The 288358-nt window shown below is 37.1% G+C and overlaps 2 protein-coding genes across 2 annotated transcripts; both read right to left on the bottom strand.

Annotated features, from left to right (window-relative positions):
- Positions 1 to 1305: 1305 nt before the first annotated feature.
- On the bottom strand, positions 1306 to 233530 carry SPEF2 (sperm flagellar 2). Its single transcript, XM_043975070.1, has 36 exons — positions 233421 to 233530; positions 219529 to 219631; positions 182616 to 182868; positions 178627 to 178797; positions 175535 to 175675; positions 173414 to 173478; positions 167590 to 167770; positions 152483 to 152671; positions 150406 to 150593; positions 131707 to 131875; positions 117930 to 118149; positions 114836 to 114972; positions 112637 to 112694; positions 110483 to 110541; positions 107867 to 107970; positions 106905 to 107152; positions 101413 to 101524; positions 98177 to 98334; positions 97441 to 97596; positions 90776 to 90817; positions 80502 to 80575; positions 66010 to 66129; positions 60689 to 60816; positions 60450 to 60588; positions 57922 to 58059; positions 51066 to 51220; positions 47723 to 47906; positions 41859 to 41997; positions 25661 to 25780; positions 23936 to 24074; positions 15815 to 16044; positions 2699 to 3891; positions 2339 to 2556; positions 2035 to 2243; positions 1795 to 1918; positions 1306 to 1666 (listed from the first exon to the last, which is right to left on the bottom strand). The coding sequence occupies exons 1-36, from the start codon at positions 233476 to 233478 to the stop codon at positions 1306 to 1308; spliced, it is 6483 nt and encodes a 2160-aa protein (XP_043831005.1). The 5' UTR covers positions 233479 to 233530.
- Positions 233531 to 264987: 31457 nt separating this feature from the next.
- Positions 264988 to 265317, bottom strand: LOC122741015 (60S ribosomal protein L35a-like). The gene has a single exon (XM_043984020.1). It carries the CDS (start codon positions 265315 to 265317, stop codon positions 264988 to 264990), a length of 330 nt encoding a protein of 109 aa, XP_043839955.1.
- Positions 265318 to 288358: the final 23041 nt, after the last annotated feature.

The following is a 288358-nucleotide window of genomic DNA, read 5'->3' on the forward strand; positions in this document are numbered from 1 at the left end:
TAAAACAAAATACCCAACATTACAAAGTAAACAAAATATGGGTTATCTATCTATCTATCATCTACCTATATGTATATATTTAAACTTTTTTTAAAAAGTTTTTTTTTTTAAGTTCACAGACCTCAGGTTAAGAAACTTTGCTAAGTGAACTTAGCAATACTGCATTAGACCTGAAATGATTTAGAAAGATACAGTTCATCAACTCAATAAGATGAATCAAAATAAATCAAAGTGGAGGCAGAAAACCTGTTATCACTGGGAAGAGTCCTGAAAACACATTATAAGAAACTTAAGAGTAAATTATGGCTTATAAGTATTTAACTCACACATTTTTGAGTTTACCTCATTGGCTGTTGTGCAAACATTACAGTAAAATAATATTTCATATTTGTATATATGTTTTTCCCTCCAGGAAGCTCAAAAAGGGTAGTTTATGCCATAGAGTAAGCAATGGCAAGATTCCCATGAGCGTAATGGGAAACCCAAAGAGATGTACTTGTGAATTGACACTGCCACAGAAACTCTGACAATCAATCAGGCCTTGGAAGGGCTTAAATCACATTTGTTTAGAATTTTCCCTTAAGGGCAACTTTGCTGTGATTCTGTAGTATCTTTGTGAATGAGAAGCTCAGTCCTGTCTGTGCTGGTCCCTGGTCACCATAGCTCTTGAGAAGAAGGATTAGAAGATTTGCTGCTGGAAGGGCCCATAGAGATCATCTGGTTCAACAGCTCACTCATTTTACAGAAGAGAAAAGTGAAGCCCACTAGGGTTTTGAAGTCCAGAGAGGTTTAGTGGTTTGCCTATAATTACACAAGTCTTTTTTTTCTACATGTACAGTACTCTTTCCCTTGTGCTACAGCATAGCCATTTCATAGCCAAGGGGCTGGAACTTCCACTAAATTATCATTAAGAACTGTGCTGAGCTTCAAGGTTAACAAAAGTGCTTTCTTCCAACTCTATGAGGTAGGTCGTGCGAATACTATTGTCTCCTCCTTACAGATGAGGAAACTGAGGCTCTGTCAACAGAACTTGCTAGTGACTAGAGCAGAATTCAAACTCAGAGAGCCTGACTCCAAGTCCAACAAAAACCAGGAGATTTCAGCCCAAAGCATCTTCAGAGACATTCCCTCTATAGTTAGAAGGTGATTGAGTAGATCTGGACACCATTTCTTCTAGATAAAATTTAGTTGATTATTTGCTTTTAAATTCCAGTATGGGGACATTTTATAATAGTTGGATGAAGGCTTCTATACCCTATGTGAAAACAATATGAAACCCAAGGTATTTTTTTTCTTCTTACAACGTTAATCACTTTCATAAAAACTATCTGAGCTCGAGGAGCAATCTGACTTAGTTATGTGGTCAATTGGCGGAGGTGTAATTCTCTGCCAAGAGGTGTTCCACAGATGTATGGCTTTCTTGGGGTCAAACTTGTTGATGTCTGGAGAATTCAACTGAATTATTAAAAGGTCTGTCATGTTCTCGGGCTTTATTTTAAATTGCATCTGTGACTTGGTTAGTTTCATCTGACTGAACCCACGTTCTGCCTCAGCTGAACTTGCAGGGAGTGTCAGCACCAGATCTACTAGGGTCAATATATTGGGATACTTGATTGAATAGATAGAATTCACGAAATCCCATGTTAACTTTCGGATGTTCTGAAATCTATAAGAGACAATGAAAAGTGTCAAGAATTAGTGGGTTCCGCTTAGGTCTATATAAGTACAAAGATCTATCAACATTACAAAAGCATCAGCATTAGTCTACTATAAAGTCTCAGCTTTCCTTCTTACCGATTATAAATCTCTAATTTCATCATGCTCCATTCTGTGTCCACTTCGTCTATTTTCACATTGGCACCTTCCAACACAGGTTCATAATGCTTTGTAAGAATTGATATCTCTTTTTCACCAAACTCTATAGATAGACATAAGAAGAAGTCATGGAGGAGCAGAAGAAATGATCCCCAGAGATTTCAGAATACACAGGCCAAGAAGTACGCACTGGAAACTGGACCACTATATCTCTTTTACCTTGATCTATCTTTCCTGGCCATAATTTGAAACTTCCAATGGTGGTTGCCCTCACCACGTCGAGGCTGGCATCACTGAAACAATCATGAAGGTGCTTTGTGAGGTTTGTTAAGACTATGTTCCGGACTTCAGAGATGTTTCCATTTCCTGTAAGTTGGTTACCATGAAAGTGTGTGGCAGACTCTGCCAGGCGTTCCTTTGGACCTGGTCTGAACAGGTTACAAAATGAAATAAGTGGTAAATAATTTTCTAAATCAAACTTGTTGGGTGTCCTCTAGCTTACCAATCATCTAAGATGCCCTACCTTTTTTTATACATGCTGAGTGTTCCTAGAGTTGATTGTAAGGTTGCAAATACATCTCCTATTGATGAATTTCTATCCTGATTGACTCGGGACAGAATGCTGAGGACATTGATTACATCCAGCAGGAAATGAGCAAATCTGACAACCTCAGCTTGGAGAAGGAACTGGAGGAGCTCTGAGGCTTTCTGATGATCTGAGGTACTTCTGCCTTCATGTATCTGTAGCACATCCAGGAAATAAAATGATAGCTTACTTCCTCCAAAATGAATTAAAATGCTTAATGAAAGGGGTTTGGGTGTGTGTTTGTTTGCTTGTTCGTTTGTTTTTTAAAGTTAAATGACAGATCTGAAAATTACTTACTGTGCTCAATTGCTTGACAATTGCAGAATATCCCTTGAGAAAGACTTGGAGAGCGGTCTGCAATCGAGGCAACCATCTATTGCTGCCAACTCGAGAAGGAATCACGGGGCGGAGTTTAAGGTCCCCAAAGGTGGCTATTAGAGCATTTTTATTTGAAGGTGAATCATGGTAAAAATAATACACCTTCTGGAGAAGATCACTAACAGTATTGTAGAGTTGTATGCTCTGCAATGCTTCTCGGTAAGCTAATTCAAGCCGATGTGCAAAGCAGTGGACTGTTTGCACACATGGCTGGATTTCTTTCAGAAGCCTGGCCACACCATTGTTCTCTCCTACCATAACAGATGTGCCATCGCTCCCAAACCCAACTAGTTTCTTGGACCAGTCTTTACTAGACAGATTCAGTTGAAGATTTATCTCAAGTGTTTTCTCAATGGCATTTTTTATCGAGACAGGATCAATCTTGTTCACAGTCTGTACTCCAACAACCTGACAGTGAACTTTGCCCTCATATGCAAACTGTATATAAACAACTTCAGTGTCCTCTATGAAGCTGTCCTTGCCACCATCACTGATGAGTGAGAAGAACTTACATTTTTCTAGTTTCTCTTTCAGTGACCTGCGTTCCACTTCAGCAATGAAGTATACAAAAGTCCTGGCTGACTTGTCAGTTCGGAATATTGAGCCAACATCTATGCCCTTCATATCATCCAGTTTGCACATCCAGACAAAGTCTTTGAGGGGGCGCCCGGTCTTGGCAATAGCATGACATGACCTAAAGAGGTTCTCTATTCTTCCCAGGATTACTTTGTTCCTATTCTTTATCATCTCCTCTTTGGCAGCATCAGTCAGGGTGGAAACACCTGTTGCTTCCACTAGAGCAGCCTTAGCATGAGCCTCACTGTTGTCATGTGCATGGAGAAATTCAGTCCTAAAGTTGTTAGTGCCATAAAAAAAACTAACTTGGTTTCCTCCCGAGCTCACCCCATGTTTGCGACACAAGCCACAGAACATGAGGTCGGATCTGTCATCATACACCAGCCAAGGGTATTTTTTTAGCCAAATTTTCAAAAATTGGTTGTTCCTCTTAGGTAGGTAGTAGTCAAGATTTCTCAGCCTTTTCTTCTCCTCAGCATATCTTCTATTATCAACTGAAGGGCCTCCTTTTTTAAAATACTTCCACGGTGTCTTGGCTATAGTTTCGAAAAGTAAATTAACAATAAAGCATATAAAATCCCCACTTCTGTGATACTTTCTCTACAGTGATGTCACAAAATTATTTAGTTCTTAACCCTTTTACTTTACATTTCCCCCCTCCCCTGCCTCACTTTAATATTTAGATTTTTTTTTAAAATTAGGAATTCCCCATGAGTCAGTCAGTCCCTCCCTGGGGTCAAGGACTCTAAGAAGATCCATTATATGATAAGCCCTATGCTACAGGAATTTAGAGCCAAGAAAAATTACTTCATGGTAAAATGTTGAGGGATGAGGTAGGGTTTTGAGACAAGTTTGTAGTCAAGTTGTAGGAGGTAAAAGTTGAAAAATAGGTTAGTGCTAGGCCATAGAAGGCCTTAAATGCCAAACTAAAAATTTGGAATTCATTGGATAGGAACCGCTAAAGTTTTTGAGGAAGGGAATACATCAATCTGATTGGGACCTTCAGGATGGAATGGAGAGGGCAGCAAATGGAGGCAGGGGGAACATAAGAGACTGAACCAGACTGGCAGTGACAGGAATGGAAAAAAGGGACCAACATTACGAAAGAAAAGACAACAATCCTTGGTGATTGTATGTAGAGATCAAGGGAGACAGAGACAAAGAAGGCAATATTTCAACACTAGGTGACTAGGACAGTGTTATGATTTTCATTGAAGATATATGAAAGGGAGGCAATTTTGTGGAGAAGATCATGAGTTATTATGTTAATACTGAATTGTAATTTATATGCTTGGCTTATTTAATGAACTCTTTTAATGTCTCTACCTTGGTAGAGGAAAGAATCTAGTTAAGGGAAAAAAAAAACATGACCAGATGCTTCTTTTGGCCCAATTTATACATGAAGACAGGCTCCTGAACAACTGGGATAGTTAATTCAAGGTCCCTGTCATTAAGGGGGTAATGTGTGGAAGCTGGAGAAACAAATGAACAAAAGATTTCTCAGTCATGTCTGATTTTGTTGTGGTACTACATATTTACTGGGGGAATATGGCCTTTGATTTCTCTTTATTTTTAAAAGTTATTTGGCCTTTTCTTGTTTGTACCTTCCCCAGGCTCTCCCCTCAACATGCACCATAATTATCCCTACCTCTGTGCATTTGACCATAATGTTCCTTCTGCCAAGAATGCTCTTTGCCCCTCTCCCTATCTATCCCAGGGTAATCCATAATTAAGAGCCTAGCACAAATACCACAATCTCCATGAAGCTTACCTTTGTGACTCCAGCTCCCTTTCTTAAATCCTCTGGACAATCATCTCTACTAAACATTTTATGATGTTTTATTTTCCAATTGTACTGCATGGCTGATTGCCCCTTATATATCAACACAAACACACATCCACATATATAATACTGATACATATACCATATTCCACTAAGGCCCTCCTCTGCAGACTGCCTCATCGTGACATGGAAGTAGTTCTGGATTTGTAGAGCCTATGGGAGCAGAGCTCAGGTGTGTCCTGTACAAAGCTGAAAGGGATTTGAGCACACTGAAGGATTGTTTGTTTTTGTCCTAGGACCCCAGGGATTGAGGCAACATTGAAGACTTTCTATTTTGGCCAATCTCATGAAAACCATCAGTTAAGAGGCTGAATGGATTTGAAATCTTTTGGTGGAGGGAAGAATCACACTAGAACCTTGAAATACTGAAGATACTTCTTCAATATGTCATGTTTTCCCCAACTAGATTTAAAAGTCTTTATTTCTAAGTACCATGTCTTATTCTAAATTCTGTCTCATATAGCTTTGTAAAATGTTAAATACATAGTAAGCACTTAACACATATTATTTTATTTTATCATTTGGAGGCAATTGGGGTTACATGATTTGCCCAGAGTCCCATAGCTAGTAAGTGCCTTAGCTAAGATTTGAATTCAGGTCCTCCTGACTGCAGGGCCAGTGCTCTATCCACTGTGCCACTTACCTGCCTACTAATACATTTTAAAAGCTTTTATTAAACCTCATTATAGACAGTTGACACAATACTACTGAGATGTGAACTGTTCTTTTGTTCGACTCTTTTTTTCCCAAGAAAAATACCTTTTTCTGCCTATTGATTTCTGCAAACTCCAGATTATCTAATTGAAGTAATTAAGTCTAAAGTATGGGTCTTAATATGTAGAACTCAAAGAACACATGGAGACTTTAGGACATCCAATCCTTAGAGATGATGAAACTGAGAAGCTGAGGGGTTAAATATGCTGCCCAATGTCAAACTGGGAGTAAGTCAAAGAGCTGGTATTCAAATACTGGTCTTCCAATTCCAAATCCGGCTATTTCCACTGCATCTTAGTGTGTTCTTCCTTCTGTGATCCTCTTAGAATACTCTGTCTTCTTTGCTCCCATCACAGCCTACCTTATAGCATCCTTACTTTTGTATCTATCTGGTCTCTGCTCCCCTCCTCATGTGCCCCTCCCAAGGAGAATGTAAGCTCCTTAAGAGCAGAGGTTGCTGCTGCTTTAATTTCTGTATCCCCAGTATTTAGCAGGATGTCTTGTACAGAGTAGATATTGAATATGTTTGTTGAACTAGATTACTTACTACAAATGCCTTGTCCTGGCCACTTTGTTGCTACTTTCTCTTTTAAAGGGGCCAGAACCAAAAGTCCAAGAAATACTCATGTGAGAGAAGGCAATGGAACTTCCTGGGCCCTGCTTTGGGAGCTGTTTCTACTTCTTCTTGCTTCTCTTTAATTACTTGATGTTTGGAGACAATATGGACTGTTTAAAGCCAATGTCTTCATAGGTGCTTGTTGATATACACAGTAAATGAAAGAAGTCATAATATTAAAATTTTAATATTGCACATATATAAATATGTGAAGAGCGATTGATCCTAAAGGAAAAGCAGCCCAGTGTAGTGGAAAGAACAGTTGTTTATGATTCAAGAGTCTTAACTTCTCCAGGCTTTGGCCATTCATTGGCACAATGGTCATGGACAATCCACTTAACTTCTCTGTGCTTCTGTTTCTTCTTCTGATAAATGAGGAAGCCTGATGAAATGATCCCTTAGGTTTTTTTTTTTTTAATCTGGGAGATTTATTTTAAAATATCCCTTTCCTAATCTCTATTATTCTTCTCAACATAATTCTCTCACATCATTTGTTTCCCTAAATGGACAGGGAACAAATGCATAATTGTTAATGTGGGTTTGGTAAAGATAATGGACATCAGTACTTGCCCCATTTCTCAAAAGGTGACTATCCATGTTTACTTTAATTAGCCCTCTCGTTGTTGTTGTTGTTATTGTTGCCAGATTGGTGACTAAAGGTGTGGTTGTTCCCAAGGATTAAATGTGGAAGAGTTCACAGGGTCATAATTACTCCTAAAATGACCAATGAAGTATTGAGGGAATGACATCATTGTATTTTTGGAGGTCATTCCATAATGATTTTTAAAACATGATTTATTAATACAGCTTGGGGAGGGAGTAATTTTTCTCACCAAGAAAGAGTGTTGGTCACAGTAAAAGACCCAGATGTAACTCTGGTCTTGACACAGGGTTTAAAAGCAGTAGTGTCAAACTCAAATAGAGATGGGCCACCAAACCATACACAAGGATCCCCTATGGGTTGCATATTGACTTAATTAACATTATCTATGTCTTATCGTGTTTTATTTCATTAAATATTTCTCAATTACATTTTAATTTGGTTCAAGTGGCTTGAGAGCATTATGGTTTGATGCATCTGGTCTAAAGAATAACCAAGTGGGTATGAAAATACCATACATATATAAATACTGAACAATTCTCACATTTACTAGCCTCAGATTAATGCCCATTTTGTCTTTTATCAAGTTCCCCAACATATCTATGCCTTAGACAGACTCCTGCCTATAGAGGTATTTCTATTATTTCAAAACTCTCCAAGGTATCCGAAGAACATTTTTCCTACAGCTATCTTTTTTTCATAACTGAGTGGGACATTTCATTGTCAAGTGAAGCTGAAAATTAAATGGTCAACCCATAGACAGATAAAATAAAACTTAGTCTCCCAACATGGATTTGCTTATAGAATAACTGAGACCAGAGGCTGTTTAAGATGGGGTTCTAGGACTATGCTAGGCCTTTGATCTGGATAAAATGTAGATCGTCCACTCTTGCCACAAGTCCAGCTTTTCTGCTAGTGAAGTCCCTAAGTCCTCCAAGAACTTCAAGAACTTCACTGTTCTCAAGTGACCCAAAAGGGAAACATACAGTCCAAACTCATCATTTTACAGAGTCCCAAGGGAAATCAGAGGCAGAATTAAAGCCCATGTGCCTTGCATTGCATATGCAGGTAGGGAGCCTCTTGAGTTGGACCTTTATTATAACTAACATGGTTCTTGGTTCTTAGTTACGCATGTAAGCTGCCTGAGTTCTCAGGCACAGAATAAATCAACAACTCAAGGTTACAAGGTCAGTGACAGCTACAGCCTTGACAATATTTGAGACCCTCTCTCTTCCATGTTCTCTTTGACCTGGGCTGGTGGTTTCCGAATTCTGGAGGTGTTCTGGGAGTGCATGTTGTTTGAGACACCTCATGGGCTCAGATACCAGAGGTTGAAAAGTTATGTTCTTTCACTGAAAGACCCAGATTCCTACTGAATAAAGCCTGTAGGGAAAACCATAAAAACCTCCCCAATAAGTTGGGGGAGAATTTTCATTTGAGCAAAAGAGCAGATCACAATGTTCTGGCTTTTTCAGGTGACACTTTTATTCTGAGTCAGCCTACGTGACATACTTAGCACTTGATGTCTGGAGACAAGATGTTGCTACACTCAAGATGCACCATGGTGCTCCTAATGGTAGTCTTCTTTCAATGCTTGTGTGCTTGGTACATTAAGCTCTCACAGCATCCCATTGTGATGCTTTTTGCCATGAACTGTGGGGCTTTTCTTGAACTGTGGGCTGTTTTGCCGAGGCTGCGTGAAATGATTGGATGACAAGTTTTGAGATGTACATTTAGGGCGCCAGTCTGTCCTCTCTTTTGGTGTCATTCTTGGACACCTGAGAGATTAAGTGTCTGGGATTTAATCAATTTGGTTCCGTTTAGCTCACAATGGCCCTCACTCTAAGATCACCTAGAGTTATTAAATTTTTTTTTTCCAGCTTACAGTTTTCTCTGTGAGCCTTTAAATTGAGTTAAATTGCTTGAGCCCTGACTAAAAGGTGGTGGTGATCAGGGTAAAAATGATTGTGGGAGAATCAGTGTCTGGCAGGCAGGAGAACGAACTGACATCATCCTAATTTCAGCTTTCACTAGGGATCAGTGGTAATGGGTGGTGACAATATGAAGGCAACGAGCCCTGAAATGGGAACAATATCAAATTATAAAGAATTAACCCTGAAATAAAATTCAACAATGCAGAAATAAATTTCTACCTCCTTTGGTATAATCCAAGGGAGAGCATTGCTTTAGACATACTACATTCGAGTGACATTCTAAATTCATTTTTATGGGAGAAAACTAAAATGAAACATAATGAAAAAATTCCCAATAACATTTGAAGACCAAAGATGAAAGTGGAAGTGATGGTTCAGTGAGTGGATATCAAGGGCAAGAGTGAACTTCAAATTATTTCCCTCCTAAATTCCTCAAACTAGGAGGGGGGGCATAGGAAAGAGGGACAGGGAAGATGGCTTGTGGGGGAGTTGCTGGAGGAACTGATTGAGATTTTCAAATTCTAAATTTCTGGGACTTTCTTAGGTGTTGGGAAGCACATGAATACAATGAGATTTTCATACTCCATCACGGAGACTCATATGCCACAGCATATTATAGGGGGAAGAAGAACATCCTGTGTGACTCTTGTCTGTGATCTGTACATCCTTCGCAGAAGGTCCGTACGGCATGCAGAAGGTCTTCTCCAGTTCTACGGACTGGGCCACGAAGATTTAACCGGTTATCTTTTGCTCTTGCCGTATCATTGTCTTAATGGTCATTGTAGTTTTACAAGAGGTGGCACAATGGCAGTTAGACATGGATGATCTTTAGGTCTAGTGAGTCAGTCAACAAATATTGTCCTAAGTCCTGGGTATGAAAAGAAGGGGCAGCTAGGTGGTGCCCTAGTGCACAGAGTGCTGGGCCTGAAGTCAGGAAGACTCATTTTCTTGAGTTCAAATCTGACCTCAGACACTTACTAGATGTTTGACTTTGGGCAAATCTTGCCTCAGTTTCCTCATCTGTAAAATGATCTGGGGAAGGAAATGGCAAACCACTCCAGTATCTTTGCCAAGAAATGACTCCCAAATGGAGTCATGAAGAGTTGGACATGACCAAAATGACAGACCAATAAAAATGTGAAAGGGCAGTGTAATGGAGTGGGAAGGATGCTGGATCTACAGTCAGCTGACCTGGGTTTGAACCCTGCCACTCATTCACTATTTTTGTCATTTTGGAGAAATCATTTGGTCCTTCTAGACCTCAGTTTCCTTATTTAAAATTTTTTTTTTTTTTGCAGGGCAAAGTGACTTGCCCAGAGTCACACAGCTAGTGTCAAATGTCTGAGGTCAGATTTGAACTCAGGTGCTCCTGAATCCAAGGCCAGTGCTTTATCCACTGTGCCACCTAGCTGCCCTCTCAGTTTCCTTATTTATAAAATAAAGGAGTTGGGCTAGATGATATCTGAAGTCTAGATCTATGACCCTATTATATACTAGGTTGGGTTTTTTTTAAATCCCTTTGGAATAACAGATTGACAAGTGGGTTGTTGTTGTTGTTGTTATTGTTTTTACCAGTAAAAGGAGTTTGGAATAACTCAGAAGACCTGGGTTCAAATCTTCCTTTATGTAACAGGCCATTTAACCTCTCTGACTCATTCTTTTCAGCTGAAAAATGGGGGAAGGGAAGAGATCTAAAGCAAAGCTTCTTAAACTATTGGTTGTGACCCTATATGGGGCCAAATAACTGAATATGAATTGCAAAAAATTTGGCAAGAGTAAAAGGTTATGTATACATATTTTATATACCTCTATGCCCAGGGTTGCGTAAAAATTTCTTGGGTGAAAAGGGTTCATGAGTGGAAAAAGTTTAAGAAGCCCTGATCTAAATGATCTCCCAGGGGACAGCTAGGTGGCGCAGTGGATAAAGCACTGGCCCTGGATTCAGGAGGACCTGAATTCCAATCTGGTCTCAGACACTTGGCACTAGCTGTGTGACTCTGGGCAAATCATTTAACCCTCATTGCTCCGAATAAAAATAATAATAATAATAATAATGACCTTCTAGGTCCCTTTTAGCTCTAAATCTCTGATTCTATGGACTTTTATTTGACATTATCATAAATGAAGACTTTCAATAAAAACTAATTTTGGTGCTCAAATGGGCTAAATCACATGCAGAAGCAACATTTTCAGTAACTAAAGCATTAGATACCTACCATCTCATGTAAACATTCTTAAGCATTTACTTACTTCAACCAAATAATATCCCTTTTCTCCAGAAACTGCATATGGGTAATTTAATGCCACGGGAACACAAGTGTCAAGAAGTACTTAAGTTCTATCGATATTCCTTGTAAATGTGACTTTAAAAGCCCTGTTGAGGGTACAACATGTGAGTAATATCCCAAATCTATAAATTTTTTGAGAGGAATATATTTCACTATATTTCCAGAAAACCAAAGAGATGCCATTAATGTGTTATGAGGCAGAGAGGAGCATATATAAAGAAATACCCAAATGCTTATTTTCCCATATTTGTATTTTAAAATGTTTTGCCAGAATTAATACATTTCCTAGTTTTAAACTTGCATTCTAAATTTTCACTTTTATAATGAGCATCACTTCATCTTTTTGAAATGTTAGAATGCTGTGGAGTACAAGACAGGGACTATTTCCTTGTCATTTTGCTAAATTATAGGAAGAAAGAATAGATGTGTGTTTTCATGAAAGCCCTCGATGCCACTGCGGGGTTTCCACCTATTACAGCCATTCTAGCACTGAGGGAGATGAACAAATCAGGCACTTCCCTGAGATCATGACTTGGGCTTTGGAGAGGCAAAAGCAGAGCTTTGTGAGCATCCTTCTGAGCCTCAAATGTTGAAGTTGGACGGCAGGCAGCGAGTTCTCAGGCATGACCTCGAACTGAGGGCCAAGTGACCTTCATTCTTTTTATTCCTCTATATTGTTAGACAAAACCTCCAAAACATGTGATTCACATTTTCCAAAATATGTAATACTCAAGCAATGATAAAAAATGGATTTCTTCTGTTTCATCATGGTCTCATACCTGCTGTGCGGGCAGTCCCTTTCATTTCTGCTGTTTTCCCTGACAAGAGAGCTAAGCACAGGAGAATAGCCCTGCTCCTGTAACTCAGTCTCTCTTCTTTCCCGGCGGGGGTGGGGGGACTGACACATTGTCCTCCTCCTGCCTTTGGCCTACAGTTTTTGCAGTCGGAGCAGTAGGAATACAAAGCCAGTCCCTCATCATTCCCTGGACATTACATAGCTATGAAATACATTACTGTCTTGGCTATTCTGTTTTCCTACTTTGGATGCCCTCAGCTGCCTTACTGACAGTCCGTGCCTTTCATGCCCTTCAATATATGGCAAGTCCCCTAAGAAGACTTCCTTAACAACCTCCCAAATCACACTGATCACTAGTCAGTTTTGTTTTCCTGACCCATTATGTGTTGTTTGTAATCTATCCTCTTATAAAGTTGTTTACATTCTCTACTGGTTACTGGTATATTTCTTTGCCTTTTCTTTTCTTTCTTTCATTCTTTTTTTTTTGGGGGGGGGCTGGGCTATTGGGGTTAAGTGACTTGCCCAGGGTCACACAGCTAGTAAGTGTTAAGTGTCTGAGGCCGGATTTGAACTCAGGTACTCCTGACTCCAGGGCCGGTGTTCTATCCACTGTGCCACCTAGCTTTTCTTCCAAGTTAAATTACAATTTTTTTTTTCTGAAGATAGAAAACTCGTTACATCTTACTGCAGTGCAAAGGACATTAGACTTAGAGTCGGGATGTCCAGGTTCAGGTCCAAGACCTTTTAAGCTCTGTGACTACTTAACCCCATTTGATTTCCATTGCCTTATTTGTAAAACAGGGCTAACTCACCTAATTCACACAGTAATTGTGAATTACAAAGTGCTAAATAACCATGAGCTACCGTCATGACTACTTTGACATCTTGGACATCCAGAGGTAGGAAGGGCTGCCCCAACCAAGGGTCTGTCCCCTTTGTCTTTCTCCCTCATCCTCTTGATGGCAAGTTCTATCCAAGAATCCCTCTGGGAAAGTGAGACAGTCTGTGGAAAGAGCCACTATCGCCAGGGAAGACACATCCCAATGGTGTGCTGGGACCAGTACAAAGGGGCTCATGAAAGTTGACTACATATTTTTCAATGAGAACATTTGTACCTCTGAAATCTGTAAATGCTAAAAATCATGGCTTGATTTATTGTTTTGTTGGTTGTCTAGACTTAAGAAAGTGACAGAGAAGAGCCGCTAGGTGGCACAGTGGGTAGAACCCTGGCCCTGGAGTCAGAAGGACCTGGGTTCAAATTTGCCCTCAGACATTTACTAGCTGTGTGACCCTGGGCAAGTCACTTAACCCCGATTGCCTAAAAACAAAAAAAGAAAAAAAAGAAAGAAAAGAAAAAGTGATATAGTGTTAACAATGCAAGTTAAACTTAAAAGTGTGTCGTGGGTATATGTCCCCCCAAATACATCCCTGAAAACCAGTTGTTAAACTTGCCAGTACACCCCTCCCTATTCTCCTCTTTCCATTCCATGGGCTTAGATGAGATGGGAGTCAATAATAAGATGGAGGATCAACAAGGCTCTCTTGTTTGTTCTGCCTCCGTCTCCTGAGATCCCCTAGGTCTTACCATCTGCTCTGCCTATATGCTTCTCAGTCCATTGTCACCATAAGGAGATCTTTATGTTGCCACCCACTCTACTCTTGTCCCTTTAGGATTTTTTAGACTCTACATGTGTCTGACTGCTGACCATTCCCTCTTGTGTTGCATCTCCCAATTAGCCTGTGAGCTCCTTGAGAACAGAAACTCTCTCTTTTTGACTGCCCCTATGTGCTTGGCACATAGAGGTGGCTTAACAACTGATCATTCATTCATTCATTCATTCACTCACTCATTCCCAGCCCTGTCTCACTTAAATCCAATTCATTTTATTACATTATCTCCACAATGACCTTCAGAACAGCTAGACAAGCATTTCTTCCTGTTTAGTGTAGTGCCTGGGATATAGTAGGTACTTAATAAATGCCTGTTCCCTCCCTCTTCTACCCCCGTTTAGACTCTAAAGAATTCTGGATGCATTTCCAGAGATGTTAAAAAAAAGTTATTTCCTGGTTGTTGGGCATTATTCATGGTTTTTTTTTGTTTTCACTTTAAAAACTTGTTTTTATACAAAACAGTAACCCTCTTCCCTTAACTGTATGACATTTTAATCCAGGTGAAGGCAGGTTAAAAGGTCAGCCATGAAGGGGCAAAGAATTCACAGAAGGGCAACATACATCCTTTGATGGTGGGGGTGGGGGTGGGGGAGTAGGGGAGGGAGAAATACCTTCCCTGGTGAAGAGTGTTAGAGTCTGACTACATGCATGCAAGTATGTATGTTTGTATCCCTGTCTTTTCATTCATTCTTTTATGTATATATGTATTCATTCATTCATTCATCCATTCATTCTTCAGACCTTTTAAAAATTAGGACCAGTGGATGGATCCACCTGTTTTCCTGTGAGGGCTAATGACTTGAGACACTGCAAAGCTTTATGGAGCCCGGGAAAAATTGCTCCAACTGTTTCCTTGGATGACTCTTCTCCAGGCCAGGAGGTTAATTAGGAACACATAGGAAAACATGTTCAGATTCTCATTACCTGTATGCATAACCATATTGGTAACCAATGATATGGTTGTTTCCAGGGATTAACACACAGAAGAATTCACAGAGGAATGAGGATCCCTTTAAAAAAACATCTCATCCAATGAGTTATATTTGTAAAGAGCTCAGCTCAGTGCTTGGCACGTAGCAGCAGGTGCTACGTGAATGTTTATTCACTTTCCCTTCATCTCTCTGGCTTAAGTTGGGATCTAAGAAAAAGGAAAAACAGTACTTTTCCCATGGCTATGTTAGATGTGAAATCTACTAGCTAGCTGGCCATAGTGGGAGAGAGTTATGGTTTTCTAAGAAGGAGATTAAGAACCTTAAAAAGAAACACAGTTAATGGAAGTCAAGGTAAAAGGCAGCAGCCTGGCTAAGAGTGATCACAGACAGGTTCCAGAAGATAGGAGCCTAACTTCTTTTTGCCTTTGCTTTCTTATTTATAAAATGGATACAATCATTACTTGCCTGACCTGTATACCTGCCTGTTTGAACTGTCATTTGACACAGATGATCCATAGTTTTTTGGTGCAAGAAGTCACACTTGAAGCTACAAAGACACATGCAGATGCCGCTGTGCCCTGAGGATGGATTATATTTATGTTTCCATCTACACATACCACCAGCTCTGGGTGGGGGAGGGGAATGTATGCAAGACATGCTTTTAACTTTAGTCTGCATTATTCACGTTTTCTTCCATTACCTTCTTAAGTCTTGACCATTAAAAACAACAATAAATCAAGACCCAATTTGTGGTGTTTTCTGATTTCTTACACTGAGCATGTAACAATCAACTCTCTTGAGCAACAACACACACCTGCATAGACTCATACTATATGTATATAAGGTTTAACTGAATCTGATTTCTCCACATCTTGAAGGACAACTTAGGTACAAGTGTCCCTTTGAAACAAAAGAGAACTGAGTCCTATTTGTTCAGTTTCATAATAACCAGTTCCCTCAGAACAAACTTTACCTGCCTTTCCAAAGAAATGACAATTATCTTATTGTGGTGGCTAATTTTAACTTTTCTCAGAGATGCCTGGATCAATAATTATTTTTCCTACCTTTCGGTGCCATTTCCATGAACTCTTTTCGAAGGGTGTTGAGTTGTTTGATAGTGAGACAAGTGTTTATTTCTTTCTCCACAGGCGGGGGACGGACGGGAGGAAGGGGATCTGGAAAAACTTTCACATCACCACTGATGAAGAAGTCTTCATCATTTAAAATAAGTTCATACTGAATCCTCGTTGACGTTTCGATGTGGTGGTGAGCCACTTCAGTTAATTTTTCCACACTGCCCGGAATGAAAACAAGACACAAAGGATTTAATTTTCAATTTGAAAAATGCTATAATAATAATAATAATAATAATAATAATGTTTATACAACAGATACATATTGCAAATCAGAGTGCATCTTCTGGTCCATAAAGAGACTTTGATGTGCATGCTAAAAGTATACACTGGGGAGGATAATGGGTTTTTATAATTCATGCATTTTATAACAGGATAATACAATATTTTATGCTGCTTTTAAAAAAAGGAGATCTGTGATTTCACCAGTTTAGGAAACCACTGATTGGCAATGTTTCTGTAATACACAAGCTTAGATACATGCCTGGGGACACTGAGAGGAAAAGTCTCACTCATGGTGACACAGCTAATATGTGTCAGAGACAAGACTCAAGTCCATGGCCCTCTAACCATTAACATGCTGTGTCTCTTTTTCTGTAGTAAACATTATTCATTAAATGATAAGGTACCTATGAGTTGATCTCATATTCAGAAAGACTGGTCAAATATGAATGGTATATTAAGAATTTCTTTCAGATAATAAATCATATCAAATCATCTTAAAGCATAAATTCAGTAAAGATTATATAAACAGGAACATTGTAAAGTTTCATAGGATGTCAAGAAGGGTTACCTTTAATGTAAATTTTTGTGATCACAAGTCAATGTCATCTAAGGTTTTTCTAATTTTAATCAGACCTGAGAATGCATTGGTTATAGGAAATTCCTAGGGAGGACAACCCCCCCACCCCACCGCTCCCTGACCCACTACTAATATAGATTAGAACCTGCTCTGAAACTTTTGTCTTCAAGAAACAGATACTTGCCTAGGGTATTGAAAAGCTAAGTCACTTGCCTAGGACCTCACAACCAGTTTGTGGCAGAGATGGTTCCTAGATTATTAGGATAAGAAAAGTTGCTGTTGTGCTGGGTCTGAGATGTTGGGTTTTGAGAAGCCATATAGACAGGGAGATTTAGAATGTAAGCAAATCTCAGTACATAGTAACATAGACATTTGGTGTGTGTGTGTGTGTGTGTGTGTGTGTGTGTGTGTAAATGTGTATATTATACATATTACATTTCATAGGCAAACAAACATTTATTTTCTAAAAGGAGAAATTATTTTTTTTTCCTGAAATACCAGTGGAATAACCAAGAAATGTTACTGTTTAAAGTTAAGCATTTAAGATTTACAAAACTCTTTATACAAATGATTTCATTTAAGCCCAGAGATGCACTCCACCCAGTTTAAACCAGCTCTTGAGAAACAACTGTTAAATTTTCAGTGTTAGCATTTATGGCCAATAGTATAAATCATGGCTTAATTTATTATTTGGTTGATTTCTAGACTTAAAAGATAGAGAAAATATCAATAAAGCAAATTAAAAATACATTTGATTTGATGGCAGATGTTTAAAAATGTGCTGTAACAACATGACTAATGTAGAAGTTTGTTTAACATGATTGTACTGTATAGTACAATATTGTTTGTTGTCTTGGAGAGGGGGGAGAAAAATTTGGAACTCAAAATCTTACAAAAATGAATGTTGAAAACTATCTTTACATGTAATTGGGGGAAAAAATACTATTAAGTGAAAAACATATGCTGCAAAAAAAACAGTTGTAAGACTTAGAATAAACCTGTGAGAGAGTTAAGACTATTATTATTATGATTTCAATTTTTAAAATGAGGCAACAATCTCAGGAAGGTTAAATGACTGTGTCTTTATAATCTCTCAAGAGTGATATACTTCACTGGTTCCTGCTTCAAGAGACTGACAGTGGTTCTGAATTCACTTAGAAGATGAGGCATGGAGACCTTTCAAAGTTTAACAATTAGTCAAATTCAAAGTAATCAGGTAACCAAAAAAGTGAGCACCATCTAGTGGGTAGTCAGTTAATCACTGGTATACATTGGGGAACAAGGTTTCCGTTCAGTAAGGAGAAAACTCAAAGAATGTGAGCCACAGTAAACTTTTACTGGAGAATGTAGGTTGAAAAGATTGGCCAATGTGCCCTAAACAGGATTTAAAAGTGAGATCCCACTTTTGGTATCACTGAGGAATGTAAGACCTCCATGTCAAAAAGACAACCAGCTTTTTTCATCTACAGTTGCATAGTTTTTGTGTCTTCAAATGGGGAGACGACAAAAAACCCCCCACAAAAAACAAAACAAAAAACCAACAATATATACTCTACCTAGAATGTTTAAATAAGAGTCTGGCACTTGCCTGTCACTCCTTTACACAAAAACTTTCAGTGGCCTCTAAGTAAAGTTGAAACTCTTTTTCTTAGCATTCAAAGTCTAGTTTTGCCCTAACCTTTAGTCTCACATTAAATCTCCTGTCAATAGTACAACCAAACTGAAGTGATGATGATTATTATGTACACATAGGATATTTCATATATTATATATAATGTATATATTATTTGTGTGTATATATATGTGTATATATATGTATAAAATTATATACTCGATCATGATAGCTGCCAGGAACTGTGCTAAGCACTTTGTAAATATTATGTCATTTGATCCTCACAACAAACCTTTGACAAGGTAGGTGCTGTTATTACCCCCATTTTACAGTTGAGAAAACTGAGAGATAGTGGTTAAGTAACTTGCCCAAAGTCATGCAGCCTGAGGCTTCATCTGAACTTGGGTCTTCCTGATTACACACCTAGTGCTCTATCTGCTACCTCACTAGAGGCAACAGACTTAGGCTCTTTACTACCTGTGTGACTCCGGCCAAATCATTTCCCCTCTTTGAGTCTCAGTTTGCTCATTTTCAAAATGAAGGGGTTACATGAGATGACCTGTAAGGTCCCTTTTAGTTCTAAATCTACGATTCTATCATTCCTTCCTCTGACCGTTTCTTATGTGCTCTTTCTTCTCTATGCTTTTACTCATGGTATTTAAAACTGTTCTAAGAGTACGTACCTTCCAGATGAATTTCTTTGTTGTTGTTCAGTCATATCTTAATCTTCATGACCCCTTTTGGGGTTTTCCTGGCAGAGATACTAGTTTTCCCTTTCCTTCAACAGCTCATTTTATGGATGAGGAAACTGAAGCAAACAGGGTGAAATGACTTGCCCAGGGTCACACAGCTAGTAAGTGTCTGAGGCTGGATTTGAACTCAGGAAGATGAGTCTTCCTGACTCTAGCTCTGGCACTCTCTCCACTACACCATTTATCAGGCCTTTGAAGTTCATCTCAAATGTTACTTCCTCTAAGTGTCCTTTGTGCACACTCTTCCAATACCACATTGTACATTACTGAAGATCTGTGTTCAAATCTTCTACAGACTGTTAGTGCTAAAAGGACCAGGTTTTATCTAAAATTCATTTCTCCCCAGTACCTAGCACCTAGTATCCACTAAATAAATAAATACTTGTTGGATGAATGAGAATTTGGAAAAGACCTTTTTGGGTCACACAGAAAGCTACTTTGGGGGGGGGTGGAGCCAAGATGGCAGAGGAAAGACATTAAAGGCACAGAGCTCCTGATACAATCACCCCCAAAATAGCAATAAAAGAACCCTTGGAGCAGAAAAACACACAAAAATACGGGCTGAGAGTTTTCTCCAGCTATAGATAGATTTCTGGGGGCCTTGCTGGGCCACAAATAAAGCCTAAACCTGCAATTGGGCCGACACGCCAGACACCCACCCAAGGAACTTGCCCCAGTGCCTCTGAATTGGCTGTAGCACCAGCGTCTTCTGGAACTGAGCACGTGGTCAGATTGAATGGCTGGCCCAGGGTAGGGGGGGGTAAATGCAGGGGTACCAGTGGACTGGGGGGACGGATTAGACTGTCCCACCCCAGGGGGGAACCAGGAAGAAATCCTGAGTGGCAGGAGGCCCAGGTCAGGGAGGGGAGGAGGGGAGCAGGCTCATCCAAGCTAAAAACCACACCACAAAAGGTTTTGCTGGTTGGTTGTTTAGTAAGTAGGCTTGAGGTTATCTGCAGACCAGAAAACAGGCCAGGTGAGAGTAAAACCTACCCCCCCTCAAACCAAAACACCTGGGACCCTCTGGAGCTGGGAACAGGAATGGAGCCAAAAAGCCGGGCCCCACCCCTCCATGTCCCCAACCCCCAGTGGAGAGTTTAAAATCAAATAAATGTGAGACTAGGCAGGCTGAGAAGAAGCCCAATCATCTCCTGGGCCATGCTGTAGCTTGAACAGTGTGTCCTGGAAGCAGCACCACACTTTAAGAAGGAGTTAAAAGCCAAGAAACAGTAAGCCAGGATGAGTAGGCAGAGAAAGCAGAAGATCATCAAAAACTTCTTTGGGGGTAAGGGAGAGCACAATACAACCTCAGAAGAAGAAGAAGAAGATAATAACAGGGTCAAAGCTCCAACATCCAAAGCTTCCAAGAAAAATATGAACTGGTCTCAGGCCATGGAAACTCTCAAAAGGGACTTTGAAGAGAAAGTTGGAGAAATAGAAAGAAGATGTAGAGAAAGGTAGGAAAGAATGGAAAGGGAAATGAGAGCTATGCAGGAGAGTCATGAGAAAAAAGTCAACAGTTTGAAATGCCAAATGGAAAAGGAGATTAAAAAACTGCCTGATGAAAATAACTGCCTAAGAATTAGCATTGGACAAATGGAAGCTAGTGACCTTATGAGAAACCAAGACACAGTAAAGCAAATCCAACTGAATGAAAAAATAGAGGGCAATGTGAAATATCTCCTTGGAAAAACAGCTGACCTGGAAAATAAATCTAGGAGAGATAATTTGAAAATCATTGGACTACCTGAAAACCATGACCAAAACAAAAGCTTAGACACCATCCTCCAAGAGATTGTGAGGGAAAATTGCCCTGATATTCTAGAAGCAGAAGCTAAAATAGAAATTGAAATAATCCACCAATCACCTCATGAAAAAGATCCCAAAAGGAAAACCTCCAGGAATATTATAGCCAAATTCCAGAACTCCCAGGTCAAGGAGAAAATTTTGCAAGCAGCTAGAAAAAAGGAATTCAAATACTGTGGAGCTCCAATAAGGACAAAGCAAGATCTAGCAGCTTCTACATTAAAGGACTGAAGGGCATGGAATATGATGTTCCAGAGGGCAAAGGAACTGGGACCACAGCCAAAAATCAGGTACCCAGCAAAACTGTGTATAATATTTCAGAGGAAAAAATGGGATTTCAATGAGAAAGAGGTCTTTCAGGCATTTGTGATGAAAAGACCTGAACTGAATAGAAAACTTGACTTTCAAATACAAGACCATGGAGAAGCATAAAAAGGTGAACACAAAAAAGATGTCATGAGAGATATTAAAAGATCAAACTCTTCACATTACTACATGAGAAGATAATACTTCAAACTCATGAGAACTATCTCAGTAAGGAATTCACAGAAGACACAGGTCTGAACTGAATATGAAGAAATGATATCTGTAAAGCATTTATGTTTTGTTCTTTGTGGGGCAGTCAGGGTGGGGTGTCTTATGTCTGGGGCTGGATTTGGGCTTGGGGACTCCTGGGTCCAGGGCTGGTGCTTTGTCCACTGTGTCACCTAACTGATCTATGATGAAATCATTAAAATAGGGTTGAGGTGTAGGAGGAATAAACTGGGGGAGGGAGAAGGGGAGAGATGGTCTGGGGAGAGGTAGTTCACATGAAGGAAACAAGAAAAAAGCTTATGGAGGGGAGGAGAAGAGGGGGAAGGAGTTGCGGAGTGAGTGAACCTTAATATCATCAGAATTAGCTCAAAGAAGGACTAACATACATACTCAAGTAGGTATAGTAATATATTTTTGTCCTGAGGGAGGGGAGGGAGATAAGGGGGGGGGGAGAAGGAGGGAAGGGCAGATTGAGGGAGAGCGCAGTAAAAAGCAAAACACTTTCAAGGAAGATGAAGATGTTCTGCATTATTGCACAAGTATGACATATTGAATTGCTTTATCTCATAGGGAGGGTTGAGGAGGGAGGGAGGAAGAAAAATTTAGAACACAGAATTAGCTCAGGGACCTTGATCTCATCGGAGTGAGGGAATAGCTTTCATACCCAATTGGGAGGAGTAATCTATTTAACTCTGCAGGAAAGTAGGAGGGCAGGAGGATAAGGAAGGAAGGGTAAAAAAAGGGAGTGCAGAGCAGGGGAGGGGAGAGTCAGAAGTAAAACACTTTTGAGGAGGAATAGGTAAAAAGAAAATAAGAGTAAATATCATGGGAAGGGAGTGGGATGGAGGGAAATAGTTATGATGATTAATTATAATGGCAAAACGTATGGTACCTACTTTGCTGGGCTTTTATGAAGAAAATTCTCTGTCAAGCTTAAGGTACTATATACAGGTTATGATGAACAGGATACTATCAGAAAAACCTGAAAAGACCTACATGAACTGAAGCAGAGTGAAATGTACTGTATACAAAATAACAGCAATAGTGGGGGATGATCTGCTGGTTAGCATGTGGTTATTTTCAGCAAGGCAATGATCCAATATAACCCTGAAGGACTTATGAAGATTGTGGCCCATCTGCAGAGAAAGAAATGATAGTATCTGAAAACAGATGGAAACACATTTAAAATTTTTTTTTCTTTTCCTCTTAGACAATTCCTTAATCTGAAATTTTGGGTTTTTTGACTGCTTTCTCTCATAACTAGCTAATATGAGAATTTTTCCATGACTACTCATGTATAACTTATTTTGAATTGCTTGAATTCTTGTGGGTGGGGGGTGGGAATGGAGGGAGGAAGAGAAGTTGGAACACAGAGTTTTAAAAAATTGATGTTAAAATTTGTTTTTACATATATTTTGGAAAATAAAATTCTATTCAAAGCAAAAAGAAAAAAGAAAGCTACTTTGAAAATGGCATGTGGAACACTGAACCAATTACAATTTATGGACGGTGAAAGTGACTGCATTTAGATTTCGAGGATGATAAGTTATTCATTTTCAATTAGAGCTGGGGTCTAGCCAATACAATCAAAAAGTAATCTGCTCTATTTTCTTCCATCTATAGCTCTAAAAATGCATCCTGAAGCATTTAGAGTGGAAATTTCAGCAAGTGGCAACTAGCAAAGACAAGAAAAATGACAAACTGATTTGTTAGTGATAGCAGCTGAATTTGAGAACACCCTTCATTTGATTAGATCCCACATGTATGAAAATTTCCAGAATTTCAGAACTGGAATGTCACACAAAGGAATTGTAAAATATTGCATTTCAAAGGATTATAGCACTGTCGTGCAGGAGGACCTGCTCAAATGGTCCAGTTCCCAAATCTTCATTTTGTAGGTGAAGCCTGTAAAATATGAAGTCACTATCAAGTAGCTAATTAATAGCCAAGCTGAAAGTAGGACTCAAGTCTCTTATTTTTAATATACCAAGTCTCTATAATTTCCTCAGATAAATGATAAGATGAAATTGTCTATAGAATAGCAGTGTGGATTGTCCCAGCAAGTTTAATTGTTTAGACTTCGATAAATGCCTCCTTCTTGTTGTCCTTAGCTTCACACTGGATAGCCTTCAGCTCTGGGTCTTAATTTCTTATTTGCAAGAAAAAAAAAAAAGGGAGTTTAACCAGATGATCTCTAAGATCCTTTTGAGCATGAAAATGATATGATTCTTAATCTGGTATTTATAATGGTATAAAATATTCAGAAATTCAGGAAATTATCTGTCTGACTTTCCACTCAGAATTCTGGTTGAATGTGAAGGCCATATTCATCAGTTCCCTGCAAAAATCCATATTTGAAAAATGGCAGTTGGAGCCTGAGTTGTCACTTGGAAAGAGAAAATACCAACAGAATAGCCAAGAAACTTTACTGCAAGTACTGATGTTGTCAATAGATTTTAAAACCTATCAACTTTTACGTATCTCATTTTTTTTTCCATTCAGGTATGTTGCTAAGAATTCTTTCTTATTTTTTAGCCATATATTACCTTGCCATTTCTGCCAAGTACCGGGCTCCAAGCCACTTGTCCATCAGCTTGTACACATCTATCGCCCTTCCTAGAAGTTCTTCCATATGAGCTAAGGCCTTTATCTTGATCAGCTCAAGTCGAAATTGTGTTGCTTGTGCTGTATTTAAAAAGTGAGATCAGGGAGGGATGGTCTTGAATATCATGTGCACACATTTTTGAATTAATCAGTTATTTGAAACAAAGACCTCCCTCTCAAGAAGTGATGATTTGAATGTACAGCCATTTGTTCTCACTAACAAGAAGCAACTCTTCCAACTTCTAAACCTCTTTGGTTTAGATATTTACACTAAAACTAGAATTGTTTTTTTTTTTCCTTTGGGCTGGATTACATGACATGATCAGCTTTTTTGATCAATTCTGAAATGAGAAGGCAAAGATGGAAAGACCATATATGGGTGACTGTAGATTTCAAAAGGTGGGCAGGAGACATCTTCTCAAATCATACCTAAGAAATAAGAAATGTCCTGATTATTTATTTCACTGTTTTAAAATCACAGGGAGGCAACTGGCTGAGTTCTTATGACAATGATCCTGCTAGGTTTTCCAGAATCAGAAAGATCACTAAGGGAATGCTAGCAGCCTTGTGCATGACACCATCCCATAGGTTTTTGTTTGTTTGTTTGCAGGGTAATGAGGGTTAAGTGACTTTCCCAGGGTCACATCCCATAGCTTTTAAAGGGGCACACGATGCACTGAAGAGCTGGGGCTAGGATGTAGAGAACTATAGCGATCCTATAGGACAGGACCAGGCAGTAGAATGGAAGCATGAGTCCTGACTCCAATTACTCTGGATCTTCTATTGGTAGATTGGGAAAAAGTCAGGAAGCATCAAGAGTGCTAGTTGGATTACTGTTCCCCCTTCCCTACCCCTTAATCCTGCACTTTGATGATTTTAGTCTCGAAACAACTAGTTATAGTGATCTATAAAAGCTTATGGCATTTTGGTTCTGTTTTCTGATCTCTGTGAAATATTTCTTTTTTATTTGGTTCCCGGAACTTCAAAATCATAGAACTGAAAGAGCTGACCTGTTAACCTGCTATAGGAAGGAAAGTACCTAACAACTTCCCCAGAGTCCTGCCCCAGTGGCCATTTGTCCTATCTTACTGATTTTTAAGGAGGAGAATTTACAAATTTTACTCCTAACAAACTAAATCAAACTAAACTTTAGTATCTAAGAAGCCTCCATAAGGAATTTTTCTCTCTTAGGTATAGACCTAAATCATTGCCATTGCAATTTACCCCATTTCTTTCTTTTTCTTTTGTTCTTTTTTTTGGGGGGGGGCAGCAGTGAGGATTAAGTGACTTGTCCAAGGTCACACATCTAGTAAATGTCAACTGTCTGAGGCTGGATTTGAACTCAGGTCCTCCTGAATCCACAGGCAGTGCTTTATTCACTATACCACCTAGCTGCCCTGGCCCCTCTCCATTTCTAATACTTCTACATTCTCTTTTGAGGTTGTAGCAAGACTGTGAGACCAACTATTTGTTCAATTTAGGGAAAACCTCAGCCAAGTCAGTTGCTTGGCCTGCATAGACAGAACACAAGCATGGCACCGAATTGTTCACTTTGCAATATTATTTGTTCTGTCACAGTGCTGACCCTCTTTAGGATTCCTCTATGATTTGTCAGTTTAGTGAATATTGATATGCTTGTCTGTGAAAATGAGGTGGTCTTTATATACCTTCACATTTAAGGGCTTCAAGATGCTCATCCTTTATTTTCATTTTCAATTCCAACTTCCTTTCTAGCTCTGCCTGTTCCTCTGGTGTTAGAATCACAGGAGGGACTTCTGGTGATGCAGCTACAGAGAAGAAATAAAATGTTGTGAGTAAATTTCAGACTTCCATAATATATGCATGGATATATAAAAATGTATCTATGTCTATATATATATCCACATATGTTATATGTATATGTAGTTATTAAACAATTAAATTCAACAAATACTTATTAAGCACTTCCAAGTCGCCTAGAGTCAAGAAGATTCATCTTTGTGAGTTCAAATCTGGTCTTAGAAACTTACTAGCTGTGTGACCCTGGGAAAATCACTTAACCCTATTTGCCTCAGTTCCTCATCTGTAAAAATTGGAAAACCACTCCAATATCTTTGACAAGAAAATCACAAATGTGGTCACAGAGAATCGGACACCCCAAAGCCAAATGAACCACAGCAACATGTGGTAGGTACTTAGGGACACCAAGACAAAAGCAACTCAGTCCTTGACATGAAGAAACTTACATTCTTTTTTTTTTTTAGTGAGGCAATTGGGGTTAAGTGACTTGCCCAGGGTCACACAGCTAGTAAGTGTTAAGTGTCTGAGGCCAGATTTGAACTCAGGTACTCCTGACTCCAGGGCCGGTGCTCTATCCACTGCGCCACCTAGCTGCCCCAAGAAACTTACATTCTAATGGTGGTGGTGGTGTTTTGGAGTATGGACATAAATATACACTAAGGAGGGGCAGTTAGATGGTACAGTGGATAGAGTGTTGGGCTGGGAAGACTCATCTTTCTGAGTTTAAATCCAGCCTGAGACACTTACTAGCCATGTGACCCTGGGCAAGTCACTTCACCCTCTTTGCCTCAGTTTCCTCATCTGTAAAATGAGCTGGAGAAGGAAATGGCAAACCACTGCAGTATCTTTGCCAAGAAAACCCCAAATGAGGTCACAAAGAGTCGGACACATCAACAACATATACTGAGGAAGGGAGAGCACTAATACCTGTGAGATAACGAATAGCTAGTATTTATAAAGTGCTTTCAAGGTTTGTAAACTACTTGGCAAATTTTTTTTGTATCCTCAGAACAGCTCTGGGGAACTATTATTATCTTCCATTTTGTAGATACTGGAGTGGTTTGCCATTCCTTCTCCAGCTCCTTTTACAGATAAGGAAGCTGAAGCAAACAGGGTAAAGTGACTTGCCCAGGGTCACACAGATGGTAAGTGTTTGAGGCTGGATTTGAACTCAGGAAGATGAGTTTTCCTGATTCCAGGCCTGGTACTCTATGCACAATGGCCGCACCTGGTTGCCCTACTGAATAACTTAGCCACCTCTAATCAGGAATTAGGAAAGACTTCATGAAAGATGTAGCCCCTGAGTGAATCTTTGTTGGAATACAAGGATTTTGAAGGGGACAAATAAGAATGGAGTGTGCTGAGAAGAGCCTGTGTGAATGCATAGAAGTAGGAGATGACAGGTTAAGTTTATACAAGAACTACTAGTCCAGTCTGACTGGATGGTGGAGTTCAGGGAAAGAAATAACATGAAATAAGACAAGAAAGGTAGATAGGAGCAATGCAAGGGCCCTTCAATTCAAAATTTGAAGGGAAGAAGTTAAATTGTTAGATAAATCTTATTGATCCTATTAACCACAGGCAATATTCATCCACTCATGGCCTGGAATTTTGCTTCTGTGCTTCTGGTTTCTGAATTAGCTCAAAGTGAATTTTGACTTTCTGCTTAAGGAATTAACTTCTTTCTGTACCTGGCTGTCCACTCCTGCAAGAGAAGGAGCATGTATCCTGCTTGCCCAGAGCTCCTGGCACCTTCCTTTAATTGTTCTTTGTGCAAGGCCAGTGTGCAACAATGTTGCCTTGAGGGAAGTCTCACTCCTACCTTAACAATTAATTTTCTGATAAGCTAGGGAGCTTTCTTTTTCCATTCCAAGAGAACTTCCCTGTCATAAGATCCCAGTGGAAGAAAGCCAGCTGCACAGTACTTGTCTATCTAGTCTCTAAAGGGTATAAAAGTTCTTCTGCCCCAAAGGAATGTGGATCACTCCAGGCTTGGCATAGAGACACTAATGGCCACATCACATTCAGAACTGTGCATCGATGGGGCTCCTCCACTCATAGTAGAGTGGTTTAGGTTATAGATGCAGAGTTTGCTGTGACTACTGTTAACCTGAAAAATTATTAAAACAATCAATATCGGGGCAGTTAGGTGGCACAGTGGATAGAGCACCGGCCCTGAAGTCAGGAGTACCTGAGTTCAAATCCGGCCTCAGACACTTAACATTTACTAGCTGTGTGACCCTGGGCAAGTCACTTAACCCCAATTGCCTCAATAAAAAAAAACAAAAATAAAAACAAACAACCCCTCCCCCCAAAAAACAATCAATGTAACATAATTAAGGCCTTTAATGAGGGCAGAGGAGCCATACTTATGATAGCTCCATAGCAAGCTAGGAGTATCCAAAGGATGGGCTGAAAACAGTTTGTATAGGGTACAAACAACAACAACAAAAACAGACACTGAAAAGGCTGCCTTTAGGGTTTAATACTTTTTGTTTCACATAATAAGCTGAGAGTAAGGAGATTGTCTTTGGGAGATCTACTAAGTAATCAGAAGCTGGAATTTGATGAGTATAGTCAGATGGGGGCAGCTAGATGGCGCAATGGTTAAAGTGCTGGCCCTGGATTCAGGAGTACCTGAGTTCAAATCCAGCCTCAGACACTTGACACTTACTAGCTGTGTGACCCTGGGCAAGTCACTTAACCCCCATTGCCCTGCCAAAAACAAAAACAAAAACAAAAACAAAACAAAAACAAAAAAAAAGAGTATAGTCAGTCCCAAGCAATTCAATCAGTTCTCAGTAAATTGTGTTTGTCGCTACTGCTATGAAGTAGGCTGTCGAATAAGACTTATTCTTGTGTAGTATTCTAATAAATCTGACTTCATTCAAACCATAGCTCATGTAAGCTATTGATAGCAACCTAAAAATCAAACCTAAGTGGTCTGTTAGTCTGAGATTGAGTACAGGAGTGACATGGTGAAGATTATTTAGTCAATTGTACTTCCAGAGGATGAATTAGAACTGAAGAAACAAATTAGGAGGCTTTCACTATAATCCAAATGAGAAGTGTTAAGGGGGCAGCTAGGTGGCACAGTGTATAAAGCACTGGCCCTGGATTAAGGAGGACCTGAGTTCAAATCTGGCCTCAGACACTTGACACTAGCTGTGTGACCCTGGGCAAGTCACTTAACCCTCATTGTCCCCTCCCACACACAAAAAGATCAAAGGAGGGGTAACAGAAGTGATTTTGTTATTTGAGTATACTACAAACCACTTGGACAGAAAGAGGAATAGATGATTTGGAAAAACAGATAACAAACTTAGCATTTGTGGAGGAATGATATAGGAATGATGGGGAACTTCAGTTATCCTGACATCTATTGGAGCTTTCTGTCAAAAGTAAATCAGCTAATTAACATACATTAGTGAAAATTCCATCCTTCAAAAGAGGAGAAATCTACAAGCAAAAGTTATATTATGAATCTGATTCACATTGAGAGGGAGGAATTGATTGTTGGGGTGTACATTATGGGGATCTTGGGAGTAAGTGACTACTATATCCTACAGTTTGTGATAGGGAAGAAGAGGAAATCATGACAGTTTTGACATGCATTTGTACATTTTGAGAAAACAGATTTCAAAGAAGTTAAAGGAAAGACAGGGAGAATTCCATGGGGGTAATATTCCTTGGTAGAAGTCAGCACAATGAGGATAGGAGAAGTTCAAGAATGAAATTCTGAAGACAGAGAAGGAAAGAATTCCAATTAGAAGGAAAAGTGAGGTGTGTCTGAAGAGCCCAATGTGGATGCTCAAGGACTGCATCAACCAACTTAGATTTTTTAAAAGAAATGTACAAAAGATGTAAGGCTGGGGAATAGAGAACTGAATATAGGAATATAGAAAATTTCTATATAAATTTTGTATATAATGTTAAAGCTCAGAATGGGCTGAGGCTGTCAAGAGAAGCTAAGGACAACACAAAAGATTTTTTTAAAAAAGTAGCTGTGAAAAAAAGGGAAATGAAAGAAGGCATAGGACATTTTCTGTTTAATTCTAATATACATACATATACATACATACACACATACATACATATTTTTGTTTTGTTTTCTCTGCAAAGGAGAATGATCTTCACATATGAAGTGACAACAAAACTAATGGAAAATTAACACTCAAAAAGAAGTAAGGAGGTAGTGAATTTAGGTCACCTGACCCAGATGAACTACATTCTTGCATTCTGAAAGAATGGGCAGATATGACTGGTGAGCTACTGTTAGTGATATGGAAAAAGGAGATGTGCCTAAAGAATAGAGAAGTACATATGTCCTTATGCAAAAAATAAATGGGTAGATAGGTAAATGAATAAATAAATAAATGAATAAATGAATGAACAAACAAACAAGCAAACAAATAAATAAAAATGAATGAATGAATGAATGAATAAGAGAACAGAGTCCATGAACCAGTGATCTTGACTTTGATTCCTCAGAAAATTCCTGGATGGATCATTAAAGAGATGGTTGACAAACATCTAGAAAAAGAAATGGTGATTGCCAAAGGCTTCATCAGGACTAGGTCAGGCCACTTCCTTTTTTTTTTTTTACAGGATTACTAAACTAGCAGATGAGTAGGATTCTGTGGATATAGTTTGCCTAGATTATTCTGGAGAAGATAGGAGAGACATAGCTTAAATAATAACATAACAGATGGCTTCAGAACCAATTGACTGTCTAAACTCCAAGAGTTATTTTGATGATTCAAAGCTAGCATGGTAGGAGATAGATCTTCAAGGAGTAATCCAGGGATTTATGCTTGGTTCTGTTTTCTTACCAATTTTATCAATAACTTGGATAAACATATTGATGGCATGCTCTTGTAATTTGCAGATGGCACAAAGCTAGGAAGAACAGCTAGCTAACAGTGGATAACAGGGTCAGGATCCAATAGCATCTAGATAGGCTACAGAATTGCTGAATCTAATAAGAGTAAATTCATTGGGGATAAATATAAGGTCTTGCACTTGGTTATCACAAAATCAACTTTGTAAGTATATGACTGAGGCTGTGGGAGGCATGTGTAGACAGAAGTTGCTCTGATCTGGGAGATTAAGTGAGCTATAAGCTCAATATAAGTCAGTACTGAGATGGGGCACGCAAAAAAGCTGCTGTGATCTTAGGTTGCATTAAAAGGACCATAGTTTCTAGGAAAAGGAAGTTGACATAGTCATACTATAGTCTGCCCACACTGGATTTCTTCTGGAGAACTATGTTTGAGTTTGTCTGGTTGGCCACTGAGAGCCTTTCCAATCTTTGAGATCTGTGGTTCTGATTATGGATTTATGAATAAATGAATGAAGCATTTGTGAAGAGCTTACCATGAGCAAAGTAAAGTATAAGTCAGAGAACGTTAACTTTAATTCATTGCGAAAGGAGAAAAGTTAGTGAAAATCTAGACAAGGGTGAGGTGATCACAAAGAGATAGCGTGACTTTGTAAAAAACAAACCAACATGATGTCAGATTCTAATCATTTCCATTTTTTTGACAGGGTTTGAAACTTTTTAGTTTGCCTAGATTTTTGGCAAGGTATTTGCCACTGTCTCTCATATATTTGCTATACTTAAGAATAAGATGGAGGACAGCTAGGTGGCACAGTGGATAAAGCACTGGCCTTAAATTCAGGAGAACCTGAGTTCAAATCCAGCCTCAGACACTTGATACTTACTAGATGTGTGACCCTGGGCAAGTCACTTAACCCACATTGCCCCACAAAAAAATAAGTTGGAAAGGTAGACACAAAAAGGGTCCATGATGCAAACATTTAAGAATCTCTGAAGAGAGTTAGCTTAAAGATGGTCAAGCATGGAGGGACTGTTCTTGCTGATTCTAATTGCTCTAATAGTGCAGAAGGCAATCATTTCTCAATTTCTTGAACTATAGGTTCCTTCATAACATCATAGAAGTTAGAAGGCAGCTTCAAAGCCATCTAGACTGGTTTCATACCCATTATTGGAATCCTTTTAAAAAACATCATTGACGGAAACTGCCAGAGAAAAGGAGCTTACTGGGCAGGTAGGTGGTACAGTGAATAAAGCACCTGCCCGGGATTCAGGAGGACCTGAGTTCAAATATGACCTCAGACACTTGACACTTACTAGTTGTGTGACCCTGAGCAAGTCACTTAACCCTCACTGCCCCACCAAAAAAAAAAAACCAACAAGCAAGCAAACAAACAAACAAAAAAGGAGCTTACTTTTGAGGAAGCAGCCTATCCTATTGGCATTCTGGACCTCTTCTCAGAATGATGTTTTTAAATGCATGTAATGAAATACAAAGTATTACAAAGGAAACAATTTGCCTACTTGATGTCTTTGTTCTCATTGTAGTGGTTATAGGAAGACAACTAATACACTAATGGGGAGTTTTGTATTGGTCCAACTACTCTGGAAAACTATTTGGAGTTATTCAATAAATAAAGATTTATGCTTTTTGTCCCAGTGATCATATTACTAAACATATGTTCTGAGGAGATTAAAGACAAAAGAAAAAAACACTTCTCTCTATATAGCAAGATATTCATAGAAATATTTTTTGATGTAGCAAAGTAACTGGAAATGAAGGAATGGGTGGACAAATTATGGTGTATATGTTTAATGCTATTACTATGCCATAAGAAATAATTAATGGGGGGGGGGCATCTAGGTGGCGCAGTGGATAAAGCACCGGCCCTGGATTCAAGAGTACTTGAGTTCAAATACGGCTTCAGACACTTGACACTTGCTAGCTGTGTGACCCTGGGCAAGTCACTTAATCCCCATTGCCCCGTAAAAAAAAAAAGAAAAAAAAAGAAATAATTAATGGGAAGAGTAAGAGGAAAAAGCACTGCCTAGGTCACTTACCCAACTTTCTCCACAAAGATCTGGAAAATGCACCAGATTGAATTCTTTTTGGGAAATCCAAGGAAAAGTTATGAAAAGTCATTTTTCCAGCCCAAGGAGGCTTAAGGAGACAGAGAGGTCTTCAAATATTGAGACAGGGTCTGTGCACATAAGAACTGAAAAAAGAGCTGAGACAAAGCACAAAGGCAGGAAGGAAGCACAGGGGCAGGAGGAGATCCCAAGGAATCACTAAACTAGCTAAGGGTACAGGAATAGGTGCAATCTGGGGGCTTTGTTACTCATTCCCCACTCCCAGTTCATGGATCCAGGGTGGAGAGGAGCAACCCCTGAGGAACAGTAGTTAGGGGTGCCTAGCTGCATGGTAAACAAGAAACAAGTTCTGGGAGCAAACAGTAGCAATGTGGCTCTGATTTCAGGAGCAGGGAAGAAACTCATTTTTAGCCTATAGCTCAGAGTGGAAACCTGTAGTTGCAAGGACCTCCTGCCTATAGGGAAGAAATCCCAGACCAAAAGGGAGAATGCAATTCAGTTACTGAATTTGCACAGTCTCCCTGTGACCTAATAGCATCTGAGTTCAGTAGCAGTCTATGAAAACCCCAAAGCAGGGACAAATCTAGGCCAGGAACTTGCAGAATTCAGACCAACAGAGAAGTGTGCAGAGTTGACTCAGGGTTACATCACTTTGTGTAACTTCCCTTAGAAAAACTGATCTTTAATTAAATTGATCTGTAATGCAACAGAAGACTTCTGATCATTCCTTATGAAAAGACCAGAGCTGAATAGAAAACTTGATATACAAACAGATGAGTCAAAAGATGTATAAAAAGTAAACATGAGCATGTAATCATAAGGGATTAAACAATGTTAAACTGTTTATATTCTTATATGGAGAGATGAAACATGTAGTCCCTTAGAACTCTAACATTATCAGGTGTCATAAAGGAAGTGTAATTCGGAGTGATTCTGTTATTCACGATGATGTGGTTTTTTTAATCAAAAATATTTTATTATTTTCCAGTTACATGTAAAGATAGTTTTCAATAGTTGTTTTCATAAGATTTTTAGTTCCATATTTTTCTCCTTCCTTCCTTCCCTCCCCCATCCCCAAGACAGAACGCAATCTGATATAAGTTATATATGTGCAATCACATTAAACATATTTCTGCATTAGTCACGTTGTGAAAGAAAAATCAGAACACAAGGGAAAAACCTCAAAAAAGAAAAAAAAAACCTAAAAGTAGAAACAGTATGGTTCAATCTGCATTCAGAATCCACAGTTCCCTTTTCTGGATGTGGAGAACATTTTCTATCATGATTTCTTTGGAATGTCTTGGATCATTGCACTGCTGAGAAGAGCCAAGTCTATCATAGTTGATCATCAAACAATGTTGCTGTTGCTGTTACTGTGTACAATGTTCTCCTGGTTCTGCTCACTTCACTCAGCTTCAGTCCACTTAAGTCTTTCCAGGTTTTTCTAAAATCTGCCTGCTCATCATTTCTTGCAGTACAATAGTATTCCATGACATTCATATACCACAATTTGTTCAGCCATTCCCCAATTTATGGGCATTCCTTCAATTTCCAATTCTTTGCCATCACAAAGAGAGCTGCTATAAATATTTTTGTACATGTGGTCCTTTTCCCTTTTCTGTGATCTCTTTGGGATACAGACATAGTAGTGGGATTACTGGGTCAAATGGTATGCACAGTCCCATAGTGCTTTGGGCATAGTTCCAAATTGCTCTTCAGGATGATTGGATAAGTTCACAACTCCACCAACAATGCATTAGAGTTTCATTTTCCCCCACAGCTTTTCCAACATTTATTATTTTTCTTTTTTGTCATATTAGTCAATATGATAGGTGTGAGGTGGTACCTCAGAGTTATTTTAATTTGCATTTCTCTAATCAAAAGTGGTTTAGAGCATTTTTTCATATGGCAATAAATAGCTTTGATTTCTTCATCTGAAAACTGCCTGTTCATATCCTTTGACCATTAGGGAATGACTTGTATTCTTATAAATTTGATTTAGTTCCCTATATATTTTAGAAATGAGGCCTTTACAAGAAACACTGGCTATAAAAATTGTTTCCCAGCTTTCTGCTTCCCTCCTAATTTTAGCTGCATTGCTTCTGTTTGTACAAAACCTTTTATATTTAATGTAATAAAATCATCCATTTTGCATTTCATAATATTCTCTGTCTCTTGTTTGTACATAAACTGTTCTCCTCTCCATAGATCTAAGAGGTAAATTATTCCTTCATCTCCTAATTTACCTATGGTATCACCCTTTATGTTTAAATCATGTACCCATTTTGATCTTATTTTGGTATATGTTATAAGATGTTGGTTTATGTCTAATTTCTGTCATACTATCTTCCAGTTTTCCCAGCAGTTTTTGTCAAATACTGAGTTCTTATTCCAGAAGTTGGAGTCTTTGGGTTTATCAAACAGTATATTACTATAGTCATTTACTACTGTGTCTCCTGTGCCTAACCTATTCCATTGATCCACCATTCTATTTCTTAGTCAGTACCAAATAGTGTTGATAACTGCTGCTTTATAGTATAGCTACTGATTTGATATGGCTAGCCCACCTTCCTGTGTATTTTTTTCATTAGTTCTCTTGATATTTTTGACCTTTTGTTCTTCCAGATGAATTTTGTTATTATTTTTTCTAGTTGTATAAAATAATTATTAGGTAGTCTTGTTGGTATGGCACTGGATAAGTAAATTAATTTAGATAGAATTGTCATTTTTATTATATTATCTCAGTGTATCCATGAGCAATTGATATTTTTCCAATTATTTAGATTTTATTTTATTTGTATGAAAAGTGTTTTGTAATTGTGTTCATAGAGTTACTTTACTTATTTACTTTATCTATCTATCTAACTATTTATTTATTTATATATATTTTTTGGTGAGGCAATTGGGGTTAAATGATTTGCCCAGGGTAGTAAGTGTTGTGTCTGATGCTGGATTTGAACTCAGGTCCTCCTGACTCCAGGGCCAGTGCTCTACCCACTGTGCGACCTAGCTGCCCCATCTACAGTTACTTTAAGTGGAATTTCTTTTTCTATCTCTTGCTGTTGAACTTTATTGGTCATGTATAGAAATGCTGATGATGTATGTGGATTTACTTTATATCCTGCAACTTTGATAAAGTTGTTCATTGTTTCAAGAAGTTTTTTAGTTGATTCTCTAAGTATACCATCATATCATCTGCAAAGAGTGATAGTTTTGTTTCTTCCTTGCCTATTCTAATTCTTTTTTCTTCTTTTATTGCTAAAGCTAACATATCTAGTACAATATTAAATAATAGAGGTGATAATGGACATCCCTGTTTCACCCCTGAGCTTTTTTCAAAATCTTTCTTTGCATCTATTGAGATAATCATATGATTTTGGTTAGTTTTGTTATTGATGTTGTTGATTATGTTGATAGCATTCCTGGTATAAATCCCACTTGGTCATAGTGTATTATCCTGTTGATGAATTGCTGTATTCTTCTAGCTAATACTTTATTTAAGAATTTCGCAATGATATTCATTAGGGAAATGGGTCTATAATTATTTTACTCTGTTTTGGCTCTGCCTGGTTTAGGTATCAACACCATATTTGTGTCATACAAGGAATTTGGTAGAACTACTTCTTCACCTATTTTTCCAAATAATTTTTATGGTATTGGAATTAATTGTTCTTATGTTTGGTAGAATTCACTTGTAAACCCATCTGATCCTGGAGATTTTTTTCTTAGGGAGTTTGTTGATGGCTTGTTCAATTTCTTTTTCTAAGATGGGCTTATTTAAGGATTTTATTTCCTCTTCTGTTAATCTGGGCAGTTTATATTTTTATAAATATTCATCTATTTCATTTAGATTGTCAAATTTATTGGCATACAACTGAGTAAAATAGCTCTGAATTATTGCTTTAATTTCTACTTCATTGGTGGTGAATTCATCCCTTTCATTTCTGATACTGGTAATTTGGTTTTCTTTCTTTTTTTTTAAATCAAATTAACCAAAGGTTTATCTAATTTATTGATTTTTTTCTCATAAAACAAGCTTAGTTTTATTGATTCTATAGTTTTATTACTTTCAATTTTATTAATCTCTCCTTTGATTTTTAGAATTTCTAATTTAGTATTTAGTTGGGGATTTTTAATATGCTCTTTTTCTAGCTTTTTTAGTTTCATGTCCAATTCATTGATCTCCTCTTTCTCTATTCTTATAAGCATTTAGAGATATAAAATTTCCCCTAAGAACTGCTTTGACTGCATCCCTTAAGTTTTGGTATGTTGGCTCATTATTGTCATTCTCTTGGATGAAGTTATTATTTCTATGATTTGTTGTTTGAACCACTCATTCTTTAGGATGAGATTATTTAATTTCCAATTAATTTTCCATGGCTCTTTGTTACATGTAATTTTTATTCAATTATGATCTGAGAAAGATGCATTTACTATTTCTGCCTTTCTACATTTGACTGTGATTTTTTTGTGCCCTAATACACGGTCAAGTACCACTGAGAAAAAGGCATATTCCTTTCTATTCCCATTCAATTTTCTCCAGACATCTATCATATGTAACTTTCTAAAATTCTATTCACCTCTTTAACTTCTTTCTTATTTATTTTGTGGTTAGATTTATCTAGTTCTGGGAGAAGGTTCAGATCCCCCACTAGTAGAGTTCTGCTGTCTATTTCCTCTTGTAACTCATTTAACTTTTTCTCTAAGAATTTGGATACTATACCATTTGGAGTATATATGTTTAGTATTGATATTACTTCATTATCTGTGGTTCCTTTTAGTAAGATGTGTTTTTCTTTTAATTAGATTTATTTTTGCTTTGTCTGAGATAAGGATTGCTACCCCTGCTTTTTTTTTTTTTTACTTTAGCTGAAGCATAATATATTCTGCTCCAACTTTTCCCCTTTACTCTGTGTGTATCTCTCTGCTTCAAATGTGTTTCTTGTAAACAACATATTTTGTAGGATTCTCATTTTTAATCTATTCTGCTACTTCAGTTTTATGGGAGAGTTCATACCATTCATGTTCACAGTCATGATTACTAACTGTGCATTTTTCTCCGTCTTCTTTTCCCCTTTGTTTGTATTCTTTTTTCCTTCTTTACCTCTATTCCTCCTCACCAGTGTTTTGCTTCTGACCACTGCCTCCCTCAATCTGCCCTCCCTTTTATCAGTACCACACTTTTCCCCTTATCCTTTTACTTCCTTAAAGAGTAAGCTACATTTCTTTATCCAAATGGGTGTATATGTTATTCTCTCTTTGCAACAAATCTGATGAAAGTAAGGTGAAACAGTGCTCACCCCTCCCTTCTTTCTCTCTAATGTAATAGGTTTTTTGTGCCGCTTCACATGATGTAATTAACCCATTCCACCTCCCCTTCCCTCTCCTCTCCCTATTCTCCTTTTATTCTGCCCCTTGAGTTTCTTTATATCATAACATCAAAGTCAATTTAATACCAATACCCTAATAGAGATACAAATCTCAAGAGTTAAAGGTATTATCTTCCCTCATAGGGATGTAAACAGTTTACCTTATTGAATAACTTCCTCCCCCTCCCTCCACCCCCATTTACCTTTTTATACCTCTCTTGAGTCTTGTAATTTTCTGTTCAGTTTTTGTCTTTTCTTCAGGAAACCTTGGAAGTCCCCTATTTCATTGAATGTCCATTTTTTCCCCTGAAAGATAATGTTCTATCTTGCTGGATAGTTGATTCTTGGTTGTAATCCAAGCTCCTTTGCCTTCCAGAATATCATATTCTAAGCCTTGTGATCCTTTGATGTTGAAGCTGTCAGGTCTTGGGTAATTCTGATTGTGACTCCATGATATTTAAATGGTTTCTTTCTGGCTACTTGGAGTATTTTCTCCTTTACCTTATAATTCTGGAATCTGGCTACAATATTCCTTGGAGTTTTCCTTTTGGGGTCTCTTTCAGGAGGTGATCAATGAATTTCCTCAATTATTTTATCCTCTGATTCTACAATATTAGGGCAGTTCTTGATAATTTTCTGGAATATGGTGTCTAGATTCTTTTTTTGATCATGGCTTTCAGGTAGTCCAATAATTCTTAGGTTATCTGTCCTGGATCTATTTACCAGGTCAATTGTCTTTCCAATGAGATATTTCATATTTTCTTCTATTTTTTCAGTCTTTTGATTCTGCTTGATGGATTCTTGGTGTCTCATGGAGTCATTAGTTTCCATCTGCCCAATTTCAATTTTTAAGGCATTATTTTCCTCAGGAAGTCTTTGCACCCACTCTTCCATTTGGCCAATTCTTCCCCTCCCCCCATTTGGCCCATTTTATTTTTTATGGAATTGTTTTCTTCAGTCAATTTTTGTGTTTCTTTTTCCAGTGTAACTCTCATTTCTCTTTCCACTTTTTCTTCTACCTCTCTCATTTGATTTTTAGAAGCCTTTTTGTGCTCTTCCAAGAAGGCTTTTTGGTCTTGAGACCAGATCATTTTCCCACTTGAGGCTTCATATGCCATAGGCATTTTGATGGTATTGTCCTCATCTGAGGTTGTGTTTTGGTCTTCCCTGTCACCATAAAAGCTGTCAATGATAAGGTTCCTTTTCTGTTTCTTACTCATATTGTAGCCTATTTTTAAACTTATAAAGTTGAGGTTTGCTCCTGGGGCACAGGGGCCACTGTTGCAAGCTTCTTGTGTTGAGGGATAGGGGCCTGGTCACTGGCTTTCTACACTTAGGCCTCTGTGGTTTGGGGATTCTTTACCGCCCTGGGCTTGCTCCCTGTGCTGTGATGGCTTGGCCAAATCATGCCTGTCCTGTGGGTGGTTCTCTGGCTGGCAGTTTGTCCTCCCAGTCAGGGCTGGTGGGTCTCACAAATGGCCTGTTGTGCCACCAGCCTTCTGAGTCAGGACCAAGGGGGTTCAGTGATTGATTTATGCTGTGGCCAGAAGCCTCTTGCTGCTGACATGCCCAGACCCCTTCCACAGTGCTACTGCACTGAGGTGCACTGAGCTGTGCTGTGCTGAGCTCTGCTACACTGCCCTCTCCTTTTTCCCAAGTGAGACAGACCTTTCCTGAAGTCTTCTAAATTATCTCAAGTTAGTACATTGTGTCTCTGTGATTTTTGTAGGTTCTGCAGTTCCAGAATCTGTTTAGAGGCTTGATTTAGTGTTGTTTTTGAGGGAAACTCAGGAGAGCTCAGAAACTTCCTGGCTTCTCTCCGCCATCTTGGCTCTGCCTCCCCTCATGATGTTAAAAGAAGAAGGGAAATAGTAGAAAAGAAAAGACACTGGGAGAGGGGGGAAGAGAGAGTAAGAATGGGGAAAATAGTCATATAAATGGGCTGTGCAAATAGAAATCTATACAACAAGGAGAAAGGAGTATGTGTGAATGGGGGGCGGAAGTAAGAGTGGGTGACACATGAACCTTACTCTCTCATCTTAACCTCTCCAAATGTTTAAGAATACACACACAAGCGCACACCACACACACACACACACACACACACACACACACACACACACACACACACAGAGTTGGGTACAGAAATACATTCCACCCAACAGGAAAATGGAGAGGAAATGGGTTAATGGAAAAGGGATCATAAGAAGGAGGCTAGATATTGAATAGACTGCCATGTTGTTGTTGTTGTTATAAGAGAGGCTTAATGTGGGATTTGGGCATATCCAGAAATGACTTTGATGTTTATAAAAGGATATCAAAATAAACTTATTAAAAGATAAAAAAAAATAAGAATGACTAATGAGAAGAAATGGAAGCACTATCGGATTTTATATTCTTGGGCTCAAAGATCACTGCAGATAGTGACTGTAGCCATGAAATTACAAGATGCTTGTTCCTTGGGAGGAAAGCTGTGGCAAATTTGGACAGCATACTACAAAGCAGAGACATCACCTTGCCATAAAAAATGCATACAATTAAAAGCTATGTTTTTTTCAGTAGTAGTGTATGGCTGTGAGAGTTGTACTGTAAGGAAACCTGAGCAGAGAATCAATCCTTTTGAATTGTGGTGCCAGAGAAGATTTATGAGAGTCCCTTGGACAGCAAGGAGATCAAATAAATCAATGCTTAAAGAACTTAATTCAGTTCATTCACTAGAATGTGAAAGCTGAAGCTGAAATAGTTTGGCCACATAATGAAAAGACAGGACTCAATGAAAACGTCCCTGATGTTGGGAAATATTGAAGGCAAAAGGAGAAGGGATGGCAAAGGATGAAATGGAAAGTTAATGTCATGGAAACAATGAACATGAACTCTGACAGACTTCGAGAGATAGTGGAGGACAGGAAGGTCTATGGGGTCACAAAGAGTCTGATACAACTGAATGACTGAACAACAACAGAGGCTCAATATATATGATTAGCTCAAGTAATTTTTTTCTCCATCATCTTCAAAGAAAATCTATTTCCCAATTCCCCATTCACTTCTCAGACTGTATGCTACCCTTTTATGGCTTCCTTTTAAAATCCATATATAATGTTCATTTTAGCTTGATTTCACCTGGATAGAAACCTTGATTGTGGAAGCAGGGAACACGGTGGTTTGCCTAGACTACATCCTATCTGGGGAGCAGCTACACCTTTCATCCCTCAAGGATAAGCCAATGACTTAAATTTTAAGATGAGTATACAGCATGTTATTATGAAGAGAGCTAATTCTGAGTGGAGATTAATAGAAAGAACATTAAATTTGGAGTCAGGAGACATGGCTAATCATCACTTCCAATTGATTATTGATTAACACTGGGATCAACTATCCTTAAAAGCTGTGTGACTACATTTAATTCATTTCAGCTTCACTTTTGTGACAAATAACTTCAAAACACTAAATAGAAGTGACTTATTCTATACCTCATTTAAATTGGGATTTCATCAGTATGGGTACTTCCTGTAATGGTACAGATGGCAATGCATGTAGAACTTTTCAGCCCACGCAACTCTAACCCATACCCTCCCATAAATCCTATATAGGATGACCACACAATGTACTATAAGAGCCTTTCCCTGGGTATTGTACATCACATGGATACCAGTTTATAACTTGCCTCTAATTCTTATTCCTCATTCAGCCTATATGAGCAGCACCTCTTTTCCAAGTTTTCTTATGTCTATATTTTTTCCACCAGGAAAAGAGTGCAGAAGATAGATTATTTTCTGGAATACCAAATACCTTTCTTCTTCTTCTTCTCTGGCTTTTTCTTTGCATTTTTGCCACCTTTACCACCATACTGAGGAGATTTTTCTTTAGCTTCATCTGGTTGGTTTTCTTTTTCGTCTTCTAATTTCTTCAAATGGATTTCAGCGTTTACCTAGAAATAATATTTTATTGTAACCTGAATTTTTGTGAAATATAATTTCTGTTTGGGTTTAGTAGTCAGGAGACTCCCTGATTTTCTCTTAAGCTGATCGATGAGAAAGAAAGAGAGCAACTATCAGCCTTTGTAGCAGCGAGGCTAAAGGGGCAGGGTGCGGACGGTCAGTGTTTTTTAAGCAGGAGAGGCATATAACCTTGTTATTATATAGGTGAAACTTACTTCTTATAACAGAATTTTCCAAACTGTAGATTGTCCTATGGTGGAGGCAGTAGAAAGTGTACAAGATTCTTTCAGGAGGGATGCTAAACAATGGCTCAAGTTACCGGGTATTTATTTTCAAGTAAAACTCTCATACAAATGCATACATTTCTCTCTCTGTGTTTCCATGTCTGTGTTTCTCTTTCTTTTTCTCTCTCATCTGCTCTCTCTCATCTGCTCTCTTCTTCCCTCCCCCCTTTCTGTATCTTTTTCTTTTTTAACATCTCCTTCATTTCCCTGTACTTTTCATATTCATAATTTCTTATAGTACAGTGATATTCCATTACATTCATGTACACAATCTTATTAGTTATTTCTCAATCAAAGGAAGCTTACTTTTTTTTCCTTCCCCTCCAGTTCTTAAGTACTACAAAAAGTGTTGCTTTAACTAGTGGACCTTTCTATCTTTGGTTTCCTTATGATATGTGATCAGAAGTGACATCTCTAATTCAAAGGGGATTGATATTTTAGACATTTTAAAGTATAATTTCAAATTACTTTCCTTAATGATTGGTCTAATTTACAGATTTATCAGTATGTTACTATGACCATCTTTCTGCAATCTGTCAAAAATCTACAATTTCCATCCTTTGTCAACCTTTCCGATGTGCTAGATGAAACCTCATAGTTTTTTTAATTTACATTTTTATTATCATTCGTGATTTAAATCATTTTAAATGATTATGAATAGCTGATTTATTTATTTATTCATTCATTCATTCATCCATTCATTTATTTATTTGTTTGCAGGACAAGGAGGGTTAAGTGACTTGCCCAGGGTCACACAGCTAGTAAGTGTCAAGTGTCTGAGGTCAGATTTGAACTCAGGTCCTCCTGAATCCAGGGCTGGTGCTTTATCCACTGCTCCACCTAGCTGCCCATACAGTTATTCTTTTGAGAACTGTTTGCATAGAATGTAATTTGAAAAATGCTGTTCTCGACCATTGCAGTGAAACCGTATTGTTAGTAGGACCCAACCACCTTTTATATTACTTCTATGGGAAAACTGATTTCAAATCAATCCTAGAAAAAAATAGGAGAGATCAGCTTAGATTCAACTCTTCCTTCTCTGGACTCCTATTATATCTATAGCTAGTGCCACATAGTTTAGCACTTAGTTCTTCTCTATCAATCTTGTCTTTCAACAATCTTTGTCAACTCTGAGATCAGAAGCTCTGATGTGAAACGCTTGGAACAGAAGCTCCATAAATACATGCTGACGGATTGATTCTTTGTGCTGTATGGCATTCATTTGGTGTCTGTTCTCAGGAGAGCCTTGGGATATAGTGAAGATTTGTAGACATTGAATGAATTTTCCTTTAGATAAAGTCTCTGTTTTATTGGACCGTTTAGACAGCCTAGTGAAGCCTATGGATCCCCTGTCATAATGATGATTTTTAAATGCATAAAATAAAATACATAGAATTACAAAGAAAACCAATTATATTGAAAGAGTTTTATATATGCATATATATATAATATAAATAAAGCAAGTCCCCAAACTAAAAATTAAGAACCCTACTTGAGTAATATTTTTGTTATAAATGTATTTCAACTTCAAAAATGTATTTTCCAATTCTCGGTAAAAATGAAGGTGATTAGTACTCATTCTATAAAATGTGGGCAATCCATTTTCTTACTTGCTATCGAAAGGCATGACAAGCTAGTAATTTTGTTTTAAATCTGATATTTATGTTTTGCCAACAGCCCTGTGATGATGACGATAATAATGATTATTATCATCTTCATTTTCCTGGGCTATTTGCCTCAAGGTCTCTGGGTCCCTTCCGAAATTAAAATGAAAAGGCAATATATTTAGTTACCTAGTTAATAAGATGGGTAAGGACTTTGTAAAAAGGTATTTTGATGTGTGACAGTTAAATCCAATTTGTTTCCTTGAAATCATTTTGTACTGGCTAATTAGAAGAATGTTTTGCTAAAATTAAAACAACATACAAAATGGGCAACTACTTGCTGAAACTGCTGTAAAGAAAATGACACGTTTGGAATTATCATAGTTGTTCTCATCAGGGTTTGTATTGATCTTCCTTGTCACCATAGTAGTTTTCTATGGTAAGGCTTCCCTCCAACCCTCATTTTCCAGCCTAGTTATTGACTTTTAAAGTTGAGCTCTGTTCCTGGGGTATAGCAGGGACTGTCCCAAGTCCCAAGTCTCCTGAGGTGGGGGGTAAGGGGAAGGTGGCATGGTTGGGGGTGGGAGATGGGAAGTTCCAGGGGAAAAGGGGGAGGTGGCAGGGGGCTTGGAGGAAAGGGGAGGTGGCAGGGGCAGAGGGGAAGGGGGGTGCAGGGGGCAGGGAGGGAAGGGGGTGGTGGCAGGGGACTGGGGGAAAGGGGGAAGTGGAAGGGGGCTGGAGGGAATGGGGAGGTGGCAGGGGGCAGGGAGGGAAGGGGGAGGTGGCAGAGGACTGGGAGGAAGGGGGAAGTGGCATGGGTGGGGGTGGGGGGTAGGAGGTGGCAGGGAGAGAAGGGGGAGGTGGCAGGGGACTGGGGGGAAGGGGGAAGTGGAAGGTGGCAGGGGGCAGGGAGGGAAGGGGGAGGTGGCAGAGGACTGGGAGGAAGGGGGATGTGGCATGGGTGGGGGTGGGAGATGGGAGTGGCAGGGAGGGAAGGGCAAGGTGGCAGGGGCCTGGGGGGAAGGGGGCTGGAGGGAATGGGGAGGTGGCAGGGGCAGGGGGAAGGGGAAGGTGGCAGGGGGGAAGGAGGAAAGGGGGAGGTGGCAGGGGACTGGGGGGAAGGGGGAGGTGGCATGGGTAAGGGTGGGAGGTGGCAGGGAGAGAAGGGGGAGATGGCAGGGGACTGGGGGGAAGGGGGAAGTGGCATGGGTGGGGGTGGGAGATGGGAGTGGCAGGGAGGGAAGGGCAAGGTGGCAGGGGCCTGGGGGGAATGGGGAGGTGGCATTGGTAAGGGTGGGAGGTGGCAGGGAGAGAAGGGGGAGGTGGCAGGGGACTGGGGGGAAGGGGGAAGTGGAAGGTGGCAGGGGGCAGGGAGGGAAGGGGGAGGTGGTAGTGGACTGGGAGGAAGGGGGAGGTGGCATGGGCGGGGGTGGGAGATGGGAGTGGCAGGGAGGGAAGGGCAAGGTGGCAGGGGCCTGGGGGGGAATGGGGAAGTGGAAGGGGGCTGGAGGGAATGGGGAGGTGGCAGGGGCAGGGGGAAGGGGAAGGTGGCAGGGAGCAGGGAGGGAAGGGGGAGGTGGCATGGGTGGGGGTGGGAGATGGGAGTGGCAGGGAGGGAAGGGGGAAGTGGCATGGGTGGGTGTGGGGGTGGGAGGTAGTAGGGAGAGAAGGGGGAGGTGACAGGGGACTGGAGGGAAGGGGGAGGTAGCATGGGTGGGGGTGGGGGTGGGAGGTGGCAGGGAGAGAAGGGGGAGGTGATAGGGGACTGGGGGGAAGGGGGAGGTAGCATGGGTGGGGGTGGGAGATGGGAGTGGCAGGGAGGGAAGGGGGAAGTGGCATAGGTGGGGGTGGGTGTGGGAGATGGGAGGTGGCAGGGAGAGAAGGGGAGGTGGCAGGGGACTGGGGGGAAGGGCGAGGTGGCATGGGCGGGGGTGGGAGATGGGAGTGGCAGGGAGGGAAGGGCAAGGTGGCAGGGGCCTGGGGGGAAGGGGGAAGTGGAAAGGGGCTGGAGGGAATGGGGAGGTGGCAGGGGCAGGGGGAAGGGGAAGGTGGCAGGGGGCAGGGAGGGAAGGGGGAGGTGGCAGAGGACTGGGAGGAAGGGGGAGGTGGCATGGGTGGGGGTGGGGGATGGGAGGGGGCAGGGAGGGAAGGCAAGGTGGCAGGGGCCTGGGGGGAAGGGGGATGTAGTAGGGAGCTAGAGGGAATAGGGAAGTGGCAGGGGCAGGGGGAAGGGGGAAGGGAGAGATGGCAGGGGCAAGGGGGAAGTGGGATGTAGCAGGGTGTTGGGGGGAAGGGGCTGGAGGTGGGAAGGGTGAGGTAGCAGGGGCTGGGGGAGAAAGAGGGTGGCAGGGGCTGGGGGGAAGTGGGAGGTGGCAGGGGCTGGGGGGAAGGGAATGTGGCAGAGGCTGGAGGGGAAAGGGGAGGTCGCGGGGGTCAGGGTAGAAGGTGATGGGGGCAGGGAGGGAAGAGGAAAGGGGCTCGGGAAGGTGGAGGGGCAGGGGACAGAGAAGAAGGGAAAGGAGGCAGGGTGCTGGGAGGGACTGGAAAGTGTCAGGGTGGGACTTTTTTTGGCGGGAGGAGAGGAGAGGTATGGTGATTGGATACCACCTGCACCGTTTGTGTTCCCCTTTTACCCAAATGAGACAGACCTTTCCTGTAGTCCTTCTAAGTTATCTTGGGCTGGAAAATTGTTTCACCCCGTCTTTTTGGGGGTTCTGTAGCTCCGGAATTCATTTTGAGGCATGATTTAAAGTTGTTTCGAGGGAAACTGGGGAGAGAACTCAGGCAACTTCCTGCCTTCTCTCTTGCCATCTTGGCTCCACCTCCCCATGTGTTGCATGGTTAAGACTTGAACCGCACTGATTCTAAAAGGTCCTGTTTTCCCTGTGGCAATTAACTAAAATTAAATTAATCTCTTGGAGCAGGAAGGGTCTCTTTCGACTACCTCTAGAGGGCAGTGCTTCCACTAGCTTCCCTTTAAGATCCAATGAGATAGAGAAGTGACTTTCCACAAGTATTAGAGCTAGTATACAGACCCAAATCTTCTGTATGAAAATCCACTGTTTTTTCCACTAGAATATGTGATGATGATGGTGATCTTGTCATTGAACATCCCTTCTGTTATCCCTAGCATGATTCTAGTGGTGATTATGATGAAGATAGTAACAACAACAACAAAAACCACAGGAACACTTTTTATAATCACTTGAGGTGAACAGTTTTCAACCTGTGGTAGTCTCACATATTTCCCCCCTCAGAGAGATTTAATAGGACTAATAGAATACAAAGGACATATCCTTATGATTGATTTGACTTTATAAGAAATAATTCAAGAAATTAGCCAAGAACCCCTGCATTACAGGACATATAAAAAAGAGGAATGATAAAGGAAAAGAAGGTCCCTTACTCTCTACTCTTTGCTGTCCTTATTCTTACTTCCATCAAACCTTGGTTTGATGATACCTCATTGACACTGGCAGTGGGTTTAGGTATTGATTGTCAGATTAAGAGGTCTGGACTTTCTCTGGTAGGCACAAGAAAACTATTGAAGATCTACTCTCTTATTCTCTTCCTATCTATACAACAATGGAAACATTCTTTTCTAGGAAGAAGGAACTTCAGCTGAGAAGGAATATCTGGTGTTTCTTACTCAGAGGTGACAGGTTGCTATCACTTCCCCTACCCCGTATGTGTTTCTCCCTACTTGCTCTCCCTATCTTCCTTTTGGAAAGCTAGCTCTTTGAGGGCAAAGAGCCTTGAGAAACCTTTTCTACTTAAAACACATGATCCAAGTGATTATCAATAAAAGCAAAAGCCATGGTACTTACCATGTGGTTTACTGCTGAATTTGCATTCTGCCACACCTTCACGACTGTCTTCTCATCTGCTTCATATTTGAGTTCGACGGTCTCTATGCAGTAATCATTCCTGCCTCTTTTCAGGGATACTTTACTTTTGGGCTTGCTTATTATTCCTTCAGGAGAGGGAACTCTCCGGGGAACTACAGGGATTCTTAGTCAATAGAAAAGAAGATAGCTTAGCTTTGATTCTAAACTTCCATTTTCATGACTAGATGTTTTTGTGACTTTAGCTACCATAGTTCACTTTTTTTTTTTTAAGTCTGAGCATCCCTATTTCACCCAGACTGAAAAGTACAGATGTTACTCACAAGCTGACTCCAATATTGATCAGTTTTGATAGGCTCCACTTTTCTTACTTGGGCTGGGTCACCCCTCATTAGGTTGCCTGCTGGTCCTCCACTCTGGCGGTTTGCCATACTGGAAGCTGGACTAAGTGTGGACACCTGATTGATTGGCTCTATTCTTGATGTAGCTTAGAATGCCTGAACTCAAAAGATGCTCCAGTCTCAACTTCTTCAGCAGCAGCAGAGACTAAAAGCACATGTTTTAACCTCAATTAAAAAAAAATCCTGGGAGAATTCTTGAAGTGGCAAGACAAAAAGCCAAAGATCCATTTTCTAGGCTAGTCACATTAATGTCAGTAAACAAAATAAACCTAATCAATAGTTTGAAAAAGCAGTGGGAGCTTTTAACAAGCAATGGCTTCTTGTGAGGAAAAACTTCCTGCATTTTGGGACATTTTAACAGTGTAAATAGACATTCCCCTATCAGGAGCCAATCAAATTTGTTTATAAGTTAATGTATCACTGAATGTATTTAGGACACTTTATCAGTCCATGAAAGATGAGGAAACCATGAGGCTGAGAGGGAGAGAAAGTCTTTGGATATGGAAGACAATATAGAAAGAAAAGAATTAGGTATAAATCCACCCATGAAGAGAAAGAAAATTAAGAATAGTAAAATGTATGTTTTGAATAACGTTCACTCTATCTACTCTGGTTGCAATTCAGAGGGTAAATTCAGTCAAGGTCAAAAAAAGAAGTCAAGTCAATCGTTGCCTATTGGTTCAATTCAACATATAATTATTGAATAATTTCTCTGGTGAAGGTGGTGAGTGGTCATGCTAGTAAGTTAAAATGATTAATTGAAATAATATATAATCAAACCAATAATTTGGCTTTCAAAGATGTTTTAGACTTCAGGTGTGGCTAGTAGAGAAGATGACTGGACTAGGTATCAGGAGAACCTGGCTCCAAGACTGGTTCATAACTAGTTATGAGACCAGAAGCAAATGATTTTACGTCTTTGGGTCTCAGTTTCCTCAATTGTAAAATGAGAAGATCAGGAAGATGACATCTAAATTCCCTTTTTATCCTCCAGCTTTGTGATTATGAATAGAGAGTATGATAAAGGTTGATACAAATGGCTTTTCATTCATTCTTTCATATAGGCCTGTTATTTTGGGAAGTAATAACATGTCAAGCCAAATCAGGAAACCATCATGAAAAGACCTGACTCTCATTCTGCCTAAATGTTGAGTCAGAAATGTTCATGGCCTGTGTCGTTTTTATACTGATACAGGAGTGTCTCAAAGCTGGCCTTTGGATGATCTTGGTGGTTTATACCTTTCTTAAAAGGGAGATAACTGTTTGGGTTTCTATAACTCTTCAGAGAGGAAGCTGAACTAAAAAGTATCACTATTCCTTAGAGAAAATCTAAAGGAATCCAGGGAATCTGCACAGGCCTTCTCACTGGTCCTTTCTCCATCTCCCATCTCCCTGCCTTTGCCCTGCCCATCCCCCATTCCTGGACCGCAGGCTGGGCCTCCTGGCTTTACAGGCTTTCTTTAAGCGGCAGCTTAAACCTCACCTTCTGCAAAAGGCCTCCTCTGGCCTCTGGTGTTGCTAGTGCCTTCCCTCAGAGATGACCTTCCATTTGTACCGTATATATATCTTATTTGTACAAGATTGTTTGCATGTTGTCTCCCCCCATTAGAATGTAAGCTACTTGAAGGCAGTGACTGTTTTGGCTTTTCTCTGTGTCCTAAGCACGCAGCACAGTGCCTGACACAGAGTGAACGCTTGTTGGCTGACTATTGCCTCTATGGCTATGTAAGCTCATCAATGATTACTTTTGGTGTGGTTTTAATTCCCCTTCTTCCTCTTCTTCCTCTAGCTGAGGAACTCTGAAAAAAGAGACATGAGGGAGGACATTTTGTGTTTCTTCTTTTCCTCCTCTAAATTATGGGAAAGATATTATATATAATGTTGAGGTTATCCTTTGACAGATTAATAATTAATATACTAAAATATTACTTTTAAATGCAACTTAATTCCCTCCTTTTTTCTTACTTAATTTTCATAGTTTAAGATTTTCTCCAGATCAATTTAAAGGTTTTCGTATTTTAATTAGTTATTTATAAATAATAATTTAGTAGAATACAAATTTATAATCTAATGATATACTATACGACACTAATATATTATATGATAACCCTAATAGAATATATTATATAATAAAAGTAATATATTTATATGGGAATTTAATGGGAATGGTTATATGGTGATTTATATGGTAATTTAATGATTTAGGAAGAATTACATTTTAATTACATAGATTACATTGTAATTACATACAAAATTACAATTTTAAAGATACATAAGTTATCTCATTTGATCCTCACAACCCTGTGAAATAAGTGATATTATTCTCCCTACTTTACCAATAGGGAAACTGAGGCCTAGAGATGTTAAGTGATTTGCCCCTTGATCACTTGGTTTATTAGCATTTGAAGCAGGATTTGAACCTAGATTTTCTTGACAGCTGGGTCCTATGTTCCATATACTCATTGTCTCTTGAAATTTCCTTTATAATTGTTTCATTTTTTTTGTCAGTGTTTTGGGGTCTTTTCATGTCTTGGGGGGGGGGAAATGAAGGACGTTGGTCTATAAAAATCAAGTATTCACAAGCTGTCTTATATTTTTTAGCTTTAAATATTGTTCCCTCCCCACATATATCATTTGCTTACTGAAGCTAGAGAGGTTGTTAGAGGCCTCATAGAATCCATCAAATAGCCTCTTACCAGATTCATTAACCTGTTCAGACTAAGTACATACAAAACCCACTTAGTCTTTCTAATCCTGTTTCCTTACCTATGAAATTGGCATAATAATGCCTACTCTTTTCACTGAAATGTAGAGCTCATACAGATAGTAATCCATGAAAGTACTGGAATCTTTCATAAATGGTATCTCAACATAATATTAAAGTACTCAGTTTAAAAAGCTACATTTAAACCCCATAGTCTTACTTGGAATAGATTTCAGGCACATCGTCATCTTCAAGATTTACCAGCGGGACTCGAGTGCCTCCGCGTCTAGTAATTGCCATGGGGATTTTGCCTTCCATTCCCCTATAGTAATCTTGAAGAAGTCTCTTTGTGTCTTGGAAACGGTTAATTTCCACCTTCAAAAGAAAACAAGAAGGTTAACATATAAGGAAGAATGAGATAGTTACAGTCTCTTTTCTTCCATCACCATTTACATTCATGACAAATATTTTCTAGAAGTCAGGAAACAATGTGTATCTGACTCATAGGGTATAAAGTCATCAACCAACTTTGCCACCTCTGACCCTAATGCAAATTTCAAGATATTTCTTTATTAAAAAAAGAAAAAATTCTGCTAAGTTTTTGAAATTGGGATAAAAAGAAGGGTATGTAGAGTTGTTTGTATTATTTCTAACATTTCCGGATCTTCCTAGTTCCCTCAATTAAATATTCAATCAACATTTATTGAATACTGTGTTATGCATTGATTCATATATCCCTAATCATTGTTCATGAGAACCCAGGATATGGGGCCACAAGCAAGGTAGCTTCATGTAGGAGTAGAGCTTCATGAAGTAGCCCCTGCCCATTCATTGATGGCAGATAGCTTAAGAGCCAGAGATGAAATATCAGTTATTGTCTTCATGAATAACCAGCACCAGTACTGAGTACAGACCATACCTGGGATGGAATTATTGGGCAGGAGCTCATGATCCAAAAGACACTATGATTACATCTGTGGGTGACTTGGGGTTGGTTTATGTTCTCTGTCCATGGTAATGAGTATAAAGGGTTTTGCATCCTTTAAACTGCTATATTGGGGCAGCTAGGTGGCGCAGTGGATAGAGCACCAGCCCTGGAGTCAGGAGGACCTGAGTTCAAATCTGGCCTCAGAAACTCAACACTTACTAGCTGTGTGACCCTGGGCAAGTCACTTAACCCCAATTGCCTCACTAAAAAAAATAAATAAAAATTGCTATATAAATGTCAGTGATGTTGATGACTTCATTGGTTTAAGACAAATCTGTCTCCCATGTTCCTTGGGGAAGAATACTCACTCTTTCTATATATGCTAGGAATTTTTGGGTTTTGATGGCTTGTCCTATATTAGCATAGTCATTGGCCAGACAGCATATCTATGGTGAGTCTTGGCTCATAGACTCATGTTGGAGTCAGAAAGTTCACTGATTTTATTTAGAACAGGTTCCAAGTAGAATGGGGGGGGGGTGGCTAGGTGGCTCAGTGGATAGAGCACTGGCCCTGGAGTCTGGAGTACCTGAGTTCAAATCCGGCCTCAGACACTTAACACTTACTAGCTGTGTGACCTTGGGCAAGTCACTTAACCCCAATTGCCTCACAAAAAAACAACAACAACAAAAAAGTAGAATGGGGAAATAGTTAAACCTAGAAGGTACATTGGGGGATCTAATGAAGTATGTCTATATCTTACCTAGATCTATATCATCTCTCTCCTCCTCTCTTCTCTAAAGACAGAGAGATAGATAGATTGATAGATAGGTAAATAGATATACTTTGGTACTGTCCTCAAGGAGCATGCATTCTAGTGGGAGGGATAGGATATATACATAAAAAAGATAACTAAAAGTTCACTATTCTACATAATCCCCTTGAGCTTGGCATGGTGTGGCATGGGGTGGCATGGCATGGCATGGAATGGTATGGAATGGTATGGTATTGTATGATATGCTATGGTATGCTATGGAGAATGTCTCAGAAACAGACACTGACATATCTGTCTCAAGAGACAAAGAGGAGTTTATGGCATGTAGCATAGAATCACAACAGAATCAGCTGTATGTATAGTTGTTGACTTCTCCCTGGGCTGCCTGAGTCTTAATGCAGTATCAACAATGGAATTCCAGTGTGAAGTGGGGCAGAATTCCTTTGACCACCACGCAAAAGACATTGAGGACATTCCAATGTATCTTTATACCAGTCCTTAAACTACAAATCGTGCTGGATAATATTTCAAATATTTGCTTTTGTATATGTACAATAGGTAGGGTTTGATCTATTACCTTATGGAATTTTAGAGCTAAAGGGACTCCCCCATTTTACCAGTAAAGAAACTGGGGCAACAAGGGGTAAAGTGATTTGTCTGAGGGAATTAGAATGCAGATCTCCAGACTCCCAGTCCAAAGATCCTTCCAATGAATCACAATTCCTTGGTGCTTAAGTTTACTACTTCAACCCCCCAAAATGGAAGCTACTAGCCTTAGTATTGGCTTAAGGACAAAGATAATCACATCTTCATTGAAACTTTAGTTGAAGTGAACCAAAGGAAATCTACATATCTACTCTTCTACTGAAAGAGGCACATTTTCAGAATCAGCAAATCTATAGTCTTCTATATCATAGTAAAAGAGAAAAGGTGAAAATTCCACTAACGTTTTTGTGCAACATGGAAAAGATCATGTTATATCTGTTTTGTGGAGTTGAAGTAATAAACTTAGAAAGCATTTTAGGTTGCCTGTTTGGATTTAAAATCATACACATATAAACCTCACTTCCTATACTTAAAAGTAACATTTGCAAAATGATTGGGAAGAAAAAGATTGAGCACTTTTCCATTTCCTTTCAGAGAAAACCAGTAGACTTTTTTTTGTTTTACTATGCCTACTAATCTCAAAGTTTAGCAACAAACATTTGCACCTGTCACTCTTTGATTTATTAGACCAACAGAAATTGAGTCGCCAACTGACAAAACTCTACCCTCCTGGGAACATGCAAAAAACCACATTCACAATAAGCCAGATGAAAATCACTTTCTGTAAAAAGTGTCCAGGACAAATGACTTATTGACAAGTAACCAAGAATAATACTTTTCAGGATAGAAGAATTCATTTGGAGGTTATAAAATCTTCAGAACATGATAAATTGATGTTACACCATTTAGGGCAAGTATTTTAGAAACAGATTTTTTTCCATTAATATCTTCTTGTTATTTTACTTTTGACTGAACTTGCTAATGGTCCAAAGAACATAGTGGAACCCTTTTATGATACCGGTGTTGGGTGATAAATCTACTTCTTACCCTAGATGGATAACCGTGTCACATTGTTTTCCCTTTATAACTAGGGAAATAATATGGTTACATCAAGTTTTTTCTCCCCATCACTGTTGTTATATTTCAGGAATGAGTTATCATTTGGGATATTTCTCAGTCCGTATTATAATAAGAATCTTAGAAGTCCAACCTTTCATCCAGTGCAGGAATCATTTCTCAACATCTTTTAGAAATGTTTATCCAATTTCTCACTGGGCAATTCCATTGTCAGAAAGCTCGCCAGCCTGTTCACATTCTGCTATTTTGTGAATAGGGATGTTAGAAAGTCCTGCTTGTGTTGACCTAAAACCTACCTCCTCAGACTAAATAATAATGGCTAATATGGACTTGATGTCCATGATAAATAAGGAGAGAGTCAAGATTACATTAAGCTTCCCGATAAGTTCAAGTCAATAGGCCTGGATGAACTACATCCTAGGTTACTGAAAGAACTCCTTTGAAATCTACTCTATCCAAATTAATTACTTAATTGGGATCCTGGAAGCTATTATCTTTTTTTTAAGTGAGGCAATTGGGGTTAAGTGACTTGCCCAGGGTCACACAGCTAGTAAGTGTCAAATGTCTGAGGTCAGATTTGAACTCAGGTCCTCTTGAATCCAGGGCTGGTGCTCTATCCACTGTGCCACCTAGCTGCCCCTGGAAGCTATTATCTACCAATCCCCAGAACATTCATGCTCTTTTTAAAAAATAAGCTCAGTTCCTGGCACAGAGATTCTCCATGTCTAAATTCCTGCTCTTATACTAGGGGACTTGAATGTACATGCTGACATTCCCTCAGATACTCCCCATTATTTTCTCTACTCAATTTCTTTGGCCTCCACTCCAACTCAGCTATATGAATGGCTGCACCTTTAACCCTGATATTCCCCAAAATGTTCTACTACCATGATCAAAAACTGAGAAATTCCTTTATCTGCTAATACTTTATCATTCAAACTCCCATACTCTACTCCTTCTAAACGTCTATATTTTTTGTTTTGCCCTATTAGAATGTGAATTCTCTGAGGGCAGAGAATATCATATTATTGTGTTTGTATTCCCAGTACTTAGAAACAGGGCCTCTACAGGCAGTAAGCCTTTCATAAATGCCTTTTTATCCATCCATCCATCCACCTGTGCATCCATCCATTTATCTATCCATTCCTTCCTTCATCCTGATCATTATTTTCAATACTTCCAGTCTTCAGTACCAGTATGGTATCATCCCTAAGCCCTTAACTAGTCATTTTCCCTATGCTGGATAGTCTCTGCCATAAATTCCATTTTGGATTTCCCTAATCTCAGCCTATCATACAATCCTCTATTTTCAATTCCCCTTTCTCCTAGTTCTATCATTATTCATATGTTTCCAAATCCTAAACCTGGATTATTTACATCTGCCTCCTGTGTTTCCTCTCACTACTTAAATGGAGCTAATATTTCTTTCCTCAAGCCTCCTATAGCACTCTCTCCATCCTCTCCTTAAGTTGTAGACATCAATTCATACTTTACCAAGAAAACTGAGGTCATCTGCTATTAGCTCCCTCTTCTAACTTCTTCCTCTTCATCTTACACTCTCTTGACATCATCTCCTACTCTTTCCTCTTTTATGAAAGTCTTTGAGGAAGAAATAGTCCTTATTCTTGACACGGCCAGACCCTCTACATGTAGTTATGACTCCAACTCATCCTGTCTTCTCTAAAAGACTACTCCTAATTTCATTCCCCTCCCTGCTTCTCTCTAATCTTCAGTCTTTTTCTCTTTGTTCCTTCCTTGCTGACTAAAAAGTCTCTTCCATCCTTGAGAGTAAATGTACCCTTGAGAATGTAAGTGCCTTGGGGGAAAGAATGGTTTCCCTTTTTATTCCCCTCTATTTTCAGTACTTGGCATCGTTCCTGGAACAGGGTCAGCATTTTTCATAGATGTTTCTTGGTTGATGGATTGACTGACTGATTGTCCTTAACTATCTGTGCTTATTCTTTTTGTTGGTTTGTTTTGTTTTCATTTATTTATTTATTTTTGGTGAGGCAATTGGGGTTAAGAGACTTGCCCCAGTGTCACACAGCTAGTAAGTGTTAAGTGTCTGAGGCCGGATTTGAACTCAAGAAATCCTGACTCCAGGGCCAGTGCTGTATCCACTGTGCCACCTAGCTGCCCTTATCTGTGCTTATTCTTGTGGTATTCAACATTTTTTTAAAAAATCAGTGACTTGGATAAAGTTAATAGAAATATTATAGAAATGACTAATAGAAATGTCAAGATATAATAATAAATATTAATTAGATCATTGATTTATAATAATTAATTGGTATTAATTAATAACTATTAATTGAAATACTGAAAAGTAGAATCATAGTAACCATAGATAATCCTAAGGAGGTGATAGTGTGCTCAGTCCTGGTTAGACTACATCTTGAATATAGTGTTCAGTTTTGAGTTCCATATTTTAGGAAGGACAATGATAAGATGAGACTGTCCAGCATAAGGAAAATGACTAGAGAAAGGTTTAGGGATGACAACATGTGAAGACTGGTTAATGGAAATAAACTGATCAATAGGTATATATTAAATACCTGAAATTTGCTATATATTATAACCATACCCTGGACATACAAATAAGAAAATGAAATAGTTCCCATAAGAGGATACAACATGTATGTAAATAAGGGTATTGGGATTTTCTACATTCCCAGATCACTTCTAAGAGAGGAACCCATGTGGGAGACTCCAAGGACTTGCTTCTGGGAGACATCATGTGGATGGGAGCAGACTCTATCCAGTGCCTGACTAGCAGCAAGTCTGTGCCTTTAAAACCACCTGGCAGAGGCAGAGTCACTCTCTCTTTCTGGTCGCATCCAGAGGTAAAGGTCTTATTCACCCACAGCACCAGCACCATGCCCTAAGCTGGGTCAGGGAGGAAGCACTTTCTTCTTCTCTAGGATCTATGGGCCCAGAAATGGGCTTGGGGCTTTGGTCTGTTTCATTTGTCCTTTTTGGCTTTAGGTCCAAGATAGTGGAATCCCCAGTTCCAGGAGATTGAGCAATGGCAACCGTGAATCCTGAATTCCAGCCAGGATGTAGCCGTCAGCCCAGAAAGGAGGGAAAATCTTTATGTTTGTTCTTGCTATCCCTTTGAAATAAATATTTATTTGTAAAAATCTAATCTCAACAGGGAGTGGCTAAATGGAACTGTGGGGTTGAGGTCCCATTAAAATTTAGGGAGCACAATCAGTGGTGGCTTGAAACAATGACAGAGACTAGTCACCTTCCTTCAACCAAAGGCTCTTGAGGACAGGGGGTTTACCACACCCTTCATCTCCATGGGAGCTATGCTCATACCACTAGCACTGAACCTTGGCTTATGTTTAGCATGGGATTGTGACTTGATGCAGACTCAGATACCCATTTTTCTATATCTTCCCAGGTGTCTAAGCAATGTAAGTCTGTAAGTAGCTATTTGAGAACATATTTGAATTTTGTATATTGTTATTGCTAATCATAATTATTAAATGTAGCTTGCTTTTTTTGGTAAGTTGCAGTGAATGTTAAAGAAAACCGATACAAACAATATTAGTTCTTGGAAGCCTAGACTGTGGACTCCTTGAGGGCAGGGACAGTCTTTTGCATCTTTTTTGTATCCCCTGTGTTTAGCCCAGTTCCTGGCACATAGTAGGTGCTTTATAAATACTGATTGCTACTAAAATTAGTTGTTTTACAAAGAAGGAAGAATGGCATATGATAACTCTGTTGTAATTACCTGACCAGTCATACCTGCATCAAAGAAAAGAAATGGTTCATGAGTATTCCAAGATGATCTCTTAACCAGGATTCATCAATGATATCAGCACGTTCTTGTTCTGCCTCATCCTTTCGAGTATCACATATATCCCACAGGCGGTCTCGTAAATCCTAAATAGAAGAAAGAAAAAAGGATTTCACTTTTTAGATACACAACCTAAATTATTCCAATTTAAATAAGAAACTATAAATAAGGACCCAGGTGTGACAGGTAGGTGACACAGTGGATAGAGCACAGGCCCTAAAGTCGAGAGGACCTGAGTTCAAATTCAGTCTCGGACACTAGCTGTGTGACCCTGAGCAAGTCATTTAATGCTGGGTTTTTTTTTTAATTTTTTTTTATTTTTAGTGAGGCAATTGGGGTTAAGTGACTTGCCCAGGGTCACACAGCTGGTAAGTGTTAAGTGTCTGAGGCCGGATTTGAACTCAGGTACTCCTGACTCCAGGGCCGGTGCTCTATCTACTGTGCACCTAGCTGCCCCAATGCTGGTTTGTTAAAAAAAAAAAAAAAAAAAAGGAAAAGAAAAAGGACCAGAGTAAAGAATATCATTGGTAGGGAACGGGGGCAGAAGGGGTGATTGTGTGATGAGATTTAACAATACCAATAGAAAGCCTGGATGCTCAACTGGTATCTTGCATATTGAGAAGACCCCTATCATTGGATGAACTGCCATTGAGGTACTTATGGGAGAGCAGCTCGATTGACTATAAGGGACCCAAGAGGTCATGATGTTCATCCAACTCCTGCATTTTCTAAATCTGTCTTCAATTAATAATCAAATAAAAGTCATTTATTTATTAAGTATCTACCATGAGGTCTGCAATGTGGTAAGTGTTGAGGAAACATATACAAAACTGAAACATCTCCTAACCTCACTGGGGGAGACGACATGTATACACATAGAGTCATATATGACATACATACAAAATAAATATAAATCAATTTTCTGGAGTGAAGACATTAACCCTTGCAGGGATGGGGGTGGGGAGAATCAGGAAGGAATTCATACAAAAGATGGCATTTCAGCTAGCTCTTGAAGGAAACAATAGATTCTAGAAAGTGAGGAGGGAATACATCCCAGGCATGGTGGGTGGCCTGCATAAAGGCACAAGGAGGGGAGATGGAGCAGTGTAGGAAGGCAAATAGCCTGGCCCACAGAGGAAAGAGGAAAGTGATGTGTATGTAATAAGGCTGAAGATAGAAGCTGGGGCCAGGTTGTAAAGATTAGAAAATGCTGAACACAGGAATGGATGTTTTATTGCAGATATAACAGGGATCCACTGGACTTTATTCAGTAAGGGAGTGATGTGGTCAGATTTAAGAAAAAAAAAAACACTTGTAGTTGTTGTGTAGGATAGTATGGAGCAGGGAGAGAATTGGGGCATAGATGTGATTTAGGAGGTTATTTCAATAGTTCCGGTACAAAGTGATAAGAAGGAGGGTTAAAGTGATAGGTGTTTTAATGGAGAGAAGAGGAGGTAGAAAAGACAAAATGTGGCAACTGATTTGACATGTCATTTAGAGAGAAGTCAAGTTTGAAAATCAGATTTCAAACCGATGTGATTAGAAGGGTCGTTGTGTACTCAACATAAATAGGTAAGTTTAGAGAAAGGATGGATTTAGGGGGAAAGTGAATTAACTATGATTTGAGTTTGAGATGTCTAAGAGACATCCATTTTGAGCCAGACAGTAGTTACTCGTGCTCAGAAAAGAGATTAAACTGGCGTAATCAAATGCAGAAGTCATCTACATAGAGATGACAATTAAACCTATGGTGATAAGAGGGTTTCGGAGCTCACTGGCTTACTACATGATTTTGGGATACCCATTTAATTTCTCAGTGGTTCAATTTTTTCACCTGCAAAAAAGGAAAGAGAATCAGCTGTACTATAGGTACTAATCAGAATCAAATAAGAATTGCTGAATATTCTTAAAAAGTGTTGTGTGTCATACAAATATAAAGTTTTTGACAGCCTTCATTAGTAACTTATTTTATAAGATGACAGATGTTACATAGATTTTTTTTTTTATCTGGGCAGCAATGGAAAATATTTTTCTGTCATGAATGGTCAGACAAAAACAAAGAACTGCCTTTCTTCTTCAAAAACTTGTCCCACGTGATGGATCTTCAAAAGCTTGAAGAGAGCTATGGTCAGTCCATGAAGTATTACCTTATTAAAGAAAAATTGGGGCGGCTAGGTGGTATAGTGGATAAAGCATTGGCCCTGGATTCAGGAGGACCCGAGTTCAAATCCGGCCTCAGACACTTGACACTTACTAGCTGTCTGACCTTGGACAAGCCACTTAACTCTCTTTGCCCCTTAAAAAAAGGAAAAAAAAATACCCTCAGTTCCTTCAGTTAAGCCTACTAATGTCTCAGGGAGGGAGGGAGGGAGGGAAAGAGGAAGTAAGGTGCTAGGTGGTCTGTGAAACCCTTTGCAGACTGAACTCTCTGTCCACTGCCCAGTGGCCAGCCTGCTATGATGAAATGTTGACTCACATTGACTCTTTGGTGTAGTTCAGCTTTTGTTTCCTCATCATCCCACAGGTCTTCTGGGAGGTTGTTAAAATCAGCCTGCCATTGAGACACAAACTCTTGCTTGTGGTCCGGCCGTTTCAGGTATTCTTGGTAATTTAGTCTGTGGTGTGTTAGCAGAATTTCCATGGAAAACAAAAGACATTTTATTACTCCTCCATCAATAGAATGTGAAATTCTTCATAAAATTAACTTTTACTCACCTGATGTCATGGAGATAATAAAGCACGGTGTGTCGCTCATCTCTTATCTGCCTGAGTATTGCTTTGATTGTGTTTATGTATGAATTCTCTATTGTTTCCCAATAAGGCACTAAATATTCAGGTATTTCCTATTAAAGGGTAAAACACACAAATCAACATTTCATGTTTGAAATTCTTCTGAATAATTGATTAAATACAACCACATCAACCAAAGAACAAGCAGCTGGCTTTCAGCCCCAAGGGGCAAGGGCAGTAAGCTGTTCTAAGGGCAATGGGCAACTTCATCATATTCTCATGTGCTCCAATAGGAGGTGGTAAGAATTGTTTCTTCCCTATGGGTGGCATATGGTAAGAGGATGGCTGTGATAAGGATAGGAGAGAGCTTTAGGAAACCTCCCATTTAGTAGCATATCTTTAAATGACATATCCTGAGAGAAGAAAGCAACAGCCACTTGAAGGAAGCATTTCCCTTTGTTGAAGTAGCCTCTTAATGTTACGGCATTATTGCTAAGGTGAAAATAAGACTAATACTCTGGAAGGAAGCTTTTGCCAGGCAGTCCTAATATTTTATCCCATTTGGTTTACCCTTGCATTGTATACAAAAGGAGAATGAACATAATATGTGCTTTTGTCTCAATTTCAGACTTATATTCCAAGTGTCTAGCACTGAACCTGGCAGATAGGAGGGTCCCAAGATATACTTGATAATTTGAACTGAATTAAGAGAGATCATATTGCAGCATTTAATTGTTGACCTGTTTTTCTTCATAATGAGATCTTATAATGTTCTTTTTCATACTGAGCCCAAATCTGCTTGACTATAATTTTTATCCTTTGGTCTTATCTCATTTTCTGAAGGAAAACAGAACAAATTCAATGTACGTTTTACATGATACCTCTTTAAAAACCAACCAAACAAATGATTATTTATGGAATTAGCACTGAATTAAGAATCAAAAAGCCTGAGTTTTTAAGCAGACTATGCTGCGTATTAGGGACATTAACTATTTGCTAAGGGAAAACTCTTCTTTATTTTGGCTACAATCCCTGGTCCCTTAAGCTGTTATGCATGTTACATGTGGCAATATTTCCAGACCCCACACTACCCTAATTTTCTTCTTCTAGATCAGAGATTCTTACCCTGGGTTCCAAGAACTTAAAACATATATTTGGAGGGCAACTACATGGTGCAGTGTATAGAGACTGCTCCTGGAGTCAGGAGGACCTGAGTTCAAATCTGGCCTCAGACACTTACTAGATGTGTAAATACAATATGATACCCTGCTTAAAGGGTGGATCGCCATTCTAAATGATAATCCAAGGTGTGATCCAAACAACAAAGAGAATAAATAATGTGACTATTACTTCCCTTGATCACTAGTTTACTTCTACTAATGCAGCCTAAAATTATCAAGTGGCCAATTAACACTGTTTGTTCATATTGAATTGTGGTCTGAAAAAAATTCAAGGCTTTTTTATGTGAACTGTGCTAATCTATGAATCCTAGAATTTCAGAGTTGGAAGAGATCACAGACCAACTGAACTCTGGAATGGGAATGTCCCCTACCACATACTCAGTAGGTGTTTGTTCATCCAATCCATAAGCCCTCCATTTTTTGATCTATAAAATGAAGGGGCTTTACTAGATGACCTTAGGGATCCCTTTCAGTTCTAGATCTATGATATCGTATGACATTCGGAGATGGGGAATTTACTATATCCCAAAACAACTAATTCTATTTTTGGACTGTTCTCATTATTAGGAAGTGGTGATCCTTTTTTTTTTTTTTCCGATCATCTCCTAGAGCCAAACTTTATCTCTCAGTAACTTCAATCTGTTAGTCCTTGTTATGCCTTCTGAGATCAGGTAATCTATACCTAATTACTAGTCTATATAAAAATCTCCAATAATTGAAAGTAGGTACCATGTGCTCTTTTGGTCCTTTCTCCTTTAGACTACGCATCCTAAGATGCTTTAACTAGTTCTCATGTAGCATGGGTTTCAGTCCTAGTTACTCTCTTCTGTAGACTCTTCAACTTGTCAATGGTCTTTCTAAAATGTGATATCTAAAACTGAAGGTAAGGGTCCATGGGGTTGGAGGGGTGCAGAGTAGAGTAGGTCTAATACCTTTAATACAGCCTAAGAGCCCATGAGATTTTTTTTGGCTGTCAAGCATACTATTACACTATACTGTATAATAGTATAGCATTGACTCATATTGAATTTAGAGTACACTAAATTTCCAGGTAATTTTTTTTTTTGGCCAGGCAATGAGGGTTAAGTGACTTGCCCAGGGTCACACAGCTAGGAAGTGTCAAGTGTCTGAGGCCGGATTTGAACTCAGGTCCTCCTGAATCCAGGGTCGGTGTTTTATCCACTGCACCACCTAGCTGCCCCCAGGTAATTTTTTAATGTCAATTTTGTTTGCATATTAGAATTGACCAAATACATCTCTCCCATCCTGTTGCAATCATATCTCTTCTTTCTAAGTGTTCAAAAATCATCTCTCTAATGATATATTTCAGAATTTTCCCAGGAATTCGTATCCAGCTCATAGGCTTATAGTTAGAAGAAATCACTTTTCTTTTTTATAAAATCAGAACAATTTGACGTATCTCCAATCCAGCTGCAATGTCATCCTCCAAAGATCATTGATCATTAGAATACTCAAGATACTCAAGATACAATTTATGTGGGTCTAGAGATTCGAATTGATTAAGACTAGCTAACTTTTCTTTATCTTGGACTTAAATTCACTTTTGTCATGGTTCTTTTATCCTTTGGGGAATTCAGGAATGCCTTACCAAACATCTTTAATTAACTTGATGAATAAATGAATCAAACAAGCCCTTTTCTGAGCACATGTGCTAAATTGTGGGATTACAAAGACAAAAAGAAGATACTTCCTATCCTTAAAGAACTTAATTTTCATGAGAGAGAACACTAGTATATACATACATACATACATACACACAGACATATATATATATTATATACAAAAGACAGATAAGACAATGTTGTGACTGCCACATTTTAGACTATTCAAAATCAAAATTAATCTTTATAAAAATCAGAGTTTACAATAGAGAATTAAGAATTGGGAGAAGCCTGGATAAATCATCAAAGGGATTTCTGAAGTTTATAATTTGTGGGCAGTCAGTAGGGAACCAGAAAATTTATTTGCATTTATTCCCTTTCAATCTTTACCCATGGGGTCCATCATAGCTACATCCCTGTATTTTTTGAAATCTATTTTCATATAATCTTGACTAGACTGTAGCCATAATATTCTCATTTCATTATTATCATCTCCAAGGTATCATGGTAACATTCTTTTTGTGTGTGTGTGAGGCAATTGGGGTTAAGTGACTTGCCCAGAGTCACACAGCTAGTAAGTGTCATGTCTGAGGCTGGATTTGAACTCCGGTCCTCCTGACTCCAGGGCTGGTGCTCTATCCACTGCTCTACCTAGATGCCCCCATGGTAACATTCTTAAAAGCTTTCTTTCTATCTCTAGCTTCATCTGTAGTTTACAAAACAATTCTTCAAGAGACAGTGTGTCCCAGTCTGGAAAACCTGAGTTTAAATCCTGCTTGTGATACTTAATAGCTGTGTGAATGTAGGTAAATCATGTTCAGTTTTACCATATGTAAAATATTATTGTAGCAATAAGGTAATGAAACTATAAGATGGTATTGTAAAATAATCTATAAACTTAGTTTGCTTCACAGCTCTTTTTACAAAATAGCCTTTCACTAGGGAGTATGTTTGGCTTTTCTTTGTATCCCCAGTGCTTACCACAGCACCCAGCAAGCACTTAATACTTTTTGATGATGATTAGCAAGGAAGGCAAGTCAAGAGCTTATCATAGGGTACACTTTTTTTTAAAAGCAGAATTAGAATTAAAGCAGAAATCTGGATAGCTGACATTAATAAATATTTGTTAAATGGATGTCTCCCATTCATTCTACATTTTGAATCTGAGACAGTTTTACAAACAGTATAAAGAAAGTATTTTCTATAATCTTCTGACTGGCTTGGTGATTGTAGGATGATACTAGAAGTACTTCTGCTCTTCCCTCTTTAGAATCTTCACCCCTAAGCTCAACATCTAAATTCATTAATTTATTTATAACTATATTGAGCCCCTATTATTTGTATAACATTTTCTGCAAACTGCACAGGATTAAAAGTGATAAAACATTCTCTTTGCCCACAATAAACTTATATTTTAATTGGAAAAACAGAAAATATGTCCATAAATGTTGCATATGATATGACAGGAATATAAGATGTATTTCTAACTTTAAGGCTGAATACTACCCATTACAGTATGCTACCTCACTACTGCTAAAAAAATACCATGAATTAATTAGATGGTGACATAATTATGAATTGGAGTGGTCATAGAAGGCTTCATTCTTGGTGAAAGTGGAAATTAAGCTGAACCATAATGATTAAAAAAATTAATAAAGAGGTAGCTAGAGCACCAGGTCTGGAGACAGGAAGATCTAAATTCAAATCTGCTCTCCGATGTTAACTAGCTGTGTGGCCCTGGGAAAGTCATTTAACCTCTTTATTCAACTATAAAATGGGATAATAATAGCAGGGTGGTTGTGAGGATCAAATAAGATAACATTTGTAAAAACTAAATACACACCACTTAGCACAATGTCTGGAACATAGTAGGCACTATATAAGTGCTAGCTATTAATTATTACTTTTGTTGTTACTGCTGCTGCTGTTGATGATGTTGTTGTTGTTGTTATAACTTAGGTATTTGCTCAGGTATTAACAGGAATGCAATCATATAAGAGTTTGTGAACACTCAAGAACTCCTTTGGGTTAGCATTTTTCTTTACATAGGTAAACTTCTAAACGATCTAGGCTTGATAACTACTTATTCTCATCTTATTTCAGTTACTCAACATTTGGTCATCTGGAAAGGCAGAGATTAAACTTAACTGGAAGGATATTTTATGGTCATGTGTTTTTTCGATATGTGACTCTTTTCCAGGAAAAGAGCTTCACTGCCTGTGCTTCTGAGGTGAGGGCTGAGCCTTAAAGAACCCATTTGTTCTCTCATGTAAATACTTAATAGTAGTTTCCAAGCATGACTCATAGAAGTTTCAATGACTTGGAATAGATGAGATTATGGCCCAATGAGTCTAAAAAAAAATCAGATGTTTTGATAAGATTTTATTTGGGCCAATGAAAAGATTGGGGGTGAGATAAAATAATGATACAAATCTTACCTTGAGTTAGGAAGGAGTTATCTACCATGTTTCATTTTGTTTTGCTTTTTTCTGAACTACTATACCTGAGGAAGTGGTTCATCCACATAGACCCATTCTTCTGATCCTGGTTTGATTGGTGGTGGTCCTGGAGGTGGAGGAGGTGGTGATGTTTCTTCAGCAGGTGATTTCTTTCCCGGTGATTTCTTGTCACCCTTTCCTTTAGGTGAAACTTAAATTAGATTGGTTCACAGGGACACTATACACACAGGGTTAGATTCTGAAGTCAAACAAACCTTTAACTGTCACATATTCCATTAACTCTTCTAGCTACTTGAGTATCCTTGCAAATAAACACCCCATCCAAATTATTCATCACACTTTTAAAAACACCAACCTGCCTGCCCTAATCCTACTAGGTAAAAAGATACACAATAATTTTGATTTTATTTTTCTACTTTGGGCCATGAATTGTTATTCACACGTGGCAAATGACTTTTTTCCAAACCTAGAGAAAAATACTGGTTCTAATATACTATTGTAATAATGTACCAAATTTTCTTTCTTTCACAGATGGAGAAGGTATTGGGCTAAAATTCATGGTACAGTAGAAAGAACCTATAGTGAGAAGCCAGAGGACCTTAGTGCCAAACTGGCCCTGCCAGTTTTTACTTGAATTAACTTGGGCAAATTGCTTAATTTCACTGGAACTCAGTTTTCTCATCTATAAAGGTCTCTCCCAGCTTAAAATCTAAGATCCAATGAAATTTGCTTTAGAGACCTTTTGGTAGGGTGTGGAGTTTGAGCATGGGGGTAAATATATTTTCTTTTCTTTCTATTTTTTTATTGGAGGGAGAGACATGTTGAAGGCAGTAGCAAAGTTGAAGAGTATGCACTTTAAAGGATAATTATTAGGACAGTCCCTTTAGATGAATGGCATCTGTCATAGAGACATTAGAGACCTACACGTTGGTATGGTGTGAAAATACACCTGGGAATTAGGTAATGGCAGAAAGCCAGTTTAGCTGGGGGCATTCTCTTAGGCCCCAGGGGAAGGAAGCCTTCTTTCCTATTCCTTATCATTCTCACCCCCTCAAGGTTACAAAGCTAGCACCGTCCTATAGGGCATCAGGAGGAGACAGTGGACTCCCTATTGTCTGAAAGAAATCATGTGTTTCCCCACGTACATTAGTTCCATTTAGTAGAAAATTAGTGCAAACAGACCCAAGATACTTTATTTACAAAATTATCAAAATAACTTGGACTTCTGGACTCTACTTGCCTTAGGATGGACTGTATATTAATTTTTTTACCACTTATAAATATCATGAAGATCACCTAAAGGACAAGTGCTATTTCACATTCCATGTGCAAATAATATCTTATGAACTAGGGAGATAAACATACCTTATCTTATGGCGCCTGAAAGAAATATGTGGATTGTCAAGGGAAAGAGAAATTACTAATCATTTTTCATATGTAGGCTTTGACTTAAAATCACTCCTAATGTGTTGATCTTAAAAAGAGTATCCATTGCTCAATGGAGTTGGGATGCCCAAGAAAACCAAGCAAATTTTTGTTCTGACAGAAAGAGAAATCCTAGGTTTTTTGTGCCTCATTTGGTTAATTAAAATTGTTGGGAAGTTTTTCCTTTTATGTCGTTACTGTTTATTATCTAATTTCTCCTCTGTTTTTTAAGTCCTTATTAATTCCCATTTGAACTATAAACATTTTACGGTAGGTTTAAAATTATTTTTAGTATATCATGACTGTTGACTGATGAATGGAACAATCCAGAAACAATTATTGAATTCCATGTGAATATTTTGGGTATTTGGGGCTTTTTTTTCTTAAACTGTTACTCAATATTTAAAAGGAAAAATAGTGAAAGTGAAGAAACTGAACAAAATTCAATCTTTCATGTATGGAAAAATAATTTCCTGAGCCTAGAAGCTAAAGAAATTTTTATGGAAGATCTGTTTTTGCATCTGAAATGTAAATAGTTGGCATACTTTTTGCCCGACAATTTGAAATGAAGATTTCACTTTTTAAAATATGTTTTCACTTTTTCATAAGGTAAAGGCTTCATGATCTTTAGTTTATTTAATGTTTAGAGAAGCAGCCATGCATATAATTATTTTATTTGACTAGTATATATATATATAAACTCTGTCAAAGTTCTTTAAAGTATTGGTGAGTAGAAGCACATGTGAAATAGACAGAATGAAAAGCATGATGGATATGATCTTTTTGTGTATTTATGCATCATTAAATATAAGATTTTTGGTAAAGTTAAATAATTTGAATCCCATAGATTGAAAATACTTGCAAAAGACACCACTAACTAGGCTAGGACAGGTAAAGCTAGAGCGGAAATATGATAAGAAAAGGGAAAGAATAATTTTAGAATAAAAAATTTCATTGATGTTTGTGGTAAATAAGGACCTGGTGAAATAATATACTAAGAGATGAATAAGCCTCAAGTTTAAGCAACACAAGAATACATTATGGGGGGGAATGTAGTGAACAGTAGTTAGAAAACATGTCAAAGGGAATGAAGATGTGCGCATGAAAGTATTACTTCTAAATAATAGCAAATTGTACTAGATGGGAGTATTAGTAAATTAAATAAAATGCTCCTCCACAGAGTCATATTCTTTTTTTTTCCCTGGGAGGGCAATAAGGGTTAAGTGACTTACCCAGGGTCACACAGCTAGTAAGTGTCAAGTGTCAGAGGCTGGATTTGAACTCAGGTCCTCCTGAATCCAGGGCCAGTGCTTTATCTACTGTGCCACCTAGCTGCCCCCCACAGAGACATCTTCTTATACTTCATTGTGGCATGGAAATTATTTTGGGGTCTCGAAAGCTATGCCATTGGAGTATTATATAGCATCATATAGAATGCTGGGAAGTTGTAATAAGGCTTTGAACGTGGTCCTGGTCATAAACTTTTTCATGACCAGTTCAATCAGGAACCAAGTATCATTATCACCAACAGGCTGGCCAATACAGGAAGAATTCTTTAGACATGGTAACTCAAGACACATATGCAAATTTCAAAATGGCTGTTCCTCCAGTGTAGCTCCCCTCAGTTTCCACAGATTGATGACAGAATGACAAAGGATGGGAAACATCAAAAAGATGTTAAATGATTTACAAACAATGGTACTGTTGGTACTCAAAATCTGAGGTCATTGTTCAATAACTAGTTAATACACCTCTAGAGGAATTAAAACATATCTCTGTTTACTTTTAACACTTCTATCTTCTGTGAGAGCAGGATTTAGGAGAAGGAATACGTGAAAAGGGAAAGCCTTGTGCTGAATAAGAAGATGAAGGGAATTATTAAGGTAATTTGGAGGGATGTGGACTTGAGAAGAATGCCAGAGAAAAAATGAATCTGAGTAGGAGCAACTTGGAAAATATCAAGAAAAGTTTTAGGAAGAACAATCTCCAGGTAGAGATTCTACTTCTAGTTTCTATGAGGGAAGGATGAAGGAGGAGCATTATTAAAGAATAAGGACCTGAAGAGAAGGAATCAAAGTGAAGGAAGTTAAGATCACTGGCAAGGTAAGAAAGCTGAATAAAGCAAATTGGTGAAACAAAGAGGGTTTGGTGGTAAAAGGGAAAAAGCAAGGCATGGGTTTAAAAACTTCAGTGAGACAAAAGAAAGGAAATTGGGTGTGACTTTCAAGTTGTTAAGAGGTGATAAATTGGGCACAGTGATGGCAATACATGTAATCCCTGCTACTAGGGAAAGCAAAAGTTGGTGGATCACTTGAATTACATTATTTTGGGTTGTAATAGAACCAAAGCCAACTTTGGAATCCACAATGAATGTGGCACAAATATGAAGCCCCTGGGAGCAGAACAATACCAGGTTGCACAGGGAGGAGCAAACTGGCCCAAATCAGAGAAAGGAGCATCTATGTCAAGCAGTAGTGGGATAATTCTGTGATTCAATCCTTAGTTTCCAGTCTAGGTAAGAAAAGGAGACCCAGTCTCAAAAAGAAAAAAAAAGAAAAAAAAGTTTCTAAAGCTCCTCTTTTAAAAATTATATATGTGTGTGTCTGTTTCTGTGTCTGTGCCTGTGTGTGTATGCAGACACACGTACACATACATATATACATATACATACATACATGCATACATATATACCTTTTCAATTAACATGATTTTCTTCTTTCCCTTCCACCTATTTCTCCTTCTTACTGGAATAAAACAATCAAACAGCTTGTAACAAATATGCCTAGTTAAATAAAACAAATTCTCTCATTGGCCACAGCCAAAACTGGGTGTCTCCATTAGATACTTGGAAAGGAGGGAGAAACTTGAAATGACTTGCATGTTTGTATTTTGCCACAGCCAAGTTAATGGTTTTTTGTTTTGTTTTGTTTTATGTTCCAAGTATAGGCTGGTTTCTTTCCCAGAAGAGGGGGACTCAAACAATGCTTCTCCATACTTAGATAATACAAGGCAATAAAGTGTTCCATTTAAAACAAAAAGAAGAAATGGGGTTTCAACATAGGAAGAAAACATATGTTCTGAAGAGGAAGAGTGGAATCCCCTTCCCAGGAGTTTGGAAAATAGAAGAATGATACACAGAATATGAAGAGAATTAAGAGGAAAATGTATTCTTGTATCTCATAAAACCCATCCAATTTGGGAATCTTTCTGAAAGTAGGGAGATGCTTCCTTTTCTGAGAAAGAAGCAACTCCTCATCCCCCTAGGAATCAGGAATGATAAATTAGAGCCACAGAAGCTGTCAAGTATAAGATTATTTAGTAAGGATCAGAGGATGAAGAGAAGAGTAATGGTGGTTGTTGAATCCTTGCAGAGATGTAGCAACAGAGAACTCTATTGATTTGTTGACCTAATAACAAATGAGAAGCCTGTGTATTTCTTATCATGTATCCAAGATACAATGGCCAACCTCCCAAGTCTTATCAAAACAAATGATCCACTTCTAAGGATTCATATGGGCATAAAGAAGCCCACCAGAAAAAAAGAGAAAGCATTGCCAAAGAAATTTTGGGCAAGAAGCTGAAGACCTAAGGGCACAAGTTGTATTTTCTTTACTTCTGCCCATTGAAAACAAGGAATGCTATACAACAAATGATTTGGAAAGTTAACAGCAGATTAAGAATGGGATTTGGATTTCAATCATTCAATCATTAAACATTTAATAAGTGTGTATTATGTGCCAGACGTTGTGCTTAGTACTATTGATAGAAAAAAAGAGGCAAAAGATAGTCCTTTCTCTCAAGGAGCCTATAATCTAATGGGATAGACAACAAGCAAAGAAATATGTACAAACAAGCTATATGCAGGATAAATAAGAGAAAATTAACATAGGAATGGCACTAGAATTTATAGGGGTTGGAAAGTTTTCCTGTAGAAGATGGGCTTTTGAGGGCACCTAGGTGGCACAGTGGATAAAGCACTGGCCCTGGAGTCAGCAGGACCTGAATTAAAATCTGACCTCAGACACTTGACACTTACTAGCTGTGTGACCCTGGGCAAGTCACTTAACCCCAATTGCCTCACAAAAAACCCCAAAAAAACAAAAAAAAGAAGATTGGATTTTGGTTGGGACTTAAAGGCCAGAAGATCACAGGAGAAAAAATCTCAAGAAGGAAACCAGTGGTAAACAACCAGTGGCCTCAAACATCCGCATTGTTGTTATTGTTTAGTAGTTTCAGTTGTGTCTATTTCTTCATGACTTCATTTGGGGTTTTGTTGGTAAAGATACTAGAGTGGTTTGTCATATCCTTTGCCAACTCATTTTACAGATGAAGAAACTGAGGCAAACAAAGTTAAGTGATTTGCCCAGGGTCTCACAGCTCATAAATGTCTGAGGCCAGAGTGACCTGTAGGGACCAATTTTAATTGGGGAGTGTCAGCTAGGCGGCTCGCTGCAATATTGGGGCAAGGAAGGAGACCAACGGCCTCCCTCAAGACAGAGCAGGGTTTATTTAATAAGAACGAGCTTAAAAAAAACCCCCAAAACACCACAAACAGGATCAGTAGGATTAAGAGAAAGGAAATAAAATGGGGAAAGGGAAATAATACAACCTGAATCACACCACCACCCAGCTGAGGACACACAGCACCATCACACCATCATCTGAGAAAACACAGCAGTGTCCTGTCACCTTCCAGCTTCAAGTTAGAATGGTGAAAAACCTCTCTTCTTCCCAGCAGACCCCAGGCTGACCACACACAGTCCTAAGCCAATTGGCTGGCCACTCTGACAGTCACATGACCGCCCTCACTGGGCTTACATTCATTATAATTTTGTCAGGCCCATGTAGGTGTCAGCGAGTGGTGATGATGTGAGGTGCCAGTGCCATGGTGATGGCTACAATCAGTGCTGTTTGTGGAGGCTCTGTTGGGAGCCCTAGGTCAGTGTGCGCCAGGGTTTTTAAAATTCTAGCCAAAAGATGGGGTCATAAAAACCTCAAATAACAATTAGTTCTTTACAGATCTTAGGAAGAGAATTTTTCCTGACTCTACGTCCAGTTCTCTATCCACTGTACCATTTATTTATTTATTTTTTAATTTTTGGTGGGGCAATGAGGGTTAAGTGACTTGCCCAGAGTCACACAGCTAGTAAGTGTCAAGTGTCTGAGGCTGGATTTGAACTCAGGTCCTTCTGAATCCAGGTCCGGTGCTTTATCCACTGCACCACCCAGCTGCCCCATTCACTGTACCATTTAGCTGCCCAAATGTCTGCATTCATATGCTCAAAGTTTAGGCAATGATCAAGAATACCTAGGAGTCCTAATGCAAGGAGGCAAATATGAATCCTTTGATACAATTGAGACTTTGGGAGATCAAAGCTATGATGAAAATATGGTTCTGGGTGGGCAGATTTCATTCAAAAGTAATGGGGGGGGGCAGCTAGATGGCGTAGTGGTTAAAGCACCGGCCCTGGATTCAGGAGTACCTGAGTTCAAACCCGGCCTCAGACACTTGACACTTACTAGCTGTGTGACCCTGGGCAAGTCACTTAACCCCCATTGCCTGCAAAAAACCAAAAACAAACAAACAAACAAACAAAAAGTAATGGGGGTTGGTGATAAAGGATTCTATATTTATGAGGTACAATCATATGCAGAAACCCAGGAATCAGAAGGGGAAGCACAGTGGAAAGTATTTAGGTGAAGATCAGTAGTTGGAGAACCAAAAGCAATTTTGCCATTGGAGCTGACACCCAAGAAGAGCAGGGGGATAGTAAGCAGGCAATTATCTTCCCTTCATGAATTCAGTCCCTTGGCCTGGGTGAATTTCATCCTTGGGTATTGAGAAAACTGGAAGCTGTTTTTACTGAGTCATGGGTCAGAGATATTTGAAAGAGCATGTAGAATGAGAGGTACCATTGTATTAAGGAAAGGCCAAACTTGTACTGATTTTTTTTTAATGGGTAGAAAATAGAGTCTGCAAATAGTTGTCCAGTAAGCTTGGCTTGGATTTCTGGAGAAATTTGGAACAGATTATTTAAGGGATGACTAGTGAACATCAAGGGGAAGCTGGTGGCTCAGTGGATAGATCACTGGTCTAGGAATCAGGAAGATTTGAGTTCAAATTCAGCCTTAGACACTTCCTAGCTGTGTGACCCTGGGCAAATCACTTCACCTCTATTTGCCTGACAAAAGGACCCACTGAATCCTTTGGAGAAGGAAATGGGAAACCACTCCAGTAACTTTGCCAAAAAAACCCCATGGACAGCTATGGTTCACATAGTCATGAAGAGTCAGAAATGACTGAACAACAGTGAACATCTACAAAAGGAAGTGATAATCACTAAGATCCAGTATGGTTCCATCAAGATATAACTAGATTAATGATAGCATAATATTATATTATTAATAATACAATAATCAGATGATAAAAAGCTAGGAGATAGTTAACACACTGGATGGTAGTATCAAGATCCCCAAAATGATCATAATTGACTAGAATATTATGCTGGATCTTATAAGATGGAATTCAATAGAGATAACTGTAAACTCTTACACTTGGGTTTAAGAAGGTAACTTTGTAGAATAAGAGGGAAGAGACATGATTGGATAGCAGTGTTAAAAATGAGCTGGGAAAAACAAATAAATTAATTAAATTTAATTAAATTTTAAAAATGAGCTGTGTGTATTAGTGGATTTCAGACTCAATGTGATATTGGGCTACACTGAAAGAGATAGCTTCTATGAACAAATGATCAGATCACATGTGAAGTACCATGTTCAGTTTGAAGTACCATGGCTTAGGAGGGACAATGATATGCTAGAGAGAGCCCATCAGCCAGAAGAGTGAAGGGTCCTTAATCCATGACATACAGAAATTGGTCGAAGAAACTGGAGATATTTAGTCAAGAAGAGAGAAGCACATCTAGGTGAGAGTGGATAGAGCACCAGACCTAGAGTCAGGAAGACTTGGATTCAAATCTCTCCTTGGACACCTACTAGCTATGTGACCCAGAGCAAGTAATTGAATCCTTGCTTGCTTCAGTTTCCCCATCTGTAAAATGAGGATAATAAATAATACCTAACTTGTCAGAATCCAATGAGATAAAAAGCACTGTGCCTGGTACACAGTATGCACCATGTACACGTTAGCTTTTATTAAGAGAAGAAATCTGGGGAGTGGTAAATTTTAGCTGTGAAGGAATTATTTAAAGTAAGCTGTCATGTAGAAGAGATACTAGGTTTGATCTGCTTTGCCCTAGAGGTCAGAATTACATCCAATGGGTAGATGAATCAATGAATCAAATTTGGATTTGTTTTCAAAACAAACTTTCTAACAGTCCTTTCTTTTTTTTGGGGGGGGGTAGGCAATGAGGGTTAAGTGACTTCCCTAGGGTCACACAGCTAGTATGTGTCAAGTATCTGAGACCAGATTTGAACTCAGGTCCTCCTGAATCCAGGGCTGTTGCTTTATCCACTGAGCCACCTAGCTGCCCCCTAACAGTCCTTTCATAAAGCGGGATATATTGCCTCAGAAGGTAATAGGTTCCCCCTTATGGGAGGGGATGTTATAGTTGGCAGGAATGGTATAGTTGATATCTAACATTCCTTTTCAGGTATGAGTGGCACAAGATAGCTTCCTGGGTCCCTTTCAGTTCTAAAATTTTATTATCCTATGCCATACTTGCTCTAAATGAAATCAGAAGACATAGGGAAGTCAGAGCTAAATGGAAGAATGGCTCTAGGGTCCTTCTTAGAGAAGCAGACAAAGCATTCCAGTGGAATTGGTTTTATCATGCACTCAGGAGTAAAAACAACAGTCTAGTTTCACTTTATCTTCTTGCCTTGTAGTCTTCATAATGAATAGAAGGAATAGGACTACCAGGAAACTAATGCAAGCTTAGGCTTCCCCATCTATGGCAGAGGATAAAGATGTAGAGAAAGTCTATGAATATTCTACAAATCAAATCAACCTATGGGAATCAGTAATGATTTTCACAAAAAGCTTGAATCACTAAAGGGGATCCAATAGAAGTGCTTTAGAGGACTGGCAAAACACAAAACAATGGGGATGTTAATATTTAAAATTGCTTCAAGGTTTTAGGGCACAGACTTGGAAAAGGGATTTCATGTAGATGCTATCTATATAGGACCAACAAAACAACAGGGAGTTTTTTTTCTGTTCTGTAAATGTTTCAAGGAGAAAGGGGACAGACTGGGGTGGGGTATCAGAAAGACAGAAGTTCTTGTATGCTTTCCCATTGTCACTGTCATGGGGAAGATCAATGTAAAAAGTCTTTCAATCGATTAACAAATTCTCAGCAGCAAGGTCATTTTGAAAGACAACTTAAGGTCCAAAAATGGGCTTGGGAGGGGCAGCTAGATGGTTTGGTGGATAAAGTACTGGCCCAGGATTCAGGAGGACCTGAGTTCAAATCTGGCCTTGAAACTTGACATACTAGCTGTGTGACCCAGGCAAGTCACTTAACCCTCATTGCCCCGCCAAAAAAAAAAATGGGTTTGGGGAAGAATACATTCACAAATAATGCTTATATACTTGGTACCATAAGAAAAAAAATAAGTGAAGAACAGATTAAGGACAGAGGATAGGAACTTTCTGATTATGGATGTCAAAATAATGAAAAAACTATGTTAAAGCAGAGGGGAGGAAAAATAATTCCAAAGCTGCAATCTGACCTAGGAAAGATGGGGAAGAAAGGAAAGGTGAACACATTGGAAAGTTTAAAAAAGTAAAACAAATAAGTCAGGAATTGTTTTTACTAAGAAGCTTGCTGGGAGAGAGGGAGGAGGCGAGTGTCTGCCTGATCTGAAATGAGTGGAACTATTTCTACTCTTCTAGATACCAGAATGAGGGAAGATCCATATATGTGTATGTGTGTATATACATATATGTGTGTGTATATGTGTATGCATGTATATACATATCCACATAAATATATATGTATAATCAGATGAGGATTAAACAACTTCTAGAGAAATATGTTAGAATGTAGTTTTTGCTGACAAAAGAAATAACAGCTGAGTATGCAAAAAGTTAAAACAAATTTAACAAGTATAACTTAAAATAATGATGCATTCTTCAATAAAAAGGAAATATTTTAATGATGAATGAATAAATAAAAAGACATTTATTAAATACTTACTATGTGCCATTCAAAAAAACAAAACAAAACAAAAACCAAAGCCCCCCTCCCCAACAAGTTTCAATAATATGATGTCTACAAAAAACATCTCAAGCAGAAAGTCATTTATATGTTTAAAACCAGAGTTTGGAAGAAAAATCATATAACTCTATAAAATCAGAAGTTTCACTCACTGACTTTTGGACAGAAGTGAATTCCCATGAGAAAGCATTAAGAGAGATGATAATAGTTACTCTAGTATTGATAACCACAAATTTACTGAGAACTGATTGATCCCCACCTACTCCCCCTTCCCAGGCCAAGGAATTGTCTGGGGCTAACCAATCTTTGTCAATTCCAGACTCTTGATTGTCTTATGGACCTCTCTCCAAGCAAACTATCCCCTCCTAATGATTCTCACCCCTTAGTCCCCCCAACTTTATGTTATTATATAAAAGGATACATTTACATTAAGTAGTTTCTATTGAGAGTTGAGTAGTTTCTATACCTGACTCAAGAGCATATAAACCCTGTCCTCTGTTCTCATCTTTGGGTATTCCTAGCATCTTGCTTTGAGATACCAGGAGCTATAGTTCCTCTGCCCTGATTAAAGACCTTATTTTCTCTTATATTACAGGTTAACAGTTTGATGAAAGATTCCATTAAAAACTAGATTCTATTCTAAGTTAGAATTGAATGACATAATAGTCTAATGTTAAATAAAATCAAGAATATAAACTACTGAGGAAAAGATTTCCTAATTAATTGATTAATCAATCAATAACCATTTATTAACTGCCTACTATGCTAGTACCTGGGGATATAAATAAAAAGAATGAAGCAATTTCCATTCTCAATTTCCTTTACTAGGGAAAAATGTAAAGTCTTTTGGCAAAAAAATAAAGATTTACATCATCCAATATATCTTATAGCACAGAAAATTCTAAATGGATAAAAGACATAAAAAAGTCACATTAAAAAACCCAAAAGAACTAAAACAAAGAACAAAAGGTTGTATCTTTTAGGATTTTCGTATGGAGGAATAGTTATAATAGATAATGATAGAAAAAGAATAAAAAAGATGAAATATTGGTTAAATAAAATCAAAATAACATTTGTAAGTCAATAACAACCAATAAAAAGAGAGATGAAAATTTACTTAGCAAAATTAAAAAGAAGGAAGAAATGAAGGGTGAAGATTTTTGGAGATAGAGCCAAAATGGAAGAGAAAAGGCAGAGACTCCCCTCAGCTCTCCCAAATTCCTCTCCAAACAACTTTAAATAAAGCCTCAAGATGAATTCTGGGGTGGCAGAACCCACTAAAGGATGAGTGAAACAATTTTGCATCCAAAAAGAACTTAGAAAGTCAGCAGGAAAGGTCTGACCCACCACAGTAAGAGTGGAGTACAGTCCAGAAGGGATTGTGTCAGTGTAGGCTGGACCTCAGCAAACCAAAAACAGATCTTGGGGGCTTCAGAGTTCTCAGCCAACAGATGGTAAGGGGGTTGGACAACTGGTCAGAAGGAGATTCTAAGAGTTCCTTTGCTAGCACTGGGTACAGGATTCTGTTGCATTGTCCATATTCAGATTCAGATAGCAGTCCTGGGTCACAGTTCCAGAGCAAAGAAAAGTACTAGCACACCAGAGCTTGCAGCCACAGTGGAGCAGGGACCCTGATCACAGTTCAATGGAAGAGAGTGCTTGTGATTGCTCACAGACCACAGCACAGGACAGAGGAGTAGAAAACACTCTTCTCCTTAGATCATACTGCTTTGGAGAACTGAAAACTTATAGATTTTCCCCTCCCCCAGACTAGTTCTGAAAACATTAATTTGAAAAGGCCTGACGCTTTAGAGAGTGTTCCTCCTGCCACTCCATGAAGGGAACTGAACCTAACTTTAATATAAAGTTCAAAATCAAGAAATAGGGTGGTGGAAAAACGAGCAAACAACAACAGCAAAAGAAACTGACCGTAAAAAGCTACTGTGGTGACAGGGATGATCAAGACACAAACACAGAAGAAAACAGTGAAGTCAAAAATAGCTATAAACATAGCCTTAAAGGGAAAAAATGTGAACTGCACAATAAGAATTTCTGAAACAGCTAAAAATTAATTTCAAAATAAAATAAAAGTGGTAGAAAAAATTAGGTAAATAAATGAGAGTAAAGGAAGAAAATTATGAAAAGATAATTAACACCTTGTAAAAGAGGCAAAAAAAAAAAAACCCAAAGAAAATAACACCTTAACAACCAGATTTGGCCAAATGGAAAAAGAGGCACAAAATCTCACTGAAGAAAACAACTCCTTAAAAATTAGAATTGGAGAAATGAAAGCTAATGACTCTGTGAGACATCAAGAAGCAATAAAACAAAGTAAAAAAAAATTTTTAATAGAAAAAAATGTCAAATAGTTTCAGATATCACAATGGATTAGAAAGCAGAATTTAACACTATTTTGTTTACAAGAAACATACTTGAAATAGAGAGTCACAATAGATAATAAATGAGAAAGAAATTATGGATATGTTAGACCTCTAGAGAAAACTGAATGGAAATAGAAGGAATTATATCTTTTTTTCAGCTGCTTACAGCACCTTCACAAAAACTGTTGATATTTTAGGTCATTAAAAACCTCACAACCAAATGCAGAAAAGCAGAAATATTAAGTGCACCCTTTTAATATCATAATACAATAAAATTATATTCAATAAAGGGCCATGGAAACTTAGATTAAAAATTAATTGGAAATCAAATAATCTAATCTTTAAAAATGAGCCAAAGAAAAAATCATAGAAATAATAATTTCATGAAAGAGAGTGACCACAATGAGTCATCCTTCCAAATTTTGGGGATGCACCAAATTATTACTTAAGGGAAAATTTATGTCTTTAAATGAATAAATTAATAAAAGAGCAGATCAATGAATTGGCTATGAAACTAAAAAAAAAAACTTGAAAAAGAACAAATTAAAAGTCCTCAATTAAAAAACAAAATGGAATTCAGAAGCCTAGCTTCATATCACAGTTCTGATGCTTACTTTGGGACCAACTGCCTTATGGTATTTATGGAAATCGGTGTCAGTACTTTGTAGCCACAGATTATATGTAGAATTGATGGCACAATTATAAATTATGAAAATGCCCTTCTTGCTTTGATAACCAAGTTAGCAAAACACAAGAGAATGGAAATACTAATTTAATAAAGAAGTTGTTGGAAAAACCAGCTGGCAGTATGGCAAAGATGCGATTAGAAGCAAAAGGTTTTAAACTACATTCCATTTTAAATTTTTTGATAGCTATTTCAATATTATTTCTTTTTTTTTTCTTTCTTTTTTTGGTGAGGCAATTGAGGTTAAGTGATTTGCCCAGGGTCACACAGCTAGTAAGTGTTAAGTATCTGAGGCTGGATTTGAACTCAGGTCCTCCGGAATCCAGGGCTGGTGCTCTATCCACTGTGCCACCTAGCTGCCCCGGCACTTTCTAATAAAAGGAGAATCAAGCACACATCAGCATTTCATAACATACTACTAAAAATGGTTTCGTGGAGATATAACTGCAGTTCAAAGTTGTTGGGATAGTAACTTCAATACAAGGATCGAAAACATTTGCATCATAAATTTTGCTTTGCAAAATTAGCCTGATTCTGTTTGAGGATATATTTCCTTGGCTATCCACTTTTTTTGCAAGAATTCTCTCTCCCCACCCCCTTCTCAATGAGAAAAAAGAGGGAGAGAAAATAAATGATTGTTAATAGAAAAAATGTCAATGTATATCTGAGTGGTGTGTTGGGGAAAGCTAACTCTGATGCAGGCTAAATCTTTTTCTCAAATCTGCTTATTATTCATAACTTTATGGGAAATATACACAACGTACGCCAATACTATTGTATTAGTAGTCTTTTATTAGTAGAAGTAGTATTGTATGTTATAGTCTATTCACTAACATACTTATAAAATGTAGAACTACTTTAACTGCTGTACCTTTGCCTTTGGGAGAAGTTTCACCTTTCTTTCCTTTTCCTTCTTTAGGAGGAGACTGTGTTTTGTCTAGACAAAATTCAATGCATAATTACATATACATATACATATATATTACTGATGGATCTTTAAAAATATCTTGTGATATTATCAAACAATTAAATGCCCCTTTTCATAGCGAGTCTTTTACATGGTGGTACAAGGACAAAAACACTAGAGATGGTGATGAAAATCAGAAGAAAAAGACTATGGGTTGAATTTTAGTTCATTGGCAGCAATATGTTGCTACATTTTGCTATGCAAAAACCATTTGAATTCAGGTAGAACACTGAAATTTTGTGGTGCACCTGGCAGTAAACCCGTACCTTTGGTGGGTGTGATTACACTAGATGAAGGAATATTAATTCTTTCAAATTAAGTTATAGGTTTCCTTGAATCCATTTCCAGTTGAAAAATTCCTAAGCTATGATGACAACTGGATTTGTAGCATGAATGACAACCAAGTCGTTTAAGCAAATGTAACCCTCTATGTAGAAGGAAACACATTACAGGTGTGTCATTTGTATAATGGCACCCATTTTTCCATTTTGTTTTCATTGTCTAAATAACCTTGTAATGGCATCAAGAGTTTTAATGTAGTTCAGCAACAAAAATCAACAAGCAATAAAAAGGAAGAATAAGTTGAAATTTGTGATCTGATGTTCTTAGTTTCTGTTTTTACAAAATCTGTCATCTCCTATAATTAAGAATTTGACCAATTCCCCAATTACCTTTGCACCTTAATTTGTACTTTAATTAGAAAACAAAACATCTGATATTGAGTCTTGCTGTAAAAATTCTTAGCAAGTACAATGGCTAGGTGAAAATAATAATTATATAAGAGATTTGGCAATGACACAAACACTTATCTGCTTCAAGGCCAGATTACAAAGCCATAGAGCCACCGAAGAAGGACTTAGATCAGTCTACCCAAAAATTATTGCTTATTTCTGGAAATGTTTTTGTTGCATGAAAATGTTTCTGCTTATCTTTCTTCCCCATTTTCTGCTAAAACCTCTAGGATCAGTGGCTCATCATATATATACATGCACATACACACATATCTCTATCTCAATCATCTCTATCTCTTGATATCTATAACTATATCCCTAGGTCAATATTTATGTATCTAAGTATATTTCTATCTTATCTTATCTATCTTTATCCTAAAATAATAAGGTAGTCTAGCTCAGCTTTTAAGTGAAATATTTTTGTAGCAGCCACTTTGGGTCAATAGCTTTGAATTCTCATGCAAGACTTTCAGAGCTACATGCAGAAGCAGAAAAGGCAATAGAAGGAGGAGCACAAATATAAAAAGATTTAGGAATTTAAGGCTAAAGGAGTTGAGAAAGGCAGAATAAATCTGCTTCCTACTGGGTATTGCTTCTTTTGTGTGCTCAGCAACTGTCTTTCTTTCTTCAACCACCCCACACCCAATCTCTCCTTCGTCTCTACAATGATTATTTTTTATTTCAGTAATATAAAAATTGGCCTTTTCATCTCATTTATCTTTCATTTCTTTTATTTCTTCCTCCCTTAAAAATTGAGTCTAGATGTCAGAATGAGGTTTGTTTGGCAGTCACAGGTGACCTTTGTTTTTAAGTTACAGCAACTGTTTCTTTAAGATTTTTCATTATTTACATGAAAGCCATCCAGTGGGTCAACAAAGGATAAAAGCCTCCATCAAGAGCTCATTTCAGAAGAGCTGCCCTGCATTTATTGTTAGGACACTCTATCTGGTGGCACTGTTAAGAAAACATCTCTAATGCCAATGTACATTATTTTTCCTTTCCTCAAATGAAATATTGCCCCAAGGCACAATGATGCCTTTGGAGATTAACATTTTCATACTTTTTTTTTTAAAGAAAAGGCTTGGCACTAGCCCATCCTTAGGGAGAAAAAAGATACAGGTAGACTCACTTTTTGAAGCAATAAAAAATGTGTTGTTCCTGCAATGTAGAGAATTCTCTAGTACATTTTTAAAGAGTACATTTATTGCAAACAAGCTTTTGAAGCTTTAAGAGTGAATTGTGTCATAAAGAGTAAGAACTACTGATTAGTTTCTGGTTGGCTTAGACAAGTGTGAAAGTACTTCTGTCTATGAGTAAAGCTGTGGGGATGTATGGTGGCTGCAGCTTGAGCCATAATTCTGAAGAAAGTAGCCTCCTGCTACTCTAAACACATAACTTACCTTCCAGTTCTGAAAACTTCTGATTGTCCTCTTAATTTATACCTGTGAAATGTTTCTCAATTCCTACAGGGGTAGTAGGCGATGGTAGTTGGGAAGAGAGAAGAGGTTGGAGTCATACAGTGATAGCAACAAAAAAAAAATCTCAAAGAAAAAGAAGAGCAAGAAAGCAAAATGGCTGTCTGATAAGGATTTACAAATAGCTGAGGAAAGAAGGAAAGTGAATATTAAAGAAGAAAGATATATCCAACTGAATTCAGAATTTCAGAGAATAGCAAGTATAAATAAGGTTTTCTTACATGATCAAAGCAAATAAATAGTAGACAATGATAGAATGGGAAAGAGATCTCTTCAAGAAAATTAGAGTTATCAAGGGAATCTTTCATGTAAAAATGGGCAAGATAAAAGCCAAAATGGTAGGGATTTAATAGAAGCAGAAAATATTAAAAGAGGTAGCAAGAATATACAGAAGAACTACATAAGAAAGGTTTTAACACAGTGGTGTGGTTATTGATCTAGAACCGTACATGCAGAAGAATGAAGTCAAGTGGGCCTTAGGGAGAATTGCTAACAATAAGGCTAGTGGAGGTAATAGAATTCTAGTTGGGCTATTTAAATTCCTAAAAGATGAAATTGTTAGGGTGCTGCACAATAGCCCAGCAAATTTGGAAACTCAACATAGCTACTGGATTGGATAAAATCAGTTTATATCCCAACCCTAAAGAAGGGCAGTACCCAAAATGTTCAAATTACGAAGCAGTTGTCCTTATTTCACATGCCAGCAAGGTTATCCTTAATCATCTGCAAACTAGGATTCAGCAATATGTGAACTGAGAATTACCAGAAGTACAGGCTGGTTTTTGAAGAGGCGGAGGGACTAGAAACCAAATTGCCAACATTGGCTCGATTATGAAGAAAGCAAAGGAGTTCTGGAAAACAAACAATGTATCTACTTCTGCTTGTGTGGATCACAACAAAATTTGGCAAGTCCTCAAAGACTTCCATGGAGTACCAGATTATTTTACTTGTCTCCTGAAAAGGCTGCGTGCAAGCCAAGACACAACAGTTAGAACCAAATGTGGAACAACTGATTGGAAAAGGAATATGACAAGGCTGTATATTGTCACCTTATTTTTTTAACTTCTACTCAGAGTACTTCATGTAAAATGACAGGCTGGATGAATCAAAAGTCAGAAATAAGGTTGCTGGCAGAAATATTAGCAATCTCAGATACGCAAATAAAACTATTCTGATGGCAGAAAGGGAAGAAGGATTAAGAAGTTTCTTAATGAGAATAAAAGAGGAAAATATAAAAGATAGCTTAAAGCTTAACATTAAAAAAATTAAGATCCCAGAAACTGGTCTCATCATTTCTTGGCAAATTGGGAGAGAATAAATGGAAGCTCTAGGGCTCAAAGTTCACTGCAGATGGCAACTGTAGGCATAAAATTAAAAGGTGCTTGATCTTTGGAAGGAAAGTCATGAAAAATCTGGAGAGCATACTAAAAAGCACAGATTTCACCTTGCCAACAAAAGTCTCTATAGTCCATACTACGATTTGTCCAGTAGCAATGTACGGCTGTGAGAGTGGGATTATAAGGAAATCTGAGCAATGCAGAATTAGAGCTTTTGAACTGTGGTGCTGGAGACTTTTGAGATTCACTGTAGGAGCAAGGAGCTCAAACCAGTCAAGAAATTATTTCAGATTATTCACTGGAAGGATAAACACTGAAGCTTAACTACTTTGGCCACATAAATAGAAGACAGGATTCATTGGAAAAGACCTGATGTTGGGAAAGATTGAAGGCAAAAAGAGAAGGGGAAGGCAGAGGATGAAATGGATAAATAATGTCATGGAAGTAACAAATTTGAACAGACTTTGGGAGAGATCAGCGAATAGAAGGGTCCAACATGCTATGTATGGTCCATGGGGTTACAGTCAGACACAACAGAATGAATTAACAACAATATTTTATGGAATTGAAGGAGAAAAATCAAGTTCATTCAGATTTACTAGTGTCTGGACTTCAAAGACTTGTATGTTTTGTTGCCACTGATTCTGAGACAGGTTTGGAGAGTAATTTTCCCCAATGTGTCACTGTTTATTTGAAATTTTCCATAGATGTCATTCAAAAGCACACTTCTTTTTGAACTAGTACAAATCTAAAGGTTTTTCATTTGTCTTTCATGGTGTATTGATGAAATTTTACTATCCATATAAGATAAGGATATTATTTCAGTTTTACTATACTAAAGTCTTTAATTTAAAACTATATAACTATTGTGGAAAAAACAATGAACTTATATAAATCACAGAAAAGAAAAACAGCTATCTCTAATATGGATTTTAGAAGTCATTATTTTTTTTTAAAATCCAGAATTGTTTTTGAGCAGCCTTAACAAATTTGAATAAGAAAAAATGTCAAAAGGTGTTCTACATATGGAGGAAAACATAAGGTCAAATATGCCCACAACTTTTCAACTGGAATAACCTATTCACTTAAGTCAGTGGGTAAGTATGGTCAATCAATGGTTGATCCTAACATAAGGAAGTCAGAGGAAATGATTTCTGAATTTAGTTTACTATTCCAAGAAGTTCCAAGTGTGAGGGAGTTGGCCAGGACCCAGTCACAGAGAGTAAGAGACCTCATAAGGAAGTGTCAGACTAATTGTCAAAATGAGACTTCCCCTGATGATCACCTTATGAAATCCAGACAAATCCCATGAGTTTTCTAGTAGCTCCAAATGGTAACAAGACTGTGGAGGGACCCTTCTCCCAGGAAGACACACAGAGCTAAAGAAGGAGATGCCACACAAAGTCCCACTTCTCTTTTGGGTAGTTCTAAAATGCCTCTTATAGGCCTATTTTCCTATTCCTTCCCTTTAGACATCTCATTGGGAGCTGGGCCTTTCCTTAAGACTGCTGCCTGCAGCCCCTTATACTGATCCCCTCTGAAACTCTTCCACTGTCTTCTAATTTGAGGGTCATCTTGGATGCAGACAATTGTTTTTGGGCCAGTAATACTATTTCCTTTCTAATCCATTCAAGGCACTAGTTTGCAATTCATAAAGGAATTACACAAATGGCTACATTTTTACAGGTAGCTGAATATACCATTGTGGGATCCTTACTTTCTGCAACTAGGATCAGGACTTTCAGAGGCCTACTCTCTTACATTAGACTTTCTAGGGATTTGACATAAAAAGAGTTTTGTTTGTGTCTGTACGGTAAATAGAAAACCCTTGGGAAGAAAATGGAATACACTAGACTTTAGTGTAGTGCTGTGACTCAAAACAATATTCTGGATACAGAATCATTAGCATTAGTACTGCATATACCACTAGAAAAACAGAATTTAGAAGACTGTTCTTTCCTGTTATTCAAGTACATTCATGACCTGGAAAACAAATGAATTTTTCCTAATAGAAGCAATTGTGACTTCATGTGTAACTGTTTCCTTCCCTGACTTATATTTTATCTGTTTATTATCTATGCCTTATTTATCTGATATCACTGGAAAATAAGTATTCCATATTAGACCGTTTGATATGGGTAGGTGCTTGTTATTTTCAGTCATTTTTCTGTCATGTCTGACTCTTTGTGACTCCATTTGTTTTTGTTTTGTGTTTTAACAAAGATACTTAAAAGTGCTTTGACTTTTCCTTCTCCAGTTCATTTAACAGATGAAGAAACTAAAGCAAATAGGATTAAGTGACTTGCCTAGAGTCACGCAGCTAAGCAAATGTCTGAGGCCAGATTTGAATTCATGAAGATGTCTTCACAAGTCCAGGTCTGGTACTCTGTGCACTATGGCTCCACCTAGCTGGCCATATGGGCAGATATGACATGTTTATACCTGCCCAGTGCCCACCAAAGTTCTTATAAATTATGCCATTTTCTCTATAATCTGTGATATCACAGATGAGAAGACTGTCTCTCTCAATGTAGATTCTCACTCAGTCAGTAAGTTTTGAAATATTGCATGAGGTTCAGAGAGGTTAAGTAATTGGCCCATGGGCATACATCTAGTAAATGTCAGAGGTGGACACTGAATGCTGGTTTTTCTGACTCTCCAAACAGCACTCAGTTTAGTCTGCCATGATGCCTCTCTTTAAACATATTAGGAATCTATTTATAAGAAGTGACTGATTAATGAATGAATAAAAGTAGATTTTCAAATTTATTGAAGTCTTTAAACATCAAGAATAATTTAAAAAAACCATTTTGGTAGAAATTTGTAATATATATCACTCCCCTACCTTATTAAATATTAGACTTAACACCATCTAATATTTTTCCCCTTGACAACTAAGTTATTGTACTGATTTGTAACATATTGGAGGCATGGTAGATAGAGTCCCAGGATTCATCTTCCTGAGTTCAAATTAGGCCTCAGAGAGTAGCAATGTGACCTCAGGCAAGTCACTTAATCTTGTTTGCCTTAGTTTCCTAATTTGTAAAATGAACTAGAGAAGGAAGTGGCAAATCACTCCAGTATTTTCCCAAGAAAACCTAAAATGGGACCATGAGGAGTTAGACACGACTGAAATGACTGAACAACAACAAAACAATACATTGATACCCTTATTAAATTGTGAAATATAGCTTGCATTTTCATTATATATTCCCAAATGATTAAGCTGTTGGAATTTTTCTGCCTGGTTTTTGTAATCCCTTTTCCTCCACCCTCAATAAACTGTCACTTCTTGAAATTTTTGTTTTGCAGATTGAAGCATACTTTTTAAAACTTTATTTTTCTTCCTTTTTTTTGTTTGTGCTTTCTTTTGCAACATGGTTTATATGGAAATATGTTTTGTATGACTTTACAAGCATAATCAGTAGCAAATTGCTTGCTTTCTCAAGAATGGTAGACTGGCAAGAGGGAGGAAGACAATTTGGAATTCAATTTTTTATAAAATAAATGTTAAAAAATTTAAATGTAATTGGCAAATATTTAATGAAAGTATATTAACAACAACAAAAAAGTACCACCAAAATCCACATGGCTTCATTAGAGAATATTATCAAACATCTGAAGAACTCCTATATCAAATGAACTATTTTAAAAAACAGAAGTTGGGGCAGCTAGGTAGCGAAGGATAGAGCACAGGTCCTGGAGTTAGGAGCATCTGACTTCAAATCTGGTCTCAGACACTTGACACTTACTAGCTGTGTGACCCTGGGCAAGTCACTTAACCCCAATTGCCTCAGCAAAACAAAACAAACCAAACCAAAAAAAAACCCACCAAACCCAGAAGATGTCTAACTTTTTTCCATAAGAAATATATAATAATGGACAAAATCAGAAAAGGATAAAGATTGTTAATTTTAAAATTACAGAAAATGTGCAAATGATATAGCTATGTTCAGAAATAAATTAGAATCACATTAGACTACATACCAGAAATGGAAATGGTTCAATATTAGGACAATTTGCAAATTCTTTTTTTTCAGGCTGGGGGTAGAGGAAGAGGTTTTAGAGCTATGATTTGACTCATGAAGGTGATTAATAAGGAACACCAAGCTACTAATTTTGATTATCAACTCTTCTTCAACTGACATTCTTAGGAATTAGCCACAACACTTCTAAGTATTCAGGTTGACAGAGGCAGCTTGGCTCAGAGGTAGAGTTTGAGCTTTTGAGATCTGCTGAATTGGCATTTTACTCCCTAAGCCATGTGGTCTCTTTATACTAAATTGTAGCAATGATAAATGTAATAAGAACTAAGATAATAAGAACAATGATAAACATAATAAGAACCAAATTATGATATCAATAAATTTTATGATAAATTGCAATACCGTTTCTCGTTTAAAAATGAAGGCTTATTCTTAACATAATTAAAAGCATTTAAGAGCCAAAATGATGTTTGTTGTGATAATAGAAGAATACTTCTTACTAAGAACAGACACTTTATTCTCACTTTTATTTTTAGGGTTTGAAAAATGTTGGCTATTGCAATGAGAAAAGATAATTTAATCACAAAAATAACCAAAAAAAGCATTTGGCTCAATAAGGCAAAACAGTCTTAAAAGTGCTTTCCTAATAGACTGTTTCTTATACCAATGTTAAAGTCATATAAAGTTCCTGGATAATTGAAAATGCAGAGATAACTTGGTTCAATGGCTCTCTGATTATCAATATCAAGGGAGACCCAAAATGGTGAGATATATGCACACTAATGGTGTTCATTATAGATATATCCAGAAGTCTAAAATGAAGAGGGACTCTATGTGGTGGTAAGGAGGTTATCTGAATGTCTCTTTTTGAGTATGACACAGCTGTGAGCATCAAGACTCAAAGCACTACAGGCTTCCTCAACATGACCCAAAAGCACTCAAAGAAAATCTGTCTTGCATTCCACATAGGGGAAAAGACAACAAATCAATAAAGGAATATATGTCTATGTGTACGTACACATATTTTTTTTGTTACACATCTGTATATCTATATACAGATATATAGATATACATATGTGTATATATGTATACATACAGATATACCTTTGTTGACTTGTTTTTTGTATCCAGATCTATAGTCCTCATCTTCTTTACTTAAAAGAAGGAATTGTGCCTCATCGTCAGTTTCCCTGGGACTGAGATTGGTCATTTCAAGTAAGTACTCTTAAGGAACCTACTTTGTTTTTTCTCCTCTTTGGTACTTAAACACTTACCTTTTAATCTTGCTTTATATCATTTCCTTTCTCCAGAGACAATGCAAAAAAGGTAAACATCAGCCCAGATCCTATTTTAATTATTACAAATTTCAAATGAGGTTCCCCTATAACTGTAGAGAAATAGGGTGCATGATGTAATCTCCTGAATACATCATGCAGCTCGGTGTGGTCTCCTGTAGACTCCTGGAATTCAGAAGTCTGGGTTCATATCACAGTTGTGATGCTTACTTTGGGACTAATTGCCTTGTGGAGTTTATGGAAATCAGTCTTAGTACTTCGTAGCCACAGATCATATGTGGACTTCACTGTAAGTTATGAAGATGCACTTTTTCCATAGCTCCTTTGTAAATGGGCCCCATTCGAATATTTGATAACTCCAAGGCAACGAAACAGAAGAAAATGGAAATACTTATTCAATAATGAAGTTGGTGGCTGTGCTTGCTTCGGCAGCACATATAATAAAATTGGAACGATACAGAGAATAATGAAGTTGGCGGGAAAATTGGCTAGCAGTATGGAAAAGATAGGATTAGAACCAAAATTTCTTAACTCCCATTCTATTTAATATATATTTCATTATGATATATTTCTTGTAAAACTATATATTTTTACATGGTGATTTTATAAACATAATTATGAGAAGGGCTTTAACAGATTACAAAAACAGTCCATGATACAAAAAAAAACATTTTTGAAATCCCTGGGTTAGGTTTTATTAATAACAGTGCTATTGGGGGCAGCTAGGTGGTGCAGTGGATAGAGCACCAGCCCTGGATTCAGGAGGACCTGAGTTCAAATTCGACTTCAGACACTTGACACTTACTAACAGTGTGACCCTGGGCAAGTCACTTAACCCCAACTGCTTCACCCCCACCCCAAAAAAATAACAGTGCTATTTAGTAAAAGGGAAATTAAAGACATGAGCATTTCAGAACACAATACTAAAAAAATGGTTGGTTGTAGATATTGAACTTCAAAGTTCAATCAATTTGTTATATAACAATAGTGTCAATAAAAGCATTGTAAACATGAATCTTAAATTTTTCTTTGTAAAATAGGCCTTGTTGATGTGAGAATTTATTTCTTTTGACTTTTCATATTTGCTGGAAGCTTTTTCCCCCCCTTTTGAATGGGAGGTAAGAGGGAGAAACAAATGAATGCTTGTTAAAAAAAAAAAAAGTAATGTGCATCTTAGGGGTGGGTTGAGGAAAGGTAACACTGATGTAGACTTAAACTTTTTCTCACATCTGCCTATTATTCATAACTTCATGGGAAATATACACAATGTACACTAATACCAAAAGTCTATTTACTAACATAGTTATAAAATGCAGAACTAATTTAACTCATTTTAACTGCTGTACCTTTACCTTTGGGAGAAGTGTCACCTTTCTTTCCTTTTCCTTCTTTAGGAGGAGACTGTGTTTTACCAGCTCCTAGATGAAATTCAATACATAGATTCAATACACTGATGGGTCTTTAAAAATATCTTGTGATATTATCAAACATTTAAATGTCACTTATCATAGTGAGCCTGTTATATGGTGGTGCTGGTACAAAAACTCTTATAGATGGCAATGCAAATCAGAAGAAAAAGACTAAAATTTTATGGTGTGCTGGGTGGTAAGCCCAGATCGCTGGTAGGTGTGACTACATTAACTAAAGCAATTTGAATTCTTTCAAAGTAAGTACTAAGTTCCCTTGAATCCATTTCCTATTGAAAGACCCCAATGCTATCATAACAGCTGGACCTGTAGCATTTGTGATAAACAAGTCATCTGAGCAAATGAAACCCTTTATGTAGAAGAAAACACATAGATGTCTCATTTATCTAATGGCATCTATTTTTCAATTGTGTTTTGATTGCCCAAATAACCTTGCAATGACATCAAATGCTTGGATGTAGTTCAATATTAAAAAAACCCAACAAACAATAAGAAGAAAGAATAAATTGAAATCTGCGATCTCACGTTCTTTAGGGAGGCCTAGATACTCAGTTTCTATTTTTTTTCCAAAATCCACCATCTCCACTAATCAAGAATTTGAACAACACCTGAGTACCCCTATCATAATTTGAACCTTAATTAGTAATTGATAGAAAATAAAATAAAACAACTGATAATGAGTACTACTGTAAAAATCTTAGCAAGTAGAATGTCTAGGTGAAAAAAGTAATTATAAAAGTGATTAGGCACCAACACTAACTGAAGGATCAGATTATAAAGACACTGGGGCCACTAAATAAGGATTTAGATCAGTCTACACAAAGAATTATTGCTTATTTCTAGAAACGTTTTTTTTTTGGTTGCATGAAAATGTGCATATGCTCCTTCCCAATTTCTAAATAAATCTTTTGTGTAAGTGGCTCGAAAAATATACATGCACATACATACATATTCCTCTCTATCATCTCTATCCCTTGATATTTATAACTATACCTATGTCTATATGTCTACATGCATTTATCTGTCTGTCAGCCTCTATATCTATAACCTAAAATAATTACGTAGTCTAGACTAGGTTTTCAGTGAAATACTTTTGTAACATTCAGATTTGGGTCAATAGCTTTGAATTCCCACATAAGGCCTTTTCAGAGCTACATGAAGAACCAAACAGTGCAACAGAAGGAAAAAACACAAATACAAAAAGATATTTAGGAAATTAAGGCTAAAAGAATTGGGTAGGGAACATAAATCTGGGGATTACTTCCTTTGTGTGCTCAGCAACTGTCTTTCCTTCTCCAACAACCCCACAAAACCCTCTCCTTTGTCTCTACAATGATTATTTTTTTTATTTCAGTGACATAAAAATTTGCCTTTTCATCTCATTCATCTTTCATTCCTTTTATTTTCTTCTGCCTTAAATTGAGTCTAGATGTCAGAATGAAGTTTCGTAGCCACTGGTGGACCTTTGGTTTTAAGTTAAAGCAACTGTTTCTTTAAGAAGATTTTTCATTATTTACATGACCAGTGGGTTAACAAAGGCTAAAAGCCTCATTTCAGAAGAGCTGCCCTGAATTTATTGTTAGGACACTCTATCCAGTTGCACTGTTAAGAAAACATCTCCAATGCCAATGTATATTATTTTTCCTTTCCTCAAATGAAATACTGCCCCAAGACACAATGATGCCTTTGGAGATTAACACTTTTTACTTTTTTATTTTTTTTAAAAGGATCTGCCACTAGTTCTATCCTTAGGGAGAAAAAAAGAGACAGGTAGACTCAGTCTTTGAAGCAATAAAGGATTTATTGTACCTGCAATGTAGAGAATTCAAGAGTACATTTTTTAAAGGTTGCAAACAAACTTTTAAAGCTTTAAGACTGAATTGTGTCATAAAGAGTAAGAACTACTGATTAGTTTCTGGTTGGCTTAGACAAGTGTGTAAGTACTGTGAGCAAAGTGGTGGGGGTGGTATGGTGTCTACATCTTGAGCCCTACGTCTGAAGAAAGTAGCTTCCTGCTACTCTAAACACATTGTTTATCTCACAATTCTAGGCAGGGTTTGAAAACTTCTGATTAATCTATACCTATGCAGTTGTTTCTCAGTTCCTGCTGAGGTTGTAGGAGATGGTAGTTGGGAAAGGAGAAGATGTTGGAGGCATACCTGTGATTTCTAACATTTGTGCAATAAAAGCTAATTTTAAAGGTTTTGTCTAAATCAACTTTTTATTCCAATACAAACATCCTTACTTTACTGTGGGGAAAAATAATTATTTATCACTAATTGTTCAGTGCTTAAATCAATCAAGTGAATATGGTATTAAAAGAATATATGTGTGTATACTATATATATGTAATTATGATTCCAGGATATTTTCATAGGAATCATAGATATAATCTTGTCATGTGTTCAGGAATTTCTAAGCAGATGTATTCTATAGTACACAATCATTAATCCAATTGAAACCCCAAACTAAAGAAATATTTTGTAACACATATATAAACTCCCAAATTTCTTTAAATATCATGCATTTCAACAGTTCAGTACTTCAAAAAAAATTTACCAAGTCATTGTGCTCACCTGACATCATTTCAATGAAACTAGGTCATCATGCCTAAGATTTCAGAGGCAAATTGAGCTAAAGAATAGACTTTATATGGGTTGGAGTTAGCTTCTTGGAGGGGCTAAGTTGTCAGCATCCTATTAGGAAATTTCTTTCTTTTTTTTTTTTTTTAGTGGGGCAATGAGGGTTAAGTGACTTGCCCAGGGTCACACAGCTAGTAAGTGTTAAGTGTCTGAGGCTGGATTTGAACTCAGGTCCTCCTGAATCCAGGGTTGGTGCTTTATCCACTGCACCACCTAGCCGCCCAATTTCTTTTTTTTTTTAAGTAACTTTTTTAGTACTGAAACAATATCTGAGCTGAAAATGGCTAGATTTTATTTTATGTTTGGACTTTAATGAATGCTATGGATATTTTCCATATATATGTATATGTGTATGTGCACATGTGTGTAAATATATATGTATGTAAATATACATGCATATACAGAAATGAGTGTATACATATACACACATATACATATACATAAATATACATAAACATATGTGTGTATAATCTATACATACACATACACATTTCTTTTCTGAGTTAGTAACCTAGAAACCAAAATCTTAACATTTATCTTCTTTATTTATCTCAGTGAGGACAGGAACCATATTTTTACCTGTATTTAAATCCATAGGCAGAGCTTGCAGGCATAGTGGATAGAATTCTGAACCTAAAGTCAGGAAGGCTCATCTTCCTGAGTTCAAATCTGGCCTCAGACACTTACTAGTTGTGTGGCCCTGGGCAAGTCACTTACCCCTGTTTGCCTCAGTTTCCCCATCTATAAAATAACCTGGAAAAGGAAATGGCAAACCACTCCAGCATCTTTGCCAAGAAAACCCCAAATGGGATCGTGAAGAGTCAGACATGTCTGAAACAACTCAACAACAACAGCAACAGCAGCAATATATCCATAGTGCTTAGCATAGTGACTGCTACAAAGTAAGTGCTTATAAAGTGCTTGTTGAATGACTGACTGATCCTTGTTGTTCAATGTGTTTGAGAGAAAGCCCTTCGAGAGTGCCTACACGGGATAGGAAGAATTTTCTCCATTCCACTGTGGCATCATGCAGGCATGCAAGTACAAACTCCCTGTCCTTTTGAAAAGCCTGGCCAAAAGCTGAGAGTCTGAGGTGTTTTCCTGGTTCTCAGCCATGCAAGAACTTCCTTAGATAGCTCTGAAAAGTACTCAGCCATCTCTTAGCTAGTGGTTGTAAAGGCCAATGACTTCAGGTCAATCTTGGGCTTGCACTAAACTCCCAGGTTGGGAAGAAAATTTTGAAACAGTAAAATTGTTCAGTGTTTTAAGGGGTAGATGGAAAAACTGCTCCCAAAGAAATATAATTACTATATTTTCTGGAGATGAAAGAGAAGAATCAAGGTGGCTATGATTTACTAGTGTCTAGATTTCAAAGATGTGTATGTTTTGTTGCCACTGATTCTGAGGTAGGTTTCAGGAGTATTTTTCCCCAAAGTGTCTGTGTTTATCTGAAATTTTCCATGGACGTCATTTAAGAGCACACTTCTTTTGGACTAGTACACATCTAGGTATTTTTCATTTATCCTAGTATATTGATAAGATTTTTACTATCCAATCTAGGATAAGGATCCAATATAAGATAAGGATAGTATTTCAATTATTACTAAATTAAAGTCTTTTATTTGAAACTGCATAATTGGAAATAATTGGAAAAAACCAATGAACTTATATATAAATTACAGAAGGGAAAACCAGCTATCTCTAATATGGATCTTAGAAGTCATTATTTTTTTAAAAATCCAGAATTATCTTATAGCAGCTTTAACAAATTTGAATAAGAAAAAATGTCAAAAGATATTCTTCATATTGAGGAAAACATAAGGTCTAATATGACCACAACTTGTTAATGGGAATAACCTATTCACTTATGGCAATGGGTAAGTGCAGTTAATCAAAGGTTGATCCTAACATAAGGAAGTCAGAGAGGAAATGATTTGTCAATTTAGTTCACTATTCCAAGAAGTGCCAAGTGTGAGGCAGTTGGCTTCTGAACACCCAGGATCCAGTCACAGAGAGTAAGGGACCTCATAAGGAGGTGTTGGACTAATTGTTAAAATGAGGCTTCCCCTGGTGATCACTTTATGAAATCCAGACAAGTCCCTTAAGCGAATTAGAAAGAGAGCAAGGCCATTGGCCAAGCAACCCTTAAAAGACAGTGGAAAAGGTCCAGAGCATGTGTTTTCTAGTAGCTCCAAGCAGGAGCAAGATTGTGGAGGGACCCAGCTCCCAGGAAGACACACAGAGGTAAAGAAGGAGATGCCACACCAATTCCCACTCCTCTTCTGGGTAGTTTCAAAGTGCTTCTTGTAGGCCTATTTTTCCTATTCCATCCCTTTACACATTTCACTGGGACCTGGGCCTTTCCCTAAGACTGACTGCTGCCTGCAGCCCATTACACTGACCCCCTCTGGAACTCTTCCACTATCTTCTAATTTTAGTATCATCCTGGATGCAGACAATTGTGTTTGGTCCAATGCTTGTTTCCCTTCTAATTCACTCAAGGCACTGGTTTGCAATTAATAAAGGGATCACCAACTGGCTGCATTTTTACAGGTAGCTGAATATCCCACTGTGGGATCCTTACTTTCTGCAACTAGAATCAGGACATTCAGAGGCCAACTCTCTTACATTAGACTTTCTAGGGATTTGACACAGAAAAAGTTTTGTTTGTGTCTGTACGGTAAATAGCAAACACAAGGGAAGAAAATGGAATATGCTAGATTCTTTTGGAGTGCTGTGACTCGAAACAATATTCCTGATTCAGAATCATTAATATTAGTACTGCATATACCACTAGAACAGCATTCTGACAATTTATCTATTTATTACCTATACCTCATTTCTTTGACGTCATTGGAAAATGAGTATTCCATATAAGACTATAAATTCCATATGACATGTTATCTTTGTACCTGCACAGTGCCCACCACAGTTCTTTTAAATTATACTATTTTGTCTATAAATCTGTGATTTCACACATGTGAAGATGGTCTCCCTCAATGTAGATTCTCACTCAGTCAATAAGTCTTAAAATATTGTAGGAGTTTCAGAGAGTAAGTAACTGGGCCATGGGCTCACATCTAGTAAGTATCAGAGGTGGGAGCTGGATGCAGGTCTTTCTGACTCTGTACAGCACTCAGTTTAGTTGGTCATGCTGCCTCTCTTTAAACATATTAGGAATCTATTCATAAGAAGTGATTGGTTAATGGATGAATAAAAATGGATTTTTAAATTTACTGAAATCTTTAGGCATCAAAAATAAACAGGGGCAGCTAGGTGGCACAGTGGATAGAGCACCGGCCCTGGATTCAGGAGGACCTGAGTTCAAATCTGGCCTCAGACATTTGACACTTACTAGCTGTGTGACCCTGGGCAAGTCACTTAACCCCAATTGCCTCACCAAAAAAAGAAAAAATAATAATTAAACAGCCATTTTGGTAGAAATCTTTCAAATATACATTATCCTCTTACCTTATAAAACCTTATAACAACATCTAACTTTTTTGTTGATAACTTTAGGTCATCACTTATTGTATTGGGCTATAACACATTGATACCCTCATTGAGTTGTGAAGCACTGCTTGTCTTTTCATTAAATATCTTCAAATGATCAGGCTGTTGGAATTTTTCTGCCTACTTTTTATAATCTATGTCTCCTCCCTCTGGAAACTGTCACTTCTTGTAATGGTTGTACCTTCTGCAGTGCTGTTAGCTGCCTTATTTTTCATATAGTCCTATGTTAGCAGGGTGGTACCTCCATGCCTGTTTAACAGAATAGAGTGCCTGGGCTTTGCAACTTTGGGTTTGTAAGCTGGGTCTCAGATGGCTGAGGCTGTCGGAAGCATGGCTTTGATTAGTGGGCTATTACTGTAATTTAGATTTGATCTCCAAGCCTAATATCAGAAATGAAAAATCAGGATTATAAGTCATTTTATCAGTCACCTGAAGCTTTCCCTTTTCCACCTTTCCCTTTTGTTTCCTTTTGAGGTTGTTCCATTTCCTTCTCTGGTTCAGGTGGAGGTGGAGGTGGAGGTTCAGGAGGTGGGGCTTCTTCTTTCTTTTTCCTCTCAGCTTCCTCTTCTTCTAGTTTCTTTTTAGCTTAAAAAAAAAGGACAGGTCGAAAACATTCTTATTATGTGGTACAAGCTCACATTATTCAACCTAAACCAATTATAAACCTATATGTCAGGGTGAACTGGGGGACCCACTACTCTGCTAGACTGTGGCACTTCCATGGAGTTGGATATGCAGACTTAGGTTCTGTGGAGAGGTACATGGACTATGGATCCTCACTGAAGGACATCGGTGATAAATGGCTTCTAAGTGGATCTCTTGTGTCTTGGTGTCTGGGAACTGTGACAAAGAGGATTGGCAAACAAGCCAGGAAATGCAAGGCGCCCACTCTCTGGACTTATAAGACTCAAGGAGAAATTGATTCCACCTTTTCAAGTGGCTTTTTTGTTGGGATGAAACCAATAAATATCAGCTTTCCCTGGCACATTTGTCAAGATGGAAGTGGGTGTCAGGGCATGATATGGCAGTCAAAAAAGGCTAATGCCATCTTGGGCTACATTAAGAGACATTTAGTTTCCAGAAATAATAAGATGATAGTTTCACTATGTTTTGCCCTGGTAAGACATCTAGGATATACTGCAATGTCCTAAAATGTGATAATTACCTTTAGCTTCTTTTTTCCTCACTTCAGCAATAAAATACTCTTGTACTTTTGTGGCTAGAGCCCTTTTATCTACTTCCGCATTGACTTTGATTAGAATGTCTTGTTTTTCTGAAAACCATTTCTCCAGTTCTGGCCAGTTGTCCAAGAAACCTAAAATTCTGCAACATTAAGAGATCAGTTTTATCAATTTGTTGAGCAGTCTTCAAGTTATATTTAGCAGCTTTTTTAAAAAGGGCAAGATGAAATGAGCACTAATAAAATTATTGAACCTGAAAAATCAGCTTTAAGTCAATTATATAAAACTAAAAGAAATGCCTACATCAAAGCAATATACATATTCATATAATATCTATATCTATCTATATACATGTGACCAACACTGTTAAAATAATGCATTTAAATGATCAAGGCCAGTATTCTTCTGATATATTTCTTTTTTACACTTTTTTAAAACTTTTTTACACTTTTGAGGAATATTTACATGGAAAAGATGTGAGTCCTTTGGAATTATATTGGATCATTGTATTCATCAGAGCAGCCAAGTCTTTCACAGTTTATCATTGTTACAACATTGCTGTTAGAGCGCACAATGTTCTTCTACTTCTACCCACTTCATATAGCATCAGTTAATATAAGTCTTCCCAGGTCTTTCTAAAATCATCTTGCCCATCATTTCTTATAGCCTAATGGTATTCTATCATAATCATACACCACAACTTGTTCAACCATTCCCCAGTTGATGGCTAGCCCTCAATTTTCATTTCTTTGCCATCACAAAAAGAGCTGATATAAATGTTTCTATACCTAAAGGTCCCTCTCCTTTTTCTTTGCTCTCTTTGGGATATAGACTTAGTAGGGGTACTGCTGGATCAAAGGGTGTGCATAGTTTTATAGCACTTTGGGTATAGTTCCAAATTTTTCTCTAGAATGGTTGGAAGAGTTCACAACTCACCAGAATTTGCCATTTTCCTTTTCTGTTGTATTAGCCAATCTGATAGGTGTGAGGTGGTATCTCAGAATTGTTTTAATTTGCATTTCTCTAATTAATAGTAATTTAGAGTATTTTTTTCTAATGAGTATAGCTTTGATTTGTCTGAAAACTGCCTATTCATATCCTTTAAACTTTTTTCAATATTTATCTTTTACTTTTATACATTTGACTGAGTTCCCTATATATTTGAGAAATGATGTTTTTATCAGAGAAACTCACTGTAAATCTCCCCACACCTTTATGTGTTGTTTGTTTGTTTTTTGCTTTTCTTCTAATTTTGGCAGCATTAGTTTTGTTTGTGCAAAATCTTTTTAATTTCATGTAATCAATATTATACTAAATGTTAGAAATTTCGAAGTTTAGCCTGATGAATGTCCAATTAGTTGCTATGTAAGTTCTTACTCCTCAGTGAGGACCAAACCATGGATTGAACAAATTTAGTGTTACTTGACTTTTACTTGTTTTAAATTTAGAGACACAACCCTTATACACAAAGTTTAGTACAATGATATATCAGTTCTATATAAGAGTTACTGTTGAAAGGTTGTAGGGCAAAATACCTTTCATGCTTTGCAGGCCCTTTTCATATACAAAGAGTTCAGAAGCATGTTTAAGCTAAAACAGCAAAGGCCCCAATCCTAGTTTGTCTCTCTGACTTTCTATATACCTTATTTACATGGGAAAGATTTAGGGTTTGAAAACTGGAGAACTCCAAATTCCATTGCTATTTGGTAATTATTGGCAAGTACCAATTACCTGGGGTGCTGTCTATGCTTTCTGGATCGAAAGTTGGATAATATATAGAATATGCTTTATAATCAAGGGTAAGGTCTCTGACAGAGGCACCAAGGCTCAGGAAAAAGGAAGAGGAGTCCAAAGGAAAACGACAACAACAACAACAAAAAACTAAGTCCAAGAACATTAGCTAACTGGAAGAACCTGGGTGTTTATTCTAAAGAGTTTAGTGCCTAGGGCTGAGCATCTCTTGATAGGAGATGAATAGAACTCAGTAGCCAAGAGGCTTTTTTGAGCTTTTGGACTGGATGTCTGCCTTTGGTGGAGTAATTTAATCACTTTACTAAGAAAAGGATGGTCATTTTGATGGAGGAGGCCAGAAAGGTTAACAGAAAAACTAAAGTTTGTGTTCTTATCAACAGTAGAGTCACAGAGGGTTCAAGTCCCTATCAATCAACACTATCAACAGAATGTTACACAATAGTCAGGGATTAAGCTTTTTTTTTTTTTTTTTGGTGAGGCAATTGGGGTTAAGTGACTTGCCCAGGGTCACACAGCTAGTAAATGTTAAGTGTCTGAAGCCGGATTTGAACTCAGGTCCTTCTGAATCCAGGGCCGGTGCTTTATCCACTGCGCCATCTAGCTGCCCCTAATAGTCAGGGATTAATAATCCTGGATGACAGGAAACAGAAACTGTACCTAGAGTTGGACAAAACCTATGGTCTACCAAAGCATGACAGTGCTTGCTCTTTCCTTGAGAACGACATAGCCAAGAATTACATCTAAGCCAAAGGAGGAGCAGTATTCAATATCTATACAGTTCAGCAGTATCTAGTAAGATCTACCTGTCTTAGGAAACAGTGTCCATCTAAAGTGTATCTGGTGCACAGTCCATGTTCACCCAAGTGGTCTCCTGCAGAGACTACAAATAGCAATGGAATAGTATGATGATACTGGGAGAAGTCATCTTCTGCTGTCTTGTGAGAGGCATGAATTCTCCTTCAAGGAGTGTCATGTGTTCCCCTCAATAGCAGTGCCTTGGCCATATGTGCTCCCTTTGTGTTCCTCAAGTGTGCAGATCTACAAATACCTACACTTTTCCCCAGTAATGCTGTATATGTAGGGAGTGTATTCCCCAGGTTTAAAGGAGAAATTCTATGTTGCTACTTTTAAAAAGTAATACCATTTCATTATATTTCTTTGCCATGCCCTAATTATGTGTCTTTTGACTGATTAAATAAAAAGTAAATACATTAGTAGGGGCTCATAAGTTATGGTTTTAGGGGTTATGGGTCCAGAGAATACTATGAACCAGGAAGTCATTCCCTGGGGGAACCTGTCCTTTGAATTGGTGAGTTTCCTGAGGTAGTGCTCCATTTTTGTTTTAGCATAAAAAAAAAGCAAATGTATTTTCTCCTAAATTTTGGTAATTCCAAAGTAGCTACAATCCCATTTATCTAAGTACTAGTTCGATACTAAATAAAAGAAGGAAAATTATTGTAAAACTGACCTGTGTTGTATCTGATCCCTCAAGAGCTCAGTCTTTTCTTCATCTTCAGAAAATGATCCTCGATTTCTATCGCCTAGTTCAAAAGTTGTTTCAGCGGTGGTTTTTCCTTCTCCTGTATAAATATTGTTTTATTATAAAATGTTAAAAAGCTACAAAAGCCTAACATTTCTACTACCTGCCAAAATGAATGGCTGTCTAAAATGCTAATCAGGTATTGGACAGTCCTTGATGGAGATGGATAACATTTTTTTTTAAATAAAAAACTAAGAAGGTAGAAAAGAGCTTGTCATTTTAGTTTGCACATTGGATAAAAGAATCAGAATTGGAAATTTCCTTGGGTATAGGTGAAAACTAGTAAAAAAAATAAACAAGATTGATTCAGATTCAAATAGTGTACCACATTAAAAAGGGAAAATACTAACATTGTATCTATTCACAAAAGGAAAGGAAAGCTGAAAATAATATAGGAATTATAGTGAATAAAAAAGGCAGATTAATGATCAGAAAAAACCCAGTACTATACTTTATAGAAGAAGTGTGATAATGGGATTAAAATGGAAGTAAAAATATAGCATAAAAGGCTGAATGTAATCCTTCATTGTTCCCAGTTCTGAACTGATGAACATACCCTTCTGGATTAGGGAAAAATAGAATGAACCTAGAGTTCAGAGGAAAGACATAAAAAGTTGGAAAAACTTGAAAGGTAGTTAAAGGAATTAAAATTTTTTAGCATATTGAAGAAAAGGTTGAATGATAATAAAATAATGTTCAGGTAGATAAAGAACTGTTTTGCTGAATGAATGAATGAATGAATGAATGAATGAATAGCATTTCTTTAGTACTTCCTATGCATGAAGCCCTGGGCTAAACATTCAGACACAAAAAGTAAGTAAAACAATCCTTCCTCTCAAGGAGCTTACATTCTTATGAGGGAAACACCCCATTTAGATATTTAGATAGTTTCAGCTGAGTGATAGATGCAAATGTACTGTAGTCCATAGCAGACCACAGCAGTCAGCTACATATATATATATATATATATATATATATATATATATATATATATATATATATATATATATATATATATATATATATATATATATATATATATATATATATATATATAGGGGTTAAGTGACTTGCCAAGGGTCACACAGCTAAATAAGTGTTTGAGGTCAAATTTGAATTCAGGTCATTCTGACTCCAGGGCTGGTGCTTTATCCACGGTTCCACCTAGATGCACACTATTAGTTATCTTTACTTAGGAAATGACAAGAGGAAGTGGATCCAAACTATGGCATGATGAATCTAAGATATTTATAATGAAGGATACCCTCTGCATATTAGGGTTATTAACATTCAAATGGGTAGTGGGGAAGATTTTAAAATATATATATTTTATTTTCCCCCAATTACATGTTAAAATGATTTTTGGTGAGGCAATTGGGGTTAAGTGACTTGCCCAGGGTCACACAGCTAGCAAGTGTTAAGTGTCTGAGGTCAGATTTGAACTCAAGTCCTCCTGACTCCAGGGCTGGTGCTCTATCCACTGCACCACCCAGCCGCCCCCATAAAACGATTTTTAAACATGATTCTTTTTTTAAAGTTTTGAATTCCAAATTCTATCTTTCCTTCCTTCCATGCCCTCCCCACTCTCTGAGATGGTAAGTAATCAGATACAGGTTATATGTGTTCAATCTCGTAAAGCTTAGTGAGGAAGATTGAGAAAGTTTCTTCTCTACAAATCTTCAAGAAGCACAGATTTTCATCTACTTGTGATGTCATAGGGAAATCCTGCCTAGAAAGAAGGTGGTCAATAAACTAAAAGACTTGTCAAAACCCTTTTCATCCTGTATTCAACTGCATTCTATTTTTTTGGGGGGGGGGGCAATGAGGGTTAAGTGACTTGCCCAGGGTCACATAGCTACTAAGTGTCAAGTGTCTGAGGCCAGATTTGAACTCAGGTACTCCTGAACCCAGGGCCGGTGCTTTATCTACTGCGCCACCTAGCTGCCCCGCTCTATTTCTTTTTAAAGTGAAAAAACTATATTGTCATTCAGATAAACGTATCATTGCAAGATATTAGAAAGAATAATATCTCTATCATCACTTCAGATATTGAACTATGAAAGCTATCACTTAATTTCCATTGCAGAAAAAACATTTGAGGCTATCCTATTCCCCTCCAAATTAATATCCTGGAGAAGAAAAACAGTAGGAGAGGTATGATAATTTTCTTCAAATACTTAATGCACTGCTACATGGGACTAGGGAATAGACTTGTTCTATTTGGCTCCGGACAGCAGGACTAGCAGTAATGAGTGGAAGTCATCAGGATGCTAATTTAGGCTTGTCATAAGGAAGAATTTTCTAATAATCAGAGCTAGCCAAAATTATAAGGTACTTTAAGAAGTAGTGGGTTGGGGGGCAGCTAGGTGGCACAGTGGATAGAGCACCGGCCCTGGATTCAGGAGGACCTGAGTTCAAATATGTTCTCAGACACTTAACACTTACTAGCTGTGTGACCCTTGGGCAAGTCACTTAACCCCAATTGCCTCACCAAAAAAAAAAAAAAAAAAAAAGTAGTGGGTTGGAAAACCACTTGTCTGGTATGTTGTAAAGGAATTCCTGTTCAAATTTAGGTTGGACCAGCTGTTTTCTGAGGTCCTTTTCAATTCTAAGGTTCTAAGAATAAGTACTGAATAGTTAAAACTTTCATACCATTTTAAACTTCTGGGTGTACCTAATTAAAGAATGCTATGTTCAGGTTTTTACATTCCAAATCTAGACATGTTCAGTCAATCTTTTTAAGTGAATGTAACTCCATGGCATCAAAATTGTCAGGGAAATGAGAGGTACTTCTCTAGAATCTATTTGCACTGATGCTTTGGGCCCAGCAGATTGCTGGATTATTTCATGGAAAATGCTGAAGAAAAGAAGCCAGAAAGAGAAAGAGTAAGGAAGTAGGATGGGAGGTCATGTAGCATACTCTAGGCATTTGCCTTCCTAGATCTTGCTTTTAAAAGTAAGTAGCTACAATGCTGAGACTGCAAGAGGTATGGAGGTGTTTGCTGCACTGAGAAGATCAGCGATGGTGCTCTAACTCTATGCCCTGAGAGACTTTGCCTTCTCCTTTGCCCTCAAGTTGAGGAGAGAACAGTACTACTCTAAATGTTCAATTCCACTGAGGTCAGCAGAAAAGCTTTTTTGTTTTTTTGTTGTTCCTATGGTCAGACGTACCTGGAAATAACTGTTAAATAGCCAATGAACTCTGATTCTCTTTTTTACTCTCCCCATTACAGAGCTGTCTCCCTTCGTGGAAAAGAAATTAGTCACCACTAACACTTGTTGCAAAATCAATGCTACTATAGTGGAGGTTGAGGAAACTGGTCCTTTGGGAAAAATTACATTCAGCCTCTTTTAGAATGGGGCATGTGAGAAGAGAGCCGACTAATGATATCTCCCCCAGAGATGACATCCCTTTTTCATTACCCTGTGATCAGCTTTACTAGCCAGTTCGAAGTTAATTTAAAGGAGAAAGTGCAAACAGATTAATAAGCTGAAATGAATTTTTAAAATCCTCTACACTAGGGAAGATGAGCCCCTAGGGCAGATATGAGCTAGTCTGCCATGAAGAGAAGAGAAAAGGTAGCCTTCTGAGAGTCCTTTGCTGATATCCTTTGGATGCCTTTGCCAGTGTGTATGTTGTTATTCCCCTAAACCTATTACCATTTCCAGAAATTACTGGTGGGTGAAGTTATTAACAAAATGAAAGATACCTTTCAACCCTCATCGTCATTATCTTTCTACTTATACCTAGTATCTGGCATCTCCTTACATGTGTACTTGTATATTGCATGCGGACGCCACCTTCCATGTGGTTTTATTATAACTTTCATTCCCAGACATCCACTGAATGAATTATTATTACAAGCATATGTACAAGTACACACACTGACACATATTGTTATACTTCCTTCCCTCATGTCCCTGCCTCCAAATGCACACAAAAGAGAGATTTCTTTATTTTAATTTTAATTTTTAAAAAAATTTATTTCTGCTTTTTTTGTTTGTTTTTTTGTTTTGGCAGGGCAATGAGGGTTAAGTGACTTGCCCAGGGTCACACAGCTAGTAAGTGTCAAGTGTCTGAGAGCAGGTTTGAACTCAGATTCTCCTGAATCCAAAGCCAGTGCTTTATCCACTGCACCACCTAGCTGCCCCCGAGAGATTTCTTTAAAACAAGATTGTCTTGGGGATAATACTTTTTTCTGAAACAAAAGCCCACCTTTTCATCATCAATATTTTTCTAATAATATTGAATAGTTACAACTCCTGGAATATCAAAATATCCAAAGAAATTGATTTGTGGGTCAGCAAAAGGGTATATGATGAGAATAAAGCTGAATAATGGGGAACTGTGCACAAGAAACAGCAGAGGGGAGGGAGGGAGAAAAATTTGAAATTGGAAATCTTATATAAACAAATGTTGAAAACTATCTCTACACGTAACTGGAAAATAATGAAATATTTTTATTTAAAAACTTTTTAAAAAATCAAAGCATTAAAAAAAGAAGCAGCAAAAAAGAAACATGACTGGAAAAGAAGATGGCTTGGTCTTGGAGCAAGGGCAAGAGAAAATTGATGGACAGTTTGCAGTAGCTAAGCATTGTCATGTGAATGTTTCCAACAGCCTCATCTATGAAAGAAGGCTGTGTGCGAACCTTAGTTTAGTTTAAACACCATTTCATAGCCATAATACAAAATATAGCAGTCAGAAGAAAAATGGGGTGAAACCTTGCTTACATCGATGAGTTAGTTCATAACTTTAGTCAAGGTGACACCACAGAAATATGTTGGCATGGTATGAAAGAATCTCAGTTGCATTATTCATCCAAATTAAATAGTTCACTATACTGGGAAGACTTCTGACCTGAAGTCAGGTCTATGTTATTATGAGAGTCAAATGATATTATGCATATAAAGTTCTCTGTTAGCCTAAAGTGCCATGCAAAAGCAAACTATTTTTTATTATGACATGAATAATGTCAAGAGAGCCTCTTTTGAGCAAGTTATTTTCGGGTGGGGTTCATATGGGAGGTTGCAATTGGCAGGGATTGTCTCTACCAGCTTCTCATGTTAGATGCTATCCATGTATGTAGTTGTGACAGGTAAAACTAAATGTGACTGACCAAACCAACTGCCTTACACACTGCTTCAAGGTGATTGGTTGAGAGTGGTCTCATGTTGATGTGAGGTAACTTCAGGACAGTGAACCTTAGAAAGGTCAACCCATGACAGCAGGGGGCCCCTGATAATAATATTCTCACATAGTCAAGTGCTATAGAGCTGAACAGTAAAAGCCATGGTAGAAGAGTTAGAGTTAGATGGTTCAAGGTTTTGTAAAAAATCATTGAAATTTATATCATATTTTTTAAACGCATAATGCTACAAAGTTCTATAAAATTTCTTTCATGACCTGTCCAACTTACCCATCACACGATTCAGCACCATTGTATCAGTTATATCCAGCAACATAGCAAAATCAAGTGCAGGTGGGGGAGGAGGGGGTTCTTTGGGAGCCATCGGATCATATACCAGTGTTGATTTTTTGTAATTTTTTCCCTCATGTTCTTGTTGATCTGGGTTGAACCCTGTAAGGGCTTCCTCAAGAAGTTTTGCTTGAATTATTGTCATTGGAAAACCATCCAAGATCCATCCTTTTTCTTCTGGTACTTTACTAAAGTTTGAAAGAACATCAAATCATTAATATTGAGGAAAAATTAGAACTAATCATGACTGTAATATTAAGAAGGCTGAATGTTATCTTTTGGGGGATTAAAGCAGGTGCACTTAGAATTATCTAGTCTAATAAAATGCTATGAAAATTTCATTACATATATGTCAATTTTATAGCAAAACAGATTAATCTTCCTAAAACATAGTTGCTATCACATTACTATTGTGTTAAAAAAACTCCAGTGGCTACTTCATGTTCAAGTCCAAACCCTTTAGCTTTGAATTTGACATTCTAAAATGTGGTTTTTTTACTTACCTTTTCCATATTTATCTCATGAGCAAGACATCTTTTTTTATTTTTTAAGTTTTAAAAATTAATTTATTTGTTTATTGTGGGGGTTAAATGACTTGCCCAGGATCACACAGCTAATAAGCATCAAGTGTCTGAGGCCAGATTTGAACTCAGGTACTCCTGAATCCAGGACCGGTGCTTTATCCACTGCACCACCGAGCTGCCCTCAAGACATCTTTTTTAGCTAAACTTATGAAATATATACTTGAAGTTCAGTGTGCCACGATGTGCACAAGGTCATGGGTCCCCATCTGCTAAACTGTTTTGGTCATCAGAGTAGGACTTTAGTAGTGGGTGCTTGAACTATTGATAATTATATAAGCTTATAAATGTATTAAAGATAGTACAAAAGGTCAGTCATACTTAATGGCATCCACCATGATTTGAATTAGCAGTACATCCGGGATGCTTCTTCCTTTTTTCAGCAACTTTTCACATTTTGCACCAAGTTGAGCACGATTACTAAGCTGTGGAAACAAGCAATTAAGACATGTCAAAAGTTTGCTGCAATAAGATTGGAATGGTTAAAACAACTGCATTTCATTAAGAAGCTATTTATGTAGTACTAAATATAAATGAAATTCAGTAATTATGATAATATAATTTGATAATTATAAAAAAACACCTTAAACCTGTGGTTGGGTTTATTTTTTAGAAAGTAAATATTTTGAAGGCTACATAACAAAGATAATGAAAAAAAATGATAGGAATTCTATGGCTCAAAAAAATGCATCAGGGATCGTAAGCTTTGCATCCAACTTTACTGGGCTGTGTCTCCCTAGCCAAAGCAGGGAAGATTTGGGGAGAAAACTGTTGTAAGAGCATTATCTTCCCAGTCTAGCTGGGCTTATCCAATGACCCAGAATCATATGTTCATTTTGTATAATTTCTGCATTAATATTTCTACTTAAGTTTTCTTTGAGTGGGTGCTGATATTTACTTTAGGCTGTTAATTAGTTCCAAGTAATTGAAACTTAGGACAGGAATATTGGTGAAGAGGACTGATTAGCATAACAATATTCTAATCAGTCTAGGGCATCTTGGTCCCATTTGATGAAACCTTTACTCTGCAGGTATTTCAGGGGAACTAGCTAACACTAGGAGGAATAAATCACAAATAGGAATTTTAGAACTTTACATAAACTTGTGAGAAACTTATCCATTCAATATTGACTGGGTGCTTGCTATCTGTAAGAATATAAGGATACAAAGAAGTGGAAGACATCATTCTTCCTCTCAAGAACCTTCTAATACTAATAAAATCCTTGGTTCTTACAATGCTATGTTGAGCCAGTCACCTAAAATCTGTTATATCTGTGCTATATAAAAGACTGCAACAAGATTTGACAAATATGTACCTATCAATAATACTGATAATACAAAATGGAATTTTTAAAATCAATTATTTCAAAAAATAACTCCCTAAAGTTGTAGAATTTATTTTTACTTACAAGTGTGCAGATGAATTAGGTAAAAGCTGTAATCATTATGTGAAAGACTGTCATACCAAAGCTGTATAATAACAACTTCTTTTATTAATTTATTTATATTACTTGACATAAAAGAAAAAGTAAATTATTGGATAAAGAAAAGCAGCTTAATTTCAGTCCAAAAAATAAGATGTGAAAAAAAAGATGTGATTCAAAATGGAGAAGGCATGTTATATGTTTATGAGGTAATGAACGGTTGAGAGAACAAATGTCTTCAAAGTCAGGCAAGTAAACATAGTTCTCTATATATCTGATGATGATTTTATTAATTCTCCATCAATAGGCTATCAATTTTGAGACTTTTTTTTTGCCAGGTGTGATATATTTGCATTAAGTCAATGAGACGTTCAGTTCTATAATAGCACCCATCTGCAAAGTATTGTTCTGGGAAGACAATGAGATTATATTTTTAATATGTTTTGCAAATCTTAGAACACTATAAATCCTATAATAATAATAACTGTCATAGTTAATCAATAGTAGTTAATAGTTAACCAATAATAGTCAATAGTATTTATTAGTAGTAGTAGTAGTAGGATCAGTAGCAACAGTAAAAGTAGTATTTCTAAGAACATATATTTGTGAGATATCAAATGTTAGACTTTGAAAAATGCACTTTAGTGTGAAAATCTACTTGGAGCACAGATCATTTGAACAAATAAAGATGTGAAGTTTTAGGGATAGGATTTGGATAGGGTTGAGTCTATAACTGGCATAGGGAAACAGAGGGAACCCCTTTTACAATGTAGGTTGGCACTTTCTTTGAATTTATAGTTTGAGAGAGTTGCCTAGACCCTAGAACCCTGAGGCATTAAGTGATTTGCCCAAAGTCACACAGTCAATTTATGTTGGAGACAGGCTCTGAAGGTAATTCTTTGTTCTTCCACCAGGTTGCTTCTAAAAACTCCTTTGAAGAAGTTTTGAAATACAGAACACTTAAAAAGTTTGATAGCGGAGAATAAGAGTACTAAGTGAGAAGAAAAATGGACTGAATTTCATTAATATAGGTGCTTATGAGGTAGATCCATAATGGGCAGATCTAGTAAAATGATTAAAAAGAAATTAATTATAGAAAATTATTATGATATAAATACAATTTTCCCTAGTTAGAATTATTTGAGAATAAATTCTGGAAAATTTAAAAATAAAGGGAATATGGAAGGCAAACATGATCGTAGTCAAAATATGAAAAAAAAGTGTGAAAATATATAATTTTTACCTCTCAACAATATAGCTCAAATGTCTGCATACCCATTTTGGTAAGATTCAATAACAATTTTATTGAATTATAAATAATAGCAATTAAAAGGGTAATGGGAAATTTGATAAAGCATCTTTATTGGCTTTCAAATCTGCCCGTGTATTTTCTCATGAGAAAAATGTGTTGCTGATTAATTCTATTTAAAGAGAATGATAAGGAGAACTAAATGCTCTGCTTGATGATTTACTTGGGGACTTTCAAGGTCAAAAATCTGATGGTATTACTTACTCTTGTCATACTGCTTTCTTTCACATCCTGGGCTGAATGTGATTTACCAAGGTCTTCACCTAGGGACAGATGAAATAGTTAGAACAGTCTTCTATAACATTTATAATTAATAGCTAAATATATACATTTGTCATTATATGGGGAATCCATTCTGCATATTTGCAATATTTATTGCTTTAATTGCTCATGGAACTGTAATAGTAAAACCACTTGTTATACTGACTAGTAGCCTCTTTCATGTTCCTCTGACCCTTGTTGTTGTTTTTAATTTAATGCTCACCATATATCTATTTATTTTCAGTTTTTGATTTTTTTGGATTTTGACCCAAGTGTTTAGAAGAAAAAAAAACCCTAAAGGATTCACTCATCCTTTATGAGTGAATGGGCAATGGACATATGTACAAATTAAAACTACTTTGGAACTTACAAAAAAGTAGTCATGCAGGTTTTTCTTCACAATTGATTTTAGGAAATAGATTAGGAATGAGTGAAATACAATTTTGCCCAAATGAAAAAAATATAATTTTCAAGTTTTTAATATTAGAGCTAAATTTTAAGTACTAATGCAATGGGGAAAAATGAACACAAGATTGCCTTAGGGAAAGCAACAAGGACCAAGCCACCTTGGGAATGGTAACCAAGACTAAACTTAATATTTAGTTCTATGGTGACAATGATAGTAAATAGTGAGTCATACATTACAATCATTTTGATAATATGGTAGGCAACTTGTCTTTACCATTTGCCCTGCTGTTATGCCTTCTGGACACCTGGACTTTGTCATGTGATTTGTTGTTGAACTCATACACACATACATAAACATATACACATGCATGTGTGTGCTAAATATAAATATGTATATATACATACACACACATACATGTGACTGTGTGTGTGTGTGTTCTCTCCCCTAATTGGGCTGTGAGCTTCTTGAGAGCAGTGGCTGTCTTGCTCTTCTACTTGTATTTGCCAGTGCTTAGCACAATGGCTGACATATAATAAATGCTTTTCTGTTACACCTGATGGTGCTGATGCTGTGATGATTGAAATCTGAACATCATGGTATAATACAAATCTATTTAACATACCAAAGTCACGTTGTATTTTAATGTCCAGTTTCCTTAAGATACTCTACAAAGGGACTGGATGACTAAGAAGCAGATTCCAACTAAAGTAAACATTAGATTTTGGGCTAGCTAGACTAAGTTAATTTTGTCTGAAATAAGAACTGAATTTTCTTCTTCTAAAATAAGTTATCTATTACTCACTTAGCTTTAAGTAATAGGATTTTATTTCCTTCCTGTATAAAATGAGCAAAGAAATGGTAATCAGGTGGCCCTATTAACTATGTAATAGAAGATCAAATCACAAGATATCCCTCTAAAAGTTTATTGTTTGGGATGCCAAAATCCCAAGTTACTTTAAAATATACATACATACATACATATAACAATTTAAAGAAAAACAAAGGTGAAAAAATCCCAATGGTGTTTCTATGTTTTATTTCTCAGTGGAATAAAAAGGACATAGATAATTTCTCTTTGTCCATGAGCATTCACATCTCCCCATCCAATCCTTCTCCCAATTCACCATTGCTCTCAAAAATGACATTACATATTCCTCACCCCACCTAGACCAGCAATCTATACCTTGGACAACCAGAATCAATTCCCTTTGTGCATAGGAAAGTTAATTTAATCATTTTTGGAGTTCTTTTCCTAGGTCCCAACCAGCTGGCCCCAAGCCTTCATATTCATTTCACCTGCCAATCATCTGCTTAGGGCATTTTGCTATTTGCCTGCCAATGTATGCATATGTTCTCCTTAACATGCCCCCATCCACTTTCTACCTCTTTTTCTAGGCACAATAATCAAATCAATAGTATTACTTCTAGAAAGGGCATGCAAATTAAGTGCCCTATATATGAATTCTCCACTATAACTCCTCAGACCAAAAAGCTCCTCCTCCCTAGCTACCATTCCTTTATACCTATTGTCTATTTATTAGAATATTACCTACTTAAGGTAAAGAGTGTCTCTCTTTTTATATTTGTATCCTCGGTGCTTAGCACAGTGTGTAGTAATATGCTTTGCAACCATTCATTCATTTGTTCATTCATTCATTCACCACTCTATAGATTCGATAGAGTTTTACCTTCTACATGAGAATCTCTTTTGGTATGTATTGTTGTCACTGTAGCCGACTCCTGTACCTTTTAAAAACAAAATTACTTACATTTTAATAAGACTAATAATTTCAATTTTTTGTATCTTAAAGCTTGAGTGACAGAAGGCATATAATTTTATCCTTAAAATTAGTGACATTAAAGGAAATTCAGAGATTTTGATTGCAATTTATTTTAGTCAGTAAACATGGAGAGCATAGGGCTGAGGAATAGACAATATTTTTAAAAGTCTGGCTTATCACAAACATCCTTTGATCAAGCAGTGCAAAGACCTTCACTGGTAGGGAAATAGGGAAAGAGGGACAATGCTTCCTGTGAAGATTTGATATCAATAATAAATGGTTATCATCACATGATCATTTCTTCCCCTCTTTAAATAACAGAATTATCATTCACATAGAAGACTTGAGTTTCATTCCTTGTTTACTTCTTTCAATATTTAAAAGTCTCCATAATTTCATCAATGTAGACACTAATAGCACTGAGGCAGATCTCTACCTCTCTAGGCCTCAGGAAATAAATATCATGACTATCTATCTATGGGCAGAAAAAAATGATTACCTCCTGGGCAATTTTTTGGTGATGGTGCACTAATGAGGTTGGTCTTCAGACCAGCTGCTATCTCTTACAAAGTCTATACTGCAAAGTCATTCCATGTAGGAGGACCTTCCAGAGTTTGCCCTTAAATAGACTATGAGAGGCCAAGATGGCAGAAGAGAGGCTGTGACTCCTAGGGGCTCTCCCCAGTATCCCTCCAAATAATGCCATAAGACAACACCTAGAATAGCACAACCCACCAAAGGATGGGGTGAGATTATTTTCCAACCAAAGATGCCTTAGAAGGTTGGCAGGAGGGGTTTGCTGTGCTGGGGCAGGAGTGGAACCCAACCCCGAGGTTGAGCCAACACAGATCCAGCCAGAGGCAGGCTGCGCCAGAGAAATTTACCCCTGAGCTTCCAAATAAGCTGCAGGGCTGGCATCTTCTGGAACTAAGTTCATGATCTGGTGAGAGGGCTGAATGGTTGGTCGGGGGGATATTACAGGGGTCTCTGCTCGTGTTGAGGCAAAACTTGGTGGGTTTTACTCCTGCTAGGAACTAGGAAGCAGCCATGAGTGGTGGCAGCCCAGGTGGGAGAGGGGTGCAGGATCGCTGAAGCAATCAACACAGCAAAACAAAAATTTCATTTTCTGGTTGAAGAGCAAATAGGCCTTGGGTTATTTTCAGACCAGAGCACAGGCCAGGCGAGTGAAGAGCCTGCCACTACTTAAATTGTATCACCTTGGACCCCCTGAAGCTTGGGACAGTGCAGCCTGGAAGCAATGCCCCACTTTAAGAAGGAGTTAAAAGTCAAGTAAAAGATAGAAAGATAGGCAAGATGAGGTGAGGACCACAGAAAGTTTCTTTAGTGACAAGGATGATCAAGGTGCACCCTCAGAAGATAGCAACGTCAGGGATCCTACATCCAAGCTTCCAAGAAAAACATGAATTGGTCTCAGGCCATAGAAGTGCTCAAAAAAGGACTTGGAAGATAAAGTAAGAGAGGTAGAAGAAAAAATGGAAAGAGAAATGAGAGTGATGCAGGAAAGTCATGGAAAAAAGTCAACAGCTTGAAAAGCAAATGGAAAAGCTCTCTGAAGAAAATAATTGTCTAAGAATTAGGATTGAACAAGTGGAAGCTAGTAAATTAATGAGAAACTAAGACACAATAATGCAAATCCAAATGAATAAAAAAAAATAGAAGGCAATGTGAATAGACTATGAGAACTCATAATAATGTATTTAATTTGAAGCAATATGATATCCTGGAAAGAGTGGGGGCCTTAAAAGCGGGAACCCTGTTTTTTGGTTCTAGCTCTGCCATTAATCAGCAGTTGAACAAGTAACTCAACTTTTTGGACCTGTGTTTCCAAAACTATAAAATGTAGGGATAGCCAAATAATCTGAAATTTCTCTTCCAACACTAAAATTCTATAGTTCTGGATATGAAAAAAAAAGTTATCATTATACTTACCTGAGGGCAGCTAAGTGGCACAGTGGATAAAGCACTCAGGAGGACCTGAGTTCAAATCCAGACTCAGACACTTGACACTTAATAGCTATATGACCCTTGGCAAGTCACTTAACCCTCATTGCCCCGCAAACAAAACAAAACAAGAATTATACCTACCTCAATTACTATTTCATCAGCTTCTTTTTCTTTTTCTTCTTCTTCCACTGGAATTTCAGTTATTGTTTCATTTATAAGGAAAGCCTGAATGGCTTCTTGAACGAGAGTGTCAACAGAAAGTATCTGAATATGGAAAGCTAAGATAGAGTGGAATATTAAAAGTTAGTTTTATTAGATTAATTTAAAAATGTTTATTGAGTACCAATTATGTATTAGACATGTAGTTCTTCATTTGGGTTATAATTTGGGGTCTATGCTCTGGTACTGCTTTCTTTTTTTTTTAATCATAAAAGTATTTTATTATTTTCCAGTTACATATAAATATAGCTTTCTTTTTTTTATAACTTTTTTTTGGGGGCGGGGCAATGGGGGTTAAGTGACTTGCCCAGAGTCACAGAACTAGTAAGTGTCAAGTGTCTGGGGCCGGATTTGAACTCAGGTACTCCTGAATCCAGGGCCGGTGCTTTATCCACTGCGCCACCTAGCCTCCCCCTAAAGATAGTTTTCAACATTTGTTTTCATAAGATTTTTAATTGCAAAGTTTTCTCCTTCCCTTCCCTCCCCTCCAAGACAGAAAGCAATCAGATATAGGTTATATATGTACAATCACATCAAACATATTTCTGCCTTAGTCATGTTGTGAAAGAAGAATCAGAACAAAAGGGAAAAACCTCAAAAAAAAAAACCCAAACAAAAATAGAAACAGTATGGTTCAATCTGCACTAAGGATATGCAGTTCTTTCTTCTGGATGGAGAGAACATTTTCCATCATGAGTTCTTTGGAATTATCTTCAATCAATATGTTGCTGAGAAGAGCTAAGTCTATCACAGTTGATTATCACACAGTGTTGCTGTTACTGTGTACAATGTTCTTCTGGTTCTGCTCACTTCACTCAGCAGCAATCCACTTAAGTCTTTCCAGGTTTTTTCTGAAATCTGCCTGCTCATCATTTTTACAACATAATAGTATTCAATTACATTCATATACCACAACTTGTTCAGTCATTCTCCAATTGATGGGTATTCCTTTGATTTCCAAATCTTTGCCACCATAAAGAGAGCTGCTATAAATATCTTTGTACATGTGAATCTTTTCCCCCTTTTTTAATGATTTCTTTGGGATACAGACCTAGTAGTGGTATTACTGGGTCAAAGGGTATGCATTGTCCCATAACTCTTTGGGCATAGTTCCAAATTGCTCCTCTTACATTGCTTTCTAAATAAAATGCCTTTTTGAAGGAGATTCTTTCTGTACATTAGTAATTGAATCCCCCTTCCCTTTTTTTGGTTGGGCAATGAGGGTTAAGTGACTTGCCTAAGGTTATACAGCTAGTAAGTGTTAAGTGTCTGAGGCTGGATTTGAACTCAGGTTCTCCTGACTCCAGGGCCGGTGCTCTATCCACTGCACCACCTAGCTGCCCCCCTTCCTTTTTAAAATATGAGATAGACTGGTATTACAGCAAAAATCTACTCTATTATAAATAGTAATATAGCAAGTTTCTAGCACATAAAGTTATGGCTAACCAAGAACAGAAAATATTGGAGGACTGATTCCCTATTTCACGAAGAACCTCTTGGAAAAATGGATAGCTGTTTGGTAAAACTTAGGTGTGAATCAAGATCTTTCTCCTTATGCCACAAAATACTTCAAATAGAATAAGACCTAAATATTTTTGATGACCTAAATAGAAAAGGTGATTATCCTTTAAAAAAACCCCACAAAGATTGAAAAGAGTTGCCTTTGACATTTGTGGTTAAGGGAAAACTTAAAATTAAGGAATAGAGAAGATCATAAAAGATTAGAAAAATTTTCCATTATGTAAAATCAAAGAAAACTTACACAAACAAAACAATGAAATCAGTGCTGCAAAAATGAAAAGAGAAACTTAAAAGTATAACAAATAAATTTCATCAACTATTTTTGATTTCTGTTAGTGTCAAATCACACAAAATTCTAAGTCCCAAATATATAGGAAATGACATATTTAAGTCCAAGAATCATTGCTTAATAGAGTGTGGTATAATATTATCAACAGTTTTCAAAAGAAGAATTTCAAAGCACCAACAACCATTTGAAAAAAATTATCCAAATTTTTAATTGAGATAACAGGAAATGAAAATGTCTCTGAGATTTTTATCTTACGTTCCTCAAAAGATGATATAAAATGGGACTGATCAATTTTATTACTCTTTTATTCTTGGTGAGGCAATTGGGGTTAAGTGACTTGCCTAGGGTCACACAGCTAGTAAGTGTTAAGTGTGTAAGGTCATATTTGACCTCAGGTCCTCCTGACTACCGGGCCAGTGCTCTATCCACTGCACCAACTAACTGCCCCCTATAAATTTATTAATTTATTCAATTATTTATTTATTTATTTTTGTGGGGCAATGAGGGTTAAATGACTAGCCCAGGGTCACACAGCTGGTAAGTCCTAAGTATCTGAGGTCAAATTTGAACTCAGGTCTTCCTGACTCCAGTGCTGGTGCTCTTTCTACTGCACCACCTAGCTACCCCTGAGACTAATCAATTTTATTGGAGCTTTTAGAAGACAGTGTTGGGAGGCTGTCAACTTGGGGAGCAATCACTCTGGAAAACAAGTTTGAATTATGCTAGAAAAATTACTAACCAAGCAATCCTACATTGGTCATATACTTCAAAGAAGTGAAAAACATATAGGAAGGCATGATATAAAACAAAATATTTGTAGTACCTCTTGCTGTGGCAGCAAAAAAATTAGAAACAAAGCAAGTACTTTTATTGGAGAATGACTGAAAAATTGTAACATATGAGGGAATTGAAAACAGTGTGACATAGGAAACAATAGATATGAAGAATTCGGAGAAATATGGAGAATACCCATATAAATTGATGAAACATGAATTAAGCAGAACCATGAATCTTTGAGCAGATAAGTGAAAAATTGAGAGGTAACCTAGAACCATTAAACTAAGATTTATAAGACCTGCTACTTTTTTCACATAAAACTGTGTGCCAAGATAAAGGTATATTCACTCTTATATGTGACCAGGAATACTCAAAGTCATATTGGACAGTTATTCTGGCAGCAATTAGATATTAAAAGAAAATTTCTACCTTCTTCTAAAATCTTCAGACAGCTGGTTTTTCCACTACATGTCTTTCCCAGTAGGCACCCTTTAGTTGAAAAGGAAGGAGTCTGAGGCACAAAAGTTACTGGTTTTGGAGGGTAAACTTTTTCATTAACTGCCCGAAGCACATGACCCAATATGTTATTATTGGGAGGTAGGGTAGAATCAGCCATTTCTTCTGGGAGGGTCCATTCTCCGGTCAAGTTCTATGACAAATGTAAATAGGAAACATACTTAAATGTGTAATGACTTACATAATATATAATACATAAGCAATATTTATTATCTAATATGCTATATATAAAATACATATTATATACTTTAAGGTATGCTATATATAAAACGTAAGCAATTTGTATTTTAATCATCTGAATCATCCATATAAAAATTCTTTTTTTTTCTTCTTCTTTTCTTTCTTTCGTTTTTTTTTTTTTTTTTGTGGGGCAATGAGGGTTAAGTGACTTGCCCAGGGTCACACAGCTAGTAAGTGTCAAGTGTCTGAGGCTGTTTTTGAACTCAGGTCCTCCTCAATCTAGGGCTGGTGCTTTATCCACTGTAACACCTACCTGCCCCCAATTAATAAATTTTTTATATTAATTTTCATGAGCAAACAACTCATTTGGAAAGGAAAAACATGAGCAGTCCATACAAAGACTGGAAAGAAAGTAGAAAGATCATAACCTCATTTAAAGGGATTAACCGAATTATACCACTTTTAGGTATGGATATGATACAGAAGTCAATCAAAATGAATTGTGATAATCACTAGACAGGAGAAAAGCTGACGAAGTAAGAAGCAAAGAATAGCAATTGATCTACTATCTTACATATGGGCAAAATTAATCTGAAGCAATTAAAAACTCAAAAATTCAGAATATATCAAAGGTAATATTATTTATCATCATACTTTCTATAAAGTAATTTTTTATTTGCATAGAAATATTTGGAAGGACTTATCAGTACAATTATTCAAGAATTTCATGTAACAAATTAATATGAAGCCTTTGATGACTAACAAATTCAAGAGATCAAAATTAGTATGATTTATAATCACACTTCCCATTAAAACAGTCAGTGATTTTCACAAAATAAAGGAGTAAATATAGGGAAAATGTCATAGTAACTTTTTTTTGTCATTTAAAAACTTTCAAAACTCTCCTTAGATTGTATGAGATAAAGTTAGCAACTATGAATTGTGTCAGTTTCATAGCACATTGATAAACTGACCTTCACATCTGACAGTAGAAAGATAAACCATTCTGAGCATATTTTAAGAGTATTTTTTAAAATTTGGCACACATAAATCAATTATTGCATTATTAAAGGAGTTTTATCCTATCATATTATTTCTATGGAAAATCCAACAAAGAAGCAAATCATGTCAAACAGTGCAATTTAGAAAAGGTTTATAACAAGCCACACTGACTTGACATAGATATGGTCTCTCCTCTGTCCACATTATGCCCTTTCTTCATACCTCCACATTTAAATCCTCTTTAGGTAACCACATATACATTAGCTTAGTGATTTTTACTGATGTTATTCTTTCTTTTTTCATAGGATTGCAGCTTTCAGGTTTTTATTTCCCCCACTCCCAAAGGGAAAAAGAGGCTAAAAGAGTACAAGCATTTGTTTATAGCAAATAAACTTAGACTTCCTTCACCAATATGAATTCCCATGAAAACCAAACAAAATAAAAACATTGGAGAAAAAAGACAGAATACAATAACATTATTTTAAAACCAGTCTCTGTTCTAATTGGCTTAAATACCTTTAGTTCCATCTGATTTATTTTAGTATTAATGTACCCCAGTACTTATTATCTATATCAGACATTGTCTTAAACAACATTTCCCAATCATTTTCTAAATGAGATTTCATTGAGCAGAATTATTTTAAAATTACATCTATTCTATATTATTGGTTAAAAATGGTAACTTGACCAAACAAAAACAGAATTCAGAGATGGAAGGCAACTTTAGGTTCACTGAGGACAATGATTTGTCACTAGATGACAACATATTTTGATCCCATATTAAGCTACAAATCAAAGTTTCCAAGCTGTATTTTCAATCTCCGGTTATTTCTCTGTTTGACTCTTATGGAAAGGATACATTATATTAATATAATGTTTAATAGAAGTAATGTCACTGTTTCCCAAATATCTGTTCAGGGGTTAAGATCAATCCTATAGAACATTTATTTTATTCTGTTCAATATGCTTCTCTGACAATTACCAGTTCTTATATTCGTGTCACATCAATGTATGACATATTAAATACCTTCCTATTTCCTTGTCTTCATTTTTACTAGAATGCCCCTCAACCTCAGTGACTGAATATTTGCCATCCAAAATTCTTGGTTTAGAAAAGGAGACTGTATCATAAATTAAAACATAGTGTGATTAGCTGTGCATATAAAAATATATGTATATTTACATACATACAAATATATATATATTTGTGTGTGTGCCAGTATCTTTGGTACAACATCACAGAAGATCAGGAAATATTTTTTTTGTCAACCTGAACTAAAGGAAATATTTCTTAAAAAAACAAGTCTTTTCTTTTAAAATAGTGAAATATAATTTGTTATTCTTTAATAAGAATGTTTTACTAGCTTAATAATAACATGCGATCTAAGTAGGGAAATAATTTTAAAGTTAGAAAGGCCCTTAGAATTAAATATACTAGTCTGAAGCTTCTTTTGCAGATTTGAAAACTGAGGCCCAGAAATGTGAGGAGCTGATAAAAAGTTAGCTAGTAGCAGAGATAGGATTAAAATCTAGGTTCTCTGACTCCCAGTAAAATACTCTTTCTGTGACATGCTGCTACTTATCCCAAGTCCTTTCACTTTTAGTTTGGATACTCTTTGTTGTATAATTTCCCCCTGTTCTATACGAATTATCTGAATTATTGGTAATTAAGCACAAAATCAATCTATATGTATCAAAATGTTTATCAGCTTCTAATTTAATATTTTATAATTTTTATGCTTTCAAGATAAAAATACTTTACACTTTAATTCTTGTGTTATTTGTTTTATTTATGTTTGTTGGTCAAAAGCTAGACAACAAGCTAAAAATTATTATAATGGGATATCTTAAACAGAACAAATGAGCCAGAAACCCGGTAAATATGCATTGAGTTCAAACTGAATTGAAAATTAGGTCCCTAAATGCACTGTTTAACTTATATTATATCTGATCTTCTTGTCTATACACTCCATACCCAGAAGATTATTTATTATCTTTTATTTCATTTTGACTGCATATGTACCATCTGTAATAATCTTCTAGAAGAGCAGATTCCATGCCACTGATGTAATCAGGTCTACTGATACTTCCTACTGACACTTAGACTCACCTACACAGAAACAAATGTCTTTGAGTCTTCCATTTCCTCTTTCCCAACCCCTTTGTTCCTACATGCACAGCAGAAAATATAAACACAGCAAAGAATATAGATTCCACACAAGACTGAGGTCATACCCTCCTTACTAATAGCACTACTGAGGGCCCCATTCATACTCTCTGTATTTTCTGACCTTCCCATACTTTGTTGGTCAACTTCTTGGATCTGTCCCTCCCAATTTCAGTGAATGTCCCAGAATTTAAAATCTTTGTGATCTTTGGGACATACACACACACACACACACACACGTGTGTATATATATATACATACATACACATGTGTGTACATGCACACACACGTATACTATATATGTATATATCTCTGTGTGTATATGTGTATATGTATATGTATGTATGTGTGTATGTATATATGTACATATATGTGTGTGCATATATATATCCTCTGTAAGATATATAAGCTCCCTGGAACTATTATTTGCCAAACTCTTCCTACTCATCTAGCTTGCCATATGTTTTTGGTTTTGTTTTTTCTTGTCTGCTAGTTGTCACCATGTTCTGATTTGAGAGTTTCCCAAGGCTGCTCCATTGGTCCCTACCTGGAAGAATCAGAAACCCACCAAGTCAGTATATTCTTAGAATAAGTATGCAGATCTATGGGCTGAGATGTGCATGCTTCAGGTACCCCCACTGACCAGAATTTGCCCAGTTGCACCACTTCACAATTGCTAAATGATAAAGTCCCATAGAAGCTGTACTTCTTCTCAGAGCTTCAACAAAATTTAAGATGAAGAGCACTGGAGACTGGGGTTTGCATCTTGGCTCCAGTGTTAGATAGTAGCAGTGGGCAAGACTCTTGGGCTTTTCAAGTTTCTGTTTCCTCATATATAAAATGGAATATTTGTTATATCTACCTTATAGGACTGTTAAGGTAGAGCTCTTTGAACTTTAAAAATGGCATATAAAGGTGAATAGTAATATATTCTGTTAATCAATGCTGTTGTCTTTACCCTACCCACCCTTTATCCCTATGCCTCTGGCCTTGGCATAAAGGCATCACTTAATTAAATCTCCCAACTCCTGGAGTGTAAAGTTTTGGTTTTGGACCATAGGGCTTAGTCTCTGACTCCCTCAGCTACACAACCTTCACCTATACAACTGTTAAGAGATGCAGAGTTCATTTGGTTTGGGTTGTACTCCTGAATTTGTGGAAGGTGGATCTCTTCAAGTACCCCTAAGTCAAAGAATTCTGCCAGTCATTCTAATAACAAGTGGAGATGGATCATTCAGACATTTTCATTTTAGGTTGGCAATCAATTCAGTCACTAAGGATGAGCTTGCTCGAGTCACTGAATTTAGAATTAAAGGGCTTTCTTGGTTTCTGGCCAATTCCTACTCAACCAAATGCCCTCTGGAAAGAAGAAAGGTCCTACCTGGGTCCTCTACAGTTAGGAATATGGGTTGGGGATACAGATAATGCTCTGGAAAAGACTTTGGAAATATCAGGGCTAGTTTTCAGAATTGTGTACTTAGTATAATATTTATACTGTGTTTAGCCTGGGACACTCTGTAAGATCCTATGCCATTTTGATTCCTATTTCCTAGGATCTGGAGGAATTTAATTCCCTATTAGAGAATGGTAGAAGCTGGTACCAGGATTCCTTTCTCCTCCCATCTTCAAGCTCAGGAGAATATGGGAAATATTTTGTTCTTTGCCAACTTGAAAGATTCTAGTACTTCACAAGGCAGGTAGATAATGTGATACAAGTCACCCACCAGTTAACCATACTATACCTCTGAAGACCCTACAAATTGGGTCTGTATGCACAAGGGCAACAAGTAGAAAAGTGGCATTTTGAAACCCAACATCTGGGCTCTTTGGATATGTTATTATAGGCCTATGACAGAATTTTCCACCCTGTTTTCCATCAGTTTCAAACATCTGGACTGCTTTCTAGTCACTAATCTTGATGAAATATTGATATTTTCATTTCATTCCTCAGTTGATATGGAACATTTCTCTCACAACACAAGCATCCCTGGAAATCAGGCTGTTCTGGACCATATCCAAGGTCACTAGTTTTATGTTCTCCTAGAATGATGTGTAATTTGAAGGAGGGAACCTGGAAGTTGAGAAATCTTTTTCTATGGATGACTGATTGAATGTCACCAACCAAAGCATGGGGGGGGGTGCAGTAATTTATTACATTCACTGTTATACATGGATTTTCCCCATGTAATAGTTATCATAGTCCTGTTTTTAGAAAATAGCACCTGGGTTTTGGTGGGCTTCTGTTAGCTAATTTGTCATTAACCTATCTTCTCCTTCCTCCAATATATGCCTGTTAAAATTCTAACCCCTTTCAAAGTCAAGTTTAAATGCTACCATCTCCATTCAACCTTCGTTTATCTCAGCCACAAGTGCTCTTTCCTCAAAATTTTTATCACATTTTGTTTGTATCTTTCTTATGAACTTATCAATTTCATTTATTTTATATCTATTTGTTTATACATCTACTCCCCTTTTCACCTCCCCCCACCCAAGGGGCTGGGGAACCATGTCTTATTTATTTTGGGACCTTCCTTAGCACCTGCCAACACAGATTACATAGAGTAAATGTTTAATAAATGGGTTTTATTTTTATTGAAGGTAGTCTTCCTTGTAAGTCCTTTGTTTAGTGCATTTGAATTATGTAATCTTTTTTTATTATTTCAGTGTCAGGGAACCAAAAATTGGTTCCAGAACTTATTTTCTAATCCTTTTGATAACTGATGTCTATGTGATAGAATTTGGGATAGGGAGTAGATATCATTTAGGATGCCTTGGAGGAGTATTGGTACCTGTTTGAGAGCAAACAACCTTTACTATAAAATTTCATGGGCTGGTAGAATTTAGAAAATCCTTCTTCCCCTCTACTCAAATGCCACCATCCCAACTGGAATGAGTGGATTCTATTCTTTTTATTATTTAACATCTCACCTTAGCACTCAGAATAGCAAGACATGTTTTAAAAAAATTTTTTAAATTTATTTTTATTTATTTATTTTTTTTAGTGAGGCAATTGGGGTTAAGTGACTTGCCCAGGGTCACACAGCTAGTAAGTGTTAAGTGTCTGAGGCTGGATTTGAACTCAGGTACTCCTGAATCCAGGGCCAGTGCTCTATCCACTGCGCCACCTAGCTGCCCCTTTAATTTATTTTTAAAATTTATATTTTTTCCTTGCAATGGAGAGAGTAATCTGCTGGAAGATACGATGACCCCATTGCTCCTGACATTTGTTAGCTTCCTTGGAAGTACCCACAGTATTTATATTTTCAGTTAAATACAAAAAAAGCCCTAACATAGAAGGTGAATGTGACATGTTGGCAGCAAATTTTGGACAAAGAAGTCAGGAAACAAACTGATCTTTATGTCTACTAGGAGTTTTTATTCTATAAAGGTATGACATTCCTTCTCCTTGGTTCAATTTAGTTGCAAAATCTAAGGCTGTGCCATGACTTAACCACAGAGGGACAATATGTATGATGAAGTCCACTAGTATGAGAGTTGAAGAGTAGAGAAAGTCTATCAGCAAAGCACTGAACTCTGAGGAAGGAAGGGGAGTGTCCTGGAGGTTGTCAGACTATGGTTAGTAGATTTTTGACTGAGTGGTAGATATGGACTGAGTGAACCCCAAAGTTCTCACCCAGGTTACTAAGTAAGCAACAAGGAGTAATCCAGTTCCTCCACCACAATTAGTGAGTTGAGGGGTATGACTGAAAATGTAACCAGTGTTCGAAAGAATAACCAGCGATACTATGCCATCTGCAGCAAGACAGGTCTCAGTGAGTGTAAGAAGATGGAGGGAGCAGGAAAGGAAGAAGGTTTAAAATGAAATCCACTTTATTACCTATGGGGTAGATATTCCAGAGAGCACAGTGGAAAGGTTGGGTAGCTTTAGAGAGAGGCTGGAGAAGGGGGCAGTTTCAAGAGGATGAGAATAAAGGAACAACTGGGGGTGGGGTAGAGAAGAGGATTTGAACAATGATGACCACAGACATAGAACTGGATTTCAGCAAAGCACTTGAAAAAATAATCTCATAATATCTCCAGCATAACATGGAGAGATATGGATAGAATGATGGTACAGATGGCTAGAAGTAATTAAATGGCTCAAGCCAAAGTATAATCATTAATAGACTCATGACAGTTAGAAGTGAGGCCTCTAGAAAAAGAGTCCATAACCCTTTGTTCTTGGCCCCACTCTGTTCAACAAGTAACAATCACAGTACTAAATCCATTTCAAGCTTTAACACACTGTGACAGGGTACAAAACTGTGAAGACTTGTAAACATCTCAGATTACAGATTTGGGTTCCTAAAATATTTCTATAGGCTACAATAAAATGTTGAATCTAATATTTATGTTTTGATACTTTGAATTCCCATGCTCTCCTCGATATGGGTACTTTTTTTTTTATAGAAACAGATTATAACCTATGCATGTCTGCTCATTCTGTGCAATTGTTGCCTGCATTCTTCCAAAAATCCTCCCCTGGTGAGCTACACAATTTTAGGAAGGATGGGAATAAGCTAGAGAACATACAGCTCAGGATGATGAAGCAACATGAGGCAGTGTCCTTTTAGGAGTGTCCACACTTTGATCCAATATTCTCCCCTCCCTCCCTCCCTCCTCCTTTATTTTTTCAAATGAGGAAACTGAGGTCCAGAGAAGTTTCCTAGGGTAACATCAGGTAGCTACGTGGTACAGTGGGAAGAGCACTGGGCCTAGAGTCAGGAAGACTCATCTTCTTGAGTTCAAATCTGGTTTTAGGCACTCACTCGCTGTGTGACCCTGGCCAAGTTACTTCATCCTGTTTGCCTCAGTCTCCTCATCTGAAAAATGAGCTGGAGAAGGAAATGGTAAACCATTCCAGCATCTTGGCCAAGGAAACCCCAGATGGGGCCAAAGAAAGTTGGACATGACTGAAATGACTGAACAACAAAAAGGGCAACACACTAATAAATACCTAAGTAAGGATCCCAAACAAAGTCTCCCTGACTCCGTGTCTAACACTCGTCCTGTTATATCGTGATATATGGTGATTGTCACAGAGCCAACTCACCTATTTCATTTAGTCACTTACCTTTTCTACCATTGTAATAATTAAGTTTTGCCTTTTCAGCATAAAAAACCTAAAGGTGGGTTCCTACAGCACTTTGAGTGAGAACCAAGAAGCCCAGTTTCTCACCAGCACTCTGGAAATGGCATGTTTACTCCTTCCCTGTCCTTGTGTAGAGAACCATGACTTTTAGTGACAGATATTAATTTCTGCACTCCTGTGTCCAGACCCCCATGCAGATGAATTAGATAATGGAAGGAACATGGATTGTAGATTTTTAGAAAGAGGTTCTGCCTTTGGAAAATTAGACTGGGAATTGTTGGGCGCAGGGAGTGGTTTTTTGTTTTGTTTTTGTTTTTCTTTTCCTCCCTTTCTTCGTATCCTCAGTGTGTAGTACAGTTCTGAAAACATAGTAGGCACTTAATAAATGCTTACTGACTGACAGACTGACTAGGCTCTGAGAATTCAATAGAATCTACAGCTCATGTCTACAGTTCTTGCTAAGCAAGGTTTCTACCTAACCATTTAGCTAATCTGACTAAAGTGCCTGCCTAAATCATCTTTAAGTTAGCAGTGAATCAACTAAAAAATACAACTGTGGTTAGAGAGAAGGCGATTGATTTTCTTAGGTAGGATAGGGTTGATAAATTATTGATGTGAATTAGCTAATCCAACCCAAATGTAGACTAACAAGAGAAAAGTGAAACCGCCCATAAAATGGTGGAACCAAGGTTTGAGTGGTGCTTAGATCTTTGAGAACAAAAGAGTTTAGCAGTTATTTCCAGAATGCCCTCTTGTGCCTTCCCTCCTTCCCTGTCTTCCTTCCTTTCTTCCCTCCCTTCCTCCCTTCTTTCCTTCTCTTCCTCTTTTTCTCTCTCTCTGCCTCATCTCTGTTTCTGTCTCTCACATAGGATTAGAATGCCATTTATGACCTAATCACATTAGTAATGTATATATACACATACATACACATGTGTATGTATGAATGAATATATGTGAGTATTTAATCAATTACTGGGCCAAATTTAGGCCATAAATGACTTTCTTATCAAATCTGTAGAAGCCATGAATCTGGGAGGGATAGCTAAAACTTTGTAGGACAGAGTTAAAAAAAAAACCACTTCAATTAGCAAAAACAATGGGTAGAATATGGTAAGAGGGAATTGAATAGTGTTAATTGTATAGTTCTATACTTAAGTTAAAAAGTGTTCAAGGTTAAAAAGCTAGTTTTAAAGTTAGAGGATCTGAGGTCAAATTATGATCCTGAAATTTACTATCTAGGTAATCTAGGAGAACTTAGCCCCTGAAAGTCCTGGTTTCCTTATCAGCAAAATAATGGGGTTGGATCAGTTGACCTCTGATTTATATTCTAGGTATGTATCTATGATCCTAAGACCTTCAGATGGGGAAGGCTCGACTAGAGAACCGTTTGTGTGAAAATGATGTGAGAGTACCAGTGAGCTACAAGTTTAATACGTCAACAGTTTGACATGGATAAAACTAGGAACTGTGGGTAGAAGGAGCAGAGGCTGGTTCAAGCTAGATATAAGAAATGTAAGATATAATTTCCTAAAAGTTAAATCAACTGCCTCAGGAGGTAGCAATTTCTCATGCATCAGATGACTTCAGATGAAGGCTGAACAGTTAGTTCTTAGTTAGGGATATTGATTTTCATATAGCTATGGGTTGGACTACAGAACTTCACAAAGAATCTCTAATTGAATGTGTTACCTGCCCCATTACATCTCTCTAGGCTTCATATTTTCATCCCCTTAACTTCTACTTGTAGGTTTAGCCTTACAGGCTCAGGGTCCTCCAATTCAGTCCTTAGGCAGGTACTGTGTCAACCAAGAAATTCCACATAAAGCCAGCCCTGCTCCTAAATGCCACCTACCTTTATAGTGATACAAAAGTGAAAATAATTCATGTTTGTTACATTTATCTTTAAAATTGCTGATGTCAGTTGAGATCAATGACAGCTAGCTGGCACAGTGGATAGAATGCTATGCCTGAAGTCAGGAAGACTCATCTTTCTAAGTTCAAATCTGACTAGCTGTGTGACTCTGGGTAAATCATTTAACCCTGTTTGCCTCAGTTTCCTCATCTATAAAATTGTCTGGAGAAGGAAATGGCAAACCACTCTAGTAACTCTGCCAAAGGGGGACACAAAGAGTTGGACACAAATGTAAAGACTGGGCAACAAAAACCACCATCCTCTAAGAGGTGGTTCCAGCTTAAAGTATTACTTTGTATTGTTTCATTTGTAAATTAACTTCTAATGGATTTTAAATTAGAAAAGTGTACTCATGCATATTATTTGATGGTGGTGTAGGAACTTGTTTAATATTCAGATATCTTCTTTAATATTATTTATGATTTATTAGAGAAAAAAGGTCTTTTCAGATTTTTAACTCTCAATCCTGGTCGATGCTTTATGTGGTAGGATCATTAGTTAGTCAATAGTCAATAAACATTTATTAGGCGCTTACTATGTGCTGGACACTGTGCTAAGCACAGCAAGATAAAATGCCCTTTAGAAACCGTAAAGTTGTGAGCATTATACAACTGTATTACCAATTCCAGATTTTTCTTCTTTCAATATTTAAGTATCTGTGATTTGTTTTTATTTATTTATTTTGGTATAGGCACTGGCTCCACCCATATTTCAATATCTCAGAGCTGAATGGGACCTAAGAGGCCCTTTAGTCTAAATTATTTCTAAATAAGAATCTCTTATATAGCATGCTTACTAATTGGTCATCTAGCCGTTGGCTAAAGACTCCAAGTGAGGGAGAATCTATTATCTCCCAAGGCAGGCCATTCTAATTTTAGATAGCTCTAATTACTAGGAGCTTTTTCCCCCTCCTCATATCAAGCACAGATGTACCTCATTAAATTTTTACCTACTGCTCTCAGTTCTGTCCTCTGAGGCCAAGTAGAATAAGTGTAATCCCCTTTATACATGACAGCCCTACAAATGCTTGAAGGCAGTTATTACGGGCCTCTAAACCTTCTTTTCTCCACAATAAATATTCCTAATTCCTTCAACTCATCCTCATATGAACTATAGACCCTTTACCATCCAAAATACCCTTGAACTTAGTGATGGCCTTCCAAATGTGGTACAAACAGGGTAATACCTAGCAGGATCATCAACTCCCTCTCACCTAACACTCTTCCTCTTGGTATAGCGTAAGGTCATATTGGCCTCTAGCAGCTGATTTTCTGGAGCCGCTTTCTCAGTGTCAAGCCAGTAATGGGAATCTCTGAAATAGGCTAATTTTCAGATGCCATCTATGGAGTCCATCACTAGTTTCTTATTCAAAGCCTTTCCAGTTTAATCTAACCTGCCAGAGCTTTTGTTCTGCTGGGCCAGCACTTTAAAATCCTAGGGACATAACAGCATAATGAAACATCAAAACAGGACAGTTAGTAAAGACTGAGCTTTTTCATTGTTAAAAGTCTGCCCTATGATCATCCATTATACATTGCCCTAACTGTGTGAGCCACAAGATGTACAATTACAAAATATACTACAAGATATACTTTTAAAAAGAATGAATTTAGCAATAGCAAAAGTAACTATCTGCTTTTACTAACTAACTAAATATATATATATATAATTTTTATTTTTTGCTGGAGTCTTTTTAGAAAAAGCCTATAGCTTATCTAGGACTCTTCAAACAAACTGCAAATCAGACCACATCATATATTTTACAAGGTGGAAATATAGGGCATAAGACTCTATCAGCTTCATTTTTACTTGTATGCTCAGATAAGATTTGATCTCCAAGAAGTTTAAATTCTAAAAACTTGGGAGTTTGATTATGGATAGTTTCCTCAAAACAAACTTTAAAATATAATGTAAACAAACACAAATGTGTACATTACTTCTTTTCTTTTCTTTTCTTTCAATGGAAAGTTGTTTTACAATTTGACCTAGATGTACCATGTATGCATAAAGTAAGACTTTTGAAGACAACTTTTATTTTTAGAAAAACAGCAAAAGTCGTGTTGCCAGACATTTACTTACTCTTAAGAAAAGCTGACAATTTTCTGCAAAATAAAGCATACCTCTTGGTTTAGGATGTGGGTAAAACAAAATACATTACTGTGGTAAGCATTTTACTTACACACAAACATACATGCGCACACACATAGACACAGACACAGACACACAGAAATCTTTGCTAAACTGAAGGCTGTGCTAAGTGCCTTAACTTACTATTGAAATAAAAAGAAAGAAGAATGCTTATGGTTTGCTGTATCAATAGCATAAAATTAATTTTTACCAATAAGCACAATATGTACAACTTCAGTTTAACATTTAATTATCTTGTAAAAGAGGGAAGAGTTTTATAAGCTGTATTCAGTCTATGACATTCCATCACTAGTTATCAAACTTTTGATGGACATATTTGATCTAGTAAATCCCACAGTTAAACCAAAATACTTATTTAGAATATGGTAATATAATTCTAGAAATTCAGATAAATTCAACTCAAATTATGATGGAAATTTAGCTCTATAGCATTTTTTGAAACCCTCATTTCATTTTCTATTTTCCCCCACTGTTGGTAAAATTTTTCTCTAGGGCTCAACACCATGCTGAGGTTTTACCCACCACCTAGTTAGGGTCCAAATCATCTTCATTTTTCTATGTTCAAGCCATGTTACTTCTCTTCAGCAAGTCCTTCCCTTCCGTTTCACACTGGACCCAATGTTCCAAATCTCTTGCTCAGCCTCCATTGCCTAGTCTTGATTCCTTTATCCCCTTACTCTGTCTATACTTATTGCCCAATTGCTACCGTTTCCCCTATCTTCTTACCAGTTTAAATATGCTAATAATTATATTCTCATTTGTCTCTCCAAAACACTCTAGGGAAACAACTGACTTGTCTTTTCAGGTTTACTACTAAACAGTTTTTAATGGGGCTATCTGAAACAATGAAAAAGAAATTACAGAAAAATGAAAAAGAACAGTTTTACAACAATGTAAAAACTCTGAAATCTAACCATGAAGATTTATAATTTTCCCTCCTCTACACTGAATACTTTGAGACCAGGACATTTCAATGATTATTAAATAAATTTCAAAATGATGTTAACACATTTTCACTGTAATTAAAAAAATAAAACTAAACCAGAAGGCTTGTGGTGCCCTGTCGACTCCTATTTAAGAAAAAAATGAATAGCACTAAAATCAAGTGAATACATCACAACAGAATATCAAATATTAAAAAGAAATAATTTATTTAAGTAGATTTCCTTTCATTGTCCTGCATTGGTACCTTATACTCCTCATAATCATTGTCATCTAGTAAACTCCTCTTGGATAGTTCTACTAGTTGTTCTGACGTAAAGCGAGTTGGCATGGGCTCAATGGAGGCTTGTTCATAAATTGGTTTGCCACTAAAAAACAGCTCCTTCCAATCACGCATAATTTTAACTGGAATAAGACTACAGAAAGAAAAAAAAGAGAGATAAATTAGTGACAATTTAAATGCCCACTTGGAATAAAGTCTTTCTGTTATGTTAATGTCATTCATACTATTTCACTGAGTATAAGTAGAAAATGATAAAAAATAAAGTCTATAAAAGATGGAAAATACCAGCACACCTTAGATTTCTGTATTATACATGGTTTAACAAATGATAAGGGTAGCAATGCCGATCTAATGGAGCCAAATCAACTGAACAAAATTTGTTAAGCCTCTAAAAGTACAAGGCCCTTTTATAGGAGACTGGAGGAGAAAGGAATAGTGCAGAGATGCTGTACCATATGATGGATCTGAGAATGTAGGAAATGTGTGTATATATGTATATATTTGGGTGTATAGATGTGTATATATATATATGTATATGTGTATGTATATGTGTATATATATGTATATGTATATGTATATGTGTGTGTATGTATTAGAAAAGTTAAAAAAAAAACAAACCAAAAAGACACTTAAGGACATGTAGCCGGTAATCATGTTTCAAGAAACAAATACTTTTATCATTTTTTTTTATGATTTGCAGATTGAAAACATTTTAATTAAATGTGTCAATTCTAATACACTCTTTTTTCCCCTCTAATGATGATAGCAATATATTAGCAGCTGCATTAAATTGGAAGCTTTGTTGAGCAATGCTCTATTGCTTACTGAAGAAAATTCAGATTCCTAAGCCTGGTGTCCAAGGCTTTTCATAGTTTGGTATCACCCTAGTTTTTCAGCTTTATCCCAAACCATCTTCCTCCAATCTATACTGACACCAACACTGACTCTCTGTCAGTCCCTGTGCACTCTCCCCGCACATGGTGTTGCTTCCTTTTTCTGAATTATCCTGTCTTCTTTACTTGTTAATTAATTAATTAATTAATTAATTAATTTTTTTGGTGAGGCAATTGGGGTTAAGTGACTTGCCCAGGGTCACACAGCTAGTAAGTGTTAAGTGTGTGAGGTGGGATTTGAATTCAGGTCCTCCTGACTCCAGGGCCGGTGCTCTATCCACTGCGCCACCTAGCTGCCTCTACTTCACTTGTTAATTACATTCATGTGTCAAGGCCTGGCTCAAATACAAACTTGTTCATGAAGCCTTCTTTCATTCCAGTCTATAAAATTCTTATCCGACTCCTCCAACTTCTTATAGTCCTTGCTTTGTACCTTTTACATGCAATTTTTGTATCTTCTTTTGAATATGTTATCTTTGCATGTGTTTTATTCCTCTATTGAACTGTCTGATAAGGGCAGGAATTGTATCTTTTTTTTTTTCCAGTACCTCTTTCAAATTTTGGCACATTTCTCTGAATAAAACTCGTACTTAATGCTATTTCACATTAGGCATAAAAAGTAATGGATTTTAACTTTAATGTATATGTTGTCATTTCATCTTTTGTAAGTTTTAGAACTGTTATTTAAAATTTAGAAATTTTAGAATTGTCATTGGCTTCTCTAAACGATGACAATTTATACACTGCCAAAGCATTATTTAACACACAGTCACTGCCCTCCTCAGTGATTTGATGATCATATTTACTTCTTCACTAAAGTCAATTTGGAACTCTGATGTCAAATATACACACCTACACATATCATCACTATTGTTAAAAAGCAAAGCGAACATATCTATGTAGATTATATCTACACAATAAAATATACAGAAGATCTGAAATGAGTGTCTCTCTTATCTATAGGCTGATATAATCTTAGCTTGTATATCTAACAACTATATTTCAATTACCTACTATCATATCAATACCTTTGTAGTCATGTAGCTCTTCTTCCCATAGAATCACAAAGTTTTACAGAGATAGGAGATAATATTGCTGAGTTCAGAGGGCAGGTCTGAAGTGGGGAGTACATGATGGTGAATCACTTGAAATGAGTGAAAAGGTATACTGAATGCTAAGTTGAGGAATTGGTATTTTATCCTAGAAGTCATTAAAAATTCTTAACCTTAAGAAATACATGGTTAGATCTGTGCTTTGGGGAAGATTACTTGGGTAGCTGGATGGAGGATAGACTGAAGAAGGGAAAGACTAGTAGCAGAGAAATCAGGAGGATGAAAAATAAATAAATGAATTTTTTTAAAAAGAAAGAAATCAGGAGGATAGCAAAGGTGAAGTGATGATTCAAAGTACGGTATTAAAGACTGTTTGTTGCTGTTCTGAAAAGCCAAGCTAGATGTGAGACTTAACGGAAGAGAGATTTCTGAGTTAGGGCAATGGAAGAAATAGTGAGATTCCCAGAACACTTCTGGTCTAACTCTACCTTGGTCCTACTGAATAATGTTTGGGATACATTTCTGTAGTTCTTTGCTAAGATTTTACTTATAATTACAGAAGATATGTCAAGGGACTTATGTAGGAAAGGAAGAATGTTAGTAATTATTTCTTTCTTCTCTAATTGTTCATGAGCCAGCTTTTAGATCAAATTGGAGGCTATAGCAATAGTAAAGGCAAGAGGTGATGAATGTTTGGGCTAAGATGGTGAATGTGGCAGCCACATAAGGTGAGAGAAGGGGTAGATGTGAGAGATGGTGTGGGGAGAGAAGTCACGATTTGGCAACTGACTGGATATGGGGGAAGGGTGATAAAGGAGAGAGAAAAGTTGAGGTTTACTCTGAGGTTGAAAACATTTGTGACTGGAAGGATGACGGTAATCTGAAAAGAAAAAAAGGATGTTTGGAGGAAGTGTTGCTTTAAAAGAAAAGATAATAAATTTCATTTTGGATTTAATGAATTTGACATGTCTATTATACATTCAGGTAAAGATGTCCAGAAAATGCACAACGACTAAATTATAAAAATTTTAACAATGCAAGTGATTATAATCAATGAGAGGCAGCATATAGTGGCTTGTAGGCTAGCCCTGGAGGGAAGCCAACTTGGGTGTGAAATCCCACTACTAGATAAACAAGTGCCTAATCCTGTGAGTACTCTAAGACTATAAGTTAGAGAGGAGAGACAAGATGGGAATTAGAGGCAACCTAGCTGAACTCTTTCAGCATTCCTCTCCAAACAACTTTAAAATAACACTTAGAATAAAATGACAGAGACAACAAAAGATTGGGGTGAGACATTTTTCCAGCCTAAGAGCAGCTTCGGGAGCTCTCAGCCCAGAGATGGTAAGGGGTTTGGGCAACTAGTCAGAAAGAGATTACAGGGGCTCCTTTGCTGGTATTCAGTACTGCCGCCGCAATCTGATTGGCAACTCTATTGTCCATATACAGTTTAGGGTTGCAGTTCCAGGGTGGAGAGGAGTACTGGGGATTGGTCATAGTTTCAAGGAAAAGAGATGCTAGTGCTTATGGCTGCAGAGGACTGGGACCTTCCTGGGGTAAGGACCAGGAAAGCAGTGACCACACCTCTCCCAGGATCGTACCACAATTGAAACACAGACACAGACACAGACACACACACACACAGACACACACACACACAGACACACACACACATACACACACACTTACAGACTAGTTCTGAACGAGTTCTGAAAACAGCAGGATGAAAAAGTCTGAAGTTTGGGATGGTGCTTTCTCACCCCCAGGTGGACTGACTCCAACTTTAAAATAAAGTTCAAAGTCTATAAATAAGCTGGAAAATGAACAAACGACAAAAATAGAATTTGACCATAACAACCTAATATGCTGGGAGGGAAGACCAAGGCATAAATCCAGAAGAGGAAAACAGTGTGAAAACATCTATAAGCAAAGCCTCAAAGAAAAATGCTAATTGGACCCAAGCCCAACAAGAATTTCTGGAATTGTTAAAGAGAGATAAGAGTGGTAAAGGAAAAAGTGTGAAAAGAAATGAGAGTAATATATGAGAATTATGAAAAGAGAAATAACATTTTGGTAAAAGAGGCACAAAAATATTGAAGAAAGTAACACCTTAAAAACAGAATTGTCCTAATGGCAAAAGAGGCAAAAATCACTGAAGATAAGAATTCCTTAAATAGCAGAATAGGCCAAATGAATAAGAAGGTACAACAATTCACTGATTGGAAAAAACTTCTTAAAAAACAGAATTGGCCAAATAGAAAAAGAGGTATAAAAATCTCCCTGAAGAAAATAAATTCCTTCAAATTTAGGATTGGGCAAGTGGAAGCTAATAACTCCATGATACATCAAGAAACAATCAACTTCAAAAAAATAAAAACACAGAATAAAATGTGAAATATCTCATCAGAAAAACAACTGACCTGGAAAATAGATCAAACAGACAATTGAAGATTATCTACCAGAAGGCCATGATAAAAAAAAAGATCCTAAATACCATATTTTTAAAAATTATATCCTGAAGATAAATAGAAATCAAAATAGTCCACGAATCACATCCTGAAAGATATCCCAAAATTTAAATGGCCAGGAATATTATAGACAAATTCCAGAGATCCCAGGTCAAAGAGGACATATTTTAAGCAGTTAGAAAGAAAACATTCAAATATTGTGGCACCACAGTTAGGATAGGACAAGATTAAATGGCTTCCATGTTAAGGAAGAAGAGAGCTTGGAATATGATATTTCTGAAGGCAAAAGGAGCTAGGATTACAATGAATAATAACTCAGCCAGTAAAACTGAGTATAATCCTCCAGTGGGAAACTGGATATTTAACAAAATAGAGGACTTTCAAGTATTCCTGATGAAAAGAATCAAAGCTGATAGAAATTTTGACATCCAAACAGAAAACTCAAAAGCAGTATAAAAAGGTAAACATGAAAGAGTAACCATAAGAGCCTCAAAAATGTTAAACTGTTAACATATCTATATAGAAAAATGATACATAAAACTCTTAAGACCTTTATCTTTAGGACAGTTAAAATGACTTTACATAGACAGAGGGCATGGATATGAGGCATTTTGGGGGCATGAACTCCAGCCATTTAGTTTAACTCTGTGTGCATCTTTCTGTCAGCAGAACTAAAAGAAGGCAGAGGTAGCAATAATGATCTCAGACAAAGTAAAAGCACAATGGAACTAATTAAAAGGGATAATCAGGGAAACTGCAGTTTGCTAAAAAGTATCATAGAAAATTAAGCAATATAAAAAAAATTTACAGTAAGTTTCTTTGATAAAGATCCCATTTCTCAAATATATACTGCACATAGAATTGAGTAAAATTTATAAAAATGAGTCATTTCCCAACTGATAAATGGTCAAAGGACATAAACAGGTAGTTTTCAGAAAAAGAAATCAGAGATATCTATAGTTATATAAGAAATGCTCTACACCAAGGTTTCTTAAACTTTTTCCACTTGTGACCCCTTTTTGCCTGAGAAATTTTTGTGCAAACCTGGGTATAGAGGTATAACCTTTTACTGTTGCCAAATTTTTCACGACCCCCACATTCAGTTATGTGACTCCATATGAGGTCATGACCCACAGTTTAAGAAGCTTTGCTCTAAAGCATTATTGATTAGAAAAAAAGACAAATTTGAACAACTCTGAGGTAGCACCTTATACCTATCACAAATGACAAAATACTGGAGGGGATAAGAGAAAGATAGGTACACTAATAAACTGGTTGCAAAGTAGTGAATAGGTCTAGCTATTCTAGAGAACAATTTGGAACTAGGCCAAAAGGTCTATAAAACTGTATATACCCTTTGCCCCAGTAATATCATTATTATGTTTGTGTTCCAAAGAGATCAAAGGAAAAGGACATATACACATATGTGCATGTACATGTATGTGTATACATTTATGTACACATGCACATGCACATATATGTATGTATACATGCATACATGTATATGTGTGTATTATATATGTGCATATATGTGTGTAAGCTTATACACACACACATTTTTATAGCAGCATTTTTTATGGTGGCAAAGAATTGGAAATTGAAGGGATGCTCACCAGTTGGGGAATAGCTGAATAAGTTGTGGCATGTGATTGTGATGGAGTCCTATTGTGTTGTGGGAAATGATGAGGAGGGTGGCTTTGGAAAAAACATTGCTAGGCCTATGTGAACTGATGCAAAGTGAAGTGAGAAGAACCAAGAGAACATTTTGCACAGTAATAGTAATATTGTAATAATGATCAACTATGAAAGACGACTACACTAATCAATACAATTCCAAAGGACTCATGAGGAAAAAATGCTATTCACTTCCAGAGAGATAACTGGTGAATTCTGAGTATAAACTGAAATATAATTTGTTCATTTTCTTTATTTTTCTTGTTGAACTTTGGCTAATATGAAAATGTGTTTTATATGATTTCACATATATAATTGTTATCATGTTGCTTGCCTTCTCAGTAGATGGGGAACATATTATGAGGGAGGGATAGAATTTGGAACTCAAAATTTAAAAGTAAAAGAATATTTAAAATAAATAAATATTTATTTAAAAAAAAGAAAGAAAAAATGTTACAGAAGAGTTGCTGATCTGCTGGTGAAAGGTGTTTCCACATTCAGAGTTTCTTACACTGATGAAATCATAGATGCAAACCAAAACAAAAATCAAATGAAAAACTATTCAAAAGCCATTGGATGCTAATAAATTTTAATGAATGATCTTGATTGTATAGAGCTAGATATTGAACCTCTTCCTCCTTTCAGAAAAAGAACTGAGGATTATAGTGAGCATAAAATAGTATATACTATCAGACATGGTCAAAGGAATTTACTATTGATTGTTTTTCTTTGTTAAAAGGAAGAATTCGGGGCAGCTAAGGGGCTCAGTGGATAAAGCACTGAACCTGGATTTAGGAGGACCTGAGTTCAAATCCGGCCTCAGACACTTAACAATTACTTGCTCTGTGACCCTAGGCAAGTCACTTAACCCCAAATGCCTCATCAAAAAAAAAAAAAAAAAGGAAGAATTTGAAGTTTGGATTTGTTAAGGGAAATTGATCATATGGTAAAATTTAAAAGCGATAAAATAACTATCAAAAAAGTCTCCAATAATATTCAAGATATATAGGGAACTGATTTAATATATAAAAGCTATTCTACAACAAATAATTGGTCAAAGGAAACAAACCGCTTCCAAATGAAGAAAGACACAATGACTATATGATCACTGTGTATCAACAACCATATCTTTTTTCCTTTTATGGGGGGAACCATATCTTTTCAACAATCATAGGAAAAAGCTCTATATCAGAAATAAGAGAAATGACAATGAAAACAACCCTGATGACTATGTGATGAGATCTCAAATTCCTAAATCTGTCCTACATAAAAAATATGGAAATAGTCGATGGGGGGAGGGGCTTTATGAAAACGAATAGAATCATGGTTGAGTTGTTGCTTGGTTCAATCATGGTGGAAAATGATTTAGAATTATACTGTTAGTATCTGGTGACCCAGGAATATGCCAGATGTATTGACTCTAAGGAGGTCATATATAACAAAATGTTCATAATTGTACTTTTATGACAGCAAAAAATGGAAAAAGAGGAAATATCTAGACATATTTGGAAAATGGCTAAAGAAACAGTATTATAGAAAAGCAAGGGCATAATATTGTGTCACCAGAAACGATGAATATGATATACTCAGAGAAATATGGAAAGTCATGTGAGCGGATATAGAATAAAATAAGCAAAACCAAGGGAGTAACATATACAGATTGCAACGATGTAAGTGAAAACAATACCAAAAGGCAATCAAACTCATATTATAACTGAGATGGCCAATCTTGGTCCCCTAAGACCTACCTCTTGGTAAGAATGTATGGGCCTGCAGAACACAATGTCACATACATATCCTATTGTACATAGTAATTTTACTTAACTGAGTTTTTCCCCTCTTGTTGTAAAGGAAAGCTCAATGTTGGGGATGGGAGATTAGCAAATAAGGTGTCTTTGTTCATGAGCTAATTCCTTGCTGCCTACAAATATGGCAGCATGGGCTCCTTTATTTGATCCTTCCATCTCTTCAAGTTATCATCCTGAAGCTCTCCTTTCATTTCCAATCTTCTGGAGGTTATCTATGCTTGCCCTCTCTACTTTCTTATTAGCCACTTGCTTCTCAATGCTTTAAAAAGTTTCTGACATCACCATTCTACTGAAATTTCTGATTTGAAGTTTATCAATAATCTCTTAACTGCAAAATCAAAAACTAGAGAGAGGAGGAAAACAAGGAACACATCAACCAGTCTAAACATTTATTGTAGCTTTAGACATGCTCAAAAATACAGGCCAGAATGGAGTAACTGCATAACAAATGCAAGAAAGGACTATAAAAAACCCAGAGTTTTCACATAGACTACATAAATATCTGGAAGAAATGAAGCAAGAAGGCAGACAGGTAACACAGTACCTAGAGCACCACACCTGGAGTCAGAAAGACCTGAGCTCAAATCTAGTCTCAGATACTTTCTATTTGTGTGACTCTGGGCAAGCCAATTAACCTGTTTGCCTCATTTTCCTCATTTGTATAGTGGGGATAATAGCAGGGTTGTTGTGAAGATCAAATGATATAATATTTGTAAAGCACTCAACACACTTAGGCACATAGTAGCTGCTGTATAAAGTTTAGCTATATTATTATTATTATTATTACTATTGTTATATTAAAAATGAAATGTAAGCTCTGGAGGAAATAATTGGAAGGAGAATGAATGGATTAGAACATAGAGAAGTAAACTTTTACACGAGTAAAGAATGCCCTAAATACTAGAATAGGGCAAATAGGAATATATGACTCCATGAGACAGAAAGAAATATTAAAACAAATCAAAAGATTGAAAAGAGAGGAAAATGTAAGATATCTGATATGAAAAGAAAAACTGATCTAGAAAACAGGTTATGGAGATATAATTTAATAATTATGTGACTCCCTACAAACCATGATTAAAAAGAAAAACACAAAAGCCTAGATACTCTATTTCAAGAAAGCCTAAGCAGAAACTGCCTAATCTATTAGAATGAGAGGGTAAGGTGAAGAGAAATTTATAGATGGCCTCCTGAAAAAAAAAAAAAACAATCAAAAGGAAAAGTTCCATAAAGATAATAGTCCAAATGCATAGCTTCCATGTCAAAATTTCCAAGTAGCCAGAAAGAATGGATTCAATTACCAAGGAAGCACTATCAAGATCACACAAGACTTACAGCTTATACCATAAATTAGAAGACATCTTTAACGCAAAATTCCAAATGGCAAAAGATAAAGGCTTATGACCAAGAATGGTGCCAGGCAGTTGAAAACAGGGCAATGGGGGAAGATAGATCTTAAATGGAATAGAGGACTTTCAAGCATTCTGAGGACACTAGAGCTGAGAAGGAACTTTGAAATACAAACACATAAATCTGGAGAAAAATCTAGAAAGGTAAAATTTATTTGAGTAATTGCAGGGGCTATATGATGATGATGTGCTAATCCTTTAAGAAAGGAAAACAATTGTTCTTTTAGAAATTCAATATCTTCAAAGGGTATTGATAGCATCAAGTAAGAAAAATAGCCCTATGAGTCAATTGGTTCCATTCTAAATGCCTGAAAAGAGGGAAGAGAAGGTAGGGATAAAGCAGGAACATAGTAATATAGAAAGGAGGGAAAGAGGGGCATAACTTATTCTTTCTTGTAGTTGGGGTGCCCACCAATTGAGGAGTAGTTGAATAAATCCTGCCATATCAAATTTTTAAAATTAAAATGTTTTTTGACAGGATGAGGGTTAAGTGACTTGCCCAGGGTCACACAGCTAGTAAGTGCCAAGTGTCTGAGGCCAGATTTGAACTCAGGTCTTCCTGAATGCAGGGCCAGTGCTTTATCAACAGCATCACCTAACTGTTCCTTATCTTGCTATATCAATATGAATATAATGAAATAGTATTGTGCCATAAGAAATGACAAGATGATTTCATAGAAACCTGGGTAATACGAACTAATACAGAGTGAAATGAGCAGAATGAGGAGAACAGTTTCTACAAAGACAACAAAACTATAAGGAAAAAGGACTTTGAAAAACTCAAAAATTCGGGTGAATTCAATGACAATAGAAAGCCAATGATAAGTCCTGTTTCCTATCTCTTGACAGGGAGTGCAGAGACATATATTTTGGGACATGGCTATAGCGTTGATTCATTGTGCTTATCTATGCTTATTTGTTCCAAATTTGTTTGTTTGTGGGAAGAATGGTTGGAGGGAGAGAAGGTTATTAGCCATAGTTATGTCATAAAAAAGTGACCATTTCAACATTTAAGAAAAAGAACAGAAAAAACATAGATGAGCAATAGTTTTGAAAGTTACTTGCAGAAATTGTTATAAACTTTTTTGTTGTTTTTAAAGCAAGTTGTATGAAATGGAGACTAACAGTTTCATATAAAATCTCCTTTTGTGTTCTGCCAGAGATATATGGAAATGCTTTCTTATTCTGGAGTTCAGGTTCAGAATAAAAGTATTAAAATTAAGTGAAAAAGAAAAAAAAAAGAAAGCTTCCTTTGGAATAATTCAGAAAATTACATCCAAGTTTGAAACTGACATTTGTAAATGGATGCTAATGGGAGGAAACAATCCCTTCTCCTAGGGGAAATGTGAGTTATTCTTCTTTAGAATAAAACTGGAAAGGAGGTCCTGGATAAATAAAAAAGGCAACAAAACAAGAGTGTACGCTAATTAATAACGTTACCATGCTAAATTTGCAGGGCCTTCAATCTGACAAAAAAGAAGGCACTGACTGGCTATCTCTTTGGAATGTAATAAAATCCTACCAGTATGCAGTGGAAAGCAGCCACTGCGAAGAGAAATAAAAGAGCAAATGTCAGGCGACTTTCTGAATGCATTCCTTTCATTCCTTGTGGACTACCATAACTTTTTTCCCATGTGACTTAAAGATAAAAATTTTAATATGTTATTTGCAATGAGGCTAGTATCATGAAGCAACAGCCTGCTCATCTAGGGGGAAATAGTTTTACATATTAACTAATAAATAACAGGTATGTAGATTTGGATTGTAGACTAAGTTTTCCAAATGATTTAATGATGATCTACCTTTAAAAGCTTTTACCTTTTGTTATAGGGAACCTGCCTCCCAGGGTTGATGTGAGGATCAGATGAGATAATATTTGTAATATTATAATAATTATAATAAAATTAGCATAGTTCCTGGTATATAATAAGTACTATATATATTAGTACTACTACTACTACCACCACCACCACCGCCACCAGTTTCTGTGATTAGTAGACTAAAAGAATTTAGAATTTTGTTCTTTTGAAATATCTCTCCTCTTCCACAAACACCTCCAGTCTACTCTTCCCTCTTGATTTCTATAAGTTTAAACTATTGGGGTTTAGGTCCAGGAACTATTATGGAAGAGGAATTTGGGACTCATTGGTCTAGTAACTCCTGACCCAAAGGAAAGTATGACTATCCTAAGAAAATCAACCTACAAAGGTCATTCATCAACAAAAAAATATAGGACTCCTAGCCACAAGGCTCCTACTCTTGTCTCTGAGTAAACCATAGCATTTTATTTATTTATTTGTTTGTTTGTTTGTTTGTTCATTTATTTATTTATTTATTTACTTACTCACTTATTTATTTATTTATTTCAGGGCAATGGGGCTTAAGTGACTTGCCCAGGGTCACAGAGCTATTGTCAAATGTCTGAGATCGGATTTGAATTCAGGTCCTCCTGAATCCAGGGCCAGTGCTTTATCCACTGCGCGCCCTTAACTATAGCATTTTAAATGCTACTAAGAGCTTAAATGTTATTTTAAAAGGAGTTCTAAATGCAGAGCCTAAAAGAACAAATTGCTATAAATCCAGTCAACTTAGAAGTTTGGGGCTTAAGGATTTTACAATAGGGAAATAAAAGAAAAAGGCTACAAGATAACACTGAAGTATCACAGAATTAATTTTGGTGCTTCGCATAGAAAAGCTGATGAAATGAGTTTGAGTTTGAATGAATGACTATATGTATTTGGGAGTACTGCTGAAATAAAAATTTAGTCAGGAAAGGCAGAAATTAGAGAAGAATGGAGAAATTAAATAGTCATAATGATATACAGAGAATAAAAGGCTAGTGCCATACTTAACCAAGATTCTCCATTCACATTAGAAGAGCTAAGTGGTGCAGTTTATGGATGGAGGGCCAGTCCTAGAGTCAGGAAGACCTGAATTAAAATCCATCCTCAGACACTTACTGTCTGAGACATGTAACCTTGGACAAGTCACTTAATCCTGTTTGCCTCATTTCAATATCTGTAAAATAAGCTGGAGAAGGAAATGGCAAATCATTCCAGTATCTTTGCCAAGAAAACCTTAAATGAAATCACAAAGATGCAGACAACTGAAATGACTGAAAACCAAGAAACAGATATATGTATGTATATGTATGTGTATATATATATATATACATGTATATATACTTGTGTATATTGTGAGGAATTGATTGTGATTTGGGGTTTCTGGGCCCCCTCGTGCACCAGGGCCCCCAACCTTAGCCAAAGATGGGGCCACAGAAACCCCAAATCACAATCAATTCCTCATAATATGCATATATGCATATATGTACATGTATACACACATACATATACACACATATATGTGCTTATGGAGCTGGGTCTTGATAGCTTTGATAATTTAAATTTATTTTAAGCTCTTAAGTATTGGTATATTTTATAATGTCATTGTTTTACTTTATGTGTCTATTAACTTGTTCTCTGATTTCTGTTTAATTTTGATTCTACTAGGATGATTTTGTGATGTAACGTATATAAAAATATAGAGAGGGAAGCTTTGACAAGACAACAAAATCTCAACAGGGACAGGGAACAGATGGCCCACTGATGGCTGCACACCACATTGAAACTCCTATTTTTTGATAGTGATATAAGGAAGGAAATAGTAACTGTCTCCATAATATTTATGGAGCTAGTTTGATACACAACGACTAAAGATGGCAGAATTCACTGAACAGGATGGGACCCATTGGTGCTATTATGTCTACTTGTGATCTTTAATTGATCCTGGTTTCAAACGCTGGATTGAACACTTCTATTTTAGTAGTCTTAAGTAAATTAGAAGAGCAAATTGGTGTTAGAAAGTATCATTGATTTGGTAGACATGCTGATGAATCAGTATGGTTAACATTGTGGAACTTTATAGACGTCACTGTCCTTGGCTCCTGGCTCTTTTTATGTTACTTATGATATTGCCACTATCAACAGAAAATATAAGCGTAACTATTTATTTCTCTCCCCACCCCCTTAACTATTATGTTTCTAAGGTATAAGTATTTGCTTTCAAAAGATGGATAGTGGAGGAAATCAGTTGTTCCTTATTCCATTGAAACTCTGCATGAACATCATGTACACATGCCTTGCATTTTGCTTTTCTGCTTAAAATTTTTGTTTTCCAGGAATTTGATTCTTTCTGTTCTTGCAGCCCCCTCTCAGAAATAAGGTGATTCATCCCCTATGTATTGTTTCCACCACTCCCTACCTTCTCATGAAGTGCCTTACATAATAACGTACCAGAAGATGTCATTAGGAAAGAGTTAGGACTTCTGCACTTAAGTCTTCCAGAAAGATTTACAAAACCTCATTCTATCTAAGGGCAATATGGCTGTCTCAACATTGGAACAATTATCTGCTTTTTGTCACACGTCTTTGATTACTGTGGTCAATAGTGTATGGGAAGTTGAGGTTTGGGGACAGTTGCACTGAATTGCCTGCCACTTTGGGGGTACTGTAAATAGACTGGGGAGGAGAGGGGGCTGTTGATTTCTACTTGATCTTATGTATCTTTTTTTGTTGCTGTTGTTGCTGTGGTTTTTTTTGGTGGGACAATGAGGTTAAGTGACTTGCCCCGGGTCACAGTGCTAGTAAGTGTCAAGTTTCTGAGGCCGTATTTGAACTCAGGTCCTCCTGAATCTAGGACCAGTGCTTTATCCACTGTGCCACCTAGCTGCCCCTTATGTGTCTTTCAATAAACATCTTTGATCTTTTATATATATATATATATATGTATATATATGTGTGTGTGTGTGTGTGTGTATATATATATATATATATATATATATATATATACACACACACACACACACACACTCAGATTAAGACACATCTCAACACTAATATATCCCAAAGGAAGTGATTATTACTATTCCCCCATCATCTCTGTAACCCAATTTTGTAAGTTGTGAAACATTTTTGATTCGTTCTTCTCCTGCCCAATATGTAATTTAGCTCTCAATTTTGGTTGTCTTTCCCCTTCTTGTCATCCACCCCATCACCATCCCTTTTCAAACTTCTTTCCTGGGTTGTAATAATATGTAATATATTATAATAATATATTTTATATATATAATAATAATTGGGCTCCCCAATTCAAGCCGCTTTTCTCTCAAATCAAACCTGTATATGCTTTAATACTTTGATGGACTTGTGATTGCCTCAATGAAAGTATGCCCTCCAGTGGTCTACATTGCAACTGACCAATGTGTTCTCATTCTTAAATGCATTTCTATGTCCTACCATAAAACATCCTCAGGAAGTCTAAGCAATTTAATGAGAAATGTCTTACTCATATTATATGACAAGTTTACCTCCTTTGGTTCACATATCTCTTTAATCATGCTTTTATGCAGTGTTAATATCCTTTAGCCTAGTCGTACCTTTCATGCATCATATATCTCTTCACTAAGCTTTGGGTGGCTTGGAACTGTAGTTCTTTGGAGATTATAGCCCCTCATGCTTCACCTTATATAACATTACTAGAGGACTGTTGGTGTTTAAAAATAGGTCTTCATTTCTGAGAGAAGCTTAGGGTTAGAGGTTCATTCAAAGCGATGTACAGTATCCCAAATGTAATGTAGTCCATTCTTCTCCTCCTATTCCATTCTAGATCCAGATCATTGTCCATCTGTATGGTCAGTCCAAGATCTATGTATTGATGGACAACCTCCATAGGCTATCAGTCTAACTCAAAAAACATTCTTTGTCTACTTGGTTTTCCTTTTGCAAATAGTTTGGCTGAAGCAATTTAATTGATTGTGGATCATACTTAGAAAACTCTACAATGATTCAAGGTTTGATACAACTGGCACAACCTCACCTGCAAACAGGAGACTCTACAATGCCTTTTCTACTTGGATTGTGTTGGGCATTCTCCATATATATATTCATATATATTCTTCTAGTGAATCTCTTGATTTTTTAATCCACAAATAATAAACAACTGGAATGAGTATTCTCTGAATATTTGCTCCAATGATATGAATGCAAAAATATGATCTGCTATAAATATAGTTTGCAAAAGCCTCCTTGTTCTTGATGAAACACATCAAGGATTTCCTTAACACAAATTATTCTCAAAGAGCTTTTGTACAAAAGAAACATTTTTTATATTAGTTGTAAATGATTGGTGCTTTTAAAATAGTTTTATTTTGCTACAAAAAACATTCAAAATTTTCCCTTAAGCATTCCTTTCTTTCAGGTATCTTGACATTCAGTGCCCCAATGCCTTCAAAATTTTATTACCTCCATTTCCTTTATATATATATATATATACACACAAACATATATACATATATATATACATATACATATACATATATATAAAATATTTAGTTCAATTCATCTTTCCTTCTTGTCTTTATTTTCTTTAGAGCTACTTCTTCAAGAAGTACATTGGACTTTCATTGAGTTTTCATTGAGAAAGTGCAGTTTGTTATAGTAATTTCCCATTTTTATGTGTGTTGTCCTAATTTCTTTTAAAATATTCTTTGGATAACATGAATTAATTAGGTTTCAAGTCAATCTCTTTATAAACTTTGTTTTCCTCTACCACTTAAAAGATATTTTTATGAACAGATATTGCTCCTAATCTTCTACCATCATCTTTTTTATGATTTTACAAATGAATTTGTATTTTAAACCTTGCTTTATATTATAAACTGTTTGGAATATTGTCTTCTAGCAGTTATATGACCATTGGTAAAAGTCCTTTAACTGCTTAATGAACATAATAATAACTTGCATAAAAGGGCTTTTGCGAGGATTACAGAAATAATGTTTATGAATGCTTATTGCTGAATTAAATATCAAGTTAGCCTTCAATATCAGTTGTTATCACTAGTGGAAAAATAATATTAAACAAGTGCTTCACTTAATTGCCATATATCTCTGCTTAGCAAAGAGATCAAACATTTACTTGACAAAGTGGCTACCAGGATAATTTGATTTTTTAGTTGTTGGATCATTTACAATTGTTAAAGTCTCTTAAGAATAGTTTATGTCAGTGTTCTTTTATCTGTTTTACTTTTTTTATAGCATTTTTGGAGCTATTTTGGGTTTTTTTGTTTGTTTGTTTTTTTAGTGAGGCAATTGGGGTTAAGTGACTTGCCCAGGGTCACACAGCTAGTAAGTATTAAGTGTCTGAGGCCAGATTTGAACTCAGGTACTCCTGACTCCAGGGCCGGTGCTCTATCCACTGCGCCACCTAGCTGCTCCTTGGTTTTTTTGGAGCTATTTTGATTGCAAGACATGTTTCCATTTTTATTCTTTCTTTAATTTTATATAGATTTGTATCTTTGCACTAAAAAATCAATAATCGGACTGTACACTGACAAACTAATTCAAAATAGCTCCTATGTTGGCACCAGCTTTTTTTCTATTCTTGTCACTGTGGTATTATTTGATGCTTGGCATATTGAGTACCTCTTAACCCTTTTGAAGAAAGGATTCATGATATATTGGCTTAAGATTTTGGTATAATCTCCAAACCTTTGGCCTCTTCTGTCTCTTATCTCTAATCTATATTTTTCAAACTATCTTTTCTCATCTTTATCTTTCTTTTGCATTAAAGGAACCAAATGCTAAAGTATATGATGAATCAATTTGCAGGGTCTTATCAAGTTCTTCATGGGATTCTTCCATCCTCTGCAACAGATTCTAGTATCTAAGCTTCAATGTAGGGTCTTGTGACAAATGTCTATCACGAATATAACATTCTAAGGTGATAGAAAGTCCTCTGAAATATTTCTTTCTGTGAGATTGTCCTCACTGGTTTCTCTATTATCAGGATCCCCCCTTCAATCCATCCTCTCCATTCAGTTCCTATAATAATCTTCCTAGTCACAAAACAATGATGTCACTCTTCTGCCCAAAAACTCTGAGGATAAAAGACAAATTTCTCCTTTTGGACCTTATTAAGAGGATCCCCTTAGGACCTTCTGAAGGAGTCCTGTCTTTTCCTCATTCAAATCTTAAGGTCTTTCCCTATTACTTGGCTCTTGCATTTTTTTTTCTCTTTATTTTACCCTGCTTCATTAGTTTCTGATGATCTGACTTTTTTTCCTCCCTTGAACTATGCACCTGCTTATTGATTTTGCCCTCTATCTGATATCCTGAGTCTCATCTGTCTGATTTATGACCTGTTACATGAAGAACAGGGAAGGATCAGGAAGTCAGAATGATAATTTCTCTAATCTCCTCCTAATTCCCAGGCCTTGTTCTCATCCCTGATGTACTCCAGATCATTCAGACTTTGTTTCAGTTTCAGTTTTAATCGCTTCACAGCCAGTATCCATTATCTGTTTCTTCTTGGGCCCTGATGTGATAGCACCAATGAAACATAACTTGGAAAACTTTACCTACCCTTTAGCTGAATGAAGGAAGGGAATTTTATGATTGAGTACATAATTTAATACTTCAATGGATATGTGATCTCATGTCTTTTTTCTTGAATATCTTCATAAACATTTTAAGCTATCGTATCTAGGAAATTGCTAAAACCTCTGGGGAATACATAAATCCATAAGTATCTCTGAGTCTCAGTTTTCTAATAGATAATTTAGGAATAATAATAATTTATAGATAAAATACAAATAATAATTTACTTCACAGGGATGTGTAAACTTAAAATCAGAAAATATATAGAAAGTGCTTCACAAACCTTAAAGAACTATATAAATATCAGTTATTATTGTTGCTGTTGTTATTACTCTGGTTAACATTTGAATCCCATGAATTTTACAAAAAAAAACTGGATAAAATTTTACTATTCTAATATCATAAAGGCATGCTTTTAGATATGCTTAATAATACAATAATACTTTAAATTCCCAAATACCTTTAGAGACGTAGAAAGGTCAAAATGTGTTATTCTCTTTTGTATGTTGGTTATATAGACTATCATTACAAACAGAAAATTTGAGGTACAGATAGCAGTAAGATTGCCCAAATTCCTACATCTTATCACTGACTGAGTTAAAACAACAATGATGGGGGGACAGCTAGGTGTCGAGGTAGATAAAGCATTTGCCCTGGATTCAGGAGGATCTGAGTTCAAAGCCAGCCTCAGACACCTGACACTTAACCAGCTGTGTGACCCTGGGCAAGACACTTAAGCTTCATTACCCCACAAAACAAAATAAACAAACAAACAAAAACCAATGATGGTCTGAAGAGGCCAATGCAGTACTTTTGTCAAAGAACTTGAATTCATTCTACCAAGGCCTAAGACTTCACCTGTCTTTTCCTTTTCTTTCTCTGCTTATCTGTTCTCCATTGCATTGATTATTAAAAGTGCATACTTACTTATGAGTTAATTCTCGATATTCTGCTACTTTAGTTGAGAAATCAATTATATTGTCCAAAATTTCTGCACACATTGAATAGTGCTTTCTATAACGAGCTTGAGCCCTTTCTGCTGCTATTCTTTCGTGAATTTCTATTTCTTTTTGGGCTTGTTCTTCGTACTCAAGCTTGGCTTGTCTCTCAAGGGCCTAAGACACAAAATGGACTCCTTTGTAAATAAGTATTTAAACAGATTAAAATTATAACAACTCAGCAAAACTCATTGGAAAAAGCAGAAAAACAGTGAAACTCAATATGCATGTCTGCAAAAAGGCAAAGTGGAAGGACTACACAATTATCTACATAATTTAGATAACAGGGAAGAAAGAACACTACTGGTCAAAATGAACCAAGGCACTATATTACTCACATTACTTTGAGTTTATATTACCAAGATTTTTTTTTAACAGGAAAAGATTCAGAATAAAATTATCTTTTGGATTTTCCTAATATTAGACTTATTTCATTTTAATGAAGGCAAGAGTACTCCAATGGGTACCACTGAAGCATTCTAGAAACAAATTTGACCTTTCGTAAAATGCTCCAGAAATTACATTTTTTTAAAGTTGATCTACTTTAATATATCTGGCCTATTAAAAAACAGATTGGTTATTGGCTATAAAGATGGTCACTGCAAGACAAGCTTCCCCATTTGGATTGAATTTAATTGTGGAGATTCAGTCATTTAGCGCTTAGACTAAATAAGTACACAATATCCTTTCTAAGATTCTCTTAGGTATACTCTGTGTCTTGGCTCGAGATTAGCAATGAGACTGACCATGGTTCGTTCACACAGGATACTTAGGGCAAAATAACTAAGCCGAATGAAACTCTGACTAGATTGCCTGGCAGTACGACAACAACAGGACAGAAAGGAGACAGGACAGACAGCCCAGGCCATCATTGCCAAGCTACCCGGACCTGGACCTGTCTACTCACTTCCTCAATCTTTCCTCCAATGCATTTTGAACCTTACCAAAAAATGATACACTACACTGCAGATCATGAGAAGCTAATGTAAATACCTGATTTGCATCTAAAATAGGCAAGCATGGAGTTCTTGAAATGTATGTCTGACATGCATCTCCAGGTATCTTTCTCTGGCTCCATGTATGTTTCTGACCATCAATTCCCTTTTATGGGCCTTTTCCCAGGAAAGATCCTTGGGTCTTTATGGCTGTCCTTGATAAAATGCTAACTAGTAGCCAGGCATGTATATCCTCTACCTAGTCACATTACTAGTCCTCAGAACCATATTCTTTCCATGTGCTTAGGTAACTCTAGTGCCTTCTCTAACCTTTGCAATCTAGAATCTCCCTTACCTCACAATTGTTTTCTAAGCAGATGTAAACAAGAGCTGGTCAGTTTCATTGTTGTGGGAATTTAGGAAGATTTGCAAGTTTGGGGCAAGAGACAGAAAATATCATGTGAGTTTTCCAGGTCTGTAAGTAGTTTTGTTTATTATGTTTGTTGATTAAGTTTATATAGAAATATTTACCATGAAAACAGCAGCAGCAACAACAACAGAAACAACCACAGTAGGTCTCTGCTTTATCACTCCTGAGTATAAGCAGCCTTTATCAACAGAGTTAGGGCAGCTACCTAAAATTCCATTTCATCTGTTCTAGATATTATACCTCATCCAAAGTCTAACTAATTCAAATGTTCCAGTATAGAGATGAAAATTCAGAATGGAAGCCAATTCAAAAATAAAAAAAAAAACATGATTTAATTTCTTTGGATGTAAATCTGTTTTCATAGGCCACATATAGGAGGCTAGAGAAGTGAAACACAAGCAAGGCTAAATTTTGGATTTAACTAAACTGCTTGCCATTTTTAAAAAATTTGTGCCTTGTTCTTGCTTTCCCCTGGACTGTTACTGGGACCATTTGTGGTCTCCAATGTATCAGTTTGGGGAGGGGGAAGTATGTCTAAACAATGTATTAAATTCTAGAGGCACAATACCATCCATTTATGTGTGGTTTAGGGAAAAGGATCAAAAGGAAACACAAAAAATTTTAAGGAAGAGATATTTTACTGCTTCTCTGTCAAGAGCATCCTGGAAATCTTTCAGTCGTCTTTCTTCATATTGTTTTTCTCTGAAAACTCTGTTTTGCCATAAAACTTCCTTTTCATGACGAACATGCATGAGCTGCACAGCAATTCGACGCTCCTGCTGAGATTGTCTCATAAGACGATTAATGAGTTGTTCTTCTCGGTAAGCCTCCTAGAAATGCAAAATTAAAAGATTCAATTATTTATAAAACTTAGTAAAATTCCAAAATATATTGTGCTTATCAGCAAAAATTTGTTGTATATTTCTTTAAACTATGTGTGATATTTTTAATTTTAAAATTAAAACGTAATATTTAATTTTAGAATTCCATGTTAATTCTAGAAGTTGTCATTGTTCAGTTTTTTTCAATTATGGCCAACGCTTCATGACACCATTTGAGCTTTTCTTGGCAAAGACACTGGAGTGATTTGCTGTATCTTTCTCCAGATTATTCTACAGATGAGAAAAGTGAGACAAAAAGGCTTATATGACTTGCCCAAGGTCACACAGCTAGTAAGAGTCTATAGCTGGATTTGAACTCAGGTCTTCCTGACTCTAGACCTGGTGCTCTATCCACTGCACCATGTAGCTGCCCAATTCTAAAAAATAGCAGAGTGCAAAGCATCACTTTTAAGTTTTGCAAATAGCAAGGTGAGGTGTCTGGATATATGTAACTTAACATAAAAAATATAGCATTATGTCCTCTGAAATTTGATCATAAATAATCTTACTCGATGAAAAATGTCACCAGTAAGATTTTTATTTTATTAGAGATATTCTGGGGTACAGGGAATTTTATTGTATGTCCCATACTGTTATAGTAGAATTGTTCAGAAAATAATGGAAATAGCCCTTGAGGGAACATGATTAGCTTTCAATAGGAAGACTGAAATATCAGCATGAAGAACTGTTAAGGGAGATGAGGATATTCAGCTTTAAGAAGAGATGAAGGAATGCTTGTGTGGGTTTGTGTGTGTGTGCCTCTGTAGCTATCTAGAAGGGTTAGATTTATTTATTCTGCATTGACCAAAGGGCAGAAGCTTAGAATCAAAGCAGTATTGGACTGGAAAGATGAAGATCCAAGTTCTAGTCCTATATCTGCCATTAGTTACCTCTGTGAATTTAGGTAGATCATTTAATTTCTCTGTTCTTTTGATTTTGTTATCTGAAAAAGGAGAGTTAGATTACATTATCACTAAGGCCCCTTCTAGCCTGATGAAAGGGGGAGCTAGTCAGTCATAGGATCATTAAAGCAAGGCATGAGATAGATGGAAATCTCAAATATTGGAAATTTCTAGTTAAAATGTGTAAATATATTATTTATTTTTAAAAAACAAAGCTTTTTTAAGAGTAAAGTTTCATGTTTCAATGGTTTCTACATTTCAGGAAGACAGGGTAGAAATTCAACTCTGAAAATAAAGATTCAAATAACATGGAATTTTATATATTTTACTCAGTTCAATTCAATAAAAATAATATTACATGTAGGTAATAATTCTAAGTGATAGAGCTACAAAGAAGAAATTAAAAATCATCTTGAAAAAGCCTACAATCTAGTAAGGAGAAGGATGTTAAGATATGTGCAGGAATAACAACCCCAGACTAGAATGAGACAAAATGTAAGCTCCTTGAAAGCAGGATCCACTTCATTTTTGCTTGAATATCCCCACAGCCTAACACAGTGGCCATACATTTGTGTTATCAATCAATTAGCAAATATATATTAAGTATCTATTAATACTTAATATACTATTCATACTTAACATATATACCTAATTTATCTTTGCTAATTGGTTGATAATGCAAATTAAATAAGAAATGTAAAAGACTAGCCCACATAAAGTTTCATGAGAGATTTGAAGTAGATAACTTCCATCTCAAGAAAGGTTGGAGTGTGTGTGTGAGACATGGATTTCCTTCAGTACTTGATAGCAAAAGTAGTAATAAAGGAAAGGGAAGTATTTTACCACATGGAGATGGGGTGAGACCAATCAAGGACTAGGGGATTGTTTGAATAAAGGCAAAGAAATAGAAGAGGGCAAGACAAAAGTGGGTAATGGAGGGTAGTCTAGCCGTATAAGTCTAGAAAAATAGCTCACATTTATATGGTGCTTAATGGATTACAAAGTATACTCCTCACAAGCTTTGGAGTAAGACTATGAAAGGCTTGGAAGTTTGACTAAGGGATTTGTATTTTATTTCATTGACCATGGGAAATCATAAATGTTTTTAGACCAGGGGAATAAGGTGATCATAATGGTGAAGTAGGAAATGCATAAGAATTAAATGGAAACAAGATTGAAAACAAGTTGGATGTTTGCTATAACAGCTAAGAAAAGAGGTGATGAGGTTCTAGATGACAGAGGCTGTAATGGAATTAGAAAGGAGCAAGAGTTTAGGGGAGATATTTGTAGGGCTGGAATCAATAAGTGGCATTAAAGGTCATCAGGAGAGAGATGTTGACCAGAAAAGAAGGTGGATTTCTCTTATAGCAAGAATGAAGGGTGGACAGCTCTCATGCTCCACTGGTACCCACATAAAAGCAAGGATCACCCTAGAGCTGGAAGAGATCTCAGAGAGCTACCCCTCAGAGATCTACAGACAGAAACTGTGATCGATACAAGTTGAGTGACTTGTCCTAAATTACATGGATAAAGAGAATTTGCACCTAGGACCTCTGATTCCATGTCCAACATTTTTTCCACCCTATCATGCTGCCTCCAGCAAGACCACTAGCTTACTGGATAGAACCCTTATGGATGATTTGAGGGGAAGGAATGGATGAGTCACAAGTGATCGTGAGGGGATGGACAGTTTGTGATCTATCCCATTTTTAGGAAGTACTAACATCAAAAGGATATTAGAAAATCATCAGGATAGGGGATTTACCAAATTCAGGGAATGAAGAAAAATGCAAAAAGGGATGACTGAGATTTCAAGTTTAGGTAACTTGCTGATTTTGGGTGCTACAAACAGAAGTTAGGAAATGCAGATTTTGGGGGAAGGATGTTAAGTTCCCTTTTTTAAGCATGGTAAAGTGGAAGGACCCCTCAGTCTGGAGCTGGAGGATCTGGGTTCCAATCTTTCTGATGTTTACTGCCTGCTCCACTTTGGAGAAGGCACACAACTTCCCTGGTCAGTTTCCTCATCTCCAAAATGAAGAGGATTGGACTAGATGGGTTCTTCAGGAGGCCCTTCCAATGCTATGCTATTGAGCTTATCCAGATGAATAGCAGCAATGGTAACAACAGCTCACACAGTGGGGCAGCACAGTAGGGTGGATGGATTGCTGGTCTTAAGAGTCAGGAAGACTTGGGTTCAGACAGTATCTCTGAAAGTTACTAGCTGAGGAAGTTGGATGAGCTGGACTCAAAGGTCCCTTCCTTTTTCAATTTATGATTCCATGAATTTTCACATATATATCACATTCAGGTTTACAGCCTTACAACAAGTGAGTGAAATAGGTGACCATTCAGCAAGTGTTGGACATACAGCACCACAAAGAACTGGGGAGAGATGACTACCCTTGTTTGGGAGTCATCTACACAGAAGTGATCATTAGAAGCCAGGGAGTAGAGGAGGTAGTCAAAGGAGATAGCATAGAGAAGAGGATTACTATCTTCTTAGAAAAGGTAAAGGAGGGGCAGCTAGATGACTCAGTGGATAAAGCACTGGCCCTGGATTCAGGAGTACCTGAGTTCAAATCTGGACTCAGACACTTGGCACTTACTAGCTGTGTGACCCTGGGCAAGTCACTTAACCCTTACTGCTCCCCGAAACAAAACAAAACAAAACAAAAGGAAAAGGAAAGAGGGACCAGTGAAGAAGACAATAAATAGTTTAAGGAATAGAAAGAACACATTAAGAGTACAAGGAATCAGGGCAGCTAGATGGTGCAGTGGATAGAGCACCGGCCCTGGAGTCAGGAGGACCTGAATTCAAATCTGGACTCAGACACTGGGCACTTACTAGCTGTGTGACCCTGGACAAGTCACTTAACCCCAACTGCCTCATAAAAAAAGGTAAAAGGAATCATCATGCTCACCAAGAAGGGGATGGTCAAGAGTGTCAAATGCTATTTTAAGGCAAAATAGTCCCCAGGATAAATGGAATGTTCTCTGCTCCGCTCAGGTTGCATCAAGAATATTTGAGGAAATGTTGCCTATACTCAACTACACTCTGCCTATGACATCCCCTCCTCACCTGAATGGAACTCAAGCATGGGCTTTAACAGGCCACCTTTGGCCTGATCCTTCTTAGTGCCAGGCCTCTATCTGACTTCTCAGACATCTCTAGTCATGCTGCTTCACATGTATCCCTTCCTTTTCCAGCTCCCCTTTATGTGTTCTCTTTCTCCAACAGAATATATGTTCCTTGAGGACAGGGGCTGTTTTGCTTGCTTTTATGTGTATCTTCAGTGCTCAGCATTATGCCTGACACAGAGTAAGTGCTTAATAAATGTTCTTTCCTTCCATCCATCCATCCATCCATCCATCCATCCATCCATCCATCCATCCATCCATCCATCCATCCATCCATCCAAATGCAGAGCGGTAAGGGAAGATGAAGACTGGGGGGGAAAGCCCAGTGGATTTGGCAGAAGGAGTTTATTGAAGATTTTAGAGAAATTTTGGTTCAGTGGTAGGGATAAAAATCAGCTGGTACTGAGTGAATAAGTAGAAGGAAGTAGAAGCTTACAGTATATACTCCTTTGTAGAAGTCTGACAGTGAAGGAAGAAAGGAAAGAGATAAAATGATAGCTCGAGAACCAAGAACTGAAATTGTACCTTTGTAAGATCAAATAATCTTGGAGATGCAAAAGTTCAGCTGAAAACTTGGTGTGCCCCCTTCCCCCATATTAAGATATTCTCAACAGGGACAAGAATAACTGTCAAATTTGTCAATATTTGTCACTTCCAGTTTTAAAATGTAACGAGACTATGACTTCTACATTTTATTTGTTCCGTTTCACAATGGAGATTAGTTCTAAATCTTGTAAAACACTGTTTTGGTGTGTTTGTTTCAAATAAATGTTAAAAGATTTAGGGTGTATTCAAATGGCTGGCTTGTCAATATCTGATGAGATCTCCATATTTTAGCTATCTTAATAACCAAACTCAATTATTCATATATAATTTCTATTTACTTAGCAATTTGCTATTGTACCTTGAGAAAAGGATTATAGTTAATTACTGCTTGGTATATAATGACGGCTAGTATTTATGTCATACTTTAAGATTTATGAGGCATATTAATATATACCATATTAGTTGATGCTTATAAGAGGTGCTGTAATTATTCCCATTTTAAGATGGGGAATCTGAGTTTGATAGAGGTTAAGTAGCTGACCCAGAGTCCACGGTTAGTAAGTACCTAAAGCAATATTCGAAGTCAGGTTTTACTGACTCCAGATTCAACACTTTATCTACTATGCCACCTAGCTCTACATATGAGCTTATAAGCTACCTCTATATATGACCTTAGTACAAGAAGCATCCTGTTCTCCTTTCTCATCAATCAGTGAACTGAAATCAAGGACCTAGAATAGTGCCTCATACCTAGCAGATATTTAATGTTTATTAAACCAAATTGAAAAACAGAGTTTCAACAACTACATACACAGATATTCCTCATATGTACAATACACCCATTGCATAAGCTCACAATTACTCTCTATTGCCACTAGATGGCAATACTGTACTGATCAGGCAAATGCTGACTGAGTTTTTACCCTTGAGGAAACTGAGGAACCAATAGAATTGCAGAACTGACAAATGGACAGATTAAGAAACTATGAAATAAAGGTACTTTTGCAATGCAATGGTATGAATGGATGGGAGAAATCTCGGGGAGTCTGTATCGGGGATCAAACTGCCATATGCTGTATTTTGTTGCCTAAGTTCTCATTCCATAAAATTTAGCAATTTAGAATTAAGATGTTCTCATACAAAATTTTTAAAGAATACATTCAAAACATTGAAATCATTGTTTGCTGATTCATTTGTTGTTTTGAGTCTTGAATTCTGTAAGCCCTTGCAACCTGTAGAGTATTTTAGAGTTTATTTAAGGGCAAATGTTATCTTCATTTTAGAGAAGAACAAAGAGGTCTTGGAAGTTAATTAACTTGTCCAAGTTCAACCAGCTACTCAGTGGTAGGGGTAGGACTAGAACCCTGGTCTTGTTACTTTAATTATTTACTTGTTTATTTATTTATTTTTTGGTCTTGTGACTTTTAACGCACAGTGGTAGTAGCCTAAGACCATGTCAAAGCTTAAGGAAAGATGCCTATGAAATTCATTTCCCTTTGCTTAATGTAGCATAGGATAAGGAAAAGATGCAGTGATTCCCACTGGTGTACTTTCCTCAAGTCCTGCACAGACATGGCTGTCTATCCACTCAAAATAGCAGCATCAGTCAGGATAGGACTATATCTGGGACAATCGGGCATTTTATCAGTGACCCATTGGGCTATCTGCATGTTGGGTATTTTTCTATGACAGCAAAGAACCAGAAATGACTTCCCCTTCCTGGAAACTCTGCTTTGTAGCTTTGTATCATATAAATGTCCAGTAGAGGTTATATGACTTTGGCTGGATCAGAAATATGATTAAGGCAAAGGCACCCCTACAATTTTTGAGATATGCTAATATTGCTTTGGTGAATATTTTATATGTATAGTATTCCGTAAGAAATTAACTTATTGCATAACAGTAGGAACAATTACTTATCTGCTATAGTTAGCAATTATATTTCTCTTTTCTTGAGATAAATAACTTTTTACTTCTAGATACATTATTTTCAAAAGGAGTTCTTATTCAGGAACAAGCAGAAATTAGTTTATGCACTAATATCCCTTGTCCCACATTTTTCATAGGCACTTAATAAATAATTCTTGCTAATTACTTATCCACAAGATAAAATCACCACATCAACTACACAATGAAGGTAAGTCAGAACAATGCACTGAAAGTGAAGATTGCATTTTTATAGCCTTTTACTTAAACAAAAGCAAGACTCTAGTTTCAATTAAGACTCAGATAAAACTTCTGTATTGTGTTTAACTCAATAGGAAGCAACATATAAACCAACAGGAAATGTGTATTTATGGAAAGTAACTAAACTAAAGATGTTTTGCATCTTTCAATGAAACATTGATCTCACACCAAACATAATTGCTTCATTTCAAAAAGCTAAATAAAACATTTAAAAAAAAGATTCTGGTTAGTTAATTTGAAGAAAGGTGAATGCAGGAATATACTTTGAAATGGGAACATTTTTCTTTGATTTTGAATTGGCTATGTTTTATTCACATTGAATATTTGCCTCTGGTTTTTTGAGTTGGCAATTATAGATACATTATTTAGATTCTTTTGCTTGTTTATTATGATTAATAATATTGATGATGATGGGGATAGTAATAGATATCCTTGTTCTTCCTAAACCATTTGTATGATTCAGTGGTGTAAGAAAAAAGAGAAATTTTTCTGTACTTAAAAAAAAAATCTTCTCATGTAACATCCTGGTTTATTTTCTCTTCCTCTTGTAATTTCAATCTTTCTGGCTCAAAGTCATTGTCTAGGAGGACCTATGTCCCCCACAGTTTCCACTGTGGCTCTCCATTGTTCTGCTCTGTCTGTGCCAAGGGGGAACCCTGGCTAATATCTCAGGGCCTGGGCACTGGCTGCTGTCTATGCACACAGTATTCTCTCTCCTCACCTCTGTCTCTTTTAAACTTCAGTTTTCTCAAAGACTCTGCTCCGGGCCATGTTTTGTGGGAGACCTTTCCTATCCTGCCCAGATGTTTGTGGCTTCTTCTCTCCCAGCTCTGCCCAGGGTTATGGACTTTGTATTTCATATGTGCGTAGTTGTATATATGTATTTTGATTCCAATATTAGAATATAAGTTCTCTGAAGGTAGGCATTGTCTTACATTTGACTTTATATCCCCCTACAACTAGCACTGTGCCTGACACAGAGTAGGGCTTAAATTCATGCTTGTTATTGACTACTTTTTCTTGTTCCAATGCTGAGGCTCAGCAAAATGTGGCCTAATTATTCTCACTGCAATACCTTTACTGGTGTTTCTTAAAAGGGTGATAAGGAACAGGGTTACTGTAGACGCTATTAACATTCCCCAAATTCTTTGAGATTATGGTATTCCTTCCTGATGCTTGGTGGGGGTAATTCAAGCCTTCAAACCAATCAAATTCACAGTATATTTTTTGCCATTGGCTAGTAAGCAGTAAATGAATTCTGTTATATTGGAAAATCATTATCTAGCAGCAGAGACATATACTGAATCATGAAAATTAGGCTCATTTTCAACCAACAGGCAGAGGTTTACAGAAAAACATACGATGCTCTAAACAAAAGTTAAAATCTAAAATTCAGTAGTGGTTTGTAATATTTTAATGGAATTTATTGACATAATTACATTTAGTTAGAAAACACATCATCAAAAATTTCACTATCAAGGTTCTGGCTACACATCATAGCAAAGAGAAGGTAGACTGTTAAAGATCTAAAAAGAGCTTCCAGAGTTTGGTCTCAGAATGTACACAAATCTTATGACATTTCCCTCACAACAACCCTGAGAGATAGGCACTATCATATTTAGAAAATAGAATCTGATGTTATATGGAAGAAGTGGCTCAAACCAGAGAATGTACATGAAAGTGATTTAAAATTTATGAAGCACTGTACGATTTTATATTGTACTAGACCCACAATTTGATTGGAGTAGAGAACTTTCAGGGAAACACTCCCTCTACCAATGGAAATTTGCATGCGCTCTGACATTTATGGTCTTAGAAAGTTACCTGGGAAATGGAGAGGTTAAATGATTACCTCAGGGTCACACAAACAGTATAGGTTAGAAGCAAGATTTGAACTCAGGTCCTGACCCCTAGGCCAGATCTCAAGCTACTCAGACACAGCAAAAGTTTTTATCAGTTAGATGTTTTTGTGTCTTTATAGCTGAGCCAGACCTCTTCCACTAATGCCAAAGATGTATATGTGTTGTAAAGAATTAATTGTGATTTGAGGTTTTTATGCCTCTGCACGCACTGGCCTGGGGCTCCACAAACCGCATGGTGCTCCACGCACTGGTTGTAGCCATTGCCAGGGCTCTGGCACCTCACATCATCACTACTTGCCGCCTACATGGGGCTGGCAAAATTATAATGATTGGAAACCTAGTGAGGGCAGTCATGTGACTGTCAGAGCGGCCATCCCATTGACTGGGACTGTGTGGGGGTGTTTCTAGGTTTGGGGGAGGAGAATTGGGCATTCTAGGTGGAAGCTGGAAAGCGACATGCGTTCTGCTGCGTATTTTCAACTGATTCCTGGGCAGTGGTATTTTTCAGGTATTATAATTTCCCTTTCCCCATTTTTATTTCCTTTCCCTTGATCCTACTGATCCTGTTTGTGTTGTTTTTTTTTTAAGTTCGTTCTTGTTAAAATAAATCTCGTTCTGTTTTGAGGGAGGCTGCCGGTCTCCTTCCTTGCCCCAATATTGTGGCGAGCTGCTTAGCTAGCACTCCCCAATTAAAAATTGGTCCCCATAGTGTGTATGGATATGTATATGTGTATGGATATATGGATACATACATGTATATAAAACATACCATGTATACATGTGCACATATGTATGTGCATGCATATATACAATGTATATGTATACACACGTGTTTTCTTATATATAGTTATCCTTTTGAAAAATACAGATATATATGTTTGTATATGTATATGCAAATATATACAATACATATTCACACATGCACATGTATACACACATATATGCTTTTCCAAAAGATGGTTATAGAAGGGATGGAGTTCCTTCTAAGGCATTTCAAAGATGTGTGGCAAAGGCAACAAAGGAAAAAAAAAGGCTATGATGGCAGTGGTATTGGTTTCAATGGAGGATATGAATCTCATTTCTTCCCCCTTAGCTTTTCAAGTTGTATCTACATAGAGAGATGCAGAGAGGTTCTCTGTAATTGTACAAGAAGAGTCCTCTAGGCAAGCAGGCATTAAACTGGCCCAAGAAGAGAGAGAAAGTAATCAAGAAGGAGGTGGAAAGACCATTTGATTGAGTCAGAAAACTTGGTTCAATTCCTTGCTTTATCATCTGCTAGCATTTGAAAGTTTCTTTATCTATTCATTTCTACTTCCTTGTTTTTTAAAATGAAAGAATTGAACTAAAAGACCTTGCAGTAGTCACTTCAGTGGGACAATATTCAACCCCAGCCCTGTCCTCATTCTATGTAGCTCCTGTCCATGTCCTCCCAACGACCCGACATGAGAGGCACCTACAATATGTTAGGGGGTGGGGTCTTCCTCTAGATCTCCCGATATTGCCAGGATATTAATGGAGCACTTAGCCTGTCATTCAGTTATCCCCCTGCTTGTTACTCAATCAAAACACCATATTTTTCAGTTATATGTAAGTCAGACGATATCTTCTACACTGCTTCTCTTGAACAATTCTTCATTTGCAGCCTACTGCCATTTATCATTCCCCTCTATGGTGCTTTTTGTTCATCTTTTAGAGACTGTGGTATTTGAGAGTTCCCAGCTATATAGTATCAGTGGAAGAATACTGATGTTATAAAGATAGGTCTTTATTTTTGAAAGAAGTTTAAAGTCATTAAAAGGATGATACAACTTCTCAAATATATAGGTCCCTACTCTCCCTGTCCTCTTGTTCAATCCTGTTGATTTGCAGTATTTGTCCAGAAGACATTTACTGATAGACCAGAATGATAGGCAACTGTCATTTTTCATCACCTTGGCTTTTCTAGTAAAGATAATCAGATCTAATTCTTTTGAGAGATTATGGATGTAAATTAGGAGGCTCTGTGATTCTCTGGAGTTTGACTCAGTCTTTACAATATTGTCCATCAACAGGACTACCTAAAGAATTCATCTTCCATTTGGTCTCTGTGCCAGACATTCTTCATGACAATTGCAAACACCCATGATAAGCAAAATGACTGTCTGCTTTATGTTTTGCTGTGGAAATCACTTTGAAAGCATTCTGTTCTCTTTTCATAGTATGAAAGTCTGAAAAGAATATATGAAAGGTATAAAAAGAAGGTATGAAAGAATCTGTATTAATATCATTCTCATAAAGATTTTAAAGAGATAGAAAAGTAGACATACTGGTAGTAGTTACTAGAATTTTTCTTGGTCATCTTTTTCAGTAAAAGTATCAAGGATACTTTCCTCAAAGCATTTGGTTTCTTCACCAACAGTCCTTAAACAACATAGAAACTAAGTTTCGGGGCAGCTAGGTGGTGCAGTGGATAGAGTACTGGCCCTGGAATCAGGAGTACCTAAGTTCAAATTCGGCCTCAGACACTTAACACTTACTAGCTGTGTGACCCTGGGCAAGTCACTTAACCCCAATTGCCTCACTAAAAAAAAAAAAAAAAGAAACTAAGTTTCATCCAGGACAAATCTATTCAGGTTTGTTCTACTTCATTTGCTCTCTTAATCTTTTTTTTTTCTTTAGTGTCATTTCTACTTTCTCAGGCAACACAGTGAGAATTATACTTTTAGACAGTAATCAAGTGGATTCCAAATTTGGTGGCTCCACTCTCATTGTTACAGAAAACTTAATGGATTGTTTTCATTTTTACCTTTTTGTTGTTTCCCAAATTTTATTGTGAAATAAATGTCCATAGGATTATCTGCCTTAATTGGATCTGTCAGGCTTTCCATACTCTCCCATCCTAAACCTATAGAGCATATTACTATTTTATAAAGTTGTATTGCTCCTCATCTTCTATCCTCCTTCTCTGTAAATTTTATAAATCAATTTATATTCTAAATTGGTGTTTGTCCTTGGCTGCCACATCTCTCTAGCAAGAGAATCAAGTGTTTGTTGCCGAAGGCCAAGTCCCAAGACCTTTTGGTCCCATTGTGATATCTAATTTACAATCATAGTTTTTAAAAACTGGTAAGAAGCTATGTCAATATTTGTTCTTGTATCAACTTCTATTTTGAGTTTCAATAATTTGTTTAAATATATTGGGACAGAAATAGCTCAACTGCCTTCATAGCTTCTTTCTCACTTTGATTTTTATCTTCTAATTTGGTTTTGATTTTTATCTTTGCTTTAAAAAGTCAGTTTCTGACTGTATCAATACCTATTTCCTGTCTGCTAGGACATAACTTAAATTCATTTTGGTTTGCCATGCCCAGAATTTTCCCCATTCTCTTCTTGAAGAAAGTATTTGTGATATATAGGCATATGGGTCTGAATATTCTGCAGTCACTAAGTCTTTGCCTTCCCTCATTTCACACTGTGAAACCATGTTTTCAAATATTTTTCTCTGTCCTCTCATATAGCCACTTACTCAGTGAAATTATTCAGGATTAAAGTATGTGTTAATTTAATTTGGAAGACATTATCAAACATTTAGTAGAGTCTTGATACCTGTCATGTCCTGAGACAGATGTTGATGCATAAGCCACAATTAGGGAGGCAGTGGGAAGGGAATAAGCACTTTTTAGTACCTATTACATACCAGGCTCTATGTTGAGCACTTTACAAATATCTCATTTAATCCTCACAACCCTGCAAAGGAAGTGCTTTTATTATTCCCATTACAATTAAGAAAACTGAGGCAAACAGAGACTTGCCCAGGGTCACACAGCTAGGAAGTATCTAAAACCAGATCTGAACTCAGATCCTCCTGATTCCAGGACCAGTAGTCTATCTAGTGGGTCACCCATCTGCTCTGAGAAAGAACACAATTTCATACTGTAAGATACACTGACTGCCACTTATGCCTTGTGTAACAGAAGTAAAGAGCAGTGAAGCAAATCACTTATCTGGGCCTTCATTTCCTTTTCTGTACAATGAAGGGAATTGTCTAGATGATCTCTCTAAGGTCCCCTCCATCTCTAAATCTGCAATCCCATGATCTTCCTTGCAATCTTTTTGCAAATTGTCACTGAGGATAGCTGACAATCGTCACCGTCAATTGTCACTGACACAAGGGCCGACTACAGACGTATCACCAGAATGATGCTACTTGTTGCCTATGTGCAGATGATGAAACCGAATCTAGCAACTTCTGCATTTCCAACTGCAAGGAGAACCTTGAAGTCCATCTTCCATTTAGTTTAAGATTGCTTTTGCCTTCTGTCTTCTTTTTTCATGAAAATATCAAGGTTGGCTTCATTTAATCCCTCTTATTGTATGTACACTGACTGGCCGTGGGACATAATCTCTTTTATTTATAGTAGCAGCAGGTAAGTGGATGTTTAGCAATGGTCTGGAAACTGGGAGATTATTAATGCCCTCTGTTCTCTTTTCTACTAGTCTACCATGGTCACTATAAAAATGCAAGGGTGAGCGTAGTGAGGGGAGGTGCAGAGGACTAAAGACCACTATGGATTTTTTGTTTGTTTGTTTCATGAGTTGCTATGGCCAAAAAAATTCTTCATCAATTGGAGGGATGAATTGTTCCTTCATATTCAGCTAGTCTAGCCTCAAGAATCAAAATATTCTTTCCCCAGAAATATATCAGGAGCCTTCTGGCAGCTTCTACCTTCGTGGTTGCCATCTGTAAAGGCTAAAATTCTAGCTAGTCTGTCTAAAATATCTAATGAGCAGTCACCAATAAATTATAAGCTTTAGCAAGAGTTAGACTCTTAAGCATTTATTAAGGAGAATAAGAATATGGTGAAGAGAGAGAAAGGCCTAGCTTCATCTATCTATTAAAGGGAGAGAGCATTCCTAGCTCCACTCTCCGCCAGAGTCCACACAAAAGAGTGCAGGTCAGAGCACCAGCCTCCCCCTTCTTCCTCCCACTTCCTGACGCCAAAGAAAAGACGCATGGTCTTGCCCTCAGAGACATTCTCCTCATGGTGGAGTTTTCCTACAGTAAGTCTCCAGCAGGTGGCGTCATTCCAATCGTTACATCATCATGGTAGAAGCTGCCAGAGCTTGAAATTTTTCTGTTCTAGCTTTAGAGGAATGGAGACATCTCTATTGTCAACAGTAGGTGTTCAAGATGATAATTTGCAAAAAAAAATGCAGGAAGATCATGTGATCATAGATTTTACCTCCATGCTACAAGGAAGAATGAGAAATGAACTTTGGTGTATGTATATGTGTATATGTATGAATATATGTACACATACACACATATCCATATATACACATCCATATATAATTCTATATCAATCTATAATTAAAGATAAAATTATAGAAAATGAATCTACACTAAAGTGATGTTGCACTATATCTTGAAGATAATATTGCTAGACTATATGCTAGTGAAGTCAAGTTCTGGAGGGTTCTCTAAAAGCCAGAAAAGCTTCCTTCACAAACCTGGTAAAGACCAACAAAAGAAAGGATAGAGAGGTACATTACCAGAAAGATGGCCACAGCCCCACATGATAATCAACACCTCTACTAGGTATGGAAAGATTATAATTTGGGTCATGGTCTGAAATGCCTACAGCAATATAATTAACAAATTATCATTTTAATAGTTAATGAAATTTTAAATGAGTATTTGCTTTAAAATTATTATTGTTGATTTTCTAGCTGTATGAGCTAAAATTAAAAAAAATACTATCACATATACTAAGAAAGGACTAAGTCTTACAGAAAGATGCACTTTTTAACTAAAAGGACCAGTGGTGATGGACAATATGTTCAATTTTGATATATAGTATGAATTCAGATTGGCTAGGTAGGTGCAAGACAATTAAATAATTTAAAAATAAAATTTATCTTCAAGCTTTAAACATACATGCTGGTTTTACTAACAATTTAGGAAATTATATGCTTTTCTATATTGTTTAAAAAGAAGCTTTTCCTATCTACCTTTATAATAAATGAATTTTATGGATTTTTAAAAAAATCTTATAAACAGTTTACATAGGTTCTCTTTCACCAAAGAGATCTGGTCTTATGTACAGATCATAAACTACTTCAAAATATTAAGTAAGAACACTGAAAAAAAGACTTCAAGTTTATAAAGTAAATAAAAGTACTTTAAAGTTTAAAAAATCTCCAGGGTTTACAATTTTATGTTATTATGGAACCAAAGCTTATATAATCTTACCTCCTGTGCTTCATGGGCTATTAACTGATCCATTAGTAATTTCCTGCGTCTTTTCTCCCTTTGTTCCCGGGCTAAGGTGTCTTCCTCTAGGCGTTTTTGAATTTTTTTAATGTACTCTTCATCTGAATAAGTGCTTAACAAGTCAGCAGTTGTCTGGGCTGCAGTAGGAACTTTTGATCCACTAGGGAGAATAATTTTTACAAAAGAGATAACATCATCATTTGTATATTTCTACTTATGGGGAAATGCTATGAGAATTTAGTAGATGATTTTGGGGGGAGGGGTTAATACTTGATTTATTTTGGAACACACTCAACCAAATAGTAGAAGCTCCGTGCCATGAGTACATGATACCGCTGTCTCAATGTCTTAGTTCTGACCTTTATTTCTGAACCTCCCCTTCTTTTTGGCTCTCCCATGATTATATTGTCTAACTCACTACAACTTCCTTCTCTCCTGTCTCATTACTCTTACTGTTTCTGTTCTGTTACTCTTTAATTTCCCCTACTCTTCCCCTCTGGATAGGCTATTTGTCCCATTAATGGAGTAGTAGGATTCAGACTATTTACAACTCAGGACTTACAGTTGTACTGCCTCTTCAAAAGTAAAGCAAGTGAATTTTTTTCATGATATCAAGTGCTAGATGTGATTTGGTGCTAGAAGGCAGCCAGGTGGTATACTGGATTAGAGGACCAGATCTAGAGTCAGGAACACCTGGGTTCAAATTCTATCTCAGGTCCTTACTAGCTTTATGACCCTAGGAAAGTCACTTAACCTCTGCCAGTCTCAGTTTCCTTATCTGTAAAATGGGGATAATAACAGCACCTACCTCACAGGCTTGTTATGAGAGTCGAATGAAGTAATATATGTAATAAAAAACTTTCAAGTGATTTATAAATATTGCCCATTGGGATTGGGGAGGGAGAGAGCACAGCTATTCCTTCTCCACCTTTGGATGCAAAACTTAATTTGATGGCAATTACATAGACTATATAATCTGTAACAGTACAATTGTTCCTTGATATCTCAAAGATCCAGGCAACAAAATAAGCCTCATTCAGCATGCCACCCACTCCCAGAGTAGGCTCTGTTTAATCTCTCTTCAAAGTCCTCTAAAACAAAATGAAGTGTTCTCAGGTCCTCAGCCTACTTCTCGCAGTAAATAGCAGATAGAGATACAAATACATAACTTGTGGTGGGTCATTTAGAGGTTTGGAATAGAATTTCCTACTTTATACAAAAAGTCAAAGATATATTGGCAGGTTGTACAACAGGAAAAAAATCACAATTTTTACCATAGCTTTTGAATAACTGCGGGCAATCCAACAAGCATTTATTAAGTACTTGATATATGTAAGGGAGGGCAGCAGCTAGGTGCCACAGTGGATAGAGTGCTGGGCCTGAGGTCAGGAAGACTCATCTCTCCCCAACTTCAAATCTGGGCTCAGACACTTACTAGCTGTATGACCCTGGGCAAATCACTTAACCTCAATTGCCTTGAACATTCAGGGCCAGATCTTGTCACTGGACCCAGATGGCTCTGGAGAAGAGTGTGAGGCTGGTGAATTTGCACAGTCCTACCTCACTTAAATCCAATTCAGTGCAAGTCATAACATTACTTCCCCAATTTCATGGTCCTCTTTGAGAAGAAAGACAAACAACAAAAATAACAGTAACAACAACTACTCATCTGTAAAATTAGCTGGAGAAGGAAATTGCAAACTATTCCTATATCTTTGCCAACAAAACCAAAATGGGGTCACAAAAAGAGTCAGACATGACTGAAAAAATGAAACATCATCATATATGTAAGGCACTGTGCCCTCAAGTAGTTTACATGATGTTAAATAAAGAAAAATTCTTCTTAATTAGTACAACCTATAACAGAAAACATATTTTTAAAAGAATGCTTTTCATGGTATTTCCAGAGGAACTTTTAAAAAACATAGTCATTTTTTTCCTTATATGTACTAATGATTGGTATAGCTTTACTGACAGACTATGGCTCATGAGCAGTTTCTAAGTGATTTGAAAAAGTTCACTAAATTTGCTGAACCATACAAAATAGCATGAGATAGGGAAATATGTATTTATTTTGCAAGCAAAGGTTCAAAACAGTCAGAGTGCTATATTTTTCCAAACAGCAGCTGGGAGGCTTTCTAAAAATTTTCAATATTGTTCTATCTATTTCAAATCAACAAGGTTTTATCAAGTGTCTACTCTGTCCATGACACTGTGCTTGGTGCTGGGAATTCAATGCTTTAAAAACAAAAACATATAGTTTTAGGACTAGCCCTTAAGGAGTTTATCCCTTGACTAAATGATTTATTCATCTCTGGCTTGTCCAAAGATATGAGGCATACTGGATAGAGTTGCAGGTGGATTTAGGGCTTTTTTTTCTTCACAAAATGGGCCCCTAGATCCATTCTGGGAATTTCCAGTCAGGGGCCTCAAGGTAGATGAGGAGCCTCAGATACAACCTCAACGAATGAGTACAAGGTTGGGGAGGGATGGGCCTGAGGTTCTGTGTGTTGGGGGAGGGAGAAGAATGAATCCCAACCTATAGTTGGTTCACTAGAACGAAGGAGGGGAGACAAGGAGAGCTTTCCCACTCACTCCCTCAGCTCAAGTTGCTCAATGAAGTCATGGGAACTAGGACAGTTAAGGGGCCAAGAGTTTGGATTAGGGGAGGTCCTGGCCCAGTCCTATCTGCACCAAACACTGACTTTCCCACATACCTGCCAACAGCTACAGGAGGAGCTGAGTTTTCAAAACCTGTCAACTTTCTGTATTCATTTTTAGGATAAAAGTATAAGTTTAAGGCCAATAAGGGAAAAAGACATCTCCCCCTTGAACTACAGCACTGTATCCCAACCTCCTGGAAATATATCTTACACTTCCCCTTCACAGATCTTCTAGCAACGTGGTGACCTCAGGGAAAGATGGGATTCTCTGGTGTCATTCTGATTTGTCTCTGACAGATTCACTTAGTATTATGATGGAAGAAGAAGTGACTACACCCTTCTCTCTCCCAGCCAGAGAACAAGTGTTTCCAGGCTATCTCACATCATCTTTGTGACCACAGCCAATGAAGGACCTGTCAATGCTACAAACATCACCCCATCTGTAGTTGGCTTCCAGGGATCTCCCTCCATGGGTCAATGGTGAGGGAAGCCTCCAAGTCTGGCCTTATTCCCTTCCATAAAATCAACACCTCCAATGATCTTGGGGAGCCATATTGGCTGCTCAGGCTCTCGACCACAGGGGAGCCCACAAGGCAGGGGTGGCTAGAGAAAAGCATCCTCCGACTTGTGAGAAAGAAGGAAGTGATGCAAGGGAGTTCAGAGAATGTAAAATCATCATGGGGTAAATAGTGAGGAAAGCAGAATCAAATTGGAGTAAGAGGAAGGACTTCAGATGAGGAAAAATGTAGGATCATAGCTTTAGGATAAATGGGACCCCAAAGGCCATCTGGTTCAGCCTCGTTATTTTACAAGTGAGGGGCCTGAGGCCTAGGGACGTGAAGTGACTTGTCAGACTGGAGAGCCAGTGCTCTTTCCACTGAGCCAGTCTCCATCCATCATCCCACTTCCTTCCTTATTCCCTGGGAGGCCCTATCTCTCACCAGCTGATGAATCACTGAGGACATCCTGCCCAAGACCAAAAGCCCTGATTAGGGAGAATATATATCCTTAATTTTTTTCATAGGGGCCAAGTGTCCTCAAGGGAGATGGACCTGACCTCCGCATCAATGAAAGCCTCCTACCTTTTCTCCTGAGACCTCATTAACTGTGGTTATACCGTGGTTAATATCATCTTGATGCTGTTGGATGACCAAACTCTAGGAGAGTTGGTCCATTATCTGCTGTTGTTTGTCCTTTGTTACTGAAGAGAGCCATGACATCAGGGAGGCAATTCATGACTGGCAATGAATTGGATTTAAGTGAGGAAGAGTTGTGCCAAGTCACCAGCCTCACTCTCCTCTACAGACATCAGGCAAGATATACATCAGGACAACTGGAGATGGCCCCAGATGTTTGAGGCAATCAGACTGACTTGCCCAGGGTCACACAGCTAGTACATGTCAAGTGTTTGAGGCTGGTTTTGAACTCAGGTCCTCCTGAATCCAGGGCCAGTGCTCTATCCACTGCGCCACTTAGCTGCCCAAGGCCATTATCTAATGACACTAATGGAGAGGGCCTTATCATAGAGCCAGGAGAGCCCTCATTTGATCCTCATAAGCACCCTGGGATATAGGTGCTATTTTTCCTGCCCATTTCACAGTTGAGGAAACTGAACCAAATAGAAGACTTGAACAAGGTAGGTAACATGGCTAGTAAGTATTTGAGACCAAATTTGAACTCAGGTTCAAACTCCTGATTCTAGGCCTCTTTTCACTGCACCACCTGGTTTCCTCTATTTTTAAAAATGTTATTTAAATAGTTAAATTTCTTCTTTTGTTAATGAATACTTTACATTTTATAAATATTCATTTCTCCTCTCTAAATTATCAGGTTTGTTAGCATATAATTGGGCAAAATAGTTTCTAATAATTCCCTTAATTTCCTCTTCAAAATATTGTTGAGTTATCTTTTTGATATGATCGATTTGGTTTTCTCTTTTGAAATAATAATAGTTGTTTATATGATTAGATTTTCTTAAAATCAGCTCTTCATTTTATTTATAAATTCAATGGTCTTTTTGCTTTCAATTGAATTTATTCTTTAATTATCATAATTTCCACCTTGTTATCTAGGCAGGGTTTTTTATTTTTGTTTAAGATTCTTTTTTAAAAATTTCATGCAATTTTATTGATTTGTTCTTTTGCTCATGAAATAATTTAGAGAAATTTTTACCTCAGAACTGCTTTAGTTGTATCCTCTAAGTTTTGTTCTATTTCATTATTGTTATCTTCTTTGATTAAATTTTTTTATGTTTTTCTAATGTGTTCTTTGATCCTCTAGGTCTCTGAAATTGTGAACTGGCTGTATTCTAAGAGGCATTCTCAGTTCCCCTCTCTTTCCTGCTAATGTCTCCTTCATATTGTTAGCTAGACTCACCTTTATGCCTTGGTCCTCTTCTCCAAATCCTGAAGCAGAGTTCCCTGCCTCCTACAGGGTAGAATCCAAACCCTTACATGGCTTTGAAGGTCCTCCATATACTAGCATTACCTTATCTTTTAGCCTTATTATACTACTCTCCACTCACTGTTCATGGCAAGCAAGTAAATTATACTGGTATTCAAACACAATCAGCACTTTTTATCCTGTGCACCTTTGTTCACAAAGCCTATAATATCCCAATTCTCCTTCATCTGGTGAGCTACTACCATCCTTCAAGATTCAATTAAAATACTATTTCCACAGTCTTATTAATGTCCCACCCACAATGTTATCAGTCTTTTACCCTTTTAATCTCACAAGGCAATTTACTTTATATTCTTCTACTTCACTTATGATGCGCCATTATGTATTATAATTTATGGGACATATTCCTAGGGATGTGTGGGTAAATGTTGAGCAACTAGATCTCTTGGGAAAAAAAATTTACTTATAACACATTTTTAAAGTTTAATTTGCATTATTAACATTTTCTCCACCACTTTCCTAAGTCTAGACAGACAACAAAAAAATAAATCACGCCCTGACTTGCATTTGCTGATTTCCAAACAGAAATGCTTAGGACTCAAAATGTAATACTCAGCTTCTGTGAGCTGGTTTAAGTGTAACCCTGGTTTTTCCTCCATTAGAACATCAGTTTCCATGAGATATGCACACTTTTACAGCAGAATAGAGTTTCATCATTAAGTTAGTTCAAATCTTACCTGTCTTTGGCTTCAATCTCCTTTTTTATTAGCATTTCAAACTTCTTTATTTCATTAACCACATCCTAAAGAAAACATTCTGTCAGTTAATACCCATCCAAAAAAGCAAAGGCACTTAATGCCCATATTAGAATTTATAAAGACATATCCAGGGGGGTGACTAGGTGGCACAGTGGATATAGCACCAGCCCTGGATTCAGGAGTACCTGAGTTCAAATTTGGCCTCAGACACTTGACACTTACTAGCTGTGTGACCCTGGGCAAGTCACTTAACCCTCATTGCCCTGCCCCCCCCCCAAACAAAAACAAAAACAAAAAAAACAAAATAAAAAAAACCAGTCATATCCACATTAGGCAATAGTTAGACCTCATTAATTATGGTCAAGGCCAGTTTGAATTGGTGAAAAGAGTGAATTACAGAATTTTTAAAAAAAGAAATAACGTTTTCTTATTTTTAGTAACCTCAATGTTGCCTAAGAGGTAGGAGAACTGTCATATTCAATATTACCTATACACCATCCAGATAAAAATTCTACCCATGATAGTGACACACAGAACATTTTAACAAAGGACCTGACGTAATTATGCTAATTATGTGTTTCTGAGTTAGAACAACCAGTTTAATATAAACATATACTTCTTTTTTGTCCTTTTAAACATTCTTCTGAAACCTCATTTGTACTATTTCTTTGAAATAAGTACTTAATGAGGTTTTACCACATACGTGAAAAAAAGAAACTGAACTTTGCATTGAAATCACATCTGAAAAAAAACTGCCTTCCTAAGTATGAGTGATATTTATAACATTACAAAATTCAAAGGGAAATTTCATGATAGTATGTCAGTGTACTACACCTTTATGTAACAAGAACATTTGCTTAACAAGTTACTATGTGTAATAATAATAGTAATAAACCATAATATTTACATAACATCCACTATGTTCCAGGCAATGTGCTAAGTGCTTTAAAAAAACTATTTCATTTGATCTTTACAACCACCTGGATATATGTTATTATCCTCATTTTATAGGTGAAGAAATTGAGGCAAACAGAGATGAAATGATTTGCCAGGGTCATACAGCTAGTAAGTATCTGAGGCTGGATGTGAACTCAGATCTTCCTGACTCCAGGCCTCTGTCTACTGAGCTACCTAACTGTCCCATGTGGTATTTGAAGACCAGTAAATTGTATCAAAAGTAGGTTCAATTCCTCTAATCCAAATGGAATTAGATTATATTTGGAAAACCATTCTCTGTATCCTCCAAAACTTTAATGTAGAAACCTGAATCTGTCCTGGCTATCTCTATATCTCTCTCTCTCTATCATCTTTAGCTCTAGCTCTATCATCTCTATCTCTATCTTTTGCTCAAGGTTTTAGACAAGAAAAATCATAACTTTAATAGGGCAGGAGAGAGACAAAGGGCAGCTAGGGGTACTGTGGATAGAGGGTATAGTCTGGAGTCAGAAGACCTGAGCTCAAATCTGGCCTCAGACACTAGCTATGTGACCCTGGGCAAGTCACTTAACCCTGTTAGTCAGTTTCCTCATTTGTAAAATGAACTGAAGAAGGAAATGGCAAACCATTTTAGTATCTCTGCCAAGAAAACCCCAAACAGCGTCACAGTCAGACACAACTGAAACAACTCATGAAAAACAAAAAGGAGTTATGAACCATTTCAAATGCATTAGCTCATTTGAGTTTGACTGCAATACTATAAGTCATACATATTTTATTGCCTTTATTTTTTTGGGTAAGGACACTGAAGCTCCGAAATGTTACCTCCACTACATAATACAGGCAGAGACAGAAATGTCATTTGACTTTTCTGGGCCTCAGTTTCTTCAACTATAAACCATGTGGGTTAGAAAAAAATGAATGATTTGGTTCCTTTAAGCTTTATGATTCTTTGGTTTACTAAGAACATCAGAATAAAGTAGGTTAGATTTGCATAATAATTGTTGCTGGGGACAAAAAAGCATGGGAGAAAGAAAAATTGGGGGATTATATAATATTCACAATAATTTAAACCACTAAACATTAAGTTACATTATCCTTTTAAAACTCTACTCTTAAGCAATGAGATAGGAAATTATTTTTAAAAAAAAGATGATCACTAACCTCTGCCTCTTTTTTCTTCATCAACATTTTGTGTCTTTCAATAGCTTTCAAAGTACGGTTTGGTAACACTTTGGGAATCTGTAAAATGGCTGCCTGAATTCTAGCCATCATTTCATGTTGCCGTCTTCTGCCCAAGCGATGCTGTATATTTACACATAAAGTTAATTCTGTTTGTCAGTTCTTCAGATCAACAACATTCTATTTAAAATTCATCCACCGAAAATTTCATAGCACTGATCAAAGATACTGATGTTCTTTGTACAAATAATGAATATTGTAAAACTTCTAGCTTATATAATCTGACAAGTTTTCAAGAAGCAATATATTAGCAACAAGTAAACTAGGCTTGCCAAACTAGTATCCTCTCTCTCTGTGATACCTTGTGAAAGCTGTGTTTGGGTTGTCCTGACAACCCCTTGAAGGATAGGGGAGATGGAGTTCCCAGTTCATCAGCTGATGGGGAAGTGATTACATACTGTCATCTTTGTGGTATACTGGCAGAAAAAATACATCTATCAGAGAGATGGAAATTTATTTGAATATTCTGGAAGACTCCAGCTGAATCTGGGTCAATTAATAAGCCTACCAACAATACAACAATATTTGAACAATGAATTCCAGAGTTTATTTCAAACTCTGAATTATTAGTGGCCATCATTTCTTATATACAAGAAATAATTATTTTGTGAAAAGTTGAATCAGTAGGGAATAGTTAAGAGGAAAAATATGCTTATTAAAATGAGCATTAAAGGGTATTTTTAAAAACTTAAGCTAAGGTACTCTTCTGATAATAATCCTAATAGATAATAACTGATAATAATCTTAATAGAATGCCCTAGATTCTTTAAAATTAATCTAAAATATAAAAGATGATTCAAATTATTATTGTTTCTTCAGATAATTAAGACCAAATTATTAGGCAAATGATGAGATTTTAAATAACATTAAAATTCAGTTTAATAGAAATGGGCAAGTTTGAGGGAATGGTGTTTTTTTCGGGGGCAAAAAACAGTTCCATATTGGACAGGTTGACAGGTTGAATTTGAGATGCCTATTGGTTTTCTAGGAGAAATCCAAGAGACTGGTGACAACAGGAGACTTGGGTTCAGAAAAGATATAGACTGGAAAAACAGATGTGGGAGTCATCTTGGTAGAAATGATATGTCCATGAAAGCAGATGAGAAAGGATAAAATAGAAAGGGAGATAGGACATGGGACAGAGGCCTAATGATATAGCTACATTAAGGGGGTGGGAAATAGATGATGATCTAGCAAAAGTTATAGAGAAAAATTGGACAGACAAGAAGAAAATTAACAGAGAGAAGTGTGATGAAAGCCAAGGAGGGAAAGACTATTCCAGAATAGAAGGCAGCCAACAGAATCCAAAGCTATAGAGAATTCAAGAAGGATTATGACAAAGAAAAGATCACTGGATTTAATAACTTAGTGGTCCATTGTAACCTTAAAGATAGCAGTTTCAGTAGTGATGAGGTTGGAACCAGATGGCAAAAAATTGAGTGAGAAGTGAGAAAATGGAAGCAAGTGTGTATATAAACAACTCTTTCTAAGGGTCATCCAAAAAGTTAGTAATCCATTTCCTAAACTAATAATTAAAAAAGTTTATTTTTCTGCCATTTCTACATGGCTATGTATTTTGGCATTTAGTAGATTTATAATATCTGAAATGAACCATGAAAATTCATGTCTTTTTTTCAGAAAAATGAGGATTTAGAAAATAAGAGTACTCATGTATCTATAGCTATATATTCCACTATAAGTTGCTATCTTTTAAAACAATATTCTTTTCCTCACGGGAAAAACATGAACCTTATTTTATTACATTTGCTTTGACTTACAAAAAAATTATGTTTTAAAAAATTACTTAGTGTTCTTGTTCTCTTTCCCTCTTCCTCTCTCCCTCTTTCCCTCCCTCGCTCCCCTCCCCCTTTCCCCATCTCTTTCTCTCTCTCCCCCCTCCCCCAGGACCTTTCCCTGGGGATTTCTGGTTTTAAATTTGGTACTAAAACATTCCATTGGCAGTCTCTTTTAATTCAATTATTTAGTACCATCTCAGTACAGAACTGTACCCATGCTGCAATGCAAGCAATACTCTGACAAATGCTCAGTTCCTTCTTAAAACAGAAGCATCTGCTGAAATAGTGTGCTGTTGGGGAACCCAATTCTCTGCTCTCTTTGTATTATTTGAATCACAAATTTTTCTAGTTTTATTCAGCTCTATTTTTTTTCCTTTGAGGATGGTCATTAAATCATTCCTTATCCATATATCTATTAATTCATGAAACCACATATAGGTAATTGGTGTTAGTTTCTTAGCATTATGAGCACAAGAATAAAAAATGAAAAACAGATTTATAGTGCAAGAGGAACAGGAACTATAATTTCATGCCTATAGTATAGACCACCCATGTGCTCAGCATCTTGAAATTCCCCCAAAAGTCTTCATTTATTTCATATACCATTTTCCTATTCAATTCTAAAAAGGTACATGAATTCATTCAAGATCTTTTAAAGAAATTTTAGGTCTGCCAGATGGGTAGTCAAAGCAAGGTGGTAAAGGATGGCAAGAGGCAGTTTCTAAGGAGTATAAAGGGAATCTAGAAGAATAGACTATGGGGTGGAGAGAGGAAGGCAAAAGCAAGCAAAGCTACTACTGTAAGAAGAATGCACAAAAGCATGAGAAGGTGCCCTAAACAGGAACAGATCCAAACAGACCTTGCCATGTTTTCTATCTCTCAGTCACAGTCTTCACTGGCCTTTTTTTTTTTTTTTTTTTTTTTGTAATGATGGCAAGGCCTACCCTTCTGTGAATGGTGGCTACTATCAGGATCACAGTGGCAGGTTCTGTCAAGATATGCAGGAGGAATTCTACTTACCCCTCCAGAAAACAACAGTGCTTAGAAATGATTTCTAGAAGCACTGAGATGACATATGATAGGCGTGTGGGAAATTTAGCTTTCTATGTCAGTGCTCATATCAAGTACACTATACGCAGGAAATTACAGTTGGCACCATATGCGATATCTTTGGCCTACTGCATCAAACTTTTTCTAAAAAATACTGTTTTATATAACCTTTTCCAGATCTTGTATTCTTTGTTCTTCCTTTAACTTTTGAATTTTTTGGATATTTTCAAAATGCACACGATTAATTTTTTCTTCCATCTGTTTAAACTTTGCTTGAAACTTTTCTGAAACCCGTTTTAGATTCAAATCAGTTTGCCGAGGCACCAGGTTCTTAAGTCTCTAAATAAAGAAAGCATTTCCAAAGATGCTGGGATTAGAAACTAATGGGCTTATTTGTCTTTTTAATCATAATTTCACAACAAAAGTAAAAAAAAAGGCATCCAATAATCTGAACTGTTTTTAAAAATAAGTTTAACTACCATGTTAGTTACAAAAATATGTCTGACAATGTTAGTCAAAGGAAAATGCAGAAAACTTGGAATAAAACTAAAGAGAAAACACTTGCATTCTCATAGAACAATCTATTTGCACTTATAGCTAAACAATTTACCCTAGGTTTGACCTTTTTAAAAAAAAATTGAAAATAACAGTTTTATTTGAATAATTATCACTTGAAAAAAGTTGAAAAATAACAAATTCTCCCTTACTTAATTTACAACTTACTTAAATAATTCTCTAGTAACTAGGAAAGACATGATTGCACATTAGCATCTTGAGGTCACTAGGTTATTGGTATATGCATTGCAATGTAACTTATCTGCCTAGAAACACAGATGGTGTGTCAATGATGCCACGGAAGGATCTGAGATTTGGAAGGACACTTAGAAATCCCCTCAGTCAACATGCCTTAATGTGGCCAAGGCAATATGACTCAAGTAGCAGAGTCAATGCTTTTGCTTCTTGATTCTCTTGATGCAATGAACCCTCCCTGATGCCATACTGACACCTCTCCAAGGAGTCTGACTGGATATGTTTAACATCTGTAACAGAAGATCTATATCTGAATATGTGATTTAAACCTTCCAAAAAAGCTTTCTTGGGACTATATGCTTATTCCAATGAAACAATGAGCTCTTAAAGGGCAGGGATCTAAGCTAAAAGTTTCATCTCCCCCAGCACCTAATACAGTGCTGTGCACATAGAAGGCACTTAATAGCTATTTGTTGAATGAATGAATGAGACTGCTTTTAGCTAAGATGTTTTTGAATTTTATAACTTGTTTGTATATGTATATATATATATACATATATATGTTATCTCACTCATTAGATTGTAGCTTGTTTGTGTGTATGTGTATATACGTATGTATGTATATATGTGCATATATACAAACACACACATATATACATATACACACATATATATGTATATATGTGTGTGTATATATATACACATATACACACACACACACACACACACACACACACACATATATATATATATATATATAAATGTATGTTTTGAATTTTACTCATTAAACTGTGAGCTCCTTGAGGTCAGGGATTGCCTTTTGCCCCTTTTTATGTCCTTAGCATTTAGGATAGTATCTATCACATAAGAGGCACTTCATGTTTATTAACTGATCTTCATTGGTGTCAGTTAAGTTATGGTGTAATGAAGGTGCATTTGATTTTTAAAAAAATATCGATAAACTATTTCAAACCCCATTTTATTATGTAGGCAATACTTTAACAGTTTTATTTAGTTATATTTAAAGAAAGGCTGTTTTTTTTCTTTGTACATTGCTTGTAACATTTAAAAAAGCGATTTCTAGAAACAAATCCCAAACATTTTTTAAGCAATTGTGATAAATATAAAAAGTATATAGCTTAAAAAAATAAAAATTATATAGCTTCTCATGGTGACTAATATTGTAGAAAGAATCTTTTGGCCATTTAACTTCTGGGATAGTTATTTAAAATTATTTTCTTACTTAATAGTCATATCTTTTATACTAAATAAGATCAGAAAGGCTGCATCTTTTATTAACTATTCATACCACTTTGCTTTTGAGTCTTGACTGTGATCACGGTCCATTAAGATGGGCCTGACAATAGAAGTATTTCTGTGTTCATGAAGTTTTCAGGTATGGACCATGGTGAACTGCTACAGCCAAGCAGGGGTCTGAATAACTATTACATTTTCCCATGTTATTGAATGATTCTTATTTTCTGTTTGGACTATTATATTAGGAAAATGCTACATTCAGAAAATTTAATGCACATTGCTTACTATAAGGAAATTTCTTAGGGTAGATCAAAATTTCTTTTTTCTTTTATAATTTGCCAATGAAATTATAGGTCTAGTCCCTAACCCATCACAAATTAGGGACCTGCCACATGGAAGACATTGTGCAAAGAATTAGAGGAAATACAAACACAACTAGTATGTGCTTCCTCCTGTTAGGACTTGCAGTCTAGACTTACAAATAGAAATACAAAAAATACGTCTGAAAGATTATCTAACAATGTATGGCAGTATATCAAAATGCCTGAAGCATATTCCAGAGAATACACTACACTGGAGTTTAGAAATGGGCTCAGCTTCATGGAGGAGGCAAAGCTTCAGCTAAACCTTGAAGAAGGAGTATAAGTAGCCAAAAAGTAAGCTGGAAAGAGAGTGGCTCATTCCAAGTGGGGGAATGTCATGAGCAAACCCGGAGAGTAGGAATGTGTAAAGTATATTCAGGGAAAAAAGAAAAGATCAACTTAGCTGTAGCTAAATTTGGGTAGGAACATTAGTACATAAAACCCAAAAAGGGAAGTTGAGACCAGCTTGTAAAAGACATTGGATGAAGTTTAGTATAGGATAATTAGTGCTCAATTTAGGGGCAGAGGACCTATATTTAAATCTCAGCTGTGTCATATTTACTGCCTCTGGTGAATTATTCAACAACCCTGGCCCTCGGATTTTTTTTTTCATCTTTACCAATAGTAGATGGTACTAGATGAGCTCTAAGGTGTACTAAGCTCTAAATGATAAAGTCACAGGATCTTATGAATGCCACATTAAATAGCTTGGGTTTGGTCTGAAAGGGGGTGGGATAGATCGAAAGTGAGGTGAGATAATGAAAGTAATATTATTGGAAGATTTTGTTGCAACAATGTACAGTAGGGTTGGAGGGAAGAGGGACTGGAGGCATGAAGTGATAAAAGGCCTGACCTAGGGTGATGTCAGTGGCAATGGCAAAGGAAGGGAAAGCCATGAGATACATTAGCAGTGAAGGATCAAATGTAGCATAATGGAAAAAACAGAGGGCTAGTAGTCAGCGGACCTCAGTTTGAGTTCTGGGCTCTACTGTTTACTTGCGGGGTGATCTTGGACAAGTCACTTCAACTCTTGGCTTCATTTTCCTTGTTTGTCAAATGAGAGAAATGCAACAGATTATATGTAAGGTCGCTTCCAGCTCTAATACTGTATGATCCTTAACTGAGGTCATAAATGGCACTCATATCCTTGTGTGTATGTGACAGACAGTGACAGAAAGAGAAACAGAATAAGACAGACAGAGAAAGAAGGAAGGAAGGAGGGAGGGAGGGAGGGAAGAAAAAAGGGAGTGAGGAAAACAGGGAGGGAGGAAAGGAGGAAGGAAAAATATTTAAGTGTCAGAAGGAAGAAAGGAAAAGTTATTTTTAAGTGTCAGAAGGAAGAAAGGAAAAATATTTATTAAGTGTCTATTACCTTCCAGTCTCTATGCCTAATATTTTATAAATATTTTCTCATTTGAGCTTTGCAACAACCCTGGAAGGTAAATGTTGTTAATATGTTTATTTTACATTTGCAGAAACTGAGGCAAGTAGACATTAAGTGATTTGCCCCAGGTCACACAGTTGTTAAGTATTTGAGGATGGATTTGAACTCAAGTTTTTCTGACTTCAAGACCCATACTCTAGTCACTGTGTCACCTGGTTAGCCCAAAAGGAATAATTTATTTCTGAACTACCATTACTTTCAAAATAATGCAATAAAAGGAAACAATAAAAAAGATAAACTGTTCAAAAGCCTAATGGGATATCTCATGGAATTTCATGAAGTTCTTGTCATTCCTCCCTACTGTACAAATATTAGGTTCTATTGGCATTATTTTATGTACTCACCTCTCGATAAATCTCACTTTTCATACTTTGTAGTTTTGCAGGTGCTAAAGGTCTCATTGTTTGCATTGCAACTCCAGTGAGTCCACTTTTTTTCTTTTTTTGGAGTGCAATGTACAGTTGATAAAGAAGTTTGGTTACAGAGCCATGCTTTTCTGTCATAATATTTTGGGCCACATTTTGATCAAACTGAACACCCAGGAGTTGAAATGTTGGTTCTAAGCGAGAAAAATTATTAAGCTTGGCATTGGAAACCCTATGATGGAAAAAAGAAAGAATTTATATTATTAGATGTTGACCTATCTAAAATGACAACTGCCAAATAAGGTATAAAATATTAATTATATTATGAAATGTTTCTTTTCAAGAAAATATTTCAAGTAGCACAAATTTTCATGACATGCCATTCCAAATTATGTTATTTTAAATACTTTATTTTCCCATGCAGTCACTCAAAGTTTAATTCCATTTAGAGCTTAAGCTTTTCCACACCCCGAGAGTGATTAATTTTATATTAGGTTTGAAAGAAAAAAGCATAGACTTCTGTGCTTGAAATATGATTTTGGAATTTCTGCAGAAAGTTACACATACAATACTATATACACACGTTTACATGTATGTAGGTATTTGTGCATATACCCCTATATATTACATGTACATATATATATGGATATAGGTATGTATACATACACATACACATATATGCACAAATATACACACAAATATATCAGTGAACACAAGCCAAGAGTCAGGAGACCCTTGATTCTATTCTCAGCTCCACTACTTATTAGCCACCTAATAGTGGTCATAATGGGCAGCTAGATGGTACAGTGGATAGAGTGCCAGGGCTGGAGGCAGGAAACTCATCTTCATGAGTTCAAATCTGGCCTCAGACACTTACTAGTTGTATGATCTTGGAAAAGTCACTTAACCCCTTTCCCCTCAGTTTCCTCACCTATAATATAAGCTGGAGAAGGAAATAGAAAACAACTCCAATATCTTTGCCAAGAAAACCCTAATAGGGGTCATGAAGAGTCAGATGTGACTCAACAACAACAACAACAACACAACAGTCATAAGACCCTAGGGCCAAATTAGAGCTGGTAGGGACCATAACGGTCATCTAGTTTAACTCCTTCCTTTTTCAAATGAGGAATCTGGGGCTTAGTGAGGTTAGATTCCTTTGAAACTATCCAATTCATAACTGCTTATGCCCAAACAACATTCTGTTCAATTTTATGTATCACAATTTATCTAACCAATCCCCAATTCTCCTTTAGTTTCCAATTTGCAGCTATCATGAAAAGAGCTGCTACAAATGTTTTTAGGCATATAGGTCCTTTTCTTCTTTCTTTGATTTCTTTGGGGCATAGTCCTCAGACTAATATGGCTAGATCAAAAGATATCCATATTTTATTAATTTTGTGGGCATAGTTCCAAAATTGCTTTCCTGAATAGCTGGACCTAGCTACAGATCTATTAAGAGTTCACTTGGGTACCTCCTCCCTAAGCCCTCCTTCCCAGAGCCCCTCCAATAATTATTTTCCTCTTTTGTCATCTTTGACAGTCTGAATACATGAAGTGTATTCTGAGTTGCTGAATTTGCATCTATCTAATTAACATGTTTTGAAGCCTTTTAAAAAACATGATTGTTGATAGCTTGTATTTCTCTCTTTGAAAACTATATGTTCAATCCTTTGATTAATTATCTATTGGAGAATGGCTGTTAGTCATAAATTTGAATCAATTCCTTATTTGTCTTGGAAATGGGACCTTCATTAGGGAAGTCTGCTAACAAAGACTCCCCCTACCCCTGCAAGTTACCAGTTTCTCTTCTAATTTTTATTACTTCAGATGTGGTTGTGCAAAACCTTTTATATTTTATATAATCAGAATTATACATTTTATCTAGTAAAATCATATCTATCTCTTGTTCTGTCATAAATTTTCCCCTATCTATAAATCTAAATGTATTTGCTTGTACCTCTCATTTGTTTATGAAAGGTTAATACCTTTCATATCTGGTCATATATCCATTTGGAGCTTATTTTGGGGTATGGTGTAAGGTGCTGATCTAAAGAGAATTTCTCCCAGACATCTATACAGTTTTCTCAGCAGTTTTTGTCAAACAGTAAGACCTTCCTTCAGTAATGGAGGTCTTTTGACTTAAAAACAATGTATTTTATAGTTAGATTTATATTGTCCTTTGGTGTAACAATAGGTACACCCCCACATATCCTATACCTTTTTAAATTTATTTTGAATGCAATCTCTATATCTTCCTGCAGAGCATACACACACACATCACACACACACACATACATGCATACACATATATATGTATATATATATACACACGCATATATACATACATATATATATACATACACACAAATATATACATATATAGAGGACAGAGATAGAGATAGAGATGTGTGTGTTTTGTATGGAATTCTGATGATTTACATGGGTTCATCTATATCCTGCAACCTTTGCTGGTATACTGGAATTTTTTTTGAAAGGCCTCTAATTTTTATATTACATATATTTGCTCTTGGATTTATAATAAATCCTCTTTACCATATTAATAGTATGTCAGTTTATCCTAATCCAGTGTTGGTGGAGTTGTAAACTGATTCAACCATTCTGGGAGAGCAATTTGGGAATTCATGCCCAAAAGGGCTTTAAAACGGCTATTCTTGGGTGGCAGGCTAGGTGGCACAGTGGATAGAGCACCGCCCTGGAGTCAGGAGTACTGAGTCAAAAATCGGGCCTCCGGACACTACCACTTATAGCTGTGTGACCCTGGGCAAGTCACCTTAACCCCAATTGCCTCACTAAAAGCAAACAAAACTGTCATACTCTTTGATCCAGCAAGATCATTGCTAGGTTTATATCCCAAAGATATGAGAGAGAGAGAGAGAGAGAGAGAGAGAGAGAGAGCGAGAGAGAGAGAGAGATTGAGAGAGAGAGGAGAGCGAGAGAGAAAGATGAGAGAGAAAAAGAGAGAGAGAGAGATGAGAGAGAGAGAGAGAGAGAGAGAGAGAGAGAGAGAGACCGACCGAGACCTATTTATACAAAAATATTTAGAGGAGCCCTTTTTGTGTGGTGACTAAGAACTGGAAATCAAAGAGATTCCATCAATTAAGGAATGGGATGTGATATAAGAAATGACAAGTAGGATAAATTAAAAAAAAACAACCTGGAAATACCTACATGAACTGATGTAAAGTGAACAGAACCAGGAGAATGCATATACACGGTAACAGCAATATTTTTCAGAAAGACTTGTGAATGACTTAGGTATTCTCAGCAATACAATGATCCAATACAATCCAAAGGACTAAGGATGAAGCATACTATCCATCTCCAGAGAAAGAACTGATATTGATCGAATACAGACTGAAGCATCCTATTTTTCATTTTCTTTCTTTCATTTTTCTTTTTTAGTCATCTTATATAAAATGACTAATATGGAATTGTTTTACCATAATTGCTCATATATACCTTTATCTGATTGTTTATCATCTCAGGGAGGGGCCAGGGGAAAGTTAGAATTGGAAATTCAAAACTGTAAATAAAATGTTTATTAGATAAGAAAATAAAAACCTGGAAACTAAGGAGAAAATAATAGTCTGTTTATTCCTAATTAAAAAATAATTAAAACATAAACAGATGTTGAATCTATCAAAAGCCTTTTTAGCATCTATTGATTAGTAATGTCATATTAGTTAACAGGACTTATAGTTTTTCCTTACGTGTAATTAATATTTTGTTGCAGCCTACTTGATAATATTCCCTTTAAAATTGTTTGCTTATCCTTAATTGTTTGCTGTATCCTTAATAAAACTTTATTAAAGATACTAGTATGTTATTTTCCTTCCCTATCTGTATTCGTCTGGTATAAGTATTAAGACCATATTTGTATCACAGAAATGACTGGAAGGGTACATTTTCTTAGTATTGGTAAACGATTTATGTTGTAGAATTGTTTTTGAATGTTTAATAAATTTCTTTTGTGAAGCCAGGTGGTTCTGATTTTTTCTTCCCTTTGGGAGTTCATTTATGGTTTTCTCATTTTTTAAAAATCCAGCTATTTAGTCTTTTTTTTTTTTCTTTTGACAGTCTGGCTATATTTTTGTAGGTATGATCATTTCCTATAAGTTATCATTAGTCAGTATAAATGGACAAATAGTTTATTTTTATTTCTTCTTCAATGGTGAGTTATCCTTTTTTACATTTTTGATCTGAACAAATAATTTTTCCTTTCAATTTAAAAATCAAATAAACGTATATTTTTAATTAGATTTTTCCCTTAAAAATGCTCTATATATTTATCATTTTGATGGATTTTTTGCTTTGTTTTATTGCCTTCCTTTTATATACAGACTTTAATTGGCAAGTTTTGATTGTTGTTGATAATTTTTTAATTGATGTCCAGTTCATTGATTTGTTTCACTTTTCTTTTGTTGTTCAAAGTATTTAGAGATAGAAATTTTCACCTTCAGAATTGTTTACAATGTTTCCCATGAGTTTTGATATGTTGTCTCCTTATGATTATTTTCTTTGATGATATTTTCTATTGTTTTTACAATTTATTCCTTGATCCACCATTTCTTTAGAAACTGCTTTTTGGATATTTCTTCAAAGGCCATTTATTGGGGCAATAATTTTATTATACTGTGATAAGTAAATGATGTGCTGATATTTCTGTTTTCCTACATTTTTGATAAGGTCTTGTGTGCCCCAATGCATAGTTAATTTTTTTGAAGGCTCCATATATACCTGAGAAATATATACTTTCCTTTTAGTAATCATAAGACATCTATCAACTCTAATTTTTCTAAAGTTCTATTAGGTTCTTAATTTCTTCTTGCTATCTAGTTGGGTAGATTTGTCAATGTCTGCAGGGGTATATTAAGGTCTTTCACTGTTATAGTTTTAATATCAATTTCCCCTGCCATTTGATTAACTTTTCCTTTAAGTCATTTTAGAGTTCTTACTATCAATTGCAAAACATGGGAAATATTGATGTTAGTTATCTAAAGTACCTTTAATTGAAAGGTAATTTCCCTACTCTTAAAAAATTCTGTCTATATTTTACTGTAGCCTTATCTGAAATCATGATTGCTCAGCTCTGATTTTTAAAATTCTTCTGTTGCATAATAGATTTTTTCCAGCTTTTATCATTTAACTGTGTGAATTTTGTGATTCAAGTGTGTTTCTTATGAACAACATATGGACAGATTCTGCTTTTTAATCCATTCTGCTATCCTTTTTCATTTTATAGATAGTTTATCTCATTCATATTAAAATTATTATTTTTAATTATGTATTGTCCTTCCATCCTATCCTCTTGTATATTTTCCTCTCTATTCCCATCTCCTCCCTTTATAAATAAGAATGATGTTAGAAAAGTCAAAGTCTGCCTGACATTTCTGATCTTATATGTGAAACAGCCTCTTTCCTCTTGCAGTTTTTCTCTCTCCCTTCCTCTACCCTTGATTTTAAGATTTTTCCTCTTTATTCCTTTCCTTTTAATACCTCTTCCCATTCTTCTGTACAATTTTCAAATCTGTTTTGTTTATGACTATCCCCTTTCTATATTGCCCCCTTTAAAGCCTTTTCTACCCTTCCTTTGTCCTTATCCCTTCGTACTTTTCCTTTGAGTTTAAGGTATTTCTATACTGGAATCCCTGGTGTGAATGTGATTTGTGACCAGTTTAGGTCAAAGTGAATTTCTTGGGATGCCCCTTCTCCCGTACCTTCTTCAATGACTTTATACTTTTCATCTTATTTACCTGTATTAAACAATAATGATTTTCCTGTCCTTTCCCAATATAGACTCCTGTCCTTTCTACTTCCCCCTCCTCCATGACCATTACAACAGAATAAAAACATCCAGGCTATCATTCAGACTTTCTTTTGTGAATTTTAAAAGGACATTAGGATTCTGAGACAGACATTTTTTAAATTCCCCTATTAATGTGTAGATCCACATTAATAAGCAAAACTTCACAAAGACTTTTGGACCACCCAATATGTGTACCTTTATATGTTTCTTTTTTTTGTGTGTGTGGGGCAATGGGGGTTAAGTGACTTGGCCCGGGTCACACAGCTAGTGTCAAGTGTCTGAGGCCAGATCTTGAACTCAGGTCCTCTTGAATCCAGGGCTGGTGCTTTATCCACTGCGCCACCTAGTGCCCCGATATGTTTCCTCTTGATGCCTGTCTTTCCATTCCACAACTATTTACTCAGTTCTGGTCTTTTTATCAGGAATTTTGGAAATTTATTCCATCAAAAGTTCATTTCCCTGATAGTAGAATTTCGATATACTTAGTTTACTTGATAGATTATCTTTTATTGTAAACCTTTATATCTTCTTGCCTTTTACAAATACTGTATTCAAAAGCCCTCCTCTCTTTAATGTGGCAGCTACTATTTTGTGTACTCTTTATTGTTTCCTTGGCACTTGACCTCCTTCCTTAGGATTGCTTGTAGTATTTTTGTTCTTTGTCCTAGAAGCTCTGGATTTTGGCTTTGATGAGCCTGAGAGTTTTTACTTTGGACTTTTCTTTCTTGAGGAGACAGTGGATTCTTTCTATCCTTACAATAACCTCTTGTTCTATGAGAGCTCATTCTAAGAGATCAAAAAGTTTTCCTCATAATTTCTTATTTACAATTTTCTTATATTTTTGTATCCTTATATTTTCATTTTTAATTTCTTATGCAATTTTTTTCTATTATAGTTTTCAAAGAGACAGAAGAAGAATAAAAAGATATAGTGTGTTATGGTAGGTAGAGTGACAGCCTTGGAATCAGGAACACCTGGTTTAAATCCCATTTCTACACACAGGGTTTCCATGAGAAATTTATTTAACCCCAGTGCTCCAATCAACTCTCTAAGATTAGAGGTTGTGGAGTAACTGCTGCTCTGTTTTGATAAATTGAGTTTCCTTACATCAGAGGAGTCACAGGTATAGGTAAAGGCAATAATAATAATTACTACTGATATGAAAAGAGCACTTTAAATTTTTTCAAAAAGGCTTTGCACACATGCCCCATTCCCATTCATAGCCCTGCAAATGAATACTATAGGGATTATACTTATTTTAACGAGGAGGTGACTACCCACGAAGGGCTAAATAACCTTACTTGCCCATGATCACACAACTAGTAAATTAAGTACCAGAGGTGGTATTGGAGTCCACACTTTCCTGACTCCAAGCCTAGTACCATATCTACTATCCCCATTCTAGTTCCTAGTTTATAAGTGAAATAATGGTTAAGAAGTTGATGTTTCAGAGTTTAGATTTGTGGAAGATGGCTTAAAATACAGGAATGGTGGATGCATGGTCAAGAATGGAGTGTCCCTAACATGAGTTAGCAAATATATTTGTCCATAGTCTTGCTAATCTATTTATGTGGCAGCTAGATGGCGCAGTGGATAGAGCACCGGCCTGGAGTCAGGAATACCTGAGTTCAAATCCGGCCTCAGACACTTAACACTTACTAGCTGGTGTGACCCTGGGCAAGGTCACTTAACCCCCAATTGCCTCACTAAAAAGAAAAAAAAAAAAGAAAAAGAAAGATAATCTATTTAAAAGGGCCTTAAACTGAACAGGAAGGATGGGGACAGATCTGCTCATGTGCATATTCACAAAGCTAGGCAAGGAGGTACAGTGGATAGAACAATGAACTTGGAGTCAGCAAACATAGGTTCAAATCCAGATTCTGATAGTTACTACCTATATGAATATCGACAAGATGTTCAATGTTTTCAAACCTGTTTATCCACTGTAAAATGTTAAATTATACCTGTTGCACCTCCTACTTTATAGGGTTTCTGTGGGCTCAAAAGAGATAACACATGTTTCTGGGCAAAAAAGAGACTTTATCCACTCCTGGAATGAATGATATCATTCTTTAAACTGGACTCTATTTCAGGGCGAAAGGAATAGTAACAAACTTCGTTCCCACTGTGTTTTCTTGTGCTTCTCTCCAGTTCCCCTGCTATGCTAGCAATATACTAAAGCAAGGTGGTCTTAGTATGCTTTCCACATACAAATGACAGATTAAGAAGCCTCTTTCCTTCCTCCAAGGTGAGCTGTAGAAGTAGACTACTGACTGCCCTCCCCTCCATTTTTTTGTTTGTTTCCTACACTGTGTAGCTCTGTGTGTACATACATATTTTGAATTCAGAGTTCACTTAGCTGAAGGAAGAAAACTGTCAATCAACTTATCTCTCCCTGCCATGGCTTATAATGACAATGAGGCTTTTCTATCAGATCAGTACTCTATATGTGCGAACTCTGGTCCTTTTCCCATGTCACACACTTTGCGAACTCTGTACTTTGGAAACTTCGAAGTATCCTGTAATTACCACTATAATTATTAGATACCATAGAGAACAGGTACAATGTAATAATAGTAACAACAATAATAAATAGCACTTTAAGGTTCACAAAGTACTTTATATATGTAATTTCATTTATCACAACAATTCTGTAAGATATTAATATCTTTAAATTTCAGATGAGGATGCTGAGGCTGAGAGAGGTTAGGTAACTTGTCCTGGATCACAGAACTAGTGTCAATGGCAGGAACTAAACTCAAATCTTCCTGATTCCAAGTCCAAAAAAGAACAGCAGTATCTCAGGGCAGCTAGGTGGCACAGTAGGTAGAGTGCTGGGATTGCAGTCAGAAAAACCTGAGCTCAAATCTGATCTCAGATACTTACTAGCTACCTGACCCTGGACAAGTCACTTAACCTTGTTTGCCTCAGTTTCCTCATATGTAAAATGAGGTGGAGAAGGAAATGGCAAACTACTCCAGCATCTTTGTCATGAAAATGCCAGCGTCTGACATGGCTGATTAGCAACAAGAGATATCTCAAAATTCTCAACATAGAGAATTCAAAAAAAGAGTAAGAAATAAAACCCACAGCTCAGATATTATACACAAAATGTGTATAACAGGATGAAGTAGAGATGAAACACAAGGAAGCAAATTTGATGTCATGAGTATCAGTAAATCTCTGTGGGATAGGACCTCAGACTAGAGTATGACTTCAGAACTGTCCATCTTATTCAATAAGAAAAGCTGTGTAAAGAGGGGGTGGTAGTAGAATGACATTATAAATTTAGAAAATAAACTCAGGTGAGACTATCCAGAAGAGCAAAGAATATTTGAGACTATTTGGGTGAAGATCAATGGAGGCAGGATTATAAGTGATATTGCCAGCAAAATACACTATTGACCACCTGCATAGGCAAAGAGTTTATGACACAATTAAAAACTTAACACTGAGGTATAGCATGATGAAAAATTTCACTCATGTGGTTGAACTCACTCTCTTTGGGCAAAAGCAGAGCAGCTGATAACTTCCTGGCTTACCCTAATACAGTCTCATCCTTCAAAAGGTGGAGGAGCTAACAAAGGAAATTATCCTTCTGGTCTCAAATCCTACCAGTTGCTGGGTAGAAATCATGGGAACCTTAAGAGAAAGTAAACATTTTGTCTAAGAATCCATGATAGTGAATTAAAGAGTCGAGTAGTTTGGACACACACTCTAGATTTTTAGGAAAACAAGTTTCAAATGATTTATGTTTAGTTCCTTTTTTGGAGGAGGGGGCAATGAGGGTTAAGTGACTTGCCCAATGTCACACAGCTAGTGTCAACTGTATGAGGCCGGATTTGAATTCAGGTCCTCCTGAATCCAGGGCCAGTGCTCTATCCACTGCACCACCTAGCTGCCCCAGTTTCAAATGATTTAGAGGAAGAATAAAAGTAAGATTCCATAAACTATAATTGTATAGGTAGAGAGAGTCCAGTAGGGATGGTGAAACTCTCAAATATAAATTTCTGGAGGTTCCAAAGAAAAATCATTCTGATGTGGAAAAGGGAGATTGTTCTAATGAGAACTATGTAGAGGTATAATCAAACTTATCTACCAACATAGAGAAACCATGAAAGACAGTAACCCACTGCTTTATAAAATCCAAGAATACTAATTACTGAGTTGAAGGATTAACTTTTAAATAAGAATTTCTCAGAATATCATAAAGCAGCTAGGCATGAAATGGCATTTAGAACACCAATCTTAAACCACATACTTCAATATGCTCAATATAGACACATAATTGAATATGATGATTACATCATAATTGTTTTTAAATTACAAGAGAATGACATCAAGTACATTCTCAACTATGACTAAGAAGGATAATTCCTAATCAAAACAATGGTAGAGAAGTAAAAAAAAATGACAGTTTTGACTACATAAAATTGAAAAATTTCTACATAAATAGAACCAATAAAGATAGGAATTAGAAGAGAATCATTGGAGTTGGAAAATATATTTGTATAAAAATCAGTGCTACAAATCTAACATTTAGAATGTACAAGGAACAAGACAAATTTGTAACACTACGAACCATTCTCCAATAAATATGAGTCAAAGGTTAGAAACAAATAGTTTTCAAAAGAATTGTCACCACGTGAATACATGCTGCAACTCACTAATAGTAAGAGAAATGAAAATCAAAATAAGTTCAGGCTGTTTCAGTCAATCAACATACATTTTTTAAATGCTTACTATGTGCTGACTACTGTGCTAACTAACCACAGCAGATACATACAGGTTTTCACCTCACCCAAAAATAATTGGTAAAGATAGCACAATGATGGAAACAATCAATACTGAGAAGGATGTGTAGAGGGAGAGGAATATTAAATGCTCTGCTGGGAGGAGCTGGCCCAACCATTTCAAAAAAGCAATTATATATGATGAAAGAAAAATGCCAAAACTGTGCATAAACTATGACGCAGAGACTGCACTTCTAGGTATATATTACAATGATATCAAAAAACAGAAATAAAATTTATCTATAGGCCAAAAACAGACATAGCCACATTTTTTGTGGTGGCAAAGAAAGGGAAACAAAGCAAGTACCCTGCAAGTGGGTTAATGGCTGAAAAAGTTAATTTCATGTGAAAGCACTGGAACATTAGCAGAAAGAAAGCGAACATAAGGGGAAGGTAAAGATCATTATTAAGCACTAATGTTCCAGACACCAATGCTAATAAGAAGCATTTTATAAATACTATCTCATTTGATCCTCACAACAACCCTGGGAGGTAGGAAATCAATTTAATATAGGAGACAATACCAATAGGTACATTCAATTATGTGGTGAATAGGAAGGCCCAGTAATAAATTAATGATAATGCATCTCTTTATTGTTGTTTCCATTGATAAAAAACATATTTGTTTTTGAGACTGCTCCATTTTACAGTGCCAAGGACTTTTTTTCTGAGTCTTTGGTAGCTGTGAATCCCTTATAAGTTGATCTCCTGCATACTGCCTGAATGAGCTGGACTAGAACCAGAGATGGTAGTCGTAAGGGCACTGGTCCCCCCAAGACTCGGGGATTACTTACCCATTAGTAGAAGCTGGTTGGTAGTTGATGTTGGTGGTAGCAGGGATTTTGCATAAAGGGTTTAACTTGGCAATTATATTTCTAGGAGAGCTAAACTTGGAGTTGCCTTCAATAACTGTAAGATTTTACTTTCATTTGTTACTTCTGAAATAAGCTGTTTTCATCTTGTTTTTTCTGGGAAGTTAGCAATTTTCAGATTGCCTCCTTGGATTCTGCCTTCAAGAAGAGTTCCTTTTGCCTTCTTTTATTACACTCTGATGTTGACATACAAATGTACAAAGTATAAATAATAAGCACGTGAAGTAGAAATCCTAATAATGGAAGAAAATTTGATCAAGTAATATCTGTGTGACTTGACAAGTTAAGACTCACCAATTAGAATATGGTTTCTGGAAGTGTTTACCTTATGCAGAATAATGTTTGATCTCTCATTTATTGAGTGTTGTCTCTGACGTTCTCTTTTTTTTCCTACTTTATTATGGAATACTTATACTTGTTCTAAACTGCTGATTCTCTTGTTTGATTTTCAAATTCTTCTTTAAAGATTATTTTTCCCTCCCTAGATATATATATATATATATATATATAATATATACCATTCTTTACCTCCATGTCATTGCACAGGTAGTCCTCCATATATGGAAACATGGATCATAATCAGAGTTGGAAGGAAATTTGATGGTTATTAGTCAACTCCCTTATCTGACAGATGAGTAAACTGAATCTCATGGAGGTTTAATGACTTTCTACGGTCAGACAGATAGTCAGTGACAGAGAGAGCATTCAAATTCTTTGCTTCCACATTTGTGTCCTCTGAGTCTTTCTATTTCTCCATACTATGTCACAGAAACTCTAGCATCATTCAGAACACAGTTTAGCTGTCATTTCCTACACCTCAGGTCCCCTCTCCACATCATCTCAACTGTCCAGGCTTTTTTCCTTCTTGAAATTTCTTTGTAATAGCTGTTGATACTCTGTGAGATCCTCATCTAATGAGTAATGAGTGAACATATTAGGGGAGTCACTAAATCTTATCAATATTAAAATTGTCACTATAAACAATAAATAGAAGAATAAGGTAGTCAGTGCTAAATGGGAGGATGGCTTGTTATAGATACTCTATGAAGAGGAAAATAAAGAAATTGGCAGAGAAAGGTTTATCATGTACCTAAAAGCAACAAGAAACATTATTTCATTAGACAGTTGGCCATCTCATGCTGCAGTTCTTATGATAAGTATTTGCAAAAGCACAACTATGAAAATACTGCCACATTCCACAAGAACAGATGGCTAGAGAGGGTGTAGAGGGTAGAGATGTACATAAGTACTATGAAGAAATGTGATAAGGCTCTTAATACTCCATGAGTTTTTCTCTATAAGAAGTTAGAAAATTTCTATAAAATTCACCATAATAACAGTTTTAGTGCTATATAATATTCTACATGCATTTTTCTCTGCAATTGAGAGATGAAGGTGCATTTTCTCAGTTCTACTCTGGGGCCAATCTAGTTATTTGAAACTGAACCCCCCAATCAGTTTCAAAATACACCTTTCTCCATTTTCCTACATTTTAAATTATTGAATATCCACGTGAAATTGTTGAAATCTATTGGGGTTAAGATGCTGATTTAAGCCTTATTTGTTTTGCCAAGCTGTTTTCCAGTTTTTTTTTTCCAGCAGTTTATATTCAGTGTAAAATCATTCCCTAAGAGTTTTACATTCTTAGGTTTATCAAGCACTGTGTTATTGAGTTCATTTATCTCTCATTCTTTCTTATATCATCTATTTCATGAATTCTGGCATTTATCCTAGAATTCTGTTTTTTCTGCTTATTTTACATTTTATGTTGTTAACAGTCATTCTTTATATTTTTCCTATCTCTATTTACTATGGATTAGTTCATATGTCTTCTTACATTTCTCTAAATTCTTCTATTCATATATTTGAAAAAATTATATACCACAATTTGTTTACCCTTTCCCAAGTGATGGACATTACTTTGATTCCACTTCTTTTTTACTATAAAAAGTTCTTCAGTTAATATTTTAGTATATGTGGAACCATTTCTTTCTGTTTTTAAACTCCTGGAGGTATCTATAGATCAATGACATCTCAGTAATGATGTCAAACATTGGACATTGTCACTCTGGGGGACATAATCCCACAACTTTCCATAAAGTTTGGACAATCCCCCCCAACAGTGTATGTATGTGTTTATCTTCCCATAGTTCTTCAACATTGGACTATTTCATGTTTGTCATCCTTGCAAATTTGATGGGTAGGAAATAAAACCTCAGGCTCATTCTTCTCTTCATTTCTCTCATTATTACTGATTTAGAGTATTTTTCATTTGGTTGTTAACTGAGTTCCTTTTTTTTCATTTACTTTTTTAATTTTTTTAAATTGTGAAAGTATTTTATTATTTTTCCAGTTACACATAGAGATAGTTTTAAACATTTGTTTTTTAATAGAATTTTATTTTCCAAAATATATGTAAAAACAAATTTTAACATCAATTTTTTTTTAAAATTGTTCCAACTTCTCTTCCCACCCCCACCCACAAGAACTCAAGCATTTCAAAATAAATTATACATGAGTAGTCATGGAAAACATTCCCACATTAGCTAGGTTGTGAGAAAAAAACAGTCAAAAAAAAGACAGAAAATAGAGTAAATATCATGGGAAGGGAATAGGATGGAGGGAAATAGTTATGATGACTTTGCTGGGCTAATATGAAGAAAATTCTTTGTCAAGTTTAAGGTACATTATTTAGGTTATGATGAACAGGATACTATTAGAAAAACCTGGAAAGACCTACATGAACTGAAGCAGAGTGAAATGCACCGTATACAAAATAACAGCAATAGTGTAAAATGATCTGCTGGGAAGCATGTGGTTATTTTCAGCAAGGCAATGGTCCAATATAACCCTGAAGGACTTATAAAAATGGCAACCCATCTACAGAGAAAGAAGTGATAGTATCTGAAAATAGATGGAAACACATTTTTTTTTCTTTTCTTTTCTTTTTTGGTGAGGCAGTTGGGGTTGGGTGGCTTGCCCGGGGTCATGCGGCTGGTGGGTGTTGGGTGTCTGGGGCCGGATTTGGGCTCGGGTGCTCCTGGTTCCAGGGCCAGTGCTCTGTCCGCTGCGCCACCTAGCTGCCCCTGGAAACACATTTTTTAAAAAAATGTTTTTTCCCTTTGACAATTCCTCAGTCTGAAGTTTTGGGAGTTTTTTTGACTGTTTTTTTCTCTCAACATTTGTTTTTATAAGATTTCTAGTTTCAAATTTTTTCCCTCCCTCCCCTCCCCCCTTCCCCCCAAGATAGCCAGTAATCTGATATAGGTTATATATGTACAATAACATTAAACATATTTCTGCATTAGTCATGTTATAAGAGAAGGATCAGAGCAAAAAGGAAAATCCTCAAAAAAGAAAAACAACAGCACCTAAAACAAAAGAAATAGTATGGTTCAATCTACATCCATATTCCACAGTTCTTTTTTTTCTGGATTTGGAGAGCCTTTTCCATAATGAGTCCTTTGGAACTATCTTGGACCATTGTATTGCTGAGAAGAATCAAGTCTATCACAGTTGACCAACACATAATGTTGATGATTCTGTGTACAATGTTCTGCTGGTTCTGCTCATCTCACTCATCATCAGTTCATGCAAGTCCTTCCAGGTTTCTCTGAAATCTGCCTGCTCATCATTTTTTATAGCACAATAGAAATCCATTATGTTCATATACCACAACTTGTTCAGCCATTCCCCAACTGATGGGCAGCCCCTCAATTTCCAATTCCTTGCCACCACAAAAAAGAGCATCTATGAATATTTTTGTACATGTGGGTCCTTTTCCCTTTTTTATGATCTCTTTGGGGAAAAGACTTTGGGCATAATTCCAAATTGCTATCCAAAATGATTGGACCAGTTCACAGCTCCACCAACAAAGCATTAGTGTTCCAATTTTTCCACAGCTGCTCCAACATTCATTGTTTTCCTTTTTTGTCATATTAGCCAATCTGATAGGTGTCAGGTGGTACCTCAGAGTTGTTTTAATTTGCATCTCTCTAATAAATATTGATTTAGAGCATTTTTTTTATATGGCAATAGATAACTTTGATTTCTTCATCAGAAAACTGCCTGTTCATATCCTTTGACCATTTCTCAATTGGGGAATGACTTGGATTCCTATAAATTTGATTTAGTTCTCAATATATTTTAGAAATGAGGCCTTTATCAGAAGTACTGGCTATAAAAATTGTTTCCCAGCTTTCTTCCTCCCTTCTAATTTTGGATGCATTGCTTCTGTATGTACAAAACCTTTTTAATTTAATGTAATCAAAATCATCCATTTTGCATTTCATAATCTCTGTCTCTTGTTTGGTCATAAACTCTTCTCCTTTCCAAAGATCTGAAAGGTAAACTATTCCTTCCTCTCCTAATTTACCTATGGTATCACGTTTTATGTTGTGGGGACCAATTTTTAATTGGGGAGTGTTAGCTAAGCGGTTCGCTGCAATATTGGGGCAAGGAAGGAGACCAGCAGCCTCCCTCAAAACAGAGCAGGATTTATTTAACAAGAACGAACTTAAACACAAACAGGATCAGTAGCATCAAGGGAAAGGAAATAAAATGGGGAAAGGGAAATTATACAACCTGAACAACTGCCCTGGAATCAGCTGAGAACACATAGCAGCATCCTGTCGCCTTCCAGCTTCAAGCTAGAATGGTGAATCTCCTCCCTCCTTCCCAGCAGACCCCAGACTGACCACATACAGCCCCCATCCAATTGGCTGGCCGCTCTGACAGTCACAAGACTGCCCTCACTAGGCTTCCAATCATTATAATTTTGCCAGGCCCGTGTAGGCGTTGGTGAGTGGTGATGACGTGAGGTGCCAGTGCCATGGGGACGGCTACAACCAGTGGGTAGAGCACTGTGCTGTTTGCAGAGCCCCAGAGGCCAGTGCGTGCCCTGAGGTTTCTTTTTAAAAATTCGAGCCAAAAGATGGGGTCATAAAAACCTCAAATAACAATTCTTTACAATGTCTAGATTATGTACCCATTTTGACCTTAGTTTAGTACAAGGTGTAAGAAGTTGGTCTATGCCTAATTTCTGCCATACTATCTTCCAGTTTTCCCAGCAGTTTTTGTCAAATACTGAGTTCCTATACCAGAAGCTGGAGGCTTTGAGTTTATCAAACAGTACATTACTAAAGTCATTTACTATTGTGTCTCTCCTGTGCCTAACCTATTCCATTGATCCTCCACTCTATTTCTTAACTGCAATTCTTTTGACAACCTTTGCTCTTATCCTTTGAGTACTCATCCATCGAGGAATGGCTCTTGGTATTAAACATCTGTTTTAATTCCCTATATATCTTGTATGTCAGACTATTAGCAGTTACCTCACATAGCTATGTTCTTTCCAAATGAGCTTCCATTCTAGTTGTATATATTTTGTTTATGCAAAGGTTTTCCAATTTCTGGTCATTTAAATAACCTCTTATCTTTTGTGATCGGTTTTATCCCTTCTGGGCTAAGCATTCTCCTCCTAGTTAATTTCAAAATAAAATTACATCCATTTCCCTTAATTTTTAAACAAGATGATCTGTTATATTTATTGAATATCAATTTGGAATTTCTTGAGGTTTAAGATGATAGTTTAAACTTGTTTTTGCTTTGCCAACTGCTTTGCATTTTTCAGTAGTTGATGTTAAATATTAAGACATTTCCTAAAAGTTTACTTTGCTCAGGTTTATCAAACACTAGTTTATTGAGTTCAGTTATTTCTCATGCTTCTTTCTTTATCTCACATATATCATGAATCTATTTTCATATGCTTTAACCTGTGGGTTTACTTATCTGTGTCCAGATGATATAGCAACTCCAAATAAGGTCTCTCTGTTTCCCATTTTATTTAGTAAAAGTCTTATGTCTGACATCTGTTAGAGATGCACCTTACTTTTTGATAATTCCAAGATGGTTTCAGAAAGAAGTCAATGTTCTATCTGCTACTACCATTTCTGGAACTATATTTTGTGATGTTTTTTAACACAATAATTGCTTGGGATGTGTGAGGGGAGATGTTTCCTTATTTATTCAAGATAACAACAATGATATAGAAGACTTTATCTATAATGCCAGGTGCTTTGGAGCCAAACTGGGGCCAGAGAGAGGCTAATGTGTAATATCATTACTAGAAGAAGAAAATACTTCCACTGATTTTAGGGGAGAAAGGGAAAGAAAAGAACAACAAACACTTGCAAGGAACAAGGCACTTGATATGGCCATGAATCTTCTCAGATTGTTCTGCCTCTTTAATGGCCTGGCCAGGGCCGAGATAATGGCCTTGAGTTTTTCTCTCAAGTGAGGAATCAAAGACTTTATAGAAGTACTTAATATAGATTTTTCCCTTGGAATTCTAAATATCAGTACTAAATTCTATTCTATCAAACATGGGTCTGCAAATTATAGCCCAGCTCACCACTTATTTTTGTATTGCCCTGAGGTAAGAATGGTTTTTACATTTCTAAATACAAGACCGAATCTGGCTCATAGACCATTGTTTTCTAATCTCTGAATAGATATGGGGGGGCAAAAAATCTCATGTTTAGAAATAAAGGACCTCAGTTTGCCAAAAGAGCTATCTATACAAGTTTATAGACTGGAGCAAACAATAGAAATTCATTTATATTCTTTACAATGGGGTAGAATCAAAGAACAGAGAGGCAGAGAAGCTGCTTCCTCTATAACATGGAAGTGATAATCCCATTGTTCTCTGCCCTCATCTGACCTCTTCCTGAGGAGTGTTCAATTCTGCCCATCTTGGTTTAAGAGAGATATTGATATGTGGTTGAATGTCCACCCTGTTATGAATCTTCAACAAAGGCGGGATGGTTACTTATTGTGTATGTTAGGCTACAAAAGTCTCTTCCATCTCTCAAATTTTGTGATTCTGTGAAGGATAAAGAGGCAGGGAAGCCAGGTAAGAAGGTACTGAAATATGCCAGACAAGTGATGATGGTGTCTTGTGTAAGACTAGTGCTCACGTCAGTGGAGAGGACAGGAATGTCAGAGGTGTTACTGGAAGTATAATAGGGAAGATATGTCAACAAATTAGATAGGAATAATAGGGGAAATGGAAGGGTCAAGGAGACCACTTAAATTGTAAGCCTAAGTGACTAGAAGGATGATGGTACCCTTGAGATTTAAAATAAGGGAGTTAGGAAAGAAAGATTTGGGGGTCAAGAAAGGTAACAATTTCTATTAATTTTGAGATGAATGTAGGATATATAATCATAAATGTTCAACAAACAGTTGGTAGACTGTAGTTTGGGAGTGAAACTGGAAATCAGGCAGATCCAAGACTGTGGAGTACAGGAAGCAGCCCAGCCAAATTCTCCCAACATTCTCTTCCAAACATTAAAATAACATGTCAAATCAAATTCTGGAGCAGCAGAGTCAATAAAAGGTCAATGAGACATTTTTTAGCCCCAGGTAACTTAGGAGGTAGTAAGGAGAAGTCTGTGAAACTGGGGTGGAGGCCACTCCACTCCAGGACCACTCATGAGCAACAATACCAGTAGGCTTTGGAGGCAGCAACAGCTTCAGAAACTCTCAACCCAGACACTATAAGGGTGTGCAGAGTCTGACAATTGGTCAGAAAGGGAACATAGGAAACCTTTTACTCATACTGGGTATAGTTGGCACTGATCTTCAGTTCTGTTGCATATACTCAGTTTTCAGTAACAGTCCCAGGGTAGAGAGGAGCCCATGTGGTGGTATCACAAGGGAGCAACGTCTGAGAGCAGTGCTGGAGCTTGTGGATGCAGGAGAGCAAAGGAACTGGTCAGATTCTAGGGAAAAGGAGTGCTTGTGGTCATACAGAAGGGTGTGGAGGCCCTGGTCATAGTCCTACGGACATGAGTAATGCTAGCATTTGCAGCTGCAGGGGAGTTAGGTCCCTTTTTGGGTAAAGGTCAGAGCACATAACAGAAGAGCAGCAATCACTTCTCTCCTCCGATCATACCACCTTGGAAGCACCTAAGAACTTACCAACCTCCTAGAACTAGCTCTAAAAGCTGCAGCCCCCAAAAGTCTGAAGTGTGAGACAGAACCCTCCACCCCATTTGGGTGAGTAGAGCCCAACTTTAACATAAAGTACGTCAGGGAATAGGCTAGAAAAAGGAGCAAACAACAAAAGAACCTGATCATAAAAAGCTGCTATGGTGACACAGAAGATCAAGACCGAAAATCAGAACAAAGTGAGAACAGCTAGAAGCACAGCCTCAAAGGAAAAAAATATGCAAATTAAACACAAGTCCAACAGAATTCCTGGAAGAGCAAAAGAAAGAGATAAGAGTGGTAGAAGAAAAATTAGATGAAAAAATGACGGCGATGCAAGAAAATTAAAAAAAAAAAGAAAATTAAAAACTTGGTAAAAGAGGTAGCTTTCTTTGGGCAGCTATGTGGCATGGTGTATAGAATACCACCCCTAAAGTCAGGAAGACTCATCTTTCTGAATTCAAATCTGGCCTCAGACACTTACTAGCTGTGTAACCCTGGGCAAGTCATTTAGCCCTATTTGTCTCAGTTTCACATCTGTAAAATGAGATGGATAAGCAAATGCAAGCCACTCGAGTATCTTAGCCAAGAAAACCCCAAATGGGATCATGAAGAGGCAGACAGGACTTAAATGACTGAAAAAAAACCAACAAAAGACACACAAAAATGCAGAAAAAGATAACACATTAAAACCAGAATTAATTGGCCATACAGTAATAAAAGAGATAGAAAAGTTCACTAAAAAAAAGAACTCCTTAAAAATCAGAATTGGCCAATAAAAGGAAGTATAATAGCTCACTGAAGAAAATAATGCCTTAAAAATTAGAATTGGGGAAGTGGAAGCTAATGACTCATCGTGACATCAATAAACAATAAAGGGGGAGCAGCTAGAAGGCACAGTGGATAAAGCACTGGCTCTGGATTCAGGAGGACCTTAGTTCAAATCTGGCCTCAGACATTTGACACTAGCTGTGTGACCCTGAGCAAGTCACAACCCTCATTGCCCTGCAAAAAAACAAAAACAAAAACAAAAACAAAAAATTAAACCTGCTTTCAAAAAAAAATAAAAAAGTCAAAAGAATGAAAAAAATAGAAGAAAATGTGAAATATCTCATCAGAAGAAACAACTGACCAAGAAAATAGAGCAAGGAGAGATAATTTAAGAATTACTGGATTACCTGAAATCCATGATCAAAGAAAAAAGAGCCTAGTCTTCATATTTCAAGAAATTATAAAGGTAAATTACCCCAATAATTTAGTTCCTGAGGGTAAAATAAAAAATAAAAGAATCTACCAATCACCATCTGAAAAAGAACCCAAAATGAAAACTCCCAGGAATATTTATAGGTAAATTCCAGAGCTACTAGGTCAAGGAGAAAATATTGCAAGCAGCCAGAAAGAGACCATTTAAATTTTGTGGAGTCAGATTCAGGATTACACAAGATATTACACAAGAGTGGAGTCCTTGGAATATGATATTCCAGAAGGAAAAGGAGATAGGATTACAACCAAGAATACCAAGCGAAGCTGAATATATCCTTTAGGGGAAAATGGTCATTTACTGAAACAGAGGACTTTTGAGGATTCCTGATTAAAAGACCAGAACTGACTTGAAAATTTGATATTCAAACACAAGACTCACAAAGTGCATAAAAAATGTGAAAGAGAAATCATAAGGGACATAAAACAGTTAAACTGTTAACATTCCTGTATGTGAAGATGATAATTGTAACTCCTTAGAACTTAATCATCATTAGGGAAGTTATAAGGAGGCTACATACACAGAAAGTATGGATCTAAGTTAAAAATTAAGGGTTGAGAAAGAAGGATGCATTGAAAGAAAGAGGAAGGGAGAAGAAGAATGTGGAAAATTATTTCACATAAAAAGGCACACAAGGAAGAGTTTACAGTGGAGGAGAAAATAGGGGATCTGAACAACATTTGAACCTCACTCTCCCTGGAATTGGTTCAAAGAGGGAAGAAAACACACACACACACACACACACACACACACACACACACACAATCTTAGTAGAGATAGATCTTACCTAACAGGAAAGTAGGAGAGGAAGTAGGAGAGGAAGCAATTGAGAGAAATGAAAGTAGTGATAAGAGGGAGGGCAGATTAAGGAAGGCACTTTTAGAAGCAAAACAGACTTTTGAGGAGGGACAGGAGAGAGAGAAGGATAAAGAGAAGAAAATATGACGAAGGGAAAAATACAGTAATCAAAACTGTAATTGCCAATGGGATGACCTCACCCATAAAATGGAAGCAGAAAGCAGAATGGATTAGAAACCATAATCTAACAATATGATATTTACAAGATATATACTTGAAACAAAAAGAAACACACAGTGTTAAAAACAGAGGCTGAGGGGCAGGTAGGTAGCACAGTGGATAAAGCACTGGCCCTGGATTCAGAAGAACCCGAGTTTAAATCTGGCCTCAGACACTTGACACTAGCTATGTGACCCTGGGCAAGTCACTTAACCCCAACTGCCTCAACAAAAAAAAACAAATCAAAAAAAATAGAGGCTGCAGCAAAATTTAGTATACTTCAGCTGAGATTAAAAAAAAAAAGCAGGAATGAAATCATGATGCTAGACAAAGCAAAAGCAAAAATAGAAAGAGATAATCAGCAAAATAACATTTTGTTAAAAGGTACCACAGACAAGGAGGTAATAGAAATGCTAAACTTATATGCACCAAATGGCAAAACATCCAAATTCTTAAAGGAAAAGTTACAGGAGGAAATAGACAGTAAACCTATACTAGTGGGGGACTTCAATTTTCCCTTCTCAGAACTGTATAACTATAATCAGAAAATAAATAAGAAGTTAAGGAGACAAAGAGTTTTACAAAATTTAGATATGGTGGACCTCTGGGGAAAAATTGAATAGGATTAGAACGAACTATACTTTTTTTAGTTGTATGTGGAACCTTCAGAAAAACTGACCACATATTAAAAGGCATAAAACCTCATAAACAAATGCAGAAAAAATGGAATTATTAAATTTACTCATTTTGGTCTATTATGCAATAAAATTTCATTCAATAGAGGGCCTTGGAAGCAGAGCCTTTGACCCGCCAATACCCTTACTAGGTCTGTATCCCAAAAGAAAAGGCTCTACATGCCCTTAAATATTTATAACAGCTCTTTTATTGTGGTGGCAAAGACTTTCACAGATTGTCTATGAATTAAGGAACAACAGAATAAGCTGTGGCACGTGACTATGATGAGGGGTGTAGCTTCAGAAAAATCTGGGAAGCCCTATGTAAATTAACGCAGAGTGAAGTGAGCAGAATGAAATCACTGTGCACAGTAAACAGCAAAGTATTTTAACGATCACCTGTGAAAGACAGCTTTCTCTGATAAATACAATGATGCAAGACAATTCCAAGGAACTCATGATGAAAAATGCTATCCAATTGCAGTGTGAGAAAAGATGAATTCTGAGTGCAAATTGAAATATATTTTTTTCAATATATTTGTTTTTCTTACTTATTTTTGCTAACATGGCTGATATGGAAATATGTTTTGCATGATTTCCCATATATAATAAATATCATATTGCTTGCCTTCTCAATGAGTGCATGAGGGGCAAGAGGAAGAGAGAGAATTTAGAAGTCAAAATTTTTCAAAAGAATGCAAAAATAAATAATAATTTAAAAAACCCTGGACATTATTGGGAGAGAGCTGATAAAAGAACCCATGAGCATTGAGATCATCAAGAGAGCATAGTAGAAGAAACATAAAGAACAGAACCCTGAAATAAACTGCCACACAGGGAGTGAGATGGGAAAGACAAGGTAGCAAAAAAAAAAAAATGGGAAGGAACAGCTGGTGAGTTACAGTGAACAAGGAAAGAATAATATACTATGAAAGGAAAAAAAAGTGAAAACCTAAGTAGGGGAGTATACAGGAGGAGAGGGTGATCAACAGAGCTACAAAGAGGTCAAGAAGGATGAAAACTAAGAAGAGCTTATCACATCTGGCATTAAAACAGTACTGGTGCCATTCCACAAAGTATAAATTGTTTAAGAACATAATAAGCAATTCTCAAAAGAAGAATTCTAAACTATGAACGACCACATGAAATATTCTTCCCAATCACTACAGACACAAAGCAAAACATTTATGATGTTTTCCTTTATACACAGCATTTTGGAAAGATGGAAAAAATCAAAATTCATGGGGCTATGAGAAGCCAGACACACAATAACGTTGTTGATAGAGTCAGGAATTGGTCAAGCCATTTCAGAATGTAATTTGGAATTTTACTTCAAAAAAGAGAACAAAATATACATACATAAATACTCTCTGTAGTCAGTTTTTTTTCCAGTGAAATATGAAGTCTTCTACTTAAATCAAGGGTTCTTAACTGGGGGTCCACAGACCTCCAAAAGGCATCATCAATAAATTTATTTTCTTGAACTTGAATGGGAAAACTATGTTTTGTTTTCATTAATCTCTAACTGAAATTTACCCCTGTTTTCAATTACTTCTGAGAAGGGTTTCAACAGATTGACAAAGGAGTCCCTAACATGGAAAAGGTTAAGAAAGTCTAGCTTCTTTTTGACAGTACCAGAATCGCCAACTATAACAATGAAACAAGAACAAGAAATTAAAAGATAGTCAAAGATAAAGAAGAAACAAAATGATCATTTTTTTGCAGAAAATAGGATCGTATAATTAAAGAATGAACCTTAGAGAGACAACTAAGATTAAAGGAACATAATAAATAGCAAAATTGTGGCATATAAAATAAATGTACAAATCAACATTTAAATAAAGTACCAATAAAAATAGTGGGGAAAAATAGAGAAATTACATTTAAAATAATTACAAAATATATAAAAAACTTAGTAGTCCACTTACCAAGATACACACAAAACCATATGAATACAATTATAAACCAATTTAACAGAAACATCTACAAATAATTAGGAAAATATTAATTGCTCATGGATAGGATGAGTCAATATAATAAAAATGACAATTCCATTTAAATTAATGTACTTATTTCATGCCACCTCAATAAAATAACAAAATTATTACCTTATAGAATAATAATAATAATAATAATTCATAAGGAGGAACATAGTCAATCCCAAGAGAATGAAAAAAGAAAAGTGAAAATTAAGGAGAAATACAAGTACCAAATCTCAAATTTTACTATAAAGCAGTAATTATCTAAACAATTTTTAGTAGTGGATTAAAAATAGGTTTATCAGTAAAAGGGATTAGGTACAGAACATATACTAAATACAGAAATAGAAAATATATATAAAACAATCATATAACAAATACAGAATATATAATAAACCTAGTAGACTCCTGTTTGATAAATGCAAAGACCCTACCTACTGGAGCAATAACTTATTTTTGAAAAAATTTTGCTGAGGAAATTAGACAATGTTATGAAAAAAATTAGATTTAGAATAGCATTTCACAGCTCATATGAATTTAAGTTCCTATGGGATATATGACCTATATATAAAATGTCACTTTGTAAACAAATTAGAGAAACATGGGTAAAACACCTGTGAATCTATGACTATAAGGAAAGTTCATAATTAAACAACGGACAGAAAAGATCAGAGAATATAAAATGGATAATTTTTATTATTTAAAATTTATAAAAAAGTTTTTGCCCACCCCACCAATCGAATAAAGTTAAGACTGAAAGGGAAACAATTTAAAGAAATATTTGCAAAAAAGTCTCAGTGACAAAAGTCTCATTTGCAAGGTATTTAGAAAACTGATTCAGATTTATAAGATTAAGAAGCCTTTATTGGGGGCAGCTAGGTGGTGCAGTGGATAAAGTACCAGCCCTAAATTCAGAAGAACCTGAGTTCAACTCCGGACTCAGACACTTGACACTTACTAGCTATGTGACCCTGGGCAAGTCATTTAACCCTCATTACCCCACAACAAAAAACAACAAAAATAAAAACAAAACAAAAAAAAAACACAAAAAAAAGAACCCTTCCTCAATGGATAAATCACCTAAGAATATGGAACAACAGTTCTTTTCTTAATAGTATTTTATTTTATTTTTTCCATTACATATAAAGATAGTTTTCAAAATTCATTTTTGTAAGATTTTGAGTTCCCGAAATTTTTCTCCCTCCCTCAATTCCCTTGCTTCTTCCCAAGACAGCAAACAATTTGATATAGGTTACACAGTATAATCATGTTAAATATATTTCCACATTATTCATGCTGTAAAAGAATCAGAACAAAAGGGACAAAACACAACAAAGAAGAAACAAAAAAAAAGTGGGAATAATAATATGCTTCAATCTGTATTCAGACTTCACAGTTCTTTTTCTGGATGTGGAGAGCATTTTAAATGATGAGTCTTTTAGAAGTGTGTTGGATCATTGTATTGCTGAGAACAGCTAATTCTATCACAGTTGATCATCACACAATGCTGCTGTTACTGTGTACAATGTTCTGATCCTGTTCAGTTCACTCAGCATTAGATGTTCATATAAGTCTTTCCAGGTTTATCTGAAATCCACCTTCTCATCATTTCTTATGACACAATAGTATTTTTTACATTCATATACCACAACTTGTTCAGCCATTTCCCACTTGATGGGCATCCCCTCAATTTCTAATTCTTTGTCACTACAAAAAGAACTGCTAGAAATATTTTTTCACATCGGGGTCCTTTCCCCTTTTTAATGATCTCTTTGGGATATAGACCTAGTAGCAGTATTGATAGGACAAAGTGTATGCACATGGAATATGATATTCCAGAGGGTAAAGAAATTGGAATTACAACTAAAAATCACCTACCCAGAAAAACTGCTTATAATCTTTCAGGGGAAAAATTGGGACTTCAATGAAAAAGAGAACTTTCAGGTAGTCATGATGAAAAGACCTGAACTGAATGGAAAATTTGACTTTCAAATACAAGGCCCTAGATAAGCATAAAAAGGTAAACAGGAAAAAGAAATTGAAGGATGTTAAAAGGTTACACTGCTTACATTCCTACATGGGAAGACGATACATCTAACTCATGAGAAATTTCTCAGTATTAGGGCAGATGATAGAAATAAATTTAGAAAGCGGGCACAGGTGGGAATTGATTATGAAGGGATGATGTCTGTAAAACATTTATTTTTTGTTTATCTTTTTTTGTGGGGTGGTTGGAGTTGAGTGACATGTCTGGAGTCAAGCAGTGGGTGAGTGTCTTGTGTCAGGTTAGATTTGGTTTCAGGTCCTGCTAGGTATAGGGTGGGTTCTTTGACCACTGTGGCACCTAGCTGCCCTATAATGACATCTTTTGGATAAAATTGAGGGGTGAGAGGATTGCACTGGGAGAGGGGGAAGGGAAGAAGTAGAATGGGCTGAAATCCCACGTAATAGGAAAGGGTTTATGGAGTAGGGAGGAGAGATGGGGGAGGAGAGGGGCAGTGAATGAAACTTACACTTATCAGAAGTGGCTCAAAGACCTTAATCAGAGTTGGCTCAAGGAGGACATACACATTCAATTGGGTGGAGTAATCTATCTAACTCTGCAGGAAAGTAGGAGGGGAAGGGAATAAGGAGGGAGGGGTGAAAAAAGGTGGGGCAGATTGGGGGAGGGGGCGGTCACAAGCAAATCTCCTTTGAGGAGGGATAGGGTGAAAGAAGATAGATAATAGAGTAACTATCGTGGGAAAAGGAATAGGATGGAGGGAAACAGTTAATAGTAACTGTGAAAAAGAGAAAAAGAAAAAAATTGTACAAAAAATATAGCAACTCTTTGTGGTGGCTAAGAATTAGAAATCGAAGGAATGCCCATCAAAAGGGGAATGACTAAACAAGCTGTGGTATATGATTGTAATAGAATATTATTGTGCTATAAGAAATGACAAGCAGGATGATTTCAGAAAAACCTGGACTTATATGAACTGATATATAGTGGAGTGAGCAGAAACAGGAGAATATTGTACACAGCGACAGCATTATTGTTCTGTGAGCAATTATGAATGACTTAACTACTCTCAGTAATACAATACAATAATCCAAGACAATCCCAAAGGACTAATGATAAAGCATACTATCCACCTCCAGAGAAAGAAATGATATTGATTGAACACAGACCAAAGCATGCTATTTTGCATTTTCTTTTTTTTTGACTTGATTCTTTTTATATACAATGACTAATATGTTTTACATAATTGCACATGTATAACCTAAATCTGATTGCTTAACACTTCAGGGAGAGGGGAGGGGAGAGAGGGAGGGAATGAGAGAGGGATATAATTTGGAACTCACAACTTTAAATAAATAAACATGAAGCTCAAAAAAAAAATGAAAAAAATTTGGGAAAAAAACAAACAACCAAAGGGTATGCACAGTTGTATAGCCCTTGGGTGCATAGTTCCAAATTGCTTCCAGAATGGTTGAATCAGTTTACAACTCCATCAACAATGCATTAAGGTTCCAATTTTTCCACATTGAAGCAACAAAGCAAAAATTTTCTCCCTCCCTCAATTCCCTTGCTTCTTCCCAAGACAGCAAACAATCTGATATAGGTTACACAGTATAATCATGTTAAACATATTTCCACATTAGTCATGCTGTAAAAGAATCAGAACAAAAGGGACAAAACACAACAAAGTAAAAACAAAAAAAAAAGTGGAACTAATAATATGCTTCAATCTGTATTCAGACTCTTAAGAGAAGAAACCCAGGCTATCCATAGGCATAGAGAAAAACAAAAACAAAATAAAACAAAAAAACCCAAAAGAATAAACCAAATAAAAGTTCCCAACCATTAATAACTAGAAAAAATGTAAATTCAAACAATTCTGAGGTTCTACCTCAAATTCCTCAAATCATCAAAGATGACAAAAAAGGAAAATGTCAAATTTGGAAGGGAAATTACAAATTTGTAATCCAATACAATTACAAGCATATTAATGTACTGTTTGTGGACTTGTAAATGGATATAATCACCATTCTAGAAAGTAATTTATAATTGGGTAAAAACGTTACCAAACAGTACATGACCTTTAATCCATCTTTATCACTACTATGTCTGTTCCCAAAAGAGAACAAAGAAAGAGAAAAATTCTTATGTGCACAAAAATGTTAATAGAATCTCTTTTTGTGGAGGCAAAAAAAAAAAATCTAGAATCTAAGAGCATGCCTGTAAATTGAGGAATGGGTGAACAATTTGTGATAGAATATTACCGGACTATAACAAATGATAAAATAAATGATTTCAAAGGGACATGTCAAGTGATGAAACATGTCAACAAGTGATGAGACATGTCAACTGATGAAAAATGAAGACTAACATCCCATAACATTATTAGTAATTAGTTATAATTATTATGAAAAATTCCAACAATTTTGAAGACTTTTATAAATTCATGGGGAATGACATGAGAAAACCATTAAAACAATTTGTACAAGAACAACAACACTGTAGAGTTGAGAAACTTTAAAAGTTCTAAGAACTCTGGTCAACACAAAAACATCCATGATTCCAGAGGACTGATAATAAAGCATGAAATCCACTTTCTAATAGGTGATAGATTCAGCGTAAAGAATGAGACATATCAGGGGCAGCTATGTGGTACAGTGGATAGAGCACCAGCCCTGGAGTCAGGAGTACCTGAGTTCAAATCCAGCCTCAGACACTTAACACTTACTAGCTGTGTGACCCTGGGCAAGTCACTTAACCCCAATTGCCTCACCAAAAAAAAAAAAAAAAAGAATGAGACATATCTTTTTTGAACACAGACAAGGGATTTGTTCTGCTTAACTGGATATGTATTACAAGGAACTTGTTTTTTTCTTCCTATTTCTTTACCACCACTGCCATGGGATGGCAGCATGGCAGGAAGAGAAAATATATGTCTGTTAATTTAAAAAGTGAAACATAGAAAAAATAGACAGATGAAAAAGAACCATTAGCTTACTTGGAGAGGAATTAGATGGCCTGTGTATGTGGTTTGAATGAAAAAGAAAAGATTTAGAATTTGGGACTAGGACAGATAATAAAAATATTAAGATACAGCAGTGATGGTTCAGTTGAGGAAAGCATAGCATAAATCTGTGCTCCCAGTCATCATGGTTATGTGATTTCCTGTGACAAGGAATGAAGAGCAACAGATGAGAATAATATAAGGTCGAAGTCTGGAAAGGAATGACTGATCACAGGATAAGGGGAAAGGGAAGTAAGGGTAAAGGGCAGTTTAAAGTTGAATTTGTTCAAGTACACAGCTATAATTGGGAAGAGAAGAAAAGGAGGTTAGAACAAGAATATTTGAAGTCCTGAAATCAAAATGGCAGGGCTTTATGATGAACAGGAAGGCTGTGAGCCAGATACAGCTATTAGACATCTTGAAAATGTGGGGGAATTGCCTTTCAAACCAGTAAACAACTTGCACCAAGATCAAGATAGGGTAGTATGACTGAAGGGAGAAAACTTGCAAGGGGGCTAAGGGATATTGGCTCAAAGAGTGTCAGGAAGTGGCTGTCAGAAACAAGAAAGCAAGAAACATGTCTCTTGGCCCAGTGTGTTAGGGGCATGAGTGAAGGTAATCCAGGCCCAGAGGGTATCCAGAGATGTAATCAATGTCTTCTAGAAGAAGGCAGGTTTCCATGAATTCAACATGGAAAGGAGAAGTCTACTACAAAGAGTAAGAATAGTGAAGAGAAAAATCTTAAAGTATTTTTCCCTAACACTTGATTTTTTTTCCACTTTACTTTTCATGGCATTGCCTAAAGTGGTACTAACCATCTTCTTTTATAAATTCAATGTTTATGGAAGAGTCAAGACATATGAATTAGTTAAATCAGAATACTAATACTTAGCTGAGGTAACAGAATTTTTTGGTTAAGGAGAAAAGAAGCTGGAAACTAAAAAAAAACCCACAGAATTCTTTGGGTCTTAGGACAGGCTAGGGTAGGGTGCCATTGTGAAGACCTTAGAGCATTTATGGACATAGGGGACAACTGAAATTTTGGGAGAGGGTTGAGAAAAGAAGGTTAAAACATGCTAAGGATAAACTAGCTGACTTTACCTTTGAGCTTGTATTGGCCCTTCTTTCAGAAACAGAAAAGGAAAAAAAAAAAAAGTCTTCCTGCACCAATATGGCCCCCAGTTCCAACAGCTCAGAATTATGGGTAAATAGCATTTACATTTCAATTTTGCTGTATTATGGGTCAAGTAGATTATTTTTACAGTTTAACCTGTTAATGTAACCATAACAATTTCTAATGGGAAAATGCTTTCTGAGTTCCAAACAGTTCCCAAAATTTGAGAATATAACTGCCCATTAACTGGGTTCAATAAATGCAACATAATAATCATTATGGGCTCTGTGTTAACAGTTGTTTGCGTGTAAGTTAAGCCTTAAGGACTTCTGTCCTCTAGAGGCAGAGTATATGATGTAAATGATGACTTCTTAAGAAGCAAGTTAAGTATTCTGGGAAAAGTATTCTCCCTCTCTACCATCTCTCCTTATTTGTCATGGGACTACCTTTCTTTCTCCCTTGGTGTCACATGTGTTGGGGGAATAATTCTTCCTGTACAGTGAAGAGATCTCACCCTCCAAGGGAAATCCATGTTCATTTTTGTACATACTCTGCTCACTTTTCACTCTTGATAGGAAGCCTAACTATATTCATAGGCGGACTCTTCTTTCAGAGAGAGGAATATTGCCCCTAGCACGGGCAATTCCCATGACAAACCACGAAAGGACTAATGTTGTCTTATTTTGAAAGTAGGAACTTCTCCCAATGACAAAAGAGATCACAATTCATTCATATTTCCATTACTGAAAAATTCTGATCATCCTTCTGGTGAAGAGCTACCCCCACACTAAACTCTTTGGTTCTTGAATGACGGAAACATATCACTCATCTCTAGGCCCATTCTCAAAACATATTTCTAGCCTGGCAAAATCTATGGCTCTTCTCTCTGTTTACATAATTTTGGAAAGCCCAGAGTCACTTCCTTACTACAAGGAGGCATCAAAGTGGGATTATCTCAATTTTACATTGTCAATTAATTTAGAGCCCTTTTTAAAGCTGAATTTTAAAAACGACCACATTTTTAGACTCCAATTTGAGAAGTGACATGACGTAGAGAAAGAGGCCTTTCTGCAAATCCAAGAAGACCTGAGTTCAGTTCTCAGCTCTGGCACATAGTGGTTGCAGGACTCTCAGGAAGTCACTTAATCTCTCAGTGCTCTGGGGAATTCTCTAAAACCATAAATTTCAGAGAAGATAATGACCTGCTTTATTGGTAGAGGAAGTTCCCTATAACCGTGAAATCACAAATCCAGTCCCTTTTCCTGTCCCCTAGATTCCAATTATACAGACTACAAAATTTAAAAATAAATAGGCAAGATTCCTCAATTGATAGTCAATAATTATGAACAGATAGTTCTCAAGGGAAGAAATTCAGACTGTCCATAGTTATATTTAAAAAAAAAAAGTCCAACTCACTTGTAATGGTAGAAATGAGAATTAAAACAACTCTGAAGTTGCACCGCATACTAATTAGTTAACAGAATGGACAAAAAAAGGAAAATGACAAATGTTGGAGGAACCATGGGAAAACAGGTACATTAGTGCACTATTGGTAAAGATATGGAATGGTATAGCTATTCTGAAAAACAATTTGAAACCACACCGCAAAAGATACTAAACTTTGCAAATCCCTTGACCCAGTGATACTATTACTTGATTAAAGAGATAGAAGAAATAGGAAATGAACCCATATTCTCAAAAATACTCATAGTAGCTTTTTTATATTGGCAAAGAACTGAAACCAAGAAGAATGGCTGAAAAAATTATGGCCATTAATGTAATAGAATATTATTGTGCACAAGAAATCACAAAAGGGACAGTTTTGGGAGAAACCTGAGACTCGGAATGAACTGATACATAGCAAAGTGAACAGAACCAGAACAATACTCAGTAAAAACAGCATTATGTAAGGAAGAACTCTGAAAGATTCAAAATCTTTGATCCATACACTGATCAGGCCATGATTCCAGAGTAATGATGATGAAAAAAATTTTCTACCTCCTGGGAACTGATGCATTTGATATGCAGAATGAGATATAATTTTGGATATAATCAAACATAGATTTTGCTTTTCTCTTGGGGAAGAAGTGGAAAAAGAGAAAAATCAATGCTTAATTTTTTTAAAAAATTAAAGTTTAAGATTTTAAAAGATGATGAATTATAGAATTGGGAATCTGGTATAAAAATGATTTTGACAAGATAAGAGAAAGAAAAACTTTTATTTTCAGTGCATGCTTGCTGTGTGGCACTGAAATAATCACAAATGTACTGACTTATGTGACACGCAAAGAAATATCATCTTGGCAAAGTAAGAGTAGGACCAAAGATTGAATAAGGATGCTTATACTGCTGTTCAAATTGGTTTCCTAGCACTGATCCACAAGGATAAAATTATATTCGCCTTGCTGGGATACCAAATTAATCCCCTTCAGAAAGAACCCAGGGACAATTTAGAGGCCCTAGATTGTCACATAGGGTTAGTTGTCTTAGATAGACTTGCAAATCTCCTATAACACTGTAAAGTAGGCATTCTGTCCTGCACTGAGCCAGTTCCCAAAGCTCTGGAAAATCTTGATTCTGTTCTCTCCTCTATCTTCTACCCTATTCTCTCTCCTTTATTTTTCTTTTAAAGACTGGGTCTCCCTATCTGACCCAGAAAGTCAGTGTTATTCATGGGCCTCAATACTTAACAGCACTAGAGCTTTGACTTGCTTTGTTTCTGACCTGGGCCAGTCTCACCCCTTCTTAGGTAGTAACCTATTGGTACTGTCCTTAGTGCAAACATCTGTTCAACTTAATCCAGGCGAAACTCATAACTCCATGCTCAAGACATTCTCGTAACTGGGATTATAGGTATGTGCCACCACAGCCAGCTGAATTCTAAGTAAAACATGAAGATATGTTGAAGTAAGAGTGTAAATAATTTCCTTAGTTTTGGAAGTGATTCTCCCCAAAAGGATCATTTTGGCAACAAAGTCATCATCACCAGAATGTGGCAATATATCAAAACAGTAATGGGTTTTTCAAAGACCATGCCTGAGTATATGAAAAACCCAGAACAATTGTAGGGAGAAGGTGGAGACTTGACCCATAGCCCAGAATTTTTCAAACTGGGGGATGGATCTTATTCTGCATCAGTCTTCCCAGATATATTACGACAAAGGAGAAAGGCAGAAGTGAGAGAAGAAAACTGGTTATAGATGAGGAGGGATTACCCAAACATTTTGACATGGAAATTTAGAGACTAGTCTGAGATTCAAGTATATAGGATACAACAAGAATTCCCCTCTAGCCTACTGCTTCTCCAGGGTAGGAAGGAATATGATGAATATAATAATCTCAGACTACCAGAGCCCTTCCTCCTTAATCTACTTTGTATTTGTTCTCTCTAAAAATTACATTATGTACATGTTGGTCTCCTGCAGTAGACTATAATAAGCCCCTTCAGAGAAAGGGCTTTCATTTTTGCCCTTGTATCCCTGCACCAATCCCAGCAGCTTCCTCAAAGTAGGCGCTTAATAAATTCTTGTCGTTCGACTGATTGATAATGAAGGAAGTATTGAATTTGCTGTCTGATTGATAATGAAGGAAGTACATGGCACAAAAGAGCGATTTTTCCAGCACGCCTTCTACCTCAATAAAGCCACACACCTCTCCTTCCTCTTTAGCATGCTCCTCTCAGCTTGAAGGGTGGAATTGGACTCAATAATTGGGAACCTAATGTCACTGTTGTTCTGATTTCTTTTGATTAGTATCATCTGCTTTACTAACACATTAAAAGTCAAAACCAAAAATACTGCCTGCTACCAAGCACAATATTTGCCTGTTCAACTTCTTCATGCTGTAGACAACCGAATAAAATAGATATAAGTTCAAGAGAGGCTGGGGCCACATAGGAGATGTGGAGAGAGGCAACCAAACAGATGAAATAATGGAGTTTGAGATTGGTGAATGTGGCTTGTAATATTTTCCTAAATTAGTAGGCAACTTTTTTTTTCTTTCTGAAGCTTAGATTTTGAAAAGACTGCTTTTTAAAGTTAACTTTGAAGGTTAAGACTTTTAAAGACTAAAGAAATTTACTTGTTCCAGTTACTGTAGTTGTTGTCTTTTTTTTTTATTTTTTAGTGAGGCAAATTGGGGGTTAAGTGACTTGCCCAGGGTCACACAGCTAGGTAAGTGTTAAGTGTCCGAGGCCAGATTTGAAACTCAGGTACTCCTGACTCCAGGGCCGGTGCTCTATCCACTGCGCCATATAGCTGCCCCTGTAGTTGTTGTTAAAAGCCTTCTCTAGGGGGGGGGGCAGACTAGGTGGTGCAGTGGCTTAAGCACTGGCCCTGGATTCAGGATGACCTGAGTTCAAATCCACCCTCAGACATTTGACACTTACCAGCTGTGTGACCCCTGGCAAGTCACTTACCCCTCATTGCCCCACAATAAAACAAACAAAAAGAGCAAAAAAGGCCTTCTCTAATGCCTCATTCTGGGTCTCTAGGTGGAGATAGCACTAGCTCAAAATTTGACCACAGACCACTTACTAGTTGTCTAACCCTGGGTAAGTCCACTTAACCCTATCTGCCTCAGTATCCTCATCTGTCAAATGAAATGAGATGGAGAAGGAAATGGAAAACTATTCCAGTATCTTTGCCTAGAAAACCCCAAATTGGGTCACAAAAGTTGGAGATGACTGAAAAACAACTAAAACAACAACAAGAAGCCTCATCATGTTTGGGACTGTGGAAGAGATCCCAGACTCTTGAAGGACACCTCCACATGTTGGAATGTCCTGGAAATGTTGTGCAATGACCAACAAGTTGGAATGGATCATCACAGGAAGGTTTCTTAGAAGACATCTATCTGAAACCCCTCATTTCATGGAAGGGGAAATGGGGCAACTACGTAAGTTTATATAGATATTAAATTGCAGAGGCAGGATTTGAACCCAAGTCCTCTGACTCCAATCTAGCCCTTTCCAATTCATCCTGCTGCTCTGAATATGGGACTAGTAATAGGCTGTGTCTTCTCTAGAGGAGACTAAAGGAGGTCTTAATTAGTTGGCTAAAGGCTGACAGATTGATGATTTTTTTTGGTCAGAGCAAATCTCCAAGAACACACAAGGGAGATGTGATATACATCAGTGGCGGAGGGTCTCTTCATGCCCATAACAGCATCAATTCTTTAATAAAGTTGTCATCAAACAATGATGAACTGAGATGTCTTTCATCACCCCAAGGCCCCTGGCATGATAATCACTTCTTGAATACCAACTAAGAAGCGCTCATAACTATGATTCCAATATGGCATCTGCCACAGAATCTGATTTTATAGACTTCTGCTGGTATTCATTAGAAGAACACCAATAAGAGGACTGACTTCCCTATCCCTCCCTGTACACAGCCCTTCTATATCAGATCACAAATGTTCCAGCCAGAGCCCACAGGATCTGTACTGGCTCAGCCACTCTCCCTTATGTAATCACCAAACGCATCCTCACACTCAACTCACTCCCAAACTACATGAACCCACAGGTTCATTGCTTATTTACTTGAGTCTGACTGTTCAACCTTCTCCTCCCCTTAAAAGAAAAAGGTATAGAGAAGATACCTGGGCATCAGACAAATGAAAGTATTCTAAGAGTTGGTAGGAGAGGCCCCAGAAGGGTGTTTGCTGTGAGTGTGGTCCAAAATCAAACAACTCCATGCCTGGGGGACCTCTTATCCCTGCCCATCGGTATACCTTTACTTCTCTGGTGTGATTACCCTCCTGCCCAGGCACCTCTTGTTTTTTTCCCTCTCCCTAAGGGAGAGGAGGGGGCTGGGCAATCTATTCTTGAAGCCAGAAGTAAAATGGCACTGGTAGACCCCTATTTATACACAGTCCTCTATTGCCCGGCAATCCCATCAGAATTTACAAGAAACCCCACTCACACCACAAATCATCAGCTTTCCTTTCACTCCCTCCTCACTCCCAAGCCAATTTCTCAGCCTCCAAGTTGAAAAGCATGGGAACAGTCATGAGGCTATTTTCTGAACGTTTTCAGTAGCCCAGTGGAATTGCGGGCAGGCATGTCCCCTTGCAGTCTCTAGGGCACACTTGTTTGTCCTTTTTCCATTCTGGCACCACAGCCTCACGAGATTCCAACAGTAAGAATAGTCAGTGCATGGGGCAGCTAGATGGCACAGTGGATAGAGCACTGGCCCTGGAATCAGGAGTACCTGAGTTCAAATCCGGCCTCAGACACTTGACACTTACTAGCTGTGTGACCCTGGGCAAGTCACTTAACCCCAATTGCCTCACTAAAAAAAATTAAAAAATAAATAAAATAAAAAAGAATAGTCAGTGCATCTGCATCCTTACCTGCCTTCTGAAAATTGAGAAAAGTCATCTTGAAGCTCATGTTTGTGCAGAAGTTCTCCAAGTAGGAAGCCATTAGAAAAATCCTTTTCCAGTGCCTTTGGACCTGAATTTTTAAAAAATTAAAACATTTTAAAATAGTTAACATAACACATACGAAAGTCTTAAATTCACACAAAACAAAACAAAAATCTTTAATGCTTTTAATTATAAAAGGGGGTTTTCAAAAATAATAATCTATCTTCCAAAGGAAAACAAAAGGACAACTGTGATCTAATATAGGACTCTTCCTCCTTTTGCCTTTCCACTCGACTTTCCTGCCTGAAAACAGGCGCAAGCATATCTGAGAACAAACCTCCTTGCGGCCCCCTCTCCTCCATGTAAGGCTGGGACTGAGTGAGGAGGAGCATGCTCATAGGTCTGTCATCACGGCATAGGTGGATGGGGAGAGGGCAAATAGCAGAACTTTTGAAAAAGAAAGGGGCAACCATGCCATACTAGTTGCTGTTGTGAATGCTGGGCTTATGAATGTCAGGATGCAGCTACCTGGGCACAGGATGGATGGATTCTTTTACCCATGCTTGGGCAGGTTGCATGAATGGCTGCAACTGAGTATAGTCTTTGACTGGGAACAGCAACAGAGAGCACAAGAGCAGACGGGAGAGAAGTGAGAGATACAGTGAGATCAGAGCTCTTGCTGGGGAGGCCTGCAGTGAACTGAGTTCCTGGGACAAATGGTTCTGAGGGCTCAAAGCTCTGTACTATGGTGAGGAGGCAACAGTTGATCCTGTCATTACAAGTAAAGTGGGAGCACATTCTCCCCCTTCCAGGGATTCTGCCCATGCATGTGGGTTTGAGAATAGAATGCAGTGGCTTAGGATGGGGATATCAAACTTTATGGCTTTAATGTGCAGGTAAATGGGAGTTAACACCAAGCCTTACTGTTACTATTTATTATTATGATTTTTTTTATTCCTTCAGTTAAAATATGTATTCTAATTAATTGTATTTTATTATTTATCTATCATCTCCTTATTCTAATTAGTTAGCAGAGTAATTAGGGAAAGGGTAGGGGTAGCCATTGGAGAGAAAAGACAAGGGAGCAGAATTTTCCTACCAGGGATGGAAATGAGAAAAGGATTAACAAAGTAACATATTACTACCCACAATTGGGGCAATTAACCTGAACTAGTCTGAGTCTGAGATATTGAAGTTACCCCCAGAGTGTCATCCAGCATGAGATGTTGCTCATAGATGGTCAGCATCTGACTGATAGTGCTGACTCTTAAGGGAATAATGTCAAACACAGGCCCATAGCACTCCTTGGGTTCCGCAGAAAGTTCATAAATCATACAAAAGTGAAAATTAGCCATGCATAATTGTATATGTATCTTTGGAAGAAAACAAAGATAGCCACTGCTATTGTTCAGTCATGCCTGACTCTTCATGACTCCATTTGAGTTTTCTTGGCAGAGATACTGGAGTAATTACCATTCCTTCTCCAGCTCATTTGACAGATGAAAGAACTGAGGTTTGACAGGCTAAGTGACTTATCAGGGTCACAGAGCCAGTAAGGGTCTGAGACTGAATGTGAACTCAGGTCTTCCTGATTCCAATCCTCGTGCTCTATCTACTGCACCACCTGGCTGCCTAAGAACCAAAACCAGAAATAAATAAAACAGTAGTGAAACTAAAAAGCAAACATTATACAGGGGAAATACCCCCGTGTATTTATTGACTCAGGAGTCTTGTATTCCAGCTTTGGCTCTGCAACCTGAATCACTGACATCATTTAATCTCTCTCTGCCTCTGTTTAATCATTTGTAAAATGAAGGAGTTGAATGAGATGATCTCTAGAGTCACTTCTACTTCTATGATTGTAATGCTAGATTTAAAAACACAGGCATCAACACTAAAATATTTAGAGAATTTTACTCTGTTATTTGGGTTGTCCAGCATCAAATGTACTGATAAGCCAAGTCATTAAGCATTTATTAAGCATCTACATGTGCCAGGCATTTGATTAAACACTGGGGATAAAAATATAAAACTAATTTTCAAAAAAAAGCCTCTGCTTTTAAGGAGCTCACAATCTAATGGAGGGAAACAACCTGCAGAAAAGACATATGTAAGATCAATTAGGGATAATCTCAGTGGGGAGGCACTGACATGAAGAAGTACTGGGAAAGGCTTCTTGGAGAAGGGAGATTTGAGGGAATTAAGCCAGGAGGTAGAAGGGAGGAAGGAGAGAATTCCAGGCATGGGGGATAGCCAGTGACAATGTCCAAAGTTGAGAGAGGAGGTTAGCTGGAAAAATACCTCAAAGGCAGTGAATCGAGACAACCCATTGCATTTGGGGGCCAGCCCTAATTGTCAAGAAGTTTTCTCTGTACACGGCTGAAATTGGAATTATTTAAAGTTGCATGGGGGGCGGCTAGGTGGAGCAGTGGATAAAGCACCAGCCCTGGATTCAGGAGTACCTGAGTTCAAATCCAGCCTCAGGCCCTTGACACTTACTAGCTGTGTGACCCTGGGCAAGTCACTTAACCCCCATTGCCCCGCAAAAAAAAAAAAAAAAAAAACAACAACAAAAAAAACCCAGAACAAAGAAAGTTGCATGTCTTATCTCTAATAGCATCCTTATTCCATAAAATGGTCTCTTCAAATGCTTGAAGACATCAATCTCCCACTTTTTCTTTTTTTTCTTTTCCTTCCCAAACATCCCAATTTCCTTAAATTAAGTTTCATATGGTAGGTTCATCAGTTCCCTTACCATCCCAGTTGCCTCTTCTCAAAATACAAGTTTATCATTATGATTCCTAAAATTCAGTTCCCAGAACTGAACACATTGCTCAGATATTCCATTACTCTGTCCAGGGCAAAATAAAAGGGGAATAATCCTCCTCTGAATAGTTCTGGATACTGTGTTTCTCAGTGCAGTTTAGGATGCCATCATTTTCTTGACTGTTTTGTCAAACTGATGAACTTCTAGTTCATTATGACCACAAGATGATTTTCTAGGAATTGCTATCTAGCAATATAACTTTTCCTGAAACTGCTATCTAGACATATAATTTTCATCTCACATCTGCGAAGTGGATTTTCTTAAAAACCTGTGTATAATTATACATTTATCTCTATTAAATTCCATTTTATGCAATCTGGCCACTCACCAGACTTTTACTTTTAAAAAATTTTTAAAGTAATAAACATTTTTATTTATAGTTTTGAGTTCCAAATGTTATCCCTCCTTCCTACCCCTCCCCTCCTGAGGTGGTAAGCAATCAGATATGTGTTGTACATGTGCAAATATATAAAATATTACCATATGAGTCATTTTGTACAAGAAAACTTGAAGAAAAGAAAAAATGAAAGAAGGTGAAAAACAGCATGCTTCAGTCTATGTTCAATCAAAATCAGTTCTTTTTTTGGCAGTGGATAGTATGCTTCATCAATAGTCCTTTGGTCATTAGTCTTTTAGAATCTCAACATCATAATCCAACATGTCCATTCTCTCTCTCACATATCATCTGTGAATTTGATAGGTATGCCTTCTATGTCTTCCACTGACAAACATGCACAGGGGCAAAGGTGCCTTGGGGCGCTGTACTAAAGAAGCTCTGTAGGAGTAATCATTGGCTATTCTGTGGAGCCAGTCATTCAAATAGTTCTGAATCAACCTGACAGTATTAGCCTATGATCAACATCTCCCCAAGCTTGTCCACACGCATAGCAAGAGATACTATCTCTACACGATCACTCTAAGAACTACAGTGATTCTGACATTCTGGCATGACTAGAATGTGCTCATAGAGAGAAATGCTGGCTTTTAATGATCCCAGCTCACCTTTCTACATGTTTACAAAGGATCACTAGGACAAAGCTAAAAAACTTGTTATTAAACACAAACAATAAAGTAAAAAATCTGAAACACAGAATTAAGATCCAGGATGATGCCTTGAAATGGCTCTGCCTTGGGCCTTTTTCTCTTTTGCCTTTTTTCCTTTCCATTCTTTTGCATGGGAGACCAAAAAGAAACTCAGTCTAAAAACCTGGAGGGCCTTAGATACAGGCAAGCCTTGGACCATATGCTAAAAGTGCAGTCCCTAAAATTATGCTGACCAGATATAGTTTACAATCTGATTGCTATTAGGGTTAAATTAGGTAAATTAGGGTTTTCTGTGTCAGACCTTAGGTAAGTCACTTAAGTTCAGTTTGCTTCAGTTTCTTTATCTGTAAATAGGGATAAGTACAGCGCCTACTTCTCAGGGTTATTGTGAGGATAAAATGAGGTAATTGTAAAGTATTTATCACAGTGCTTGGCACACAGTAAGCACCATATAAATGTTATTGTTGTTAATAATAATAATAATAATAATATTACTTACAGTTTTGAGACAAAGACACTACTCTTGGTGACCTAGAAGGTATGGTTTAAAAAATAGACTAAAAACCTGCTGCTACTACTTAGTTGACTGGTTATTTTATGTTAGAAAGATCTTGCTTAGAACCTTCAGATAATGATTTTCCTTTTGGAAAGGAAAAACCCATCATGCCCAAGGTTCTGGAAACTCACAGACATTCTTTTTAATTTTTTTTGGTGAGGCAGTAAGGGTTAAGTGACTTGCCTAGGGTCACATTGTAAGTGTCAAGTGTCTGAGGTTGGATTTGAATTCAGGTCCTCTTGAATCCAGGGTCAGTGCTTTATCCACTGTGCCACCTAGCTGCCCTAGACATTCTTTCTAAGAGAAGAAAAGCAACTATAGATTTTTCCCTACCTTGGTGACCAGCTGGATGAGGCTTTAAGCTAAAGACTCCTGCTGAAGCCAGAAGCAAGAAGTAGAGAGAGAATTTTGTTCTAAGTGGCTACTACTTCTGGCAGCAAACATAGTCATCAAGCAGCTGCCATGAGACCATCAGAGGGCAACACTCAAATGCCACCACATACCCATGCCACATACATTGCTGGGACTTCACATCACAAATGACCAGGGTAGAGGAAGCCCAGCAGGAATGGAGCAAGATCATCATCCCAAAACTCAGTTGCTTGTTGAATTTCCCCTTCCAACGTGTTCTATGGCCATGCATGCTCCCCTACCCATGGCCTCCTTATGTGCTCTGGTCACCACATTACCATGGCCAACATACACCCTACTGGTAAGCAATTCCAAATGTGTACACGGACCACATGCTCCCTACATCATGCAATGCTTTTCATGAATGCCCATTATGTGTGGCCACTCTTCCAATTGACAGTGTGACAACTTGTCCCAAATTTATAGAAATAATATTGTCTTGTGCTGTTTTCCTATCCTATGCTATATTCTAGTCCTCTGGCTGACCTTTAAAAGCAAAAACATGAATAAGAGCTCCTGAGCCTTTTTATTGTATTTTATTTTAAGTAAGGATGGACCTACAAAGTACCCACATAGTACCTGGGCTATATTGTTTGGAGGAAACCATATACAGTAGAGGGTTGCCCTCGGGTTCTACATATCCATTTAATATGTTCTAGAATTGTTCCTGAAAACAAAATTAAACTCACTCATCTATAGTTCATAGACACCACACATTTCCCTCTTTTGAAAATTGTGACAACATATGCCCTTCTCTAATCCTTTTCAAGCTTCAAGGCAGATGGGGGCAGCTAGGTGCAGTGGATTGGGTGCAGTGGATAAAGCACCAGCCCTGGATTCAGGAGTACCTGAGTTCAAATCCGGCCTCAGATACTTGACACTTACTAGCTGAGTGACCCTGGGCAAGTCATTTAACCCCCACTGCTCCACCAAAAAAAGAAAAAGTAAAAGAAAAAGAAAAAAAGAATCAAGGAATACAATTTGAATTTTTTGAAGGTAGTATTTAAATTTGGTCTTACTCCCTGCTCCCTTATTTTAGGTTGCTGCTCCCTGGTAACTGCTTTTATTCAGTCCAACAATGATTTGCAAGAGAAAAAGGGCGATGGTCCAATCACTAACTGATTCATCTCTTATCCCCAAAACTAATAAAGCTTCTCTTCTAGTGCTTAACATTCTATTTCATTTTAATCTTCAAATAATTATGCTTGCTTCTATTGTGTATCTCTTTGTTACTTAGTCTATTCATGTGATGGTTTGAGGATCAGATGAAATGAATTTCTTTGTACACCTTAAAGAGGCTCATAAATGCCAACTCTTCTCTCTGGACCATTCCTTACCCTATCTTCCATCTCTTCTTGGCACTTCCTCTTCCTCATCCTCCATCTTAGCACTTGCTCATCCTTCATCTTCTCTTGGCACTTCATCTTTCCTCTGGTTGCCTTCCCATCCCCCTTCATCTTCCCTTCTCTTGCCCACCCTCCCCACTCACTGGCCATCTTTTCCCTTCTTGTTCCTGGTGGCTGTAGGTTCGGACTTGGGACATGGGCAGCTACAGCACCACGTCTGACTTCATCAAGTCTGTCATCAGTCACCTGCACCCCCCTCACGGGGGCTAGAACCTTCATTTCCTTATCTTGTCTTTATTGAATAGAGCCCCTGGACCACTCCACTCCCCCCGCCACAGCTTTTCCATCCGTGGACCACATGGAGGAGCCTGCCTCTGCCCCCTTCCATTCCATGGGACCAGATCTCTCCCCAACAGCTTGTTTTGTGCTTTTGTCGCAATAAAAACACAGACCAGAGTCAGCCTCCTTTTATGCTCTCCTGGCCCCTAACAGCTTCTCTAATCATTGATCTGCAGGGAGTATGGGGACTGGGGGAGGGAAGGAATTCAGAGTGAGGATCTTGGGTCCTGGGTTAAATAACCCCATTTTCCCTCACAGGTTCGCACCCCAGACATGGCGGGTTTCGCCTTTTTATCTGGCCCTGTGCCAGAGATGAGACAACCTTTGATCTTTTCACTTGAGAAAGTTTGGGATCCAGACAATGGAAAGACTTCTATAATGCAGAGAATTCTGTTGTTCTGCTTTTGTATAAACCACCTGGACAGACTACAGTGTTATCATGCATCATGGCTCATTTTGCTACTATGCCGTGGTGACAGCTGAACTGTACTGACTGATGTGGTCTCCACATGCCAGGCAGCGGTTCTGCCCTGTAAGGTTATTGAGGGTGGTCAGGGAATCTTAAGCATAGGGAGGGTACTTAAAGATTTCCTAGTCTAACTCCCTACCAAACAATCCCCCAATAATTAAACTGCAATTTCCTTGAGAGATGTGACTGCCCTTTCTTTGTATCCCCAATGTTTACTACAGGGCCTGGTGCTTGATAAATACTTATTGACTAAATGACTGAAACAGGAAAGATTTTCCATAGCATTCCAGCTAAACTGTAAGTCAGGCTCTGCATAAACATTTCCAATGATATGGAACTCAGTATATGTACCTCAACAAACAGATTACATTTTAGGAATGCCCTGATTTTTATAGCATTATTATAAAGACAGAATATTAATTTTATATTAATATATTTACATTATATATTATATTATATTGATATATTATTATTGTTTATTTATTAATATATTATTAATATATTTATATTAATATATTTATATTAATTTTCCTCTATCACTCACAATGGAATTTTAAAAATATTTAATATTTTATTTTTCCCTAATTACATGTAAAAATAATAGTTAACATTTAAAAAAAATTGGAATCAAAATTCCCTCCCCTCCCTCTGTCTCCCCTCCCCCATTGCACAATGGGAAAAAAAATTAAAAACTCAATACAATTCTGTCAGTATTCTATAATTTGGGGCAGCGAAGTGGCACAATTAGTGGAATGGCATGAGGAAGACTCACTTTTTTTTATTTCAAATCTGTCTTCAGACACCTAAAAGCTGTGTGGCCCTGGACAAGTCACTTAAGCCTGTTTGCCTCAGTTTTCTCATCTGTCCAATGAGCTGGAGAAGGAAATGACAAACCACTCCAATGTCTTTGCCAAAACACACACACACACACACACACACACACACACACACACACACACACATCCACCAACCAACAAACAGATGGAATAACAAAGACACGGACACTACTGAAAAGGACTCAACAACAATGCTCTATAATTTGGATAGTTTATTAAAAGATAATAACCTGTGTCTAAGACCACTTGAAAAACAGGTTAATTTAGTTCTATTTTAATTTTTTTTCTAATATGAGCTTGAAACTAGCGACTCTGATAATCTATCCCTTTCAAACATTTAATATAGTTTACAAAAAGTCTCAGTATCTGGCATTAAATCTCGATTTCTATCTCATTGCCTTGTTTCATGGGAGTGCATGCCATCCTCTTCTTGGAAATTTTGGCGAAAACGTTTTATTAAACTAAAAGATATAAATGGATTGATCTTGATTTACACAATGCCTGGATGCTATTAGACTCACTATCTCAACTCCTATTCATTCTGAGCCACACTGCAATAAGTACAATGATGCCAAGTTATGCAGAGAATACTGAAATCAGACTGTTATTGTTGATACCAAAAGGAATAAATTTTCTGATACACATGATGTCTGAAATTTGAGACAAGTTAGGATTGTGGTCTGTCATGGATGGAAAAAGCCCTGAACTGGATGTCAGAAGACTCTGTTCTAGAGCTGAATCTGACCCTAATTAACCTTGGGCAGGTTCTTAACCTCTCTGGGTCTGTTTCCTAAAATGTTTAAGAGAAAAAGGTTTAACTCAAAGATTCTTTATATCTCTAAAATTCTCTAATTTTAAGTGTCTTTTAGATTATCCAGAAATATTCATCTAAGATGGGGAAAAATCCAGTGTTATACTATGAATACACGGGGGAACAGGGGCAAGAAAGTAGTTGAATACTTCTTGGTAATTTTGACAAAACCTGAATAAATGCTTAGCATTGATGATGCGTAAGAATAGAAATTATTGTATTATGATATTCTCTAATAGTAATATTGATATACATTTAATATCATAAGTATACATAACAAAACTATTTAAAAGCAATATATTCTAGTAAAAATAGTTTGACAGTCTCTTGGAATTCTTTATATTTAATTTGGTCTTTATGATAGATGGAATTAAGAGGGCTGGCTCCTATTTTTCTAAACTAAATAGTTGGGTTTTTTTTCAATTCCTAGGAGACTGTAAAATCCTTAGGGGTAAAGAATTTGATTTAACTTTGTATTTTGCCTAGTAGCTAGTTGTGTGCATTGTACCAATAAGCATTAACAAATGTTTATTGACTAAATGACTAGGCAGCACAGCAGATAAAAGCATCAGGTGTAGAGCCCAGGAGACTCATTTTCCCCGAGTTCAAATCTGGTCTCAGACACTTACTAGCTCTATGACCCTGGGGAAGTCACTTAACCCTGTTTGTCTCAGTTTCCTCATCTGCAACATAAACTGGAGAATAAAATGGCAAACCCCTCCAGTATCTTTGCCAAGAAAACCTCAAATGGCGTCACTAAGACTCAAGACAATACTGAAAAACAACAAAATTGACTGAACAACTTCCTCCTTGATTAAGAAGAGACAAGTCATATTCTTTGGGGAAAATGAGAAAAGCATCAAGAATTATACAAAACCTTATTGGGAAGGGCAGCTAGGTGGCACAGTGGATAGAGCACCGGCCCTGGAGTCAGGAGAACCTGATCTCAAATCCAACCTCAGACATTGGACACTTACTAGCTTTGTGACCCTTGGCAAGTCACTTAAACCCAATTGCCCCCCACACACACACACACATCCTTATTGGGAACATTATTATCCATATACTCTTTTCCGTTTTAAAAGAATGGCTTAAGTCTCCAAAAAAAAAAGTTAATGCTAAGATTAGCCTTTCCTATTATATTACATTTTAGTAGTTAATTTTAGTTAACTCATTTATCTCTTAGATTATTTTCTGAAAGGAATTATTATTACATTTAACTTGCTGAATATTTATAGTTTAATGAATGTGCACAAAGTAGTTAGTTCATCTCAGCTTTCAATGCCAGAATCTTGAATAGATTTGGATTTTCCTGTATTAGGACCTATCTGTAATCTACTAATCACCATAATTCTTGGTTTAAATGACATATAAGGGTGGTAGATGCCAAATTTAAAATTCCTTCAGCAGGAAAATATGGATTATACTGAAGGTTAAGAGAATATTTGGTATAATCAGTTAAAATACCCTTGGTCTCATTTTCTATCCAAATAGATTTTCCTCTTCAAATTCTATCATTGTTGGGGCATGCAAAAAAAATATGATTGACTCAACTCTTGGCTTTTTCTAGTTATTCACCAATTATAGTTACCATTCATCAGATTTAGCTTCCTCTCCTCAATCTGCAAAGCAGAATCAGTCACTGAAACAACAGAAGGACACATCTTATGTTTCCTATGTTTTGGCAAGTCCCCAGGATCACCACCAGGGAAGAGAATGTAGAGTTGACTTAGAGATTGCCTAGCCAAACTATTTCATTTTACAAACTGGAAACCCGATGTCCGTGCTAATGGTTTGCAAACTTTTCTAAGATAGACCACCAAAAACCACCTCTCATTCTTCTCTCCAACTGGGAACCAGTATGTGATCTGTGAAGTAAAATCATTCCTCCATGATTGAATTCCTGTAGTTCAGGCCAAGGAAATGTATTTAGCAAAACAAGTTGTGATCAGTACATAAATCTCAGACTGTATTATATGAGGGTAGTATATGGACTACCATTGAAAATGTTTTAAAAAATACATGATCTAAGAGTTAATCTCTTTATTTTTCTTTTTTTTTTTTTGCAGGGCAATGAGGGTTAAGTGACTTGCCCAGGGTCACACAGCTAGTTAAGTGTCAAATGTCTGAGGCTGGATTTGAACTCAGGTCCTCCCGAATCCAAGGCCAGTGCTTTATCCACTGTGCCACCTAGCTGCCCCCTTAAGGGTTAATCTCAATATGTTTTCATGGTTCAACTATTAAAAAATAAAATTCTGTATAACGAAGTATATTTTTTTGGGGAAAATTCCTGCCAAAACCTTCATGACCTATAATCAATAATGATGTCTTTATTAAAGTTGGGAAAGTATTTGTTGGTTGTTTTTGCTTTAAGTTTATCTTGAAAATACCTATTTTCTTTAAAATCATCTAAAAGTTTTAGTGTATGCAGCACAGAAAGGTCTATATAGTTATGTGTTTTAACACCAAGGAAGATACTTACACCATTTGTTTATATTTTCCACTGACGTCTGTTTAGTTCCAAGTACAACTCAAGGTATTAACTTTAGTCTGAAAAGCACTACATAGTCTAGAGTTTGGTTCCCTGGGGGTTTGTCTCTTTCTCAATATACTGTCCAAGCAGTTAAGATGAAAAGACTATATGTAGGATATAGTGAGAGTACACGGGCTTCCTTAGCATTATATTAGGCCAGGGTGTTTCTGCTAACAAGCATCAGGTTTATACTGCAGGGAAACAAGCTAGTAATTTTCCATTAACAGCTTATGTCTTTAGGACTTTTCCTTGAAGAGTCACAGTCTTCTAAACTTAAAAAAAATCCTCTTTTTTCAATCTGGCATTACCAAAATTGGTTAAAATTATAATGGTGCTATTCTTCTGCTTATTTTTTATTAATTTTATATATCTCTTTTTAAATGATTCAATCTGTAATTGAGCTCTGGAGACTCTTGAGCAAATGGTTTTTACCGAGCAAATAAATAAGCCAAATTAGGCTAAACAATCTGGTAATAATTTTACTAAAGAGAAGTACAACTTAATAATACAATATTGCATCCTTGCTTGCATAAGAGGAAGTTTTTGAATAAGTAAAAGATACTCATATCATCTATTATGATCTATTAATATTATATTTTAGGGAGACAATAAGATCCAAAGTGTGTCCACGACAGAACTGAGTATTCAGTTTTACCTGTGGTATCTCAGTGTAGGAGTTGGAGTTTGGTAAAGGACTACTATCAAGTTTTTGCTAGAATACAAATTGTTTTTTGAAAACCCAGTAACTGTTACTGAAAACTTGCCACTACTGAGTAAAAGCCAACATGTGTGGTACAATTTCCTCACCCACAAAGTTGGACTGGATTATCTCTAAGGCCATGATTCACTGAAGAAATGGCCTTGAGATGCAATTGCACCATAACTACTATTATCATAGAAACGAATGCTGTTAAAAACTCCAGGAGGTGAATACCATAGCAAGGACAGACTGATAGTTCTCTTCAGTAAAAGCCCAGAGATAAAATGGAAACAACTATATAATGAACTCTTTGCCAAAACAATGGGGACAAGCCAAGCTGGTGTGACTAATGGGGTCCATAGCTGTATGAACACAACAGTGTCATATGAGTTGGCCAGTGGGTGAAATTTGCTATGTAATAGGACTAGGGCATTAAGGCTGTGAAATCATCATCGAAATTAACTGCAGCCTTTACCACAAAGGATATAGTAGTCTGTTTTTGCTGTGGAATCAGCCCACTAGAGGCCTAGAAGATCAGTCTGCAGGATCTAGCAGGTGTGGGGTAATTCCAATTTAGGACCATTGCCTGAAATTGGATCTCAGGATTAAATGCCAGAAGGCACTGTGGGGACCAAACCCCTTATTCGAAAGTTTGGAAAATTTAGCCCCAGAGAAATTGATAAGTGTCACACTTCAGGGAGACATTTTGTACAGCAATCTTTCATGATGATGTAAGAAAAGCAAGAGTGGGGTAGTGCAGTGTTGGACTTGTAGTCAAGGAAGACTCAGATTTAAGCTGTATCTCAAGTGACTATTAGCTGTGTGACGATGGACAAATAAGGCAACTTCTCTGAGTTAGTTTTCTCATCTAAAATAGTGATCATAATTGCACCTACCTCACAATGTTGTTGTGAGAATAAAATTAGACCATGTGTATAAAGCACCTTGCAAACCTTAAAATGCTTTATAAATGTGAGTCCTTGCTGTTATCGGCATTATCCTCTTCAGTACCCAGATGGGTCCTGATATTGGCACTGAGTTAGGTGTGTACTGCTGGGAAAAAGTATCCAACACAAGGCAAGGATGAATCTTGGTGACCTATAGCATGATAGTTAATGATAGACTGAAGTCAATGTCAAGAATGCTCAATTTGAGTCAAGAGGACCTGGGTTACACCTGTGTAACCTTGTGCAAGTCAAATAATCTATTCTGGCCCCTGGTTTCCTTAACTTTAAAACAAAGGAATTGGACAAGATGATCTCTAAGGTACTTTCCACTTCTAAATCTATGGCTTAAGATATTCTTCAAGTATTTTTTTAATGGCTGGTATTTCCCTCTCTTCAATCTAGTAGAAGAGACATTCCTAAACTCTTTTTGCTCAAATGAGAAAATAAATTCCTCATGATAGGAAACCCTGTGAAATCTCATTTAAATTAACAAGGCAGTACGTTGGAGTGGGGGATTGGAGAGAGGCTATGAGGTTAACCCCATGGTGGGCTTGAGTTTATCTAGGGCTACTGTGGGAAATAGCAAAGGAAGGGTCAGCTGTAGGCCCTACGGAAGAGTTCTTAACTTGAGGTCTGAACTTTAAAAAAAAAAATTTTGATAACTATGTTTCAATATCAATTGTTTTCCTTTGCAAACGTATGCAAAGGGTCCCATAGGCTTCACGCTGCCAAAGGGTAGCCATGGCACTTAAAAAAAAAAAAAGTGAAGAAGAAACCCTACCCTAGAGTCGGACCACCTTTGACGTTTACTACCCGTGAGCAAATCACTTAGCCGTCCCTGGTCCTCAGTTTTCTCACCTGTAAATTTAAGGACAACCTCGAAGAAAACATACTAAAGGTCACTTCCAGCTCTAGAGTTATGATGCTATGAACGAAAGCCATTAACCTGGGCCTCCTGCACCAAAAGCCCGGGGCAGGTTGCCTTTCCATGCTCCAACTGAGGAATAGGCTTCTCCCTCCCCTCTCCAGTCCCACCAGGGCCCCGCTTGGTCACTCACTCACTGTCCGGGACAGCTTCACCTCCTGGTTTAGCCACCTGCACACTATGTCCGACATGGCTCCGCCCGCTCCCCTGAACAGCAAGCACCTGCAGGCTGGGGAGATCCGTTTGACTGAGTGGGCCGCGTCTTCTCGTTGTTAGGGGCAACCAGTAGCGAAGGGCGCGTCTCCTAGCTAGGGCTCGTGTTCCCAGGGTGGAGGAGGAGTCAAGCACAGACACTGGGGAGGGACGTGCTTAGCCCAAGCTCTGGGGCCAGGCAGAAGCAAAGGTGTGGTGCGCAGGCGCTGAAAGCTCCAAAGGGCAGCAGGTGAGTGAGAGGCAGTCGCGATTGGACTTAATTAATGGTAATAGATATAAGCAACTGAAAAAAGTTCAGGGAAGGAGCAGAAGAATTTGGGGGGGGGGGGAAGGAGGAGGAGGAGGAGGAGGAGGAGGAGGAGGAGGAGGAGGAGGAGGAGGAGGAGGAGGAGGAGGAGGAGGAGGAGGAGGAGGAGGAGGAGGAGGAGGAGGAGAAAAGAAAAATAATGCGTTTTTAAATTGGGAAAGGAAAAGAAAGTTTCACTTTAGCTTACTTCCCCCCTCCCCCCCATAGTTAGTTACTCTATTATCTTTTCAAAGGAGTGAATAAAATTCTCTTTCATCCATTTTTAGGCATTTAAAATTGCATTTTTTAAAGAAACGAGCAAACAACAACAAACAAACAAAATCCACCAGTTTGGAGTTCACCTACAAACCACGTCATTTTACAGATAAGGGAACTGAGGCCCAGAGAGGGTAGGGTCCTCCTTGCTCAAAGGAAGGCAATACTTGGAGTGAAAATTCAGGTCTTTTGTAGACTCCTAAACTAGCATTTTTTTTTCCACGTGACACCTGGCTGCCTCTCAATTTTAGAATTTAGAGATTACAGAAATTCCACAAAAACCGGTTTGCCTTCCATCCCCATCCTTTGATCTTGTCTTCCCTGCCCCCAAAACTCCTGTATACAGCAAATTATTAATATCCCTTGAAATTAGTCTGTGTGACCATAATGTAAGGATACAAACTCTAACATTCAACCCATTTCTTGGATTTATAGAATATTTTGAAATACTTCTAAAAGCTGTTGCCAACATGGGTTCAATTTAGCCAACTATCTTGTTTTGATTTTTTGTTTGTTTCAATATATTTTCTAAGCTCTCATTTCTTCTCAGTGCAGCAGCGAAACTACCCTCATTACCTCCTCCAATGGGGTGATTAATTTGAAGACTGGCTGCTTCAGTCAGGTTAGGACTTTGTGAGGAGATAGAATTATTTTTGCAGAGCTAGAGATGACTTTAGCATACCTAGCACACCTACAATTTTGCAGTAGCAGTGCTTATGTGCGAGGGAGATTCATATTTAGCTGAATAGGTGCTAGGATGTTGAACTTTTTAGTTTTAGAGTTAGACAAATTGGAAAGAATGTTAGATTGTAAACAACCACTGGAGTCTAGGGAACATATCATAAAGCCTAGAGCACACATTTCATCTCAGAACACACTGTAAAGGGTCATATTATGGAACTAGAAGTGTCTTTAGCAACATTTCTGTTTGTTGTCAGGCTAGTTGTGTATTATAAATGACTACAACCACCCTAGGGAAAACAGTTCCAAACTTTTAATTTCAGAAAAACATACACTGGTGGCTTGAAAGAAATGTTTTCCAGATTGCTGAGAAAATTGCTTTTCAGTGAAAAGTATGGGTAACAGAGCACCAGTTTACATGCAAGCAGTGTGGTAAAAAATATCTATTGACCCCTTGAGGCATTGACATGGTATTGACATGTTGACTTCTTATGAACATCAAGGTGAAAGGTTCTATTTGTAATATAATGTAAGATATTTGAAGGCTTGTTAATCACCATTAATACAAAGCTTGTTGTCTGCCCAGAAAGAATTAAACTATTTTATTTTGTAAGAGAGGTTGAATTGGCCTTTAGGAGCCATCCCAGGGAGTATATCCCAGGTGTTCCCCTAGCAACTCCTGAGGACTCCAGGGACATGGTGACTCAGCATTTGAGAACATAAAAGATGATGAACTTCCTGGCTGTTTCTGGCCATGTGGTGGCCTAGCACTGAAGAACTTGGGAGTTTTGGAATGATGAAGTGATGCTTTTATTGACCACTTATCTAGCAGAACTGGTGATTCTGCTTTTCAAAGGAAAGAGAGTTCTTTTTGCCTATACTCTTTGAAGTAAATAGTATATATTCTGACATGGGGTTTAGGACATATGGAGGAATTAAGGCACTATTAAAGTTTAGACTGGCCAACTAGATATCAGGATGCACACACCTAACAAGTAAGGGGAGATAAAATTGTATACCCATGGGGGCAGCTAGGTGGCACAGTGGATAAGGCACCAGCCCTGGGTCAGGAGGACCTGAGTTCAAATTCAGATTTAGACCCTTGACACTTACTAGCTGTGTGACCCTGGGCAAGTCACTTAACCCCAATTGCCTCACCAAAAAAAAATTGTATACCCATTAGGCATGGCTACTTCCTGGGGCGGTGCCAGGGGACAGAGATAACTCCAGAAGTCAGGACCATGACCTGTCATTCAAGCTTTTTTCACTCCACCCCAAAAAGGAATTTTCCATTGTCAAGTGGTCACCGCATCCATACCCTCTATAAAAGCTTTGGCCTTTCTTCTGTTCTGGGTGGAAGATGTCTCTAAGCCATCTGCTCCCCTTGAGGTAAAGTCTTCAACTTCCCCCTTTGTCAGTCTCTCTAGTGACCAAATAAAAGACCATTTTAATTCCTATTGGACTGTGTTGGAGAGTGTAATTCTTTACCTAGGAATACCTTAGGACCCCCACCACTTATTTCCTCTGTGACATATTCTGTCTCTAGACTCCCCCGGGGGGAGGAGGGGTGTTTGGAGGGAATGTCTGTGCTCTTTCCTTTACCACAACCTCCACTTCCAGGTGGAGCATGGGTCCACGTAAGCCATCTTGAACCTGGGTCCCTATCTGCCTTGTCTGTATAATGTTTCCTCCTATGAAAGCGGCTGGAAGCCTGCTTCTGGGAGGGTTGCAATAACATCTAATGAAAATTCTTTGAAGGAACACTGAAGTATGTCTGTATTGCTAACCCAGGGTAGAAAGGCAACATTAATATAATAACAATTTGGCTATTAAAAAAAGATGGATTTTTTTTTGTTCTTATTCTGGGAAAAGTTTGGGAATCAATAAAGGAGTTTTCCAGTTTCTTGAGGGTAATGTAGTCCTTTGTCCTTATTTAATTGGGGCCCAACACCTCTGTCTGTACTTTGTGTCCTGAAGGTAGTGTGCCATAGTAGATAAGACTGGGCTTGGAACCAGCATTCAAGTCATACCTCAGACAAGTATTGGCTATGTGACCCTAGGCAAGTCCCCCTAACCTTCCAGTGTACGAAACATCTTTCTAAAGACTATATGTTAGGGGGCAGCTAGGTGGCTTAGTGGATAAAGCTCTGGCCCTGGATTCAAGAGGATGTGAGTTCAAGTCTGGCCTCAGACACTTGACACTTGCCAGCTGTGTGACCCTGAACAAATCACTTAAACCTCATAAACCTCATTGCCCTGCCAAAAAAAGAAGAAGAAAATACTATATATTGGAGAGAAGATACCAACCTACATTGGTAGAGGGAGGTTCCTCAAAAGGTATTCCCTATACCAGTGAAATGACAAGTCTGGTCTCTATACATATACATCTCCACATCCTTATATACATTAATAAATAAGCTCTTTCGGTTGTTTAACTGTATGTCATTAATCTGGGCAAGACACAGTCTTTTTTTTGTGGGGCAATGGGGGTTAAGTGACTTGCCCAGGGTCACACAGCTAGTAAGTGTCAAGTTTCTGAGGCTGGATTTGAACTCAGGTAAATCCTGAATCCAGGGCCGGTGCTTTATCCATAGTGCCACCTAGCTGCCCCCTGAGACAGTCTTTTTAAACTTAGTTTTCCCTGTGTACATGGTTAGATGAAATTCTTTTGGATGCATATGAGTTTCTTCCATAGACTTCTATAATTCTGCAGGGCTTGATTCAGTCAGCATAATGGCATCCCCAAGCAGAAGCATCTGGGAGGACTTCGCCATCCACAGGGAATCCTTCCCCGACTTAGATTCTCTACTGAATTTCTTCCATCTTAGTAGGGAACAACATTGCCAAGCATGTTGTTGTTGTTGTTGTTGTTCACTTGTTGTACTCATGTTGTAGTCATGATCCCATTTGGGTTCTTTTGGGCAGAGATAATGAAGTTATTTGCTATTTCCTTCTCCAGCTCATTTTAAAGATGAGGAAACTGAGGTAAACAAAGTAATGTCATTTGCCCAGGGTCACACAGCTTGTAGGTGTCTGAGGCAGATTTGAACTCTGGAAGGTGAATCTTCCTGACTCCAGGCCTGGGGCTGTATCCACTGTACCACCCAGCTGCCCTTGCTAAGTATATTTCTCCCTGTTTTACTCCTGATGATATTTATGATAAAAAAGTAATTAAAGAAATGTTGTTGGGGTGTGTGTGTGTGTGTGTGTGTGTGTGTGTGAGAAGTCTCATTCCATCTTCCAGAGTCTCAAATAATTCTGATCAGCAGATGGCAGAAATCTTGTTGCAAGAATGCCTTTTTAGGCAGTATTTTGTTCTAATAAATTAAGTGCTTTTTGGTAATCAACACACAATGAAGTAAAGAAGGATCTTTTATATTCTTTATACTTTTCATATTTTTCATTTTTCATCTTATTGGCACCAGAAAAGGAAAGATGATGAAGGAAATGTACAACTACTAAACTCTATGCATGCTTTCTCAGCTAGATAAACTTTTTATGAGAATCACATAAGCATAGAGGGCATCAATGATGAGGGTCTTGGTAAGGAATAACAAGTTTTCAGAAGTGATATGCTGTAGTAGATCATATTTTTACTATGTCATTTCAAAAAGTCAACAAATATGTATTTATTAAATATCTATTGTATCTCAGGTATGTGCTAACTGCTGCAAATACAAATACAAGGAATGAAAATAGCCATACTCACATTTAACCTAATCAAGCAAACATGCATTTATCAATGCTTTCTTTTTTAAAAAATATATTTCATTTGAGCTATATAATTATATTTTATACATATATCAAACATAGTTATAATATACATAAAGATACATAAATGGCACATATAATATAAATTTTCTACATTATTACATTTAGATATACCTAGATATATTCTAATACATATAACTTACTATTTTAATTCCTTAAATAACTGTTCTATAAATAACAAATACATATCAATTTACATAAATAATTTATGACAAATTTGTTTAGATATAATTAATAACTAAATAACTCATAAATGAACAACATATATATATGTGTGTGTGTGTGTGTGTGTGTGTGTGTGTGTATAAATACATATCAGTGCCTTCTATATGCCAAGAATGAAATAAGCAAATGTACATTTATTAATGATGCTGTTACTGTTGGTCGGTTTTCAGTTGTATCCAACTCTTTGTGACCTCATTTGGGGTTTTCTTGGTAAAGATATTGGAGTGCTTTGCCTTTTCTTTCTACAGCTCATCTGACAAATGAGGAAATTGAGGCAAACAGGGTTAAGTCACTTGCCCAGGGTCATACAGCTAGTGAGGGTCTGAGACCAGATTTGAATTCAGTAAGATAAGTCTTCCTGACTCCAAGGCTGGCACTCTATCCACTGCACCATTTAGCTGTACCAATTCATGGCACACTCTATACTAAATACTATGCTAATTACTGGGAATAAATGTGAAAACATGAAAAAGTCCTGCCCTCAAAGAGTTTGTATTCTACTAGAGGGAGACATCATATTCACAGATAAAGAAATATAAGATTTGTACCCAAGCTCCCAAATCCTACAGTGATTGGAGGAAAGGAAATAACAGCTAGGTGGGGAGATAAGGAAAGAGTTCTGAAAGAGCCTGGCATGTGAGCTAATGCTTGAAGTGATTTAGGGGTTCCAGTAGATGGAATTGAGGAGGCCGAGCATTCTTGCCATAGAGGAAATCCCAAGTAAGGACACAGGTGAAAGATGAAGTGTCATGGAAGGGATATAGCAAACAGGAGAATATATGAGGGGAAGTCATCACCAAATCTAATGGCCTCTTCTCAATCCTAATCCTTGATTTCTCTGCTGCATTTGTTGCTGTTGACCACTCTCTTTCTGGATACATTCTCCTCTGTGGATGTTCAGAAAACTCTCTCCTGGTTCTCCTCCTACCTTCAGATAGCTCCTTCTCAAGCTGTTTTACTGATTCAACTTTCATGTCATGCCCACTAACAAAGTGTAAACTAAAACTCTGTCATGGGTGTCTATTCTCTCTACACTCTCTTGGTGAATATATCTCCCATGGGTTCAATTATCCCTATAAAGATGAGCCCCAGATCTGTATACATTGTCCTAGTGTGTGATGCAGTCTTGCAACACCAACTGCCTATTGGAAAAAATTCAAATTCAACATATTCAAAACACAACTCATTATCTTCCCCTGTAAACCCTTGATTCTTAGAAATTTCTCTTACTGTTGAGGACACCACTGTCCTTCCTGACACCCAGGTTCACAACCTCAGTGTCATCCTCATCTCTGCATTTACACTTAAATTCAATTAGGTGTCAATCCTTGTCAATTCTATCTTCAAAACATCTTTCCCATAAGTCCTTTCTTCTCTACTCACCCAGCCATCACCCTGAATGAAAGACAAGAAACAACATCACCCTAGTTAAGGCTCTAATCACCTTTCCCCTGGACTATTGAATCAGCTTTCTAACTGATCTCCCTGACCCAGCTCTCTATCTATTCCATTTTTCATACAACCTACTAAAGTGATTTTCTTAAAGAACAGATCTGATTATGTCACTCTTTGTTAACTTAACAAATTTCAGTGGCACCTGGTTGCCAAGAGAATCAATACAAATTTCTCTGGCAATTAAAACTCTTCTCATCTGATCTTTCCTACTCTTCAGTCTTCTTATACTTTTACTTATACACACATGGTATTCTCCACACTCCTTTCTCACCTCTGCCTCTTGAAATTCATGGTTTCCTTCAAGACTTAGCTTTGTGCCACCACATTTATTTTTTAAATAAAAATAATCATTCTTAATATAATGAATGATAGAACAGTGATGAAGGGAGATGACTACAATTCTAATTTCTCTACAAAACTGGAAGAGAGTGGGGCTGGATAAAATCCATAATTATTGGCTTCAGAGTGGTTGGACCACCTTCTTAACAAAGCCTTCTCTAGTACCCCCAAGCTGCTATGTTTTCGCTCATTACCTTGTAATCATCTGTGTGGAGAGAATGGATTGGAACAGGGAGAGACTCAATACAGGGAGACTGACATGGGCTTAGGATAAATCAAAAGAAGTTTCTCCTGTGAGAAGCAAAATCCAAGATGACCAGATAATAGGATAGACATATTGAGGAATCAAGGGACTATTAAAGTTTAGATTGACCAACTAGATATCAGGACAGATACACCTAAGAAGTATGGGGAGATAAAATTCTATAGCAGGAAAGTCACTTAGGTGTGTCTACTACCTGACCAGAAATGGAGACAGAGATAACCCCAGAGGTCAGGACCATCATTTCAAAAAAATCCCCCTTAACTCTCAGGGATATGACAAGCATCCAGGCTTTCCCCACTCCATCTCCAAAAGGAACTTCCCACTTTCGGGTGTACACCCCATCTATCCTCTATAAAAGCTTTTGCCTTTCTTCTGTTTTGGGAGGAGAATGTTTCTGAGCTACCTCCTGTCTCAGGGTGAAGTCTTTGACTTACCCCTTGGTCACTTTCTTTAGGGCCAAATAAAAGACCATTTTAATTCTAATTGGACTATTTTCAAAAGTATAATTCTTTACTGAGGAATACCTAAGGACTCCCACCTTTTCCCATAACAGAAACCAATTAGGGGGCTAATGCAGTAGTCTAGTTGTGAAGTGATAAGGGTTTGGACTAAGTCACAGAGAGTACTACAATAGAGAGTAAGGGACCAGGGTTATAGTTGTTGACATAAATCAGTAAGTCTTAACAACTGATTGAACATAGGGAAGTAGATGAGGGAATGTGAGGTTTCCTTACATTAAAAAAAATACCTTCAGTAATGAAGCAAAAAAAAAGAAAGAAAGGAAAAAAGTAAAGGAAAAAACTTGAGCAAAGTTAATCAAAACATCAAAACAGTCTGAAATTATATGTTGTGTTCCATATTTATCTTCCACATCTACAAAAAAAAAACCAAATAACAACAAAAACAACAACAACCCATATCTCTTTCATCCCTTTTCTTTGGTGCCAAGCTGAGTCACTATAATTTCCACAGGATTTAGGATCATTGGTTTTGTTGTTCTTTCCATTTAGTGATGGACAGAGCATCCATATTTGTCAAAAGGTAAAACTCAGAAATAACTGGATTACTTTAAAATTTGAATGACATTAAAAATGGAAGTGGAAAAATATTAATGACCGGTAGGAAGATTCTTTGCAACTTTTTCATGCCAAGGTCTTCTAGCCACCCCTCCCCCACATCCCTAGGTGTTCTCATTGTCTTGTTTGGTGAGGCCTCCCAGCCCTTCTGTCTAGTTTCTACTTAAGCAGGAAGAATGTAAATCTTTCTGGAACGGAAGCCAAAGGCTTCCTCAGTTATGAAGATCTCGTTTCTGTCACAGCATGCAATACTTCAAGTTCTTACATGCTTATAGCTCTTTAGAGTTTCCAAAATGTTTTTACATACATTATCTCATTTGAAACTTAGAATAACCCTGGGAGGTCATCCATCAGAAAGCATTATTTTTCCCTATTTTTACAAATAATGAAACTGAGGATTGAACAGTCACACAGATAGTAAGAAGCAGAGCTAGCACTGTACACCAAACATTCTGATCCTATTCCAATGTTCTTTCTTCTCCAACATCTATATTTTCCTATCGTTTTACTAGAATCTGTTTTCTGATCATCTTCCTGAGTTGCATTACCTACCTAATTCTTTGACTCCTACCCAGTTTATCCAGATCTTGACCCAATTTACCCTCACCCAACCCTTATTTCTGATACCTGCCTTCCACATAACTGTATTTGTATGTATGAGTTTAAAACTTTCCCATCTTAAACATCTGGCTTGCACCTACACCATAGATTTTTTAAAAAATTTTTGTTCATTCTCTCAGTACTTCTTCAAATGGATGTTGACTTAGTATTCAGCCAGATAGACTTTAGTTCTTGCTATTTAATGAAAGAAATAACAATGCCTTAGAAAGTTGAGCTCCATTTCAAGAGTCCTGAAGTTTATTGGTAATTTTTCATAGAAAGTCACTATCCATATTTTTTAGCCTGTCATGTATTTACTTGTACCTGTACTGTATTGAACTTAGTAAAATATTCAAGTTGTTAACTTTAGAAAAAATCCAATTTTTAATAAAATTCTATAGCAACCAACTTTATTTCTCATGCATGATGGTATACATAGTATGTGACTGGGGCAAATGATTCAATGTTCATTTTTCAAGGTTTCTTACCCTCTTTACAAATAAAATAAAATTTCATCTACTCTATTTTCCAACACTTGAGCTAATAAAGGTACCAAAGCCAATATCAATATTTCCTCAACGTAGACCACAGATTTGGAATTAGAAGAGTTAGAAGGGACTCTAGATATCATCTAGTCCGACCTCCACATATTTACAGATGAGGAAACAGAGGAAAAGAGAGATTGAGTAAACTGCTCAAAGTCATCTAGGTAGTGTTAAGAAGCAGTCTGACAATTTAACTCTTGGTCGTTTGACTCCAGATCCAGCATCCTTCCCACCATACCGCTGTCTATTCCTTTTCATCCCTTTCATCAAAAGATAAACCTTATGAATGTGTCTTCCCAGTTCTGCTGGCTACCAATGATTTATCTAGTGTAACATATGAAAAGGTCAAGAGACATAATTCTGGTTGATTAATAATTTTATTAATTATTGCTAGTGAGTAATTAATAAAAGGATAGTCATTTGGCCATCTGCCATAAACCAAAGATGACACATGACAGGCCTCTCAACACTTGTATGCCATTGGAAAAGTGGTTGTTCCTGACAGTCAGCAACCAACTCTGAATGGTTAACAATTAATGAGAGAATGGACATTATAATGAGAGGTGGGCTTATTCTGATGAGGGCTTGGGTGACGTGACTCTGATCACTAAGTCTTCTACACAGAGACTTACCTCTTCCCAGACCACCCCAGTCCAGGGCAATCTAGACAAAAGAGGAATACACTTCCACTTAGACCTTTCTGATTAATACACAATAGGCCAGAATTCACCAGTTCACTTAAGACTTGAATTTCTTTACCTTTGATTAGATCTAAGTTTTCCCAGTTGGATTAGTTTTGCCCAAGGTTTCATGCAATTATCAGATTTGCACTTCAAAGGCTTACTGAATACGCTATACAGGCTGATTTCTGAATGAGAAAATAGAAAGGGGAAAAACCTTAGTCCTGATTCAACAATTGTTTATTAACATAAGAAAGAATAATGTTCTCATCTGTCCAGTACTATCAAACTTCAGCAGCCATAATCTTACATCCCTGCCCAGCAGCCAGCAGAGGTTCATGAAAAGCTAGGTTTTATAGGTCAAGTCAGCCTTAGATTTTCTCTGTCAGAGACATTAATCAGACACTAAGCTCTAATGAACAATAGTATCACTGTTCTTCCTTCCTAGGTATATTTTCCCCCTTGAGCAATGAGTACGAAATCTATCAAATGCCATTATATTGTCATTCCCAATCATGGTTTATGTCAGGTTGTCAGGATGACTCAATGATTTGGTCATACATTTATGGTGGCCACCCCACTTTCTATACTACCAGATGAAAAACACTGTTTTGAAGCACCGGGGATATAAACAAGAATAATGTAGTCCATTCACACAAAGGGATTATAGTCTCCTGGAAAGGGAAGGGAAAGGGAGAGTAGAATATGTTCAAGAAAGAAAAGCACTTTAAATAATGTAGTTGACTTCTGTAACGTTAACCTTAATGGTTAGATATTTCCCAACTTCTCTGAAGAGTTATTTGTGGATGTTGCAAATCTGCACAAACCTTTTAAAAAGCCATTTATATTTTCTGTAAATATGACCTTTTCTGGTAATAAGTAGCTAGGATTGGGGATGGGTTCAGGGAAGGCTTTATAGAAGAAATGAAACCAGGAGCGGCTAGGTGGTGCAGTGGATAAAGCACTGGCCCTGGATTCAGGAGGACCTGAGTTCAAATGTGGCCTCAGACACTTGACACTTACTAGCTGTGTGAGCCTGGGCAAGACACTCAACCCTCATTGCCCCACAAAAAAAGGAGAAGAAATGTAACCTAAGTTGATTCTTGAAGGAAGATAAGGTTACCAAAAGGCAGAGGTGAGGGAATAATGAATTCTAGATATGAGGCACACATCTATGAAAAGGCAGAGGGCTTTGAGAGGGCATGTCAAGTTTAGGGAACAATTAAGTCAGCTAGTTTGACCAGAAGGTACAGTGTGTGAAGGGGAGTAATATAAAACAAGGTTAGAAAGGTAAATTGAGCCAGATTTTGGAGGGTCTTAAATACCAGTATGAAGAATTTATAGAAATTCAATCTTTAAAAAATCAATAAGGAGAGATCAAAGGATAAGAGAATGGCATAATTAGCCTTGTGCCTTAGAAATATTATTTTGGGAATCATTTGGAGCATGGATTGAAAACAAGAGAAACTAGAGTCCAATATTGAAGCTATTATTCAAAGGCTGATATAATTATCAAGTGACAAATTATGAGAACCTAAACTAGAATGGTCACCATGTGAGTGGAGAGAAGCAGAAGGATGAGAAAAGTATTGTAGAACTGGAATCAATAGGAATTGGCAATGGTTGGATTTAGGGCTGGAGAGAGTTTAGGACATTTCTAATCTTGAGAACCTAAGCACGTAGGACTTGGGAGGGCTGAGTTTACTGAGGAGGATATTGAGTTTCATTTTGGACATGTTGAGTTTGAAATGCTACCAGATATTCTAGGTAGAGGTACCTGATACGCATTTGGAGATGTAGAAGATGGAGAGATTAGGTTTGGGCTTATTGATTTGGTTATTATCTGCCTTGAGATAAATGAGATCACTGAAGAAAAGAAGTGAAGAGAAACCCTTTAGAAATAATTAACATTTAGGAGATTGGAGATGAATGAAGGTCTTGCAAAAGAAATTGAGTAGCAATTAGGAGAGAGGAAGGAAAACCTAGAAAGAGAAATCTATCAATAAACATATATTAAGTACCTACTACTACCAGATAATGTGCTAAGGGCTATAGATAAAAGATAAAGATATAAGTGAGATAATCTATGCCTTTAAGGAGCTTACATTCTATCAGGAAAGATAGCATGTATGTCTAGATGATGTGGGAGGTTTAAAAAAATTTCCTGAAAACCATGATCAAAAAAAGAGCCTAGCCATCATCTTTCAAGAAATTATCAACGAGGGGCAGCTACGTGGTGCAGTAGAAAAAGCACTGGCCCTGGATTCAGGAGGACCTGAGTTCAAATCCGGCCTCAGATATTTGACACTTACTAGCTGTGTGAGCCTGGGCAAGTCACTTTAACCTTCATTGCCCCACAAAAAAAAAAGAAAGAAATTATCAAGGAAAACTGCTCTGATATTCTAGAACCAGAAGGTAAAATAGAAATTGAACAAATCCACTGATCACCTCCTGAAAGAGATCCCAAAATGAAAATTCCTAGAAATATTATAGTCGAATTCCAGAGCTACCAGCTCAATGAGAAAAAAAAATGTAAGCATCTGAAAGGAAACAATTCAAGTAATGTGGAGCCACAGTCAGGATCACACAAGATTTAGCAGCTTTTACATTTAAAGATCAGAGGGCTTGGAATATGATATTCTGGAGGGCAAAGGAGTTGGGATTACAACCAAGAAGCACCTACTCAGTAAAACTAAGTATAATCCTTTAGGGAAAAAATGAGTATTCAATGAAAGAGAGGATTTCCAGGTATTCTTGATGAAAAGATCAGAGCTGAATAGGAAATTTGACTTTCAAATAAAAGACTCAACAGAAGTATAAATATATAAACAGGAAAAAGAAATGATAAAGGATTAATTAGGTTAAACTCTTTACATTCCTCCATAGTAAAATGATACTTATAACTCCTAAGAACTTTCTCATTATTAAGGCAGTTGTAAGAATTGGGAGCTCCCCCTCCCCCACTGCCTCTCCCAGCCTGATAAGGAAAAGATTCAAAAAGCTCCTATCAATTTAACAAACAAAACAGGGTTTATTGAGGCGGAACCAATTTAGAAATCAGAATACAGGAAAGTAAGGTATACAACCCGAAACCTCGGCCAGCGAACACTCCTGCTTCCTATCCCCCTGCTTGTCTCTCGCTCTGTGGGCTGCTGCACTGCCTGCGCTTACACACCCTGAGCTGCTTCTCCTTCTCTGGTCACTCCCCGCTCTCCTTTCTCAGTCTTCCCCTTCACTGTCAGCCATGCCTGCTCTCTGTAGCCTCCTCTTAGTCCTCTTTCTCGGGACTCTCCTTTCACTGCTATGCTTCTCTGTTTTCTCTCCTACCGTGCCTGCTTTCACTACCAACCGACCTCCCAGTGTCTCTACCCCCCAGGCTATATATCCCTTCTTCCTCTCAGAACCCTCCAGCCCTGGCTGCTCACACCAAGCTAATTCATTGGTGCCCCCAGGCCAGGCACACCTGGGGCTGGGGGCTGGGTGGGGGAAGCTCTGGTGTGACTGAGGCCTTTTGTGAAACTCCCTGCTGAGCAGGCATGGCCACCTGAGGCTTACGTTTCGGGGAGAGTAGTAGCACTGAGGGAGGGGCGGCCCTTTCGAGGTGCCCAAGGCTAATTTTAGCTCTTACAATATGATATACATTTCTATTTATATAATATATTGATATAACATATATAAATACATATGCATTTATATATAATATACACATATACACATTTAATATACAACATACATATATTTATATGTGTATATATCTCTATATCTCCATCTCTGTCTATATCTATCTGTCTGTCTATCTATCTATCTATCATCAAATACTTAAGTATCTTCAAGAGCATACTCTCCACATAGTTATTAAATCTGGGCTAAGCAGTAGAGAATTAAGCTACTAAAAAGTAAGCTGGAATGCTATGTGGTATACTAATTGTCAGACCACATGAAAGCCTGTTCTCTGGCTAGAGTTCCAGAGAGGATGCTAGGGAGAGCCTCAGATGCAGTTTGTCACTAAATGCTTGTTTTTGTTATTTCACTGAGAACTACTGATATGCAAACAACTTGTTTTACATAAAAATAAAATTGTTTATATCTTAACATATAATGTTAATAGTTACAGATGTGGCAGAAATTTCAGAACAAGATATCTGTGTGCAGTTGCATACTTGACTAATAGGGAAGACACTGCTTGAAATTATAACAGCTATAGCCTAATCTGGAAGGCTAGGTGGTGCCATAATGCATAGAGTATTGGACTGGAGTCAGGAAAATATATTTCTGAGTTCAAGTCTAGACACAGTAACCCTGAGCAAGTCACTTAACCCTATTTGCCTCAGTTTCCTCATCTGAAAATGAGCTGAAGAAGGAAATGGCAAGTCACTCCACTATCTCTGCCAAGAAATAGAGCATTGATCCTAGAATGAGAAAGACCTGAAATCCAATTTTGCCTCTAGCTATATCATCACAGGCCAATAACCTAACTTAATGCCCCAGTCAGCTCTGTAAGACAAAATAGTTACAGTTGAGTTTACACACAGGGAGTTCTACACATTAATAAAATCATAGGTCTAGATAAAAAAAAACAATCAGACAGTTTCTCCTGAGACTAATTCTAAATTTATCTCTTTAAAATCTTTAACCATTGCTTTCCCTGGGTCCAATCAGAACAAATCTAATCCCCTTTCCATCTGACAGCTTTTTGGTTATTTGAAACATTTCTCCTTGTCTCTCCTAAGTGTTTTCATCTCCAAGCTAAAAAGTCTCAGATTCCCTACATGGAGAACATCATCACGGGGTATCCCCATATTTAATAAGCCTCTATTGATTAGACAACAAATAAATTAAGATTTTCAACTAATTGATTAATTAAATAGTTACTGGCTTATCAGTTTGCCTAAAATTGTAAATTCTTAGAAAGCAGGAGCAAAGTCTGTGTCACCCTTTTGATACTATGCGTAATTAGACATTCAATAAATGCTCTTTATCATTGGAGACAAAGTTGGTGGGAGGAATAAAAGTTGTGACAGATCTTTCCCTCTCCTAAATGACCTCAATCCATTTCAATTTCCCTAAACAAATTTCATTTTGTGGTGTTTCAAGGAATGCCAATAGTCCAGGAAAGGTTTGTCTCTCAGAACTCCACTTGGTGGGTACCATAATGAAACTTAGAAGCAGAGTGCTAACTGTAGTATTACTTATTTTTCTAGATCCTATGTTTTCTAGACACCATGATTAGTTTCCTTTATTGAGATAATACAGAGAGGCATAAGGAGTGGATGTGGGATTTCTTTAGTTAAAATTTTATTTTAATTGACAGAAATCTATTTTCTCTGACCCCCACACTCTATTGGGGGGGGGGGAACACATATCCTGCAACAAATATGTATAGTCAAGCAAAATATTCATTATTTGGCCATACTAGATATATATTTATCTATCTACATATACATGTATTTATATGTAAGTGTATACATACATACATACATACATACATATACACATACCCCCATCCCCACCCCAGCCCAGGAACTTGATAGCATGCTTCATCAACAGTTCAATAGCCCTTGGGAGTCATGGATGATCTTATAGCTTTCAAAGTTGTCAAAAAGAAGACAGCTTCAAAGGTTCAGCAGGAGGGGCCTGCTGTGCTGAGACAGGAGTGGAGCCCAACCCCAGGAGGGGCCTGCTGTGCTGAGACAGGAGTGGAGCCCAACCCCACAGTCACACTGACAGATTCAGTCCCAGGCAGGCCAAGCCAGGGAAAGAGACCTCCCAGAGACTCTGAATCCTCTACAGCACCAGTGTTGTCTGGAACTAAGCTCATGGTCTGGTGAGAGGGCTGAGAGGTTGGCTGCAGGGATATTGCAGTGTTTTCTGTTGGCACTGAGGTGGAACTTGGGTTTTTTACCCCTGCTAGGAACCAGGAAGTAGGCTTTAGCATCAGTGGACCAGGTTGGGGAGGGATGCAGGCTTGTTGGAGCTAACAACCACAGCACACAAAGTTTTGCTGTCTGGTTAATTAGCAAGTTGGCCTGAGGTTATCTATGGACCAGAGAACAGGCCAGAAGAATGAAGAACGTGCCCCTCCTTAAATCATAACACCTGGGATCCTATGAAGTTTGGGACAGTAAAGCCTGGAAACAGTGCCCCACTTTAAGGAGTTAAAAGTCAAGTAAAAGATAGGAAAGATGAGCAGACAGAGAAAGGTGAGGACCATAGAAAGTTTCTTTAGTGACAAGGAAGAACGAGGTGCATCCTCATAAGAGGATAGCAACATCAGGGCTCCTATATCCAAAGTTTCCAAAAAAATATGAATTGGCCTCAGGCCATAGAGGCACTCAAAAAAGACTTTGAAGACAAAGTAAGAGAGGTAGAGGTAAAAATGGAAAGAGAAATGAGAGTGATGCAGGAGAGTCATGAAAAAAAGTCAAAAGCTTGAAAAACCAAACTTGCCAAATGGAAAAGGAGGTACAAAAACTCTCTGAAAAAAATCATTGCTTTAAAGATTAGGATAGAGCAAATAGAAGCTAATGCCTTTATGAGAAATCAAGATGCAATAAAGCAAATCCAAATGAATAAAAAAATAAACGGCAGTATGAAATATCTCCTTGGAAAAACAGCTGACCTGGCAGATAGATCCAGGAAAGATAATTTTAAAATCTACCTGAAAAAATTATCAAAATAAGAGCTTAGATATCATCTTCCAAGAAATTGTCAGGGAAAATTGCCCTGATATTCTAGAAGCAGAAGGTAAAATAGAAATGGAAAAAAACACCAATCACCTCCTGAAAGAGATCCCAAAAGGAAAACTTCCAGGAATATAATAGCCAAATTCCAGAGAATCCCAGGTCAAGGAGAAAATATTGCAAGCAGCCAAAAAGAAATAATTCAAGTGCTGTGTGAGTACTGTACATTGTGAGGCCAGATTTGGGCTTGGGTCCTGCTGGGTCCAGGATGTGTGCTTTGTCCACTGTGTCACCTAGTTGCCCCATGAAGACAGCTTTAGGGTAAAATTGAGGGGTTAGAGGAATGTACTGGGGGAGGGGGAAGGGTAAAGATAGAATGGGGTGAAATTCCATATGAAAGAAACAGGAAAGGGCTTATGGAGTAGGGGGGAGAGATGGGGGAGGAGCAGAGCAGTGAATGAACCTTACTTACACTCATCAGAATAGGCTCAAAGACCTTAATCTCATCAGAGTTGGCTCAAGGAGGAGTTAAAATACGCACTCAGTTGGGTGAAGTAATCTATCTAACCCTGCAGGAAAGTAGGAGGGGAAGGGGATAAGGAGGGAGGAGTAAAAGAAGGGAGGGCAGATTGGGGGAAGGGGCAGTCAGAAGCAAATCTCTTTTGAGGAGGGATAGGGTGAAAGAAGATAGATAATAGAGTAAATATCATGGGAAAGGGAATAGGATGGAGGGAAACAGTTAACAATAGTAAATGTGGAAAAGAGAGAAGGGAAAAATTGTACAAAAATATTTATAGCAACTCTTTGTGGTGACTAAGAATTGGAAATTGAAGGAATGCCCATCAAAAGGGGAATGACTGAACAAGCCGTGGTATATAATTGTAATGGAATATTATTGTGCTATAAGAAATGACAAGCAGGATGATTTCAGAAAAACCTGGAAAGACTCATATGAAGTGATGTATAGTGAAGTGAGCAGAACCAAGAGAAAATTGTGCACAGTGAAAGCATTATAACTCTATGAGCAATTGTCAATGACTTAACTACTCTCAGCAATACAATGAACCAAGACAATGCCAAAGGACTAATGATAAAGCATACTATCCACCTCCAGAGAAAGAACTGATATTGAACATAGACTGAAGCATTCTATTTTGTGCTTTCTTTTTTTTTTGACTTGAGTCTTTTTATATAAAATGACTAATATGGTAATGCTTTACATAATTGCACCTGTATAACCTATACTTATTCTTTGCAACCTTGGGGAGGGGACAGGGGAGGGAGGAAGGGAATGAAAGAGGGATAGAATTTAGAACTCAAAACTTTAAATAAACAAAGTTGTCTGTCTTTAGAGTGTTATAATTGTATAGATTGTTCTGGTTCTGTTCAGTTTACTTTGAACAGTCCATAAAAGCCTTCCCATGTCTCTTTAAATTACCTATTTCCTCATTTCATACATCCCAACAGTATTCCATCACATTTATACAGCACACTTTGTTCCACCAATTGTTGAACATGTCCTAAATTTTCAGGGAGTTCTTGCCATCATGAAAAGAAGTGCCATAAATATTTTGCATGCATGACCCTTGTGATTTCATTGGTATCAGGAACTCTCTGGTGGGGAGACTCCCTCTACTAATGCATACCAACACCTTCTCTTCAACTTGTGAGCTTAGAGAGTTGCCTAGGGCACTGAGCAGTTAAGTGACTTGTTGGAAGTCACCCAGTCAGTATGTATCAGGAGTAGGACTTGAATCTAGCCACACTGACTCTCTAGGTCCCTCAGACAACTGTCAATACAATCTTTCTAAGGGGTAGGTGCAACAGTATCACTCCCCTACTCAAAAACCTATAGCAGTTTTCTATTACTATAAAGCTAAATAGATAGATAGATCCTATTTCATGCTACTCCCTTTTATCCACTTTTATCCTGACTTCTCTTATCTGTCTGCATGTGTCACATGTCATCCATGTTGGGATGTATTCCCTCTTCATCTCCGCATGAAGGTTCAATTTATCAGAGATGCTACTTGCTCCATGAAACTCCTTAATTCCTTCAGCATAATGGAATCTTTTCCTCTTTAATTTTGCTAAGTACCTTGGATCTCACCTTTGTCCTTACCATGTTCTACATTGTGTTGTAACTTTTATATGTATATATTGTATGTTCCGAGGATTGTAAACTTGTGGGAGTCAGGGATTGTGTAATTATTTTAAAATTCTGGTTCCTAGCACTGTGCTTTTCATATTACAGATGGTTATAATGTTTATTGAATGAATTAATAAATGAATGAACAAATGAATGAGCAAATGAATAAATGAATGAATGAATGAATGAATGAATGAATGAATGAATGAATGAATGAATGAACGAACGTAGATTACTGGAAAACTCTGCCTGGAATCCCTTATCCTCTATCTATTAAAGCACTTAGTTCTATAACCCAGAGGCTCTGTGCTTTTTTGGTTTTATGAGTTAAAACTTCTCTAGGATTGGGCAATTTCTACATGATGCGTTCAAAATCATGCTGATTTGTAAATGTTTATCTTTCATTTTAGAGAATGCTCAGGTGATTTTAAGATTAAGGACTATTTTTCTTAATTTTAAAAATGTAAAACAAAACAACAAACAAACAAAAAGAGGGTAACAAGGATTTACTAAAAATGCTAGTTATTAAGACGGTCAACAAGTTTTCAGCTTGAGTTTCATTTTAGAAATGACAGTAGAGTCAATTTGAGCCTCAGGATAAAAAATGAACTTTATAATTTGTTTTTAGTCAGTCATGTAGTTTTCCTGGTAGAATTCCTTATTTTTCATTTGAACTTCTTAGATTTCTCTAGCTGAAATTTCTTTGATTCCTTTTTTCCAATGCACATCTGTTTTCAGTCAGTAATTCTTTAGTATACCTGAAGTATCTAACAAGGCTTTCTAACACTGAGGAACTGAATCAATTGAAAGATAAAAGTCAATCTATGCTTGCTTTATTTCTAAATGGTAAGAGTTTTCAACTGTAAAATCAACAATTACAAAAGTCTAAACTTCCTTTGTTGAGAAACTAATCAATTTATAGAAAAGCTTGCTCTATTCTAGTCCAATGAGGATTATTTTCTCAGATAACCACTGAATCAGGCTGTTGATTTGTTCAGTAATTGACTTTCACAGATAAATTTATTTGCTCAAAAGGTAGAAATGAGTTCCTATTAGAAATGGTAATTTTGGATAGTTGAAGAACTTCAATATTTCACTATAAAAATTTGTAGCATTCTATTTTACCACCCCCAACCCCACGTATATAGATATCCAAAAAGCTACCCCAGATTTAATAGTCTCTGAAGGCCAGAACCTATTTAAAATAATAACTAAAGAGTGGCTACTAGCGTGTTAATTATTCTTCAAATGTATTTTATTGATGCTTTTTGTGTTTACATCATAGACATTTCATTACTCATCTCCATACTGACCTCTCCCTTGTGACAAAAAGAACAATTAATCAAAAACATATGATAGAATGACTTCATGTGACAATATTAAACTCCAGTAGTTCTCTGTCTTTTTGCCATGACAGGGGATGTATGTTTCTTTATCTGTCCTTGGGGAATTTCATTGTTTTTTATTCCTCTAGGAACTCAAGAGTTCAACTTCCTTTTATAGGGTCCTTTAAATGTACATTATTGTGGTTTTGTTATATTGTTTTCTTGATTCTACTTACTTTGCTCTGAATAAATTAATAGTTTTTTATGTTCCTTTGAGTACCACATATTCTTCCTTCTTTACTAAATAAGGATATTAAATATCATAGCGGTATTAAAAGTCCTTCCCCAATTAATGGGTATCCATTTTGTTCCTAGTTCTTTTAGCTTTTTTTGGGGGGGGGTGAGGCAATTGGGGTTAAGTGACTTGCCTAGGGTCATACATCTAGTAAGTGTTAAGTGTCTGAGGCTGGATTTGAACTCAGGTCCTCCTGACTTCAGGGCCGGTACTCTATCCACTGCGCCGCCTAGCTGCCCCTCCTTTTAGCTTTTACATGAAAAAAATCAAAGAAAATAGAATTGGAAAAAGTTGAGAAAAAATCGCCTCTAATATATCAATACATCAAATCTGACCTTAGACACTTACTGGCTATATGATCTTGAGCAAGTCAATTAATCTTGCTTCAGTTTCCTCATCTGTCAAATGAGCTGGAGAAGGAAATGACAAACCAATCTTTGCCAAGAAAACCCCAAATGGAGTTATGAAGAGTCTGATACAACTTAAAAATGGTTGAATGAGCACAACACCAATAGTTTTCTGATAAACAAAATTTATTGAGAATTGATATAAACATATGAAACTAAGAACCACCAAAAGCTATGTGAGGAATTAATATAGTTTGCAAAATCTTGGGACCTTCATTTTCAATTTTTAGAAGCTTTAGATGTTCATTTCTACCAGAGACTGTACAGTCACTATTTCACCAATACTGTCACTTACTTTGTACAATTAATTGTGAAAAATATCAAATGTGGAGACTTTGAAGATGCATGAAAAAGAGAATGTGATGCTTTGAGAAGATTAATCTGGCTGCTCTCTGTGTAAAATGGATTATAGTATAAAAATACAGGAGACAGAGGGATAGATTAGAAGGTGAGTGTAATAGTCCAAGCAAAAATAATGAGGACCTACTTAAATGCTGATCAAGAAAATGAAGAGAAAGGAACAAATATGAGAGATAATGAGGAGGTTGAAATGACATGATTTATTGACTAAATGGAGATGGGAAGAGCTGTCAAAGATTAAAAGCAAGATGTTAAGTTTTAGCGATGGGAATATAGTGGTATCATTGCTCTATGAAGAGAGAGGTTAGAAAAGAATGAGTAAATTTTATTCGGGAGGACAAGTTCAGTTTTGAAAATGGATGAATTGGAATGTCAGTAGGACATTCAGGAGATAGAAGACAATTAGAAATGCAATACTAGCACCCAGAAGAGAGATCTGAATGGAAGATATTGACTTGGGTGATAGGTGAAGGTATTGTGATAGGTAAGGTGACCAAAGGATATATGTATATGTGTGTATATATGTATGTACACACATATGTACATATATATGTATCTGTGTGTATATACATATATATATACACATGTATATATATATAGAGAGAGAGACAGACAGACAGACAAAGAGAGACAGAGAGAAGACAGACAACAATGGAGCTCTGGGAGGATGCCAAGTTTATGAGGTGGTAAAAGAAGAAATGTGACAGAGGGAACAGATAGAGAAGTAGAGGAAGAAGCAGGGGAGTGCAGCTTCTAGGAAGTCAAGAGGTGATTTTTCAAAGGGTATCTTGTTGACATTGCCAGATGCTTCTAAGAGGTCAGGAAGAATTATACTGAAAAATAATATTATAATTGGTGATTAGGAGATAATAAACAAGTAATCACATTCTCCCTCTCTTGTACATCCCACTTTTCCATGGAGCTCTAATGTTCTCCAGACTCAGCATCATCCTTAAGGCTTCACCTTGGAAAGGAAGTGGAATTAGGGCTAATGGGAAATAGCACAAATCTAACAAGTCCTTTTTCAACTCCACAGTGACTTTTCTTTGGACGAGATTTCCCTGTAAGTGAAAAAATATTTGGAGCTATAGGCAAGCTTCCTTCCCACTGGACTTACATCATCTGAATAATTCATTGTAATAGCAGAGTACAAAGTGTGGTATTTTAAAGTTCCTTTTGAAAGTTCCTCTCTTTACATGGGTTCACATGGGTTATTTTCTTCTCTCTTCATAAGAAATTGTACTTTGAAAATTTACTTTATTTCAAAAGGTCAGACCCCTAAATTCTCCACCTTGGGGTTATTTGTAAGGTTCCTCCCTCTCCCCACCCCCCCAAAGCTAGTACTGTCCAGCATGCTCCTCAGATGGAATATTTCTTCTGGGATCATGCTTTCCCTGGATGGCCCACATGAATGAAGGTGGTGGGCCAAATGAACATTTCCATTTATTTCCAGTTCTACTATTAATTTCTGTATTAAATTCAGACTTCAATTCAACTCAACAATTTAGTGAACTTCTCATGAGTAGAAGACAGTCTACAACTTTTGAATAACAGTGGTTAAATCCTCCTCTGTCAGTACAGCATTAAACTGGCCTCTCAGGTCCCAGCATGTTTCAAGAGTGGCTCAGAATACTCTCTGCTTTGTACTTGAAAAAAGAGCTTTTCTGGAAATGCTATTTAAAATCTCACCTCATACATCTATTTTCTGGTAGCTCTCAACCGCACCAAAACTGGCCCAATGATAACACTAATAGCTAGTATTTATATAGTGTTTTCTATGTGCCAGCCACTGTGCTAAGTGCTTTTATGATTATTATCTCATTTGATCCTCACAACAAACTTGGGAATAGATGCTATAATTGTTCCCATTTTACATTGAGGCAAAGAGAGATTAAATGACTTGCCAAAAGGTCACACAACTAGTAAGTGTCTGAGATAGGATTTGAACTCAGGTTTTCCTATCTCCAGACTCAGCACTCTATCAACTGTACTAACTGTCTATATGCTGATGAGTCTATTAAAATAATCCGGGATTAAATAGTAATTAGTGAACATTCTACTTCCCCTCTGCCATCTCTGATTCTAGACACAGTTCAGAGGCTTTCAATTAATAACCTTGATAACTGTCACTGAATTCTGGGTACCATTGTCCAAATTATCCTATGCTTATTTCCCAACTTAATGGTCCCATGGTACAGAGAAAAGAGTTCTGACTGTGAAGTCATGTGACCTGAGTTCAAATCCTGGATCTGCTACTTATTGCCCATGTGACCTTGGGAAAATTTATCTTGGCTTCAATTTCTTCATTGGTAAAATGAGGGGTTTGAATTTTTCTTTGTCCTTTGTTTTTCAAAGACCAATGACATCATGGGTGATGTGTTGACTTGTGCTTGAATTGGATTTAAGTGAGGCAGAGCTGCACAAAGTAATCAACCTCATTCTCCCAGAGTCAAAAAAGTGTAATGGATCTTGGGATATCAGCAATCAATCTGATTTTTGTCTTCCCAATGTTCTTTTGCTTGAGGAAGGCAAAACCTTAGCCAAATTCTCTGAATTCATGCCAGTCCATCACCACATGTGAAAAAAAAACTTATATACAATTGATAAGATACTTAATTTTCCTGGATGTTTCTATAGCATCCCTAATGGATTACTTCCCCCAACTTTCCCTCAGCCCATGGATTTGGGCACATAGAGGTTGGCTACTACCTAAGATCTCAGAGTGTACTCTGTGGATTTATACCACAGCTTTTCTAGTAAATTTTTTAACATCTGGCTTTTAAAAAGTATACACAACACGGGGGCAGCTAGGTGGCGCAGTGGATAAAGCACTGGCCTTGGATTCAGGAGTACCTGAGTTCAAATCCAGCCTCAGCCACTTGACACTTACTAGCTGTGTGACCTTGGGCAAGTCACTTAACCCCCATTGCCCCGCAAAAAAATAAAAATAAAAAAATAATTTAAAAAAATAATAAAAAATAAAAAAAATAAAAAAGTATACACAACACACTTTAAGTTGAATCTGTATAATAAACATTTTCCCTATCCCTTTCTTAGGTCTAGAAAGCCAACAAAATGATAAATCAAGCCACAATTTGTAGTGCTTGCCAATTTCATAAGTATAAATGCTTACACTAAAAATTTAACAATTGGCTCTCAAGAACCTGTATGAGCTGGCTCCAGAATATCCCTGATAAATACTCACAAAAATTATCGCTCATGAGGCCCCTAAGTTGATTACCTTTAACAGCTGCCAGTAGACACAAAGAGCTCAAGGCAAAAGCAGTTACTAAGATGGTATGGTGAGAAAAGCCACACAACATTCCTCCCATAAGCCTAGGGTACACTCTAGCACATGATAGCATCAGTTGTAAGAATGAAATACATTAATAGTGAAGTACACATGTGAGTGACTTACTTCAGGGCCTCAATGTTCCTTTTTTTTTTTTCTTTGTGTATTTTCATACTGTTCCTCTGTGTGTTGATCATCTCTGTTGGGCCAGTTTTCCAACAGAGATCACCAGGTATACTCTTTTCTAACGATTGACTCCTATTGTTAACTCTTGAATCTAGAGTTAGCTCTCTTTTCTTGTAGCTAGGGTTATATTCTTTCAAACTGCTTCTTGTCCTGACTCTGTGTTTTTACTGAATATCCTCTGTCCTTCTTGGTGAATAGTTCTGCTGCAAAATCCCATGATTGATGGTCAAGGGAGAGGATGGGGAAGAGAGCCAAATTTCTTCCCCTTTCCCCAACTGCTCCTCTTTGGCAGAGGCACTGGGGTCAAACTCTATAAAGCTACTTCCTTCCTTGAACTATCTCAAACATCTCAGGGCTGGAAATCTTAAATGTTAAGGACACCAGGAATAACTCTATTTGCCTGGGGAGACTGATGAATTATCTTTTCAATAACCATACCTAGAACCTTGTACAAAAGAATCTCCAAATGGTACATGTTAAACAATCCAGAAATGAACATTCTTTCAAGAAGGTCCATATTTACCACATCTGGTATGTCTAAATACAAAAATTACCCTTCCAAACATGATTATGAAATTTAACAAATAGACATCATTTTGCAAAATCTTTATAAGTTACGATATTACAAAATACTGTCTTGGTGCATAAAAAATCCTGTCTCAATTCAAAGAAAAGAAAGAAAATAAAAGAGAAAAGACAATCTAGTTTTTCCCCAAAAGAGAAAACCTGGTTCCAGAAAGACTCCTAATAGGGAAAGAGGAACTAATACTGACTATGAGTCAATCCCTTACCTTCAAGTGGGAAAACAAAGTGTCCTGGGTGAATATTCCTTTGGCTTTCTGTAAAATATAATGAACATCAAATTTTGGCAATGGATCCCTAGAATACATAAAACCAAATTAAAGTTTGAACTCACTCCTCACTAGGACAAGCAGGTTAGCTTGAAAAGAACTCAAACAAATGTATGCAATTCTCTTCTTAACCCAAAGGAACTAAACACTTGGGGTTCCTTATTTGAGATTCTTCTATCAAGTAAAATGTTTCCTATGTATCTACAATTCATAAGATTCCAGACAAATTGTCTGAACTCATGACACAGTAAGATGTCGACATTTACCCCAAATATTTTTTTAATTGAACTGGTTCAACCATTCTGGAGAGCAATTTGGAACTACAGACAAAGGGCTATAAATCTATGCATATCTTTTGACCCAGCAATATACCACTACTATGTCTGTATCCCAAAGAGATCAAAGAAAAGGGAAAAGGTCTTATTTGTACAAAAATAGTTATAGCCATTCTTTTTGTGGTGGCAAAAAATTGGAAATTGAGGAGATGCCTATCAGCTGGGGAATGGCTAAACAAGTTGTGGTTTATGATTGCAATGGAATACTATTGTGTTTTAAGAAATGATGAGCAGAATACTTTCCAAAAATATAGGAAGGCTTATATTAATGGATGAAAGGTGAAATGGGCAGAACCAGGAGAACACTATACACAGCAACATCAATATTGCACAATGACCAACTGGGAATGACTTAGCTACTCTGATCAAGATAATGATCCAAGACAATACCTAAGGACCCAAGATGAAAAAATGCTGCCTCCAGAGAGAGAACTGATAAACTCTGAGTGCAAATTGGAGCATACTTTTAAACTTTATTCATTGTTATTGTTTTATTTGGTTGATGTTTCCTTTTGCAACATGCCTAATATGAAAGTAGGTTTGGCAGGATTTCACATGTATAATTGAAATAAAATTGCTTGCCTTCTCAATTGGGAAGGAGGGAGAGAATATGGAACTAAAATATTTTTAATAATAAACATTTTTATTTATAGTTTTGGGTTCTGATTTTTATGCCTCTTTCCCTCCCTCCCCTCCCCCTTCCCTGAGGTGGCAAACAATCATATATGGGTTATACATGTATGATTATGGAAGACATTACCATATTTGTCATTTTGTAAAAGAAAACTTAATTAAAAGAAAAAAATGAAAGAAAGTGAAAAAATAGTGTGCTTCAGTCTGTTCCATCAATATCAGCTCTTTCTTTGGAGGTGGATAGTATGTTTCATCAGTAGTCCTTTGAGATTATCTTGAATCATTGTATTGTTGAAGATAGTCAAGTCATTCACAGTTCTTCATCAAACAATATTGCTGTCTCTGTGTACAATGTTCTTTTGATTCTGCTCACTTCATAATATATCATTTTATACATGTCTTTCCAGGCTTTTCTGAAGTCATCCTGCTTGTCATTTCTTATAGCACAATAATATTCCATCACCATCATATACCACAGTTTGTTTAGCCATTCCTTAATTGATGGGCATTCCTTCAATTTCCAATTCTTAGTTACCACAAAAAGAGCTGCTATAAACATTTTTGTCTTTTTCTCTTTTGGGGGATGTCTTTGGGGTATAAACCTAGCAGTGGTATTGCTGATCAAAGGGTATGCACATTTCTATAGCCCTTTGGGTATAGGAACTCAAAAATTTTTTAAATGGTTGTTAAAATTTTTACATGTAATTAGGAAATATTTAATAAAATAAATAAAAATAGTTTTAAAAATTAACATGGATAACTTCCCAAATTGTTTTCTTTATTAATTTTCAGGTATTCTAAAGATGTAACACATTTTCCCAAAAGATTTCTCCTTTCAGCCTCCATACTTAAAGTGTATATAGTAATACAACAGATAAAAGCCACATAAAACTTTTCTTAAAGAAACTACTCTATGACTTGTAAAGGAAATATGTCAGAAACCTGACTGTTTAATTATAGTCTAATACCAAAAGAAGAAAATAAACCATACCTTTTGGTAGTGGATCATTGCAATGTGAAGATATACAAGAAATAGAGTTCTTTATGGAGAATCTCTACAGTAAGCCCCTGCAAATATGTAGAGTGCTCAAAAATATCCTGTTTGAGCCTCTATAATATAGTAAACTCTCTGGGAGTACCTTTTCATTTTGCCACTTAGAGTTTTGCATGTTGTATCTCCCAAAGTATGACTACTACCTCAAGGTTCAAAGACCTCATGAACCCCCCACCAGAAGGCTTACCTTTAATAGACAGCCAACAGACATAGTTGCTCAAGGTAAAAACAGTTAGTTACTAAGATGACATAGTAAGAACAATGGCTACACAACATCACCTATACCCCAAACCCAGAGTACACTCTCCCACAAATACATGAAGCATCAGTGGAAAGATTGGACACACACAGTACACTGGTTGTGAGGCACAAATGTAGAGTATTCATATGTCCAAGGCAACTCACATCTATGGCATTGCTGGCCAGATTTCTTGGCTGCACATTCTGGGCCTACTCCTCTATGCTGATCTATTCAAAACTTCCAGAGTTAATTTTCTTTTGAATACATGGCTGGGTTTCTTTTCTCCTGCCTGGGATCACATTGCTTGAAGCTACTTCCTGTCTCAATTCTCTTTCTCGAACTCTACCCCTTGCTGAATGACTTGTATTGGGTAAGCATCTTCAAAAAGTCATGTCCATTGAAGAAGGGGAATAGAAATATCTCCTTTGTCATCCTCTGGTAGCACCTCAAGGGTCAAACTTCACAACACTTCCTCCCACCTCAACTATCTCAGGTCTTGCAAGCTTGTGTTTTAAGAGAAACTTCTTCCCCTTTTGTAAAAAATATAGCAGGGGATAGATATGTCTTTGGAATAGTTTTAATGCACTAACTCTTCATTACTTTCCTCTTAGATTTCATCCACTTGTTTGGAAGGAAATTTCTCCTTCCTTATGTGTGGGTCTTTCAAATCCAATTTACCTTTCCTAATTTTCTTCTTTCATTTTAATCACATCCACACATTTCAAGGATAGACAATATAGTTCAAAGATTTCCTTCATGCTACAGATTTTCCCATCTTTTTGCCAGTAGCTTCTTAGTCAACTTCTTGGATTTCACAATCCACTTTATAATATCTTAATCTTCAAGACAACTAGACCAGCTCTGCCAAATTCTGGTTCTCTTATTTGTTGAAATCATTTTTTAACTTCTGATTATTCCCTGAATTCATCATGACTTAAAAATAGTTTACATGTGGATCCACACAACTGTTCACTCACATCTTTGTGGAGATCAAAAATCACCTCATAAAATCAGGACCCCTCAGTTGGAGCCTGTGAAATGACCCTCCTTAGTTTTTGGGCTGGAACACTTGAAATCACAAACAATTTTTGCCCACATGCAAAAATCTTTCCATTCAGATCCCGGGTAAGGCCCTTTGCTAGGATCTGTACCAAGATCTTCACGTCTTCTGTATGGGACTGCTTTCCCAAAGGAATGTAAATAGCCATTCTTCATTCGTCAATATTTCTTCCATCCAGCAACATAAAGTGGTTAAAGCCTATAATCTCTACCACTGTGGAAGATAAGGTTGGCATGGGTCTTGAACTCAGGAGTTCTGAACTTTAGGGAGCCAAGCCAATTGGGAAATTGCCCTAACTGAAGTTTTAATATCATGAGCCTCTGGGACTACAATGGTTTAGGGTGGGGGAAGAGCCAAATTGCCTAATGGAGGGCAAACTTGCCCATGTCATAAATGGAACAGATCAAAGTTTCAATGCTGATCAGACTGGGATAGGTCCATGAATAGCCCCTTCACTTCCAGCCTGGGCAAAGTGGGGAGACTCAAACTTTTTAAAATGCCCTCCAACCTAGTTCTTACTGTGTCTCACAAGTGACCAGAACCACTTTTCAATAAAGGTACTTAAATATGTTTGAGCACTGGACAGCTCGTTCAAGGTTCTATTTATGGAGTGATTAAATCTGTCCTTGAAAACTATAACATTAAATAAATTCAGGTGCTGGTCAGGAATCTTAACTGATTATGCCAAGATGTACTTCAAGACTCCGCCCTCTGTGGTAATAGGCAGGGAGTATGGAAGTAGAGGAAACCTTTATTAAGCCCTCATAGTTATGGCTAAAGCTATAGAAAACAAACATGTTACTCATTACATAGCTGAAGTCCAGCTCTCCTTCCAGGTACTGCACCTGATACACAATGAGCCACATCTTACCGTACTACCACCACCAAGGTGCTTGTTTTTCCTATCTCCTACCCGGAATATCACTTAAACATCAGTCTCAGATGCTGTGCTTCACTGCTATTCACTTTTATTCAAAAAGCCTTGTGCTGACCCATTCCCAGCTCTAGCTGGAAGTTATTTCTGCTGTCATGGCAACAGTGCTGTTGCTTCCTATCAGTGCCTCACTTTATTCTCTAGTTTTTTTGACCAGTTCTGTATTTTTGTATTGCTGTGCTGTTGTAGTAGCCACCTTCCTCCTGTAAGTATCTAATGAATCTCATGTATTAGTCCCAAGGACTAAGGACTGCTATTTCTTCCATTTTTCCTCCTATCTCTCTTTGCACACTTTAGATAATGTAATTATAACAGTATATGCATATACATATATACAGACAGATACATATATACATATTTTATATATATATATATATACACACATATTTACATGTCAAGCATAGATGCATATATTAAAATAAAGCTAGTGAAGTTATAGGAAGTACCCTGTAGTGCTCTCTCCTTTACATCCTTGGATGATATCTAATCATTTGATGAGGCAGTCATTTGAGTACTGATGCCTATGGTGGTGCTGGTAATGGAGGGCTTTTGACTTAGACTCCTGAACTAGATTGATTACAAAGTAATACATTGAGTCCAAGAGAAGAGAGGAGAGTGAAATGAATTCAAGGGCCTTATACCCAGAGTTAGCTGGGGCCAGCTTCCGATTCAGTTTCAGTTCCACCATAGAGGCTGAAGATTGAAATGTCTGTTCTAATTACACACCCAGGAAACATCCTTAGGGATTCCTTGAAGCTACTCCATATTTAGATCCAGGTCAGGGGGCATTTTAACAAGTGCAGTGGACACAATGTCTTCTGTTCATCAGTGTTTGCCTGCTCAACTTGATGTAGTGGTAATGTAGGTGCTTGATGACTGCTATTTCTAGTTACATAGAGAATTGCTATCAAAAGAAAGTATGTTATCTGATTCTGGCTATCATATTTGCTACAAGTTTTTAAAGTAACTGAGTTGAGCAAACAATTAAGTTGTTAAATGGGAGTAGAGAAGATTGGCTAAAATTCTACAAAAAGAGCCAAGTGCCTAAATGAAGGATAGATAGCTTTAGTAACAATCCTTTCTTGCTTAGTTATCAATACCATTTCACAAAGTTAATAATAAGCCTTCCAGGTCTTCTTTCCTTTTAAGATATTCAGGCTTGGGAAACAATGAGTGGTAAAACTGCATTAAATATGCATATCTGTATTAGTGAAGGGATTTTTATTAGTTTTAAATTAAACTGGGTTTTTTGAGGGGAATGGTATTGTATATTTAAATGCTATTAATTAGATATCTCTCCTCGGTATAATTTCCTATATATCAAGTTCTCTTTTTAATGGTTTAATGAAAAGAACACTTACTCTGGAGTCATTGGCCTGACCTTTATTTAAATCATGCCTTTGATGTCTACCACATACTTGACTTTGGATCTTTTTTTTAACATTTGAAAAAAAATGCATAATTGTATTTAATCAGTTGTCATATTCTAGATCTTTGAGGGATAGAGCATCACTCGGATCCTGTGTCCAGTGGCCTTGGCAGGAAGATTGCTTCTGAACTTGGCTTGAACCATTCCACTATTACCATGAGCCCAAGTAACTTTTCCCCAGATCACTCTTAGTCTGTTGGGTTTCCCACCAGGAGTCACTGTGTTGTTTTTTGCCTTGTATACATAAGCACACCTCTTGCCCCAATAAAATTCAGTTTTATCTTGAGCATAAGCTTCAATTTTCAGAAGAGCTGTATGTTCCCTCTGGTTTCTTAGGTCTCGCTTGTAGCCAGCAAAAATGGCCTTGGACTGCAATCTTCCAGACATTTTGCTGTTTTAGAAGTCCTGGTTCCAGGAGACCTCCCAGGTTCCAAGATGGAGGAAAAAGGAAGCTTTTTTTCCCCAATTTTTTTGATTAAGAAAATGTTTTAAAGACACTGTTACTATACACATTTGCAATCTCCCATAAATACATTGTCTTAGCTTGTTTAACGACATGGACTCAGATGCTACATTGTACAATTTCTAGAGGGAAAAATAGCATATTGGACCTAAGGCATTTGTTTATTCCAAGAAAACAAGATATTTACAGAATATATTAAGATTTATTTTGAAAACTATTCACAGTTTTAACATAATTTAATGGCCTTGGGAGCAAGCTATAAAACTATACATATTTGTATACAAAACTTCTCAGAAGTACAAATGTTTATTACTAGGATATAGAATAAAACATTTATACAAATTTAGCATTTCCAGAGGGTGCCATCATTAGAACTAGATGCCAAATTGTAAAATGTTATAGCATTAACCACAGAAAATTAATGTTCCTCAACAAATCATGATATTAAATATTATGTTAGGAATGTTAATAATAGTTTAAATCTCAACTTAAAAATCACTCTATGTTCACAGTTACCTGTGATAGATCCATTATTCTCTTCATTGCCATAATTTCCCTTTTTAGGCAATCTTGTATGTACCACCTACTTATTTACGTGCTGCTTATCCTCTAATTAGAATGAAAGCTCCTTGGGGCAGATGCTGCTTTTGTCTTTCTTTGTATATCTACTGCTTAACACACCCCCTGGCACTCAAGCTTTCTGGGCCTCAGTTTCCTCCTAGGTAAAAGGAAGGGCTTTTATATGACCTCCAATGTTTCTTCCATATTGAAATCTCTGATTTCTGTAAAAGATGTTTGAGGTTTCTCTAAAACAATCAAGAAAGCAATGATCAGGATGCATGATGAGATGTACTGGTTGTCCACAAAATATTACTTATTACTTTGCAAGTTCTTACATATAAATAACCCAGATGACTTATTAGAACCATCTTATAAAGCTCATAAGACAAAAGGCTTTTGCTTTTTGTGAATATTCCATACAATGACCTAGGTAATCAAGTAGATAATGGAAACATATGTTGATTTGAGGTTTCCTATAAAGTATCATGTAATGTAATCTGATTTTGGACAAACTTTTAGAGATTGTGGAGAATAAAAGGGACTGGTGTGCTATGGTGCATGGGGTCACAAAGATTCAGGCATGACTGAACAACTGAAAAACCACAAAAGCATAACATGCTAAGAAGAAAGACATTGGGAAATAGGCCTGGAGGTGTTCACGTTGGTAGCAGTCTGGTGTGATTACCTGTAGCACTAGTTGAAATTACATTAGAACAGATGCCCATCAATTGTAAAATAGTTTTTTAAATGTGGTGCATAAATGTGATAGTTATACTTTTGTGCCATAAGAACAGATAAATATAAAGAAGTATATGGCTGATGGAGAGTTAGGTAACCAGAATCAAGAAAACATAATATACAATGACCACCAAAATGTAAATGGAAAGAACAACAAAAACTTCTCCAAACCAAATGTTGGATAATTATAATGATCAAAGCTGGCACTGAGAAGATATAAGTTAATGCCCATTTCCATTTTCTTTGCAGAAGCAGGGGGACTGAGTGTGGAACATTGTGTCCATCGTCAGACTTTGTTGATATGTCTGTTTTGCTGAACTCCTTTTCCTCCCTCTCTTCCTGACCTAGCCCAGCTGTAATTTATGCTATTCCTAAAATAGGATCAAAGGCAATGTGACTGGGTTTTAGGTAATGGGAAGGTGGATGGGGATTAATAGGTAGCAACTTCACCCAGCAGTTCTGAGGAATGAATACATGTTTCTCCTGTTCTGGATCTGCTTTCAGACAGCAGAGAGTTCTACTGTGAAGTGTAGAAGCTGGTGCTCAGAGCTTGGTGTCCACAGACCCACATGGTACTTCAGAAAGAAGAAAAGGAGGGTTATATCACAATGGTGTAACACAGATAACCTGGCTTCTTGTTCCTGGGTTAATTCCTCTTTTGTGGTTAGGACCATGGGCATGTGCATACATAAGGCATGAGTAGTTTTTCTTCAGGGAAAGAGTCAAAATGAAAGTTCTTTTAGAGTGGGCTGGTATACTCAGCTCACATGGTATGCCTACACATGACTCCATTTCCCTTGTCCTATGAGTATCCTCATGTGGCTGGTCTTCTTGCTAAGACATTAGAACACATTGCATTCCTGGGTAGGGTAGTGCCTTGGAACGATTTGATACAGAAGGATATGCAAAGGCTGTGCCTCTCATTTATATCTTCGGAAATCACCACCCCTCTCCAATTCCATCACTATCATAGAGTTGGAGAGATTAATAACAATATTTAAATTTCTGATAACTCTAACATCATTCATTTGTATTTGTAGACCTCAGAAACCAGAAAAACCGAGTGTGAACAATTTGATGCTCTGTTGCCAAGTGATTATAATGGTTACGTGTTCATGGGAAACAGAGGAAAGAGATAGAAGGGAAATAACAATGGAGTAATTAGAAATCAGGAGGTCCAAGCCCTCACTCTGTCATTAACTAGCCATAAGATTTTACATGGTGTTTAACTTTTCAGTTCTCCATCTATAAAGTGAAGGAATTGAATTGGATGATCTCTAAAGTATTGCATAACTCCCATGGATCAAATAAGATTTCCCTCAGGCTGTAAATATGGTGAATTTGGATTTCTAGACAGATGTATCAAGAACTAAAAGGATCCCATAAGATTTGATCCCCAAAAGCTACAGAAAGCCAAACTTTGAATTTACTTGCTACTCATAATTGCTGTCTTGTGTATAGATACATAAAACTTTTTCTGCCTATTGTTAAAATATTTTTTATTACAGTGTAAGTTTGGCTAGAGAGTTGGTTGCTGTCTCAAGGATTACCTATGAAATGGAATGTAGGGAATAAAAGTTGGGCTACTTTCCAGCTAGACTAATTGTCACAAGAAAGAACTCCTAGCCCTCAGGGAATGCCAACCAAGCAATAGAACACGAGCTACTGGCATATAGAATTCTGGCGAAGGGGCTAAAAATGAGAAGAGTAATGCTTCTGCCAGTATAAAAAGAAGTGCTTCTGATTGCAGTGCTTGTAGCTTGGGGATTTGGTAGCAGAACAATGGTGGAGGAGTGTTTTGCAACCTTGGAGATTTCATATGGCAAAATTCTACAACTGTCTGAGTTAAAAGAAAAGTTTTATGGAGTAAATCAATATGTCCAAAGAAGCTCTTTTTATAACCCAACTTTCCTGAATGTTATTAAGCTAATCTGAACTTACTTATTGGAAACTTCAGAAGCTAAAGAGCTTTTGGAAGCAAAAAGCATATAAGATAATCACATAATCACGTATTTTATTAAAGGGATAAATGCTAGTGAGCTTAATCAGTGTGTGAAAAGTTAATCTTTAGAGGATGTAGGCGGGAAATTTCACTGACTTTAAAATAAAAACATGAGGTATACCGATAAAATGCATCTCATATGGATTTATTGGAGAAAGGGGAGAAAATGTAAATAATAACTAACTGAAATGGGGAAGACTTTTAGATTCAGACAATACAAGTTCCTTAAGGGCAGAGATTGTCTAGTTTTAAATCTTTATATATGTACAGATGTTGACACATAATAGATACTTAGTGCTTGTTGCATTAAATTAAATTAAATTAAATTAAAGGGAGCAGAAAAAAGGTGCACAGAGTGAATGAGATATCTAATACATGAAAATACCCAAGAGTATGAACTGTTCCAAGTGACTGAGTATGTTGCTTATGTAAGTCCAATCAGAAATTCATAAATTTGTAGCAGCTGGAGGGTGCTTGGGAGTGTTCTGATTTAAATATTTCATTCAGTCTAATGGACTTTGAAGATTTTAATTATGGGACAGACATTTTTGATGAGGTATAAGTTTTCCTGCTTCCTAGAAAAAAATTAACATAGGAGAGACCAAATAAATACATACATAGCTTGAATAATAAGCCTCTTAAAGAAGAAGTCACTGTGGATGAAGAGGGGAGTAAGATTTTTCAGAACTGTGAAGATAAGGGGTAAACAAATCAGAAGGCAGGCACCACATCATGGCTCAAGTTCACATGATGGCTTGATGCTGTAGCAGAGATGGGACTCCAAGCCAGATCTCCTGACTCCAAGTTTAGAACTCCATCCACTTTACTATAGCACATGAAGAAAAGAAAGGAGAAAGAAGGAAAGAAAGGAAGGAAGGAAGGAAGGAAGGAAGGAAGGAAGGAAGGAAGGAAGGAAGGAAGGAAGGAAGGAAGGAAGGAAGGAAGGAAGGAAGGAAGGAAGGAAGGAAGGAAGGGAAAGATAGAAAGAAACAAAGAAAAGGGAAAATTCTAAAGTATATAGGTTGGTTATTTTAAAAATAGACTTTCACTATGCAGCAAAGACTCCTGAGGTCGGATATGACCCCTGGAGAGTTCCTTCACAATGACAGAACAATTTTAATTCCCCAAATCTACAGCATTAAATAAATTTACAGGAATGAATGAACAAAGCATTTATCAGACATTTATTATGTGCAAAGCACTGTACTAAATATTAAGGTTTCAAACAGAGAAGCAAGATGGTACCTACTCTCAAGGAACTCACATTGTAATGGTGGAGACATCACTTAGAGGAGGATCAGCTTCAAGTAAGATGGAAGGACATATGCTCCCCAGGGTGTGGGTGCAAAATGGGTAGTGATGCTTCTTCATGTAATTTTCACTCCTAAAGTGATATCAGTTGTTAATGTTGAACCATTTTACAATGCCCATGAACATTATACTATTCTATCTGTAATGTACCTTTCAAATAAATCTATTTCCCACTTCTCAGTCCCTGGTTTATTAAGAAAATGTCTTAAGATCATGGAAATTTTTCTGGTGGCTACCTAAGCAGCATGAGGTAATGGAAAATATACTGTACTTTAAGTCAGGAGAGACCTAAATATAGGTAAGTCACTTAATTGAGTTTTAGTTTCCTTGTCTATAAAATGGGAATGCTAATCCATATAAGTTCTACCTCTCAGGACTGCTATGACGTTCAACAAAGATTTTATATATGTGTGTATGGATATATGTATATATCATTTTTAAAACTTTAAAGCACTATAAAATTGCCATGGATTATTATTATTATTATTATTATATTAGCTATTAAAATAGATTAAAAATGTTAACTTTTCCCTTGGTCATGTCACTTTTTCCTTAAAATGGGGTAATGATGTCTGTTATACTTAACAGTACAGATAAAATAGGATATTTCATTTAAAACAACTTGCAAACTTATAGTGCTATATGAATAAATGAATGAATGAATGAGACATTTATTAAGCATTTACTATGTGCAAGGCACTATATTGGGGATGCAGATAGAAAAGTAAGACAGGCCTTGGCCTCAAGAAGTTCACATTCCATAAGGGAGAGACTACACATATGGAAGATTTCAGCTCTAAGTCAGATGGAAAAATTCCATGGTCCTTAGACTATAGCATCAAATCAGATATGGTTTTTTTTGGGGGGGGGGGCAGGGTAATGAGAGTTAAGTGACTTGCCTAAGGTCACAAAGCTAGTAAGTGTCAAGTGTCTGAATCTGGATTTGAACTCAGTTCCTCCTGAATCCAGGGCCGGTGCTTTATCCACTGCACCACCTAGCTGCCCCCCAAAGCAGATATTAATGCCTCTTCTTCTGTATCATTTCCACTGATAAGATCATATTTGTTTCTATGTTGTTCTGAAATAAATATCAGTTTTTTATGCAAAAAGGGCAATTAAAATGGTTGCCCACTTTGTCCTAGTAATACCACTACTAGGTTTGTAATGCAAAGAGATCATAAAAAAGGGAAAAGGACATACATGAACACAAATATTTATAGCAGCTCTTTTTGTGGTAGCAAAGAATTGGATATTGAGATGATGCCCATCAATTGGGGAATGACTGAACAAGTTGTGGTATATTATTGTGATGGGATGCTATTGTGCTGTACACAGTAACAGCAACATTGTACAATGATAAAATATTATTAACTTGGCTCTTCTCAGCAATACAGTGATTCAAGACATCTCCAAAGGACTCATGATGAAAAATGATATCCATTTTCAGAAAAAGAACTGATGTAGTCTGAAATGTAGATCTAAGGGTACTATTTTCACTTTGTTCATGATTTTTCCTTTTGGTCTCTTTCTTCTCTCACAACATGACTAATATGGAAATATGTTTACATGATTGCACATATATAAACTTTGTCAAATTGCTTTTTTTTTCTTTGGTGAGGCAGTTGGGGTTAAGTGACTTACCTAGGGTCACACAGCTAGTAATTGTTAAGTGTCTGAGGCTGGATTTGAAATCAGGTCCTCCTGAATCCAGGGTCGGTGCTCTATCCACTACACCACCTAGCTGTCCCAAATTGCTTACCATTTTAAGTTAGAGGGGAGAAGAGGGAGAAAATTTGGAACTCTAAATTGTTAAATAAATATTAAAAATTGTTTTTACGTGTAAATATTAAATACCAGTTTTTTGTTATATTGTAAGAGGCAAGAAAACTCAAGCATCTATACACATGAAAGAGCAGAATCATGGCCCAGCCTCCACTATTTTGGATTTACAGTCGCTTCATATCCCCTTTCTGAGGCAAAAGAGAAATCTGGCATCAGTGACTTATTATGGAGGAAATAGGTTAAAAGGGAAGGAGTTAGTCATAGCATTGATTTTTGCTCTAATTGACTGAACTAGGAAATAATAGTTGGAATGTGCAGAAAGTCAAATTTAGGCTTGTTTATAATGAAAAACTTCTGAACCATTAGCTCTGACCAAAGGAGAAATGAACTTTGGGAGACAGCAGACTCCTGTTCACTTGTGGTCTTTAACCCAAGGCTGGATGATGGCTTGCCAGGTGGAGTGGAAGCATTTTCTAATACTCCTATATTTGTCTTCTAGTCCTTCTCATAAATGTGATACCCTCACATATAAAAGACTTGTGGGGAGTGTTACAGATTAGATTTTTAATTAGGACTAGACCTTCAATTGAGGTGGTTTAAGGAACTTTAGATGAGAAAACTCCTCTAGCAACACAATTCAGCAATTGCTCTGTAATTTATAGTATTAGAGAGTTGTCTGTGTCAACAAGATATTAAGTGATTTGTTGGGCGTCCATTAACCAGAAGATGTCAGAAATGAAACTTGAATTCAAATCTTCCATATTCAAAGGTCTCTATATCAGACAGCCTCTCACCTATTGAGATAGCATGCTTTCAGATTTGGAGATTATCTTGGGAGGGTTAAGACAAGAAATTTGGGGCCTTAGACCAACAATATTATCTTTTTTTTTCATTGTGGCTTTTTGATATTTTCTGCACTGAGGTTCTATAGATAAGGAATGTCTCACAGACTCCAGCCAAGGCCTGAAGGCAGACCCACCATTTTTAGGCAGTGAATAATAAATGTGTATGGTGTAACTGACAAGGAATTTTGCAGAAGTATTTAGTTATGGCAAAAACAGATTAAACAAAAGTTCTTTTTTGGTTTCAGACAGGTAATGACCTCTGTCTGAACCCAGGCACAGGAATCCCTTCTTTTGTGTTTGTGTTGTAAATCACCTAAGCGCTAAACCATTGGATTGGAAGAGACTTGTTATGCTAGATCCTTTTCTATGTTGTTTCTATCCAGGTTCAATCCAAGTTGCTGGGAAGGTTCCTTGTCATCTCTGGGAGCGCTATAGGGGACCTTTCCCTATGGTTAGAAGGGTAATCTCCCCCTCATTTATCTGTTCTATTTCTTTAATGCAATTTTTGTACCTTCCTCAAGGCTAATTTTACCAGTGTTCTGTTAAATCCTCAGTGATTTGAACAAAGTCCTTCATAGAGTGGGTCTGGCTCTAAGCTTCAAACTCTACTCATCCTTCTTTCCTCTCTCCTTTCAAGGATGGATGCAGAGGCAGCAGATGATACCCCATTTCCTCCCTGATCGTTGACCTAGCACCCTTGGCAAGTCAAGAAACTGGTGAGCCATTATCGACACATTCAGAGAAATAACTTATTCTGTGATTTAAGGGGAAATCTGCACTTTTGTGCTGTAATGGCTCACAAATTGATCTGGGGCTCCTGGCCTCTGCATGAGACTTGACCTACAGGCTCAGAACAAGACATGTGTTTTTTCCCCCTTTTGGAAATAACTGCAAGAAATGCGAAGTGCTTATGTCTTTACTCTACTTCTTTATTGTACTTCCAGCCAGGCTTTTAATAAATATTGCTAGGATATATGTAAGATTGGCTCATGGAGTGTTTTTTTTTAAATCTCTAGTATCCAACTAGATTCATCCATTATATGGCATTTGTTAATAAATAATGTGGCAACAGGTATGAGAAAGGTATCCTTAGTGCTGAGCATAATGCTTAGCAACATAGGAAGCACTCAATAAATAATGCATCTCATTCATTGACTCATTTATTCTTTCTTTGATTCACTCATTCATTACCTCTCCCATTTCTGAAACCAGTATTACAGGTATGTCATAGAAAGGATTCTTTCAGTTAAGAAGTTGAGCTATCCAGCCTTTGAGACCCTTCCCAATTCTGGGTGGGGGGTGGTGGTTATATATGACAGGGGTTCTAGATACATTCCAAATATTCTAGAAGAGTAGAGGAGGGTTGGCTCACATTAACAGAGATATTTGAATTATAATCCATCACAAACAATAAGAAGCAGCTGAGCAAAGGGGAACGGTAAGACCACGTACAAATGATAGCTTCTTTAAGCAAAGAGATTATTGAAAGAAGTGGGGTATGTAATAGAAACAGCGCCAGACTTGCAACCAGAAACCCTCAGCTTGATTCTTGGCAATGTTGGCTACTAATTGCATGACAATGGGCAAGTTATAATTTCTCTAATTTTCAGTCTCCTCATCTTTAAAATGGGGATAATACTTACCATATCTACTTCATAGGGCTGTTTTGATGAAGATTATTTGTATAACAAAGTATTCTATAAATGTTAGTGAGGAGCTTCCCTTATTAAAGAATTTCATCTATCTGGAAGTATATTTTGTTGTTGTTGGTTCCTTTTTTCTAAAATTTTTTGGCTGCTATGTTTTATACAACTGCACGTGTATAACATACTGAATTGCTTGAGTTCTTAAGGGTGGGATAGGGAGGAAGGGAAGAGAATTCGGAACACAGTTTTAAAAATTGATTTTGCAATTTGTTTTTACATGTAAGGTGGGGAAGATTTTAAATAAATAAATAACATTTTTAAAAAGAATTTCATGTATCAAAGGGGGTCATGAAAAGAATAACAAAACCAGAATCAGTGGCTCAACTTTGAGTGAGTCCTAGCTCTGTTAACTTATTGTGACTTTTTACATGACCGTAGCACTAATCCCTAATAGGACTCAGTTTCTCTATGTAGATGAAGGGATTGAACCCAATGAACTTTTTTGATCCTCTCCAGCTATAAATCTGTGATTCTATGACCTAGAATTAAGTATGTGACATTTAATATGTATTCTGAAATTTTCAGCAATCCTAAAGACAAAGAAACTGCAATTGGAATTGTCTTATTGCAATTATCTATGTTCTTTACTGAATTATATAATGGTATGTCTTTCAGTGTTACTATCCTTGAGTGAACTGTCTGGAAACCAGACATGCATCAGAGGAGAATATTTCCCTTTTCCTCTCTTCCCAATGTACCCTCCTCTTCCCTTACTACTTACAATGGTTGGTGTGTCTCTGGGGTGGGATGGGGATTGCTAAACTTTACAGTTGGATATAAGCAAATTAAAACAGACTGGTTCCTTAGCCTCTGGAGAAAAAAAAAGCAGCTCTGTATGGCCAAAGATGACTGGGCCTATTGTTGAGTCCTAAGGTAACCCCGCAGTTTTAAGATGGAGAATCTTCTGATTTCAAGCTGTTGTTTTCTTCAGTCTTTTTAGTCATGTTTGACTCTTTGTGACCCCATTTGGGGTTTTCTTGGCAAAGTTACTAGAGTGGTTGGCCATTTCCTTTTCCAGATCATTTGAAAGATGAAGAAATTGAGGCAAACAGGGTTAAGTGACTTGCCCAGGGTAACAAAACTAGTAAGTGTCTAAGGCCATATTTGAACTCAGGACTTCTTGACTCCAGGTCCAGTACTCTATCCATTGCACCGCTTAGCTATTGCTACCTTTGGATAATTGGTTGAGCTATGAGAAACAAATCAGCAGTGATTATTTGGACAAAGGAATGATGAGGATTCTTTCTGAAATCTGGGAGTAGAGGGACAGATAAAATTGGAAATGACTAGGGCCTGGAGACAAGATAAATCTGTTAGGAAATTCTAAAGGAAAAACTGAACAGCTTAGATCACCCCAAAAGTATAGTGGTAAGCCATAGTCAGAGATACAAGTAAGTTGATTTTGCTTTGGTGGTTCTATTAAGAATTTGGGGGCAGCGAGGTGGCACAGTGGATAGAACACCTGCCCTGGATTCAGGAGGACCTGAGTTCAAATCTGGCCTCAGACACTTGACACTTACTAGCTGCGTGACCCTGAGCAAGTCACTTAACCCTCATTACCTGAAAAAAAAAGAATTTGGGATGTGTGGCTACCCTGTATCAACCCTCTGTTAAAGACAGTCTGTAAAATAAAGAACACTCATCTTTGAAGAATTTTACATGTACAATAACACATATCCATTTTCATTCACCTTCTCTATGACTTTTAAAAATAATAAAAGTATTTTATTATTTTCTAGTTATATGTAGATAGTTTTCAACATTTGTTTTTATAAGATTTCCAGTTTCAAATTTTTCTCCCTCCCTCCCTTCCCTCTCCCCTCCCCAAGACAGCAAGCAATCTGATATAGGTTATATATATGCAATCACATTTAAAATATTTCTGCATCAGTCATGCTGTGAAAGATGAATCAGAGCAAAAGGGAAAAACTTCAAAAAAGAAAAACAAAAAAGTAGAAATAGTATGCTTCAATATGCATCTAGATTCTACAATTCTTTTTTTCTGGATTTGGAGAGCATTTTCCATCATGAGTCCCTTGGAACAATCTTGGACATTTGAATTGCTAAGAAGAGTCATGTCTATCACAGTTGATCAACACACAATGTTGTTGATACTGTAAAATGTTCTCCTCATTCTGCTCATTTCACTCAGCATCAATTCATGTAAGTCCTTCCATTTTTTCATGAAATCTGACTGCTCATCATTACTTACAGCACAATAGTATCCATTACATAAATATACCACAACTTGTTCAGCCGTTCCCCAATTTATGAGCATTCCCTCAATTTCCAATTCCTTGCCACCACAAAAAGAGCAGCTATAAATATTTTTGTACATATGGGTCCTTTTCCCTTTTTTATGATCTCTTTGGCAAAAAGACCTAATAGTGATATTCATGGGTCAAAGGGAATGCACAGCTTTATAGCCCTTTGGGCATAGTTCCATATTGCTCTATAGAATGGCTGGATCAGTTCACAGCTCCATGAACAATGCACTAGTGTACCAATTTTTCCACAGCTTTTCTAACATTTATTAATTTCCTTTTTTGTCATATTAGCCAATCTGACATATGTTAAATGGTACCTCAGAGTTGTTTTAATTTACGTTTCTCTAATCAATATTGACTTAGAGCATTTTTTAATACGGCAATAGATAACTTTGATTTCTTCATCAGAAAACTGCCTGTTCATATCCTTTGACCATTTCTCAATTGGAGAATGACTTGGATTCTTATAAATTTGATATAGTTCCATATATATTTTAGAAATGAGGCCATTATCAGAAATACTGGCTATAAAAATTGTTTCCAAGCTTTTTGCTTCCCTTCTAATTTTGGATGCATTGCTTCTGTTTGTACAAAACCTTTTTAATTTAATGTAATCAAAATCATCCATTTTGCATTTCATAATATTCTCTGTCTCCTGTTTGGTTATAAACTGTTCTCCTTTCCATAAATCTGAGGGGCAAACTATTCTTTCTTTTCCTAAATTACCTATGGTATCACCTTTTTTTAAAGTTCTCAACATTTGTTTTTATAAAATTTCTAGTTTCAAATTTTTCCCCCTCACTCCCCTCCCTCTCCTCACCCCAAGACACAAGTAATCTGATATAGGTTATATATGTACAATCACATTAAGCATATTTCTGCATTAGCCATGCTGTTAAAGAAGAATCAGAGCAAAAATGAAAAACCTCAAAAAAGAAAAACAACAAAAACAATAGAAATAGTATGGTTCAATCTGCATCTAGATTCCACAGTTCTTTTTTTTCCCTGGATTTGGAGAGCATTTTCCATCATGAGTCCTTTGTAACTATCTTCTCCCTATATACTGCTTTTTTCACCCCTTAATTTTCTTTATATCATCACATCAAAGACAATTTATATTTATACGCTCTGTATACTCCTTCTGTCTGCCCAAATAGAGATACAGTTCACAAGAGTTATAAGTATTATGTTCCCATGTAGGAATGTAAACCGTTTAATCATATTGAATAACTTTTCACCCCTGTTTACCTTTTTATACTTCTCTTGAGCCTTGTATGTTAAGACCAAATTTTCTATTCAGTTCTGGTCTTTTCATGAGGAAACCTTGAAAATCTCCTATTTTACTGAATGTCCATTTTTTTTCCCTTGAAAGAGAATGAAAAGTTTTGCTGGGTACTTGATTCTTGGTTGCAATCCAAGCTCCTTTGCCTTCCAGAATATCATATTCCAAGCCTTGCAATCCTTTAATGTTGAGGCTGCCAGGTCCTGTGCAATCCTGACTATGGCTCTATGATATTTGAATTGCCTCTTTCTGGCTGTTTGGAGCATTTTCTCTTCCATCTGATAATTTGAGAATTTGGCAACAATATTCCTTGGAGTTTTCCTTTTGGGGTCTCTTTCAGGAGGTGATCAGTGGATTCTTTCAATGATGACTTTATCCTCTGATTCTACAATATCAGGGCAATTCTCCTTGATAATTTCCTGGAACATGGTGTCTAGACTCTTTCTGATCATGGCTTTCAGGTAGTCCAATAATTCTCAAATTGTCTTTCCTAGATCTATTTTCCAGGTCTGTTGTCTTTCCAATGAGGGATTTCACATTTTCTTCTATCTTTTCATTCTTTTGATTGTGTTTGACTGATTCCTGGTGTCTCATGGATTCATTAGCTTCCATCTGTCCAATTCAGAATTTTAAGGTATTGTTTTCTTCACTAAGCTTTTCCACATCCTTTTCTATTTGGCCAAATAAATTTTGTAAGGAACTGCTTTCTTCAGTCAATTTTTGTGCTTCCTTTTCCCAACTGCTGATTCTTTTTTTTCAGGGGGTGGGGCAATGAGGGTTAAGTGACTTGCCCAGGGTCACACAGCTAGTAAGTGTAAAGTGTCTGAAGTCAGATTTGAACTCAGGTCCTCCTGAATCCAGAGCCGGTGCTTTATCCACTGTGCCATCTAGCTGCCCCGGATGATTCTTTTTTCATAATTTTCTTGTGTTGCTTTCATTTCTCTCCCCATTTTTTCTTCTACCTCTCTAAATTGATTTTTAAAATCCATTTTGAGCCCTTTCAAGGAGGCTTTTTGGTCTTAAGACTAATTCATCCTCCCTCTTGAGACTTCACATGTAGGCAATTTGAGAGTATTGTCCTCATCTGAGTTTGTGTTTTGCTCTTCCTGTTGACACAAAATCTCTCAAAGTTAAGAGTCCTTTTCTGTTTCTTACTCATATTGTGGCTTATTTTTTAAAGTTGAGGTCTGCTCCTGGGGCACAAGGGTGACTGTTTCAAGCTTCTTGTGCTGGGGTATAGGGGCTGTGTCACTGGCTTTTTGCTGTGAGGGCTCTATGGCTTTTGGATTCCTCACTGCCCTGGGCTTGCTCCAGGTGCTGGGATGGCATGACCCAGTTGTGCCTGTCCCCTGGGTGGCCTTCCAGCTGGCAGCCTGCCCTCTCAGCTGGTGCTGGCAGGTGTCACAACTGGCTTGCTGCATCACCAGCTTGCTGAGTCAGGGTCAAAGGGCCTCATTTCTCCACTGTGGCCAAGAGCTTCCTGCTGACTTACCTAGAACCCCTTCATGCTGTTCTGTGCTGTGCTCCCCTTTTGCCTGAGTGATACCAACCTTTCCTGAATTAACTCAGGTTGGAAGATTGTGTCTCTCTGTCTTTTTGTAGGTTCTGTAGTTTCAGAACCTATTTAGAGGCTTGATTTAATGTTCTTTTTGAGAGTACTGCAAGAGAGCTCAGGCAACTTGCTGGCTTCTCTCCACCATCTTGGCTCTGCCTCCATCTATGACTTTATTTTTTAAAAGTATTATTTATTTATTTATTTATTTATTTTAGTGAGGCAATTGGGGTTAAGTGACTTGCCCAAGGTCACACAGCTAGTAAGTATCCAGGGCCATTGCGCCACCTAGCTGCCCCCTTTATGACTTTAACATCAGAATTTTCAGTTCTACTTTTTAGAATTTCCATTCATCTGTCTTAGTGGCCTGTTCAAGACAAACACAGCTTCAGTTGGACTTCTATTTTTGTCTGCTCCCTTGGATGGAGTACTTTTGGACTACCTCTGTGCCTTTTTCTTTAATCTTCTTCAGCTCTGATTACTGACTCTAGCATCACCTAGCTTCCTAAAGTGACTTTAATACAACCTCAACCTAAGCTGCTGCTGTGTGTAAACCCCTCCTAGCTTTCTGCTCAGTTTCAGCTGGTAGGACTTCAATAGTAAGGCTAAGTTGGTGCATAACAAGTGAATGACCAGGATTGGGGGGGGGGGTGATTGGTGAAGTCCAGTAACCCAGCAGAAAGAATATAGCCATGTAGGCTTTGAAAAACAATCAGTGTCCACTGTGTGACCTAGCTGCCCCATGATGACATCTTTACAGTTAAATTGAGGGGTGAGGGGAATGCACTGGAGAAGGGCAGAGGTAGCATGAGGTAAAATACTACATGAAAGAGACAAGGGCTTATGGAGTGGGGGAAGAGATGGGGGAGGAGCAGAGCAGTAAATGAATTTTATACCCATCAGAAAAGGCTCAAAGACCTTAAACTCATCAGAACTGCCTGATGGAGGGATTAACACACACACACACACACACACACACACACACACACACACACAATTGAATGCAGTAATCTATTTAATCTGGGAAGTAAATGAGCCTAACACATCAGAATTGGCTCAAGGAGGGAATAATATACACACTCAATTGGGTATAGTAATCTCTCTAACCCTGCAAGAAAATAGGAGGGGAAGGGGCAGAAGAAGAAAGAGCAGATTGGGGGAGGGGACAGACAGAAGCAAATCCCTTTTGAAGAGGGATAGGATGAAAGAAGATGGATAATAGAATAAATATCATGGGGAAGGGAATAGGATAGAAGGGGAATGGTTAACAATAGTAATCATGAAAAAGAGAAAAGGGGGGAAATTGTACAAAAATATTTATAGTAACTCTTTGTGGTGGCTAAGAATTGAGAATCAAGGCAATGTCTATCAATTGAGGAATGACGGAAGAAACTGTGGTATATGATTGTAGTGGAATGGTATTGTGCTATAGGAAATGACAACAGGATGATCCCAGAAAAACCTGGAAGGACTCATGAACTGATGTATAGTGAAGTGGGCAGAACTGGGAGGACATTATGCATAGTGACAGCAGTATTGTTCAATGAGCAATTGTGAATGATTTAACTACTCTCAGCAATACAATGATCCAAGACAATCCCAAGGGACTGATGATGAAGCATACTATCCACACCCATAGAAAGAACTAATAAAAAGAACACTTGTGGATTGTACATATATAACCTGGTTGCTGTCTTGTAGAGGGGGGAAGAAAGGGAGGAAAGGAGAAAAATTTGGAACTCTAAATCTTATGAAAAAGAATGTTGATAACTACTCTTACATGTAACTAGAAAAAATAAAATAAATGTTTGTTGCAAAAGAAAAAAAAAGAAAAGAAATCAGTGTAGCATCAATGGACATATTTGCATTTCAGAGAAGGTTTCAGTTAAATTCAAAATAATGACTCATGCCCTATGTGGTAAAATAATGGAATTTGGCAGATGCCCAGGGGTCTGACTTGATTGACACTACTGTGTTTGAATTGGGTGTGAATGAGGAAGTACTAAGTACCCACTTAAAGGTGATTAGATTTTAGCCACACCTGGCCTGCCCTGTTAGCCACCTTGTTTAAATTTAGCCAACCCCACCTGAGGAGAATGTGTTCTCAGAGGTTATGGACTGGGACATCAACAGGACACTGCTCTTAGGCAATCAACTTGAAGAACCTCCCATTTCTGGGAGGAGGACAGGAAGTAGGAAGCTGAGGCTGGCGGATGAATCTTTCTCTTTTTGGTTTGAGACATAGGCTTGGTGACAGGACTTCACATGGGCTGTTAGGAAGGCTAGGATTTCCATGCTATAAGGAATCTGTTCTCAATCTTTCTCTCTCTTCACTATCTTATATCTTTTAATAAACCCTTAAAAGCCTAAACTCTTGGTGAATTTTTCAGTGATTTTAGACAGTTTCTCCCCCAAAATTGGGGGGGACAGATTAGAACCCACATTTAGATTTTTAAACAACACACCCATCATCTTATCAGATTGATTCTAGAACTCCTCAAAATTATAAGTGATTCCTCAGAATGTATCTCCCTTTAGCCCCCATCACCAGCTACAACTTAATGTACATACTGTTGGACTAACACAAGGGACTGGCTAACAATTGATGTCATAATCTGGACAAGAAGCATCCTTCATACACTAGGGTAAGGAGCATTTTGAGCTGGAAAAGAACCTACCCAAAGTGAAATTCTCTTAAGTTTCTACTTCAGCAAGCTCAGAATGAGTGCCTGACTGAAATTCTTCCTAGAATCTTTTTCTCCCTTCAACAGTCTGGAGATGGAACACCAATCTTCTATCTCAAAGATGGAAGCCTGAAAGAGCCCAGATCTCTCTTCATTCCCACTGTTGCTGACTCCATCCTACTCCTCATTACTGAGGAGAGAGTCCTGTATAATTGACTCTTAAAGTCAGGGTTACAATTATTTTGTGTGTGGATTCCTGGACTGACTTCTTTTGTATTATCACAGGTCTTTTCACTTTTTTTCTTTCTTTTCTTTTTTTATTTTTAAATTAAAAAACAAAAACTTTAATTTATATTTTAATTTCCTGCTCTGCCCTTCCTTCTTTCACCCTTCCCTCCTTATCCTCTTCCCCTCCTACTCTCCTGTAGGGTTAAATAGATTACTCCTCCCAACTGGTTGTGAATGTTAATACCTCTTTGAGCCCACTTTGCTGAGATTAAGGTCTTTGAGCTAATTCTGTATTCTAAATTTTTCTTCCTCCCTTCCTTCTCAACCCTCCCTATGAAATCAAACAATTCAATATATCATACATGTGCAGTTATGCAGAACATCTTCACCATCTTCGAAAGTGTTTTGCTTTTTACTTCTCCCTCCCCCAATCTGCCTTTCCCTACTTCCCTTCTTTTCCCTCCCCCCTTATCTTCTTCTCCTCCCACTTTCCCTCAGGGCAAAAATATATTACTATACCCACTTGAATATGTATGTTATTCCCTCTGAGCCAATTCTGATAGTAAAGTTCACTCAGTCCCCCACTCCTTCTCCTTCTTTCCCTCCCCCCATACACATTTTTCTTGTTTTGTTCATGTGAACTACCTCTCCCCAGTCCACTTCTCCCCTTCTGTCTCCCCCAGTGCATTCCTCCTATCCATCAACCCTATTTTAAAGATGTCATCTTAGGTTAGCAAGATGGCAGAGTACCACAGGTCTTATGGAACAGGTTCTGTGCTACTTAGGGGCTAGATGAAATGAATACCATGTTGTCTATAAATACCAGAAAACCTCACCATCTACAGTGAACCCCCCACATCCCCACCCTTTAGACTTTGTGTAGGACTTCCTTTGTGACAGTAATGAGCATATTTCCCCTATTTTATGTCTTGCTTGATATAAATACTCAGAGGATCATGGAACAAAGTTAACTCTTTCACTGCATTATGTCATGGACTCTTATTTATTTTTAACATATAAAAGGAGTGCATTATGTTGGAGAGAGGCTCAAATCTTAATTTTGCTCTACCAAGTCAAATATTTATAAAAAATAATTGACAGGATGGAACCAAGATGGCAGATAATAGCCAGGAAGTTGCCTAAGCTCTCCCAAGTTTCCCTCAGAAACAACATTAAATCAAGCCTCTAAATGGATTATGGAGCTATAGAACCTACAAAAATACAGAGAGATAGAATCTTCCAGCTTGAGATAATTTAGAAGACTTTATGAAAGGTCTCTCTCATTTGGGTGAAAGAGAAGTGTAGCCCAACTCAGTGCAGCATGGAGGGGGTGTGAGCAAGTCAGCAGGAGGCTCCTGGACACAGCACAGATAAGCAGCTGAGGCCCCTTGGTCCTGGATGAGCAGGCTGGCAGCACAGTAGGCCAGTGGCAAGACCTGTCAGCACTGGCTGAGAGGGCAAATTGCTAGCTAGAGAACCACGCACAGGACAGATGTGACTAGATGAAGCCATCCAAGCATAGGGAGCAAGCCCAGAGCTCTAAGGCATCCTCAAGCCTCAGAGGCCGCACAGCAGAAAGACAGTGACCAGGCCCCTATCCCACAGCATAAGAAGCTTGCAACAGTGGCCTCAGTGCCCCAGAAGCAGACCTAAACTTCAAAAGTCAAAAAATAGGCTACAATATAAGCAAGAAACAGAAAAGGATCCTTACCATTGAGAGCTTCTATGGTGACAGGGAAGACCAAAACACAAACTCAGATAAAAACAATGCTGTCAAAATTCCTACAGGTAAGGCCTCAAGGGGGGATGATGATTTGGTCACAAGACTAAAAAGCCTTCTTGGAATAATTCAAAAAGGATTTTAAAAATCAAATGAGAAAGGTAGAAGAAAAAGTGGAAAAAGAAATGAGAGAAATAAGGGTTACACAAGACAACTATGAAAAAAAGAGTCAACATCTTGGAAAATGAAGCATACAAATTAACTGAAGAAAACATCTCCTAAAAAGATACAATTGATCAAATGGGGGGAAAAATTGGCCAAATGGAAAAGGAGGTGAAAAACTTACTAAAGAAAATAATGACTTAAAAATTAGATTTGGGTGGATGAAATCTAAATGACTCCATGAGACAACAAGAATCAGTCAAACAATCAAAGGAATGAAAAAAAGAGAAGAAAATGTGAAATGCCACATTAGAAAGACAACTGACCTGGAAAATAGATCCAGGAGAGACAACTTAAGAATTATTGGACTGCCTAAAAGCCATGATAAAAAAAAAATAGGTCTAGACACCATATTCCAATAAATTATCAAGAAGAACTGCCCTGATATTGTGGAATCAGAAGGAAAAATAGTTATTAAAAGAATCTACCAATCACTTCCTGAAAGAGACCCCAAAAGGAAAAATCTGAGGAATATTATAGCCAAATTCCAGAATTATCAGGTGAAATAGAAAATACTACTGCAAGTAGTCAGAAAGAAACAATTTAAATATCATGGAGCCACTTTCAGGATTACACTGGATCTAGCAGCTTCAACAATATAGGATCAGAAGGCTTGGAATATGTGAATATGAATGGGACAAACTCTCCCATAAAATAGAAGCGAATAGCATATTGGATTAAAAACAAGAATCCTACAATATGTTGTTTACAAGAAACAGATTTGAAGCATAGATGCACACAGAGTAAAGATTGGAGCAGAATGCATTATGTTTCAGCTGAGTTAAAAAAAAAGCATGGGTAGCAATCTTTATCTTGGACAAAGTAAAAGCAAAGATATGTCTAATTAAAAGAGATAAGGAAGGAAACTATATCTTGCTAAAGGTATGATAGATAATGAAGTAATATCAATACTAAACGTACATGCAACAAGTGGTATAGCATTCAGATTCTTAGAGGAGAAGTTAAATGAGTTACAAGAGGAAATAGACAGTAAGACTATGCTAGTGGGGGATCTTAACCTTCCCCTCTCAGAACTAGATTAATCTAATGACAAAATAAATAAGAAAGAAGTTAAAGAGGTGAAACAAATCTTAGGAAATTTAGATATGATGTCTGGAGAAAATTGAATGGGTATAGAAAAGAGTATACCTTTTTCTCAGTGGTACATGACACTTACATAAAAATTGACAATATAGTACAGCACAAAAACCTCACAGTCAAATGTAGAAAGGCAAAAATGGTAAGTGTATACTTTTCAAATCATGATGCAATAAAAATTACATATAATGAAGAGCCACGGATAGATAGACTGAAAATTAATTGAAAATTAAATAATCTCATCCTACAGAATGAGATGATTAAACAAATCTTAGAAACAATAACTTCATCCAAGAGAAAAACAACAATGAGGCAACATACCAAACCTATGAGATGCAGCCAAAGCAGTTCTTAGGGGAAATGTTATATATCTAAATGCTTACATGAATAAAATAGAGAAAGAAGAGATCAATGAATTGGACACATAACTTAAAAAGCTAGAAAAAGAACAAATTAAAAGTCCCCAATTAAATAGTAAATTAGAAATTCTGAAAATCAAAGGAGAGATTAATAAAATTGAAAATTATAGAATTAATAAATGAAACTAAGAGCTGGTTTTATGAAAAAAATAAATAAAATTGAGAAACCTTTGGGTAAACTGATTAAAAAAAGAAAGAAGAAAACAAAATTACTAGTATTAAAAATAAAAGTGGTGAATTCATCACCAATGATGTAGAAATTAAAGCAATAATTAGGAGGTATTTTGCCCAACTGTATGGTAATAAATTTGCCAATCTAAATGAAATGGATGAATATTTACAAAAATATAAATTGCCCATATTAACAGAAGAGGAAATAAAAGACCTGGATAGCCCCATTTTACAAAAGGAAATAGAATAAACCATCAATGAACTCCTTAAAAAAAGTTTCCAGGGCTAGATTGGTTTAAGAGTGAAATCTATCAAACATTTAAAGAACAATTCCAACACTATACAAATTATTTGGTAAAATAGGCTAAGAAATAGAGTGGTGGATCAATGGAATAGGTTAGATACAGGAGACACAGTAGTAAATGACTATAGTAATCTACTGTTTGAAAAACACAAAGACTGCAGCTTCTAGGATAAAAACTCACTATTTGACAAAAATTGCTGGGAAAACTGGAAAATAGTATGGTGAAAACTAGGCATAGACACCTTAAACTAAAATGAGGTCAAAATGGATATATGATTTAGACATAAAAGGTGATACCATAGGTAAATTAGGAGAGGAACGAATAGTTTACCTCTCGGATTTATGGAGAGGAGAAAAGTTTATTACCAAACAAGAGATAGAGAATATTATGAAATGCAAAATGGATGATTTTGATTACATTAAATTAATAAACGGTTTTGTACAAACAAGCAATGCAGCCAAAATTAGAAGGGAAGCAGAAAACTAGGAAACAATTTTTACAGCCAGTGTTTCTGATAAAGGCCTCATTTCTAAAATATATAGGGAACTAAATCAAATTTATAAGATTACAAGTCATTCCCCAATTGGGAAATGGTCAAAGGACATGAACAAGCAGTTTTCAGATGAAGAAATCAAAGCTATCTATTGCCATATGAAAAAAATGCTCTAAATCACTATTGATTGGAGAAATGCAAATTAAAACAGCACTGAGCTACCACCTCACACCTATCAGATTGGCTAATATGACAAAAAAGGAAAACAATAAATATTGGAGAAGCTGTGGAGAAATTGGAACCCAAATGAATCATTGGTGGAGTTGTAAATTTATCCAGCCATTCTGGAGAGCAATTTGTTACTATGCCCAAAGGTCTATGGATCTGTATACACCCTTTAACCTAGTAATATCACTATTAGGTCTTTTTGCCAAAGAGATTATAAAAAATGGAAAAGGACCCACATGTAAAAAAATATTTATAGCAACACTCTTTGTGGTGGCAAAACATTGGAAATTGAGTGGATGCCCATCAATTGGGGAATGGCTAAACAAGTTGTGGTATATGGATGTAATGTTCTATAAGAAATGATGAGCCGGCAGATTTCAGAAAAACCTGTAAAGACTTAAGTGGACTGATGCTGAGTGAAGTGAGCAGAACCAGGAGAACATTGTACACAGTATCGACAACATTGTGTGATGATCAACTATGATAGGCTTAACTCTTCTCAGCAATACAATGGTCCAAGATAATTTCAAAGGACTCATGATGGAAAATGTTATCCACATCCAGAAAAAAAGAAATGTGGAGATTGGATGCAGATTGAACCATACTGTTTTTATTTTTTATCTGTTTATTTTTTTTATTTTTTGAAGTTTTTCCCTTTTGTTCTGATTCTTCTTTCAGAATATGACTAATGAAGAAATATGTTTAATGTGATTGTACTTATATAACCTATATCAGATTGCTTTCTGTGTTGGGGAGACGGGAGGGAAGTTAGTGAGGGAGAAAATTTTGAAACTAGAAAGCTTACAAAAACAAATTTTGAAAACTATCTTTACATATCACCGGAAAATCACAAAGTATTCTTATGATTAAAAAAAATAATTGAAAAGCAACTGATGGCATCTTTTCATTTTCTAAACTACCCAATCATGTCATCATGAAGATGGCTTTAGAAAACTGCTTCTAGGGGTCTAGCTAGATGGCACAGTAGATAAAAGCACTGGCCCTGGATTCAGCAGGACCTGAGTTCAAATGTGGCCATAGACACTTGACACTTACTAGCTGTGTGACCCTGGGCAAGTCACTTAACCCTCATTTCCCCGCATAAAAGAAAAAAAAAGAAAAAAAAAAGAAAACTGCTTCTAAAAGCCTGCTGGCTCCTTTATCAAATTTCCATTAAAGATAACCTTAGTATGTTCAAAGTCTATTCTCATAAAGCAGTTTTTAAACTTCAGTGTACTTCGTTTGGACACAACAGACACTTCCAAACTAATACTCAGACAAATCACCCCTAGAGAATGCATTCCAAGAAGACAGTTAAACAAAAGTGCTCTATAGCATGACTGCAACTCAT

Source organism: Dromiciops gliroides, chromosome 1 (genome assembly GCF_019393635.1).
Source record: "Dromiciops gliroides isolate mDroGli1 chromosome 1, mDroGli1.pri, whole genome shotgun sequence".
In the NCBI taxonomy this organism is placed as follows: Eukaryota; Metazoa; Chordata; class Mammalia; order Microbiotheria; family Microbiotheriidae; genus Dromiciops; species Dromiciops gliroides.

Bases quoted from the DNA above. Each gene is read 5' to 3' on its own strand.
- SPEF2 (XM_043975070.1), bottom strand. From the start codon at position 233,478: ATGTCGGACATAGTGTGCAGGTGGCTAAACCAGGAGGTGAAGCTGTCC. The intron at 219,632-233,420 runs GTGAGTGACCAA...TTAAAAATTCAG, and splicing joins GAAGCTGTCCCGGACAGTGA to GTCCAAAGGCACTGGAAAAG. The intron at 24,075-25,660 runs GTATATAAAGAC...TTTTAAATACAG, and splicing joins TGAAGCCCTTAAATGTGAAG to CACAAGCAACACAATTTCGA.
- LOC122741015 (XM_043984020.1), bottom strand. From the start codon at position 265,317: ATGTCTGGAAGATTGCAGTCCAAGGCCATTTTTGCTGGCTACAAGCGA.